The 245,172-nt window shown below is 45.1% G+C and overlaps 19 protein-coding genes, 1 long non-coding RNA gene and 1 pseudogene across 52 annotated transcripts; 11 read left to right on the top strand and 10 right to left on the bottom strand.

The window, feature by feature from the left end:
* Positions 1-9,864: 9,864 nt before the first annotated feature.
* Positions 9,865-16,077, top strand: NR1I3 (nuclear receptor subfamily 1 group I member 3; the record flags this gene model as incomplete). Its single annotated transcript, XM_081308856.1, has 8 exons — positions 9,865-10,638; positions 11,557-11,687; positions 13,295-13,464; positions 13,678-13,817; positions 14,434-14,579; positions 14,646-14,789; positions 14,962-15,082; positions 15,948-16,077. Exons 1-8 carry the CDS (start codon positions 10,505-10,507, stop codon positions 16,075-16,077), a joined length of 1,116 nt encoding a protein of 371 aa, XP_081164982.1. The 5' UTR covers positions 9,865-10,504.
* Positions 15,273-19,840, bottom strand: TOMM40L (translocase of outer mitochondrial membrane 40 like). Of its 3 annotated transcripts, none has more exons than XM_081308855.1 (10): positions 19,702-19,840; positions 19,234-19,481; positions 18,886-18,953; positions 18,495-18,587; positions 18,126-18,227; positions 17,871-17,976; positions 17,548-17,670; positions 17,370-17,446; positions 17,057-17,159; positions 15,273-16,919 (listed from the first exon to the last, which is right to left on the bottom strand). In XM_081308855.1, the coding sequence occupies exons 2-10, from the start codon at positions 19,346-19,348 to the stop codon at positions 16,780-16,782; spliced, it is 927 nt and encodes a 308-aa protein (XP_081164981.1). In that variant the 5' UTR covers positions 19,349-19,481; positions 19,702-19,840; the 3' UTR covers positions 15,273-16,779. The 3 variants fall into 3 exon arrangements, with proteins under 3 accessions (XP_081164981.1, XP_081164980.1, XP_081164979.1); XM_081308854.1 differs by having other exon boundaries at positions 19,629-19,783; XM_081308853.1 differs by lacking the exon at positions 18,886-18,953 and having other exon boundaries at positions 19,629-19,783.
* Positions 19,841-22,137: 2,297 nt separating this feature from the next.
* Positions 22,138-23,486, top strand: APOA2 (apolipoprotein A2). Its single transcript, XM_081307387.1, has 3 exons — positions 22,138-22,317; positions 22,586-22,718; positions 23,095-23,486. Exons 1-3 carry the CDS (start codon positions 22,266-22,268, stop codon positions 23,213-23,215), a joined length of 306 nt encoding a protein of 101 aa, XP_081163513.1. The 5' UTR covers positions 22,138-22,265; the 3' UTR covers positions 23,216-23,486.
* Positions 23,487-25,964: 2,478 nt separating this feature from the next.
* On the bottom strand, positions 25,965-29,475 carry FCER1G (Fc epsilon receptor Ig). The gene is made up of 5 exons (XM_081307901.1): positions 29,064-29,475; positions 27,086-27,177; positions 26,898-26,933; positions 26,470-26,490; positions 25,965-26,329 (listed from the first exon to the last, which is right to left on the bottom strand). The coding sequence occupies exons 1-5, from the start codon at positions 29,233-29,235 to the stop codon at positions 26,267-26,269; spliced, it is 384 nt and encodes a 127-aa protein (XP_081164027.1). The 5' UTR covers positions 29,236-29,475; the 3' UTR covers positions 25,965-26,266.
* A 246-nt stretch (positions 29,476-29,721) lies between these two features.
* NDUFS2 (NADH:ubiquinone oxidoreductase core subunit S2) lies at positions 29,722-40,905 on the bottom strand. The gene is made up of 14 exons (XM_081307900.1): positions 40,748-40,905; positions 40,015-40,121; positions 37,497-37,687; positions 33,987-34,107; positions 33,675-33,787; positions 33,101-33,175; positions 32,859-32,936; positions 32,638-32,723; positions 32,303-32,422; positions 31,161-31,290; positions 30,589-30,684; positions 30,331-30,414; positions 30,130-30,187; positions 29,722-29,956 (listed from the first exon to the last, which is right to left on the bottom strand). Exons 1-14 carry the CDS (start codon positions 40,840-40,842, stop codon positions 29,919-29,921), a joined length of 1,392 nt encoding a protein of 463 aa, XP_081164026.1. The 5' UTR covers positions 40,843-40,905; the 3' UTR covers positions 29,722-29,918.
* Positions 40,906-44,109: 3,204 nt separating this feature from the next.
* Positions 44,110-53,341, top strand: ADAMTS4 (ADAM metallopeptidase with thrombospondin type 1 motif 4). Its single transcript, XM_081307899.1, has 9 exons — positions 44,110-45,134; positions 46,290-46,613; positions 46,866-46,998; positions 47,497-47,667; positions 48,907-49,193; positions 49,302-49,488; positions 49,951-50,126; positions 51,316-51,491; positions 52,169-53,341. The coding sequence occupies exons 1-9, from the start codon at positions 44,457-44,459 to the stop codon at positions 52,593-52,595; spliced, it is 2,559 nt and encodes an 852-aa protein (XP_081164025.1). The 5' UTR covers positions 44,110-44,456; the 3' UTR covers positions 52,596-53,341.
* A 10,260-nt stretch (positions 53,342-63,601) lies between these two features.
* B4GALT3 (beta-1,4-galactosyltransferase 3) lies at positions 63,602-70,044 on the top strand. 2 transcript variants are annotated; one of them, XM_081305874.1, is made up of 8 exons: positions 63,602-63,712; positions 64,530-64,708; positions 65,077-65,351; positions 65,881-66,116; positions 67,068-67,258; positions 67,390-67,512; positions 69,011-69,115; positions 69,246-70,044. In XM_081305874.1, the coding sequence occupies exons 3-8, from the start codon at positions 65,090-65,092 to the stop codon at positions 69,517-69,519; spliced, it is 1,191 nt and encodes a 396-aa protein (XP_081162000.1). In that variant the 5' UTR covers positions 63,602-63,712; positions 64,530-64,708; positions 65,077-65,089; the 3' UTR covers positions 69,520-70,044. The 2 variants fall into 2 exon arrangements, with proteins under 2 accessions (XP_081162000.1, XP_081162001.1); XM_081305875.1 differs by having other exon boundaries at positions 63,657-63,712; positions 64,634-64,708.
* Positions 70,045-70,067: 23 nt separating this feature from the next.
* On the bottom strand, positions 70,068-74,465 carry PPOX (protoporphyrinogen oxidase). 4 transcript variants are annotated; one of them, XM_081305869.1, is made up of 12 exons: positions 73,957-74,465; positions 73,675-73,809; positions 73,436-73,551; positions 73,117-73,249; positions 72,737-72,881; positions 72,446-72,636; positions 71,302-71,362; positions 71,007-71,125; positions 70,823-70,933; positions 70,574-70,723; positions 70,399-70,441; positions 70,109-70,311 (listed from the first exon to the last, which is right to left on the bottom strand). In XM_081305869.1, exons 1-12 carry the CDS (start codon positions 74,041-74,043, stop codon positions 70,169-70,171), a joined length of 1,434 nt encoding a protein of 477 aa, XP_081161995.1. In that variant the 5' UTR covers positions 74,044-74,465; the 3' UTR covers positions 70,109-70,168. The 4 variants fall into 4 exon arrangements, with proteins under 4 accessions (XP_081161998.1, XP_081161995.1, XP_081161996.1 ...); XM_081305871.1 differs by having other exon boundaries at positions 70,151-70,311; positions 70,394-70,441; XM_081305872.1 differs by lacking the exon at positions 73,957-74,465 and having other exon boundaries at positions 70,068-70,311; positions 73,436-73,567; positions 73,675-73,805.
* A 757-nt stretch (positions 74,466-75,222) lies between these two features.
* Positions 75,223-81,962, bottom strand: USP21 (ubiquitin specific peptidase 21). 7 transcript variants are annotated; one of them, XM_081305862.1, is made up of 13 exons: positions 81,303-81,962; positions 79,876-80,496; positions 79,060-79,119; positions 78,782-78,902; positions 78,451-78,562; positions 78,107-78,262; positions 77,271-77,335; positions 76,878-77,020; positions 76,649-76,735; positions 76,299-76,370; positions 75,964-76,078; positions 75,765-75,879; positions 75,223-75,567 (listed from the first exon to the last, which is right to left on the bottom strand). In XM_081305862.1, exons 2-13 carry the CDS (start codon positions 80,473-80,475, stop codon positions 75,477-75,479), a joined length of 1,737 nt encoding a protein of 578 aa, XP_081161988.1. In that variant the 5' UTR covers positions 80,476-80,496; positions 81,303-81,962; the 3' UTR covers positions 75,223-75,476. The 7 variants fall into 7 exon arrangements, with proteins under 7 accessions (XP_081161988.1, XP_081161989.1, XP_081161990.1 ...); XM_081305863.1 differs by having other exon boundaries at positions 76,917-77,020; XM_081305864.1 differs by having other exon boundaries at positions 80,137-80,496.
* Positions 81,963-82,100: 138 nt separating this feature from the next.
* Positions 82,101-86,325, bottom strand: UFC1 (ubiquitin-fold modifier conjugating enzyme 1). Of its 2 annotated transcripts, none has more exons than XM_081305891.1 (6): positions 86,167-86,325; positions 83,759-83,826; positions 83,463-83,526; positions 83,042-83,118; positions 82,734-82,824; positions 82,101-82,535 (listed from the first exon to the last, which is right to left on the bottom strand). In XM_081305891.1, the coding sequence occupies exons 1-6, from the start codon at positions 86,287-86,289 to the stop codon at positions 82,455-82,457; spliced, it is 504 nt and encodes a 167-aa protein (XP_081162017.1). In that variant the 5' UTR covers positions 86,290-86,325; the 3' UTR covers positions 82,101-82,454. The 2 variants fall into 2 exon arrangements, with proteins under 2 accessions (XP_081162017.1, XP_081162018.1); XM_081305892.1 differs by having other exon boundaries at positions 86,123-86,262.
* Positions 86,326-96,308: 9,983 nt separating this feature from the next.
* DEDD (death effector domain containing) lies at positions 96,309-108,240 on the top strand. 3 transcript variants are annotated; one of them, XM_081305889.1, is made up of 6 exons: positions 96,309-96,542; positions 98,302-98,334; positions 104,764-105,152; positions 105,338-105,445; positions 105,732-105,878; positions 106,688-108,240. In XM_081305889.1, exons 3-6 carry the CDS (start codon positions 104,828-104,830, stop codon positions 107,062-107,064), a joined length of 957 nt encoding a protein of 318 aa, XP_081162015.1. In that variant the 5' UTR covers positions 96,309-96,542; positions 98,302-98,334; positions 104,764-104,827; the 3' UTR covers positions 107,065-108,240. The 3 variants fall into 3 exon arrangements, with proteins under 3 accessions (XP_081162015.1, XP_081162014.1, XP_081162016.1); XM_081305890.1 differs by lacking the exon at positions 96,309-96,542 and adding an exon at positions 96,636-96,702; XM_081305888.1 differs by lacking the exon at positions 98,302-98,334 and having other exon boundaries at positions 96,310-96,542.
* On the bottom strand, positions 107,557-111,852 carry NIT1 (nitrilase 1). Of its 10 annotated transcripts, none has more exons than XM_081305877.1 (7): positions 111,753-111,852; positions 110,902-110,997; positions 110,278-110,562; positions 110,064-110,167; positions 109,772-109,905; positions 109,489-109,614; positions 107,557-108,723 (listed from the first exon to the last, which is right to left on the bottom strand). In XM_081305877.1, coding segments are annotated over exons 1-7 (1,014 nt in total). In that variant the 5' UTR covers positions 111,755-111,852; the 3' UTR covers positions 107,557-108,456. The 10 variants fall into 10 exon arrangements, with proteins under 10 accessions (XP_081162003.1, XP_081162005.1, XP_081162012.1 ...); XM_081305879.1 differs by having other exon boundaries at positions 110,278-110,532; XM_081305886.1 differs by having other exon boundaries at positions 111,706-111,831.
* Positions 111,853-111,859: 7 nt separating this feature from the next.
* Positions 111,860-129,959, top strand: PFDN2 (prefoldin subunit 2). 2 transcript variants are annotated; one of them, XM_081305894.1, is made up of 4 exons: positions 111,860-111,977; positions 128,774-128,862; positions 128,975-129,098; positions 129,661-129,959. In XM_081305894.1, exons 1-4 carry the CDS (start codon positions 111,903-111,905, stop codon positions 129,835-129,837), a joined length of 465 nt encoding a protein of 154 aa, XP_081162020.1. In that variant the 5' UTR covers positions 111,860-111,902; the 3' UTR covers positions 129,838-129,959. The 2 variants fall into 2 exon arrangements, with proteins under 2 accessions (XP_081162020.1, XP_081162019.1); XM_081305893.1 differs by lacking the exon at positions 111,860-111,977 and adding an exon at positions 114,649-114,744.
* Positions 116,130-116,637, bottom strand: LOC308657060 (RING finger protein 11-like; annotated as a pseudogene). Its single transcript has one exon. The product of its transcript is annotated as an RING finger protein 11-like (transcript).
* KLHDC9 (kelch domain containing 9) lies at positions 129,715-132,528 on the bottom strand. Its single transcript, XM_081305876.1, has 4 exons — positions 131,885-132,528; positions 131,471-131,627; positions 131,188-131,386; positions 129,715-130,445 (listed from the first exon to the last, which is right to left on the bottom strand). The coding sequence occupies exons 1-4, from the start codon at positions 132,409-132,411 to the stop codon at positions 130,279-130,281; spliced, it is 1,050 nt and encodes a 349-aa protein (XP_081162002.1). The 5' UTR covers positions 132,412-132,528; the 3' UTR covers positions 129,715-130,278.
* Positions 132,529-140,749: 8,221 nt separating this feature from the next.
* NECTIN4 (nectin cell adhesion molecule 4) lies at positions 140,750-160,423 on the top strand. Of its 2 annotated transcripts, XM_081308307.1 has the most exons (10): positions 140,750-140,880; positions 143,340-143,485; positions 152,495-152,854; positions 154,656-154,946; positions 156,136-156,256; positions 157,313-157,461; positions 157,728-157,884; positions 158,312-158,387; positions 158,786-158,860; positions 159,204-160,423. In XM_081308307.1, exons 2-10 carry the CDS (start codon positions 143,410-143,412, stop codon positions 159,426-159,428), a joined length of 1,530 nt encoding a protein of 509 aa, XP_081164433.1. In that variant the 5' UTR covers positions 140,750-140,880; positions 143,340-143,409; the 3' UTR covers positions 159,429-160,423. The 2 variants fall into 2 exon arrangements, with proteins under 2 accessions (XP_081164433.1, XP_081164434.1); XM_081308308.1 differs by lacking the exon at positions 140,750-140,880 and having other exon boundaries at positions 143,389-143,485; positions 157,313-157,473.
* Positions 160,424-161,827: 1,404 nt separating this feature from the next.
* On the top strand, positions 161,828-181,072 carry ARHGAP30 (Rho GTPase activating protein 30). Of its 3 annotated transcripts, none has more exons than XM_081308305.1 (12): positions 161,828-162,338; positions 168,849-168,951; positions 172,424-172,568; positions 173,482-173,564; positions 173,722-173,829; positions 174,946-175,073; positions 175,789-175,960; positions 176,041-176,144; positions 176,222-176,299; positions 176,800-177,201; positions 178,163-178,257; positions 178,521-181,071. In XM_081308305.1, the coding sequence occupies exons 1-12, from the start codon at positions 162,242-162,244 to the stop codon at positions 180,150-180,152; spliced, it is 3,147 nt and encodes a 1,048-aa protein (XP_081164431.1). In that variant the 5' UTR covers positions 161,828-162,241; the 3' UTR covers positions 180,153-181,071. The 3 variants fall into 3 exon arrangements, with proteins under 3 accessions (XP_081164431.1, XP_081164430.1, XP_081164432.1); XM_081308304.1 differs by having other exon boundaries at positions 178,163-178,428; XM_081308306.1 differs by lacking the exon at positions 161,828-162,338 and having other exon boundaries at positions 172,428-172,568; positions 178,163-178,428; positions 178,521-181,072.
* A 1,338-nt stretch (positions 181,073-182,410) lies between these two features.
* USF1 (upstream transcription factor 1) lies at positions 182,411-189,221 on the top strand. Of its 4 annotated transcripts, none has more exons than XM_081308309.1 (11): positions 182,411-182,530; positions 185,217-185,297; positions 185,663-185,712; positions 186,020-186,135; positions 186,471-186,572; positions 186,814-187,009; positions 187,243-187,330; positions 187,473-187,531; positions 187,824-187,918; positions 188,174-188,302; positions 188,492-189,221. In XM_081308309.1, exons 2-11 carry the CDS (start codon positions 185,290-185,292, stop codon positions 188,579-188,581), a joined length of 933 nt encoding a protein of 310 aa, XP_081164435.1. In that variant the 5' UTR covers positions 182,411-182,530; positions 185,217-185,289; the 3' UTR covers positions 188,582-189,221. The 4 variants fall into 4 exon arrangements, with proteins under 4 accessions (XP_081164435.1, XP_081164437.1, XP_081164436.1 ...); XM_081308311.1 differs by having other exon boundaries at positions 182,417-182,530; positions 185,160-185,297; XM_081308310.1 differs by having other exon boundaries at positions 182,417-182,530; positions 185,153-185,297.
* Positions 189,222-189,375: 154 nt separating this feature from the next.
* On the top strand, positions 189,376-191,022 carry TSTD1 (thiosulfate sulfurtransferase like domain containing 1). Its single transcript, XM_081308605.1, has 4 exons — positions 189,376-189,592; positions 189,794-189,916; positions 190,456-190,618; positions 190,714-191,022. The coding sequence occupies exons 1-4, from the start codon at positions 189,511-189,513 to the stop codon at positions 190,763-190,765; spliced, it is 420 nt and encodes a 139-aa protein (XP_081164731.1). The 5' UTR covers positions 189,376-189,510; the 3' UTR covers positions 190,766-191,022.
* On the bottom strand, positions 190,345-202,769 carry LOC308657141. The gene is made up of 3 exons (XR_014023852.1): positions 202,645-202,769; positions 196,543-196,626; positions 190,345-190,515 (listed from the first exon to the last, which is right to left on the bottom strand). It is a non-coding gene; the product is annotated as an uncharacterized lncRNA (long non-coding RNA).
* A 66-nt stretch (positions 202,770-202,835) lies between these two features.
* F11R (F11 receptor) lies at positions 202,836-223,887 on the top strand. Its single transcript, XM_081308606.1, has 10 exons — positions 202,836-203,026; positions 218,872-218,940; positions 219,109-219,216; positions 219,423-219,569; positions 220,916-221,118; positions 221,483-221,585; positions 221,708-221,815; positions 222,052-222,064; positions 222,737-222,785; positions 222,897-223,887. Exons 1-10 carry the CDS (start codon positions 202,966-202,968, stop codon positions 222,930-222,932), a joined length of 897 nt encoding a protein of 298 aa, XP_081164732.1. The 5' UTR covers positions 202,836-202,965; the 3' UTR covers positions 222,933-223,887.
* The last annotated feature ends 21,285 nt before the right edge of the window (positions 223,888-245,172 follow it).

Here is a 245,172-nt window from a genome sequence, read left to right as displayed (position 1 = left end):
GTGCACACCTGTAATCCCAGTGACCAAGACAGCTGAGGCAGGAGGATCTCAAATTCAAGGCCAGCCTCTACAATTTAGTGAGACCTTGTCTCCAAATGAAAAGTAAGCTCTCTGCTTCCTACTGCCATGTTCCCAGCTGCTTTCCTCCACCACACCCTTTTGCCATGATGTTGTGCCTCACCTTGAGCCCCCAGGAATGGAGTCAGCCCTTCAATAGACTAAGATCTCTGAAACTGTGAGCCCCAAATAAATTTTTCCTCCTCTTAAATAGAAAAGTAAAAAGGGCTGGGATGTAGCACCTCTGGTGTGGATACCCAGCACCAAAAACAAAAAACAAGCAATACAAAAACAAACAAAAAACCCAAGACACACCTTGAACCTATTGTTGTCACTAAAACATGTAAGTCTTGTCTCCTAGAGGCCAGCTTGTTTCCCCTGCAATTCAGGTAGCAACCTACCATTGGGGTGTTAGATATCTAAATACAAAAGCTAACAGAGTGGTCTCTCCCAGAGCATAAGGAACAGATGTGAAAGATGAAGCCCACAATCCAATCTATATAGATTATTTCCCAATAATATGGAAGTTTACTAAATAATTACTATGCTGTATAATTTTTAAGAAAAAGATGATTAAGGAAGAAAAATAATAGAACATCTAGGTAAAAGGTGTTATTCCTGCTTGTCTATCTAGCTTTCATTTTTTTTTCTTTTAAAATCCTTTAAATTCTCATGCCTATGATTCTGGGCATTGTAAAACCTTTACTTACAGCTTTAGTCAGCCAAGACTGAATATTTTCAGCTTTAGCAGTTAGAATCTTTTTGGTGGTGTGTTGGTTTGTTGCAGTTCCAGGGATGGTACCCAGGGGTGCTCTACCACTGAGCTCCATCCCTGGCCCTTTTTATTTTTTATTTTGAGGAATGTTCTTGCCAAGTGGCCCAAGCTGACCTCAAACTTGCAATCCTTCTGCCTCAGCCTCCTCAGTTGCTGTGATTATTATAGGCGTGTGCTACCACAACCAACTATTATAACAATCATGAGAGCCTCAGTCAGCAACCACTTTCAGATCAGTTTCAGACCACAAATAGATCTTTCTGTGTTTTTACACTTTCTCTGCCTGGTTGGAAACAAAAAAGATTGGGAAAAAAAGATGACCTCTTTTCTGTCATCCACCTTAGATCCTCGACTCTCACTTTCCAATGGGAATCCCGTTGCCTGAGTTACTAAGTTTCTAACCAGCCTACTCCTCTGGCTTCCTCCTTTCTAATGAACAGCTAATTAGCATTGAAAAGATTGCCTTTAATGAAACAGACCTTTCTGAAGTTTTTAAACAGCTATGAAAATATTCTAAAGAGAATTCAAGACCTTATATCAGGGATCAGCAAGCTTTCCCTATAACAATCAAATGATAATTATTTTAGGTTTTGCAGGCAGTATATGTTCTGTGGAGACTACTCAACTCTCCTATGATAGCTTGAAAGAAGCCTGAACAATATGTAAACAAATAGGTATGGCTATGTTCAATAAAACTGTATTTGTGAGCACTAAAGTTTAAATTTTATATAATTTGCATATGCTATAACTTTTTAAATTTTAGTGTAAAACCATTCTTAGTTTATGTACAGCAAGCTGGATTTGGCTCACAGACCACAAATTGCCAATCCCTGCTATAGATGATTACATGTTCAACTATGCTACAATACTAAATTGTATGATAATAAATAGTATTGTTCAAAGAAGGAAGACATCAGATAGAACCAAAAGAATCAAAAGTTTCCTGGGGAAAGTGATAGGTTGGGCCTTAAAGAAAGAGCAAAATATAGGCAAGTGGAGGAAAGAGAAAGGAAGGAAGAAAATATGTGTCTTCCTGGCATCTGAGTAATAATAAGAGAAAGAATGAAAGAAGACAGTTTTATGATCAACTTGATTCAGGAGATATGTAAAGGTCCTGGATATCAAAATAAGAAAATTAAACATAGCCTTCATACAAATAGCATTTCTATATTATTCTTGCAGAGAAAAGAGCACTGATCTGACAAGAGAAAGACTAAGAGCAGGTAGACTAAGATGGGCATACTGAAGTTGTATAAAACATAAGAGCCTGGTGACTGTAATGATGGTAATAGAAGAAAAGGCACAGTATCAGGAGACACATGGCATAAGGAATCAATAATACCTGAAGAATAAGAAGATTTAGGGGAGGATTCAAAGTGACTCTTGGAATTCAGAATCAGGAAATAGGGAAAATTATAAATCATCCATTGTCTATTAAGCCCACATTATGGCCAGGACCAATGTGGCTGTCAGGATAGAAAAACCCATGCAACACAGATGTTACAATCCAGTAGGCAAGGGACAGTTAGTGAATATAAAGATATGGTATTGTTGCAGGCACTATAATAGAAGTCTGAGAAAGTGTGGCTGCAGTCCAGGGAAAGCAATAGAAGACTCCTAACTTGAGGAAGCATCAGAAGTAACTACAAAATTGCTGGGATTACAGATGGCACAGGCCTGTAATCCCAGTAAATCAGTAGGCTGAGGCAGAAGATCTCAAGTTTGAGGCCAGCCTCAGCAACTAAGTGAGACCCTGACTCAATAAAAAGATTTGGAGGTGTAATTCAATGGTAGAGCACACCCCTGGGTTCAATCCCTAGTACCTCCCCATCCTTCCGGCCACATACACACAAAAGATGTTAGCTATTTTACTTTTTTTTCTTCTTGGTACTGGGGATTGAACCCAGGGGTGTGCAGTACGCCCATCTTGGTCTACCTGCTCTTATTCTTTCTCTTGTCAGATCAGTGCTCTTTTCCCTGCAAGAATAATATAGAAATGCTATTTGTATGAAGGCTATGTTTAATAACCACTGAGTCACATCTCTAGATTTTTAAAATATTTCTTTATTTTGAGACAGTGTCTTACCAAGCTACTTAGGACCTTGCTAAATTGCTGAGGCTGGTCTTGAACTTGCAATTCTCCTGTCTCAGCCTCCCAAGCTATCAGGATTACAGGCATGCATTACTGCACCCAGAAGCTACTTTACTTTTTTACTGAAGACTTTTATAGAGAGGAATCACTAGGGCAGAACATAAAAGAAAGGTAGCACAGTTATAATGGGGAATTAGGAAAAAGAAGAATCCATTAGAGGAGAAAAATAGTTATTAGAATATTGGTGCAAGGGTTGGGGGTGTAGAGAGGAAGAGAATGTAATTGTCAGGGGTTCAAAAGCAGTAGGAAGGTTGATTGTTGATTAGGAGAAACATGGGAGAAAGCCCCGTGAATTCAACAGACCACGGGAAATCATTGATGATTTTAAAGAAAGGAGATTAAAGCCAGATTATAAAGCTCCAATGAAAGGAACCCTTCCTGTTCAAAGAAGTGTTTGTGCCAGCACCTGGGGTGCCAAACAGGATAGAGCAAGCCCAGATTAGAAATTTGGCTCAATGGACACCTGAGTGAGGTTGGCCAGATATCAACTACAAACATGGCAGGTAGGAACAGCATGTAGCAGTAGTTAAGAAGTCAAAACCACCCTCCCCCCCAAAAAAAGGAAGAAGAAGTCACAAACCAGTTAGGAATCAGACCAGAGGACTAATGGAGAGCTGGAGATGTAGCTCTGTGATAGAGCATTTGGCTAGCATACAAGAAGCCCTGGGTTCAATCCCCAGGCGCGCACACACACACACACACGCACACACACACACACACACACACACGCGCGCGCGCACACACACACACACACACACACACACACACTTAATGGAAATCCTGCCAGAGAATCAGGACAGCAAAGGATGACCAACTATGAAAGACAGTAGCTAAGAGGAAAATAGGAATGTATCCAGATGACCCCTTGGAAATTACAGTGCTAGCAAAATGTCTGGCACAAAATAGGTTCCCCTTAAATATTTATTGGACAAACAAATGGCACAAATATAGGATACAATGCTATGTGGAAAGAGCAGGAGTTTGGAATCAGAACTTAATTCATACCCTAGCCCATTTACTCATCCATAAACTTTCATTATATATACCTGAAGTAATAAAAAGATGTGGCTCTTGACTTCAGCAACTAATATTTGATTGACAGAATCAGAAAGAAACAGGCAATTGTTCTGCAACGTGATTAAGTGCTGTGACAAATTTGTGTGCAAAGGTACAGCTCTAGCCTCTACAGCTCACAGGTTCTCCAAAGTGATCTGCTGCATTCAGGCCAGAAGAGCCAAGAGGATCAGGAAAACCAAGGATGGAGTGTTTGAGGTGGGGGTGCTTGAGGTGATTCCAATCAGACAGAACAACAAGGAAAGCTGCTCAGAGGTGAGTGAGCACAGCATGTTCAGGGAACTCCAAATGTTTAAGCACATCTAGAGCCAAAGTGCTTTGTGCTAGGTCAGTGGATGGAAGTGAGGTTAGAATAGATGAGGACAGAGTGATAAATAGGGGCCAGATCACAAACGACTTTGTATGACATGCTAAAGAGATTGGATTTTTTTTCCCCTGAAGGTGATGGAAAGCATATGAAGAATTTTAAGCAGGGGAGAGACATGATCAAATTTGCATTTTAGAAATAGCAACAGCATGGAGGATGGGTTGGAAGGAGATGAGGCTGGGAATAGGGAGAATAATTTAATAGGCTACTGCAGTGATGAGTGAAAAATGATGAGGCCCTGAACTCAGCTTAGAGATAGTGGGTGGTTAGAAGTCAAGAGACAGAAATAACAGGTCATGGGCATGAGGGAGAGAAATGAGGCTAGGTGACCCCCACCCCCACATCTTCTGGCTTGGCATCTGGGAAAGGGTGGGGAAGGAAAGGAAGAAGGGAAAAAATGAATATGTATCTATTTTCTTCCATGTTCCAAGCACTGTTTGAGGAATTTTACATATATTACTTTATTTAGCCTTCACAATGAACCCAGATAATGGGTGTTATTAACTCTTTCTTCCAGATTAAAAAATAAAAACAAAAATCTAAAATTCAGAGAGCTCAATCCACTAGGCTATGGCCAACACAGGTATTTTTCAGACTCTGGCTCAGGATAGATGTGTTGGAAGAGGATGGGGGCATCAGTTAACCCTGAAGTCTATTTGGATGCCAGGTGCCTTCTGCAGCAGATACCAGTCTCAGTCTGATCCACAGAAGAGACTCTAAAGTTGGGAGACATTTCTGTCTCCCAAGCTCAGGGAGGTCTGTCCCCAAGGCAACTTTATCTCAAAGAACTGTTAGGTGAACTTCTCCGTGAACAAAGCTCACCACAATCCCCAGACCTCCAGTAAAGGGACAGCTCTGAGCCAGAACATCTGTCTCCACCTGGCCTCTCCCTAAGCATTAAATATTGACCTAGGAGAGGAAGTGTACCAGTTGGCCCAGCATGATGATATGTGAATCCCAGGCCCCATGGAGCTGGGTTAGTCATGACAAATAATTTAGGAAGAAACAAAAAAAAAAAAAAAATGAATTCAACTATCAAGGGGCCAGAGTCACAATTTGAACCTAACTCTGTATGACTCCAAGGTCCATATTTTTTCCACTTTCTCAAGTTGGGATAGTCACCAAGTTAGATTACACAGAGAAGTTAGTTTGGGGAATTGGACATAGTGACATTTTAGACATAGTGAATTTGAGATGCCTCTGTGACATTCAAGTGAAATCATCTAATAAACTGTTGGGTATATTGTTCCCTTGTACAAATTACTTAAAGTATCTTGAGTTGTTGAAAAAAATACTAAAGTCTCTGAGCCTCAGTTTCCTCATCTGTAAAATGGTAATATAATCCATCTTAAAGGGTTAACGGAGGTAAGATTCTTACATAATACGCTGCTCACATTAGGCAGTCAATAAGAATAAATGAAGCTGGGTGTGGTGGGGCATGGCAGCACATACCCATGATCTCAGTGACTCCAGAGACTAAGGCAGGAGGATTGCAAGCTCAAGTCTAGTCTGGGCAACCTAGTGAGACCCTGTTGCAAAATTAAAAAAAAAAAAAAAAAGCGGAAGTGGCGGGGAGGCACTGGCAATGTAGTTCAGTGGTAGAGTGCTCTTGGGTTCAGTCCCCTGAACCAAATACACACACACACACACACACAAAAAAAAAAAAAAAAAAAAGAATAAATGAATAAAGCACTTGCTACCTACGATATTATGCATATTCATTGCTGCACAATTTAGAATGTGATTATTTCCTTTTTTAAAAAACATATTTTTTAGTTGTAGATGGACACAATACCTTTATTTAGTATTTTTTATGTGGTGCTAGGGATCAAACCCAGTGCCTCACACGTGCTAGACAAGCGCTCTACCACTGAGCCACAACCCCAGCCCTGCTTATTTCCTTTTAAGATTTAGTAGTTTAATTAACTTAGTCTCCATAGTTAGACTATAAATTTCTTTGTAATATGGATGCTGTCTTTTGTTATTCCTTATGGTGCCTAATCAGAGAATGGGGACTTGACAACTTATTACTAGAAAAAAAATGTTGATGTGGAAGTGGATTGGGACCTAAGTATGGGGGATGCTTTTCCTTTCGTTGTCTCTTTCCCACCGGCTGCTTAATCAACCAAGCTAGAAACCTGGAGTCATCTTTAACTCTTCCTCTTTCTCATCTAGTAGTCACCAAATTCCAAATTACTTCACCTATATATCTCAAAACTCTGTTCTCTCTCTATCACTGTCCTAAACCACCTGATCTCTCACCTCCATTATGGGTTTTCTTTCGTTTGTTTTTCTATTTATTTATTTATTTATTTATTTATTTATTTATTTTTATGGGGTGCTGAGGATCAAACCCAGTGCCTCCCACTTGCTAGGTGAGCACTCTATCACTGAGCTACAACTCCAGGCCTGGGCAATAGTAACTGCTTACTTTGCCTCCAGTTCTGCCTCCTCAGATCCATCTTCCAAAGAGTCGACAGAGTAAACTACACAGAACACAGATCTGACCATGTCATTTCCCGGCTTACCTTTTCAAAGCTCCCTGATGGATTCAAACTGTTTAGTCTGATACATATGGTCCCTAATGCTCTATACATAACACCACTGTTCATCTGAATGTATTTCTTTATGTGTCTTTAAAGGTCTATCTTCCTACCAGCATTTCAATGCCATGAGGTCAGGAAAGCATTTTATTCATCGTTTTGTCCCAAGTATCTAAACACATAGTAGATTCTCAATCAATATTTGTTGAGTGAACAAATTAGTATGAAATCACAGTCACATTTGAGCAAAGACAACAACAAATACACATACACATAGATATACTCACCATCTCCCAAAGACCAGAACCAAACACCTCTCTAAATTCAGCTTATTTTAAAATACCAAGTTATGCATAGTTGAATATTGTACCACTTGAAGTTAAGGGTTCTAACAATTCATTCTGGGAACCTAAATGAGGTTCTTTTTTCAACTTACTATTGTGTGTGTGTGTGTGTGTGTGTGTGTTTATGACTCTAAGCTGCAATTGGGTTTTTAACCCATCTTTAAAGAAACAATTAATTATAGGTTAGCTTTCAAGAAACTGAAAACATGACAGAAAAAGGAAGAAGAAGGAAAAAAATTCTCTTTTATTCTGTGGGAACAGTTTATGCAGGGCAGAACCAATTAATACCTAGGAATCCTCAATGAGAAGAATCTCTTTTTTAAATTTATTTATTTATTTATTTATTTATTTATTTATTTATTTATTTATTTATGTATGTATGTATGTATGTATCAGGGATTGAACTCAGGGGTACTCAACCACTGAACAACATCTCCAGCCCTTTTTTTTTTTTTTTTTTTTTTTTTAGAGACAGGGTCTCACTGAGTTGCTTAGAGCCTTGCTAAATTGCTGAGGCTGGCTTTGAACTTGTGATCCTCCTGCCTCAGCCTCCCCAGCCACTGGGATTACAGGCATGCACCACTGCACCCTGCTTAATTTTTTTGTTTGTTTGTTTCTTTTAGTTGTAGATTGCTGAGGGCCATTACGAAGTAGGAATGACGCATCGAAATTTCCTTGCCAGCGTACCCCATGTTAAATTCGCTGTTGACCTTGCATGTGTGTTTGAGAAAGGTGACCCTGCTCAACGACCAGGGAGGATCCAGGATTAGGGTATGTCCTGCAGTTTGAGGAAGTATCCCGCTCCTTGGGTTAAGGGCGTTCCCAGTTTAAGACCTTGGATTTTAGGGAAGTTCGATGTTGAGGATTATTGCTGCTGGAATTAGGGCGTTCCTGCTACCTGAGCTCCCTTTGAGTTCTCGTGAGATTCAGAGAGTACTTTGGGAAGAAAGCCTCTTGGAGTAGGTGAATTGTGTGGCAGCAGAACTGGGATTGCCCCAGAACGTGTGTGGAGGCCGGTGTGAGTTCGGGAATAAAGAATTGCTGTTTGAATCTACAAAGCTGTGTGGTGGCTCGTGATTCTGTGCCCAGCCAAGACTGCGGCAGTAGATAGACACAATGACTTTATTTTTATTTATTTATTGTTGATGTGGTGCTGAGGATTGAACCCAGTGCCTCATACATCCTAGGAAATCATTCTAACCCTGAGCCACAAATCTAACCCCCCTACTTCTGATTCTTAAATACATTAATCAGAAGTCCTTCATCTTAACTCCAGACATGCTGTGTACATAGTTTTGGAGACCCACTGAAAAATGAAAACCCTTATTTTTTTAAAAAAAATCTTATTTCAGGACTGCAGAGCAGAGTATTGACCTAAGCGATGAACTCCTCTGAATGTAGGGCCTAGTGCAACTACATAGGTCACACCTGAAGTCAGCTCTGGCACAGGAGTTCACAAATCAACCCCAGCTACCTCTGATTTACTAGAATTCACTCTGAATTAATTCTCAGCCATTCATAGCAAGAAAATGGGACCCTCTTCTAGGCTCTTAGTTAGACCAATTCCTCCCACCCCACTTACAGGGGATTGAACCTAGAGGCACTTAACCACTAAACTACATTCCCAGCCTTTTTTTTTTTCTTTTAATATAAGCTGGGAATTGAACCCAAGGAAGCTAGACAAATGCTCTACAATTATAGACAAATGAGCTATAGTTTCAGCCCTTTTGTCTTTAATTTTGAGACAGGTCCTAAATTGCTGAGACTGGACTTGAATTTGTGATCCTTCTACCTTGTTGTCCCAAGTCTCTGGAGATTATAAGCCTGACTTTTTTTTTCCAGTTGTAGATGAACACAATACCTTTATTTTATTTTATTTTTTTAATGTTGCTCTGGGGATCAAACCCAGTGCCTCATATGTGCTTGGCAAACACTCTCCCACTGAGCCACAAACCCAGCCCTTCTGCCTGGCTCTTAATTTTTTTTATTACATCCTTCCATTTTCTTTCTTTCTGAAGCCTAATTTTAAAGTCTTTTTTATTTTTATTTTTTTATTTTTTTTACAAAGAAGACTCTTATTTTTTTTTAAAGAGAGAGAGAGAGAGAGAGAGAGAGAGAGAGAGAGAGAGAGAGAATATTTTTAATATTTATTTTTAGTTTTCGGCGGACACAACATCTTTGTTTGTATGTGGTGCTGAGGATCGAACCCGGGCTGCACGCATGCCAGGCGAGCGCGCTACCACTTGAGCCACATCTCCAGCCCCTTAAAGTCTTTTTTAAAAGAACTTTTCTGAGTCTGGTATAATTGTAAGATACCATTGTTAGTAAAATAGTTAATTTTACTACTGACATAGTGCATGTGAAAAGTTTGCTCTGTCTTTCCCTTTCTTTCCCTCACAGCTTGTCCAGGATCCATGTATAGAGGAGGCTGCAGATCTACCCTGAAGCTCAAAAGTAGAAAAAAAAACTTGATGAGTCTGATAAGAAGCAGCTTCTAATGAGTCATAAGGTCCCGCCCACCAGGAACCCTCCCCATGTGCCACCAACCAGCACCTTAGGCATGCTGGTAAACTTCCTACACAGGCCTTTGCCCTAGGTCCAGAGTATGTGCCCTACCTACCTAGGGCTCTGAGAGCACCCAGAGGCCACATACATAGACATCCCTTGTTTTCCAGGTAGTGAAAAGTACCATAATTGCTAACTCCTGAGATCACAAGGAAAGCAGAGTCACTGTGGGAATTTGGCAAGACGCATCCTGCACCAAATTCTGTGGCCTGTGGTGTGTTGCCTAAGAGAAGCAGGTAAGAAATCTTTTGGGGTCCAGGTGTGGTGGTGCACGCCTGTAATCCCAGCAGCTTGGGAGGATGAGATAGGAAGATTTTAAGTTTGAAATCAGCTTCAGCTAGCAAAATTCTGCCTAGGGATGTAGCTCAATAGTAAAATACTCCTGGTTCCTGGGTTCAATTCCCAGTTTCCCCCCACCATCACCAATAAATAAATAAATAAATAAATAAATAAATAAATAAAATAACTTTTTGTTCAGGGCCAGAGACTTAAGCAACTGTCTTGCTTTTAGTATAAATAGTGCTGGGACCAGGTTCAGGGCAGGTTTGGAAAGAGGCTCTACAGAAAGAAGAGAAAGTCACAAGTGGCTCAGAGCGGTCTGCTAAATCTTCTCACATTCAGGGGTCCATGATAGCTACACCAACACCTGGAATCATGGCTAGTGGGGAAGATGAGCCAAGGAACTGTGTGGTGTGTGGGGACCGAGCCACAGGCTATCATTTCCATGCTCTGACATGCGAGGGCTGCAAAGGTTTCTTCAGGTAAGACCCTCCTCCTCCATAGAAACAACCCTGTTCCCAGCTCCTATCAGTCAGCCTTTAAACCCTGGCACACGCCCAGCCTTGTTCAGCTACATTACTCCTGTATTTAAGTCTCACTACTCTGTGGCTAGCACTCTACATCTTGCCAACCACACCACTGTATAAACTGACGGCATGATAAAAAAGAGAGGACCAAATATTTGTCCCATGCACACAGTCCATTTGTTCCCCACCCCTCTTTCTCTGTGTGTGTGTGTGTGTGTGTGTCTCAAGAGTACTTATTATGTGCCCACTGCAAAGCACTAAGGTAATACTATATTGACTAGGCTTGCCCCAATGATCCTGTGTGTTGTGCTCTATTCACTCCTGAAGTTCTTTGAACTTGTGCTCTATTCACTCCTGAAGTTCTTTGCTGAGTGAAGGTGGGAGACAGCTGTAGTCCCAGCTACACAGGCTGACATAGGAGGGTGGCAAGTTCCTGGCCAGCCTGGGCAAGTTAGCAAGACCCTGTCTCAAAATAAAAAATAAAAAGGGCTAGGTATGGGGCTGGGATTGTGGCTCAGTGGTAGAATGCTTGCCTAGCACATGTGAGGCCCTGGGTTCGATCCTCAGCACCACATAAAAATAAATAAAAATAAAAGTATTGTGTCCAACTACAACTAAAAAATAAATATTAAAAAAAAGGGCTAGGTATGTAGCTCAGTGGTTAAGGCCTCCCCCCCCCCCAGGGTTTTGATTCCTAGTACCACAAAAATTAAAAATGTCTCTGTTGGGGCTGGGGTTATGGCTCAGTGGTCTAGAGTGCTTGCTTAGTACGTGTGAGGCATTGGTTTCAATCCTCAGCACCACATAAAAATAAATAAAATAAAGGTATGTGTCCATCTACAACAAAAAAACAAAAATGTCTGACTTCCACAGACGAGCAGTCAGTAAAAGCACGGGTCTCACCTGCCCCTTTGCTGGAAGCTGTGAGATCAGCAAGACCCTGAGGCGCCACTGTCCGGCCTGCAGGTTGCAGAAGTGTCTAGGTGCTGGCATGAGGAAAGACAGTGAGTTGGTCTCCTACCTTCCCAGTTGTCCATTGGCTGTCTCTGTGCTTTGTCGTTGTTCCCAATAGTACATTTTGCATTAACAAGCACAGTAAGATTTTTTTTTCAAATTTGTCAGATGATATCACTATTCTACTCAAAACTCTCAATGGCTCCCCATCTCTTTTAAAGTACAAGATCTCTTGATCTGGTTCCTGCATACCACCTTTCAGACTTCATTTCCTCTTTCCCCCTTGCCCAATCCAGTCCAATAACATTGACTTAAATGCCCTTCTTAAACCCACCAATCACACTCTTCCCCAGGACTTTTGCACTCCTCATTCCCTCTACCTGAAAAGTGCTTCCCTTGGTATTCATATGGCCGGCTTTTTTCTTTTATCTCTTGAGTATAATGCCTATCACCTAGTAGATGCTCAATAATTTTTAATTAATTAATGTTTTCTCTGTGCCAGGTAAACTATTCTATGCTCCCAATAGATGATATAACTGGGACTCAAAGAAGTTAACTTACCCAAGATCAACCAGCTAAAAAGTTGTACAGTCAGTATTCAAATTCAAGTCTGCCTGACACTAAACTCTTGCTTTTTCCATACGATTGCAGTACTTTTCAATAGGATGGAAAGAAAACTATTTATAAACCAAAAGATCTTGGTTTGAATTCAATCTGCATCATTTATTTTATGACCCTGGACCTGTTGCTAGAATCTAAGCATATTTACATTTCTGAAAAATATGAATAATACTTACATTGTCTACCACAGTGTTGTTTCATCCAGTGAAATCTAACCTCAGAACCTTTGAAATTATAATGCTGTGTCATGGTTTGGATCTGGAATGTCCCCAAAGTCTCATGTGTTGAAGTCTCGGTTTCCAATGCAGTAATGTTCAGAGGCAGGGCTTTTAGGAAATGACTGGATCATGAGGGATAGAACCTCATCAGTGAATTAATCCATTTGATGGAACTAATAATTTGAGTGAACTATTGGGACGTGATAGAAACTGTAGGAGTTGGGACCTAATTGGAGTAGCTTACTGAGAACCTGCCCTGGAAGGGTTTATCTTCCTCATCATCTTCCTCCCTCTCTCTGCTTCCTGCTGCCATGAGCTGAGTAGCTTTTCTGCCATGATGTTCTGCCTTGCCTCCGTCCCAAAGAACAGAACCAGCCAACCATAGACTGAAATTGAGTCAAAAGAAATGTTTCCTCCTCTAAGTTATGTCAGGTATTTTGGTCATGGAAATGAAAAGCTAACATATTATACAAACACAAGGTGCTGCCTTAGCACTTTATTAAGCCCCTCTTAATTATTTCCCCCCAAAGCCAACCATCTTATACCTTTCCCACTTTACTCTCCATCCTTCCCTCCTTTCCCACAGTGCATTGTTTCCTGCCATGTGCCTTACAGGTAACTGAGGTTGGTGAAAGGGGGCAGGAATTCCCCACACTTGAGGTCTCTAGGAATCAATCAAGTTCAAGGAAGCCTCAGGAACTCTCCTTCCTTCCCCAATTCTTCCTTGTATAGAGTGGTTGAGGAATCCCAGATCAGGGACTGGCTGAAAGATGCTCTCTGCTGGTCTAAATAGCTTTGATACATCTCGTCTGGTACAGTGATACTGTCGGCAGAAGCCCTGGCATTACGACGAGCAAAACAGGCACAGCGGCGGGCACAGCAGACTCCTACACAACTGAGTCAGGAGCAGAAAAAGCTGGTCCAGACCCTTCTGGGGGCCCACACTCGTCATGTTGGCACCATGTTTGACCAGTTTGTGCAATTCAGGGTGAGCACTGATCAGGGCTGAAAGTGACCAAAAGGGTATCTAGGAGGTGGCCTAAGGGAGAGGGCTGTGTACCATGTACCAACAGAGGATAGATCTTCTCCAGAACCCCAATCTGGGCAAATTCCTCTAAAGAACCTTTCCAAATAAGGCTGGTGAGGCCTCAACAAAAGCCCTAGGAGCCAGGGACTCTGGCTCACATCCTGATCTCTACAGCCTCCAGCCTACCTGTTCATCCATCATCAGCCCTTGCCTACCCTGACCCCTGTGCTACCTCTGCTCACACACTTCGCAGACATCAACACTTTCATGATGCAGCAAATTATCAAGTTCACAAAGGATCTGCCTCTTTTCCGGTGAGTGATCTTCCCTTCTCTCTCATGAAGCAAGGGCTTCATAAATTGTATACCGTCTTCATCTCTCCCCACCTCTAAAAGTTACTGATCAGCTGGTCATAGTGGCTCATGCTTGTAATCCCAGCTACTCAGGAGGTTGAAGAAGAAGGATTGCAAATTTGCAGCCTGTCATAGCAATTTAGTAGAACCTGTCTCAAAATAAAAAGTGCTGGGGGTGTAGCTCAGTGGTAGAGAGCCCTTGGATTCAATCCCCAGTACTAGGGTGGGGGGAGTCCTATCACACATGGTGGTGCATGCCTGTAATCCCAACAATTTGGGAGGTTGAAGCAGGAGGATGGCAAGTTCGAGGCCAGCCTCAGCAATTTAGCTAGGCCCTAAGCAACTCAATGAGACCGTTTCAAAACAGAAAATAAAAAGGGCTGGTGATGTAGCTCAGTGGTTCAGCACCCCAAAATAAAAAAGTCACTCAACCAATTACCACACCCCTTAGTATTTCCAAGCACCAGGTCTCAAAATCAGGTTTGTTTTTAAGTGTGTCACTCAGGACTGGAAGTTCCTCTCCCTCTCCTAAGTTCAGACTTGTCTAAAATGCCCTTTTTTTTCGTGTTCTCCACAGATCCCTGCCCATGGAGGACCAAATCTCCCTTCTCAAGGGAGCAGCTGTGGAAATATCTCACATTGTACTCAATACCACTTTCTGTCTCCAAACACAAAACTTCCTGTGTGGACCTCTTTGCTACACAATGGAAGATGGAGCCCATGGTGAGAAGGTGCTAGAGCAGTAGGGGCATATGTCCTTGTGGTCTGGGATGAGGTGAGGTGACCTAGAGGCTCTAAGCCTCATATCTCCTACAGTAGGGTTTCAGGAAGAATTTTTGGAGTTGATATTTCGCTTCCATGGGACACTAAAACGACTGCAGCTCCAGGAGCCTGAGTATGTGCTCATGGCTGCCATGGCCCTCTTCTCTCCTGGTGAGCATTTCCCAAAGCCCAGAAACTTTGGTCCCACCATCTCTACCCAAACTGGGTCCCTTGAATCCATCCGTCCATGGCCATCTAGCCTTTAAACCTTTGGAGTGGGTCTATATCATCCTCAGACCCTGGGACACTGTGCAGGCCCCCCCCCCCCCCTTGTCCTTCCCAGCTCTCTCTCTTACAGATCGGCCTGGAGTTACCCAGAGAGAAGAGATTGATCAGCTGCAAGAGGAGATGGCACTAACTCTGGACAGCTACATCAAGGAACAGGAACCAAGGCCCCGAAATCGGTAGGTGGGAGCCTGGGAGCTTGGAGGCTGCACTGGGGAAGAAAGAGATTATGAAAAACACTCAACCCTGGATGAATGCTTTTCCTGTCTTTTCCTTTGGCAAACCAGATCTCTTGGGGTCTGGTCCTTCCCTCTGGCCATCCCAGTTGCACAGTTCCAGCATTCAAATTGCTCTTACTGATGTTTGATCTTACTTTTTCCAGATTTTTTTTTTTTATTCAGTAGAGATGCAAAGTAGTAGCTCACAGGCTCTTATAATAGCATTCCTGAGATTGATGACATCTATAACCTAGCACTATAACTTCTCCAGACTAAAATGGACCATTAAGAGTCTTGCTCACTTTTGTTCCTTGGCCCTTTCTCGTCTCTCCACTTGGCCAATTCCTTGAATTTTTTCATTTCCCTTGGAGTTAGGGTCATTCACAGTTTTGTGTCCCTGATTCAGAATCTATCCGGGCTCTGAGGTATGTGCAACTTCTGTTTTTACTCATTCCTCAATAAGTCAGTTTGCCAGAAGAAGGATAGTTTGTACCACAGAACAACCCACCCATCTTCTAGAACTTGCTCTAGAAGGCCAAACCCTCAGACTCTACACAGTTGAAGTTCTGGCAAGGTCTGGGGCTTCCTTCACACTTGGCCCTCAGAGTTCAGGAAAAACTGGGCATTGTGAGAAGATAGTATCAGACAGATACCCCTTTGGGGACTTTTGAACATTTGACAAATTTTCATACCAGAGCCTGATTTTCTCTAAAGTTCAGACTTAGCCTCACTGAGGGTTAATTCAGTGGGTCAGGGCCTCAGGACAAGACTTCTAGCTGTCTTATTTCCTTCCTCTTCCCTGGTAACCCCACTACTTCCTTCAAAGGTTTCTATATGCAAAGTTGCTGGGCCTGTTGGTTGAACTCCGGAGTATTAACAACGCATACTGTTACCAACTCCAGCGCATACAGGGACTATCTGCTATGATGCCACTGCTCCAGGAGATCTGCAGCTGAGCCCCAGCCTGGCCTTCTTCCCCAGCCCACTTGGGACACACCGGACTGGAAAGGGGAAATTGCTAGGAGGAGGAGAAAGGGAGTTCAGTGATTGTAATGAAAGACTAAAGCAATAAATGCCTCTTCATGCGATCATTGGGGTCCTCAGGGGTGACCATGGGGGTAAGGTTGTCCTTTGGATGCATAGAAGATGAAGAAGAGGAAGTCTCAGGCTAAGAGGTAAAACTTCTGGGAATGGGTAGGTCCCACTTTTCAATGCCCCAAATTTAGCCCTTCAGCCCTACTTTCTCAGCCTTGGGAGACTCTGGGATGGGAAAACAGGATGGGGAAGCTAATCCCATGCAGTCTTTTCTGCTCTGGAGAGGAAGGAGCTAGGGGCTTTAATCCAGAGGAAAACAAAGATGGAAATGAAGGGGGGAGTTCAACCAGACATATTCCTTAATCCTTCTCCCTTAGTCCAGAGCAACAAGAGCGTGGGGAAGATGATACTGGGGCTGGTGGCAGAAGTGGGAGCCTCAAGCCACTGCCTTATCAGCTGACCCAGTGGCAGCGCCAATTTTGAGAAGGGTATGGTCCTATTCCCCACTCTGCTCCTAGGACGTAGAGGTCACCCATCGAGGTGGGCTCTGGAGAGGAGCCTAGTCTCTGGCCCTAGGACACCTGACTCAGGTTCCAGCTGTGGGGGCTGGCTCTGGGACAACCTCAGCCCACAGTGATGCTGAAGCCACAATGGAATCTGTTGCGCCAATGATTAAGGAAGGCTCCAAGGGCCAAGGTGACGGGCAGCGGGGGCATCTTCTTCTCCAGCACAGCACCTACACACCAGTTACTATCCACCAAGCCTATTGGGAAAGAAAACATCAACTAGGTTATTGAACAAGACTTGGAGAAAAGGGTTGGCAAAAATAAGGTAGAACTTCCCTCCCTCTGCATCCCCTGATCCTTCAGCACTTCGGAATGCTGTCACAATAACTCTTACCTCTAAACACCATGTTGGCCTGGGGCAAAGTCAGGTGGTAACCAAAGGAGAAGGTTGTGTCTTGTAGCCTTGTGTTTGCCTCAAACTCCACTCCAACCTGAACCTGAAAAACAAGGGCAAGGAAAAGAGGGGGATTCAGTCTTGGTGAAGACCCGAGGGGCCCTGACAGGGGATCAGCAGAATGAAGACATCCATGAAAATGTATACCTGTGTGGGTAGGAAGAATACTAGGCCAGCAAGAGCCTGTTTGTCTACAGAGGCAAAAGTTTATATAACTGACTTGCTAGCATAGGGCATGAGATCAGTAGCTCACCTGTTCGTTTGCCCTGTGGTAATAGCTTGCATGGGCCCCGCCAGATCCCACATTCAATGTAGCAACCCAGTGTACAGCTGTAAAAAACAAAATACAAGGGGAAAGGAGAATTACTGTAGTAGGACGCATTCCAAGGACCCCAGCAAAGCCAGAATTGCCATTCCACTTCACCCCATACCCGAGTACTTCCCAGCCAGAGTCAAGATGGCCCCCTCTTCACCCGGCCGCCGGTGATAAACTAGCTCTCCTCCTAGCACCAGTCGATGAGTGAGGCTCTGCAGAAAGTGAGCGACCATGATCACTGTGGGGGAGTGAGGAGACGTGGAGTCAGTCATAGAGACAATAGTGAGGACTACTCCTTCACCCCCAGTTCCCTCCTACAACCTGCCCCAGAAATTCCTTTTCAAACTCCCAAACTGTACAGAAGATGAGGAGGCATGTCCAACATTAGCAAATAGAACCCTGTTTAGGGTTCAAAAGAACCCTGTCCCAACTCCTCACCTGATTCCCCAATCAGGTCAGGATTTCCTAGGGTCAGAGTGGCTGTGTAGTCATCTCCTCGATACTCGCCATCAAACTGCCATGTCAGGAATTTGGCCTGTTGTGTCTGTGTGGAGAGAGCAAGAAGTAAAATCTCCAACCATCTTTTTATAATCACTATTGCCTCTGATCCTCCCCCTGGCTTCCCCGCGGCAGGATACCCATAGAGGAGAAAGAGAAGTGCCTCGATGGATGGAGGCAGGAACTGTGGGTCACCTGGAAGACAGCCTTAGCTCGGAGCCGCTCTGCCAACAGAAGTAGGACCTGGGCGTTGAGACTTCCACTGCTGTCCATATCCCCTACCACAGTGGGGAACACCTGGTGAGGAGTGTAGACAGTAAGGCTGAGCTGGATAGCATTACTCAACTTAAACCCAAACACTGGGTTACTCAGCGCCCCCTAGTGGAGACACAAAGAAAAACTCTGGCATCTTTTCATAGAATTGTTTCCCCATCCTTTGCCATTCAGAAGAGACAGAATCTGGTTACTGTCAATTCTTCCCTTAACACACACATTTCCTCCTCCTCCGGACCTAAGTCCCGGGTGCGCTTTTAGAGAGTGGACCCAGGTATGTGGAGCCCTCACCTCTGTAGGGCTGAGCTGCCAATCCCCTGCATAGGCTGCATGGAGGTGATAGCCAGGTAAGCCCAGGGCACTCATGTGCACAGTGTGAGCCACCTGCAGAAAGAGGAGTCAATGGAGGAAGAGAGCATCCATGTTTCATTTCAATACCTCATCCCACCCGTCATCTTCTCCTCATTCAGGGGGCCTTTTAAGAATCCCAAATATCCCAACATATGCAGTGGGTTAACAGATTTAAAGCACCAAGTCCCGCAGGCAACGGAGGTAAAGAGAACCCCACATCCTCCCTCATTTGTCCCACATAGCCTAGCTAAGGCTGGAGTGCAAAAAGGAAAGGAGGATCCAACGATAGGCACGAAGGAATGGTAAGGATGGGACAGAGAAGTGGGAGCACCTGGAAATGGCTGCTCAGAACCTTGTTGACAACGAGCTTCACTCCCTCCATCTGTGCTGGGAATACATCTGAAGGGGGTGGGGGGGAAGGGAAGGAATAAGCACAGACAAGGAATCCCTACCCAAAGAGATAGTCTCCCCTTTCAATCCCATATGAAGCACTGGAGGGATTGACCTCCTTTCAACTCCTCAAACGAAATGCTCTACTTCATTTGGGCACCTGATTCTCCCTGAACTGAATGCCGCAGCTGTGATTTCCCCTTTTCTGTTCCCATCACCGGACATCAGGTTTCAAGACCCTCCCTTCCTCCGCCCCTTCAACTTGAGATGCAAAGGACAGAGTTCTCACCTTTGCATAGCCGGTGCAGCTCATCGAAGCTCCCAGGGTTGGGTAGAGGTTCCTCTCGGCGGGGGCTCCGGCGGGGCATACTCCCCATCGGTGCCAGGCCCAAAGTATTACCCATTTTAGTCCAGAGGACAGGGAGGGGCCCGGGTTAGCCTGGGAAAGGATTCTGGCTTCCTCTACCCCCCACGGGCCCCACCCCCCATCATCAGGCTCCCCAGTCTCAGAAACTTCCACATGATCGAATGCTAGTCCTGGAACAGGAAGAGTGGGGAGAGAGAGCACCGATGGAGAGATAGAACCCTAGGCACACTCCCACCCCATCTTTGATCCCTCACCCCCACCTGTCACCCCTGTCCTCGCTCCCATTTTCTAATCCTAACCCCCACCACAGACCTCACCTGGATTCCTAGTCTTTCTAATCTTCATTCCCACGCCCTGAGGGCAGGCCCGCAATAGAACAGTAGCCCTTACCATCTCAGACCATCCTGCGGTCCCTTTCCCCCCGGCACACCCCGGTCATCTTGATGGGGGCAGCCATCTTGGTTAATGGCAAAGCTTCGGCTTCACGTTGCATTTCCAGAGTGGCCATGAGCGCCATCTTGGAACCGGGCAAAGGAAACTACCTAAGACCCAACCCTCTCCTGATTCGGTCCCGCCCAATGGGTGGGAAAAAAGGCACTTCGATCTCCTAGTCGCCAATGAGAAAGAAGGAAGCAAAAGAGTGGCAGGCATGGCTGCCGGAGAGCTTCACCCTGGCGGGGCAGAGGCCAGCGGGATTTGATTGGTGGTTTCTTAGGCTTCAGCAGAAGGCCTTAGATTGCCCTGCCTCTCCAAGGTCGAGATAAACCTGTGAACGTTCAAGCCACTAGAGGGAGTATCTTGTCGCTTGGGCCACTGAAACTCCTTGCACCGGCCACGAAAAAAGTGAAACTACAGCCTGGAGGCTGTTTTATTTTTGGTATTGGGGATTGAACCCCCGGGAGCTCTACCACTGAACTACATCCCCAACTTTTTTTTTTTTTTTTTTTTTTTTGAGATAGGACTCGATTAGTTGCCGAAGCTGAACTTGTGATCCTCCAGTCTTAGCCTCTGGAGTAACTGTGATTACAAACGTGTGCCACCACACCCAACTCAGATTTTGTGTTTAGTGACGAATGATGGAGGAATGATCCTGAAGACTTCTTTCCAACCTAGTTCATATCATGCCCCACATCCCCATTGAATCCACAGCCCTCCTCAGCCCGCCTCTAAATGACACATAAGCACAGCTCTTCCCCAGACACAAACCCCCTCATCTTCTAGAGGTCTACACCTCTCAGGAGTGTCCCCTCTCGGTAGAAAGGAAATGGGTGTGTGACAGTTTGGGGTAGAGGAGCAGGCTCTGGGCAGAACTATTCCTCAAAATACCATCTAAGCCCAGCGGCTCGGGAGTCCGAGGCAGGAGGATGGCAAATTCAAAGCCAGCTCAGAAACTTAGTGAAGCCCTAAGCAACTCAGTGAGGCCTGTATCTCAATAAAACACAAAAAAGGCCTGGGAATGTGGCTCAGTGGTTAAGCGCCCCTGGTACACGCCCCCCAAAATAACAACAACAACAACAAAAACAGGTACCTCTATAGTTAATCCTTCTTTCTTTGAGTTTTCAGGCAGGGTGAACAAATAAAACCTAGGAATAAGTTTCCAGACCACAAATGTGCTCTGCCTTAGGGCCAGGGGCAAGCAATAGACTACACTCAAGAACTATGAGCTCTACTGGGGAATAATTGAAAACGGAATAAAATTTTTTAGCCTTTGTTCCCTACCTTTCTCACTAGCTCCCACCACTCCCTCCCATCTTTCAGGAATGTTCCACATACCTAGGGAGCAAACTTTGAGGGCAATAGGGTGGAAGATACAAATGCTTCTGGTATCTAGTTAGCTAATTCTACTGAAATGCTTTGAGCCTAGGAATGTAACCCCCCTCCCCTTAATTAGGGCTGGGACAAGGGCCAGGACCTTGGCCATAGGTATTCTATGGCCCCTGCTAATTCAATATTGGCTGACCACTGCCTTGAACTGATAAGGCAGTCAGATGACCAGGTATATTCAACCCTTATCCTAGCAGGAGCCTCTTGTGTCTTTTCCTGCCAGAGCTCTCCAACTGAGAGGGGAAGGGCAGAGGCTGTTTTCTGAATTTGTTTTTATTGGGGGAAGGGTATGCTCATTGATCAGCAACCAGGAGGGCCATTCTGGCCCTGGGTTGTTTTCTCCCCCTGTCTCATTATACATTAACTGAAAAAGGACAGAGTCAATCACACCTGCCCTCTGACCCTGACTCTCATTCTCCTAACCCCCATTCCCTTCACTACTGCCCCTAATTTCAACTGCTTTTTTTTTTCTTTTATTCTTTTCCCCAATACTTATCTTCAAAGTTGCAGTGAAGACAAGTAGGGTTGGGGAGATGAAATTTACTCAGAAAAGAGATAAAAAGATCAAGGGTCAAGGGTTTGATGTCAGAGCTTTCCAGAGAAATGATTAGAAATCTTGCTTCCCCACTGCATACAAATCCAAAGATAACTAGCCCCAGATCCCAAAAGAATCAATCTTAAACAGATGGATGTGTACACTTTTGCCCTTCACTAAGGCCTGTACCCTCTGCTTCTCATTTCATCGCCATGAGTTCCTCATTTCTTATCCTCTCCTCCCCCATTTCTCCAATCTGTTTACTTCAACATGGTCCCTCCCCCAGTATCTCCCCAGAATCTCTATCACCTGACAGGGGGTGGTGAAATGGACAGGTATATATATAGCCCCTGCCTTTCCAGCCAGGCCAGCAACAGACACCAAAGACAGAGACGCTGAGTAGGTATGGTGAGAGAGCAAGAGCTGTGGGCAGCATGTGAAGAGGACTGGGCTTTGATGGTGGAAAGGAAGGGAACCAGGGTGAAGAGGGCATCTGGATGTGAGATCCCTGGGGAGGGGGTGAAGCCCATTTGGCTTCATCACCCTTCCTCACCACCAGCACTATATTCTAGGCCACCTTTCTACTGTCACCACGATGAAGCTGCTTGCAATGACTGTGCTTCTCCTTACCATCTGTAGCCTTGAAGGTGGGTATGATATGGAGGGAGGGGGACAAAGAAGAACAGGAGATGGTGGTCCTCGCTACCCATTTTCTGTGTTCCTATGCCTCAGTCTGGCAACCACGGAGCTTTCCTCTCTGAAGTCCAGAAAGAAAAAAAAAAATATCCAAAGATTTGTCTATATATCTATTTGGAAAGGGGGCTGAGAGCTGGGGTGGAGAATGGCAGAGGTATGGTGGGAGACCAGGACTCATTGCTGGGGACCCAGCTGAGAAAAGTGTGCCTATGTTTCTAGGGGCTTTGGTTCGGAGACAGGCTGAGGAGCCAACTCTGCAGAGCCTTTTCTCTCAGTACCTCCAGACTGTGACGGACTATGGCAAGGACCTGGTGGAGAAGGCCAAGGGCCCAGAGCTTCAAGCCCAGGCCAAGTAAGTGTCAGGGGTAAGGGTTTGGAGGTGGGACAGTGGAGAGAAGGAACAGAAGATGGAAGGTCTTACAGGAGACTGACTCAGGGGTGGGGGTTAAGAAGGATTAAGCTTAAACTGGGGAGAAAACTTCTTCCATTGCTCATAGATCAAAGTGTGTACCTTTTGGACAGATAGGGGCAATAGGAAGTGGTCCCTGAATTTCAATCTCTAGAGTCTATTGCTCTGTCCAGTGGCGGGCTTGATTCTACTAGGTGCTTTGCCATGGCAGGAGGGACCAGAGACCTAGTTCATTTTGCTCCTTCTCATCACCAACAAGGCTCCTCCCTGCCAGTCATTAGGTTTCTTCACACTGACCTCTAATCCCTCCCCTATCCAGGGCTTACTTTGAAAAGACGCAGGAACAGCTGACACCCCTGGTCAAGAAGGCTGGAACTGATCTGATTAACTTCTTGAGCAATTTCATGGACCTCAAAAAAACACAGCCTGCTGAGCAGTGAGGAGACCATACCATTTCTTCCAACCCCAGGGACCAGGCCTAGTGTCCCTCTCCCTGCCAACTCCCCATTTTCTACAATAAATGTGGAAGGAATCAAATTGTGAGTCTCGTGTGTTCAGGTGACTGGGAGAAGTAGCAGAGTTGGGGAGGAGTGGAAAGAAGAAAAAAAGATAAATCTTCTTCTAAAAGGGAGAAGGGTTTGGGTGTGGAGGGATGGAGAAAGGGTTGAAGAGACAAATGATTGAAATGATATAGCAGTGGTGTGTGGTGCGCCTGTGATTCTTCCTCAAGCCCAGGCACGGCTCTGCCGTGGAGTGATAGTGCTACTGTATAGGACATGGAACTGTGAAAGAAAGGAAGGATTCATAAACTCAATCCCTAGACTTCTGAAAATTACAGGAAATGAGGGCATCCTTCAGAATTTCCCCTTAATCGTTCTAGAAAGAGAAAAATATCTTCCTCAAAATTAGCCCAGTGGTGTGACCCAAGACCCTCTCTTTCCTTATGAGTAAGGAGAATACTCTTGTTTCTCCATCTCACAATAAAAGAGAAACCTGGTTTCACTCCTTTCCCTAAAAGTGTTCTAATTCTTCCCTCCTTTCAAAACCTCTGAAAGCTTGGACCCATTCCAAGCCCTTCCCCTACCATTATCCAGGCACTATTCAAAGAACTGGCCTGGTAACCATCTTAGAGCCTGGAACTGGTAGCTATTTAAAGGCCTGACAGTTATCTAACTTGGTGGACATGGGATATAAGAGACGCTGTGATACCTGGATTAAATGAAAATGGAAATCGGGTTGGGTTGATAGGGGGAGATACAGTTCTAAAATGAGGCCTTTTCCAATAAAAATGAATTCCTATTTTATTTACTTATAGTATAAGGAATCAAACCAGGGATTCACACATACTAGACAAGTACTCTACCACTGAACTACAACCTTAGCCTCCTGCTTTAAAAGTTATTTTCTCGGGGCTGGGATTGTGGCTCAGCAGTAGAGCGTTCCCCTAGCACGGGTGGGACCCCGGTTCAATCCTCAGCACCACATAAAAATAAAGGCATTGTGTTGTACCCATCTACACCTAAAAAACAAATATTTTTTTAAGAAAGTTATTTTCTCTGTATGTCTGGCTACTTGGAAGGCTGAATGAAGTAGGATCACGAGTTTGAGACCAACCTCACCAACTTAGCGAGACCCTGTCTCAAAATAAAAACTAAAAAGGACTGGGTTTATAGCTTAGTGGTAGAGTGCCCGAGGTTCAATACCCAGTACCAAATTAATTAATTCATTATAACAGTTATTTCCCTGTCCCGGCTCATTTCACATACAGCATCTGAAGTCATCTTTCTCCTGGAGACTGGAGATGGCTTCAATTTATTCTATATATTGATCAACCTCCTTAATCTGGCATCAAGACTCTCACCATTCATAATTATTCCCCTACCCTTTTCTTTCAAAATATCTACCTTTTCTCATGTGGCAAAGTGTGCAGAAACAAAGATTTATTAGTCTGTTATTTGCAAGGTGACAATTTGGACAAGTTAATTTCAAAAAGCCTGAATTTCCTTAGGAGTTGACAAGTGAATCAAATGGTACAACTGAAAAATAGTTTGAGAAGCATAAGTTACTACCCGTACAAAGTATTGCTTGGCACAAGGGGTTGCTGGAAGCTTGGGGACCCTAGACCCATTCAAGAATGCCTGCTGGGTTAAAGGTAGAACTGGCAGCATCTCAGGAAGTTTAAATACTTCCAGGCAGAGCTTTCTGGCAGTTCTGGAAACAGGACAGGCACAAACACGGGATTCCTTGGTCACTCACCCATGGGCTTGGGGGAGATGATTTCTTATCTGGGTCCAATTTGCTTTCCTTTGCTTTACCTGTCTTTAATCCCTATTTGGCCATTTCTCTAAGGCCCCTTTCTCTATATGTATATGTGCTACTAGGGATTGAACTGACCTACATTCCTGAACCTTTTGATCTTGCTAAATTGCTCAGGCTAGCCTCAAACTTTTTTTACTTTTTTTTTTTTTTTTTTTTTTGAGTGCTGGGGATTGAACCCAGGGCTTTGTGCATGCGCGGCAAGCACTCTACCAACCGAGATATAGCCCCAGCCGTGGTCTCAAACTTTTGATTCTCCTGCCTCAGCTTCCTGAGTCACTGGGATTACAGTAGTACACCACTGCATCTGGCTCTTAAAAGTTCCTCTTACCTTAGAATTCCCCTTAAAATCACTCTTTCTAGAAAACCTTCTATTAGGAGCTTCACATAACCCTGGTTATCCCATTTTTTTTTCTGCATGTTTGGCTTTTCAACTGTGCTAATTCCCATATGCATATACTGGATTGGTACATATCTGGATTGGTGAAAATCTGGGATTGGACAGACAGGCTCCCCCACAATCCAACAATTGTCAATTTTCAGACACAGAAGGCCACTTTGTGTGCAGATGTCATTTCTTAGGTTCTGATGTCTCCAAACATGGCTACATTCCCAGCAGAGTTGGTGTGTAGGGAGCATACTCCCTGCTCTAGCTCTATCTCAGAGCATCTGGGGGTCAAAGGTCTCATCCCTCCCCCAGCTACAATCAGCATTCATTCCTTGTTTGAGCAAAGTAGCTTTAAAGTTCATTAAACTGTGAGTTCTGTGAGGTCAAGAACTGAGTTTGCCTTACTCAAAACTGCATCTTCAGTATCCTGCCTAGTGCCTAGTAAAGGCTGAATAAATATAAGATAAATGAATGAACAGATAGAGTACAGTCTGTGGCAGCTTTATTGAGGATCTCCCTTCCCATTGTTTAACAAGAGTTGGGGAGGGGGAAGGGAAGAATGGTTGGGCAAGGGAGTGAGACTAGAAAATAAACACATTGAAGAGCATCTGAGCATAAGTCTTTAAGTGGGAGGAGAAATCGCTGGTGTACATTAACATGGGGCCTGGCATCATTATAGGGATAAGGTCAGTTGGCATTAAGAGTGTGGAGGCATATACAATGCTGACCATAAGGGCTGGGAGGTGAACTGGAAGCCACAGAAAGATGTGACCAAGGATATCTAAAGCTATTGGGGTGGTTTCTCATACTTCAGAGTCTCATATGTCTCCTGGTTCCGGGTGCTCAGGCCCTGAAGGTGGGAGTCAAAGAATGGTCAGGGGTTTGATCTCACCCAAGAAGCCCCACCCACCCCACAGACCTTGGCCCAAGGTCACCCCAAACCCCACCCTCTTTTGCTGATTCTGAGGGGGGACAATCAGGCTCACTCACCGTGTAAACACCATCTGATTTCTGCAGAGAGGAAAGGGGCAAGGCATTACAGACCCGTATCTCTTTGAGGGCTCTTCAGCATCTGCTTTCCCACCCAGGGAGTATCTGGGTCAGGGTCAGAGTTAGCTGCCTAACGCTGGAGGTCATTCACATGATAGGGACATGAATACACATTTGCCAACATGGATACAAAGACAAATAACACACAACTCTCATGCATTCATTATCACCCTGTGCTTGATTCTTCCCTGTTACCTGCCAGACATTTTACTTGTGGCTTGGCCAGCTGGCAGGGTAAATAAGGTAAGGTGCTAAGGTGTATGCAGATCAGTACAAGAGATGCATGCTCTCCCAGAGGACTCAGACCCTAACTCTAGAAGGGCAGAGTCTGAAAAATTATCAACACCCACACGTGGGAAGGTCCATACCTCATAGTTGGCTATAGCTGCCTTTCGAACCTGGATCTGGAGTGGAGGAAAGGTAATCCGTGAAGAGGAAATTAGAGGCCCATCCCCTTCCCTCCAAGTGGGAAAACCCCTTGGGTTCCCCTTCCTCCATTCCACACTGCTGCCACCCTCCCACTTCTCCTTCTAGCCCTCACCCCACTTTGCCTTACCTTGAGTCGACAATAGAGCAGGGTGAGGACAATACCATATAAGAACAAGATGGCATCCAGGATATAGCAGAGCTGAGGCTCTCCCAGGGCCTCTGAGGGGATAGAGGGTACCAGGGGGTCAGGGACACGGTGGTGGGATCTCGTGCTCAGAGGAGAGAAGGGAGAGACTTAGAGGGGATCCCTTTTAGGAAAGAAACTCTATGGTCCTTTCTGGACTCCTATTTTTCTTACTTTTCTCTATTCTCCCTTACCAGAGAGTAGGGATAGAATAAAAAAGGTTCTATTGCAGTAGAACTTACATGGTTTAAGAGTTGAAGACTTTCCCCTTAACCCCAACCCTCTTTAGCACTGTGGTTCTTTGGGTTCCATTGAGCGCTTCATCTATTCTCAAGGATAGGTCTAAGTTTACTGGGCTGAGACCAAAACCTCAGCCCAGCAGGGGAGGGTGATAGAGAGGCAGTGGCAAATTTCAGCTTAAGAAACCACAAGAGTGTCTCCGCTAAGTCCTGTGACCTGTGGCTGAGAGCTGGACAGGAAGGATGTGAGCTGGGGAAGGGAGGGAAGGCAATTACTCTATTATTGGTCATCTCCCAGCCTCAGCCTCATTGCTTTCTGTGCCACAAGACACTTAAATATGCCAAAAACAAAGTATCCACTTTCCTATGCCTGCCACTGGCTCTGCACATGGAGCTGGGGAAATGACTACAGGCTCAAGGGAATGATCCCAAATTAAATGCAAAATATGAATTCTTCCTCCTGCTACTCTGCCCTGTTACTCACTGTGAGCCTCTCGGAGGGGAAGTTTTGTATGATTTAAAAAAAAAAATCACATAGGATCTGGGCTTCCAAGACTGTTCCCAGCCTGTATCAGAACTGATGGGATGATGCATCTGACTAATATGGGCCAAGTACTGACATCAGTAAAATACTTTTTATTCTGTAACACATGCACAATATTACATAAATCTCAAAACTACCCTGTGAAGGAAACGTCACTGCCGTTTTATGGATGACAAAACCCAGGCTTTCGGAAAAGCTAAGTAACTCATTCAGGGCCACAGTTAAGCAAGAGACTAGAACTGAAATCTAGTATTTTCTGCCTCCAAAGCTTTTCCTATGCCCTAGAGCTCTGGCCTCCCTCTCCATCCCATGACAGCAGATAAGTGACTCACTTAATCCTTTTTCTCTACCTCAACTGGGTTGGTGGAACTCCTCAGGGCCTTCTCTTTCAATTTCTCCAGTTTCCTTAAAGTTAACCAACTCCTTCCTCCCCAATTGACAAAACCTCTGTTTAGAACAGAGACACCCTCATAGCATAGACAACCCAAAGTAAGCAAAAAGTGAGAGTTCTTCAATTGACTAGAGTCTTAGAGCTAGAACCTTGTTATTTGTGCCTCTATTTCTCCGCTGATGCTCAGGTCTCTAGAAACAGGCATGGCCCACCTTCCTATCAGCTCGTGCTGTAGTGATGATCCACCGAAACAGCTATCATGCCTATTTATCTTGAATACCCCTTGTCTTGCTCCTAAGTCCAAAGACAGGCCTCTGCTCTCTAAAAGGGAGTTTTGTATATTTATAATTAACTACAGACCAACTCCCCCTGGACAAAACCAAGGATACCACAAAAATAATGCTCATCAGGGAAAATGGAGCCCTCTCATACATGCCCTTGATTCCCACACTGAGGACCAGCTCTTCATACTAAACAAACACCTGCTTTTCCTGCCAAACTGACAGTCTCAAAGCCATCCTGAAGTCAGTCTGGAATAAGGTTGGAAAGGGACTAAAATCAAAGAAACCATGACTAGTGCCCTGGATAGGACCTGGATAGGACCAGACTCAGGGTCTGTGTATCTCAGCCCTGTGCCCACACGCCTACCACTGGCCGCCCTCATTCTGTCCCTGACTAGAGCCCTCCCATATATGCTCTTGATTCCCACACTGAGGCCCAGCGCAGTGACGCTCACCACACTCTCACCTGCTTGTTCAACCAAAAGGAGTAAGAGCAAGATCACTGCTGGAATCATCTTGGGCAGGGGGCTGAGGAGCCGAGAGCTGGGATCAGGCGCTGACAGCACTGTGCAGCTGTGCTCTGTGAACAGTTCCCTGACCACAGAGTTCCCCCCTTCCTGCCACGCCTTCCCCCACATTTTGGCCCCTTCCCCTTCCTGCACTAGAGACTGGGCGGCTCCCGGAAGGGCTAACTAGGGGAGCTAGAGGATCTGGACTCTAAGATTCAGCCCTTCGATGACCAACCTCAGCCTACGGAATGAGGGGACTCTCAAGCTTAGGAAAGGCTATCTACACTGCCACCTTTCACTCCGCCCCTGTTCATAGACACACGTTTGATAAACTGACTTGATAAACTGCCCCTCAAGATTCCCTCTATACTCTTAACCCTTACCACCTGAAACTTTATACCCAGTCTTGATTAAGGAGCTTACCATTTTGTGTGGACATTGAGGTTAACGCAGAGGGAACTGAGGGAAAAAGAGGAAATGAGGAATAGAGAAGTGGAAAGGGCAAGAGTCAGCAGAGGGGTGGAGATGAGCAGGAAAAACTGCTGAGACCTAAATTTAACAGAAAAACAAAGTGAAAGACAATAAGATACCAAAAAGACATATCAGAAGCTTGGGCATAGGGGCTGCAAGGCAGCTAATTTATTATAATTTTTCCTTTTTAGTACATGCACAGAAAGTCTGTACAGATATATGTGTATGTGTACACACACGTACACACACACGCGCGCGCACACACACAGACCCATTTTCAATGAGGAACAGGCTCCACAGAGGAGTCTGATAGACAGGGCAGGTCAATGCTGTTCCCCTGCTCACCGATCTACTTCTCCAAACACAATATCTTGGGTACCTAGGTCAGAGGATAGAGAGAAGTCGTATTACCAAAGAGCTAAAGCTCATTACTAAGTCCAAGAGACGGAGGCCTCAAATCCATGTCAGTCTATGCTGAACAGGGAGTGTTTGGTTTCCCAACCACAGCCTGACACCCCTTGTACCTCCAGTACACAATAGGATGCCTCATACCTATAATGGCAACAACATCTGCCAACATGTGTCCCTTAGACATCTTGTCCAAACCAGCCTGGAGAGACAGAGAAAGCAACAGTGTGAGCAAAGATTTGCAGGGTAGGAGGAGATGGAAGGAGATTTCATAAAATCTCAACCAAGGTCAATAAATTTCTGGATTAATTTATTAGCATTCGAATCACTGGGATTGGTTCTTACCAAGTGGGCAAAACCAGGAGCTTTGATCTTGCACCGATAAGGGCGGCTACTGCCATCAGATACCAGGTATACCCCAAACTCGCCCTGTGCAAGGAAGAAGGTTGGGTGCCACTGTTAATAGGAAGAACATTCTTCCCTGCCAACAAAACATCTCTGTTCATCCTCACATCCTCTTGCTGATGAGAGAGCATTCTGTTACATGTCTGTCTATAGCCACTCACCCCACTTTTGGCCTTTCCCCTTCCCTCTTTTCCTCACCTTAGGAGCCTCAATAGCAGTATACGTGGCTCCTGGAGGAACTTGGTAGCCCTCAGTATACAACTTGAAGTGATGAATCAATGACTCCATGGAAGTCTAAAGGGAGCGAAAACAGAGCATTAGTAAACCAGACCCAAATTCTTTCTCCTGAGCCTTCCTCCAGCACAAAAAATAATGTCCTCTTCAAGTCTAAAAACCATCACGGAAGCAGAGAGAACATAGAATAAAAGAGTGCCACAAGACGCTCAGAATCTTATACAATGTGCCAGGCCTGGTGGTGCACGCCTACTACTCAGGAGGCTGAGGCAAGAGGATCACAAGAACAAGGTCAGCCTCAGAAACTTACTGAGACCTTTGTCTCAAAATAAAAAATGAAAAGAACTGGAGAGTAGCTCAGTGGTAGAGCACTCCTGGGTTCAACCCCTCCCCCAGTACCAAACAAACAAAAAGACAAAAAAAACAAAAAACAGAAAATTCTTTGAAAAAGCAAAAATAAGATTGAATCCAAGGCTACTCCTCCCTGGCCACCAACCCCTTCCCAATACCCTCCTCATCCTCTCCCTGCAGCCAACCTTCATCTCTGCTCGCTTAGGTGGAGACACTTTAGCATCATCAACCTTGATCTCCCCAGAAGGCATCTTGTTTAGACACTGGAAGATGATGCGAAGGGACTGGCGCATCTCTTCCACCCGACACAGGTACCTGAAGTCAGTAAAACAGACTCAGAACAAGGCTGAGGAGCACATATGGGGCTGGAAAGATAACTTCTGATTGACCTCAAGAGAGTTAGATAAATGGTCCTCACTCTTTTCTCCTAATACAGCATCTCTGCTTAGAGTGGTTACCCATATAGATCCTGCAGTATTTTGATTTTACTACAGCCTTTCTCCAAATCCTCTTTATTTTCTCAGACCATGGCCTGTAGTATTTCCCTGTTTATCCTCTCAAATACTTTCTTGAATGTATTTGAATGGAGGAGACAAGCACAGGGGCAAATGCCTATAATCTCAGCAACTCGAGAGGTTGGAGCCTTGTAAATTTGAGGCCAGCCTCTGTAATTTACTGAGGCCCTAAGCAACGTAGGGAGACCCTGTCTCAAAATAAAAAAAAACAAAAAGAGCTGGGACACAGCTCAGTGGTAAAATGTCCTTGGATTCAAAGCTCAGAAACAAAAAAGAAGAAAAAAAAATGAGGGAATCAAATGGAAAAACAAGCAAACAAAACAAAACAGAAAAACAATAGTAGCAAATCTTACTCTAATCTTACTTAGGGTCAGTGAAGAGGAGTGGAATTTAAAGCTTAGAATCTAGTGGAAAGAGCACAGGATCAGGCAGATTCTAGTCTTAACCACTACTAACAGAATAATCCCAGGCTAATCCCTAAATTTTATGCCTTAGATTTCTCAGCCATAAAATGCAGCCCAAACTAGTTCTAAGACAGGGATAGCGTAAGGGTAAGATAAGATACCAGGTATGTGCAATGTAGTTTGGGGATTTTGTTTTGGTTTTTGGTACTGGGACAGAACCCAGAACCTTATATATGTTGAGCAAGTGCTCTCTCGCTGAATTACACCCCCAGCTCAAGCAACCTAATTTGACACGGGAGCTCCTATAGGGATTTGAAAGTAGGGTAAAAAAGAAAGTAGTAAAGAGACAAGTTAAGCAGGGGCAACAAGCTGGACAAGCAGCTGAGAAAGGAAGGACTGGGTCCTTACCTATCATAGCAGTCTCCTCGAGAACCAATAGGAACATCAAACTCAACCTGATCATAAACATCATAGGGCTGAGTCTTCCGCAGGTCCCACTGGATGCCTGAGCCCCGAAGCATCACTCCACTGTAGAATAGACAGCATAAGGGCCACTCTCCACAAACCAAGAAAGGAGGCACATTCTTCCTTAGTCTCCTCCTTCCCTCCCTGACATTCTGGGCATGAGATACAAACTCAGAAAATGGCAAAGAGGGTGCCAAATATTCTTTCAAGCCAAGATATTGTGCTGGAACTCCCCACTCCTATCCCAACCCCTAAGGAGAGAAGTAGTAATCTCCTACCTAAAGCCATAGTTCAGCGCGTCTTCTGCTGTCATAACCCCAATGTCAATAGTTCGATTTCGCCAGATCCTATTGTTGGTCAGCATCTATTAATCAAGAAAACTGATGCATTAATGCTCTTTATAACAATATTTAAATACGTCTATATTTCTTTACAATTGGAAACTAAAATTCCACATGTTCTTTTAGGGGGGATTTTTCCCCATTGTCTTCTATCTTACCTCCTCTACCTCATCAATCCGAAGAGAGAAGTTCTTAGAAAACTCATAAATATCATCCATAAGCCCAAGGGGTAGGTCCTAGAAGCCAAAAGGAGGTAATAATGAAAATAGTAAAGTCAGGTCAGCAACTCTCCCCCATGGCTACAGGGTTAGTTTCCATCAGCCAGCACTGCCCTCCAGCGGCCACAGAGGGAAGAGGCCTATACTGGAGGTTTGGGAGGCAGGGAAGCCCACTCACTTACCTGGTGCACTCCTCCTGGGCGGATGTAAGCAGCATGCATTCGGGCTCCAGATACTCGCTCATAGAATTCAAACATCTTGATAGGACACATTGGGAATCAGTGACCCCTAAGTCCAACACACTATACCACCTTTTTTTTTTTTTTTTTTTTTTTTTTTTAGTGTTGGGATGAAACTTAAGGCCTCACACATGCCAGGCAAATGCTCTACCAAGACCATTCCCAGCCCCCACTATCCCATTTTCTGCCCTTTTTATTTATTTTTTAGTTGTAGTTGGATACAAAACCTTCATTTTATTTAATCCATTTTTATGTGGTGCTGAGGATTGAACCCAGGGCCTCACGCATGCTTAAGTGAGCACTCTACCACTGAGCCACAACCCCATCCCATCTTCTGTCTTTTTATGTTTGACTAACCCCTCATGATATGGAGTTCCTAAGAATAAAACTCAAGTAAATATACCTTCTTCTCTTAAATAGTCTCTCCATGTTCTCTTTTTCCTTTTAATCTCGTTTCCTTCATGCCCTCCCTACTTTCACTCTTCCTCCCCTATTCCTATCCTTGCCTCCCTCATACCTTCTCCCTTTCTTCAAACATCCAGAAGAAAGGGGTCATGGCCCCAATGTCCAGGGCATGTGTGGTTACAGCCATAATGTGGTTCAAGAGTCGTGTAATTTCTCCAAACAGCACTGGGGAGAGGTAAAGACAAGAAGAACAGAAGGATATAGCAGCCAAGGATTCATTCTGAAAACAGCCTGGACAGAGCCTGGGGTCAGAATAATGAATACCAACCTTGAATTCAATGTTCCTAAGGTGAAGAAGGGGTAGGGTAGAGAAGGCATGGTACTGTGCTCATAATGGGCAGCAAGAATAAGTGACAGAGCATACCTCGGATCCACTGTGCCCGGGGAGGAGGCTGGATGTTTAGTAACTTCTCCACAGCTAGCGAATAGGCCTGTTCATTACACATCATGGACACGTAGTCTAGTCGGTCAAAGTATGGAAGAGCCTAGGCAGAGGGAATAATCTAGGTCATATCTAACAAGCCCAGGAAACCACAGTCTGGCTGCCAGAAGCCTTCCTTCCAGTGGACCGGAGTCCCAGCAATGCAGGATGAAATATCCCAACAGCCAGTAGTATGCTGGTAAATATTTCAAAACTGGCTCTCCAACATGAGGGGAAGACCCTAATTTGCCATTTTTGTCAATTCCATAGTGAAAATACTCCCACTTTAAAGCTATCAACATTATGTGATGGAATGCAGCATTGGGAAGAGCAGCACAACAATATATAGTATTTGTAATACAGAAACACAATAGTACCTTAAAGGCAGCCCAGTAAAATGTAATAATAAATAAATAATAAATTCTGAGTATTTCCTGCTTTTTAATTTTTTTGGGGGGGAGGTACTGGGGGTTGAGCTCAGGGGTGCTCAACCACTGAGCCACATCCCCAGCCCTATTTTGTATTTTATTTAGAGACAGGGTCTCACTGAATTGCTTAGCACCTCACTAATGCTGAAGCTGGCTTTGAACTCGTGATCCTCCTGCCTCAACCTCCTGAGCCACTGGGATCAGAGGCATGCACCACCATGCCGGGCTTCTTTTTGATTTTTAATACATTTATTTGTTTGTTTGTTTGTGGCATTGGGGATTGAACCTGGGGATGCTTTACCACAGAGCTGTATTCCCAGTTCTTTGTCATTTTTTAAATTTTGAAACAAGGTCTTGCTAAGTTGCTGAGGGCCTAAGTTGATGAGATCAGTCTCAAATTTTAAATCCTCCTGCCTTAGTCTCCTTCCTGAGTCACTGGGATTTTAGTGCACCACAACATCTGGTTTAATGTATTTTTAACTAATATACAAAAACATAAAAACTGGGGCTGGAGATATAGCTCAGTTGGTAGAGTGCTTGCCTCACATGTACAAAGCTCTGGGTTCAATCCCCAGCACCACAAAAAAACAACATAAAAATTATATATATTAATAAGGTATAATATACTGTTTCCACACATATGCAGAGTTTTAAGTATTTCTTATCTATCTTTTTTTTTGGAGGGTGGGTTACCAGAGATTGACTTCACGGTACTCAACACCGATCCATATCACCAGCCTTATTTTGTATTTTATTTAGAGACAGAGTCTCATTAAATTGCTTAGTGTGTCGCTATTGCTGAGACTGGCTATGAACTCAGGATCCTCCTGCTTCAGTCTCCTGAGCTGCTGGGATTAGAGGCAAGAGTCACCTTGCCTGGCTTCTTATCTGTTTTTGTTTGTTTGTGGTACTGGGAATTGAACTCAGGGGTACTCAACCACTGAGCTACATCCCTGCTAGGAGCCACAAGCAAATAATATGATGCATGGTTGTAAGGTGAAGCCAGCTAGCCATTGAGATGATATGATTATGTTAAGATTTACATTCATATGGAAATTGGACTCCTGCTGTTCATCTTGGCCTGCTAGGGACTCATGTTACGGGACTCCTGGAGAGTTCCCATTGGTTGGGGAAGGATAGTAGGAGGGAATTCCGGGGGAGGTGGGGGGGGGCCGGTTCCAGTAGACTCCCGTGGGTGGACCGGTTTTGGCTTGCCGGTGTGTACGGAGTATTGGCGGCTTTTTCAAAAATAAAGTTTTGTTCCTGCTTGAGTGGCTCGTGATTCTGTGCCCAGCCAGACTGAGGCACATCCCTAACCCTATTTTGTATTTTATTTATAGACAGAGTCTTACTGAGTTGCCTAGCACCTCACCATTGCTGAGGCTGGCTTTAAACTCACGATTCTCCTGCCTCAGCCTCCTGAGCCACTGGGATTATAGGTATGTGCCTCCATGCCCTGCTTCTTATCTGTTTTTAATTAATGTATTGCCATAAAATTAAATTTTTTTAAAAAAAATCACAACCCTATATAGTTTAATTTTTAATAATGTCTGTGTTCAATAACTGGCTCACAAAAATCCCTGAAAATTTACCATTTCCTCTTTTTTTTTTTTTTTTTAAAGAGAGAGTGAGAGAGGAGAGAGAGAGAGAGAGAGAGAGAATTTTCAATATTTATTTCTAGTTCTCGGCAGACACAACATCTTTGTTGGTATGTGGTGTTGAGGATCGAACCCGGGCCGCACGCATGCCAGGCGAGCACGCAGCACGCTACCGCTTGAGCCACATCCCCAGCCCCCCATTTACTCTCTTGCTAGTCAGTATTAGCTGGCACCAGCACATCACTGTCGACAGTCCTCTGGTCCAAGTGACACCTCTGCCAAAGACTGGCCTAGACTACTAACTCTATTTTCTCTTAAGTCTCTTAAAATTGAGCGGGGCATAGTGGCACATGCCTATAATCCCAGATACCTGGGAGGCTGAGGTAGAAAGATTCCAAGTTCCAGGCCAACCTGGCAAATTTAGTGAGACCCTGTCTCAAAAAAAAGATGGGCTAGGGATGTAGTGCAGCGGTAGAGTGCTCCAGAGTTTAATCCCTAGTACAAAAAAGAAAACTGAGATGTTGAAGTCGAGAAAGGTAATCAGTCTTAGGAGTATCTGGGAGCAAGAGTTTTAAGAAAAAACAGAGCACCAGCTAGAAATGGTCCTTGCCCCAGAAGGCCAAGAAGGCCTAGCTGTCTACTTCAGTTTCCAGGAAGGAGGCGGAGCTAAAGTATCTCTTGTTGGGACAGCCTGTTCTTGTCCTGATGTCATTGTGATGTGGGATAGTGCTACAGGGATTAACCCATAGATGCCAGAATCAGAATCCGCTGCTGCCTATAATTCTCTGGGGGATTCATGCACCAGTCACTGTTCATCCCCAAACAGGGCTGAGTCTAAATCCTAACCCCAACACCACCATTATGTTTTCAGGACCTTTCTTCGTGACAGTAAGAAAAAACTTCAGATTCCCAGATCCAACTCCTTCAAGTCTGACCTTCACCACTTGGATCACACGGTTCTCCTAAAACAGGCAAACTGTCACAAATCCCCTCCCAGTCACTCTGACTCACTGAGTGTTTCAAAAACAAACTTAGACAGCTGGAAGATACAAGAATCAGCTGTTAATCCTAGAGGGCTGACGTCTTTCTCCTCTTTCTCTGCCCTTAGGGACACTAACTCTGACGTTAGTATAAGAGCAGGGAAACTGAGGCACTAGGGTACTAATGGTCAAGGAGTGAACCAAGTTAGTCATAGAAAAATTGAGAGTGTGGCTCTGGGTCCAAAGCACTTCTACTGGATAAACCAAATCCAAAGGACTCCATCCCCTAATATCACCCTCCATCTTCCCAACCAAGACTGTCCTAAAAACCTCAATGTGCTACCCTCCTCAACACCATCCTTTTCTGAAGTTTTGGGGCAGCAAACCTTGCAAAGTGCCAGGCTAAAACCCACATCCCATCAACAGACCCCTGTTCCCCCCTCACACCTGCAGATAGGTCTTGTATTCAATGAGCTTCTCAGTGCCTCGATGAAGGAGCCCAATGTGAGGATCACATTTCCGCACCATCTCGCCACTCAGTTCCATCACTAGTCTCAGGACTCCATGGGCTGCTGGGTGCTGGGGCCCAAAGTTCAGGGTCAGGTTGGATACCATTTTGTCCTTTGGAGGGTCCACATCTGAGAAATGGCAAATAGTTGAGAAATAAATGGTAATTCCCTTGGGAAACTCCAAGAAACAACAAGAACTTAGTCTCTCCCTATAGATCTTCCATCTCCCTATTCCACACCTTGTTAATTTATGAATCACCAACAGAACTAGGAAAAGTTCCATCAGAAGAGGAAAAAGGGAGATCTAAACTTTCCAATGAGAAGGACCATGAATCTCACCAAGTGTGGTGGAAGGCTGAGATAGGAGGATCACAAGTTCAAGGCCAGCTTCAGCAATTCAGAGAGGCCCTAAGCAACTTGCCTATCTCAAAATACAAAGGGCTGGGGATGTAGCTCAGGGTAAAGTGCCCCAGCCCCTGGGTACAAAAAACAAAACAAAACAAAAAACCATGAATCTCATTTTATGTCTCCTAGAACACACTTACATAACCCTTTTCTATGTCTTCATCTTTTTTTTTCCCCTCATACTAGGGACTGAACACAGGGGCACTCTACCATTGAACTACATCCTCAGCACTTTTTATTTTTTATTTTGAGACAGGTTGTGGGAGACCAACCTCCCACATGACTGGGTTAACTCCCCTGCTGGGCGATGTGGCTGTCAGGTAGCAGTCATGCAGCTATACTGCCCTGCTCTTCTAGGGTTCGATTAACTGTCTTCATGCCCCGATGTGTCTTTCTACAGCCCCAAGGGTGGAGCTACGCTCACCTGTTCCTTTGTAATAGTACCCCTTGCCCTGTTTAGGATACAATGTTCCATGGAAGTGCTTTGTGTGTGTCCCTTTCTCTTACTGTGCTCTTGGGTGTGGCCTACCTAGATGTCAGTCAACCTGCTGACAGTGGACGTCATGGAAGATAGACTCAGCCCCCTGAAACCTGACTCCTTGCCTCATTTGAATAGCTTCTCCTCAATAAAAGGGGTCAGTGCATGTGTGTGTGTGTGTGTGTGTGTGTGTGTGTGTGTGTATGTGTGCGCGCGCACACTGTCTCTCTCTCTCTCTCTCTCTTCCTTTGGACCCTTAAGGTCAGAGGAGCTATCACAGCAACCCCAAAGAAAAAGGTATTTGTATCTCTTGTGTGGTTATTTTGCGCAGCCCAGTTAGCCCAGTTTACCTGGAGTGACCCCTGAGCCTTGTAGTCTTGAACAGAAACCCGGCAACAGGTCTCACTAAGTTGCTTAGCACCTCACTAAATTGCTGAGACTGGTCTTGAAATTGCGATCCTGATCCTGCTGCCTTAGCCTCCGAGAGTCTCTGGGATTACAGGTGTGCGCCTCTGCACCCAGTCTTGATCCAGTTTTAATCTCCCTGCAGTTTCCTCACATTTGGGATAATACCCTCACAGCATTGTTGGAAGGATTAAGTGAAATAACACATATAAAATGTTGCACAGCTGGGTATAGTGATACATGTCTGTAATTCCAACTAATAGGGAGGCTGAGGCAGAAGGATTTCAAGTTAGAGGCTAAACTCAGAGGCCAGCTAAAGAGGGGACAACATCAGTGGCAGAAACCCAATAAATAGACTCCTGAGATAATTGTCTAATATAAGATAAATATGAACAAGAGCGATGGCAATGAAAATTAAAAGAAAGAGATAACCTGGTATGAATATTATGAAAGAATCTATGTAATCTGATGACTTACTAAACAAAAACTTAGAAGCCAAAAGAGAAAAAGAGTCAAAGATTACTAAAAAGTTTCAATTCTGAAGAAATAAAAGAAATGAGGGTATTACTGATCAGAAATTTTTTAAAAATCAAGAGCCAATTTTTAAAAATTATTTTAAAATTATTTTTATTTTTATTTATTCTAATTTGTTATATATCTATATATATAGATATATAAAACAGCAAAATGCATTACAATTCATATTACACATATAGAGCACAATTTTTCATATCTCTGGTTGTACACAAAGTAGTGTTACACCATTCGTGTCTTCATACATGTATTTAGGGTACTTGAAGAAGAGCTAATTTTGATGTGGGAAAAAATATGGTTTGTATTCAAGTAGGTTATATTTGAGTGCCAGTGGGGAAACTAGCTTGTCCAGATGGAAAAATGTATTAAACCTGGAAAAAGGTGACACTAATTATTGAAATTTGGTAGGAACCTTTAGGTAATAACTAGGACCTACTCTTTCTTTTCTTCTGGAATGTCCTTCTTTTCCGTCTCTATCCTGCAAATACCTGTTATTATCATCAATGTGTTTGCTGAATTGGGTGGTGAAAGAAGCAAACATAGCAGAGGCTAAAACTTGCCTGAGACAGAGGGCTAACAATCAGCATGGGGCAGGGATGGCTGTGGTTTGAGACAGTAGGTTCTGGGTACTTACCATTCCAAGGTGGAGGCTTCCAGTGTGCTGTTTCTTTGGTGGGGTACATGACAGCTCCCCCAAACTGCTGTGCCCATTCCACATCTGGCTGCCATTGCCGAGCGCCTCTGAGAAGTTAAAGACAAGATTCTAGACAAAGGGAATGAACTAATGCTTGCTTCCTACGTTTCCGATTCTATAATGCCCTAATTTCGGACAGAGATAGTATAGCTTTGGCAAAATAAGGTAGAACTTTAGGGGTTACACTCCTACTAAGACTTATTCCTGCGTTCACTCCACCCATCATCCTTGTGCATGCAATACTGGGGAACCTGGCTCCTTCATATTTCCATCACATTCATATTCCTATGCAAGTGAACATGAATGTGAGAAAGGAGTTTCTACAAGGTCATCTTAAGAGGGTGGGGGGGGGGAAGAGAAAGAAAAAGAGAACGGAGAGTAAGGGAGTGAGGTTCCTTGGCTGGGCTCTGCTTAGGTATGACAGGAGAGGTGCACTCAAGTTGTCTCCCACGCCACTGATTTCGCCGCTAGCACAACAAGATCAAGCCCCTGTTCCCTTCCTCAGCCACAGCGGGCGCCACTGCATCTCGGAGCCTGAAAAATCAGGTCTGAGCGAGGGGATCACGGGCCTGGGTCATTCTTTCCTAGGGGGTCACTGGGCCCATGGAGTGTCCTCATCTTCGGGAAACTCTATCATTGAGGAGAACATATCGAGGACTGCCCTCGATCTCACCTGCTGGGCTGAATCGACAGACGGATCCCAGCCCCGGGCCGCAGCGCCTGGGTCCCGACACCCCGGAGGCTGCATAGGGCCCTCAGCGCCGCCATCTTACCCTGGGTGCAGACTGCTGGAAGGAGAACCGGGCGGAAGTGATTCCTGCGCGCCTCCTTGTGGGCTTCTCGTCTATTAGCACAATAGATCCACCATCTGGGAAGCTGGCAACGCCGTCTGCTACGAACCTGACAACATCCGGGTTTTGCGACTTAGCTTCATTTGCACTTAAATAACAGTGAATGCCGCCATCTTTACTTAGGGCGGTTTCTCCCACGGCTCCTGGTTGGCTTTTCCCGGCGTGAGCTAAGGGAACTTGCCGCTGTAGCAGGGGCGAAGTTGCACTTCGCCTTTTCTGGCAAAGCCCGCCTGCGTGTACCTGGGAAAATGTCCCTGGCTCACTTTCATTTGGGGGTTCCTAATCTCCCTTCCACCTTGGCTATGGTCCTGCCCTCCTGGGACAGCCCCAGGCTTTGCCAATAACCTTTCTCTCCCGGAATGCTAAAGATTTCTAACAGGGAAAGCCAGCTAATTTCCAGATGTCCCAAATGAGGATAGGGATGGTGGCCCAAGTGCGTCTGGGTAGGTCTGAGAGCTCCCGCCAAACCAAAACAAAAACAAAAAAAGAGTAGGACGCCAAGGCCACCAGCATTGGTGGAGGGGGATGACCGGGTGTGTAGGAGCCACCTCATCCCAGATGGAGGAGGGAAGATCCTCCATGGGTGACCAGATATCCTGTAGGCATTCTGAACTTACAGAATCACAGACCCACAAAGCTCCCCTATAGATGTCTCATACCCCACTTCCATTCTGTCAATCTCTTTTTCCCTGCATGTCTTTCTTTGCCTCAAGCCTTGGTAGTGGCCAAAAGCATAAAAATGTAATCTCACCAGGACTCTGATCCCGAGTCTGTATGGACAGAGTTTTCCCATTTTGAAGTCTGGTTCCTGTCTCTTCCTTTGCCTTCAAGCCCAGTTCCAGCTGGGCCACCCACCCGCAGAATTTGTACAATTTCCCACCCTGAGAGTGGAAAGAAGCCTTCTCCAGATCTCCCCTAGGCAGGGTCCCTGGGACAAAGCCCACCAGCAGTGCAACAGGGTGGAGCATGCAAACCAGGGGAGTGGCAGAAACAGAGAATTCTTAGCTGCAAAGAAAGAGGGAAAAGCCAGACTTCTAGCATGAATATTGACCTAATGGGAACTGTACCAAAGGGTGGGTCCAGATCCATGGCTGTGGGAACTGGCCGGGACTTAGGAAGGACAAGGCAGTCCCTGCAGAATCAGAACAGAGGCTTGGTCCCCTTACCCTCCGAAGAAGTCCTCACCCTTTTCTTTGGCCTTCTCTCCCTATAGTTGAAACACTAAATATGTTATGTTGTATTTATTTGCCTTAATCAAGCCTAAGAGAAATCAGGATATACTCGCGCTGCTTGGCCCTGGGGGCAACTTGAGCTGGGACTGGGGTGACTGCTCCTGGGGGGCTGCTTAGGACACTGCATCTTTTGTGCTTTCTCTCTGCTGCCAACACCCCCCACACACACTGCTGTTGCCACTCTAAGGCCCTTTGTCTTTCACTGCTTAGTCACCCCCTTTGTCTTCATCTCAGAGGGGGGATGGAAAGGAGCAGCAGGAGTCCTCTGGTGATAGCTCCTCTTGCCCCTGCCCCTTCTGGCCTCCCATCCCTTGTCTAATTCCTCTAGCCCCAGCCCCTTCCCTCCCGTAAGACCAGGGAGGGTCAGGGCATGTGGTGGGTCAAAAGATGGGTAGTTACCATGGGGTGGGTGATATAGGAAGTGATAGGCACCAGGGCAGGTATTAGTGACCTGGGCAGGAAGGGAGGAGGAGATGAAGTATTTTGGCGGATATGATGTGGGGGACAGGAGGTGACATGGCAAAAAGTGATTAAGGGAATGGGGGCAGGGGGAGGTGATTCCCCTCTGGAAAAAGGAAGGGACTGCTGACTGCACTCTTCTTCCTGGGGATTTCCTGGGGAAACAAGTGGCTGTAGGGTTGGCTGAGCAGAAATTGCCCCTACTTCTGAACCCTTTACTTCCTTGCCTTGAGAATTCACTTTAAGACCCCTCTTCTGAGTCACCTCCAATTCAGAAGAAAAGGAATCATTTGCTTCCTATCTCCAACACCACCCCTTCTCCCCAGCCTCTCCCCTCACCCCAGACATACTCTTTCCCCATCCCCATGGAGAATGAGGAATCAAAGATTACTAGATATTCCAGGAACTATTGGCTTTTCAGGGCAAGGTGGGGACAGAGAAGGGAGCCAGGTTGGGGATTTCCTCAGGTTGACACTGGGTAATTCTGAGTTCTTGAGAGAGCAAGTCTTGCCTATACTGGGGGCTTGCCAACTTGAGACTGGGGAGGGGTTAGGGTAGTTGGGAGTGGGTAGGAGCAGGGCCAAGAGCCTGGGGGAAGCTGCTGGGAGCTGGGCCAGGGAAATGGGGAGTCAGGAAGCAGGGGGGGATCCTGGGGAGTGGAGGCGGAATAGCTGTTCCGGGCTTTGTGGGGGTAACTCAGGAAGGGGGAACCTGAAGGAGAGGAGAAATAAGGTGCCACTCTGGATCCTCTTTCTATAGGAAAAAAAAAGTTATTAACCCTCCCTGCAGTGTTGTCTGCCTCTTTTATATATGTCCATTCTAGCAGAATCATCCTATCTTTGGACAGTAAGCTCCCTGATCGCTGGCTGCTGCCTCCCCCATCTTTCTGCCCCCTCTGCTCTCTCCAGCTGTTTGGTCCCATCCTGAACTATGTCAAGGTACCTCCTTTCTTTGTTCTTCATTGTCTGCTTCCTCGTCTGTTCCCTACCCTCTCTCCCCCAGAGAGCCCAATCAGTCCCCTTAGCCCTGGCAATCAGCCTGTGAGGGCAGAGGGCAGCATTGAGGGAGCCTTGGGAAAGGGGAAGTCAGCCAGGTCAGACAGTAGGAGCGGGAATTCTCCCAGGGTATGATTCTATCTGTGCGTGTTATCTGGGCCCTTTCCCTGGCTCCCTACCTCCCTTGGGGCTCTGTCCCACCAAAAAGGGAAAGAGACAGCTAAGGGCTGAGTGTGGGGTTTGGGAAAAGGCTATGTCATCAGCTGGCTCAGTTCCTATAATCCATCCGGCTGCTAGAGATTCCCCTCCCCTGGGCAAGTCCCATTTTTTTTTTTTTTTAAAGGAAAACAAAAATTAGGATTTTGGGAAGCAAAGTCTGTGTCCCACTGACAGAGCTCCCGGCTGAGTGGCTTACAGCTCAGCCAATCACAGAAGCTCTAGATGGTTAAAAGAGCTGGCGGGGAGAAAGGCTGGGGAGAACCCACAGGGAGACCCACAGACACTTAGACACGAGAGAGACAGGAGGAGAGAGACAAAGGCACAGCGGAAGGAGAGAGAGACAGGGCAGGCCGAAGGCGAAGCCAGACAAAGTTGTACAGAAGGAGAGGCCAGAGAAGCTGCGGAAGACACTGGCAGGGAAAGACAAAGATCCAGGAGAGGAAGGCACAGGAGGGCAGTTTGGAGGAACCAGACCCCTGGGCACCTCTCCTGAGTCTAAGGGTTAAGTTTTCTCCATCTCTTCCGAAGGTCCTCAGCCCCTCTGAAAACTGCCTCTGACCTTGGCACGAATCCTAGCCCCCAGGCTTTAGAGAGGAGCTTTCCACAGCTAGAGTGTGGAGGACTTCATGCTCCAGATGGCCTCAGTTCCTCCCAGCTGCAGCGCCCGTGCCATGTCCCGGACCAGCTCACATCCCGGGAGGGGCTTGGCGGGGTGCTGGCTGTGGGGAATCCAACCCCGCCTGCTGCTCCCCACTGTGCCCCTCTCTGGGCTGCTGTGGCTGCTGCTGCTGCTGCTGGCCTCCCTCCTGCCCTCAGCCTGGCCGGCCAGCCCCCTCCCCCGGGAGGAGGAGATCGTGTTTCCTGAGAAGCTTAACGGCAGCGTTCTGCCTGGCTCAGGGGCCCCCGCCAGATTGTTGTACCGCTTGCTGGCTTTTGGGGAGACACTGCTACTGGAGTTGGAGCAGGACCCTGGTGTGCAGGTTGAGGGGCTGACAGTGCAGTACCTGGGCCAGGCACCTGAACTGCTGGATGGGGCAGAGCCCGGCACCTACCTGACTGGCACCATCAACGGAGATCCAGAGTCGGTGGCATCTCTGCATTGGGACGGGGGAGCGCTATTAGGAGTGTTGCAGTACCAGGGGGCTGAGCTCCACCTCCAGCCTCTGGAGGGAGGCACCCTTAACTCTGCCGGGGGACCTGGGGCTCACATCCTGCGCCGCAAGAGTCCTGACAGCAGCCAGGGTCCCATGTGCAACGTCAAGGCTCCTCCTGGGAGCCCCAGCCCCAGCCCTCGAAGAGCCAAGGTAGGCAACCCTGGAGTCTGTATCCTGCAGTGTCCTTCCTCCATGTCTGTCCTACTGACCCCTATTCACCCTCTCTCCACCCACTTCTACTTCTGGCCATGCTGCTTCCCTTCCTTCTGTCTGTCTGCCTTTCCTCTCTCCACTGGCCTCCTGTCTTGGGAAGGGTCCTCTCTCTCTCTCTCTCTCTCTCTCTCTCTCTCTCTCTCTCTCTCTCTCTCTCTCTCCCCCACCCCCCAACCCTTCTTCTAGCCAGACCACTGATCCACTCCAAGTATTCCTGGAGGTGGGTCAGATACTCTAGGCTGGGAATGGCTGCTTTCCCTTATCCCACCCCCATACCCCTGCTTGGCTTTGGCATCTCCTACTGGCACAGTCCCCAGCAATAAAGCCCTCCTAACAGCCCCCATGGCCTTGGCTCTTTTCTCTGCCTCAGTGATTTTTCACCCCCACACTCAGCTAAAGGAGTGAGGTTTGAGTCCCAAGGGATTGGCCTCTGGCTTCTGATGCTGCCTTGAAATTTGTTCTGGCAAACTGCAAACTAGGACAAGAGTGGGCAGGGGAGGAAAGGCATCCCAATACCTCCTCTGGTCAATCCCCTTCCCACACTGTGGACTGACTGAGGCTGCCTGAGGCTCCATCCTTTCCTCCCTCCCACTCCTGTCTCCCCCTTCTTCCCTTCCTTCCTCCTCCCTCTCTAGCTTTAATCCAGACCAGACGCTCCCTCCACACCCGCCACGCTGAGATCTGGCCCTGGCCCTAGCTGCTGACTGAATTGTTCCTCCAACCACACAGGGCAGACACGTTGCAGCCCAGCCCTCTAGCCCTAGTCCCACAGGCCCCAGCCGCACTCAGGCCTGGGTACCCCAAAACACCTCCTGGAGGCATTCCAGTTGCTTTTCACTTCTGGGGCCCACAGTTCCAGGACATGGCATCCCCTTCTTTCCTTCTCAGAACCAACAGCTGGGTCCTCAGCATTACCCCAAAAGCCCTAGAATTTGGGATGGGGGGAAGGCCCAGCCCAGACCCGTCAGGAATCTATGGGGTATGTGGGGCCCAATGGGCTGTGCTGAGTTTCAGACCCAGGAAGTGATGAGGGGAGTGATCATGGGTCTCAGAGGCCATTTCAGGATCCTCCTCTCCCTTTTTTCTCTACAGCGCTTTGCTTCACTGAGTAGATTTGTAGAGACCCTGGTGGTGGCAGATGACAAGATGGCAGCCTTTCATGGTGCAGGGATAAAGCGCTACCTGTTGACAGTTATGGCAGCAGCAGCCAAGGCCTTCAAGCACCCAAGCATCCGCAACCCTGTCAGTTTGGTGGTGACTCGGCTAGTAATTCTGGGGTCCGGTGAAGAGGGGCCCCAAGTGGGGCCAAGTGCTGCCCAGACCCTACGAAGCTTCTGTGCCTGGCAGCGTGGCCTCAACACCCCTGACGACTCAGACCCTGACCACTTCGATACAGCCATTCTGTTCACCCGCCAGGTGAGGCTCCACTCAGCTCCACAGGCCAGGTGCCAAAAACACCAAGAAGCACCTCTAAATAGATGGTGTTGGAAACAGTGCTCCCAGAGTGGGACAGCAGGATGCCTGGCCCTGGCCAGGCGGCCATGTGTGGCTACCTGGGCCTTGACAGTACTGGGTACCCAGTGCTCAGGTCTCCACTAATCTGGGATCCAGACTAACAGATCCAAGTGTCTTCACCCCCCATGCATCTTCTATGATCCCTCTCCACAGGACCTGTGTGGAGTCTCCACTTGTGACACTCTGGGTATGGCTGATGTGGGTACTGTGTGTGACCCTGCTCGGAGCTGTGCTGTCGTGGAGGATGATGGACTCCAGTCAGCCTTCACCGCTGCTCATGAACTAGGTAAGGTGGGAGTGGGGCCATGGGGCACCTGGGATGGATAGCAGCAGTATCTGGGGAGCAGTATCCCCCTAACTAAGGGAACAGTGAGCTCATGAGAGTACAAACAAGAGTCCTAAGGTGTTCCTTCCTCCTCCCAGGCCTAGGTTCAGCTCTGGATGTAGACAAATAGATTTTCCTATTCAAATAAGATAGTATATGGATTCCTGCTATAAAGTGCTATGTGTGTGTATGTATGTATGTTTGTTTAGAGGGGAGTAAGTGAGGGAAGGGAGGTTGGCTAGAATGAAAAATGAGTAGGGAAGGGTCTTTCCTTTGGAGAAGGGGAGATGGAGCAATGGTGGTTCTACGTTGAGGAGCTCAAAGAGCACCAGGAAGGGCTTGGGGGCAGGATCGGTTAGGAAATGGATCTGATCGTCCACAGCTGCAACTAGATTAATAATGGAGCTTCCTGAGGGCTCAAGGAACCCTTAGTCACTAGCAGGACCTCTGCCCTTACAGGCCATGTCTTCAGCATGCTCCATGACAACTCCAAGCAATGTGTCAGTTCGAATGGGCATGGGAGCACCTCCCGCCATGTCATGGCTCCTGTGATGGCTCATGTGGATCCTGAGGAGCCCTGGTCCCCCTGCAGTGCCAGCTTCATCACTGAATTCCTGGACAATGGATATGGTAAGAAGTGACACTCATCTTTCCCTGTGTAGGATTCAATTTCTGCCCCCACTGGACTCTCACTTCCACTACATTTCCCATAGGCCACATTGACTCCCCTATACTTCCTCTGCAGTGTGGAATGGGGTGAGAAATGCTGCTGTCTTTGTATGGTTCCTACTTCCTTTGAGAATAAATAGCACAACTAGAGAAGGCAAATTTTGGATCAACAGAATTGGAACCTGACCTAAGGGCTAGAACTGTCCTACACTGGAATGGGCTAGTTGTTGAAGGAAGTGATTACCTTGTCTCTGAATGAAATGTTCCAGAACAGCAGGCTGACTGTCACTAGGCAGAGGTTGGTTGATAAGAAGCAGACTCTAGAATCCCATGGTAGTTAAGAACAGGTGGGAAGCTGGGCATGGTGGCTTATGCCAGTAATCCCAGCTACTAGGAAGGCTGAGACAGGAGGATCACAAGTTTGAGGCCATCCTCAGGATAAATGTGGCTCAGAGGTAAAGGTCTCCTGGGTTCAATCCTCACTACCAAAAAAAAAAAAAAAAAAGGTGGAACAACTGTGCTTTAGATTTCTATCCTATCCTTCTTCTTTAGTTGTATGCAGATGCAAGACTGTAAATCCCTTCACTTCTCCATGTTTGTATCTAATGTATAAAATGGTATAATAATGGTGACTACCTTATAGGTATTTGCCATGATTAAATGTGATAGTGCTGATTAAATGTGATAGGTCAAGCATTTAGACAATCCTCATTGGATAATAAGCATTCAATAAAGCTTAACTGCTATTTATTTTATTTTTTTAGTACTGGGGATTGAACCCAAGGCACTCACTTTACTACTGAGCTATATTCTTAGTGCTTTTTTTAAAAAAAATTTATTTATTTGTTTTTATGTAGTGCTGAGGATCGAACCCAGTTCCTCACACATGCAAGGCAAATGCTCTACCAACTAAGCTATAACCCCAGCCCTCTAGTGCTTTTTATTTTTTTTTATTTTGAAACAGGGTCTCACTAAATTGCTTACAGCTTCACTGAATTGCTGAGGCTGGCCTCAAATTTGTGATACTCCTACCTCAGCAATGGGATTACAGGCATAGCTGCAATTTAAAGCCTCTTTCAGAGTCAGGATTTTTTTTTTCCCCCTAGGATCCCTCAACCCAGGGAGAATAAGCTTTCAGCTGGCAATCCTGAATTCTCTTCTCAGTCCCTTGCTGACTTTGTGCCTCAACCCCCTTTCCAGGACACTGTCTCTTAGACAAGCCAGAGGCTCCACTGAACCTGCCTGTGACTTTTCCTGGCAAGGACTATGATGCTGATCGCCAGTGCCAGCTGACCTTCGGTCCTGACTCACACCATTGTCCCCAGCTGCCACCACCCTGTGCTGCCCTCTGGTGCTCTGGCCACCTCAATGGCCACGCTATGTGCCAGACCAAGCACTCGCCCTGGGCTGATGGCACCCCCTGTGGGCCTTCACAGGCTTGCATGGGTGGCCGCTGCCTCCATACGGACCAACTCAAGGACTTCAATGTGAGACTCTAGGGCAGGAGTTGGATAAAGGACCTGGGCCAGTGGGGACTAGCCCTCAGTCCATAAGAGAGTATCCTTATCCTATCTTTCCATTCTGTTCTTCTTTAGGTTCCACAGGCTGGTGGTTGGGGTCCCTGGGGACCTTGGGGTGACTGCTCTCGGAGCTGTGGGGGTGGTGTCCAGTTCTCTTACCGGGACTGCACGAGGCCCGTCCCCCGGAATGGTGGCAAGTACTGTGAGGGCCGCCGCACCCGCTTCCGCTCCTGCAACACTGAAAACTGCCCAACTGGCTCAGGTGAGGAATGGGAGGGAGGGGAGCTCTTGGGAAAGGATGGTAAAGAGTAGGAAGGACTGTCCCAAGAGGTGTTGATTGCCCCAGCTGCTTGGGGGAGTGACTTTGCACTATAAAGGAACTACCCCTCTCAGTCTATGGGGAAAAGAAGTGCCATGCAGTTTAAAGTGCTAAGTGGAACCATCAGGCACGGTGACACACACTTTCAATCCCAGCAGCTTGGGAGGCTGAGGCAGGGAGATCATGAGTTCAAAGCCAGTCTCAGCAACTTAGTAAGACCCTAAGCAACTTAGTGAGACCCTAACTCAAAATAAAAAATAAAAAGACTGGGGATGTGGCTCAGTGGTTAAGAGCTCCTGGGTTCAATACCTGGTACAGGGGTGGGGGTGGAAGGAGGTTCTGGTAGAGGAGTTTTGGGGATAATGTGAGGAGGGAGAGGATCTGACTGTCCATTTCACCCCTTAGCATTGACCTTCCGTGAAGAGCAGTGTGCTGCCTACAACCACCGCACTGACCTCTTCAAGAGCTTCCCAGGACCCATGGACTGGGTCCCTCGCTACACAGGTGTGGCCCCGCGGGACCAATGTAAACTCACCTGCCAAGCCCAGGCACTGGGCTACTACTATGTGCTGGACCCACGGGTAAGGGACAGGCACCCCTACGCCCTGTTCATGTTCACATATTCCCCAGTGATCCTTCTGCATTCTGATGGCAAAGTTTTTCCAAAATTGCACCATCGCTGGCATAGCCACACCATGCCAGCCCATGGGTCTACTCAGACTTATCTGTCCAAGGGTATTGAGAAAACAGTTTGCAGATGGCTGCTCTAGGCGGTCCCCATTTCCCTGCTTCTTTCCCTCTCTCTGTCTTTCTGCATTTGGTGAGAATGGAAGTGTGGGATCTTTGGGGCAACTCCTCAACCCTCCTTTCTATGGGTTCCTCTGTCATATTACAGTGGTGGCTTCATTAGACTAATGGAAACCAGTCCTTCAATGGACAGGCTTCTGGAAGTGCCTGATGTTCCTGCACTCCCTCAGTGTAATAGGGCGATCAATGTGTTGAAAGTGGAAGAGAAAACAAACCCTAGTAGTATTTGGCTCCCTCTCTTTGCCCAATCTGTGGAGAATTTCTGTGGTTTGGCTGCCCTCTAGTGTCCATATGAAGACAGTACCATCAGATTCATGAGTTGTGAGTGGGTCTCTGACGGACCAAAAATTGGGAGTCTTGGTTCCTTTGCTTGCTATATCTGTAAATTTTAGGCAAGTTCTTTGCTCTTTATAAACCTTAATGTTCCATATCTAAAAACCTCAAATAACAGTTGTGAAATTTGATTTGAGATTTATATATATATATATATATATATTTTTTTTTTTTTCTTTTTGAAACTTTTGTAGTACTTGGGATGAAACCCAGGTGTGCTCTTCCACTGAGCTACATCTCTAGTAATTTTTATTATTTATTTTGAGACAGGGTTTCATTGAGTTTCCCAGGCTGGCCTTGAACTTGTGATCCTCCCTGCCTCAGCTGCCCGAGTTGCTGGGATTCCAAGTGTGCACCACTGAGCCCTGCTTGTGTTCATGCTTGTAGAGCATTTAATTTAGCACACTGCCTGACTCATAGTCAGAGCTCTGAAAATGGTGGCTTTTATATCAGTTGTTATGATTATCATCCCATACAGTGGCTGGGACTCATCCTACATACCATTCACATCCCCTACCTCTCTCAGCTTCTCTGACACCTCTTTCCTGTTGGGACCTGGGTTGTATTTGGCTTATCAACCTCTTCTCACTTAGGAAGAACCCATTATATTGTTTCTTCTCTTTTCTTCAGGTGGTAGACGGAACCCCTTGTTCCCCAGATAGCTCCTCAGTCTGTGTCCAGGGGCGCTGCATCCATGCTGGCTGTGACCGCATCATTGGTTCCAAAAAGAAGTTTGACAAGTGCATGGTGTGCGGTGGGGATGGTTCCAGCTGCAGCAAGCTGTCAGGCTCTTTCAGAAAATTCAGGTTCCTTCACCATTTGTTTTTTGCCCTCTACCTTTATGGATGCTGTTCTGGGGATACAGAAGTGAACTCAACACTGTTTCTGCAGTCTAGTGGGGAGACCGATGAGTAGGCAGTTATGATGCCATGACTCACATGTTCCACAGAGAGTGGCACAGGGTGCTGTGAGAGCCCTTATGGGCATCAAGGATGACTTCCTTGGGAGTGACTATAAATTGAGTCTAGGCTGGAGAGTAGGAACTGGACAGGCATCAAAAAGTGTGTATGGGGGGCACTAGGAGGCACCTGAATAAGAGAATAGTGGGTATAGCTGGATGTGGTGGCATCTACCTGTAATCCATCTACTTGGGGAGCTGAGGCAGGGACATGGCAAGTTTAAGGCGAGCCTCAGCAATTTAGCAAGCCCATGCCTCAAAATAAAAATTAAAAAGGATATAGTTCAATAGTAGAGCATCCCTGGATTCAATCCATCCCCCCCGAAAAAAAAAAAAAAGAGAGTAGTGGGTGTTCCTGTCCAGGTATATGGTTAGGAGGGAACGTTTGCATGTAGATCTGATCTGCAACAGTTCATGTAGGTTTGAGGAGATGACCCTCTACTCACATACAATCGGACAAACACACCTCAGAAGACTGAGAAAATTTAGAAAATGCTGAGTTCTCTATCTCTTTTCTCCACACAGGTACGGATACAACAATGTGGTCACTATCCCTGCAGGGGCCACCCATATCCTTGTCCGGCAGCAGGGAGCCCCTGGCCTTCGGAGCATCTACCTGGCCCTGAAGCTTCCAGATGGCTCCTATGCCCTCAATGGTGAATACACACTGATGCCCTCCCCCACAGATGTGGTATTGCCTGGCGCAGTCAGCTTGCGATACAGTGGGGCCACTGCGGCCTCAGAGACACTGTCAGGCCATGGGCCACTGACCCAGCCCTTGATGCTGCAAGTTCTGGTGGCTGGCAACCCACAGAATGCACGCCTCCGATACAGCTTCTTCGTGCCCCGGCCAGCCCCTTCAACACCGCGCCCCCCTCCCCAGGACTGGCTACATCGCCGGGCACAGATTCTGGAGATCCTTCGGCGGCGCTCCTGGGCAGGCAGGAAATAACCTCACCATCCCGGCTGCCCACTCTGGGCACCGGGGCCTCAGACTCAGCTGGAAGAATGAGGGGGCTTCTGCAGCTGCCTCTTGCTAAGACACAGTGGGAAGGGGCTATGGGGGTGAACCTGCTTCTCCTCTCTGCCCTAATGTGCAGGCTGGCCCTGCCCTGGTTTCCTGCCCTGGGAGGCAGTGATGAATTTGTGGATGGAAGGGACTAGGAGATAGTCCCCTATCTAAACTGCTCCCTCAGCCCTGCAGGTCATGGGAGGGAGGGGGAAGGCAGGATGGGCCCTGGGCCCAAGTTGTATTTATTTAGTATTTATTCACTTTTATTTAGCACCAGGGAAGGGGAGGACTCTGGTCCTGGGGAAATTGACCCCCACCCCTCATAGCCCTCACCCTGGCTAGGAACTTGAGGGTGGCAGTGATAAGCATGAATGATTGTTTGTGTGTTGTGTGTGTGTGTGTGTGTGTGTGTGTGTGTGTAAGTCTGTGTATTTACATTGAGGTATAACCTGCCTTGCTTTCCTCTCCCTGAATTTTATTTGCTGGGAAAGGAAGAATCAAGAGTAGGTTGGACTTTTAAGGAGTGAGGGTTTATTAAGTTTCTAAAATATAAATTGAATTCTGCTATTTATGTACTCCTTTTGGAGTCAGACAGATGTGGGTTGTGCCTTGGCTCCATGTCTCTAAACATTAGTTTTATTCATTTGCCAGTAATAATACCTCCCTTAGAAATGTGTAGTAAGGATTAAATAATGTAAATAAATAACTAGCATAATGCCTAGCACTTGGTAAGTGCTCAACAAATGGCAGCTGCTGTTAGTTATTATCACCTTTCTGTTCACATCCACCCTCTACAAGGTCTGCAGAGTGCTTAAAGGTGGCAAAGATCTGCATCAATGGTGGCTACCCTCACCCGCAAGCATAGTTCCTTTGGTTGGCAGAACCCAATCCTGGATTCCAAGGGACTATCAGAGAAAAGACATTCTGTCCCTACTCCTGTGGTGCTTCATTCACAGGAAACACTTGGCAAGTGCATGTGTGGTAGAGCACTTGTCTGTATGCCCCAGGTCTTGGGTTCAATCTCCCAGTACCACATACACACACACAAAAGCATTTGGCAATGAGAACATGAAGGTGCAAAAATAAGATCAACTAACTACATCAACACAAAACAGGTGTTTAATAGTAGCAATAATAGTTGAGGGGGTCAAGTCAGGGAGGACTCTTTTAATAGAGAGAGTCCTGAAGCAGGAGCTGATGGATCTGAATTTGAGCTAGAGTTTAGTACCTTATTAACTGGATGGTGTTGGATAAGTCACTGATACAGAACTTTAGATTACTCATTTATGGAATGGAACTAATAGTACTTGTTCCCAGATAATACTTGTTCCAGGAGCAAATGTTTAAATATTTTCAAATAGTAAAGGCTACAGCAATGTGAGAAGTTACCCTCATGACTACTCAGTGAGACTGGGTCCCCAGAATCAAATAATATAAACCCAGCAGTCTTCTTTGAAGATGTGAAGTTAGAAGAGAATTCAGGCCAGGCACAGTGGTGTATGCCTGTAATCACAGAAACTCACGAGGCTGAGGCAGGAGGATCATGAATTTGAGACCAGCTTCAGCAATCTAGTGAGACTTTAACCAAATGTGTTCAACCAATTTTTTTGTTACAAAAAATAAAAAGGACTGGGGGATATAGCTCAGTGGTAACATACTCCTGGGTTAATTCCCCAGTACTCCCACTCCCTCCCAAAATAATGGAATTCAGTATGAGGAACAAAAATAATTGGGTAGGAGTCAGGTGTGGTGGTACAAGTCTGTAATCCCAGTGATTTGGAAGGCTGAGGCAGGAGGATTGCAAGCAACCTAGCAAGACCTTTTCTCAATATAAAAAATAAAAAGGGCTGGGAATATAGCTCAGTGGAAAAGTGCCCCTAGGTTCAATCTTCAGTATGAAAATAATAATGCAGTAGGGGTAGGCACCAAGGCAAAAAGAATAGCGTGAAAAAGGATTTGAGGTGAGGGGTGCCAGGTGTTCAGTAGTGGCAGAGTATTTGCATAGCAGGAGGGAGCAAGAGCAGCCCTACTTTCCTGCCTAAGCAGGCAATTTTGCTTGAGAAAGAACCTGGGTAGTCCTGTGCATATCATGCATGGGACAGGGATGAACAAGTATAGCAAGTGGGCCCTGTAAAAATTTGGAGTGTTGAGTGTTAGAAGCTAAGGGTCAGGGAAAGGATTGAATGTGAAGGAAAGGGAAGAATTATTGATTAAGAATACCCTGAGGTGAGAGGGGAGGGAAAATGAGGGAACCAAAGACACATCACTCTGCCATAATAGCCCTTACTGGGCTGCCAAACATGGCTTGGGATACAGAGCTGGGACTATGGGATTGAGGCTGGTCATGGAGGTTGTAGAAGTTGTGTGTGCTGTGCTCACTGGTGCTGGGCTTTGCTAATCAACTTCAGTACTAGGCAGAGCCTTACACAATGCCCTGTGCTTTGTACCATCCAGCACAGTGTCTGCTCCCACTGCAGCCATGGGAAAATGGCCACCCACATTTTTCTCTCCAGCAAACATGTCACACTACTGTGCTTGAATGCCCTGGTGCTTCCTCTGGTACCAGTCAAGCATGAGGAGGTAGGAACAGGATAGATCAAGATCAGAGAGATCTTCAATTGTTTCATCTAGCTAACAAAATTGGATCACCAATAATATGTTCACGGACCTTCATACTTTGAGCTCACGGTACACTGAGCAGAGCCCTGTGGTAAATGGATGTGAAGTACAGCGTGAACAATATATGACTGTGTACTAAAGGAGCCCACATTGCATCCTGGGGAGAAGGTTGGGTGTTAGACTTCCACAAGAGAAACAAATGGGTCCAACCAAGGGACTATAAGATAAGGACAAAATAAACTGTGCAAAGACTGAGCTTTGGACTTCATGGGCTATAGGGGTATGAAGGGTGAGCCTGAGGAGAAGGGCTTTCTTTCTCTCTCTTGTTGGGAGCCACTCTGGACAGAAGTTATGTGCACACCTTTAAGTCCTGAGTAAAGGGGTACTGAACAGTTATTGCACCCCGCAATACATTGAGCTTTACCTCTGCTTGGACAAGGAAGGTGTGGCTCTAGGAATGGGCGTCACCCACCGGTTCCTACCCCTTTGCCCTTTTTGGTTTAGAATGTTCCATGGAACATCCCCTTGTGTGTCCTCTATATAAGAATAAGGAATTCCAGTGGCTCTCTTTCTACAAACCCCTAAGGTCACAGAGCCATCCCCGAATTTTGAAAAGGTACTTCTGTGTGTTTGCGTGCTTTCTTTACCATTTTCTTAAGTTATTGGAATAGTCAGATTTTGTGAACCCAGCATAGGTCACCAGCTCGGATAGATGGCGATTTTCTCTCTCTTTCCCCCTCCCCCCTCCCTCCCTCTCTCTCTCTCTCTCTCTCTCTCTCTCTCACACACACACACACACACACACACACACACACACACACACACGGTGAACCCTGAAGCTCTTTATTACTGACCTATGACCCTACCCCTTTTTATTTTTTGAGAGGGTGTCGCTAAATTGCTGAGCCTGGTCTTGAAATTGTGATCTTCCTGCCTCAGCTTCCTAAATTACTGGGATTATTGGTGTGCACCAATTGCACCTGGCTCACCTTTCTTTAATGCTCTTTGCAATTCAAACTTTGTAAATCACTTTCATATATGTTATTTTAAGAAAACTTCTGCCAATGTAACTCAGTGGTAGAGTACCCCTGGGTTCAATTGCCAGGACTATAAAATAAAAGAAACCCTCTGCTCAATGGGTAGGGTTCTTACTGGCATACAGAAATATTTTCCAGCTAGGGGTGGTGGTGCACACCTGTAATCCCAGTGACTCAGAGGCTGAGACAGGATTGCAAATTCAAGGCCAGCCTGGGCAATTTAGTGAGGCCCTGTCTTAAAATAAAATTTGAAAAATAAAGTGGGGAGAGCTGGGGATGCAGCTCATTGGCAGACTGCCTCTGGGTTCAATCCCCAATAACTGCCAAAAAAAAAAAAAGTTTTCCAGAAGGGACTGAACTGAACTTGGGAGTTTACTTCTATAATTATGTGAGTAGGTGGTTGGGAGCATAGAGTGAAACAGGAACAGAGAGAACTAGCTTTTCAAAGAGAAGTGAAGGGTGTTCCCTCCCTTAATATCAGGCAAGGCCTGACCCCATTCTGGAATGACCTTCTCCATACTATCCCCCCAGACCCAGGTTATAGGGTCCACCTGATATCCTGAAGTCAGGGGGCTAATAAATTGTTGATAGGGGTGTGGGGCATACCCCTCCCTGGAAGTGCCAGTCTCTACTTAGTGCCTTCATGGGTCTGAGCTAGCTAAGGTGTGGTATATAGGAAGGAGCAAAACCAGGAATAACAGGAAGAAAGAAGGCATTGGAACTTTTCAAGTGTATGGTCTTAAAAGTGAAAAGAGGGAATAATGAGCTGGAAAAAGAGGCAGTGACTGACAAGGAAGTATGTGCCCTGTCCCTAGAGAAGTTCAAGCAGAGTTTGGACAACCCTGTTATGAGGTGCCAAGTGTTACACATGAGAGTCTGAGGCAGAGAAGGAGATTGAAGCAAGAACTGAGTTGGTTCAATTTCTTTAAACAACTCCTGCCCCCAAGATTCTCAGCTTCTGTGGTTACAAGAGAGGAAATTTGGGAATTTGTCCAACTACTATTTTTGTGTTGGATGTGAGAGAGCCAGACTTTCCGGAGGGGTCTGTGGAATGGGCATTTATACTTCTACTCCATCTCTAGTTCCACTTCTTTCATCTTCATTCAGTATTACAGTATTTTGTTTTTTAAAATACCAGATTGACAGTTAAGTGACAAAACCAGAATCTCATTGGTCAGGGTTTGTGGGGGAGGAAGGGGCAAGAAAATTGATTTCAGTGTCTTAACATTTTATTGGCTAAGAGGATGCTTCTGAGCCAATTGAATACCTTCCCCACTGACTGTTGCTGGGGAGGAGCCAAAATCATTGGCAGCAAGAGTAACCAGCTGACAGCTGGAGGAAACCACCAGTTCTAAAAATGCTCAGAAAGAGGGGGGTCAGGGGAGGTGGGGGAGCAACAACACTGAAGTTTCCCCAGACAGGACCTTATATGGGGACAGGCCCAGAGTACTTAAGTAGCCTTGGGAAGAAAAGGGAGGGGAGAAAGAAGATGTAAGCATCCCTTATGATCTTCTGGTCATCCAGCAACAGGGCCCCCTGCAAACACAAACAGTGACACACATTACACATATACATCCAACTTCATAGAGATATACCAGTATACTCTTTTGATAATTGTTAGAAATACCTAGGTGCCAAAAGAAATCAGACAAGTGCTTAAAAGTGGGTGGGCAAAGCAAACTTTATTTCTGCCAGGAGGATGTGCTACTGGAACCTGGCTAGCTAGCTATACCTGGGTGGGTAGTCTGCCTACTAATGCAGCCCTACACTTTGCCCCAGTTGGAGGAGCTCGGGATACAATCTATATGATTGGCTAATTTTCCGATTAGGGCAGCAAAGGGAAGGACTATAATTAAAATGGCTACAATTTAATCCAATTAAGGCTATTTTCTGAAAATGGACCACTGGGACTTTCTATTTCTCACATAATGTAGGTACAAATGAGCATTAGAGGGCTGAAAATCTTTTAAAAACTGCCCTGGAAAGTAAAATATATTGATTGACTTAATTGTTCATCCCATTTGTTTCTTCAATAAATAAACCATTGGATTGTAAACCATTGTAATCATGCTCTCACAGCATTTGGAAAAGACACAGAATTTTGGAGTCAAGCTGAATCCAAACCTTGCTACTTATATGTACTGATGTGATCTTGAGTCACTTGATCTCCATGAACCTTGCTCTCCTTATTTGTATAATGGGTATGCTTCTACCTGCCTTATGGAGAGGTTGAACAATGTAAATGCTTAGCAATCAATGCATTTGGCTTCTAGTAGTGACCAATACATGCTGATTCTCTTTCCCTTGAATCTTTTTTCCCCCGTCCTCCCTTCCAATCCTGCATTAGCATGAGAAAATACCAATGAACTGTCTAGATCTGATCTAAAATAGGCTTTTTGTAGAATTTTTGCCAAAAGTTCTGGGCTACTTTCAGGGGACATTAAAAAGAAAACATGGGGCTGGGGATGTGGCTCAAGCGGTAGCGTGCTCGCCTGGCGTGCGTGCGGCCCGGTTCGATCCTCAGCACCACATACAAACAAAGATGTTGTGTCCGCCGATAAAAATAAAAAAAAATAAAATAAATAAATATTAAAATTCTCTCTCTCTTCTCTCTCTCTCCCTCTCTCACTCTCTCTTTAAAAAAAAAAAATACCAATGAACTGTCTAGATCTGATCTAAAATAGGCTTTTTGTAGAATTTTTGCCAAAAGTTCTGGGCTACTTTCAGGGGACATTAAAAAGAAAACATGGGGCTGGGGATGTGGCTCAAGCGGTATCGCGCTCGCCTGGCATGCGTGCGGCCCAGGTTCGATTCTCAGCACCACATACAAACAAAGATGTTGTGTCCGCCGAGAACTAAAAAATAAATATTAAAAATTATCTCTCTCTCTTAAAAAAAAAAAAAAAAGAAAACATGGTCCCCATCCTCAGAGAGTTCACAAAATGAGTAAACATACACAAATGTAATCCCAATGACTTTGGAGGCTGGAGGCAGGGGATCCCAAATTTAAGGTCAGCCTAGGCAACTTAATGGGACTCTTGTCTTGAAATACAAATTAAAAAACAGGGCTGGGAATGTAGCTCAATAGTAGAGTGCCCTTGGGCTAAATCCTTAGTACTATAAACAATCAATCTGTGGCTGAGACAGGTAGGGCAAAAGTTCCAGACCTGTCTGTAGGTGATGTGTTAGAGGAGGGGCACCCAGCACAGGATAGGGTCACAGTTGTGTTCCTGGAAGCCATTTCTGCCTCTCTTTCCAGAATAAGCTGTAAGGTTCCAAGAACCCCCATGGAGTCCCATAGGATAGAGGATTGGGAGAAAGAATTTGTTTGCTAGGTCAGCTCCAGAGCCTTTCTGTTATGCAAAATCAAAGTGAAATAAGTTTTTATAATAAGTTTTTATCTTCCAGACATGAAGCTGGAAGATAAAAATTGTGTGGGACTAAGTGAGGGTGGAAGAGATAGGTTTGGGGAAAAGCTTATCCAGGTGAAAAATGTTGAATAGGAGAAATGATTTAAGTGTCACTGGACTACACTTGGAATATGCTCCCACTCCACCCCTCCCCCTGCCTGTAATGTTTATTTGAAAAAGGAAATCAAGATTTAAATAATTTTAGTAGTTTATTTATTTACTTACTTACTTACTTACTGACCCAGGGGGTGCTTAACCACTGAGCCACATCCCCAGCCCCTTTTAAATTTTATTTAGAGAAATGGTTTTGCTGAGTTGCTTAGGTCCTCACTAAATTGCTGAGGCTGGCTTTGAACTCACCATCCTTCTTAGTCACTCAGATTACAGGTGTGTGCCACCATACCCAGTATAAATAAGTTTACAGCTTATTATTAGTTTGATTTCTAAAATATGTTTCTTCTGTGTTAAGTATCATGACTGGACCACTAGGGGACCAAGGGTTTAATCAGAATATAGAAAGACAGGATGTTGTGGTGGAAACCAACATATTCCAACTTGAGTTTTCAGAAATGTAGAAGTTATAGATGATGACTAAGTTCAGGGTGTGGCTAGGGTGAAGGCTTTTGAGAAGACAGATACAGAGGGAGATAGAAAGTACAAGAACAAGGGCTGGGGATGTGGCTCAAGTGGTAGCGCGCTCGCCTGGCATGCTTGGGGCGCTGGGTTCGATCCTCAGCACCACATAAAAATAAAATAAAGGTGTTGTGTCCACCGAAAACTAAAAAATAAATAAATAAATAAATATTAAAAAAAAAAGAAAGTACAAGAACAAAACACCAAGGTGGGGCAGAGGCTCAGAAAAGGATCCTCTGAGAGAACCACACTTCAGAGAGCTGTGTAAGTCTGTCCTTTCTGCTATAGTGAGCTCCTTTAAAAAATCAGGGCTTTTACTTGGCTCCTATTTTGTGCTCAAATTTCAGATGCGTTGAATATCTGCTGCTTGCTGGCACTTTTCCATGGTTCTATTATACCAAAATCTCTTAAGATAGAGTTTATTTTGGGCTGGGGTTTTAGCTCAGTGGTAGAGCACTCGAATAGTATGTGCGAGACCCTAGGTTCGATCCTCAGCACCACATAAAAATAAATTCATAAAATAAAAGGTATTGTGCCTATATACAACTAAGAAAAAAAGTTTATTTTACAAATGAAACCTAGAGAGGATATTGTTTAGTCATACCACCAAAGTATTTCAAAGCTGGTGTTGTATTCAAATCCAGCATTATTTCATTTTCACCCTTTATAGTCACCTCAAACTTGTTAAGTCCAAAATTCATCATCTTTGCCCTTTCCCCAAATATGTTCCCCCTAAGTTTTGCTCATTAAATGACACCACAGAACTAGGAATGCAACTCAGTGGTAGAGTACTTGCCCAGCATGTAAGTCCTTGGGTTTGCTCCCTAGCACAAGCAAAAACCCTCATTCATTATCCACCCTTTGGTTCAAGTTAAAAATCCAGGAGTCATCTTGGAGTCCTCTAACTTCAAGACTTGGCATAGTCAATCAGTCTACTGAGTTCTGTTTGTCTCTAAAAGTTCTCAAAGGTAACTTCATCCAACCTAAATGCTTTTTGTTTGTTTGTTTGTTCTGGGAATTGAACTCATGGCTTTGTACATCAAGGTCTACCACTGAGTTACATCCTCAGCTCCCAAAGTCTTTTAAACTTGAACTTTTCTTCTTTTCTTTTTTAAATCATGCTGGTGGTGCTGTACATATTGAGCCCTGGCATAGGCAGTTTCCCCAGCTGACCAGATCCTAGGTGATCCAGGTGAGGTCTTTGGTATGACCATTGCTTCTGGATTCTCTAGCACTTTTGGTATGACTCAGATGCTGTGCTGGGTCATTTTACATATCCAGATCCTTCCCAGTGGACAGATGAAGAATTAGGCATCCCTCCTGATGATGAAAATTGAAAGTATAGACTCAACTCTTATCAAGAGCAAATGAAAATTTCAAGAAATTACAGACTTCATATTGTACATTAAAAGTTGTACCCAGGTGCAGGACACACACTTGGAATACAAGCAGATTGGGAGGCTGCAGCAGAAGGACTGCAAATTCAAAGTCATTCTAAGCAATTTAGTAAGGCCTTGTCTCAAAAATAAAAAGGGCTGAGGATGTGGCTCAGTGGTTAAGCGCCCCTGAGTTTGTTCAATCCCTGGTACCTTAAACAACAACAACAACAACAACAAAAAGTTGTAAATTAAAGTGATTGGGGTCCAGTGTTCAGATGTAGAACATCCAAGTTCAATTCCCCAATCTTAAAAAAAATATATTTTTAACTTTTATATTGTTAAAAAAAAAATTACCCTGACACTTGCTAAACTAGAGCAGAAGACTATTTAGGGTTATCGGGGAGGTAAAAAAGACTATCACAATAAGGGAGAGAGGGAGAAAGGGGAAGAGAGAGAGAGAGATAGAGGTATCAGGCCAAAATCCTAATACAGCACGGACAAGTGGGGATTTATAGGCAAAATGAGAAGGTCAGTGGATGGAAGCAAAATTACATCAAGGATAGGGGAATTCTAGATAAACTGATAACAGGATTTTTACAGAAGGTAGTTGAGGGTTGTCAGATATCCAGTGCTCTCTTATCTGTCTTGGCAGGATTCTTGCTAAAACTGGCTACCTAGGCCCAAGAGGGACTCAGGAATATGACCTCATTTAAAAAAAAAAAAAAAAAATACGGCTCAGAAGAAAGGTTTAAAGTTTGGTTAAGGAGACAGTCTTTTGATTTCCATGTAAAAATGAGCTTATTGTTTATATCACAAAAGAAGTGGCAAATGTTCTAATCGTTACAAGAGAAAATCCAGAGAACAGACACATTTACAGATCAGGAAAACAAAAATAAATAAGAAAGTGGGGGCAAAAGTTGCTTTTTTTCCATAAGTGAGGAAGGAGTAGGAGATTAACAGAATCTCTACCAGACAGGATGGTCTTTGCATACAGATTAGGTTCTTATACTAAATTGTATAATTAATGCCCGTGAAAACAGAATCATATAAAGCAGAATATACTATACACAAGGTCTTCAGGTTTCCCATTAGCCATCACTATTTCTGGAAAGCCTTTCCGGAATCTCCACGTGTGAATGAGTTGCCATTTCTGGGATATCATATTTATATCTGTTTATATCCCTATACTGTTTATATCCCTTCCTCCCTGCCACACGTGCACAAGACACCATCAGCTTTTTGAGGCAGACACTGAGTAATTTCAAGTCCCTTACCATTAGAAACCAAAAGAGCAACATATTGCATTATCAATGTAGCGTCCATTTTACTATAATACCTAAGGAAACATATTTTTATATTAAAACTGGCGCTGCCTTTTCTTCCACACTCAGTGTTTTATTCACTGCTTCTATTTCAAGGCCTGCAGATACCACGGAGATACAAAATGAGCTGCAGCAGTCTGCAACATTAAAGCCTGAGCGAGAAACAATTTTGATACTAAGTGGCCCGACGCCGCAAGAGGTGTCATCGACACTGGGAAAGGCGCTCAGCCTACCCCCCCACTCCCACTCCCCTCGGGGGGATAGTGAGGTCACTGCACCAGAAACATTCCCTCCGGCCTCTAAGACAGTCCTTTGGGCTCTATGAAAGACGAAGGGGTTGAGCTACTGTCTTTACAAATCTGAGAGGTGGGAAATGGAATCCCAATAGAAGACTGTGAGTTGGAGTTGAGATCCTCCAGCTCACTCCGCGAGGTGTAGGATCCTTCGGTTCTCTCCGCGAGCAAGAAACCCACCCGCGCCGCCCCCGCTGCACTTCGGCAGACGCCTCCAGGCTACGCGCCGCTGGAACCCTGCGCTTCGCCCGGCGGCCCCGCCCCATGACGCGAGGCTCCGCCCCGCAGCGCCCGCTTCCAAGATGGCGGCAGAGATGCCCGCCCGGCTGTCTGGGTGGCGGTGACGAGGTAGACAGAAGACCAGGTATGTGGGCTAGGGAACGTGGAGACAGAGGCCTCGGAGAAAGGTTCGGTCGGAAGGGAGGGTGAAGTTTGGGGTAAGGGATGGAAACAAGCTAGGGACAAGGTTCCAGAGGGAATTGTGGACGGGGACCGGGTGGGCTCCTTTTGCACGGTAGGGCAAAAGCAAGAGGAGCTTGGGCTGGGGTGGGCGTGCTCGGAAAAGACTGGGTTTTAACCCCAGGCAGAAAGCCGGCCACGCCCCTCCAGGTGAGCCCGCCTAGGTACCCCGACAGTCTCTGCTTCAGCCCTCCCTGTCTCCGCACTTCAGCAGTCACCCTGCTCTCCACCTCTGTTGGGGCTGGGGAAAGGCGGAAAAGGTAAAGGATGCCATCCGCGCGGTGCACCCCGCCGCGCTCCAGGGATGTTTGCTTGCAGCTCCCAGGTGATCATTCTCCCTGAACCTGCGGAGCTAGCTCCCTGGCACATGAAAACGGAAGGAACCTATTTCTATCCTCGTCCTGGGCTCTCCCGAGGCCACTCCACAGTCTCTACTGTCTCGCCTCTTTAAACGGGTTTTTGACAGTTCTGTCATGACGGTCTCCCTTCTTAAACGGGTTTTTGGTTTGGGATAAAACAGTGTCTTCATTTATTTCCCTGTCCCCACTCCCCAAACTAGTCCGTGCTGGTGTGGTGGGGTAGGGAGTGAAGTACAACTCTGACACTATCACACTGTAATTCCACAGTAGCCTGAGAGAAAGGCCAGAGACTTGGCATTTCCAACCACTTTCCCTCACTTCCCCTGATGGGAAACCTGCTTTACCTGATCTCTGCCCATGCAGGTGGCTGGCTATTCTTGATCACTTCTGTTCCAGTTGGTCCCATATTCGCTGTTGGAGTGTTAGATGGAGCCTTTCTCTGTCCTCTGTGACATTTCCAATTTTAGATAATGCCTCACATCTCTGCCCCCCTGGGACCCCCTGGAGCCCCCATGATCTGGAGGAAGACAATTTGAATCTAGGTGAGTCTCTCTATTGCTCTCTAAAATTAGAAGGGTTCTCTAGAGACTCTTCTGAAGTGGACATGGGACTTGAATGATGTAAACATTCTTGGAGGTGGGAACTGAAAGTAGATGGTAGGAGTGGTTCGAGGGGAGGTGGACAAGAGTGAAACTTGGGCTGGAAGTGACAGGTGGTGGGGGCTGTTGATGGTTACATTCTATTTCTTTTCCTTGTGTGACCATACACTTGTGTGCTCCTTCCTATAACTCTGTTCTCTGCTTTTCTTTTTTGTTCCTGGCATCACCTTCATTCCTCTTCTCTCAATGATCTCCTTGCTGGCTTGCTCTTTTCTAGCCTACTCCCAGAACTCCTCTTTCTTCTTCCCCAGACCTCACCTCAGGATGTTGCGGAGGCTGCTGGAGCGGCCCTGCACACTGGCCCTGCTTGTGGGTTCCCAGCTGGCCGTCATGATGTACTTGTCACTAGGGGGCTTCCGGAGCCTTAGTGCCCTATTTGGCCGGGACCAGGGGCCTACTTTTGACTATTCTCACCCCCGAGATGTCTACAGTAACCTCAGTCATCTGCCTGGGGCCCCTGTAGCTCCAGGGGGTCCTTCAGCTCCTCAAGGCCTACCCTACTGTCCTGAAAGATCTCCTCTCTTAGGTGAGTGCAAAGGGAAGGAGGAGGTGAAGGAAAGGACAGTGTGTGGGGGCAGGGAGCCTTGGGCAGGTATGGAGTGGGACTTAGAACAGATTATTTTGAAGGTGGGCTGAGGTTGAGATAGAGTCTACTCTAAAGTCAGAGTTTGGACCATGTTCTTGGATTGGGCCACTGGTTCACTGCCTTCCCATTTATGGGTTCTCCCAGCCTCAGGCTAGATGAAGTTGAGTCCTGGTTTAATTAGTTGGTTAGAAGTTCCTGTTCTCTCTCATCCTCAACTCTAACTTCAAATCCTGTGGGGCAGGAGAAAGTTATAGAGCCCTACAAAGAAGGTAGGCTAGGTAAATACCTTCCAGATTTTGTAGAGTTGTCTGATGAGGGGAAATCCAAGGCTTGTGAGATTTCTGAGTGAGCCTGGGGGAGAATTGAGCCTAGAACCAGATTTCCAGATCCAGAGGTATTCCCAGGCCCTGATGCTCATTTTCTTCTCCCTGCCCCTCTAATTCCTTAATGTGACATTCCCTCCCAACAGTGGGCCCCGTGTCGGTGTCCTTTAGCCCAGTACCATCGATAGCAGAGATTGTGGAGCGGAATCCTCGGGTAGAACCTGGAGGCAGGTACCGGCCAGCAGGGTGTGAGCCCCGCTCCCGGACAGCCATCATTGTGCCCCATCGTGCCCGGGAGCACCACCTACGCCTGCTGCTCTACCACCTGCACCCCTTCCTGCAACGCCAGCAGCTTGCTTATGGAATCTATGTCATCCACCAGGTATCTCCAATCTCTATGTTACTCTTTCCTTCAAGTAAGGAAGCCTTCAGTAAATGCCACTCCACTCTTACCTGGAATAATTTTAAAAGGGAAGACTGGAATGTGGAGAAGAACCTAACCTTTCTCTTCTAAACTTAGTCCCATACTTCTTATTCTTTTTAAAAATTTTTATTTTTTTTTCTTTTGGTAGATGTAGATGGACAGAATGTCTTTATTTTGTTTATTTTTATGTGATGCTAAGAATCGAATCCAGTGCCTCACCTGTGCTAGGCAAGTGCTCTGCCACTGGGCTACAGACCCAGTCCCTCATACTTCTTATTATTCTGATTAGGATACTCCTATTGTCTTGTACCCTCCTATGATTTTTCCTTTGTTGAGTGGCTTGTGCAGATTTGAAATTGGGCAGATCTGAGCTAAAATTCTAGTTCTGCCATTTTTATGTGGGTGACCTTGAGCAAGATTCTTTTTTTTTTTAAGAGAGAGAATTTTTTTAAATATTTATTTTTCAGTTTTTGGTGGATACAACATCTTTATTTTATTTTTATGTGGTGCTGAGGATCGAACCCAGCTCCCCGCGCTTGCCAGGCAAGCGCATTACCACTTGAGCCATGTCCCCAGCCCTGAGAAAGATTCTTAACCCTCTAAAATGTGGAGTGGAATCCTTGGGTAGAACCTGGAGGCAAAGAGCAATAGATTACTAATATGCCACCTGTTCCACCTTGCTATTGGTTGTCAGGATGAAATGCTAAACAGCAGCAACTAAATGTCAGGCACATACTGAATGCAAGAAAAAATTGTTGAATTGACTAAATGAAAAAAATGAAAAAGATAGTTTGCCTTTCCCTTCTTTCTCCTTGTCTGGTATCTTACTTCGATTTTCCTTTTTTGCTCAAGCCCCTCTTCTTCATGTTACTTACAGAAATAGCCTGATTCCCTTCCATTATCTTCCAGGCTGGAAATGGAACATTTAACAGGGCAAAACTGCTCAATGTTGGGGTGCGGGAAGCACTGCGTGATGAAGAGTGGGACTGCCTGTTCTTGCATGATGTGGACCTCCTGCCAGAAAATGACCACAATCTCTATGTGTGTGACCCTCGAGGACCCCGCCATGTTGCTGTTGCCATGAACAAGTTTGGATACAGGTAAAGGACATAGAAGAATGCTGGGAAGCAGGAGATGGAACCATCCAAAGAAAAGAGGACAGCTAAGGGAATTGTGGGTAGGGATGTCTTCCCAGAAGACCTGTCGAATGCAAGGATCTTTTTCTCCCTAGCCTCCCGTACCCCCAGTACTTCGGAGGAGTCTCAGCCCTCACTCCTGACCAGTACCTGAAGATGAATGGCTTCCCAAATGAATACTGGGGCTGGGGTGGTGAGGATGACGACATAGCTACCAGGTCAGATTTATGCACCACTTCCCTCCTCACCCCATCCTGTAAGACCACCTATGAACATAGCCTTTCAACACCAAACTTTAGCTCCCTGGTCCTGCACTAAATCTATTCCTTTCCCTTTGCTTTTCAGTATACCTACATAAGGCTTTGCATACTACTGCCCATTCTATCTTTCAGTTTTCTAGATCTGGTTAGTTATATTCCTGAGAGGAGAAAATATCAGTAGGAAATATTATCATGGAATTCCAGAGCTGGAAATGGGCCTACAGGTGGTTTAGTCTTGCCTATTTATTTATTTATTTATTTTTGGTACCAGAGATGGAACCCAGAAGCACTTAACCACTGACACAAGGCCTTTTTTTTTTTTTTTTAAATTGGAGACAGGGTCTCACTTAGTTGTTTAGGGCTTTGCTAAGTTACTGAGTCTGGCTTTGAACGTGTGGTCCTCCTGCCTCAGCCTCCTGAGTTGCTGGGATTACAGGTGTGTGCCACAGTGCCTGGCTGGAATCACATCTTTACGTGAATTCTTTTTTTTTGGTACTGGGGATTGAACTCAGGGGCACTCAGCCACTGAGCCACATCCCCAGCCCTATTTTGTATTTTATTTAGAGACAGGGTCTCACTGAGTTGCTTAGCACCTTGCTTCTGCTGAGGCTGGCTGTTTACCTATCAGCAGCTTGTTTTCATTCTGGATCCTCCAAGATCCCCGCATAATCCTCCTGTCTCAGCCTCCCGAGCCGCTGGGATTACAGGCATGCACCACCATACTCGGCCCTTTATGTGAATTCTATGTGTAAAGCACCCAACAAATTCTAAATGTCTGTTATTCTTTCAGTTCCTTCACAGGCCATCTTCACCTTTGCTTCTGTGTCAGAACTGGAACTTAAGATCCTGATTACCTGGTTCTGCTTTTTTTTTTTTTTTTTAAAACACATGGTAGCAGAGGGAGAGGAGTTGAGGGTAACTCAGTCACTATTCTAAATAAGAATTGCTGGGCTGGGGATGTAGCTCGGGGGTAGAGCATATGTGCTTAGCATGTGCAAGGCCTAGGGTTCTATTCCTAATACAAAAAAAAAAAAAAAAAAAAAAAAGAAAGAAAAAAGGTTTGGGGTCTGCAATACCCAATCATGTCATCTCAACAAAATGGTTTCTTTCCTTGTCCTTCCCAGACTGCAAAGACAGCTCCTAGGAGCTACTTAGGAAACAAAGGTAGGAGGGCAGAACTACCTTTGCCAATTGTTTAAAGGCCCCAGGGTGCCTGGCATTGGGCCCTAAAGATTTGGATACATTCAGCCTTTACATTCTCTTCAAGTATTTCCTTTTTGCTGTTTGATTTTCTCCTACCTTCTCATACTTAGGCACTTTTTATAATCCTTACTGGTAATAATTGTTCCTTGTGTATAGAAACACGCAGTCCCTTCCTTGCTTTGCTTTTCTTGTTTACCTATCAGCAGCTTGTTTTCATTCTGGATCCTCCAAGATCCCCTCACTTTCCCCATAGGGTGCGCCTGGCTGGGATGAAGATCTCTCGGCCCCCCACATCTGTGGGACACTATAAGATGGTAAAGCATCGAGGAGATAAGGGCAACGAGGAAAATCCCCACAGGTAGGAAGGGAAAACTACCTGGTAATTGTTACTAAATTCTCAAGGTTACATACTCCTAGCCAGGACCCAAAGGTCCCTAGATTCCTGGCTGTTCCTTTCTGGGTCTTAGTATCCAACCTCTAACCCTTAGATTTGACCTCCTGGTCCGTACTCAGAACTCCTGGACTCAAGATGGGATGAACTCACTGACATACCGACTGCTGGCTCGAGAACTGGGTCCTCTCTATACCAACGTCACAGCAGACATTGGGACTGACCCTCGAGGTCCCCGGGCTCCTCCTGGTCCCCGCTACCTACCTGGTTCTTCCCAGGCCTTCCGTCAAGAGATGCTGCAGCGCCGGCCCCCAGCTAGGCCTGGCCCTCTGCCTACTGCCAACCATACAGCCCGCCGTGGTCCACACTGACTCCTCCTTGCCCACCTTAATCATGAAACTGAATCAGAAGGGTTGTATTCTCCCTACCCTCAGCTCCTCACTGCTCTTAGAGGGATGTGGGGGAATTGAACTCTAGTGCTATGTTGGGGGGCAGGGGCCTTCCTCACTGCTAGAATGGAGCTGGGCTCCTCTAGACCTGGAGGTCCCTCTTTCTAGGGTCACCTGCCAGGGCTTATGACTGTGAATCCTTGATGTCATACTTTTATGTGACAACTCCTGGGAGTCCCCTGCCTCTGGGGTAGGAGCAGGGCTGGACCCCAAGTCCCTTCCTCTTCCATGGAGACCACTCTCTTCCAAGAGTGATCTGGCTTCTCCTGGGACCTCTGTGAATATTTATTCTATTTATGGTTCCCAGGAAGCTGTTTGGTGAAGGAAGCCCCTCCCTGGGCACTTTCTGCCAGTGCTGGAGTAGCTCCCTTTTCTGGTCCTGGCTCAGGGGGCTGGGATTTTGATATATTTTCTAATAAAGGACTTTGTCTCGCTTCTGCTCCTGCTTTCTGCATCCCAGGCACACTTTACGTCTCCTTGAACCCCCTCTACCCTCAAGACCATAGATGCCAGAATAGCCATACCATGCTAAGATCCAGTGACTTTTATTTTCATGAGTGGGAGCTGAGGATCAGCTGTTAGATTCTGGGCCCAAGACACTGATTGCTGCCTGGCGCCCACTCTCTATACAGTCATTGACTGCAACCCCCTCATAGGAGGCTCCAGCCAGAGTCAAGGGCAACCTTTGAGCAGCCAGGAATTTCATAGCTGACTCTAGAAGGAAAGAATAAAAGGAATTTTGTGGCTACAGGTCTCATTTCCTCGCCCTCAGCCCTCAGCCCAGCTGCTTTCCCACCTTACCCAGTTTTTGCCAGTGGCCTAGTGTATACTGAGGAATGCAGTTCTGGGAAGAGGAAAGGGGATACAGGATAAAGTTTATTATTGATTTTCCAGGCCTTGGTTGACATACAGTAACAAATATACCTTGTATGCAAGGTCTACAATAGGGAACTGATAGGAATTTACCCCAACTCACCTTGTGTAGATGGACCAAACAGTGACTTGGTGGCTCCTTCAGTCCTAATTGTGTGGCAACTGCTTCCTGTGCCTGTTGCTGGAATAGCTCCTGAGATAAAACACAGCCACTAGCCTCCAGCGTCTGTAACCAGGAACCTCCTAACATTACCTGTGAAGGGAATATGGCACTGACCAGCTTGGCCTTGCCTACAATGGGGCAAAAAAGAGCCCTTTGGAAAGCCCACTATACAACATGTCCTGCTCTCACAGTCACTCTGAGGCCAGGGGGGCTCCCATCCTGCTCAGGGAAAGCAACTGAGTCATACACGATTCCCAGGACACCTGGGTCTTCTGAGGATGGTACTAAATGTCCAAATCCCTGAAGGGAAAAAAAAAATAAGAAGGAAAAACTCCATCTGAGGCTACACCTTTTTTTCCCCTCCATACTATACCTGGACAGGCAGGCGAGCTCCTCGGTACTGTAGGTTCACCACAGCCACAGACACAGCAGTGATGGTATTAAGGACTTGAGCCAGAGGAGCTGCCTCTGTAGGGAGCAGCTTGCTGAGTGCTGGAGGAGAACAGGCCTGATTCAGGAGACATTTATACTACAATTTTGTCAGCTCTCTTTGAGATTAGACTTCATAGGGATGATCAGCTTAGGGGCATGATGTGGTCCTGCTGGCCCAGGAAGAAACAGTTATTGCTTCATGCTGGTTGGGGAAAGGGAAAGGACTACTCCATTACCTGAAGCTGGAATGGCACTAATAATGTGGTCAGCTTCCAGGCTGCTATCCCCCAGAGACACCTGAGAAAATGAAAACATTTGAGAGACATAGCAATATTGAGAGAACTTTAAGGATGAAGTGAGATTTTTACTGTACTCTTCTCAGTTTCCTAGTAGCAGGAAAGACTGGGTGCCAACTCAGGATGAAGACACTGAATGATTGCATCATCTGCATAAAGCTCACCTTAGGAAGTGGGCCAGAGGCCAGTGTGGCTGCTCTGGAATGTTAGGTGAAGCTGGGTTGTTCCTTCCTCATCTCTGATTCTCTGACCATTTATCTTCCTACTTTTGTTTGGCAATGCTGGGGATCGAACCCAAGGCCTCACCCATGCTAGGCAAGTGCTCTACCACTAAGTTATATTCCCCCTTCTCTGACCACTTATAACTACAACTCTTTTTTTTTTACATTTAGCCTTTTTAAAAATTATTTTTAATAGTTGATAGACCTTTATCTTATTTATGTATTTGTTTGTGGTGCTGAGAATCGAACCTAGTGCCTCACACATGCCAGGCAAGTGCACTACTGCTGAGCTTCAGCCCCAGCCCCTATAATTCCAACTTCTATCCACAGACTTGCATCAAAGGGGTCTCGGAGGAAGGTCCACAAATAAGGCCCCTAGGAACCTGGGATAGTCCATGAATAAATAACTATTTTCTCCCCCAATTCTGGGGATTGAGCCCAGGGGTGCTCTGCCACTGAGCCTCATCCTCAGCCCTTTTTATTTTGAGACAGGGTCTCACTAAGTTGCCCAGGCTGGCTTTGAACTTGTGATCCTCCTGCTTCAGTCTCCTAAGTCACTGGGATTACAGGTGTGTGCCCCCAGACCTGACTCTAAATATTCTAAGGCAAGGAAAAGAGTAATTCCAATTCTACCAGCCTTGGCCTGGCTAAACTACTTAAAGATGGAAACATTGATACAGGGGGCTGGGGATGTGGCTCAAGCGGTAGCGCACTCGCCTGGCATGCATGCGGCCTGGATTCAATCCTCAGCACCACATACAAACAAAGATGTGTGTCCGCCAAAAAACTAAATAAATATTAAAAACAACAACAACAACAAAAACATTGATACAGGTTTATTACACTGCTGAAAGTTACCCTACCTTCCAGTGCCCTTCTGCTTGGAGAGAGAGCCCACATACTGGCTGACCTCTGAGAACACTGACTCCCCTACTAGTCAGGTAGGTGTCAAGGGTCTGGGGCAACGTCTCCATCCCTCCACGGAGTGACCATTGGCTCCAGCGCTCAGCCCGGGCCTGGCGAATAAGTGCTGAGTCTGGCTGTGGGCTCTTCCCTGAAGAAAAAGCAGCAGAAAAGAATCACCAAACTAACACCCCTTGCCTGACTCTGGAAGTCCTTAATATCTTCACTCTTTGAACCAATCTGTCCCTCACCTGCTCCCAGCAGGAGCCCCAGTATTACTGAACGATGGGTCTGCTCAGCTTGGAAGAGACTTGGAAAACAGGACCTGATGCTGAGCTCACGGCTATTGCCTGCAAACACTCCACGGCAGAGACTGTCCATGGCTAGAGATGCCACCTTAAGAGTAAGACTGAGACTGAGAGGCCAAGGAATAAGCTGCAGTGAATAAGCTTCCACTGCCCCTGTTTGGTAGGGAAGGATTTGAGTTTTGGAGATTAGTGGAGTATGACAAGAAGAGGGCATCCCAAATGACACAAAAGAGCCCCTAGGGTAGGTCTGAGTGGGGCGGGGGGGGGGGGGTTCTGAAGCTGATTTAGGCAGGGAGAGGTTGGAGGCCTCTGAGCAGTGTCACCTCAGGTCCAAGACGGCGCTGGGCAAAACTGTGCACAGTCTCATCAGGTTCTTTGCCCCGGGGCTTGGTCAACTCCCTCAGCCCAGCCCAAAGCAGAGGTTTGGAGAAGGGGGGTGAAGGACGGAGTAGCCCCCTGTGTGGAGGAAGGCATAGTGAAGAGGAAGCCTCCTGTATTATTTTCCCAGATCCAGGGGCTTACTTCCATTCATTTGGCCCTTTTCTGCTGGAAGGGCTGACAGACATGGAGATGAAGAAATGGAAGGGCTGCGAGGAAGGGGCAAAGCAAAAGGATGTGCAGTAAAGACGTGGGGGGTGTTACCTGAGGCCAGAAGGCAGGGGGTGCAGGGCACCATCTACATACAGGAACCTGTTCTGGGCAGCTGGGTGGTCTCCCCGGACAGGCAACACTTCTGAGTCCAAGCCAAGCTCAGAAATCTGCTCTCCACATATCCTCAGAAAGAGGAGAAACTAAGCAAAGGGTCTGGCCCACCAAACTCTAACCCCTTAGTAAAACCCCGCCTCTGCAACCTCTCCTTATACATTCCACAAGCCTCTCACCAGGAGCAGAGTGCGGGCTCCCAAAACTCCGGCTGGCCGAATTCCCCGAGGTCCAAGTTCAAAAATCGCACCACCGGGCCCTCTGATTGAACGGATCCAGCCTCCCAAACGCTTGCTACCCTCCACCAAGACTACCTGGCGACAAGAAGAAGCCACTGCAGTACCATCTGGAGCCGCGGGGCGTGGGAGTTGGGCGCACTACCGGCCAGGATCCACCCAGCTTTTGTTGGAAATTTAAAGAGTATTAAATGAGGCTACCTCTGGCACGGATGAAGTACTCACCTTCGGTGGACGTGGGGCTTGGCTCAAATGGTAACTGGCGGCCAAGCCGCTGATGCCTCCGCCCAGCACGACCACAGTCCGGCTCATTGGGAAGCTTGGAGACAAGGGGCGACACTGACAGACAGACTGGGAGGCACCCTGGGCCCGAAGCCCCGCTGATTCCACGTTCCACCCTCGGCCACCCACTGATTTAGAAGAAACTAAGGCAGAGCTCGCGGATGGGTTGGTGGACAAGCGAGGTCTTCGCCCAGGGGCCAGAGTTCATCTACTAGATAGGGACAAGAGAAAATGAGGTAGAAGGAGGCAGAGGTACGGAAACCTCTCCCCGCCGGCGCTCCGCAGGGCGAGATAAGGGCCACGCCCACGCTATCTGCCCTTGCAGGGGTGAGTCGGCAGGCTGGATGCCGGAGTTTTGAGGAGCTCTACTTCCCACGCCTCTGGAGACACCTAATACTTGAGGTCTGCCAACCCCGCCCCCGACCCCTTTTAGGTCCTCTCTATTCTGGCGGCATGCGGGGAAGCTTCTCTTCCCGGCTTCTGGATTGGTGGGTCCTGAAAGACCCCGGATCACAATCACCAATGAAAACACTGAACCGGCAGTGACGTTACAGGCGGAGCGACAGCAGCTGTCAGAGTTGATTCTGTGGATAGAACTAGAGGTTGACCCGTTCAGTGCCAAGTTGAAGGGAGCTGTTGTAGCCGGGCGCTTTCCTCCCTAGGGCTAAGATGGCGAGTGCTGAATCCGGGAAATAGCATTCCACAGCTGAGGCTTCCCAAGTCCAGCTAGAGTGAGAACCCTAGAGGGATTGGGCCCAGGAGCTTTGGTTGTAGAGAGAATAGACGGGAGACTAGGGGCCAATCCGCGGGGAGGCTGCTCCACAAACAGCTCCTTGATGTTAGCAACAGTCCGGGCCTACGGGAGCTAGGGCCGCCCGGCAACGTACCTAGTGTTTGTCAACAGGGGTTCTTGAGTGCCTCACCCTCGAGGGGCAGCCCCCATCTTCGGCAAAACCCGTCTTCCCAGTGTCTGCACCAGTTTCAGGCTTCCCCGCAGCTTCACGAATCTCAAGATTTGCCTGCCGCCTTCTTCCAATACAAAACCCTCACTGCTTGGGCACGCACGTCTTGGTCGTGCTCCACTCCCGACCCCTCCTCCTTGGCCCTGAGGGCGCCCCACCTGTTCAAATATGGAGCTGGGTCCCAGGAAGATTTCAATTGGCCCCAATTCTGTATTTCCACCCCCAAGCACAAATACAAATAAGAACATTACTTTTTCTTAATAAATTTATTCACAAAAAGTGAGATTGCAGAGGGTATGGGGGCTGTACATGGGCAGGGGCCTGATAAGCTCTGTACACAGGGCTGGGAGACGAGGGAGTCTCCAGTGGAAGGGTACTTTTTAATAAAAAAAATAATGGGAGCTACAACCACCCCCTCCCCCCTCCCCGATTAAAAAGACACAAAAATAGACGTCTCTGAGGTAAATGGGGAGCCTGGGGCTTAAGGGTGTTGAAAGGGTTTCACAGGTGCCGAGTTGGCTCCTGCATCAGTTGGTAGAACAGCACATAGCCTTCACTGGATGCCACTTGATTTTCACTTACAGGGGAGACACTAAGAAAAAGGGAGATGGGGAAAGAGTTGTAGTCATTCCTGTATATTTTATGCTCCCCACAAGACTTAACCTCAGATAATCCAGCAAGAGATCAGGAAAGACCCCCACCGCTCCTTTCACTGGGCCCTCTGCACTCCTGGGGTTACATGGAAGGGGAGGGTGTCAGGGCTGCAGTGGGAGTGGAGGCTGTTCTCACCGAGAGTCATTGTAGACATGCCAACCAGTCTGGCATCGGCACAGGGCTGTGTAGTGGCCATAGTGGACGCTGCCCGAGTGATTGCAGAGGGCATAAAGCTGGTAAACAGGACTTCCTATGGGGTTAGAGATGATCCAGTTCTATAACCATAGGTGAGCCCCCCTCCTAAGCTCCTCAGGACCTTCCCCACCAGACTCACCTGCTTTGTCACTGGCAAAATCCCCTAAGCTCAGTCGCTGCAGTGGAAAGTCTACACCTACTGAACTTTTCTTGATGGACCCTCGGGAGGTGGAGAATCGATTCAGATCTAAGCCCTGGTTAAGGAGCATTTGGGAGGTGGAGGGTCTCTAAGGGCAAGTGCAGCCCTAAATGCTGTCCCCCTTTTTCCCCCAAGAGAAGGCTGGATGGCAGGCTTTTCTAAGGAAAATTCAATTCCCAAATGGCCAGCCTCTGCAAACGTACAGGGTGAGGAAAGAGAATGTATGGGAGTTATCCTAAGTGAAGTAAGAATTTGAGGATTAGGATATGGAGCACGAGGATTCGGGGGAATCTTTGTACTGTCAACTTTTTGGTACTTCGTGTTTTCTGCCGACATCGGTCACATACCTGAATAAATGCCAAACAGTGTTAAGTTAATGTGTTCCCTCCTCAGCTGGTTTTCTGACATCCCAAACCACACAAATTTAGAATGTTCTCCATTACTTCTGTATCCTCTGGGCCACACCCCTTTGCCCTTGGAGCACCGTGACACATCTGAGACCCCAAAACGAATGCAGACATGTAATGGTTTTCCCCATACTAAGGAAACACGTGTACCCTTTTCTCCTTTTGGAGTTTCCCCAGTTCTCCCACCCTTATTATAGCCCCTGTGAACCTCCACATACTGGGGCATTCTCCGACTCTAGCTCTTCTTCCTTGGTGAAAAGGCTGAAACAATCTCGCAGAGACACTTTGCCCCCAGCAAATCCTTTCTGGGGGAAAAGGGGAAGTAAGGGTCAGCATGTTCTGAATTTTCTTTTCCTACTCTTCATCAATCTAGGCTTCAGTTATACTCTAGAGACCCACAGGGTTCCCGCCCACACTCTGGGGGTGGGTAGGTTTGGATCATAGAACCTGTGTTCCTTCCACCCCTGGAATCCTCTGGAATCCCACCTTGGGGATGGGCAGGGACAGGTCACAAAAAACCTCGAAGGTCGTGGAGCGATACCCACAGGCCTGGCACTTGAGACAACTTTTCAACTGGCCCACAAACAGGTCTAGACAGAAGCAAAGGGGCAGGAGAAAAAGTCATTGTTGGGTGCCTGACATGATTTCTTGAAATCCTGTCTCTTTATGCCCCTTTGCATGACTTTCCTTTTCTCACTATCAATACTCCTAACAAACTCTTCATTCCATTTCACATCTTCATCATCCAGTTTTGTTCCCATACCCCTTGACAGAATCAATTTTTCCCCCAAGCCCAAGCCCCAAACTAGTTTTTCCCCATTGCTTTGCCCCATTTCATACCCACAATCTTGCTGTCCTCTCGCTCCAGGTAACGCTTCCACATTAGGTTGGCTCGATCATCATCACTACCATATAGATCAGAGAAGTAGGGAGCACTCATGAGACAGGAGGAAACAAGGCACCCCCAACACCTAAAATGATCCATAGAGCCTTGTAGTTCATCCACACCCCAACTCTGCCTCCAAATTTATCTAGTTAAAGTCAAAGGAGTAATTCAGGAAAATTTCTGGGGAAATCCAAGTTGAAAGAAAAGATGGGAACACATACCGCGGAAGAACATGCTGTCTTCCTCCACCTGGCTTCAAGCCCTTTTTATGTACTTTGTTATAATTATTCCCTCCTCTCTTGATTCTGTGATTCCCTGGCACTATCTTCTGTCTCTTTCTGCACTCCTCAGCCTACTTCCTTTTTCTACTGCCACACTTCTTCTCAGGGGATTTTCTTTTTAAAAAATATTTATTTTTTAGTTTTAAGTGGACACAATATCTTTATTTTACATTTATGTGGTGCTGAAGATCGAAACCAGTGCCCCAAGCATGCTAGGCAAGCACTCTACCACTGAGCCATGATCCCAGCCCCTCTCAGACGATTTTTTATTCTGAAGCATTTCCCTGAACCCTACAGCTCTAATATTTGTTTGTTTGTTTGTTTGTTTGTTTATTTATTTTTGGTGATACAGGGGATTGAACCCAAGGGCTCATGAGAGCTAGGCAAGCACTCTACCACTGAGTTACAATCCCAGCCCTATATCTCTAATCTTAACAAGCTCAACTCTGTGAAGGATGAACACTTTTGATAAACTATTGGGGAGAGAAAGGAGGAGAAGCAACCCTTACCTTAACTCGGGTTCTTCCAGTAGAGTCCCTCCTCGGCGAGGTGGAGAGGGAGCTGGACCATTGGCCAAGATTGGTGGAGCCCGGCGACCTCGTCTGTTGATTTCAAGATGCAGTCGCTCCATGAGGAGTTTCAGGAATTCCTGGGCATCCTGCTGGCTATAGCCAGACAGATAATATGGGAAACTGACCCCTTCCTTGTCCACAGACACTATCCCCTGCCCAGACATGGTTCCTACTTCCTGGATGGAGAACATCAAGGCTCAGAACAATGTTGCTGGGGTCCCTGCGTTGCACTACCCGCAAGACATGACCAGAGAGAAATCTATACCCTCCAGCTCTCCCACCTGTATCCAGAGAAGGAGGGAACATATTTCTGGAAGATGGCTCGGAATCGAGTAGGATTCACAGCTTCACAGGAGTCAGGGTGCCAGAGGGCACCAATCACATCTGCAAAGGCTGTTGGGGTGAGATTGGGGAAGGGAAACAAAGGTTAATATCTGAAAAATGCAGGCAAAAGGACATCTGGAGGGTAGAAAACAACCGCTAGGAAAGTAGGCAGTGGGAAAAATGGATACAACTGTTAGACTGATGGGTTGGAGGCCATGAGCACTGGCAGATGGACCTGCAAGGGGTTTGGGGAAAAATAAATAGAGGAAGCAGGAGGAGTTGTCCTACCTTCAGTAAGCTCTTGGGCTCGGCCCCCTCCAGGTACCTCTTGCCGGAAGTCCCTTCGTAGACAGAAGTCTCGAAGAGGCCGAGTGCTGCTCAAACACTGTAGCACAGCATTCAGGAAGCACTGGGAAGCAGCAGAGATACTGCCATTATCTCTCCCGGAAACTCAGGAGAGCTTCAGTGCTCTCCTTCTACATGCCTTCCCCAATTCCCCAAGTTCTCTCTACCCCCAATATCATTTCACATTTCCTTTTAGAAAGGAGGAACAGAATGGCTCTTACTGTATTTCCCAGATTTCGGAGGCCAACATGACCAGAGCCCAGAAGCAGCGTATGATGAGCCTGAAATGTCAGGGTACAGTCAGCAGTTTCCCATATATCCACTTTAATCTTCTAATAGCATGCTGCCTGCTGCCTCCCCCACCCTATACGTGCCCAAACTCTACCCTCTCCCTCACTGTCTCCCTACCTCACTGGTCATAAGCAGTAAGCCCATCACAGCTGAGTGTACCACAGACTCAGCCATGGCTGTCCCACCTATTCCCCACTTACTCCTCTGCCCAGCTAGACGGCGCTGCAGCTCCTGGGGCAACTCCCCAAGCACTGGCATGGTTGCCCAGCTGCTCCTCACCCCCACCTTGCTACCTCCAAAGCCCCCTCCTGCCCCCGTGGCCCTTTCCTGCACCCTCTCTTGCAGGCACCAACTGCAACCAGCCTAGCTCACTTAGCTAGGGAAATGGGCAACCACATTAGCTCAGATGTTCTGAACCCACCCCTCTTCAACTCCAGAGATTAATTAGGCCTAGGCAGAGTCCTAAGAGAGAAAATGCAGTAAGGGAAAGGAAGAGCCTGGGGACCCAAAGAAGTATTCTAAATAGTTGGGTTAATTCCCTGGGGACCAAAATGGCACACCATGCTGGGGACTCACAGACAACCCAGAAAAGGGTTTAGAAGGGCCCAGAAGTAAGGGAGAGGAGAGGATCCACTGCTATAAGGAACTTAGGAAAAAAAGGGACAGGAAAATCACATGATGACAAGAAAGCCGGAGGCATAAAGGTATAGGAGCTTGGAAGGCCACGTGTGTTGGCAATTCCTCACCATCTTGTCATCAGAGTAGAAAGGCTCAGAGGGCCGGGCAGATATCATGTGGAAGGAGCCATGGGAAGTGGGGGGCTCTGTCCGTATGCTCAGCAGGGTCGGGGGTCCAGGAAAGCCCCCAAGACGGCGGAGAGAAGTGCTACGTCTCAAAGTGGGTGGCTCAGGCCGGAGTGCCAAGCGGCTCAGTGCAGCCCCCAGCTCTCCAGTGCCACGATGCCCTCCCAAGGCAATCCCCATTGGACGTAAGTCCCCACTGCTCACAGACTTGGAACGGGCTAGGTTGGTCCGGGATGGGATGGGCAGAGCCACAGTTGGGGGTGGTGAGCCAGGCAGGGGAACCCCATGATCTGCCCGAAGGGGGCCTCTGGGACGAGGGCCTGAGGTCCGACCCCGTCCAAGCTCCAGTTTCTTGAGCCGTTCATCAGGGGGACCTGGCCGAGGAGGCAAAGGTCGTAACATAGGGTTTGGCCCAGGGGCTGGGTTGCGGCGCTCCTTGCTGCGGGCCCTGGGGGCAAATTGTAGCTTAGATCCCACTCGGGGTTGGACATTGACAGGTGGTTCTCGGGTCCTGCCCAGGCGGTGCTCAGAGGCCTGGGGCATTGTGGACACCACAGGCTGGACCTGGGAGGAGAAGAGGCGGTCAGCATCTGAATTATGGAGGGAGATGAGACCCTAGGCTACCACATTAGTTTGCACATGCACTGAAGACACGAATCATGTCTATCAGATTAGTCATTATATTCCCAGGACCTAGGAGAGTTTGCCACGAAGAAAATACTTAGTAGCCCTTGAGTAAATAAATGAAGGAAAGATAGCAGCTCATGATTTTGACCCTTTCAATACCCCCACTCTTTCCCTAGAGAATACAACTTTACTAAAAAGGCTGTGCTAATCAATTGTCTTAATAATCCAAAACTCATAAAAAGAGGTCTTATACCTGGCTAGTCAAGTGGGGTGTACCCTGGTCCTGTGGTTAAATTCAAGTATGGATGCAAGAATAACTCCTCAAAAGACAGCATTCCACCCTCAAATCCCTGCCCCTCCGGGTTGCAAATGAAGCAAACTAAATGGGTGATTTGCGACCCATTCCCTCCCCCACCTACGAGCTCTGACATGGTGTTGGGGCTCAGGGGTCAAAAACTCGAGATGCAGGACGAACAACTCTTGACCCCTAATCTCTGCACCTCACCCACCACAGCAGGGTTTTACCCGGGTCCGCCCCCCTCGAGGGCAAAAAGGCCGAGACCGCTGATTGGCTACAGGGTCCGGCGGCGTATTCCCTGCGGTCTAGGAATGTTGTCCCTCCAGCCCAGTTCTCCCAGGCCCCGCAGGGCCCCACCAGGCTGTGCCTTTGTGGAGAACCCTCTGGGGTCTGGAGCACTCTTCCCTCAGCTTCCCCTCCCCCGCCATAACACCCCGGCCCGTACCTGTCCCCCTGCGAGGTGGCAGGGGAGGCCAGCCAGGGCCAGACTCCAGCTCAGGGTCACCCCCTCCTACCCCGGTGCAGCCCCCCCGCCGGCCGGGCTGCAGCTTTAGCCGCAGCTGTTGCCCAGATCTCTCCCGCCGCAAGGGCCGCCGCCATCTTTGTTGGTCCCACCCGGCCCCCGGCCACCAGCTTCACAGTCTCTCAAGGCGCCTGCGCACCCACACTCTAAATCCTGCCTCCCCCTCTGCGTTTGCGTGAGCCCGCCCCCACGGCTCCTGGGCAGACACCATGGAAACGCTGCCAACTTTAGAACCGCTAGTTCCCAGCCCTGCTCTGAGTGGTCTTTAAACCATCGCTCCAAAGCAAGTTCCGAGGTCCAGGCTTCTGTCATCCCGTCCTGGGAAAATTCAAGAATGGCCGCGAAGCTTGTAACACAGTTCAGGGCGGGTGCTAGAGTGACAAGCTGCAAGCCTGGGTCCAGATAGCAGACGACCAGCAGAGAAGCATCTAGTACTCCACATAGGGATAGGAAGATCCCTAGAGGGCAGGGAATGCTGGATCTGCAAAACCATTCTTCAACCTTCTTGCAGGCGTAAGCAGTAGGGAAAAGCATGGCATGCTGCTAAAGGACAAAGCAGATCTCAGCAGCAGGGGGAGCAGTCAAATTTTCTTTAATTCCCTAGCTCCTAACCAAAGCATACTCCATTCCCCACTTCCTCCCAGCCTACTGTGTCTGTTCAATATGCCTCTGGTTTTAGCTGCTCACCTTCTGTTAAAAGCCACCAACGAAAACGACAGGTTACCATGGGAAGCAGCTTTATTGATGGGTTGTCAACAGAAATCAAAAAGGCTATGTACTCATTTTCAGCTACTCCCTATGCCACCAGGATTGAGGCCTCCATTGCTCTACCTGGAAAGGGAATATAAATTGCCTCTTCATTTTCTAAAGCAAGTCTTTCCCCTCCCTGTGCAGCCTAACTTAAAAATTCAGTGACAATACTGTGTGTATGTTGTTTTCATCAATAATGCCTGCTGCAGCAACTTAGAAACAACCAAAGGTGGAAGAGCGATAGGGGGAAGTGATCAGATGAGTAAGAAGAGTGATGCACAAGAAAGGAACGTAGCCACTGTCCTGCCTCATTGGCTGGATCCTTCACTGGTTGCATTTCTCTTTGTGCTGGATCACACCCTTCTGAATCAGATCAGGAATTTCCACTGCCAGCCATGGACCCAGCTGCAATACAAGGGAGACCCTGTGAGATTACTACCACCCAGTTAATGCCTCTTGTTCCATCAGAAGCTCCTTCCTGGAGAGAGATTCTGGGGGAACATGCTCAAGAGACATCACTATTATTCCTTGTTTACTCTCAGTTACTTTTCCAGGGCCTAACCCCAACACCTCCCCTTCCTATACCAAGTATACCAGACTTACCCCCAGGGCCATGAGATGAGCTAGTCCAAACTTGGGCACATTCCTGGCCCACAAGGGTTTGAAGTGATCAGTCAGGCATATTTTGCCACCCCTGTGAGAGGTATGAGAGAAAGAGATTGATATGCAAAATTCACCAAAATGCACAGCAGCCTCTGGGAACACAAGAAGACCACCAGTGCTCAAAATTAAGAACAAAGTCACCTAAGTACTTTGCCCAGGCTTAAATCCCTCTAAGCGAGTAGACTCAGAAAAATTTCTGCCTTGAGAGTTCTTCCCTAAGTCCTTCTCCATCTCATTTTCAGTCCTACCTGTACATCTTGGCTGTTTTTCCATCCAGCTCAGGGACTGCAATTTCTGGAGCAGTAGTGGGATATGTGATAGGAATCTGGAGGAATTATAGAACCTTAATAAAACAGAATTAGGCTAGATAGGAACTACTCTAATCAAACACACATATTTCTTTTCTTTCTTTCTTTCTCTCTCTCTTTAATCTTCCCACACATTTCTTGGTTGAATTGAAATGTTCAGCAAACTTCCCCAGCAGCTTCGACATGCCAGGATTCCTGATATGGAGATTAAAAGCTATAACTAATGCTTGCTTCAAACCTCAACTTTCCCCTCCCATTTGTAAAGTTTTCTTTGGTTTCTTCAAGAAAGATTAGCTTGTTAATAGTCATCTGATCTCTCCCCTTCCACTAACCTTCATATTTCCCACTTCATCACACTTACATCAAATTCGATGTCAAACTCATATTTGAGGAGGTCATGGATGTACCAGCATTTTCCAAACCACCTGTAATAAAGACCAAATCTCAGTTTAATTTGCCCATCCCTCTTTTACTCAAATGACATCTTGGCTTAGGGCTAAACTGGGAGACTCATCTCCCAAGTTGGGGAAATCTGGGGCTATAGAATTACAGATAGCTAACCTGACACAAGGCAGTTCCAGCAGTGGATTTTGGGATACCAAACTGCACAAGCCAGGTAAGACTCCCATCCCCCACCTCCCAAGAGGGTATACCTACCGGGTACCTTCCTTGTTGGACTCCAGACGGAACCAATCATTGTCTGCATTCTTGTTGTTCTCCACATACTAAAAACAGAGAATGAAATCTTTGAGGGGAAAATTGGAGCCACGGGCATTCCCTCTCCCCACAAAAGAAAATTATGATTACTTCTCTCTCAGTACATTTACCAAATTTTTATGACGTAAGTAAAACTAAAGACAAGGCTACCCTGGTAAGTTGGGGACTTGCCCAGAGCAAAGAATAGAAGACTTGGGTTCCATTCAATTTAACAGGCACAAAAGATGTAAAGATATCATCTGGATTCTTTTCTTATTTCTGATAGTATCTGCCCTCAGCCCACAACTCACCTTATGGTATACTCCCTTCCTGGAGGGCCTTAAGCAGTCCTGGATTCCACTAGCACCCACATGCTGATCTTTTATTTTTAGTCCAGATCTTTCCTCAGAAATTTGGACTTAAGTATACAACTGTGTCTTCAAATTTCGACCTTTAATTTGAATATTCCTGAAACCTGGCACTTCCACCTGGTATTTACAGTATTTCTTCAGACCTGTTTCTCATCCTTCATTCTCAATCTCAGGTTGAGGTGTTAGCATTCACTTAGTCAATGAAGCCAAAAACCTGGGAATTATCCTTGACCTTTTTGATACTGGGATTTAACTCAGAGCTACTTTACTACTAAGCTATGTCCCCAGTCCTTTTTATTTTTGAGACAGGATCTCACTAAATTGTTTATGGCCTCACTAAATTGCTGAAGCTGGCCCCGAACTTGTGACCCTCCTGGCTTAGCCTCCTGTGTAGTTGGAATGATAAGTGTGTGCCACCATGCCTGGCTGGATATTCTTCAAATCAACCTCTCCTTTCTATTATGACCACACTGCCTCATTTAGATCGTCATCTTTCTTTCACTTGGATTAATGACAGCCTCCTAACTTTTCTTCTACCTTTAACCTTACCCCTGGTCAATTGTATTTTTCTCTGTGTCACTGACCTACACCCAAATCTGGTCATGTTACTCATCAGCTTAAAATCCTTTAAAGGCATCCCAACACCTCCAAATAAAATTCAAACTAGAGTGATGGGTGGCACACACTTAATAATCCCAGCTACTTGGGGAGACTAAGGCAGGAGGACGGCAAGTTGTAGGCCAGCCTGTGCAACTTACAGAGATCTTGTCCCAAAATAAAAAATAAAAAGGGGTCTGGGGATATAGCTCAGTCAGTAGAGTGCTTGCCTCACATGCACAAGGCCCTGGGTTCAATCCCCAGCACCACAAAAAAATTAAAAATAAATAAAAAAATAAAGGATGGCTGAGGATGTCACTCAGTGGTAGAGTGCCCTAGAGTTCAATCCCTAGTACCACAAAATAAAATTCAAGTGCTCAAATCTATTTCCCCAGCCTTGTTTACTTCCTGCCTCTATCTGAATCTCTAGCAACTCTGAACTACTTGTTTCTTTATAAACATCATGCCACATAGAACTTATATTCCTTTGCTTATGATGTTCTCATGTCTTAAGCATCCTTCTCCCACCTTTATGTTCTATTAGCCTTACTTATATTTTCCTTTAAATCTCAGCCCAAACATTACTGTTCCCAGGAAGCCTTCCTTGACAAAACTCAAGCTCGATTAGATATTGCTTCTCATGCTCTCAGACCATCCTGGCCATTTCTTTCTCTCTATTTAAACACTGTATGATACTGTTTCTGTCTACCACGGTAGGCTCCTCCTTACTCGGTTTTGTTTCCCCTTTTTAGACCCAAGGGACAATAATGATATTGAGATTTTACACACACACACACACACTGAATGAATACATGAGTAGGATATCTGCTGAGAACACTATGAAAGATTTTCTTCCCTTTCCATAATAGGAAGATTAGCTGATAAGATGGCTCATTTCTAACTATTTCTAAAATAGTTATCCAACTATTGTGTGCCTCACATTGGGTATAGAGAGACACTCGATCCAACTCTCTACAACTAACACCTACTTGAATTTTCAGTCCTAACGTGTTTTTCTTCGTTACGGAGAATGAAAGAGGGAGCAGAGAGATGCGTTGGGATTTAAGGGCCCACCAAATACTTCTGACCACCACTTTTACATCCCCTAGGTCAAACACCTGGAGCAGGAGAGACACGTCACCTTCCGGGTAGGTGTAAGCTTAAAATACTGCTGTCTTTAGCTATTAGATATAGTCCCACTTTTACTAATCTGAGTCTTTCTTTCCAGCTTACTTCCCGTCATTCTTCCTAAACCACCCAGCCCAGCAAACCGTCCCATTTCTCTGAATTTAGAAGTTAAAATTAAAAACCGGAAGCGGCTTCCACACGGAGCCTATTCCTGAGAACACCTGATTACCTGCAAGCCCTTTGCTACGCGGTCGATCATAAAGCACAACTGACCCGGATAAGAGACTGGTATTCCTCCTTTAGTCGCTGCACCCACAACTCCCGATCTCGGGGTCCGGCATTAGTTTTCAGCACTGGAATTTCAGACACAACACGCCGTGTGGCCTCGTCCGCCATCTTGGATCAGGGCGCAAGAGAATGCGGAAGTGGTGTTGTCTGTAACTTACGCTCGGGCGCCGCCATCTTTACTATGGGAAGAGGAGGAGTAGGATTGCCTTAAGACTTTTCTGAATGCAATCTTTTTTTTTTTCTTGTAAGGAAGACACATTTGCTATCTGGTTACCCGCTTGTGATGCGCCAGGAAGAACGAAACAGAAACGGATTGCTCTGTCCTGAATATGTCACCTATCACTAAATCACCAGAGACGGCTCGGAGAAGGACTTCCGTTCATGCTCAGAAGAAACAATCAGGAAAACGATCCCGGAGGTCTTCCCAAACCTGGAGGGTTTTTCCAATTTCAGGCTCTTCTAGGCACCCTTCTGGGAACTGCCTTCCTAAAACACGCAGTTCTGCTTCAAAGCTTCCTTACCTTACGTATTGTCCAGCTGAATACCAGAGGCCAAAGCAGTTATCTAATATAAGTGTGTGGAACTCATAATTATCAGAAACCATACAAAATCAATGTATAATATACAGTCCCTGCCCTGAAGGATTAATGTAATCGAATTAGAGAATTATTAGTAAGTTAAAAGGACTTTAGAAGTTACCAGAAGACTTGCTTTAGTCTATCCTAGAAGAGGTATTCACTGGTTGAGCACTAGACATTTTTGGTAATTAACCAGTAAAGAATGTCTCTCTATACCCAATGTGAGGCACACAATAAGTTCTCAGTCATCCTTTGCAAAAATTTTTTATCTTCAGTTAGTTTTAAAATTTAAACACATTCGGGGCTGGGGATGTGGCTCAAGCAAGCGGTAGCGCGCTCGCCTGGCATGTGTGCGGCCCAGGTTCGATCCTCAGCACCATATACAAAGATGTTGTGTCCCCCGAAAACTAAAAAATAAATATTAAAAAATTCTAAAAAAAAAACTTAAACACATTAATTTTGGTTTTAAATATCTTAAGTGAATCAGTCCAGCCTGTGGTAGTAATTCTAGATCAAATTCTATAATTCATCAAATCCTATAGTCCATCTATAAATGTGATGAGCATTCTGTATCTTGTCTAATTGCCCTGGCTGAAATTTTCAGTACAATAGTGTATACAAATGTTGAGAGTAGACATCTTTGTCATGTTCTGATGTTAGGAAGAAACTCAATCTTTCCAGTATGACATTAGCTGCAAGTTTTTTCATAGATATCTTTAATCATGTTGAGAAAGTTCCCTTTTATTTCTAGTGTTTAGAGTTTTGTTTTGTTTTTAAAATCACAAATGGATGTTGTTTTTTTCCAAATGCTTTTCTCTGTTCCTTGAAATGACAGTTTTCCCACCTCTATTTTCTTTTTTATCTATCAATTTCTTTCCTTTTCCCACTCTTTTTCCCCCGCTTAGCACTGGGGTTTGAACCCAGGGATGCTCTTTGTTAAACCACGATGCAAAGTAAAGACCACCTATTCTAATTTTAAATCAAATTAAAGCAAGCTTGTAATTCTGGCCAGCCAGGACTGTCTTGTCAGAAATCCATGGGTTAGAAGACAGTACCTCAGCTCTCTAGGAGCGTGGTTTTATAGCACAAAAAGTTTCAAAAGGGGTGGGGGTGTCTCGAGAACATACATATAACAGGATTTTGACACCCAGCAGATAGTAGGTTAATGATCTAAATGGTTCAACATTTCAAGTTAGGGAGTAAATTTAGATCCCAATACCAGAATTTATGAGGCACTGCTAAGGTTTCAGAGAAGGCTGTTATCTGGTCAGGGAAAGCCAGGCATGGTTGAGTTCAAGGCACGGGCAGGCATTCCAAGCAAGTTAGAAATCGCAGTAATTTATAGTAAAACAGAAATTAACTTTTCGTGACTTTGTGATGAGATGGCTCCTAATCTTAAGGTGGAATTAGGCTGGGTTTATCACTCTACCCTGAGCTACATCCCCAGCCCTTGTCTAAGTTGCCAGGCTAGTCTAAAACTTGTGAGTCCCCTGCTTCAGTCTATTGAGTAGCTGGATTTTTTTTTTTTTTAAGGTGATTGAAGCCAAGGGGTGGTTATACTGAGCTACAAACCCAGTTTTTGTTGTTGTTTTGTTTCTTTTTTTTGACACAGGTCTAAGTTGCTGAGGCTGGCCCTGATTTGCAGTTTTCCTGCCTCAGCCTCCCAAATCACTAGGATAACAGGTATGTGCCATCTGTCTGAATGGCAGTGACAAAATTCTTGGCATTTTAAATGAATTTAGAGTACTGAGCTTGGACACATAGTATTCCAGAAATCGGCAATATTATGTAAATGAAATCAGTATCCCTTAAGTGGAGAAACAATGTTGCAAACATCTACATTTTCACAGAGGAAAATTCTAGATGGGGATTATGAAAGTCAAAAAACTAAGATTATTGATTCTTAGCAAAGTTTTAATGGTTATTAAAGAGTGATTTGTGGGGTCTGGGAATATAGCTCAGTTGGTAGAGTGTTTGCCTCACATGCACAAGGCCAGAGTTCGATCCCCAGCACCAAAAAAATAAATAAATAGTGATTTATGAGTTGGGTGCGATGGCACATACCTGTAATCCCAGCTACTTGGGGGGCTGAAGCAGGAAGACCTCAAGTTTGAGGCCAGCACGGACAATTTAGTGAGACCTTGCCTCAGAATAAGAAACAAAAAATGGTCTGGGAATGTGGTTCAGTGGTAGAAGGTCCCTGGGGTTAAAACCCCAGAAACACACATACACAGTGATTTATTAGCAGTGAGATTAAAAATCAATGATCTCCAGAATCCCTCAAAAATGGTTCATTACCATATGATTTAGTCCCCCAAATTGTCAGCTCTACCTTTCCTTCCAACCTTTTGCAGGTATCCTTTTCTCAGCCTACACCACTCCTGTGGCTCAAGGTGATTGGCCTCTTGTCTTTCAGACTGCACCTCCTTAAAGATAAACTTCACTGATTATTAATTTTTCTGTCACAACATTCTGTTCTTATCCTTCATAGCACCTATCTCAATTTAGAATTTTATATTTGTACACCCATGTAGATGGTGAGTGTGGGAAGCCATTCTGACACGTGATTGGGTGACTCCCGTTAAGGGCCTGAGGCGCTTTGGCTCTGTTGAAGCTTTCCCGACCCTTTCCTGATGGGAGAGCCCATCCATGTGGAGGTGTGCCTGACCACTGACCCCGGGGACCCAATCACTGACCCTGACCTTGGAGTGCAGCCACCCCCCCCAACCTTCATTGGATGGAATTCTCCCCTGAATCTCTTGTTCCCCAATAAAGGGCTACTCCCAGGCGTGTTCACTCTCTCTCTCTCCTGCTAGCCCTGAGTAATCCTTGCTGCCCTGCTGGGCGGTTAGAGGAGGGAACCAGAGAGGGGAGCCCTCTCGGACCTAGCAATAGAAATAAGGTAACTGAGTCTGTGTGTTTTATTTCAATCTCTTCTAACTAACTTTATGCCTAGAACCTCATTAATGAAACCACTGCGCAGGCCGCGTGGTAGAGGTGAGCACCACAAAAACAGACCTTATCTGTTTACCACTGATTTTCTTATGCTATATGGGTATCACAATAAATGCTTAACATATATTGACTAAATAATTGACTCCCCCCGCCTCTCTTTTCTTGGCAGTACTGGGGATTGAGCCCAGGGACACTCTACCATGGAGCTACACCCCCAGCTTTTTTTCATTTTTTATTTTGAGATTCTGAAACAGGGTCTGGGTTGCTGAAGCTGACATGGAATTTGGGATCCTCCTGCCTTGGCCTCTCCAGTTGCTGGTATTACAAGTGTGTGCCACCACACCCAGTTAATTTTCCTTTCTTGCCAATGTAACTAGATTAGCAGATGAGAACATCATAGAGGCAGTGTAACTTGCTTTCAGAAAAATCTGCCAGTTTTTCTGATGTTATTTAAGAAAGTTGGAAAATAAAGAGTTAGAATATAAGGTAATTTTTGCTTAATTGAACAACCAATCAAAGGAAAATTAAATTCTAATTAGCTGGTGAAATTGATGAGACAGGGCTGTTTTTATCATGACTTTTAAAATAATCACTGTCTTGGACCAAGTCATCCCCATGGGGGCAGCATAGAGTTGTTGATAAAAAGCATGTTGAATTGCTGAAACCTGATGAAAATTGTTTATATGTATATTATTTAAAGATAATAAACAGATAATATTTTCCAAGTGCCAGGCCCTGTGCTAACACTTTATATACATTATTTAACATAAATAATACCTCTGAGGTGGATATTACCTTTCCTTCTTTCTCAGATGAGAAAGGAAGCTGAGTTAAGAACTTGCCCAGTCAAATTAGTGTCAGAGCTGGGGAATTAATCAAAGGGAACAAGTTAAATAGACTTTTGGATAGCAGATCATTAGGATTCAACAAACGAATTTGGCCCCTGTGCTTCCATTCAGGACCGAGGAGACACCAGAAAGGCTTACAGCTTACAACATTCACTGAAATTAGGAGTTGGTATGATGCCTGAGTTAAAATGAGTAACTGGAGCAGCTTAGTTAATGGGAACCAAAAAATACAGCAGATTGGCAGGTTATTAAGTCCCTGTAGGACAACACTCGAGCAAAGCCCAGGGCGGGGGATGTAACTCAGTGGTAGAACACTTGCCTAACAAGCACCAGAGCTTGAGGCCCTGGATTCCATCTTCAGTACCACAAACAGAATTAAAGAATAATGTCCAAGCCTGGGGGAGTAGCTTGGAGGTAGAGTGCTTGATTAACCTGGGAAGCCCTGAGTTCAATCCTCAGCAAAATGGGGAGAGTGGGAGTAAAGCCCTGGCAGAACACAAGGATCAGAATATGCATGGAAGGGTCATGAAACTACTTGTGACAATGAGCTAACAGAATACAGACTTCTTTAAGGGAATGCTTGGTATGAAAAAATATTAATTCTGGTGAAGCAGAGAAGCAGCATAGACTGATAGATTGGGACAAGTAAATACAAAACAGGACTAACAAACTTAAGTTATAGAAAGATTTTTCTGGCTAGGCAGTGGTGTGTGCTTGTAATCCCAGTGAGAGGGCAGGATAAATACATAAGGCAAGAAATTAGGTTTTTCTTTTGACTATACAGATCATATATAGTTTAAGCCAAGGAGGAGTAGCTGTCTGGCTGTGGCTAACAAAAAACCCAAAACTGTGAAATATTTTTCTCAGTAATGAGCATGAGTGTCCACCTTTATGTGGTTGCTCCTTATTAGTACTTACTCCATTCCACTCCAGGAAATCTGCTCAGCTCTTTACTGGCACAATGATCTCAACCTGGGTGCAGTGAGTGGCGCAAGCCTGTATTCCCAGACTAAATAAATTAACAAATGAAGGCTGGGATTGTGGCTCAGAGGTAATACACATCTGGGTTCAATCCCCAGTATACAAAAATAAATAAATTGCCCAAGTCCTCTGTAAGTTTTGAGGGACACATTCCCCTTCCATACATCACAACTACCTCTGACCTGATGACCATTCCTTTAGGAAGAGCTAATGAGCAATCTGCAAGGAAAGGATATAGGGGAGATTGTTTACAAAGGAAGTTTCAGTGGCTATAGAGGGAAAAAATACTCAGAGGTGGGGAGGAAATTTTTGATTTCGACTTTTTGTTGTTTTAGGTGCCAGGGTTTGAACTTACAAGCTGGTGCAAGCCCACACTACACCACTGAGTTCAACCCCAGCCTCTGACTTATAAATGAATTATCTCTTCCCTTCAACCTTCTAGAGACTGTTTATTTTGCCAGTCATATAGGGATGGCAGTGTGTTAGCCTTATCTTTGCTACCCATTGATACTTTTAGGCTTATTGTGTTTCCATCCTTTTGCAAAAAAATCTTTTTTTGCAATGTGTGCTATCTGGCTTTACTTTCCTTCAGCCGTCCTCCTAAGGACATCGGCACCTGTTAAGTAACCTCCTTGCAACATTTGTGATCATCCTGGGTGGTTTTGGGGAAAACCCATTAAATATGTGGTTAGTTCTTGGCCTTCTCAACTTTAACTTATACTCCTGTTTTCAAGTTCTTCACCATTTCTTTCTTTCTTTCTTTTTGTGGTACTTGGGATTGAACCCAGGGGTGCTTTATTACTGAGCTACATCCTTTTAAAAATTTTTAGGGTTTTGCTAAATTGCTAGGCTGGCCTTGTGGTAAGAACTGTGGCATCAGATCCAGCTGGTGTCAATTTGAAAATCCACTGAAAGACTGGAACTGGCAGAAATGAAGGATACGGTGGAATAGCAAGGAGGCTGGATTGCCCAATGGCTCTTGGGGAGTTTTAAGATCTGGAGTTGACTCTTGTGATGATTTTCTGTGTTTGGAGCTAAAAACTCCTTCCCTATTTGTGGGAAGCCATGTATGAACCATGGGTGAACCGAGTGATGTTCGAGCTATTAGGCAAGGAAGCTTGGTCTTGGAACTCCCAGGCTGAACCCCCTGATGTGAGAATGCCCATACATGTTGGCGCCCAGTTCTAGTTCACTGCTCAAGTTCAAGCACAGCCTGCTTACCCTCACCCCTATCCTGTTTTTTATGAAGAAGCTCCTTCAGATCCCTTTTGCCTCCTGAAGATGGATATAACTTGCCAGACGCCAATCAACCGGTTTATCACAAAATCCCTGCCACACACACAAGGAGCAAGTGCCAAAACAAGACTCCTCCCACTGAAACCTTATCCCTGCCTTTGATGTACTCCTTCTTAAATAAAGAATCAAGGCCCTTTTTCAGTTGTTCAGTCCCAGTTCCTATCAGGACTGGAAGACCCATCAGGTGCTCCACTTTTTAAATCTTTATTTATTTTTATGTGGTGCTAAGGATCGAACCCAGTGCCTCACAATGCGAGGCAAGCTCTCCACCACTGAGCTACGGCCTCAGCCCCGGCTTTATATTATTTCTTACTAATTATTTCGACTTTTTATTTTCCCTATGGCTCACACTGGGCAGGAACCTGCTCTGTTGGGGTGCTGGTCACCTCCCCATACCTATGCATACCATGTTATGCATAGGTATGTTATGCATACCATGCATAACTGCCTCTTTGGGGGTCATGCACTTGACAGTTTCTACTCAAAGTTTTTGTTTTTCCTTATTTGCTTTTTCTTTCTTTTTCATCCTTTATCCCGTCTCCCCCACCCCCCAGTACTAGAGATGGAACATGGGGGACATTCTACCACTGAGCCACATCCTCAGCCCTTTTATTTTGAGACAGTCTCAATAAACTGCTGAGGCTGGCCTCAAAATTTGTGATCCTCCTTCCTCAGTTTCCTAAATTGCTGGGATTACAGGTACGTGCCACCATGCATGGTTTCACTGTTCCTTTTCAAAGATTCTCCAAGAGTTTTTCTACTTGTGCCTTAAGTGTTGGAATTCCTGAGGACACTCCTCTTAGCCTTCCCCTGTTCTCTGGGAAGCTTATCCAAATCTATGGCTTCAACTACCACTAAAATGTTGATTCTTCTGAATTTCTGATTATGTCACAGGAGTTTTGAAAAGTAATTTTTTTATAAAAAATAATATACGTACGGAGCAAAACAAATTCAAATGGTAAACATGGACCTAAAATGAAAAGCACAGCAAGGTATGGTGGAATTTACACCAGTAATTTCAGCTAGTGGGAAGGCTGAGGTAGAAGAATCACTAGTTTGAGGACAGCCTGGGAATCTTAACAAAACTCAAAATAAAAAATAAAAAGGGTTGGGGATGCAGCTCAGTAGGGTAGAGTGCCCCTGGGTTCAATTCCTATTACCACATAAATAAATAAATAGATAGAACCAAAAGTATAATTCTTATTTCTCCCAGGGCCCACTCTCCAGTTAATTTTTTCCTCCTATGCATGCTAGGCAAATATTCTATCACTGAGTTATATCTCCTACCCAATGATCAATTTTATAATTCCCCCTCACCCCTTCATGGCATATTCTTCTCCTAAGGTTTTTTTTTTTCCCTAGAGTAGTACCAATAGAGGGTTGCCACTCCAATTTATTTTATTTTATTTTTATGTGGTGCTGAAGATTGAACCCAGAGCCTCATGCATAGTAGGCGAGTGCTCTACTTCTAAGCCACAACCCCAGCCCTCTACTAAGTTTTAAATCTATATATTCAACTGCTCTTAGGACATTTCCATCTAACTGTCTCACAGTTACCTAAAAGTCCTTTGTTTTTGGAATTATTCTTCCTGCAACATCCTACAGCTACCCTTCTTTTCACAGTATCATGAAAAACTGTGTGTATACACTGTGTATTCCCAGTTCAATCTTGTCTCTATCCCACATATCTATAAAATAGCTTTCTCCTAATTTGTTAAGTAACCTTGTTGCACAATTCAATGAACACATTTTAGTCTACTTGATTTTTTTCTTTTTCAGCTGTGGCACTGGAGATTTAACCCAGGGGTGCTGTCTCTAAATTAATACAAAGGGTACCCTAGCCCTTTGTATTTATTTAGAGACAGGGTCTAAGTTGCTGAGGCTGTGGTCTTCAACTTGTGATCCTCCTGCCTCAGACTCCCAAATTGCTGATTACAGGTGCACACCACCCTCTCCTGCTTCTGTTGCTTTATTATTACTATTATTTTTCTGTTACTTTTAACACACTGACAAGATTGCTAGACACTTTGCCGGTTTTCTTCTTTTCCTATTTCTGCCCCTTCTCAGTGTACTCTCTTCAGCTTTCTTCCCTCAAATGAATGTATTCTTCCCTCTAAGTTATCTTATCCACTCCCATGGCTCAAACAGCTATCTATATGCACACAAACACATCTCAAACCTTTTGGGTCTAATGGATATCCCGCAAGCAGTAAAGGTCATTCTAGCACTACAAACTAAAAGGAAAATGGAATCATTATTATCCAGTTGTTCAAGTCGTAACATTTATATTCTCCAATATATATATATATATATAAAATGATATATATTATAATATATATCATTATATATATATATATATATATATATCCACACTACACTTTTTTTTTTTTTTTTAGGACACAGTACTATTATTCTCTTCACCTGTAACTTTTCTCCTACACCCCATCATTCGTATTGCAAGCCTGTTTTGTTTTTGATTTTGACGCTGAGGATTGAACCCAAAGCCTCACATATGCTAAGCACCTACACACTAGCACCCCCTCACACCACTTTTTAAAAACTCAGATGACTTTCAACTCCTGGGCTCAAGGGATCCTCCTTCGAGTAGCTGGGAATGCAGACTCGACTCACCATTCCCGCACAGGCAAACAGTGATCTTTCTAAAATCCAAATATAACTGGTCACCCCCTCCGCAAAGACCCTTCAAAGGCTCTTCATCGCCCTTAGGGCAAAATCAACTTATAAGGCCTTGTGTAATCTAGTCTCTCCCTTTCCTTACTGCTTTTTTTTTTTTTTTTTTTTTTTGGTGGTGGTGGTGCTGAGAATTGAACCCAGGGCCTCGTGCATGCGAGGTAAGCACACAACCAACTGAGCTATATATCCCCAGGCCCTTAGCGCTTCTTCCTTTAGCCCTAGCAGGCTGTGGGCAACTGCCTAACGTACCTGCGCCACCTCCCCCCCGACGCTGCCCGCCTGCCCCAATCAATTCCCAACAGTCCTTCACCATTCGGCTCAGGCGACACTTCCTTACAGGAAGCGGGTGTTCAAAAGGCAAATGATGAAAGAATGAATTCCGAGAGCGCGTCTGGGCTGCGCTTTCTGCTACAGTCCGGGTTTACAGAACGTCCGGGTGACCAGGAAGCTCAGAGCAAAGGTCAAATCCAGATCTTGACCCTTCACCCGAGTTCACGAGGCAATCCAACCCCCGTGCTATTCCGCCCTTATGTGTCATGGCTGCCAGTCCCAGTCTTTCAGTGGGTCTCGAAGTCCACACCAGCCAGCTCTGGCGCCACCAATGTTTCCATACTCAAGAATGCTACAGTTCCCCTCCCTTTCCTACCGCCCCAAAGCCGTCGTCAAGAAAAACCTGCGTTGCCAGCTTGCCCCAAAGTAAGATGGCTGCCAGTGTCTATTCTCTCCTCCGAACGTGAAGCTATCTACTTCCCGCTTAATGCCTCTGCCAGGCTGCCCTCACCTAGTATGGCTGCTCTGGCTCATGCCTCACTATGGTCTCGAAGCCGCCACTCACCGGCCAGGTTCCGGGAGGCGCTGTTCAGGATGCAACCACCCCCGCCCGTCTCTCCCCTCCCCCACGCCCGCGGCGGCGGCGGCGGTGGCTAAAGCCCGGATGCGGCGCCGTGAGACAGGCCCGGGAGAGCGGCGCGGATGGATCCAACATGGCGGCGCCGAACCTGAGCCGAGAGTGAGGCGGAGGGGCGGCCGGAGTGGGGAGGGGGAGTCGAGCGGGACGGGGCGGGGCCGGGCGGGGCAGCTAAGGGTTTGGGGAAGGAAAGTGGAGGGGGAGGCGGTGGCGACGTCCAGCTTGAGAACCTCCAGAGAGGGAGGTGACGGGACGCTACCAGGTGGGGGAGGGGAGCAGCCGAGGGGGGCGTGCAGGGGAGATGGCAACTGTGGGAGAGGGCAGGGGTCGAGGCGCAGGAGTGGGAACGTGGGGCGGGGCGTAAACAAGGGCCCGGACTGGGCCAGGCCAGGGGTATTAGAGAGGCCGAGGTGGGGAGTGGAGCCGCGATCTGGCCTGATAGAAAGGGGTATAGGAGCTGGAGGGAGAGGCTGAGGGTTTTAAGGGGAAGGGGGCTTGTGGCATGTGGTTGGAGGGAGGACTGGACTTTTGTGAGGGCTGTTGAGAGGAGGTGGGAGGTGAGAATTGGACTTTTGAGGCTTTGTGGAGGGAGGTTTTGAAAGTGTTAAATTTGGAAGTGAGAGGGGGAAGGGCCTAGGGGAGAATTTGGGTGAAAAAAGGAGAAAACGAAGGTTTAAGGAATGGACAGAGTGTCGGGTGTGCCGAGGTAAAGAAAAAAGTGAGAGAGTAGGAGGAAAGTTTGGGAAGAAAGGGATTGGGATGAGAGAGAGGACAGGGGAGCTGCTCGGGTGATAGAGGTTGGGGTTTCCCTTTCCCCTGTGGATAGGAAGAGTGCATAGTTAAGCAGCATCAGTTGCAGCCAATTCCAGTTGCCAGGCCCTTAGCTTTTAATGGGGTGGGAAGGGCAAAAGGGAATGGTCATGTGGGTTTTGAAAACTGGGATTGAATGAGGGTTCAACTGGGTTTGCTTTCCTAAAGTGTTCCTACCTTATTGCTCCCTTGTTTTTCCTAGTTACAAAAAGAAAGAAAAATGGGGAAACTGCTAGTGAGTGTGGAGGAGTGAAGGACTTTTCTAGTTTTTAACAATTAGCAATACAAGAATGGGGAAATAGATATGGCTATATTGGAGCCCTGCATGCTAAGGTGAAGGCTCTGAAAGTCTGAGGAGGAAGACAGAAAAGACGGCTGGCATCTAGACAGGCCAATTAAAGGAGCCCTTTAGTTTCCAGACCCTTTTTTTTGTGTGTGTTTAAGTGCTAGAAGGGAGGGGGTCAGTAGGCATACTTCAAAACAAAACAAGATCTCTGCTGAAAAGTACATGTGTGAGTGGATGCTGCCTCAGTGGATATTTTGTATTTGTGTGCAATGGGGAAAATAGAATTTGGAGGATAGTTCTGGACTGTTAAGTGATGGGAAGAAAGTGCCTTTTTTGGGGGGGGGGGCTGTAACCACTTTCTCCTCACAATTCTCTAAAGATGAAAGTCAACATTAACATTAATATGGTAACAAAATAGGTGGAATAAGGTATTGAGGAGGTTATCAGAGCGTAATAATGGGTTTTCCCATAAGTTGCTGAATTTGTATTTGCCATGAGCCATTGGGACTAGGAATTCTTGAAGTTGGTGTTTGTTTTGTGAATTGACTAGGAGAGAGGGAGCCCTGGGGATTTTGTTATGGGTTAGTTCTCTTCTTTATCTAGGAGTGGATCAATTTGATTGAAATAGCTTTAGGCTTCTCTGTGAGTTTTTGAGACTGAGATTGACTAACTCTATTGGCCTTCAAGATTTCAAAATAAAGCTTGAAATTTGACTCCCCCCCTTATTTGTTTTTGTTTTTCTGCTGGCTTTGAAACTTGTGCTAGGAAGAGACTTCGGAAATTAAGTTTCTTGCAGAGGTAAGTCTAGAACTTTTTATTATTCTCAAACAATGGAAATGCCATAGAATTGTATTGGGGTTGATCCCAGTTGTGGGGAAGATGCCAGGGAAAATGAGTTTTTACTCACCCAACAGTACATTAAAATCTGTTCCAGTCACTATCTCTTCAGCTAACTGGAGTTTAGGAGGAAAAAAGAGAGGGGAAATTAGGTGTCTTGGGACAAGCCCCCAGTTTTGGTTTATTATCTAGTCTTTTTGGTCAGCTCTGGGAAAATACTTTTTTAATATATGGAAAGCTGTGGTCTAGTACTTTGTCTACTGTTTTGCCCTTTGAGGGTTCCTGAGGCACCTTCCTTGCTTGGTAAACTTACTCTCTCTCCTAGCTGTTCAGAGTTCCTGGAATCTTCTTTTGAAAACATGCTATGTAACCTGACTTCCAGATATTTGGTTACATTTTCCTAATCCCACCAGAAAGAAGCTATGTACTCTTTGCTATCTTTAAGATTTTCCATGTAGATTTCACTCCAAGCTTCAAGGTATCATTCACTTTTTAGTTCTTCTACATGACTTTCCTCTAAGGGCTTTTGAAAGTCAGATATCTGTGAAATTACATCTATCATCTCTGTTGAGAAGAAACTAGACTGCCATTTTCATTTTTAAGACATTACTGTTTTATTTCTTCTACATGTTCTTCCTCTCAGGACTTCTGAGAAGTCATAGTACCTCAAAAGGAACAGATATCATCCCTAGACGGGATGAGACTGGATTGCTTGGACATGGAAACCCAACAGAATATAACCAGTCAGGAGGGGAATCCTGTAGATACATATAGACTCTCAGTTGACCCTTGACTAACTTGGACCTTCCTAAAGAAAAACGTACACACTAGAACTCTGGGAAGTATAACAATTTATCAGAATAAAAAATTATTCTTGGTAAATAACATATATGGCTTAAAAAAATTATTATTCTTGGGAAGCTGTAGTGGGGGGACTCATATATTAGTATCCCAGCCAGTGGGATCCATCTGGCAGTGTTTCAGATACCAAGACTGAAGTTCTTTATGATTCTCTGGAGGGGACCAGAAAATTCTCCTCACTACTCTGATACCGTTCATCTAGGATCTGTATATTTTAAGTTGAGCTCCCTTGCTTTACTGCCACAGAAAGCTGAGTATATTTTGGTTTAAAGGAAGTTGGTCACATTCTTTTAATCCTGAAGCTGGATAGATTCCTATAGCCCCCTTCTGAGTTGCTGAGTGAGTTAACTCAAAATCCTAGATGATAATTAGGTGGGGAGGGATGTCTACTAGCCTGCATGCCAGCCTCCTGACATTTCTCCCAAGGACATGGCCTTGGGAAACTTTCACTGCTGCTAAGTTTTGCTTCATTGAATAAGCAGTATAAGTCTGATCAGCAACTTAACCAGAAGGGACTACTATGGGTCTAGTTTTAGGACTTTAAAATGACCCTGAGACTGAAGAGCAGGATCCTTTGTGTCTGTTTTAAAGAGGATATTCCAGCCTCCGCCCCGCCCCCCCATCTTTTCTTGATTTGGTATTGGGAATTGAATCCAGGGACACTTTACCACTGAGTTATATCCCCAGCCAAATTTGATTTTTTATTTTGAGATAGGGTCTCACTGTGTTGCTAAGGCTGGTATTACACACCTTGGGATTACAGGTGTGTGCCACCGTGCCCAGCTGTATTTCTCTTATTCTCATAGAACTCCAGATTGAACTAGATCAGAGTAGACCTCTGGGATGGGGCAGTAGGGAGTAGAGCATTACCCTGCAGTTCACCTGAATGACAACAGCAGTAAATAGGAGCCAGGGATGGGGTGGGATGGAACTCCTTTGTGTTAGTAGGATTTATGAGTTAAATGAGCCTATGCTTGACTGGTCTTTCTTTTATTCTGGAATATTGTTTGATAGGTTTGGGTTGGAGGGACTTAACAGCTTCCTTCTCTAGGTCTAGTGTGGAAAGTCATGTGCATTTTTTTGACCATTCATCATGTTCCACCTGGAAAAGATAGATATGGACATTTTGAGCCAGATAATTCTTTGTTGTGGGGGACTGTGTTGTGCATTATGGGATATTTAGCAGCATCCCTGGCCTGATTACATGCTGGTTCCCTACATATGACAATTAGAATTGTCTCCAGACATTACCAAATGTCCCCCAGAGGGTGCAAATTTGCCCCAGGTCGAGAACCACTGACCTAGAAGTTCTGATGATTCCTGGTACCTTGACTGATTCAGCCTAGGATCTAGCACTTAAAGGTGGCTATCCCCTCCCCCCCCCCCCCATGTAGATTTAACTCTCAGGGGATTAAGGCCTATTGTAGAGTTGTATCTGTTGATGTATGGTTAGGACCACAGTCATATTTTGCTCTGTTTTCTAGTGGCAAAATATGTGAGGACACTATTTCTTCATTTCCTGGGGTTTAAGGATACTTTGAATTAGGGAACACTGGAGCAACCTATTTTTCTGATTGGTTGAATGTGAAACCTGCCCATCTGCTTTCTTTGCAATCCTCATAATCAACAGCTGGCCCAAAGGAACAGGTGGGATAGGGAACTTGCAGAAGTTGCACGGGCTCTTAGGAGGCTCAGTTTTCTCCTGTTGCCTGCTATGAGTAAGAAGTTATTTTTCTACAGCACTTCCATTTGTACCCAGTGACAGCAGCAGGTGAAACGAGAGGAAGAAATGAGGGAAATCAGTCTGTTGTTGAATAGTTATTTTTCCATGTTTTGGGTGGAACATCTGGGCTTTCCAATCTATGTATGGGTTATATTATCTTTCCACATACCAGAACCCATGCTCTGGGGTTGATTCCAGGATGGGCCTCCCCTTTTCTTAAGGGGATACAGCTCTCTGTGCTTCCATCTTTGATTTATTGAAGAAGAGGGACCAGGTCCTTCCTACTAGCTCTTCTACTTTTTGAGTCCTCATTGACTTGGTTCTTATGAAGTAGCTTATCATTTTATTCTTTCTTTTTTGGTTTTGGGGATCAAACTCAGGGCCGCTTAACTATTGAGCTACATCCCCAGCCCCTTTTATTTTTTACTTTGAGACAGGGTCTTGACAAATTACAAGGCTGATTTTTGAACTTGCGATACTCCTGCTTTAGTCTCCTAAATTGCTTGGACTACAGATATATACCACCATGACTAGCCCCTCATACTGAGCAGGTACTCTGCTGCTGAATTATACTCTCAGGCCCTCATTCTCTTTTCTAGTTTAGCCTCAGTTTCTTGGTGTATACAATGGACAGAACAGCCTATCTTATTGTTGAGAAGAGGGTGTGGTGTGATGTGGGTAGTTCTCTGGCCTAGAGGCAGCTCCGCCTGCTAGTTCTGTCTGCATGGTAACTGAGTTATGCATGTCTATTTTTAATGGGGTTCTCTCACTCTTGGACTTTTGTGAGTTTGTTTCTTAATGTTATTGCTTGTGGTGATCTCTTAGAGATTAGATTCAATTTAGTTCAACAACAGATTGCTCCAACAAATGCCACGCTTTGTCCTTTGCGAGGCACTAGAGAAATAAAGGTGAATTTTACTTAGTCCCTCTCCATGAATTGCTCAGGATCTAAAGAGATAATAAATATAAAAGAAATATGCATAGTGTTCCAAAAGAGCACAGTAGAGGACTACTTAACCCAGCTTGGGGGTGTAGAGATTGCATTTTGAAAGTAGCATCTGAGCTGACTTTTACAGTAGGAGTAGGAGTTAGCCATCTGAAAAAGAGTGGTTATGTGGAATAAAGGATGAGGGGCATTTAGGCAAAGGGAATAACCCGAAGAAAGGTGTAGAGAAATGAATTACATAGTGTATGTGAACTATAAACACATAAATGTATAACGTTGGAAAATAAAACTGATAAAGAATAAAAAGTGGATCTGGATGAAGTGGTGCACACCTGTAATCTCAGTGACTTGGGAGGCTGAGGCAGGAGGCTCGTGAGTTTGAGACCAGCCTCAGCAATTTAGTGAGACCCTGCCTCAAAATAAAAAATTTAAAAAGGGGGTTTTTGTGGTGGTGTATGCCTGTAATCTCAGCTACCCAGGAGACAGAGGCAGGAGGATCACAAGTTCAAGGCCAGCCTTGGGGAAAAAAAAAAATGCTGGGAGTGTGGCTCACTTGTCTAGCATGCTGGAGGTCCTGGGTTTGATCCCCAGGACATGGGCTAGGAGGAATGGAATGTGGTGGGAAATGAAGTTAGAAAAGTCAGCCTGATCTTGGGTGGCTTGGTATACTGGTAAAAGGAATTTGGAGGTTTCCTATAGGTAAGGAGAAGGCTGTAGATGAGTCTTAAGTAGGAAAATGATGTAGTCAGTTGTGCATTTTAGATAGCTAACTCAATTAGATGAATTTAGGTGGGTTAAATTTGATGTCTGGGGGTCTAGAAGTGTGGCTGAGTGGTAGAGCACTTGCCTAACATGCACAAGGCTCTGTGTTTGATCCCCACCATTGAAAAAAGAAAGAAAAAAGATTAGTGGTAGGGAGAACTTTTTAAAAGAGGCAGTAATCAGGCTGGGGTGTGGTGTGATGGCGATATAGCTCAGTTGGTAGAGTGCTTGCCTCACATATACAATGCCCTGGGTTTAATCCCCAGCACCACCAAAAAAAAAAAAAAAAAAAAAAAGAGGCAGTGATCCAGGCAAGAGACCATTGGAATCTGAAATATGGCAGTGGTGGTAGAAATGACAAGGTATAGGAGATTTAAGAAATATTTAGAAGTAGCTGGATGAGGTGGTGCATGCTTGTAATCCCAGTGACTTGGGAGGCTGAGGCAGAAGGATCATAAATTCAAGGCCAGCCTCAGCAACTTAGCAAGACCCTCTCAAAATAAATAAAAAGGACTGGGGATGTGCTTCAGTGATTAAGTGCCTCTAAGTTCAATCCCTGGGACCAAAAGAAAAAAAAAAATTGGAAGTAGTCTCAGTAGGAATTTAAAATTGAAACTGATTAGGTGATTGGAGCTTGTGGTCAGAGGGGTGGAATAGTATTGGGTGGTACCTTCTGGCCATGCAGTAAGTATGAAGTGACTAGAGTGCAGGTGAAAGTTGTTAGACTGGAAGATTGGTTAATGACTGGGTCATTGACATCAACCAGGATGACTGATGAACTTTGTGAATCAAATGCCAGATTATGTAATGAACATAGGGCTGTGTTTGGTCAGTGGATGTGGTTTGTAAATGACATCCATGAGAAGTTAAAAGTTGGTATATCCAGGCTGGGTGTGGTGGCACACACCTGTAATCCCAGCAACTCAGGAGGATCACAAGTTTGAGGCCAGTCTCAGAACTTAGTGAGTCCCTAAGCAATTTAGTGAGACCCTGTCCCCCTGCAAAAAGCCAAAATAAATAAATAAATAAATAAATAAAAAAGCTGGGGATGTGGCTCAGTGGTAAAGCACCCCTGCGTTAAATTGTTGGTAGCAAAAAAAGAAGGGTATATTCAAATGATGTGAAGATTATGGGAATATAAAGTTTACAGAGTGATTTTACATTTATTTTCTCATTGGATTGGTAACAACTCTGAGGAGGGTTTTTTTTTTCATCCTTGTTTTAAGGATGAAGGCACTGAGACTTTCTGATAAGTGACTTGCCACCCAGCTCCACAGCTTGTTAATGAAACAATATGGTCATAATTTAAACTAGTTAATACTAAACATTTTCAGTTTACCTATTCATCTGATGCAGTTTCTGTATTAGAATTAAGAATTAATTCTCTACTTATAGATTTTTGCCTGTGTTCAAGAAGTGAACTGTTTGAGGAGAGGGGAAAGCAGAGTTTGGGGGCAAGAGGTACATTCAGGGTAATATGTAATAGTAACTTTTGCTGAATATGTAGTATTAAAATTGCATAGACATTCTCAGGGTAAGAGACTATTTCTCCAGTAAGATCTGGACTTGGGCTGGGGTGGTGGCTCAGAGGTAGAGTGCTCTCCTGTGCATGTGTGAGGCACTGGGTTCGATCCTCGGCACTATTTAAAAATAAAAGATATTGTGTCCACCTGTAACTAAAAAATAAATGTTTAAAAAATATATAAAAAATGATCTGGACTCAGCATCATCTGTTGAGTATGGAGAGCTCTAGGGTTTATTTATTCTTTATTTTTGGACTAGGATTGAACCCAGGAGTGCTCTGCCCCTGAACTTCATCACCAGACTTTTTTCTTTTGAGGCAGAGTCTTGACAAGTTGCACAGAATGGCCTGGAATTTGTGATCTTCCTGCCTCAGTCTCTTGAATAGCTGGGATCACAGGCGTGTACCACCATACCCACCTACTGTTTATTTTTAATAAACACTTTTAAAATAGTTAATAAACATGTATTGAGCAGTATACTGTGCCAGAAATCATGTTAGGCACTGGGAATATAGGGATGAAAAAACTAGTTCCTCCCATTGAATGGCTCACAGGTTCTTGCTCTATCCTTACAGTATACTGGGAATAGCAGCTGTTGAACAGGGATTCTGGAAAGCACTGTGTTCCTGAGCCCCCATCATGGCGGGCCTAAAGAGGCGGGCAAGCCAGGTGTGGCCAGAAGAACATGGTGAGCAGGAGCATGGGCTATATAGTCTACACCGCATGTTTGACATCGTGGGCACCCACCTGACACACAGAGATGTGCGCGTGCTTTCCTTCCTCTTTGTTGATGTCATTGATGACCATGAACGTGGACTCATTCGAAATGGACGTGATTTCTTATTGGCACTGGAGCGCCAGGGACGCTGCGATGAGAGTAACTTCCGCCAGGTGCTGCAGCTGCTGCGCATCATCACTCGCCATGACCTGCTTCCCTATGTCACCCTCAAGAAGAGACGGGCTGGTAAGGGTTTATTGGGGGTGAGGGCAGTGGAATCAGGAAGAGTTGTAGAAAACCAGGAGTGAACAGCATAAGAGTCAAAGAGGGAGGCTTTGACCCTGGGGAGTTCCTAGGAGAATCAGTTTTGAGGCCCATTGGGAGAAGGGAAGGGTGTACTTTTTCCTGAATGTTTTCTTCTTTCCCTACAGTGTGCCCTGATCTTGTAGACAAGTATCTGGAGGAGACATCAATTCGATATGTGACCCCCAGAGCCCTCAGTGATCCAGAACCGAGGCCTCCCCAGCCCCCTAAAACAGGTGAGAAGATATTACTCCTCCTGATTCCATAATCAAGCAAGAGGACACTGATCCCTTCACATTCCTGGCTTTGCCAGCTTAAATGAAAGGATGCTGTCCCTCCACATCTAGTCCTATGAAAATTCAGGTGAGCTGTTAATGTTTCACCTTGGTCTTGTGTTGCTTTCATGTATCCTCCTTTCAGGTCACATTATTAATGCTGATAAGTCTACATGATTCCTTCTGCATTCCAAGAGTCAATTTCTGCCTTTAACTTATTTTTTCTTCTCTTTTACATTCTTGTCAGTGCCTCCCCACTATCCTGTGGTGTGCTGCCCAACTTCGGGTCCTCAGATGTGTAGCAAGCGGCCAGCCCGAGGGAGAGCCACACTTGGGAGTCAGCGAAAACGCCGGAAGTCAGTGACACCTGATCCCAAGGAAAAGCAGACATGTGGTAAGGAAGTTTAAGGGTTCCAGAGGTAGAGTAGACTTGAGGGAAAATAGTGTTATTAATGCAAGGCTTACATTTTCTTCCCCTGGTACTAGGGATTGAACCCAGGGTATTCTACCAGTGCACTATATGCCCCACTCTTTTATTTTTTTGAGATAGGGTCTCGCTGTGTTGCCCAGGATGGCATTCGAATTTGCAGTCCTCAGTCACTGGGATTACAGGTGTGTGCCACCATGCTAGCTGCAAGGTTCACTTTGTTGGCACAAAGTGAGACTGAGTGATTTAGTCTGTGGAAGAACTCTATTTTTGTGTGTGTGTGTGTATATATATATATATATATATATATATATATATATTTTTTTTTTTTTTTTTTTTTGGTGCTGAGGATTGAACCCAGGGCCTTGTGTATGGCAAGCACTTTACCAACTGAGCTATATCCCCAGCCCAGCAGGGTACATTTTAACTTTTTATTTAACAGTAGATCAAAGAGATGCTGATATGACATCCTTATTGTAGGATGAACCAATCAAGATAATTAAAATGAACCTTTATGCTAATTAGAAAAATATCTCATAAGCATGGTGCTGTTTGTGAGTGATGGGAGATGATGGTGACCTGGGCATATCCCATTTAAGGGAACCTGTAAAATCACACAAGAATTTCAGAGATGCATAGAAAAGAAATTGTCTTGGGGAAAATAGAGAAGCTATCAGGTGACCTTCCCTGCTTTGCCCCATTCAGCTTTTCAAACTTAAGTTGTAAACTCCCAACTCACTTATAACCTCTTCTGCTCTGTATTTTCTTTCCCACAGACATCAGACTGCGGGTTCGGGCTGAATACTGCCAGCATGAGACTGCTCTGCAGGGCAATGTCTTCTCTAACAAGCAGGACCCACTTGAGCGCCAGTTTGAACGCTTTAACCAGGCCAACACCATCCTCAAATCCCGGGACCTCGGCTCCATCATCTGTGACATCAAGTTCTCTGAGCTCACCTACCTCGATGCATTCTGGCGTGACTACATAAATGGCTCATTACTAGAGGCACTTAAAGGTGTCTTCATCACAGACTCCCTCAAGCAAGCTGTGGGCCATGAAGCCATCAAGCTGCTGGTGAATGTGGACGAGGAGGACTATGAGCTGGGACGACAGAAACTCCTGAGGAACTTGATGCTGCAAGCATTACCCTGACCTTTTCCCCTTCTTACTTCTTTGGGGACTGTTCCCACTACCCACCTCTGGAGCTTACATACTGTTCTGGGGTTTGTTCTCTACCCTTCCAACCAATCACACCCCTGCCTTTTTTTTTTTTTTTTAAGACAAAGGAAAATGGAAGTGGTGTTCCCCATCCCTCCCTGCACCCATGTGCCTGGGCTTCCCCTTTGTTTCCTGTTTTCACTTACCCCCTAATGTGTGTCTCTACAGCCACCTTACCACTGAGCCGTAAGACAAATGTATAGGGAGAAGCGAAGCCTATAGAACAGTCTTTGTAAGGGACTGAAGTGAACACTGATTTTGGGTGCACTGAGGGGTTATCAATACTTCTGGCTTTATGAGGGCTCTTAAATTTTGTCTGAAAAACCAAAGGGCTGCGAGTAAGGGAGCTATGTGGAAGGTGGGACTCTGAAGTGTATTTTGGAACTTAATCACCACCCTCTTCCAAATTATAGAATTTTTTTTAAAAAAGAAGAAACTGTGGCCCTTTCCACTCTCTCCTGGCCTCTGGTGCTGCTCCTCTCTGCCTTCTTTTCTCCATTCCATGGCTTGAAACTGCTGCCTGGTGTGGTCCTTCCTTTTTCCCCCTTTGTCAAATCCTCTTCAAGGGAGTAACAGATAAGAGGACTGGGTCAGCCTGATCACCCCTCTCAATTGTGATGTGTGTGAACACACTCATACACAAGGTGGATAGAGAAGAGGCTGCTGATTAATATACACTCCCCCTGGAAAGGGGAAGGGGGAGTGTGATACTTTCCTTCCATGTTAAAGTGAAAATAAATAACATACCCTGCAGCCCTTTTCCCCTTTGGTTTTTTTCTGGCTTGGGCAAAGGGCACCTTAGGAGAAAGTGAATTCCTCCTTTTTCCTCCCCCCTCCTCTACCCTTACTCCCAATCCCATGCTTGGGAGAATGGGACTGGGATATGCACTGAGTGTTGCACTTTTTTAGGTAGGGAGGCAAGCTGAATGAGCCAGGAGGTCCAGAACTCAAGCCTAATCCAGTAGGTACAATACCACCTCTCCTTCCAGCTCCTAAAGGAGATGTCCAGACACAGACTTTATGATTATTATTATTTTTTCAATGCCAGTGCTGCTCAGTCCTCAGCATAATTTCAGTTTTCATGAAATAAACAGTGACTATATAAAATTCCATTTTTCTGAAAATGAAATCTCAGCTCAGGTGAAAATTTCTTCTTTACCAAGAATTTGATTCTGTGTTCTATTGAGAATCAAGGTTCTCCAAGTGAAGGAAGCCGTGCTTGGATCCTCCTTACAAATCACAGTAGCATCACCTCACAATGCGGTGGTGTGTGTGTGTGTGTGTGTGTGTATGTATCTGCCTGTCTGAATTCATGAAAGTCAAAACTTAAGACTGTGGGTGACCCAAATTGCCATAGAGGTCAGGCCTACGATGTTGGAACACAGGCAGATGCTGGCGCAACTTTTGCAGAAAGTTGAGGTCAATTCGGGCAAGGCAGAGTCCTGGCCCTTCAGAGCAACGGGCCACCACTGTTCCCCAGGGGTCTACCACCATGCTGTGGCCATAACTTGCTCTTTTCTCATGGTGGCGTCCACACTGTGCAGCTGCTACAACGTAGCACTGAGTTTCAATGGCACGGGCCCGAAGCAATACCTGAGGATGAGATATGTGTTAAGTACATGTAGCAGCTACTAGGGAAGTGATAGGAAATGAATGTTATAGGCTGATCTACTCATTAAAACCATTTTATTTTGGTACTGGGGACTGAACCCCGGATTCTTTACCACTGAGTACATCCCCAGCCTTTTAAAATTTTGAGATGGGATCCTGTTTTGTAAGTTGCAGAGACTGGCCTCAGACTTGCAATCCTCCTGCCTTAGCCTCCCAAGTAGTTAGGATTACAGGCAAGTGTTACTGGCTGTGCACATTGTAACCATTCTGATAATTAATTAGCAATAATTTACCAATACCAAATTAACTGTATGATCATGTGAAAGGGAACTATCTAAAAAATGAATTTTCCCACTAAGTGGGAATGGGAAGAAAAATCTTTCAACTAGTTAGGCTAAAGGAGAATGAGGTTAAAAGAAGGCCCTTGCCATGTGTGGTGATGCAAACCTGTAATCCCAGGGATTTGGGAGGCTGAAGCAGGAGTATCCCAAGTTCAAAACTCAGCAAATTAGTAAGGCCCTAGTCAACTTAGCAAGACAATGGTGCATGCCTGTAACCCCAGCAACTCAGAAGACTGAGGCAGATCATTGCAGGTTTGAAGCCAGCCTCAGCAACTTAGTAAGATACTGTCTTAAAAAAATAAAAAGGGCTGGGGATGTGGTAGAGTGGTTAAGCACCTGTGGGTTCAATCCCTGGTACTAAAAACAAACAAAAAAACGCTAAAGTTTTGAAGAGGTGTCCTCTTACCTCCCAGTGGGCAGGGCCTGTAACAGATCCAAAAGCTGAAGGGTAGGTGAGTATTTCTGCTCCAGCTTGAGCCAATGCCAGAGAGAGTTCTGGGAACCGCATGTCATAGCAGACAGCTAGACCAATCTGAAATGAAAAAGAGAATACTTAGCTTCCTTGTCCTTTTTGTCATAGCGTGTAGTACCTCCATTACCCCACTCCTCAGGGGTTTCTATATGCCATTACTACTTCAATGTATTCCTATTCCCTTTTTCTCCTTCCACTTCCATCTCATGACTCTTACCTTGCCTGCTGGTGTGCTGACAGGTGACTCAAGACTGGGCCCAGGCAGGGTAGAATTGCTTTCCCGCATAGGCTCCTGCCCTGGAATCTCTATATCACACAGATGTGTCTTCCTATAGGTGGCCACTATTGATCCTAGAGTAAGAGGGAGAAGAAATTCTCAGTGCTGGTCCTCTAGAAGACCAAGTTAGCTGCTCTTCTCAAGGAGGAGATAGTACAAAACAAATCTGAAGAATCTGGGTTTAGATAGAAGAGCCTGGGAAGAGGCAGGCTAAAGGTTTATGAGATCTCACCCTTGCTGTTCAGAAGCACATGACAATTGTAGATTTTCTGAGTCTGCTCCCAGTCTTGGCCACGCTCATGGAAACCACCCAAGGACAGCCAGATTCCACATTCCCTGGGGGGAGGGGAGACTGACAACTCTTCTCAAGGCCCTACTCTCACAACTGGTAATCCAAGAACACTGTCTAGGGAAGATTCTACCTCTCCCTCCCCCTTTCCCGATACCTGGCAAGCTGGGTGTATTCTCCCAGAAGGTTCCCACTCAAAGGCTCAGACAGGCGTAGGGACTCTGCAAGGTCTCGAGCAATGTAATCAAATGCCTCAGGCAGGAAAGCCAAACAAGCACCCAGTCTGGCAGCTTCTCGAACCAGCTCAGCACATGTTTTGAAGTTCTGTTGCTTGTCTGGTGTAGATGTTACCTGGCACACAGCCACCAGGGGCAATTCCCAGGAAGAAGAGGAGTTGGCCATGGGCCTGGGTCTGTGAATGGCACAGACAGGATCAGATTTCCTAGCAGGGGGGAAACTCAAAGTTTAATGACTTATGTGGGGAGGCAGGAAAGCCTTTTTTCTTTTTTTGGTACCAAGGATTGAACCAAGGGTCACTTAACCACTCAGCCACATCCTCAGCCTCCCAAGCACTGCTGTTACAGTGATGTGCATCACCCTAACAGGCCTGTCTTCGTTTTGATTCTGCTCTTATAGGGCATACTAACCCAGGGATAAGGGAGCTCCCCAGTTGAATGTGCTTTGGATGTCTTGACACCTCTGCTCCCCACCATTCAGTTAACAAACTGAATGTGAGCATCTACTTTGTGCCGGGCAGTAAGGATACAATAAAACATGTTACCTGGGCTGGGCACAAAGTCCTGAGAGTCGAGATATCCAAAGTCTGGGACGCAGAAGGGACAGGAGCTGGTGAGGACGTATGGTGATGAAGCCCAGCCTGAAAGAGGAAGGTGAAAAATCAGGACACCAACCCCTATTCATGCAATACATTTCTAGGATTTTCTGGCGTCTACCCTTCATACTCTTTAGGTGAATCAGGGCCCTGCCACTAAAAAATCACCCATGTCTTCAAAAACACTTTTTACTATAAGTAATTACGGGCTATGGAAAGAGTTCATAAAGTGGGAAGATCGAGTAGGGTTCTTTGATGGCGCTTGAATAACTCAACTTCCAGTGATCTCACGTAAAACTGAAGCCCTTTTCCTCTGCCAAACGTTTCCGCAGATCAAAAGTCATTTCAGAGCCGGACGCAAGCCTGTAATCCCCAGAGGCTGGGGAGGCTGAGGCAGGAGGATCACGAGTTCAGAAAAAAAAAAAAAAAAAGGCATGGCGCTAAGGAACTCAGTAAGACCCTGAGTTCAATCCCCAGTTACCGCCCCCCTCCAAAGAAAATGTCATCTAAGGGAAACTTTTGTAGTTTTCCCAAACCTCTGTTCTCGACTATCTCAAAGCACATTCACCCGGAACCTCTGAAGGGAAGTTCACCCTCCTTAGTCTTCCCCCAACCCCCGCGCCCCGCTGCCCACCCGGAGGTAGGCAAGGGGCAGAGGATCAGATTCCCCGACTCGCACCCCCACCCTCCAGTTAGCGCGTCCTTCCCAGCCTCTCCTTGGGGCAGAAATCTCGGTTGTACAAGTTAAAGCACCGCAGGTGGAATTCACTGCAGCGGTCGGCACTGGGAGTAAGTCCTACATGAAGGGTAGAGCCAAAACCACGCAGGAGCGGACCCGAAGAACGTCCTGCAGCTAGCAGCGCCGGAGGAGTGGGCGGTAACTCCTAGGCCGGACGTGACGCAAGGCGTGGGCTGAGCTGCGCAAGCCGGAAACCCAGTAGGCTACGAAGATGGCGGAGAGTAGCGGTCGCGCCGGCAAGAGCAGCGGGAGCGGCGCGGGGAAGGGGGCGGTGTCGGCCGAGCAGGTGAGGAGCCGAGAGTGCAAAAGAGGGTACCTGGCCGAATCTGGAGTCGATGAGCGAGAGGGGGGTCTGTGGCATGTGCTAGCCTTTATGCTAGTCCCACATTTGCGTGACCACCCAGAGAGGGGAGGGTCCTCGGAGAAGCTAGCCGAATCTCTGGGGAGAGAGTAGGCGGGTGGGTAGGTGAGAGCCACTCCCCCTGGGGGTGCTGGATGAGTCTGGGAGAGGAGAAAGCCCGGAGATACAGGTTCTGGGAGGATGCCAGGTTTAGGGGTAGATAGATTGTCGTTTTTCATGCCTCTCCTAAGCACCTTAAATAGGATATAGTTGGACTTGGCAGCTCCTAATGAATTTCGTAGGGTTAATCAACGGACTAATTGTGTAGTCTTTTACATGACACTGAAACCACGTTGACCCACGTTGACAACCGCCGGCAATCCGCAGAGCCACGTGACTAACATACTCGAACAGTCTAGTATTCTATACTGTTTTGGTTTGGGAGTCAAGTACTAAATTGACTTTCTTTAGACACCAGAATCTTTTTTTTTTTTTTAATCTGCTGAATTTTTCCATAGTTCCTAACGTAGGGATGTCTGGTAAATTAATCAGAAAGTCCTTTGTGGCTCTTGGTTTGCCAATCAATAGTGGGGCTAGTGTTTAATCGGAGTGGGAAGAAATCTACACAATAAAAATGAAAACAGAGCTGAGGTTGTGGCTTAGTTGGTAGAGCGCTTGTCTAACTGGTGTGAGGCACTGGGTTTGATCCTTAGGACCACATAAAAATTAAAAATAATAAGGTATTGTGTTCATCTACTGTAAAATATTTAAAAAAATGAAAACAGCTAAATGACATTTATTTTAATTAAAGGGTTATTTATTAGCTTTTTGTTGAACAATTAATAAAGGCAAATATATTTCCGTAAAGATTTTTAAAACTGGGCTGGGATGTGGCTCAAGCGGTAGCGCGCTCGCCTGGCATGCGTGCGGCCCGGGTTCGATCCTCAGCACCACATACAAAGATGTTGTGTCCGCCGATAACCAAAAAATAAATATTAAAATTCTTAAAAAAAAAAAAAGATTTTTAAAACTGCCCTTACCAAAGACTGTACTCTGGTGGAGTAAATAAGACGTGCAAAATGTGAATATGAGGGAATATGAGGTGGAAGATAAGTATTCCAAGAGAAGTATAAAGTGCTGTGGGATTTGCTGTGAGGAGGAACCTAGTACTTTTTGAGGGCCTACCATTTCCTAGGCACCAGTGGCTACAGGGAAACAGGTGAGTGAAACACACCTTGTCTTTTAAGTTGCTCACAGACTTGAGAAAAGATAAGCCAAACAATAAGAATTTATGTGTTGTGCCTAAAGTCTTGCCTTTTTATAACAGCTAGAGAAAATACTCCTAACTGATCAAGGTTATGAGATTTTGGTAGGTGGGTAGAAAAAAAAGAAGCTATGGTATAGTGGATATATAAGAGCATTCTTTAAACTGGGGGGCAGATAGACCTTGATTTGAATTCTATTTTTATTATTTAATATTTATATACCAACTCCCATGAGTTATTTCTCAGCCTTCTTTATTTCTAAAAATTTAACAGTACTCTCCTTATCAGTGTATTTAGAGGATTTGGCAACACAATTCATGTAGTTTTTGCACAGTGATTAAAGTACAGTGTGTGTTTAATAAATGTTAGCTTTGTTTTTTAGAGAAGAAATTTCTTCAGCTTAATTCTAAATGATGAGAAAAGTTAAGCAAAGAAAGAAGTGAAAGATTTTCTAAATAGAGATAAATTGTGTTCAAAAGCACAGAAGCATGAAACTGCCGGGCATGTTTGGAATGCAGATGCTGCAAGACTTGAATATGGAGAAAAAGGGATAAAAGAGGAAATATAGAATGTCTCTTAAATTTCTGTCTTTGGTGGGTAATGATACCAAAGGAAAATGAGCAGGTTTGGGGAGAAAGTCACATTTGTTTTAGGTCTTTTTTTTTAGGCTGGGAGTGGGGTGTTGGGAAGGTGTACCAGGGATTGAACTCAGCAGCACTCGACCTCTGAGCCACATCCCCAGCCCTAGTTTGTATTTTATTTTATTTATTTATTTTTGTTTGTTTTGTTTTGTTTTGTACTGGAGATTGAACTCGGGTTCACTGAGCTACTTCCCCAGCTTGCTTATTTATTTATTTATTTTTAATATTTATTTTCTAGTTGTAGGTGGACACACAATATCTTTATTTCATTTTTATGAGGTGCTGAAGATTGAACCCAGTGCCTCACGTGTACTAGGTGAGCACTCTACCACTGAGCCACAACCCCAGCCAGCTTTTTATTTTTTGAGACAGGGTTTTGCTAACTTGCCTAGGACCTCTGAGTTGCTGAGACTGGTCTCGAACTTCTAATCCTCCTGCCTCAGCCTCCACAGTCTTTGGGATTACAGGTGTGCTTCATCATTCAAGTAGACAGTTGGATGTGTACATTTTGACTAACAGAAAGTTGTAGTTATGATGAGGGATTGAGTTTATATGGTGGTTGTTTTAGTCAGCTTTTTTGCTGTTGTGACTAAAAAGAAAGGACAAGAACAATTTTAAAGGAGGGAAAGTTTATTTGGGGGCTCATGGTTTCAAAGGTCTCAGTTTATAAACAGCTGTCTGCATTCCTTAGGGCTCAAGGTGATGCTGCACATCATGGCCAAAGAGTGTGTGAAGGGAAGTGGCTCAACACATTACCAGAAAGCAGAAAGTGCCGTTTGCCAGATACAAAATATATATACCCCAAAGGTACTCACTCCCCTAGGGATCCACGTCTTCCATATACACTCTACCTACCTTCAGTTACAACTCAGTTAATCACTATGAGGGAATTAATTCACTAATTGGGTTAAAGCTCTCATAACCCAATCATTTCACCTTTAGAAGCTTTTTGCATTGTCTCACATGAGCTTTTGAGGGACATCTAATATCTAAACTGTAACAGTTATAATGGAAAACCATCATTTTCTGTGAAAAAAGAAGTAGAACAAGGTTGAATTGTTATTTAAGGGATGGTGGAAAAGCTTTTCAAAGGAGACTGATGAAAAGTGATAATGGAGTTCTGAGGATATTTCTCTAGCCTTTGTGTTCTGGAGAGAACACTGAGTGAAAATGTTTATATTTTTTTATCAGTGCTGCAAATTTGAGACACATATCCCATACAAAGAAGGTGGAATAAAGTAACACATTATGCAAGGCACTTCACTTGTTTTTTCTTCTCTTATTTATTAATGCCATCTGAAGTAAGACTTGAATTTTAGAGGCTCTGGTTAACTTACCCAAGGTAAGTAATTGGAAGACTAGGATTTTTTTTTTTTTTTTTTTACAGCTATATTATAACTTTATTTAACAACTCAGTAAAAGCCAAAATTGATGGATTTTAACATGGTATGTGGAAAACAAAGTCAAAGAATACAAAGTGCCCCCAAAATCATTCTGTTCAATACCAGTGCCTTCAATATTACCAAACTTCTGTGAAAGAAGCCTTATAATAAAGAAAGACTAAAATCAACATGGAAACTGATTTAAAAAAAAAAAGTTAATTTAGCAATTCTGACAATCTAGAAAAGAAGGTCTGACTATAATACTGGATAACATAGACATCATGTTTTAAGTAGAAAACATAAGAACAAAAAGTAATTATCACTGAAAATACTGCACAACTTCAGCTGTTTCCTCCAAATTTACTTTATATAATCAGATGGATATAAATTTTTTTAAAAAAGAGAGAGTGAGAGAGGAAAGAGAGAGAGAGAATTTTTAATATTTATTTTTTAGTTCTCGGCGGACACAACATCTTTGTTAGTATGTGGTGCTGAGGATCGAACCCGGGCCGCACGAATGCCAGGCGAGTGCGCTACCGCTTGAGCCACATCCCCAGCCCTTTTTTTTTTTCCTAATCTTCAACACACACAATTTAAACATATACAGTTGCTTTAACACTCTACACAATTCCTATGTACTGGAGCAATAACAAGGTCTAAATACAATTATATTCTTAAACACTGGGTCAAGGCTTTACATCCTACTTTCCCCCCCTAAGTTTCTAAAATATCACATACTTTCCTCAACATTTGCAGCCATCCAGGAATTTTTAGGAAACTTTTTGTGCATGATCTTAATTCCTAATCCCTGGCTCTTTGGGCTCAGGACGAAAGATCAAAACCACCAAAAATGATGGTTCACTTGAAGTCAGATGAGAGACCCTGGCTCAATTAGTCTCATAGGATGAGAGCAGTGCTGCATCAACTGGCTCCATGCAGGAGGGGCACGTGAAGGATCTCATCAACCAGTCATTTATACAGTCCAGGTGATAGATGTGCATGCACGGCAGAAATCGAATTGGGTCCCCATAAACAAAGTCCATCATACAGATCACACACTCCCGAATCTTTTTTTTCGGATCCATCTCTTCCAGGCCTATTCTTTGAGCTATCCTAATTTGTTCCTCTTCAGTCAGCTGAGTTGCTAGCCGAGTCTGGCTAGGTGTTGGATGATAAACTGGAACTGGAACTTGTTCCTGATATGGCGGCGGCGGCTCCTGATCTGGCTCCGTCCCCTCGCCAAAGCTAGCCCGTCGGACTGAGACTCGTGAAGCAGGGAGATGTCATCCGAGGTGGGGGATTTGAGGCAGTTCCCCATCTTCCAGGGCTTGGGGCGTGTGATCTCTGCACCGTTCTGATGGTCTTCTCTAAGACTATACACACACACACACACGTCTCCCCCACTTAAACCATGATTCTATTAGAGCTATTTCAGCTGATCTCTGAAGAATTGGTGGATTTTATTTATTTATTTTTTTTGGTACCAGGGATTGAACCCAGGGGCACTAATCACTTAGCGACATCCCCAGGCCTTTTTTGTATTTTACTTAGAGACAGTGTCTTGCTAAGTTGCTGAGGCTGGCTTTGAACTTGTGATCATCCTGTTGGGATTGTGGGCACGTGTCACCACCCAGCTGGATTGATGGATTTGAACAGGTGATGATGAAATAGAGAATGTAGTAGGAAGAGGAGAACTGAAGAAAGCACACACTGATATGAAATTTAGTGACTGATTAGTCTAGCTAGGTCATTTAGTATGTTATGAAGATGCTTTTAAAGCAAGTTAAATGAGGCCATAGAGGTCATTTCTGCATGGTAACAAATTTGAGGCATTTTTAATGTAAGCAATGAGGGAGGGAGTCACAGAAGGATTTACATTGTAATATCAATTTTCCTCAGTTGTATAAAACAAAACATTTTTATTGTAGAAAACACAGGAAAAGGTACATACTAAGAAACAAATTACTCATAATCCTATTATCCAGAAGTAACTATCTTACCATTTTGGAGTATATGCTTTGAGAGGTTTGCCCACTTCCTTTGTGCTTTTATATATATGTGTGTGGACTAAAAGGGGCGTGTCTTAGTCCATTTTTTATCGTCACAACAATACCAGAGACTGGGTAATTCATAAAGAAAAGAGATTTATTTTGGTTTAAGGTTTTGGAGGCTGGGAGTTTCATGGCTATAGCAGTGCATCTGGTATGTGTATTATGACAGAAGGTTAAAGGGCAAGTGAGCACTTGCAGAAAGGAGATGGAACAAAGGATAGTCTTTACTATATTACAACCAGCTGTCATAATCCATTCCTACAAGAAAGGTATAATGATCTAGATACCTTTTATTTTTTAATTTACGCTTCCTAGGGGCACTTTACCACTGATCCACATTCCCAGCCCTTTTTACTTCTTATTTGAGATAACAGGTGTGTGCTACCGTGCCCCGCTGGTTACCTTTTAAAAACTCTGTCACAGAAGGATCACAAGTTCGAGCAATTCAGTGAGACCCTGTCTCTAAATAAAACAAAACAGGGCTGGGGATGTGGCTCAGAGGTTGAGTACCTCTGCATTCAAATGAGTTTCAGAGGGGACAAGCAAGCCATATTCAAACTATAGCATTTCACCCTTGGCTCCCTGAAATTCATGACTGCTTTTGTGTGTGTGTTTGGAAATTCTCCAGTTGTATAAAACAAAACATAGCATTCTACCCCTGGCTTCCTGAAATTCATGACTGCTTTTGTGTGTGTTTTTGGTTGGGGGATGTATTGGGGGATTGAACCTGTGGCAGCTTTACTATTAGCTAAACCCTCAGCCCTTTTTATATTTTATATTGAGACAATGTCTCACTAATGTGCACAGACTAGACTCTGACTTCTGATCTTCCTGCCTTAGCCTCCTGAACTATATATATGTGTGTGAACTTTCTTTACAACACACCTATAATTCCAGCAGCTCTGGAGGTTGAGGCAGGAGGATCACCATTGGAGACCAGCTTTAGCAACTTAGCAAGATCTCAAACTAAAAATTAAAAAAGGTTGGGGATATAGCTTAGTGGTGAAACAGTTTTGGATTCACTCCCTAGTACCTTCAATAAAAATTAAAATGCAGTTTTTCTATTCCAATGGTCTTAACTTGTTCCATCACCAACTCGAAAGTTCAGAATCTCACATGAGAACCTATGAAATGAAAACAAGCTGTTTACTTCCAAAATACAATGGTAAGACAGGTATAGGGTAGATGTTCCCATTCCAAAAGGGAGAAATAGGCCAGAAGGAAGGGGTAGCAGGCCTCAAGCAAATCAGAAATCCAAGAGGACAGACATTAAGTCTTTAAAATTCCATAATATTTTTTCAACTTCTTTAAATGCTGGGGAGGTAGAGGGCAAGGGTAGAAAGTGTCAGGAAGCTTTGCCTCCATGACTTACTTGTTCATGGTTCAGCTTTCTTGGGTTGGAGTTGCTCATTGGTGTCTGCAGTTTTCCCAGGCAGACTCTGCAAATTGACTGTTTGGGGGTCCTGGCTGCTTCCACAACTTCACTAAGCATTACCCAAGAAGTTTTTCTCTGGCAACTCTGCTCTTGAAGCGGGTTTCTGTTGGGGTGCCCCTGACTGTCCACTGCGCCCTTTGCAATTAGATGGAAGAAGCCCATGCTTCCACAGCTCTTTCATTCTACATACATACAGAGTTAGTACTATAACATGAGTGCTGCCAAGGCCTACCGCATCTGCCCTCTGGAGATGTAGTACAAACTGCACCTGAAGCTTCTTGAGCCAGGGTTGAAGCATGCTGGGATGTGGAGAGCAGAGGCCTGAGGTAGTAGTACAGGGCAGTGATCTCAAACTTTCTCCTTCAGGACCCTAACATTCTGAGCCTGTCAGGGGAGACCTCTGAAATGCCTTCAGAGCCTTATTGCCATTGTCTGATGAACACCATCTGGCTGTCTTCTAGGTGTGCTAATTTCTTTAGCAACTGATTGAGTGGGCACACTTTTGTGGGGGAGGGGGTACCTGGGATTGAACTCAGAGGCACTCCGCCACTGAGCCACATTCCTAGCCCTATTTTGTATTTTATTAGAGACAGGGTGTCACTGAGTTGCTTAGTGCCTCACTAAATTTCTGAGGCTGGCTTTGAACTCATCATCCTCCTGCCTCCACCTTCTGAGTGCAGGGATTACAGGTGTGTGCCACCACACCTGGTTGAGTGGCCACACTTTTGCATGTTTTTTTTTGTTTGTTTGTTTGTTTGTTTTTTTAATCTTTTTTTTTTTTAAGTTGGACACAATACCTTTATTTTTATTTACTTATTTTTATGTGGTGCTGAGGATTGAACCCAGGGCCTCACACATGTTAGGCAAGCGCTCTACTGCTGAGCCACAACCCCAGCCCCTGCATGTTTTTTTTTTTTTTTTTTCACTCTGTGCATAGCCAGGCTGAGTTTTCTAAATGTTTACACTCTGCGTCCCCTTTAATTATAATTCTGCCTGTAGGTTATTGCTTTCCTCTCACACCTCTGCATGCAGTTAAAAGTAGCTATGTAGGGGCTGGGGTTATGGCTGAGTGGTGGAGCTCTTGCCTAGCACATGTGAGGCACTGGGTTCCTCAGGACTACATAAAAATAAATAAAATAAAGGTATTGTGTCCAACTACAAATTAAAAAAAAAAAAAAGTAGCTATGTAACAGTCTGAATGTTTTGCTGCTTAGCTATTTATTCAGGTATCCTAGTTCATCATGATTAAGTTTTATTTTCCAGCAAGTCCTAGGGCATGGATACATTGCAGCCAAGTTCTTTGCTACTTTATAATAAGGTTGGCCCTTATTCCAGTTCCTAGTAGGATATTCCTCATTTCTCTCTGGGACTGTATCAGAATGGGCTTTGCTGTCTATATTTCTACCAGTATTCTGGACACAATTACTTAACTAGTCTTTAAGTAGTCCAGGTTTCTCTATGCATCTTGTCTTCTTAACCCCACCAGAATTGCCCTTGATACTCTGGTGTTTGATATCCAGGCTTTTTCCATGTAACATTCACTTTAAAACTTCTAGCTTTGGGGTCTGGGGATATAGCCCACTTGGTAGAGTGCTTGCCTAATGTGCACACAGGCACTGGTTCAATCCCCAGCACCACCAGCTATTCCCTAGTTTTAAAGCCACTTCAACATTTTTAGGTATTATTATTACAGCACCCCCTGTCTCTGTGCCATTTTGGTCTCACTGTGTTTTCTGTTGCTATAACAGAATACTTGATACTGAGTAATTTATAAAAGAAAGAGATTTATTTTGGCTTAAGTTTGGACTTATCCAAACTGATAGTAGAGGCATTTGGTAAGGGTGTCATAACAGGGTGGATGGTGACAGGAAAGGGAAGCATGAAAAGAGAAATCGTGAGGGCAGCCTGATTTTATAATAACCTGCCTGGTTTCTGTTCCCAAGACTAAAAGGCTCAGGGGTCACTCCAGTAGAACTGGGCTAACTGGGCTGCACGAAATAACCACACAAGAGACACAAATACCTTTTTCTTTGGGATCATTGTGATGGCTCCTCTGACCTTTAGGGTCCACAGAAAGAGCAAGAGCATGCGCTGACCCCTTTTATTGAGGAGAAGCTATTCAAATGAGGCAAGGGGTCAGGTTTCAGGGGGCTGAGTCTATCTTCATGATGTCCACTGTCAGCAGGTTGACTGACACCTGGGTAGGCCACACCCAATGGCACAGTAAGAGAAGGGGACACACACAAGGCACTTCCATGGAAGATTCTATCCTAAACTGGGCAAAGGGTTAAATTACCAAGGAACAGGTGAGCATAGCTTCACCCATGGGGCTGTAGCAAGACACACCCATGCACAAGACACAACCCTTGGACCCAAGAAGGATGGGGAAAGCTCTGCCACATTTCTGAGACTGAGCGCCTCAGCACCCAGCTGGGGAGTGTGACTCAGTCACGTGTAAGGTTGGTCTCCCACATGACCTGCTGTCAGGTTATTATAAAAGATGAAAAAGATTAACTTGTTCTTGCAAGAAAGGCATTAGTCTCATTTGACTACCCAATCACTTCTTAAAACTCTCACCTCCCAACACTGCTACAATGGCAAAGTTCAGCATGAGTTTTGGAGGGTAAAAACATATTTAAACCATAACAGGAGGGCATATGTTTTTTACATATTTACATATTTTATTTAGAAAATTAGGATTATACAGTATGTACCGTTTTCTAATCTGTTTTAGGCTTAATGATTCATCTTGAATATTTTTCTATGTCATCCAAGTGTTAGGAAGATTGAATTATTAGTGGTGTGTAGAATGGATTTGGAGAGTTCAAAAATAAGGAGATCCTTTAGAAGACTATTGCAGTAGTTCAGACTGGAATAGAAGTCTAAACTAGGGTGATGTCAAAGAGCCTAAGTGAAATTTCTAAGGTAAGTGTAATAAGTTTGGCAGGTTTTTTTGGCAGTTTATTTACTTGGCTTTCTGTTGGTGAGGCAAAAATACCTGAGATAAATAATTTAAAAAGAAGAAAGGTTTATTTAGGCTTACAGATCTGAGGTTTTAGTTCATGATCACTTGGCTCTGTGGTTTTGGACATGTGGTAAGGCAGAACATCATGGCAGGGAGTGTGTGGGAAGCAGAGAGAGAAACATACACACCAGGGACAAAATACACCCTTCAAGGGCATACCCCAAGTGACCTGCTGCCTCCAGTTATACCGTACCTCCTAAAGTTCCCACTTCCTCCCAATAGCCCATTTAGCTGTGAATTCATCAGTAATCCATTGATAAGGTCAGAGCCCTCATGATCTAATCACCTCCTGAGGCCCCACCTCTAAACCCTGCTGCTTTGGGGGCACACAGGTACTGGTTTAATCAATTTACAGTCATTTTGCTTGAATCACATTCTCCAAAGTGAAATTAATGAGTCAAAAAATTGTTAACATTTTTACAGCTTTAATTTTTTGAAAGGGATCTTAGGATTATACAGTATGTTCAATGAAATTTGGGGGAACATTTCAGATCAAAACCATAATACTGGCATAAGGGTGTGATCAAAGATGAAAACAGGGTGGTGTCATTAGTAGAAATGGGGGAGACAAGAAGAGAAATAGTTTAAAATGGGGCAAAAGGTTATCAGTTCAGCTTTGAACAACCTGAACTTAAGATATTGTGCTACATTTAAATGGAGATGGTAGTAATAATAGTGGCTATTTGTTGACAATTTGTTATATGCTGGATATTAAGTCCTTGATATAATATTTTTAATTCTCACAACATTCTATGAGACAGATGTAATGTCTATTTTATTTGTGAAGAAACAAATTTAGAAAAGAAGTAATCTGCTCGTGGTTAGACTTTGGAGGCTTTTCTGTCTGACCTACAAACTCCTTCTGTAGCTCAGGTTGAGTACTTGCTTAATTTGTGGGAGCCTCTATGTTCAATCCCCAGTACTGATAAAGGGGGAAAAAATGGAAAAATACTAACTGAAGTCAGGAGCAATGGCTCACACCTGTAATTCTAGTAATCCTAGCAACTCTGGAGGCTAAACAGGAGGATCACAAGTTCAAGGCCAGCCTCAGAAACTTATTGAGACCCTATCTCAAAATAAAAAAGAAAAAGGATTGGGGATGTAGCATATTGGTAAAGTGCCGCTGGGTTAAATCTCCAGAATCCAACCTCCACCCCTGAAATTTTTTTTTTTTTTTAAATAAAGAGAAGGAAGGAAGGTATGAGTACCATTAATTGACATAGTAAGGTCTAAAAAGTTTTGTTCCACGGAGAGTTGATACATTTGTAATAAAAGGGGGGCACTACACTGAAAAAAAGGCAGTTAGTGGAGCAAAATCCTGGGAAATGCTTTTCCAGATACATTCAGTCATAATTTTCTTTATCCTGTTCTTCCATTGAACTCATTAAGAGAAATGTCATGTAAGAAAGACAACCTGGGGGCTGAGGTTGTGGCTCAGTGGTAGAGCACTTGCGCAGCATAGGGGAGGCACTGGGTTTATCCCTAGCACCACATAAAAAAATTAAATAAAGGTATTGTGTCCATCTGCAACTAAAAATATTTTAAAAAGAAGACTACCTAAGGACACTTTGGGGAAAAGGTAGATTTTGTAGGTTTTTTCCTTAATTTATGAAAACTGTATGGTATTAGCTGGGTGTTTTGGCACATGCCTGTAATTCCAACTACTTGGAAGGCTGAGGCAGGAGTATCACAAGTTTGAGGCCAGCCTTGGCAACTTAGCAAGACCCTGCTTCAGTGTTGCAAAATGACAACGAAAAAGTATATGGTATTAAGTAAAAATGAGAAAAAAACCAAAAAAGGGACATAAATTAAATGGAAGTAATTTTGTAAGAGATTAATATATGGCAATCCAGGAATGATATATTAATTAAAAATGGACAAACCTATGTAAAAGTCCCAGTTCTGCAGTTCACTGTGTAGTTTTAACCACTTCTCCATATCCCATCAGCCTTGGTCTCTTGACTTATAAATTGAAAGCACATGCCTTAACAATCATTTGGAGAGGGGACAATGCTAGGAATCAAACCCATGGCCTAATGTTTGCTAGGCAAGTGCTTTGCCACTGAGCTGCACTTCCAACCCTGTTTTTGGTTTTTAGAATTAAATGAGACAAAAAAGTCTAGGATAGTATCTGGCACATGATTGGTGTTCCTTTTCTGTCCAAACTACAGAAGGCAGATTATTGTAGGATTATAGAAAAGATGGTATTTAAAAATGTTTCATTTGTATATTTGAAAATGTCAAAGAAGATAACAAACAATGGAATGGTAGAAAATAACAATATAAATAGAGAAGATTTCTTATCAAAAATTTAAGGAAGGAATGTATATATATATTTATATGTGTGCATATAGAAGAAGTTCTCATAGGAATGAGGATGACCAGAAATGCTTTCTAAGAGATTTTTGAGTTGAAACCTGAAGAGAAAATTAGACTTAGGCAGAGAAATAAGGAAGGAGAGGTTCAGAAAATTACAACAGGTATGGTGAAGATTCTAAATGAATGCCTGAAGGGAAATGATTAGGGAAACTGCTGCTTTAAGACAGTAACGGTGCTTAGTTAAGGGAGGGAAGGACTGATGGGGAGAGGTAATAAGCAGGTCCTCATGGGGCTTGTTCACCATGTTGAGGAGTTTGGATTTTATCCCTTTAGCTCCAGAAACTGTTGAAGGTTTTAGGCAAAGGAGGAATGTAGTTAGATTTATATTTTAGGTCAATTTTGCCACAGCGTGGAGAATGTTGAAGGGAGCAAATCTGGAGACAGTGTAGAACTCAAGAGGCTACAGTACAGGTGTACAGGTGTCATAGAAGAGGATGGGTTTGAGGTAGTTAGCAGATAGATGTAATTTACAGGTGAATTGGATGTGGATAGTGAGTCGAGGATGATTCCAAGGTTTCTGGAGTTCAAAGATCCCTTTCAGGACTGGGGTTGTGGCTCAGTGGTAGAGCACTTGCCTAGCATGTGTGAGGCCCTGGGTTCGATCCTCAGCACCACATAAAAATAAGTAAATCAAATAAGATATTGTGTCCATCTACAACTAAAAATTTTTAAAAAAAGATCCCTTTCTAAAAATTAAAGCTGTAAAAATGTTAACAATTTTTTGACTCATTAATTTCACTTTTAAGAATGTGATTCAAGCAAAATGACTGTAAAACTTTTGTAGTGTTGGTTCAAAGATATTTAACCCTAGTGTTATTTATTATAGGAAAAACAGAATCTAAATGTCTCAACACAGGAATTCAAAAGCAGTTTTGAAAAATACATCAATCGAGGGGCTGGGTTTGTGGCTCAGTGGTAGAATGCTTGCCTGGCACGTGTGAGGCACTGGGTTCGATTTTCAGCACCCCATATAAATAAATAAAATAAAGGTCTATTGACAACTAAAAAATATATATTTTTTTTAAAGAGGAAATAAGATAATATTTTTTAAAAAGAACAATACATCAATTGGGGCTGGGGTTGTGACTCAGTGGTAGAGTGCTTGCCTAGCATGTGTGAGGCACTGGGTTGGATTCTCAGCACCATATATAAACAAATTAAAAAATAAAGATCCATTGACAACTAAAAATATACTTTAAAAAATACATCAATTGGATGTAAATGTTATATAGCCTTTAAAAAAATAAGAAATCCATGTCCTGTAGAAAATTGTGTACATGTAAATTACCACAATACAGAGTTAGAGATAAGGAACCCTAGTAAAGAGGCAAGGTTTGCCAGTTGTGGTGGCACACTGCTGTAATCCCAGCAACTCCACAGGCTGAGGCAGAAAGATTACAAGTTCAAGGCCAGCCTTAGCAATTTAGTGAGACTCTGTCTCAAAAAATAAAAAGGCTGAGGATATAGGTCAGTGCTAGCTAACTCTGAGTTCAGTCCCTAGTGCTGTAAAGGGGGGAAAAAAAGGCAAATATGGCAATGACACTGGAGATTTTAATGAATATAAGAGATTTGGCAGTGATTTGAATGGATGGGTTTAAGGGCATCTATTCACTTCTGGATTTGGTGAGAAAGCCATAATAGTAGTTAATGTATTGCTTACAAAAACTCTTTTTCACACCTATTAGTTTACATGGTTCAACAACCATTTTCCAGGTAAGAACACAGAGGCTCAAAGAGGTTAATCCAGTGTGGTTCTTAGTTCTAGTTGCCCATTAAATATTTGGGAAATACTAAGAATACTAAGGCTTGGGCTTTACCCTCACTGGTTGTTCTGAGACTCCAGTGTTCCATGTTTTTAAAATGCCCTCCAGATGGTTCTAACATAACCAACACTGGGAATCATAGAATTAAATGTTTACCAATGTTTTACAGAGGCAAAACTAGGCATGGTGGTGCATGCTTGTAATCTCAGCAACTTGAGAGGCTGGGGCAGGAGTATTTAAAGTTCCAGGCCTCCTGAGCAACTTAACAAGACCCTACCTCAAAATAAAAAGGGTTGGGGTATAGCTCAGTGGTAGAGCACCCCTGGGTTTAATTCCCAGTACTAGGTGGTGGTGGTGGTGGTGGTGGTGGTGGTGGTGGTGATGATTGGCAGAGATAGAACTTGAAACCTGTATCTGAGCCACATGTTTTTCTTCTTCTTTTTTCCTCCCATTTTCTTTCCATATTGCATCTCTTACTTTGCGTCTGGTACTTCATTCCAGACAGTCATAGACCCCTGTACTGGAAGCGATGGTGGTGTTGGTCTTAGTACCCAGTCTAATTTTCACACAGTTTTCTTTTTCTCTATTCAGTTTCTGGGGGAACTAGGAACAGGTAGAAATCACTTCCCTGGCCATTTACATATGTTAATTCTTGGGGTTTTTTGTTGTTGTTGTTGTTGTTGTTTGTTTTGTTTTTTGTTATCTCCATATCCCATTGTCCTCATTTCTCATCCTTGAGTTTCAGTTGAGACATTCTCAGGAAGCCTGTATCAGTTTTATAGGCTACAAAAATGAATTCTGGCCTAATTCTGTGTTTGTGTTTTAAAGGAGTGTTTTTGAAGAATGGAGGGTAGCTCACTGAATTGAACACAATAAAAGGAAAGGCTAAATACTGACCAAAGTTCAAGATTGTGGGCAGCGTTGGGGAACCCAGGAATAGGATCGGAGGGTCCTCTCTCTAGAGCCTTTAGGCCCCTTAGCTTCAGTTACTTTTTGTACTTGTCTCTGCCCAGAATTCAGATATCTCTACAGTGTGTGGCAAGGGGCAAGAATCCTGTGATTATTGTCTCACAAGAACCCCACCAAATTAAGGAGGAGGAATTCCTTAAAACTAGTCCTTAAAGAAAGAGAAAAATTTCCTCTAAGAAGATACCATGACTTAATCAGATTCTGGATGTTCTCCTAACACCAAATGGCCCACTTTTTGGATATATGTTATTAAATACATCAATGGATGGACTATTGTGTGTACCCAAGTAGGACTTGCACCTTGGTAAGTATGCCTTCTACCACTGAGGCATATCCCCATCCCCAAGCTACCCACACACAGGCTTTTTTTTGTACCAGGGATTAAACCACTGAGTGCTTAACCACTGAGCCACATTCCCAGCCCCCCTCCCTTTTTTTTGAGATAGGGTCTCACTAGGGTGCTTAAAGTCTCATTAAATTGCTGAGGCTGGCTTCAAACATGCAGTCCTCATGCCTCAGCCTCCTGAGCTGCTGGAATTACAGGTGTGTGCTACTGCTCCCAGTTCCTGAGCTACTCATTAAAAGGCCCTTTCCAGACAGGCATGGTGTTGCATGCCTGTAATCCTGGCTCAGGAGGCTGAGGTAGGAGGGTTGTGAGTTCTGAAACCAGCCTCGGCAATTTGGCGAGGTTCTAAGCAACTTGGTGAAACCCTGTCTCTAAATAAAATACCAAAAAGGGGCTGGGGGGGCTTGGGATATGGCTGAAGCGGTAGCGGGCTTGCCTGGCATGTGTGGGGCACTGGGTTCGATCCTCAGCACCACATAAAAATAAAAAATAAAGATGTTGTGTCCACCAAAAAAAAACCCTAATAAATAAATAAATTTAAAAAGGGGGGGGGGCTGGGGATGTGGTTCAGTGGTTAATAAGTGCCCCTGAGTTCATTCCCCAGTACCAAAAAAAAAAAAAGCCCTTTCTGATAGCCTTCTTTACCTGCAAGTAAGTCTAGACTTCCAGAAAGTACTCCAGTGTGGGGAGCCATTCTGACACATGATTGGGTGACTCCCGTTAAGGGCCTGAGGCGCTCTGGCTGTGTCGGAGCTTTCACGACCCTTTCCTGATGAGAGAGCCCATCCGTGTGGGGGTGTGCGTAACCACTGACCCTGGAGACCCAATCACTGACCCTGACCTTGGAGTGCAGCCCCCCCTCAACCTTCATTGGATGGAATTCTCCCCTGAATCTCTTGTTCCCCAAATAAAAGGCTACTCCCAGGCGTGTTCGCTCTCTCTCTCCTGCTAGCCCAGAGTAATCCTCGCTGCCCTGCTGGGCGGCTGGAGGCGGGAACCAGGGAGGTGAGCCGTCTCGGACCTAGCAATATAAATAAGGTAACTGGTTTGTGTGTTTTATTTCGATCTCTTCTAACTAACTTTATGCCTAGAACCTCATTAATGAAACCACTGCGCAGGCCGCGTGGTAGACTCCAGTACCTCTCCACCCCTATTTCTGTCACCCAGGCAAGTGCTCTACCACTGAGCTACATCCCCAGCCCCCAGTCCTATGTTATAAATGTCTTCTGCACCAAACTAAAAACTACAAAAAGCCAAAGTACAAATCTGTTCCCTAGCAAATACCTCACACATTGTCAGCTCTCAGAAAGTGTGTAATGGAATGGAATTCCAGACAGATTAAAAGAGATTGCAAACTTTTGTTCTACTCCTTTTCCAAGATAGGTATCCACTATAGCACCTGTGTAAAACCTGTCACCCTATGTGCTGTTTTTACTATCTACCATTTCTACTGTCTCCCCTCTCATCTCTTTCTCTCACACCTTAGGTGATTGCTGGCTTCAACCGCCTTCGGCAGGAACAGAGAGGTCTGGCATCCAAAGCAGCTGAGCTGGAGATGGAGTTGAATGAGCACAGGTGAAAAAAACAGGGAGAAGCAAATAATAGAAAATTGAATGGGCCATCATGTGAGGGAGGGTTGCAGTAGTGTGGGTCTGAATTCTGAGGTCCTGCCTTGTCCTCTTTCCAGCCTAGTGATTGATACACTGAAAGAGGTAGATGAAACCCGTAAGTGCTACCGCATGGTTGGAGGCGTCCTGGTGGAGCGGACTGTCAAAGAGGTGCTGCCTGCCTTGGAGAATAACAAGGAACAGGTGAGTAGGAGTGCTTATGTAGTAGGTTGGGCAACAAAGGGGTAAAGAAGAAGGGAGCCTAGGGATTTAGGGAATATGGTGGCAGAAAGTCTGCATAGAAACTCATTGAAGATGGTACAAATAGCTTACTTATTGGGCTAGGCCTTTTATCCTAAGTCTAAATCCGTAGACAAGAAGAGTTGCTGGCTTCAGTTGCCCTTTCCGTGGGCTCTTTCATGTGGTTGAATTGGATGGGGGATTAGAGGATTGTTTCTCTATGGACACTTTTATCAAAATCATCTGAACAACTAGTTTAAAATGGAACTTTCAGGATCCTCTGAATCAGAGCCTTGGGGATGCTGTGACATTTTAAAAATAAGCAGCTCAGGTGATTCTTATGTATATTAAAGTCTGTAAACCACTGTGTTTGAGAAGGGGTCACTTTAATATCTGGCTTCCACTATTAACACTCGGTTAAAGATGAGGTTAGAAGTGTCTTTCACTTCCCTTAACTATAGTTCATTCCAGATATGGCAAAGGGAGACCTAAAATTCTGATGTACTTCTTGTTGCTTGCCCTGTAGATACAGAAAATCATTGAGACACTGACACAGCAGCTTCAGGCAAAAGGAAAAGAACTGAATGAATTCCGGGAAAAGCACAACATTCGTCTCATGGGGGAAGATGAGAAATCAGCAGCCAAGGAGAACTCAGAAGGGGCTGGGGCCAAGACCAGCTCAGCTGGAGTGTTGGTCTCCTAGGGAACAAGACCTCTGCATTTTTTTCTACCCTGACTCCCACTTCTGATCTCTTTATTGTTATTATTATTATTTTCTCTGCTATTGTAATATTTTTTTGTTAATTAAATGTTTTGGTCAGAATGCTTAGCTGTAGCTTGGAACTTTCTCCCAATTAGGGGTGGAAATTGCTTAAGGGCAAGGGACAATGTATGATTGTGGGTTTTGTTTCCATGGGGTTAATGGCTCACAACCTCAGAACAGACTCAAACTGTGTCCTTTCCCTTGCAAATAAAGATGTGTCTACTTATTTACTGCCCTTCAAAAAAAGAAAATATTTAGAGACAAATGTCGATTCTCAATTGAAATTTAATAAGCACTTGAAATGAGGCAGATAGCAGTGGTGATAATGCTTTATGGGTCTGCAACCAAACAGAGTCTTGGCAGTGTGTTTGACACTATATTTTAAATAAAGAGGTCCAGGATGCAAACCTGTGGGTTAGCTGTCCTGCCATCCTCACCAAAACCCCCAACCAGGTAAAGCTGATCATTCCAAAGACAGGTTCGATGGCCCACACGTTTCAGCCCACGGTCTGCACAGGGGAAGTGGAACCACATAGAAGGAGATTTTCCTGTTGGATAGGGGCAGAGGATGATTACCGAGGTAGAGATGCACTTTGTCACCCATGGGACTCTTTTTTTTTTTTTTTTTTTTGGCCTCTTAGAAGTTTGACCCAGGAAAGCTCTACCACTGAACTACACACCCAACCCTTTTTATTTTGAGATATGTCCTCACTAAGTTTACAAAGCTGGCCTGGAACTTGGGATCCTTTTGTCTCAGCCTCCTGAGTAGGTGGGATTATAGGCATGCACCGCCATGCCCTGCCATGCCCCATAGGATTCAACACAACCAAGTGTTTGTCCATTATTTTTTTTTCCTCACTCAATTTGTGGGCCTCTTCAATAGACCCACAAATATTCTGTGTACTCCTTGTAAACAAATTCCTCTTCCCTACCCCATACTTGTTTTTGTTTGTTTGGTACCAGAGATTGAATCCAGGGGCACAAAGCCAGATTCCAGCCCCTTTTTTTCATTTATTTTTTTGGTAGCAGGGATTGAACCAAGGGGCACTCAACCACTGGGGCACATCCTCAGACCATTTTTTGTATTTTATTTACAGGCAGGTCTCAGTTGCTTAGAGCCTCGCTAAGTTGCTGGGGCTGGCTTTGAACTCGAAATTCTCCTGCCTCAGCCTCCTGAGCCGCTGGGATTACAGGCATGCCACTGGCCCTCCATACTCTTTCTGTAGTATTTAGATTCTCCTCTCTTCCCACCTCCCCTCACTTCCCTTCAGCCATTAGTTTGACTCTCACGGGTATCATAGATGTAGAGGTCGTTGCAGATGGTGTCTCTAGCTCTGGTCAGACTTTCTCCACCAAACAGCACAGCAAAAGGCCCCACCACAGAACATGAGTGATGACGCAGTCCCCGGGGTCCTTGCCGGGACCCCTGCCCCTTGCTCACAAGCCTTGCAAGCTGTTCCATCAAACGAGGGGCAATAGGAGGTTCCTCCTTGGGGGAGAAAGAAGGGACTGTCTGTAGGGTTTTGGGCCTCACAATTTTAAACCCCCTTAGTATGGTGTGAGCAGATAATACCTTAATCTTCCCGTGACTCCATTGCCCAGCTATTTCCGGTTCAGCGGAGTTGCAACCCCCAAAGAGCAATAACTGATGACCAGGGTGGGGCCCAGGAGTTTGGAGCAGCGCAGCACAGTGACCTGAGCGGGAAGCTGTGTGGTAGTCTTCTTTGTAGCTGTCGATATACAGAAATTCAGCTCTGAGTGGAGTTTTCGGGAAATGTAAATTTACTGCCTTTTCCTCACTACCCCTTGCCGAGGACAGAGAGGATGCCTGGGTAGATCCCAGGGAAAGCAATGTTATATAGAGGGTTCAGCTATTTTAGACAGAGGAAAGAGGGTGGTGGGGCGAGGATATGGATTATTTGCCTGAAAAGTTTAATTTTTGCTTTCCCAAAGTGTAATGAAAGGTTTTGGGCAGGGGATACCATACCAATAGGTGCGGGCACTCGGGTCCAGAGTTAAGGTGTAGATGCTTCCATATCGTCGCTGAGTGCGGGTACCACCCTCTCGGCCAGCCACCCTCAGCTCCCGATCGGAAAGGCGAGTGCAGGTGTGACTACTGAGGCCAGCAGGAGGGCAGTTGTCAGGGGTCGCAGTCCACGCTTCCCACACTCCATGCTCTGTGTCCAGCACCTTCACTGTGCCCAGGCGTCGCGACCCGTCCCAGCCGCCCACCACGCAGAGCCAACGCTCGCCCACGTTTGCCGCGTCGTGGTGACTGAGCAGGGGGCTGTCCCTGGCTTCCAGCCGCACAGCCTGGCTCTCAGTCGGGTCGAAGACCACCGTATCACTGCTGGGCTTTCTCGCTCCACCTGTTAGAAGACCCCCCACCAGATAGAACCGTCCCCGCAGTTCGGTGCACGAATGGAAGGCCCGAGCCAGAAGCGCGTCTCGAGCCACCGGCCGCCAGCACCAGCCCGAGACCCCCACCCGACTCGGGGGCATCGCCACCGCCATGGGTGCCGAGAAAGCAGCGGGGTCTGCGTCCCGTACCGCACCCCTACATGCGAGGCCAGGCACTTTTCCTTCCGTGAGCCTCCCTGGGAACCTTCCCTCTAGGACACCGGCCCAGGTCCCCCACCTCAAGTCGGTGCCTCCTCTCCGCGGTCGCTTAGCAACCACTGCAGTGGCTGCAGCGCGACCGCTGCAAACTGAAGGTCGCAAAGCGCCGGTTACCATGGAGACAGGAGACCTGGGGCGCTACCAGGAGTGATAACGGTAGTATCGCTCAGGCAACAACAGATATGCTTTGTCAATCATAATCCTGAAAGATTGTTAACCTCAGAAAGTCGAGGAGTATCCGGCTCCTCAGAAGAATCCCTGTTAGCTGACTTGACACCTGAGGTTCAGGTGAAGCGCCACCGGGACGGGGAGGGACTGGGTTCTTTTGGCTTCAATGTTTCCAACTTGGATTGATTTCCTAGGGATGAGGCAGGAAGCACTAACGTGTCAGAGGGTGAGGAAGTGAAAGTGGACTGAGCCCTGGCCTGGGAGTCACGAGATTGGGTAGTCCCAGATATTCCCAACTCTCTAGGTCCCTTCAGCTTTCTCATTTGTGAAATGAGATGTTGGTTTCTCTCAGGTGTTTTCTAGAACATTCGGTGGTAAAGGCCTTGAAGGTGCGAGAGTCCTCTAAGCTCTGGCCACTAGAGGGTAGTAGGACCCAGTCTGTCAGGGTCCAATGGTGGAGATGGAGGGAATGGTGTGTGTGTGTGTGTGTGTGTGTGTGTGTGTGTGTGTGTAGACGTGTGCTTGGTTTAGTTGGGGTCTGGGAGGGAAAATCCCTTAGGGATACTTGAGGCTTAGACGAGTTTTAACTATAGAGTCATGGGAAGAATAACTTTTTATTTCATTTTTTTCTCATCAGACTCCAACAATTTACAGAAACGGAGGCACTGTGCATTTGGAACTCAGGATTAAGGGCAGGGAGTTTCTCCTGATAAGATCCAGGGCAGAGGAAGCTGCCCAGCCTTAGAAGATGGGTGGGGGTGAAGTCGAGGAGGAGTGAGAAAAACACATTCCTGCCCCTCCCTCATATCTTCCTTTTATTCAAGGCAGGTTCCTGAACTTCTTAACTCTGTCCCTGCAGGACCCAGTGAAGAATGAAGAGGCCCAGATCTAAACGGACTAGTTTCAGCTGTGGGAGAAAATGCAGACATATTTCGTAGCCCAGCTGGTGTGGACAGAAATAGGATCTGTTTCTGCCCCGGGGTTGAGCTGTAAGTGGAAATGACGGCTTCTACTTTTGCCTTTGGTTTCTACCCATCAACTTGCTTCCCACTATGCCAGAGAAACTGAGGTCATAGAGAGTGGGCAAGGCACTAGGACAAGGTGGCACACATCTGTGATATCAGCAACTCGGGAAGCTGAGGCAGGAGGATCTCAAGTTCTAGGCCAGCCTGGGCAACTTAGTGAGATCCTGTCTCAAAATAAAAATTAAAAGAACTGAGGATGTAGCTCAGTGGTAAAGGATCCCTGGGTTCAATCCCTAGTACTACAAAAACAAACTAGAGAGATATATATATACACCAAGGCTTCAGTGGAGGTGGACATATAATTCAGGGGGCTGACAGTATAGCAGGGATTTTTCCTCCCTGATTCCAACTCTTGGTCCTCAGAGAAAACAGCATAGAGAGGGTATGGGTAGGAAGGCACAGACTAGAAGATTATCAGGATGGGTTTCCCACCTGATCAGAAAGCTAAGATTCAGCAATCTCAAGAGTTGCTGCCTAGCCAACTATAGCTTTCCCTATGCCTGTCAGGCAAGATTCTCAGTTTTCCAAGATCATGCTAAAAATCTCTTTAAAAAGCAACAAGGCTGGGCAAGGTGGTACATATCTGTAATCCCAGGGAGGCTGAGGCAGGAGGATCACAAGTTCAAGGCTAGCCTTGGCAACTTAGTGAGGCTCTAAGCAACTTGGTGAGAACCTGCCTCAAAGTAGAAAGTGGTGCTGAGGATATAGCTCAGTGGTAAAGCATTCCTGGGTTAAATACCCAGGAAACACACACACACACACACACACACACACACATATGTGTGTGTGTGTATATATATATATATACACACACACATACACACATACATGTACACACACATATATATATGTGTGTGTGTATATATATATATATATATATATATATATATATATATACACACATACATGTACACACACACACACACACACATACGCATACACACCTGGCATTATGGTGTAACCCTGTAATCCCAGCTACTCAGGCAGGAAGATTGCAAAATAAATTTGAGGCCAGCCTGGGCAACCTAGTGAGACCCTGTCTCAAATTAAAAAAAAAAAAAAAAGACTGACAATATAGCTCAGAGGTAGAGCACTTGCATAGCATGAATGAGGCCCTAGGGGTTTGATCCCTAGCATAGCCAAAAAAATAATATAAAAAACAAGACAAAACCAAAAAAACCCAACAACTAAGCCACATGAAATTAATTTCTAATGTCCTTTGCTGAAATCTGAAAGCCAGCCTTCTCTCTAAGGCTTCTGTCTTACCTCCCAACAGGTGGAATCAGAATTGACACACTTCTAAAATTAGGCTAGGAACTGGGAGGTGGGGTCACTTTGCCAAAACTTTATTGGCCTATATGTCCTTTTTATGCTCTTGCTTGTGCCTGTTTTGTTCTGCCAGAATGTTATTTTCTGCCTCTTCTGGAGAAAAATGGGAACTCCCCACCCCAGGGGCCTTTCCAGCTTCTCTCTTCCAGCTTTGTGTTTCTGGCTCCAACTTTGAGCTTTAGCAGTAGGCATTTCACTTGGTTGGACATGGAGCCTGAACCACACCCTCCTTGACCATACCTTGTCCAGTTCTCTACCTCCTCCAGTTCCACCTGGTGTGATAGGTAGTCTGTTCATTGCTTTGCCAACTCCAGACTCGGGGAGAGAAACTTTCCAGAACTTCTACTTCCTCTGCTTAGACTGAACCAAGCTCATATTTTGGAGGAGACAGGAAAGAAAACAGGAAGTAGGGAAGGGAGGGGAGAGGGAGAGGAAAAACAACAAACAAACACTTAGCATGATATTTTCAGTTCCATTCATTTACCTGCAAATGCCATAATTTCATTCTTCTTTAAGACTGAGTAATAGTCCATTGTGATATATACCACTTTTTCTTTATTCATTCATCTGTTGAAGGGCATCTAGTTTGCTTCAATAGTTTAGCTATGAGAAATTGAACTGCTGTAAACATTAATGTGGCTGAATCACGATAGTATGCTGACTTTAAGTCCTTTAGTATAAACTGAGGAGTAGGATAGCTGGGTCAAATGGTGGTTCCATTCCAAGTTTTTCTGAGGTATCTCCATACTGCTTTCCAGAGTGGTTGCACCAATTTGCAGTCCCACCAGCAATGTATGAGTGCATCTTTTTCTTCCACATCCTCATCAACACTTATTGCTTGCATTCTTGGTAACTGCCTTTCTGATTAGAGTGAGATGAAATCTTAGAGTAGGTTTGGTTTGCATTTCTCTAATTGCTAGAGATGAACATTATTTCATGTTTGTTGATCCACTCTATTTCTTCTTCTGTGAAGTGTCTGTTCAGTTTCTTAGCCTATTTATTGATTGGGTTATTTGTATTTTTGGTGTTACGTTTTTTTGAATTCTTTATATAACCTGGAGATTAGTCTTCATCTGAGGTACATGTGGTCAAGATTTTCTCCCATTCTGTAAGCTCTTTCTTCACATTATTGATTGTTTCCTTTGCTGAAAATAAGCTCTTTAGCTTGAATCCATCCCATTTATTGACTCTTGATTTTACTTCTTGTGCTTTAGGGGATCATTGTTGAGTGGTGGGAACTAAGGGCACAAGAGGGAAGTACCTAAGTGATCCCACCTGTGGGAAGTAGGCATTCAGAAATTTCTCTTCAGGTCTTACTCTGTTTCAGATTTTGTCTCAGCCACTTTAGATATCTTTACATATCTCCTCTTCAATAACACCAAGTGTGTTTGTGATTCATCTTTTTATTTTAATTAGTTGTTTTGGTCCTGGGAATTGAAGCCAGGGGCACTCTACCATTGAGCTACATCCCCAGTCCTTTTTATTTTGAGACAGGGTCTTGCTAAATTGCCCAGACTAGCCTCTTCCTGCTTTAACCTCCTGAGGTGCTGGGATTACAGGCATGTGCCACCATATCCAGCTTTTTTTTTTCCTTTTCTTTTTCAATGTATCTTTCTAAATTTCCTTCTGTCTTTCACTGTTTGAATTTATGTGTTTCTCTCTCTGGGATGCTGCACTTTTTTTCTTTGCTGAGCTGAGCCAGCCATCTGACTTTCCTAGAGGGGTTTTGGAACTTTCCAGGAATGGCCAGACTTCCTTCTGTCTGCATACTAGAATTGTATCACCACCTTGAGGGTCCCTGGGCATTGTCATAGGCTTTGATTACTGATGAAGATTTGAGTGAGTGGGACCTCAATAGGTGGGAATTTTACAGAGACTAGGATTTCACCATAGAACACCTTAGTGGGTGGAGTCCTGAACCCAAGGAGGGAAACAGACTAGCAAGGATTCCCAGACCTTTTTATTTTTTTTAATTTTGAGACAGGGTCTCTGTAAGTTGCCTAGGCTAGCCTCAAACTTGTAATCCTCCTGCCTCAGCCTCCTGAGTTTCATGAATGACCAGCATGTACCATGGGACCCAGGTCATTGTCTCTTTCTTGACCCACAGCCCCATATTCTGCTTTGCAGCTGTCATATTTTCCTGGTGCCTGGTCCAAGGGTGATGTTTGATTGTAGGGTCTCTGATGTGTTCCCCCAAGGAAGCTGAGATTTCTTTTCTTTTTCTTTCTTTTTATTTTGTTTTTAAACTGGGCATTAAACCCAAGAGTGCTTTTACCACTGAGCCACATCTCATGCTTATTTTCTATTTTTTATTTTGGGACAGGGTCTCACTAAGTTGCTTAGGGATTTGCTAAGTTGCTGAGATTAGCTTTGAACTTGTGATCCTCCTGCTTCAGTTTCCTGAGCCTCTGGGATTACAGGTCTGCACCACCGTGCCCAGTGGAAACTGAGTTTTGTGGTAACAGGAGTTGCCAGGAAGTGGCCATCTTTAGTTCAGAAAGGAACCACATCCTTAGCATCCAAGCTGGACGTTTGAACACTGGAGTGTGTGAAGTCCTCTGGACTTCACCTGAAGATGTCCCTGGTGATGTAGACTCAGTAGGCCAGGTTGATCTTGGAGGGCTGCTTCTATACTGTCTCATAGGTAGGCTCCCTGAAGCAGCCTCTTTGCATGGTTGGGTTGGGGACAGGGGAAGAATGTGGGACCCTTACTGGAATCCATTCTCTTACCAAATTCTCAGGACCCCCCTAACCCTTGTTCTTATCCCTTCTCTGCTGCTGCATCTTCTGCTGTCATCTTCTATTGTCATCACTTGGAAGACTTTGGTTTCCATGAAGGCTCCTACTGTCACCCTTTACCAGCCAGGACCTATTCTAAGAGCCTTCTACAAGCGCCAGAAGTGGGCACAGTGGCTGTAATCAGCTACTTGGGAGTCTGAAGCAGAAGGATCACAAGTTTGGGGCTAGCCTTGGCAACTTAGTGAGACCCTGTTTCAAAATGAAAAAAATAAAAAGGGCTGGGATGTAGTTCAATGATAAAGTGCCCTGGGTTCAATCATCAGTACTAAAACCAACCAAACAAATGAAACTACCAGCCCATTCAGAGACACAGGGTCAAATAATATAGACGTTTGTCTCTTAACCCATGTTTGCTCCCTGATTTTGCAGTAGTGTGTTTATTGAAGTTGGGTGAGAGCAAGAGGAGGAGCTTTGCACAAACTGGGTCTGTCAAGAAACAGGACCCAAATGTGCCTTGTGTTCAGTTTCCTCTTCCCCTGGGTGTTCACCCCTGCATTAGAGCCCTCAAGGAACCAGCAAACCCAGCCCCCTGAGCCCAGAAGGATGTTGTTAGGCAACCAGGAAATGTGATTATCATTAAAGATGGGACTAGGTATAAAGAACCAGAAGTCTTGCAGGATTGACAGAGGGAACACAGCACATGGCAACATTTAGTGGAATATCCTGGAAAACAATTTGCCACCATCCTAATATTGGACACAGTGAAGCTCCAGTTGGAGGGAAGCAGTGGTGTTTTTCAGTGAAGGAATAGGGGCTAGAGGCCCTGTGTTCTGTATGGGGGTCTCTCCCCACACCTCCATGGATGAGGAACATCCTTGGGAGGAGCTGAAGAAGTAAATTTGAAGGGTTGAGGATGTAGCTCAGTTGGTAGAGTGCTTGCCTTGCATGCACAAGGCCCTGGGTTCAATCCCCAGCACCACCACCCCCACAAAAAAAAAGTAAATTTGAAGCTACTACGTGCAGTGGTTTCACTCCTGGCAATGGGGTCAAGTTCCATTACCAACAATCTTTTACCATGTCATTCAGCTCTCCAACACCTTTCTGTACAAACCATGCAGAAACCAAAAGAATGAGCAGATGGCACTGAGAGACAAAGCTGCCTAAGTGGATTGTAAACATTTTGTCCATACCCAAACTTCTACTTACTCACATTCTGACTTATTATTCACTCTCTTTTCTCCCAAAGCCCAAGAGTCTCCCCCAAGTCTCTGACCCTTTTCTAACCTGAGATCTCACTGCAGACCAACTGCTCATTAAGGAGCTCTCTCATCTACTCCTACCCCTAATCCATCCTCCTGCCACCCCACCCCACCCCTTCTCACCTGGACCCATTCCCTCCTTCCCCCACTCATCCAGTTTGACCCTCACTCTCACTCTTCTTCTCCCCCACAGCACTCCACCCAACCTCATCCCTCCCTGACTCACCTCAAGTCCCATTGACATAAACAAAAATGTCAGCACAACCCACTCCAACCGGTTTGGCTTAGATGTGCAGCCTGTCATGGGGACAGAGATTGGTTTAAGCGGATGCTTGGACACATGCAGATAATGAATATCCACAGTTATAATGTATACAGAGACAGCCCCATGTATGTGCATCACGAACACATAGAGCTAAGATGGAGAGATAGATACAGTGTGTTATGGTTGTTTATGTCTCAGTTTTCTCCTGATTTAGAACAGGTCCCTTGTGTTATGTGTGCTGTCACCTCCCTTGAACCTGACACAGTGGAAGGCACGTGTGGAAGTATGCACACAGTGGATGCCATGCACAAAAATACACATGCTAAAGATGAATTGTTCCCATTCTTAGGGCTCAGTATGTGGGTAGGAGGAGAGTAGGTAGTAAGGCATGAGGGAAATGGGGATTCATTATAGAAGAAAGAATTGAACCCAGAATACCAGGCATTGCTTTTTTTGTAATGGGGTCTAAACCCAGGAATACACTGAGCTATATCCCCAGTCCTTTCTATTTTTTATTTTGAGAGAAGGTCTCACTAAATTACCCAGGCTGGCCTTGAATTTATGATCCTCCTGTTTAGCATTCCAATTTGGTGGGATTTATAGGCCTGTGCTACCATACCTGGCCAGGCACTGGTTTTGAAAATCTTCTCCAACTTATATTTTCTTCTAGTGTTTGCTTTGGAATGTGCCTTCCCCAGTCTTCATCCCTGAAGAGGGTAAGAAGGCCTAAGTATGAGGCATATTCTCCAGAAGCATGGCCCTTGTGAGATGTGCAAGATTGAGGGAATGAGGGGACAAAGAGTCTTAGAGATCCCCACCTCAATCAAAGTCCTGGGAGCTCTCTGACTCTGGTGCTACCCCTCAGGCCTGGTAGCATCCTTTCCCCAATTCAAGGTTTCCTCCTGTGTTTACTAGAACCTGACCATTACCTTAATACAACTTCTGGAAAGTTCTGCTCCCCTTCAGTGCTCCATAAGGCAAGAGTTGGGGGTGAGTGATTAAGGGTCCCAATCAGGGGCTGAGACATCCTGACTGGTAGCATTTTGGAAGAAGGAATATATTGTGAATGGAAAGGGTGAAGGACACTGAATACCCAGCTTGTGATCTAACTGCTTTCTCACCCCATACCTCAGTTTCTACTATGGTTTCCTATACCTGGAGGGGTGAATCCGTGGGAAGTAAAGGAACTCCTCTGAAATCATGTGATAGGATCCAAGGTGTGATAATTATAATTATAATACAGGATGCTCCCCCTCCCATTCCCCCTGGCTCTACTCCACCCCTGCCACACTGGATCTCAAAGCAGCATCAGGGTGGGGCTGTTCCCCTGGCACAGGTGGGGACCAGAGTCCTGAAGAGGGGAAGGGGTTTGCCAAGGTGGAGGTGGAAAGAAACTGGGGAGTTTTGGCATCGAGCCTGACCCTTGAATCTGTTTCTGACCTGCAAGAAATAGCCCTTGAAAAAGAGATCACTGCCATGGTCATTGCTGAGAACTGGGATCCAGAGCCAGAGCTGGGATCATAGTCCAGAGGCAGGATTAAAGTCCAGGTCACATCCCAGGTTCAACATGGTAACTATGGTGAGTTGGGATCTCCACTTCCTGACTCAACCTCACTACCTTCTCTATACTGACATTTATTTATTCAGAAATGCATGCCTTCAACAAAGATGCATTCAGTTTCCATTAGGTGCTATGAATTGTCCTGGTATGGATGACTGAGACAAGATTATAAAACAGGCTTGACTTTCAAGGAGTTCACAAACTACAACTCTCATCCTGTCCCCTCATTTAACATATTTACTAAGTCCCTGGCACACAGCAGGCTTCAATCAATGTTTCTTGAACTAAAGCTTACAATTTAGTTCAGGAGATAAGATGTGCACAAATTATGAGCACATAAGCTATAATAAAGAGACTAACAGAGGATGAGAAAGAATAGAAGAGAGAAAGATTAATTTTGGGTGGGAGGAACTGAGAAGACTTCACGGGAGATGTGGCATTTAAGGTCAGTTTTGAGAGAGAAATAAGATTTGACAAGTAAGGGGCTAGGGTTGTAGCTCAGTAGTTGACTGCTCCCAGGTGCAAGGCTCTGGGTTCATCCTCCCTCCCTTCTAAAAAAATAAATAAATAAACAAACTTTTTTTTGACAGGTAGAGTTGGTGGGGTAGTGGCGGTAAATATTCTACATGAAATGACTCCTTTTCCTTACTGCTTCATGGTTCCTCCTTCCTGCCCCTTTCCAGGCAGAAGGACCCTTCTGTAAGATTTTAACCCACATTTTTTCTTCTTCCATGCCTAGCTCTTTATTTACCTGTTAAAAACTGTATGTGTGTGTGTGTATGTATATGTGTGTGTGTGTGTGTGTGTGTGTGTATTTTTCCCCCCAATCTGCCAGAATCTTGCTTCTCTCCTTCACTAAGTTTTCAGAGGGTTCAGAATGTGCTCCTTTCCTCTGGCTATCCTAGGTAGGTTAGTAAGGTGTTGTTTCACATGGTGGTCACTTTTTTACATCCAGAATATAAAACACACGGTCAGACCAGTATGAGTGTACTTACCAGAGGACAGGGACAGAGTGCTTGAAATCAGGATCGTCCTTTCCAAGTCCAGACATGTGTCTTTCCCCATGACCATGGGGTAAAATAGGAAACATGGCCAGGCATGGCGGTGCATGTCTGTAATCCCAATTACTCGGAGGCTGATGCAGGAGGATTGAAAATTCAAGGCCAACTTGGACAATTTAGCAAGATCTTATATCAAAATAAAAATAAAAAGGCCTGGGGGGAGATAGTTCAGTTGGTAGAATGCCTCTGGGTTCAGTCCTCAGTACCACCAAAATAAATGAATAAATAGATACATAAATAATGGAAAATGGTCATAGAGAGGGTATTTTACAACTTTCTCTCAAGTTGTGCTGATATACTTTTGGAAATCCTAGCCTAGTCACAAGGTGTTAAAGCTGAGAAAAGGCCCTGAGAGGAAAGCCAGGAATCCATAGGGCTAATTCTTTGGTCAGTGCCTTGGCTCCTCCCATATAGGGATGAGGTCAGAGGGGACCACTTAAATTATTTCTCTGGGATCTCTCTCTCTTTCTCTCTCAAGAATTGATCCCATGGTCACTTTATCACTGACCTAAATCTCCAATCCTTTTCAAATTTTAAGACAGGGTCTTAAAACTTGGTCTCACCAAGTTTCCCAGGCTGGCCTCAAACTTTGAATCCTCGTGCCTCAGTCTCCCAAGTCACTAGGATTACAGGCGTGGTGCCACCACACCCAGCTCTCAAAGTGGGCAAATTAGATAGAGGTGTCTCGGCAAAACATGACACTAAGTTTTGTGTCCTCTGCCAAGTCCCTTCCCTTCTCTGGACCTCATCTGAAGAATGTTTTCTCATCTGAAGAAGAAAATAAATTTATGGATCCTTTTCTGTTCTGATATTTTTCTTCTCTGACTCTATAGCTTCAAAGCTGAGCCCCTCCAAGAGTTGGGGAACTGTGAATTTTGGGAACTGTCACTTTGGGGAACTGCTCCCAGCAGTCAGCAAGCCTGCCTGGGGTGTGAGATGCCACCCACAAGGGCCTTGCCCCTGTTCATCCTGCCTAGGCCCACACCTCCACCCTAGTCCCTCCCTTCGTAGCCCCTTCTGTGCACTCACAGGTAAAGCCTGGAGCTGAGGATGGGACCCCACCGCCCCCACCCAGGTTCTTCCCTCCTATCCTCCCTCCCTGGCGCCCATTAGCTAGCCCGGGCGGTGGGGGCGGTGGCTGCTGAGTCTTCGTGCCAGGCCCAGCCCCCGGAGACGCACCTGTTCTGACCTGCTGAGCAGGTTCCCAGGTTTCTGCCGTCGTTGTTGGCCACGGCGGCGTGGGAAGCAGCTCTGGGGGAGCTCTGAGCTCCTGATTACGGCTTCTCAGGGGTAGCCACGGCTAGGTGGGTAGAAGCGGGCTGGGTCTCCTAGTGGAGACCCAAGTCGGATAGGCAGGTGTGTCAGTGCCTGGGGACTTTGTAGCTTCCTGTCGACTGGGTTGTGTGCCTTATCCAGCTCTAGACCCGGCTCCCAGGGAGAACTCGGTGGAACTTCAAAATCGCTGGGCAGGTCTGCCTTTCAACCAATGCCCCTGTCCCTGGGAGCCGAGATGTGGGGGCCTGAAGGTTGGCTGTTGCTGCTGTTCCTGGCATCATTTACAGGTAGGACTTACCTGATCCATCAGGACTCTTATTTCTGAGCCCAACCTGGCACAGGCATGCACACACAAACACATAAACACGCATGCATGTATTCATACAAACATTCTCTTTCCTTGGACTTGGGACAGAAGAGCCCATCTCCAGCTGCCAGGAATGCCCCCAGAAGAACCAATGTAGCTCTCTGTCCCCTGGTGAGGTCAATGTGTCTGGGGTCCCTGATTACCTCTGCCAAAACCTTACTTAGGCCTGAGCTGTGTCTAGGGGAAATAGATATGGTGACTCAGTGCAGGTGGGCAGGGAGGTGGAACTGCTGAGGACCCTGATCACCCCAGGGCTTCCTGGAAGCTCTTTGGCCTATCCTCTAGACTCCAAAGCTGGGGCTGACTCAGAGCTCAGCTGGTCTCAGCAATCATCAGGTGCAGGAAGCCTGATGTCCAGGGAGCGTTTCTTTCTCCTTCTCTTGTCTTTGTGATATTCTAGGGTACCAGAATTGGGGTGTCTGTTGGGGGACTATAGAGAAGCTGAGCTATCTTCTCACTCTGCCTCCTCTCTTTCCCTCGGCACACATACTGTTAAGTGTTAGGGTGACAATAGTGGCTATTTAAAGGGCTTCGGGGTCTAGGATAGGGGACTTTCTAGATAGGGTGTGGTCTCCTTTTGTTCATTTCCTGTGCCCCTATTTTCTCAGATGTCTTATGCTGTTCCTCACAGCATACAAATGTAATATACATGCAGCAGATATGAATTATCAGAGTTTATAATATTCAGAGTGGGAGTGTGTGTCGTGCGTGTGCATGCGCAAATTGCGATACCATAGACTGTTCCCAGGGTAAGAGGTAACTGAGAAATCTTTGTACTTGGGAAGATGGGGCCCTACCTGGAGAGGGCGGTTGAATCCTCAGCCTTAAGAGTAGTAATGAGGGAGTCTCAGTTGTCCAAAAGCCTCTGTGGCTGTCATTCCCATTCCCAGCTCCAACTGATGCTCTATGGAGAAGGTTAAGGCCTGGATTGCTGGATTGGTAGGGTTGGGGGCTGCTCTGGCTTTGGTCTTATAATGGAAGGTCATTGGCCCAGCCTCCAATTTCAGAATACTGAGTTCCAACCCCTGCTTCTCCCCCATCCTTGTGTCTTAATTTGCAACTTCAAGACAACCTTCCTCACTTGCTCAGGCCAAGAGGGTGGGGCCTCATTGCTGGGGCTAGGGAACCCAGCAGGCACTTTCCTGTAGGATCTACCCACACCTAAAGAATGGAGTCATGCTGTCTCAGGACTTGGAAAGGATCAAAGAGATCTACCACTCCAACTCCCTCATTTTACAGATGGGAAAACTGAGAGAAATAGATAGGGAAATGAGATCTATAAGATTACTCAGTGTCAGAAATATAACCAGGGTTAGTATCTTGGTCTCCTGACTCCTTGTTCACTAAAGAAAAGTACAATCAAATGTACACTGGGTACAGCTGAGGTTCTAGATGCTGGAGAAGCACTGGTGAATAAGACACGACCCCTACCTTCCTTTCCACGACACACAGCTTAATGTTCTTTCAAAGAGAACCCCACCTAGTTGGGAAATTGCCCCTGTCCTCACCCCGTGCCTTGATATGAGCTGCTCAGGATATGGTACTTAAGGAGACCACTCTGCTGCTGCTTCTATAACCTCCTCAGGGCTATTGTTACGCTCAGGGCTGATGACTCAGACCCCCTAGTCTTAGCCTGAAAGCAGGTGTTCCATCTCCATTGCCATCCCCATTCTACCTCTTTTGTATGTTGACATCTCCTTAGTGCCCCTAGGAGCCTGGAGGGCTTCATGTTTCTGAATTAACCTTGGATTGGGAAATCAGAAGCCTTGGATTCCAATCCCATTTCTGCTATTAATTTGCTGAGTGACCTTGAGCAACTAAGAAACTTAAATTCAGTGGGCCAAAAGCTAGGAATGGATGATTTCTGCAGGTCTTCCAATTCTGAAATACAATGACTCTGTAATTGTCCAACTCCTAGCTGGAGGGTGGGGGGTGCTGGGGTATTGGAAGAGTTGCCCAGTCTGACTATAAAAATAGAAAGGGCAAAGGGTCTTTGCTGCATCTCTACTGTGGACCTAGAGGACCTTTCCCTAGGATACTTTCTTAGCCCTACTGCAAATTTATGCCCCCCTCCCCAACTCCGGGGCCAGTAGAGCTCTGAGCCCCAGGGCCCTGCCCCACCCTTGACAGGGAGAGGAGCCCAGGCTTGGGAGGCGCCTCCAACACCACAGCTCTTTGTCTCTCCTTAATGGGATGAGTTTCCGGGTGCGTTCCCTCCCTCCTCCTTCCCCCATCTCCTTTCTTGGTGTTAAGGGGCCCAAATCTGGGAGATATCCTTCAATAAACTCCAGGTCCCCACCTTTTGTCTGGACCCAGAGGGCCCTGTAGGACCAGAGAATGAATGATTCTTTGAATTCTGAGGTCTGTCTTCAGAGGGTTAGGATGAGTTCTCTGTCTGAGGTTAGTTTCCTAGAAAGGGAGGTGCCCTGTCTCTGCTTTTCTACTCCTGTTTACAAAGGGGGGCAGGCCCTTTCCTGTAGGATCTACCAAAACCCAGAGAAGCCAGAAAGGGAAGCTTGCTTCCCCACCCAAGTGGCAAGAACTTGGAGAATCCCAGGGATGCCCTTGGCCCCAGTGACCTTGGTTCCACCCTAGTGTTTAAGGGCACTGGGCTAAGGAGACCCTAGCAACAGAGAGGGTGGTGAGGAGCTTAGAGTCCATGGTTTCATCTTCTGTATTCTAGCCTCAGAATGTTGGGGTACTCTGAGCAATGTGAATGGGGGTCAGCCACAGTGTAGAGCAAGCCCAGTGAGGAGAAAATGCCTGGGCTTTCTGGCCTCCAGAACTTGTCCTTGTACTGACCACAGAGTCAGGCAGAGAGAAGGGATGGAGGTTAAATTAAGAAACTTTAGTGAGGAGGGAAGGGGATAATGGAGACTTGGGGTCTTTGGGTCTAGATCTGGGAGATATATATATCTATATATCTATATCTATATCTATATATAGATATAGATGGATAGATACATACATACATACATATATTTGGTATTGGGGATTGAACCCAGGTTTGCTTTTGTTTGGGGGGGTGGGTACCAGGGATTTAACTCAGGGACACTTGACAACTGAGCCACATCCCCAGCCCTGTTTGTATTTTATTTAGAGACAGGGTCTCATTGAGTTACTTAGCACCTTGCTTTTGCTGAGGCTGGCTTTGAACTCATGATCCTCCTGTCTCAGCTGGGATTACAGGCATGCACCAACTGTGCCCAGCATACCCCCAGCTTTTTTATTTTTTATCTCATTAAGTTACTAAGGTTTTGCTAAGTTGCTGAGGCTGGCCTTGAACTTGGGATGACAATAATCTAAAACTAGAGAAATTCAAAATGGGGAACCGTCCACTGTACCTCCTAGAAGAAGGATATAGAGAGGATGATTGGGATAGGATCTTTTTTACTGGAACAGGCAGCCAACAGGGAGCCCCCCAGCCTCAGGAGTGTTCTCTATAGTTTTCTGACTGCCCTCCATTTCCCTCTAGAACTGGTGTGTCCAGGGAGCTGGGGTGGAGGCTGTGAGTTGGGGTGGGGCAGAGCTGGCCTTGGCTGGGAGGGGGCAGAGGTGGGGGGGCAAGGATCTCAGGAGTTTGAGAGAAGCTGAATTCTGGGTCTCCCACCCACAGTGTGGCTGTTGTGGTGACGCAGCAGGGCTCAGACTCTGGCTCCAGGGGGTTTAGGGGACTTATCTTTGCTGGGAGCTGTGTCTGGGCCAGAGACAGCTGCCTCTAGGCCTGTCCTCTCCCATTGTTCTCCTCTCTCTGTGATTGGTGTGCCCCCCTCCCCAGACACTAATCTGCAGGTGGGCGCTTTGCCCGAGGTTGGGAAGCTCTCAGTAAGCCAGGGGGCTTAGGACAATGGGGGGTAAGGAGGGAGGTAGATGGGCGGGAGTCTTCTTGTTTTCAAAGTTTCTTAGCACTCTAAGGCCAAGGTTAAGGGGGAAGGGAGGACCAAGAGTGGCTTGCTGGATTGTTGATATCATCAGTCCTGGATGGGGGGCTTCGGTGCTTCCCTCCCAGGTCTTTTCTACCAAACTCACCCACAATCTCCAGGTCTCTCTGGTGGAGCTAGAGTTGTGGGGTTAGGGCAGGGAAGAGTTAACAAAGAAGAATGAGACCCTAGACCGTTTGGACCCCTCCCTCTAGCCTCAGGCAGATCTCCCCCCTTCTCACCAAACCCACACCAGACAGCCCTTACCCCAGGCCTGGAGCTGGAGCTGGTTTTTCAGGTGGTGGCAGCAGCAGAGCTCAGACAAGAGATTCCCAGGGAGAGGCCTCACTGGGGGGCCAGAGGTGCTGAGGGAAGCCCAGGGGGCAACAAGGGTGAGAGTCCCTTTAGTAGGAACCTGAGGAACAAGGGAGAGGGAGCTTTTGTTTTGTTCTTGTTGGGAAGGCTTGGTGGTAATTTCCCAATACCTAGAGGGACAGTGACCTCATCTCTGGGTACCTTCAGCTTGAACCTGAGATGAATCTGTCCTCAAGTCTCAGGGCGAGGGATGCCGGGGGGCAACACTTGAGATAGGTCACACAGCAAAGGCTCAGAATCACACACCACTGACCAAGGGCAGCTGAGACAGATGCGGAAACCAAGATAAGCAACATCAAAATATTTACTATGTGTGCAGAGTTCTGCAGGACAGGAATACCTGACAGGCATATAGGGTATGAGATGCACATGTAATGAATGGTGCACGCACACATGTTTGCTTGCCCACGAATGCAAAACTCTTCCCTCTGGGCATAGAAAAGTAACTACATAGAATCCCTTGAAGATAAGACGTGAATACATATATGTGTGAAATACCCCCAAATTCATGAAAGGACATAACCTCACAGATGTGCAAGCTCTATAGAAAGATTGGCCAGGCCATGTATTTAGACACAAAAGACTCACACGTAGCCAAATGTGGTGGTGCATACTATAATCCCAGTGATTTGGGAAGCTGAAGCAGAAACTAAGTTTGAGGTCAGCCTGGGCAACTTTGTGAGAACCTGTCTCAAATAAAAAAAGGTTTGAGGTATAGATCAGTGGTAGAGTACCCCTGGGTTCAATCCCTAGTACTGAAAAGAAAAAAAAAATACTTTTTTCCCTTTTTCTCATAGACCCACCTCTAGGACCCCTGTGTGTACCCCTATATGTTCCAACAGAGGATATTGATAAATATAGGCCCCTCATAAAGAAAAGATCTCTGCCCCAAAGATGCTGCTGTGGTTGGGTGTGTGAGGTATCAGCCTCAGTTTCCCCTTTGATCAGAGGCCAGGCCTCACACAGAAAGGAAAGTTGGGATCTAGGCAAAACGTGGGGTGCAGCCAGCTAGCCCAAGCCAGGAATGGAGGACCTGTCTGGGAGCGGGCGGGGTACACAAAGGGCAGGGCCCCAAAGAGGCCCGAAGGGGCCTGGCCAGGGGTGGGGGAGGCTGAGGGCAGGGATCCCGTCTGGCCAGTTGGGCCTGTTCTCTTCCTTGCGCAAGGTGGTGGTGGCTGTGGCTAGGCCTGCTGCTGTGTGGCGGCTTCTGAGTCACCAAGGCTCCTGACCAGCGTCCTTGTGCTCCTGGGAGGCAAGGAGGGGAGGGTCAGGGGGAGGAGTACCCAGCTAGCTAGAGTCCACTAGCCTCAGCAAACAATTTGCAGCAGAAGGGTCTGTGGGCTTGGCCTGGCCTGGCCACCACATGCCCGCAGGGTGACCTCACCAGGCAGGTGGTGTGTCTCCTTGGGTCTGGTGACATCATCATGCTGACGCCGGGCAGGCACTGGGTGGGGAAGAGGAGGAGGCAGTCCTGGCCTGCCCTGGCCTGAGAGCCTGAGCTCCTGAGTCCATTAAGCCCAGGACAAGGACTCTAGGGCCAAATTCCTTTTTTTTTTTCCTCTTCTTTTGCAGCTTAGGGGATGGACGGCAGTTGGAGGAGGGAGTTGCCTCAGCCTGAGATGTTCCTATTAAATTGTGGATTTAGGACCATGGGAGGGTGGGTGCTTCAGGAGAGATCCAGAAGGGACTTTCTTGTTTCATTGGGTTTTCATTCTGTAAAGCTTGAGCTTGTTTCTGGGGGTGGAGCTCTTGGACTCACAGGTCCAAGGGACATGGAGGACTTGGGCTCATGTATGTGTTCTGTCCTAGAAGGTAATTTTTTTGGGGGGGAATATGAGGGGGCAGATGATTGGCAGATATAGGGATGGGGATGGGATATATGCCATCTGACATCATCCCAGAAATGATCTTTAGAGAAAATTGAATGCTTCAATGGGGGCAGGCCTTAGGATCCCTGTGACCTACATGGTCACCAGTATTTGAGGCAGAGAGTATACCAGGGAGCCTCTATCCCAAGCCTGACCCCAATTCTTCTTTTGCAGTTCTCCTCCTCTCTCCAGTGCCAGAAAGGAGGTGCCTGGGAGGGGTGCAGGTGGTTAGCTGGACTCCCAGGCTGGGCTGGGTGGGACCAAAATCAGCTTAGGCAGGTCAGGGCCCTGGTATCTGGCCCTTCAAGTCTGTCCCGTCTGGTCTGGGCCCTCCCAACTCCCAGCAGAGTCTTCCCTCCCTCTACTCCTGCCAGCAGGACCGTAGGACCCCTTTCTCTGCCTCATTGGAAACCTCTGGTCCACTCAATGCTTCACTCTCTCCCTCCATGTCTGCCTCCGTTCCCTCTTCCTCTGTCTAGTCCAGAGGTGCTCCCTTTGTCCATGAACCCAAATAACCAGGCTGTCCTTATCCTGCCTCCACCCCAAGGTTGCCATGACAATGCCCCCCTGCCGGGACCAACCAAGGACTGTACATTCCTCCTCATCCTACCCTTTCTTTCTCTGCCCTTGTCTCTCACTCATCCATTTTCCCATTCACTCATTCATCCAGTTGGTCAGTTAATAAACTTTCATTGAGCACCAGTTAAGTGTCTGGCATGAAGACCACATGAACACAGAATCAGAAACCATATGTGATGTGTGGTCCAGTTTCAGCTCTGTAGGAGCTCAGTCTGGTGGGGGAGGCAGACAAGAAAACAGCAAATGCAATCTATGGGTTACAGTGTTACGACAGGGGTAAAAGTGAAGAACTAGGAGAGTACAAAGGAAGGACATCCAAGGCTGCCTGAGGTAGGGCTGGGAGGGATGACTCCAGGAGGAAGTGATGCCTAAGCAGAGTCTTAAAGCATGAGTAGGAGTCCTCCAGACAATGATGAGTAGGAGCTACCAGACACTGGGAGGAGGGCATTCCAGGCAGGGGTACAGTATGAGCAAAGGTGAGGATCAACAGGGTGTGTGGGGTGCTGGGCAGAAGCAGTGACTATAACTCGTTGGGAGTTGCTGGAATATTCATCTAAGTCAAGGAGCTCTTGCCACACCAGAGCACCCTTCTGAACCAGCCCTTGGTCCCATGCTTCACATTTCATTCCACAACTCACACATTTATTTCTTCCCATCCATGAGCTTCTCCAGACCCTGCCTCTTTCATAAGGTATTCATTCTGGAAATTCTGTTGTCATTGAGTCTCTTCTCTCCCTCTTCTCTCTTTTTGGTCAATGATCAATCCAATCCCTGTCAAATTTCCCTCAAGGGACTGTTCGCTCTTTCCTGCCCTAGCAACACCATCCCAGGACAGCAGCTGTCTTCGGTCTGCCTACTCTCTGGTCCAACTGCACATCACCTCTTACCTTGCACTACTCACAGGGCTAAGGAACCTTTAGTGACTCCCCGTCTACTCTTGACCAAATCTGAATTCCTTTGCCTGGCATGGAAGGTTCTGGGCAATTTAGCCCCACCCTACCCCAGCCATATTTTCCACTCCTGTTCAACATACACACCCTAACTTAGGTTGGGTCCTCTCCTCTGCTTCCTGAAACCAGCCAGCCTTGCCACTACTTCTTCACTCACCTTGATCTTTTACTTGAAATGCCTTTCTAGATCTCTCTCCCTGCTAATCCTATGCAACTCATCCATGAGGCCCTCCCCCGGTGACTCAAGCCCACAGTGACTGCCTCATCATACAACTGGCCTGCAACACACCACTAGGCACCAAATCAGAAACCATCATGGCATATTTCCATGAGACCTCTGGTTTCATGAGGGTAGGGAATGGATCTTATTTGCAAGTTTATATGATGGATATCTGATTCCAAATTCTTCTTCAAGTGCTTCATACTGCTGCCCATCAATGTGCACAGCACTACTCCTTCATCTCTGGTCCTAATTCTGCCTCACCAGTCTGACCCTATTCCTGTGTATCTGTCCTGACCTCATCTTTCTGGGCCTCTGACCTGGGCCGTGTCTTTGGTGACTTGCTCATTTTTGCCTCTGAGCCTTGGTTCATGCCATTCCTCCCACTTGGAATACCTTCTACTCTCTGAGAATCCAGTTTCTCACCTTCAAGCCATGAACAGAAAATTCCAAAGGGCCTTGCTGGATGAACTCCTCTCACCCTACCTGCTCCAGCCAGACACCAACGGTTCTGGACTCTTGCTGTGGCTCTCTGCCACACTTCCTGAAAGCATTCACTTTTACATAGTTGGTAGGTTTAGTCTCCTGTGAAAGCTCGCTGGTGGCTTTCCCTGTTTCTGGGTGCACAAATTCCATTTCCCTGAGGACTAGGAGCTCCCTGAGGGCAGGGGCTGGGTCTCTGGTCCTATTAAAGCCTCCCACCTTTCAATTGCTCAGGATACAATCCTAGGCTACAAGAGGGTGTGAGTCTTCCATAAATTGTCTGTGTGGCCTTAGGCAAGTCACTTCCTCTCTCTGGGTCTCAGTTTCCTCATCTGTAAATGGCGATAATAACGCCTACCTCTTGGGAATGTTTTGTGGATCTAATGAGGTAATGAACTGAATGCGCTTTGCAAGCATAAAATGCTCCAGGAGTTCCAGGAGTTCCGGCGCTTTGGCTGTCATTATCATTATGATTGTGTTCCCTTGACTCTGGCTGCACCCCTAATCCTGTGTGCTCCTGTCTGCCCCCTGCAGGCCAGTGCCCCGCGGGTGTGCTGGAGACCACGGATTTGATAACCGTTGTGCTGGGCCAGGACGCAAAGCTGCCCTGTTTCTACCGAGGGGATCCGGAGGAGAAAGTGGAGCAGGTAGCATGGGCTCGGGTGGACGTGAACGAGGGTGCCCAGGAGCTGGCACTACTGAACTCCAAATATGGGCTACACACGAGCTCAGCCTACGAGGGTCGCGTGGAACAACCACCCCCGCCACGGGACCCCCTGGACGGCTCAGTGCTCCTGCGCAATGCAGTGCAAGCAGATGAGGGCGAGTACGAGTGTCGGGTCAGCACCTTCCCTTCTGGCATCTTCCAGGCGCGGCTGCGGCTCCGAGTGCTGGGTAAGTGGTTCCGGCTGGGCACGGCCGGGGGCTGCGGTGTGTGTGTGCAGAAGCACCAGATGCCCAGACTCAGGGTCAAGGAGGGCAGAAGCTGGAGGCAGGAGGAGTAGAGACGGGACCACAAAAACAGATGGGCCTGGGCTGGTGGCCAGGCCTATAATCCTAGCGACTTGGGAGGATGAGGCAGAGGGATGGAAAGTTCGAGGCCAGTCTGGGCAATTTATTGAGACCTGTCTCAAAATTAAAAGTAAAAGGGCTGGGGATGTACTTCAGTGGTAGAGGGCTCCTGGGTTCAAGTCCCACAGCAGGGGAGTGGGAACGAGTGATAGGGCAACTGCAAAACAGGAATAAAAACATAGGATACTCTGGGGTGAGGGAGAACCATCCTTTTTATTCCTCCACCCAGTTCTGAAATTCTTGCCAAGTAACTCCCAAACCTGGGGAAGAATCCATTTTTGGGTAGTTCTTCCTTCTGATAACCTGAAATTGCCCTCTATGTTATTTTGCCTGCTAGAGCAATGTAACACCTAGCCTTTCAAGGAATTGAAGATCTTTATTAAGGACCTCCATCCAAATCTGCTCTTCTCCGAGCTACACTTACTGGTTCCTACCACCATTTCACTAAAGACACTGATTCAAAGCCTCCCTTGCCATCTTGGGCCCCATGGTTTTAAAATGTGAGGCCCAGATGTGGACAAGAGACCCAGCTCTGGTACAGCCATGCATAACCAGGAGGAACCTTCAGTGAATGTGGTCTGAGAGCACAATTGCCTTTTAAACCACTATTGTGGGCACTTGTGGCCAACCTGGACCTATGGTCAGATTAAGTCTTTACCATTCTATGCTTGGGTTTTTAACATTTTGAAGCTAAAATTAAAGGTCTTTATATAGTTTTCCTTTATCCACATAGAAGGTAGTAACTCCAGCCTTGGTGTAGAAAATCTGAGTGTGAATCTAGACTTCATCACCTAAGACCTTGAGCAAGTCATTTAACTTCTCTGAGCTTTAGTTTCCTCACCTGAAAAATAAGGATGATAATACCGATCTCATTCGCTAGTTGACAGAATTAAATGAGATAACATTTGTTAAGTGTTTAGCATAATAATTGACACACAGTAAGTATTTACTAAATGGTGGCTATTATTATTATTAGATAGTATCTAGTTAGTTTTTAAATTACTTCATTATTTTTTATTTAAAAAATGACCCATCTCACTGTAAAAAAAATCATACAATGGAGAAAGATACAGTCACTGAAAATTCTACCACTTATCTGGTGTACTTGTTAGTGAAATAAGAGAAAAACTAGGGAGCTGAGTGTGGTGGCATATGCCCATAATACGAATGAGTTGGATTATGAGTTCCAGGCAAGCCTTAGTGAGACCCTGTGTCAAATTTTTTTCCCTTCTTTTTTTTTTTAATATATTTTTTAGTTGCAGTTGGGATCCAATACCTTTATTTTATTTATTTATTTTTATGTGGTGCCGAGGATCGAACCCAGTGCCTTGCATGTGCTAGGTGAGTGCTCTACCACTGAGCCACAACCCCAGCCTCTCAAAATTAAAAAAAAAAAAAAAATTAAAAAGGGACTGAGGATGTAGCTTAGTGCTAGAGCACACCTAGTTTCAATCCCCAGCACTGGGGCGGGGTAGAAAAGGAAAAAAGAAAAAGAAGAAGAAGGAATAGGGGGTGGGCAGCCTCAAGTTTGCAATGGTGCGAGACTACAGTGGGATGGAGTGGGGCTGGGGCCTCCTGAGAGGGCTTGTGCAGACCCGTGAACTCTGCCTTCACCCACCCGCAGTGCCTCCCCTGCCCTCACTGATTCCTGGTCCACCGCTAGAAGAGGGCCAGGGCCTGACGTTGGCAGCCTCCTGCACAGCTGAGGGCAGCCCAGCCCCACAAGTGTCCTGGGACACAGAGGTCAAAGGCACACCATCCAGCCGCTCCTTCACGCACTCTCGCTCTGCTGCTGTCACTTCAGAGTTCCATCTGGTGCCTAGCCGTAGCATGAATGGGCAGCCACTTACCTGCGTGGTGTCTCACCCTGGCTTGCTCCAGGACCAAAGGATCACCCACACCCTCCAAGTGGCTTGTGAGTACTTAGATGCTTGGGTAGACAGGCCTCATGGGTTATAAAAGGGTTGGTGAGACACTGTGAGACCCGCAAGTCCCTCCAGGCTGGCCAGCCTGGGTCCTGAGGCTATAATGTGTAAGAGAGTTGAAAGGTAGAAGACCTGGAGTCCAATGCCAGATAACCTTGGTGAATCACTGAAATCTCTCTGAGCTTGTGTCCTTATCTTTACAGAGGAGATTGCCTTGCTTTGCATCTTTGTTGGGAGAATCAAATATAAACATGGAATTGAAAGCACTTTGCAAAATATACATTTTAGGTTTTGGAGGCAGATTTGGGAAAGCTCTCGTTCTGTTTACTAGCTGTTATTTAATCTTGTTAGGCTTCATTTTCTTCATCAGTGAAATGAGTATAATTATACCAACTTTATGGGATTTTGATGAAAATTAGCAACCATGAAGCAAAGCATTTCACACAGAGCTCAAAGTATAGGAAAGCTCAGGAAACAGCAGAGACTATATTCCCAGCAGTATACATCAAGTCTCTGGGCAGAGGTGGGAGGGACCATTTTCAGCTCCAGCTGCTCTTACATTTGGCACAAAGTAGGTCCTCAACAAATGTTTGTTAAAGAAATGATTGAACCAGGCACAGTGGCACATGCCTGTAATAACAGCAACTCAAGAGGCTGAGGCAGGAGGATCACAAGTTTGAGGCCAGCCTGGGCAACTCAGCAAGACCCCACCTCAAAATAAAAAAAAAAAATAAAGATGAGCTGAGGATGTAGTTCAGTGGTAGAGCAGTCCTTGGTTCAAGCCTCAGTACTAAAAAAGAAAGAAAGGAAAGGATAAACTAGTATGATTGTAGGATTGTAGTATTGTTAAACCTTCAAAGACTCTAATAGCATTTATTGAGCAAGTGGCTAGCACTTTGCTAGGCACCACGGGAGATCCAAAAAAAGTGTGACACTTGAGGAACTTATAGGCTCATAACTCAGGTAAAGCAATATAGATTCTGAGCTTAGGAGAGGGAACCATGTGGCCAGGAGCTGTGGGCCAAGTGTGGTGCAGCTAGGTTTGGAAGCACATGAGTAGGATGGAAAGAGTCAGGGGGAGGCTATTCAAGGCAGGTGGGGAAGGGGGCAGGGCCCTTCGAGGAATCCCGTGATTAAAGGCATCATTCCCATGCTTTCTCCTCCCACCTCCCATTCCAGTCCTTGCTGAGGCCTCTGTCAGGGGCCTTGAGGACCAAAAGCTGTGGCATGTTGGCAGAGAAGGAGCTATGCTCAAGTGCCTGAGTGAAGGACAGCCCCCTCCCTCATACAACTGGACACGGTAAGAGGACTTACCATGGTGAGGACTAGGCTTGGGACTAGGATCATCCCCTCCCAGGGCCAGCACATGCTCATTATAGGCTGGAATCATATATTCAAACTTATGATAAGCTAGGGCGCATGTTCAGACCTATACAAGAATATGTATGGTCACCAAATATTGTTGGCTTGTTCCAGGGCTTCTAGGATACATGGTCATTGGTAGAAAATAAAATGAATAAATTCTTGGCTCTTTTCCCCTAACTTTTAAATTGTGAAATACAGCATAATATTAGCGATAGGGTTGCAGCTCAGTGGTAGAGCACTTGCCTAGCATGTATGAGTCACTGGTTTCTATCTCTAGCACTGGAAAACACACACACACACAGAAGCCCATGGTATTAAATATTAATATTTTATAAATTTAGGTGAATGCATAAAGTGCATGACATGAAGAAGACAGCTGGATGTAACTATTGTTACACCAACACTCATTCCTATCATTGCCACAATATTGCCAGTACCTCAAAAACACCCTCCCACTTTCTCCAGCTCCCTCAAGAGTCGGTCTGAGATGTCCAGAGACCAGAAAGAGATAGCATGCACACATGTGTGATACCATGACAGACATGTTTTCACATGTGGGCGTATGAGCGATGCATGCTTTGTGCCTGGCACTAGGTTTGCGTGCCCACTAAGCATCACAGCTGTTGGAGCCCTCAGTCACATTTTCCAAGTACCCCTGAGCCCAACTAGGGCTGCAGTGTCCTATGGTGTGGACTTTATAGCATGTGTGCCTGGTACCCAGTGCTGGATGACGTGATACCTATGGGAGAATGTGGGATGGCACGCGTGTGGATCTTCCCTGAGTGTGTGTGGGGGGTGCCCGGGTCAGGCTGGGCGGCAGGGAGAGGGGCCTCTGCCTAGACCTGCCTAGGGGAGGGCGGGGCACCGTGGGAACAGCCGGAGGCTCTGGGTGACGTCATGGGGGAGGGGGGGTGAGAGCTGCCTGGACATGCTGGGTGGTGGCAGCCTCAACCCGCCCCAGAAGGCACCCTTCAGCTTTCCTATCCTCCAGGCTGGATGGGCCTCTGCCCAGTGGGGTACGAGCAGAAGGGGACACTCTTGGCTTTCCCCCGCTGACCACTGAGCATAGTGGCATCTACGTCTGCCATGTTAGCAATGAGCTTTCCTCGAGGGATTCTCAGGTCACTGTGGATATTCTTGGTAAGCGTGGGGGTGGGGGATGGTTGGAGAGTAGAGACAAGGGACCTGGGCCTAGGGCAAGGGGAGGGTTGGGGGGTAGTAACAGGAAGCAAGACAAAAGAAAGAATTGGGGAAAGTATTTATTTAGGGGGACAGGATGGTTTTTGCAGAGGGTCTAGCTGAGTGGGTGATTGGGGATGTGGTATACAAGGGTGGTGTGTGAGGGCATTGGGGTCGTGGTGGTTCGAGGATATGGGCATGCACTTCAGACAATGGCCTGTTTCCAGCAGACCCTCAGGACCCAGGGCAACAGGTGGATCTAGTGTCAGCATCCGTGGTGGTGGTGGGTGTAATCGCTGCCCTCTTGTTCTGCCTTCTGGTGGTGGTGGTGATACTCATGTCCCGGTACCATCGGCGCAAGGCCCAGCAGATGACCCAGAAATAGTGAGTACTGGCTCTCCTTGGTGGGTAGAATTAAGCTGGGAATGAAAAGGAAGCAAGCAGAAGGCGGGACAGAACAGAGGAAAGAAAGGAGACTGAGTAGCCAGACATCTGGGGAGCTTATGGACCAGAAGTGGACAGTCTTTAGGAGGTGAGAGGGGCTTGGGGCCTGGACCACAGCTGGGTGGTGGGAGCTGTTTGGCCTGAGTGAGGATCAGAGACATGCCAACTATGCGCACTTGTTCACACACAGGGCATACGTGCTCTGCTGCCACACTGCCACCTGCAGCCATACACTCATACCTGCAGGGTTGGCAGAGCACCCACGCCCTGCACCATGCAGCCGGGTCTCACATAGACACCTAGGCTAGGCTCACCTTGGGTGGCCTGTTGCTACCCTCAGTTCCTGACAAGGGGGTGTCTTTCCCAGTGAGGAGGAACTGACCCTGACCAGGGAGAACTCCATCCGGAGGCTGCACTCTCATCACACAGACCCCAGGAGCCAGGTGTGTGCCAAGGTGGGGTGTGTGCATGAGGGGTGGCTTGTGTCTGGGTGTCTATGCAGACCAGGAGCACAGTCCTCCACCAGTCTGGCTGTGACTTGGCTGGGCTGGGCTGTGGATGGGGTTGGGGAGTGTCACTGCTTTGGGACTGGGAAGACTCCTTGTAAGGCTCCCTTCACCATTAGCCTGGGGGTTGCTCTGGGAATCTACCACTAGTTCTGGGTCCAGGGTGGGGTTGGGTTGGCAGTGGGGGAATGAGGTTGTATCAGAGAGGGAATGGACCTGTGGGGTTGGGGGAAGGGTGATTAGGGAGGAGGCTGGTGGGAGGACAAATGGTGAAAAGGCTGAGGGGAGGAGGCTGAGCTCTCTTTTAACTCCTCCCCCATGTCTGGGCCCTGCAGCCGGAGGAGAGTGTAGGGCTGAGAGCCGAGGGCCACCCCGATAGTCTCAAGGACAACAGTAGCTGCTCTGTGATGGTGAGGCCCCCGGCCCCACCGGTGTTCCCACCACTCTCCTCAGGTCCCTCTCCTGGCCCCAAATGTGGTGCGTTAGCAGTCCCCTTACCAGTCCCTCGCGCCTCAGCCCTGGCTCATATGTGGCCCAACCCCGAATCTGTGTTGTGCCTTCATACTCCCTCTCCCCTCCCTTCCCCGTGCCTAACATTTGTTCCTGGCCCCTGATCTCGGAGCCCCTGTGCCTGTGGGACAGTCATTACCCTGGCTTTGCCTGACCTCTTATCCCACTGTGACCCAATCATCCCCCATTGTATCTGAATGCCCTGCTTTGGTTCCTGACTTGACCTCTGCCCTTGGTCTCCAGAGTGAAGAGCCAGAAGGCCGCAGTTACTCCACACTGACCACAGTGCGGGAGATTGAAACACAGACTGAATTGCTATCTCCAGGCTCTGGACGGGCAGAGGAAGAGGAAGATCGAGATGAAGGCATCAAACAGGCCATGAACCATTTTGTTCAGGAGAATGGGACCCTGCGGGCCAAGCCCACGGGCAATGGCATCTACATCAATGGTCGGGGACACCTGGTCTGACCCTAGGCCTGGCTCCTTCTGCTGACATGGGGGATTTTAACTCATCTCAGGGGGGCCTCCTTAAATGCCCCTATCTCTTGAGGAAGATGCTCCCCACCCCACTGACTGCTCCATGTTTTCCTCCAATCCTCCTGTTTATTGGGAGGGCTCCATTTGAGTCTCTCCCACCATGTGTGCAGGTCACTGTGTGTGTGTGCTTTTGTGTTTGTGTGAGCATTCACTGTGTGTGGAGGGATGATTGTCTATGGTTATATATTGTGCTGTCATGTTAAAGTCCAAGTGGACAGTGATGTGTGCCACAGGATTTGGGTGGCTGTGTGGGGAGTGATGTCAAGGTTTGGTTTATGTGTGATGTGACTGTGTGACCTCTGCCTGCAAATGCAGGTATTTTCCTCAGACCCCAGAGCAGTATTAATGATGCAGAGGTTGGAGGTGAGAGGTGGAGACTATGGGTCAGATCCAGGTGTGCGGGCATAGCTGGAGCTGGAATCTAGCCTCTGAAGTGGGGGAGCTGGGTTCCCACCACTCTGGAGCCACCGGGCAAGTGTGAAGCGGCTGCCCAGGGGTCTGCCAGAGGTTTGAACTGTTACACGGAAGAAGCCATCTGCCCTCTGGTGGCCTGTGGGCCTGCTGCATGTACATACTTTCTGTAAATAAACTCACAGGGAGCTTTCAGAGCGCTACTCCAGTTCCCGTGTAAAAAAAAAAAAAAAAAAAAGTTAAAAACCTTTCGATTTATTTGCATGTTTGTTACTGGGATTGCTTACTGGGAGGCCAGCCGAATTAGGAATTCAGCAAAGCTGGACCTCACTCAGACCCCACTCAGTGGGCTAATTTCTGTGATTGTGAAAGGTGATTCTAGGGCATCTTCACCTAGGCAGTCCCTGTGGAGGGAGCCTGACGGCTGGTGACATCTGGAATTGGGGTGTGAGCCCGGTGGCTACTGGCTAAGGGAGAACAAGAAAGTCTTCTTGATCCAAACAGCCCCTCACCTTTTCTCCTAGCCCCATTCCATTTTTTTAGTTGTATTCACAGTTGTTTGTGGTCCCTTAGTATCGAGGGCTCCTGGTTCCACCCTGGTGTAGGGGAGAGAGGGTAGTTCTTATAGCTGGGGGAGGGTGAATGTTCAGGTGAGGGGAAGGAGGTGCCAGGGGTGAGAATGTCTCCTTTTCCCAGGGGTTTCTGGGTCGTTGATTCAGGGCTCTTTTGGCAGTTTCTCTGAGTGGGATTTGGGGTTAGATGTTTATATTTATTTGGCCTCAAACCGAATAGCAAGATTTAGGGCTATGGATGTGGCTCAATGGTAGAGCAGCTTGCCTAGCATGCCTGAGACTGAAGGTTCAATTCTTAGCACTGAAAAAAATAGAGAGAGAGAGAGAGAGAGGAAGAGGGAGGGAGAGAGAATACTGAGAACTAGTGCCTGTGTGGCTTGAACTCTGCTGGATTTCTGGACCAAAGAAGAGGCTCCCAGCCTCTGTTAGCCCAGTTGGCCCAGGACTTTGTGGACCCCAAAGATCTGGTATCCTAGTATGTACATTTTGTGTAAATATGTGCATATTTGTACATAAAATGATATTCTGTTTTAAAATAAACAGATAAAACCTGTTATGTCTGATTCCTGTCTTTTGCCTTGAACCATAAAAGCCCTCAGCGCTTGATCCCTGTGTCAGTACCAAGTAGGGCAGGAGCCTGGATACCTGTAGCTGGGAGGGAAAGGGCAGAGAATGGCTTCCACAAGGCCTCCAATCATCTCTGAGGTTCCCCAGGTTGGAGAGTAGAGCTAAGAACCCCCTTCTGGGAGAGTCAGTGTCTTAGTTCAAAAACCTTGGGGCTGTGGATGTGGCTCAAGCGGTACCCCGCTCGCCTGGCATGCGTGCGGCCCAGGTTCGATCCTCAGCACCACATACCAACAAAGATGTTGTGTCCGCCGAAAACTAAAAAATAAATATTAAAAATTCTCTCTCTCTCTTAAAAAAAAAAAAAAACCTTTCTTGTACTGGAGACTTAAAACAACAGTTGTGTAAAATAGACAGTGGTGTACCCTTTTGACAGATAAAGAAACTGAAACCCAAGTTAAATGAACTCCACAGACTGTTAGAGCTGAAAGGATAATTTAAGAAGATCATCTAGTCTGTGCCCTTTATTATCATATGTGTGGAAACTGAGACTCAGAGAAATAATGTGGCTTGGCTGAGGTGTGAGGCCTGTCAAAGTAGAGCCTGAGAATGCTCCCTCCTGGGTGTACTTCTCAGGCTCTGTACCACCTTCCTCCTAGGCAAACCTCAGGTCTCCACGATGGACCCAAGGATTCTGGTCTCTAGGGGTGTCAGTCACCTGCTCATGCCCCAGGCGCCATCACCCCACCCCAGGGCTCTGATGTCACCTCTCCTTGACCAATGGGTGAAGTTCCAGCAATGGGTGAGGATGTGAGTGTCAGCTACCTCCCCCACCCCAGGCCCTGTGGTTGCAAAGATGCTCTAACAGGAAGCGGGTTTGAGGAGCTGCACAGCTTCCTGCCCCCCCAACCCCCCTGCCAGAGCTGCTCAGGGCGAGGAGGGCGAGTGCCTGGCTGGGCCACGAGACACAGCTTTGTGCCAGGGTCCTGGCAACTTCCCCTTCCACAGCTACTTCCTTGTGGCTGGGGACCCAGAGGCGAGAGCTGCAGCCCGTTGCCCAGGCCACCCTCCACCTCCAGTTTGGAGTCCTGCCCCCGTGGGGCTGGGCCAAACCCAGTGGCCAGCTGGGATCCCATGGGGGACTGGTAGGGCAAAGGTCTTGGGGGACAGAGGTGGCTGGGACAGAGCCCTCCGGCCATGAAGTCTCGACAGAAAGGAAAGAAGAAAGGCAGTTCAAAGGAGCGAGTGTTTGGGTGTGACTTGCAGGAGCACCTGCAGCACTCGGGCCAGGAGGGTAAGGAGGCCAACTTGGAGATGTGGGTGGGTGGGTGGGAGGACAGGCAGCAAGCGTCTTCAACCTGAACTGGTCTGAAGGGAAGGAGCTGCTTCTGGGTGCTCCTAGAGAAGGGGGCAGCAGCCCAGGGTCATCACCCAAGACACCTATGAAGAGGGAAGACAGGAAATGTGAGGCAGAGAAGGCAAAGTGATGCCTTGGTGTAAAATTTCTGGGAGGATTAAACATTAGCACCAAAGGAGCAGTGAGAAGAGAGGACCGAGTTTGGAAACTCAGGAGAGGTGGACAAAACAGAGATGAGAGGATGCCAACCAAGGACAGACAGGGTCAGAAGAGGAGTGGCGGAAGGGACAGTGGATGGTTTTGGGTCTGAATGAAAGGAGACAGGGGAAAGGCCCATAGAAAATATGAAGAAAGCACTTGAGGAGGATTAGGGCCTCCTAACTGGAGAAGAGCATCCAGGGACAAGGACCTGGTCCTTTGAAATATTGTTGGGCCACAGGAGGGTATTGGGTGGGGATGGCCTCCTTTTTTGGGGGACTCCTTCTTTAGTCTTTGCAGTTCTCTGGTTTGCCCTGTACAAAGGAGAAACAGGTTCAAGGTGGAGGACAAGGGGAGAAGTGGCTGAAATGAGGAACACCGGAAGAGTGAGAGAGTTAGCTTCAGACCTGCTTTGAAGCTGGGGTTGGAAGTTGCAAGGGAGGCTGGGTGTGGGGACTGTCGATGGGGCTCACCCATCTCCTTTTCTAAGTTTCCCTGGAGTAGGTTTGGAAGCCAGGAGGCCCAAGGATAACACTAGGATCACCCCTGTGCCTGGCATGAAGTAGCACTAAAAACCATTTCTTAACTTGATTTGAAAATAAACCAAGGTATACAGCTGCCCAGCCTGACTTACAGAGAAGGGCACGATTCTTTCCCCCTACCGCACCCCACCCCACCCCAATCTGTCATTTCCTCTTTGTCCCCTTCTCTGCTTTGGCTGTAGCCTCTGCAGTTGAGGGAGGGTGATGGTGGTTCCCAGCTCATTTCCTGCTCTTAGCCCCGCCCTTGTGTCCCCAGACACCTCCTTCCCCTTTTCTCCTCCCCAAAGGGCCCCAACTAACTTGGCCTTGGTTAAGGGAAAACCCAGGCCCCAAGGAGGAGTATTAAACAGCTGAGGCCCGCTTGTCTGCACCTTCCTCTTCTCACGGGGCAGAATGAGTACAGCAAAGCTCCCAGCGTTCTCCTTTGCAAGGATTCCCCTCTAGAGTGATGATTCTTGGCCAAGGACCTCATAATTTAATTAGGCATGATGTTCTCCCAGCTCTCTGCAAACTCTCGGTACGACCTCCTCATCCTGCCACAGCCTTTCCTGTGGTTCTCATCACCAATCCTATCTTGAAACACTGAACCCACAGAGAGCCTAGACCCCATTCCTGTAACCCTACTGGCCTCCATCTGCATTCCCAGCAGGGAAACAGCAACTGTCTAGAGGGGATAAATATATAGCTTCTGCATCCTGATCTCAGGTGAATTCCAGAGCAGGTGAGAAGCACTTCAAGAGTAGCACCAGAGAAGTAGTAGCAGCCCCTTCGGCTCCCTCAGCTCTTTGTGACACAGAGAGGTGAAAGGACAGCTGGGTGCGGTGGCACACGTCTGTAATCCTAGCTTGGAAAGCTGAGGTAGGATGATGGAGAGTTCAAAGCCAGCCTCAGCAAAAGGAGGCATTAAGCAACTTAGTGAGACCCTGTCTCTAAATAAAACACAAAACTGAGCTGGGGATGTGGCTCAATGGTCAAGTGCCCCTGAATTCAATCCCCGGTACCTCTCTTCTCCATAAAAAAAAAGTGGAATGACAGAAGGAAGCTGGCTTCTCAACAAAAGACCCGTCAAAAAATGATGGCCCAGACCAGGGAAATCTGCTTCTGGTGAATTGATCCACTCTCTGATAGTCCTGGTTTCCTTTCATCTCAGCTCTCTCTCAGTTCTTTGCCCCCAAATAGGTTTCTTTATTCCCAACCTATATGCATTCAGTTTTTCCTTTTCCTAATCTTTATCTCTTTGGTACCTTGTTCAGATTTCAGATTTGCCAGGTCCCTAAGATTCAGGCCTTCTTCTTTGACACAACCCCCATATCCTTGATATTTCCATCCCTTTGACATCATCACCCCAATGTTATCTCTAACTTCTATCTCTGACCTCATCGCTGATCACAATCTCCTCAAGTCCCTATCTCTCTGGCCCTGTATCTCCTCCCTCATCTCCTGACCCATTTCCTCTATGGCTCATAACTCCTTAACTTCTTAGTTTCTTCTTCTTTTTTTTTTTTTTTTGGTAATGGGGATGGAACCCAGGACCTCCTTCCTGCAAGCTAGTCAAGCACTCTCCCACTGAGCTACATCCCAAGTCCACTCCTTAGTCTCTTGCATGCTCTTGGGGGCATTCTCTGGAGATTCAAAATCAACCAAGAAGAACAGGGTAGGAAAGACCTAGTTTGGCCATTGTTCATGTGAGAAGGACCTGGGGGTTAAGTGATAGTAGAGTAATTAACAGAGTAATTCATAAATACTCCATCCTGAAGGCATGGATGGTGAACGGTAGGGCCGGTACTACGGTAAGGCCGGAGAGGTGATGAAGGCACTTAAGGAAGGAAGTTCTCCACTCTTAGGGGCAAGTGCCTCATTCTTAAGGAGGTATCCACTCTCAGGACCATGCAGGACCACTATCAGCACTTGCACTGTCTTGGATGAGCACTTCCTTAAATTTTGTACCCTTGATGATTCCATTGTCATATCCAATCCCTGGCTGTGGTGGGAAGGAGTCTGAAGGATCTGAAAACCAGGTCATGTGAGGAGCGTTGAAAGATAGTGGTTGATGGGTTTATTGACATTTTCCTTCATTCCATATTTCTATCATACTTTGTTCCACAAAGAGCTTGGAATGACTTCCAAAACTCAACACAGGATAAATAAATACCCGAAGCATTTGGATTGAAGGGAAAACAAGAAGATCAGCACCCAGAAATATATATCAGCTGGTTCTATATGGTTCTTAGAGGTGGGCTCTGAGTTTCCTCATGGCTAAAGACTCGCAAGGCCCATAAGAAAAAAGAATAGTTGGGCTAGGAGAAACACAGTTTTATTGTGTGTGTGTGTGTGTGTGTGTGTGTGTGTGATTTTTGTTGTATTTTTTTCTTACAGTGACAAGTTAGAAAGATTTCTATGAAATTCCTAGTTAATAGGATCCAATGTTTTTGTCATAGGCAATATTCTTTATTAAGTTTTCAAGGGATGCTAATGATTCTTACAACTGACTAATTCATTGAGTCATTTAACAAACATCTATTGAGTACTTGTTCTGTTCATTACTGTGCTAGATACCGGGAAGATGCTCCCATTTTTCAGAATGCCCAGATCCAAATAAACTAACAAAAACTAATTATAACAAAGTACAACAACCACTATAATGCCGATATGAGCAAAGGACTGTAGAAACTGTACATATAAGAAAATTATGGGTAATGTTTTGTTTTTCTTTTGTGCTCCTAGGGATTGTACTCAGGGCCTCACATGTGCTTGAGCCCTATCATTAAGCTATACCCCCCAGGCCTGTGTTGTTTCTGAGACAGGGTCTTGCTATATTGCCTAGACTCACCCAAATTTTTGGTCCCAAGTGATCCTCCTTAACTTTCTGAGTAGCTGGGATTACATGCATGTGCCATTATGGAGGTGGCTAGGAGGTGATTTTGAAATGTGTTTTAAGGGATGCATAGGTGTTTGCTGGACAGAGTCAGAGGGGAGGATATTTCCAGGAAGAGAATAACATAAGTGTCTTTGTCAATTTTGTATTACTATCACAAAATACCTGGGCTGGGAACTTATAAAGTAAGAAGGTCCATTTGTCTCATGATTTTGGTGGCTGGAATTTTCAAACAGCATGGTGCCAGCATCTTGGTAAGGGCCCCCAAACTGTGTCATAATATGGTAGAGAAGTGGAAAGGGAACTGGCTGTATGCAGAAAGGCCAAGTGTGTGGGGTGTCCTTGCTTATAACTACTTTATAACTACCTGCTCTTTCTCTCTCTTTTTTCTTTTTTGGAGCTGGGGATTGAACCCAGGGCTTTGTGCCCAAGGCAAGCACTCTACCAACTAAGGCCCTAAGCAACATAGCTAGACTAATCTCAAAATAAAAAATAAAGGGCTGAGATATAGTTTTGTTCAGAACTAATCCAGTCACACAAGACTTAACCCACTCCCAGGATGCAGTTTTAATCCATTCATGAGAGTTGATTCCCCATGATTTAATTACCATTTGCTAGGTTCCACCTTTTAAATGTTCCACCACCTCAAAATCACAACAGTGGAGACAAGCCTTCTAGCATAAGACCCTTTGCATGACAAACCATATTTAAACCATAAGCAGTAAGTACCAAGACTTTTAAGTTTACTAGCAAAGGGCTGGATGATAGCGTTTATCATTGGATCTGAGAATGGAGAGGTGACTGGACCTGGTTTGTGAAAGATCTTATATACCAGGCTGAAGAGTTCACATTTTATTCTGAATCCTAAGGTAAGCAATGGGTACTTGAGTGGAGTGGGGCAGGGTGCAGGTAGCAAGAGCAGTGAAGCGCTTTGGAAAGATAACTGGCTTCTAGTGCACATTAGACCGATAAACTGTTCATCACCACTTTCACGCAGATATACGTAAGAACCCACTATGAGAAGTGCAGAGCCGATTGGGGGGAACAGAGTGTCAAAAATAATTATAAGACCATATGACTGAAGCTATACTGAAAGCCCACACCAAGGGCTTATAGAACTGCCAAGAAGAAAATAATTAGTTCTGCCTGGGAGGGAGGGGGCTTTTTAGGAGGAGGGTGGATCTTGTGGGATTGGGATTCAACAAAAGTCTCTTGAGGACCTATTACATCTGACACCATGCCAAAGAATATGAGGAATACAAAATGGATCATATTTAGATCTTGTCCTTAAGGAGTTACAGTATAGTGACAAGGTCACTATTGAGATTTCAACTTGTTATGCTTTTGGATTTGAATTCTAGCTTTATCTGGGTGCTGCTGGGTACTGGTTATTTCTTTGATCCTCAGTTTTCTTTTCTGTAAAACAGGGAATAGAGGGCCTGATTTATAAGACCAAATGACAGCAAAATTATGAAGCAGAGCATTGCTTGACACCCAGTTGCTTCTCTCCTGCACTGGCCTATTAGAAATGTGGTCACTATTTCATGTACTTTCCTATGACAGAACTAATAACCTTGAACTTTCTTTGTTTTTTCAATATTTCATTAGTTGTTGATGGACCTTTATTTATTTATATGTGATGCTGAGAATTGAACCCATTGCCTCACACATGCTAGGCAAGTGCTCTACCATTGAGCACAACCCCAGCCCCTAATCCTGAACTTTCTTACTATAAGGGATATTTCAGAATAATCTCCATCAAACTGGAGCATCGTGGTAGACCAAGCTACTTGGGAGGCTGAGGCAGGAGGGTGGCTTGAGTCCAGGAGTTTGAAGCAACATAGTAAGATCTAGCCTTCAAAAATAGATTAGATAGATAGATAGACAGATAGATAACAACAACAATCTCCATCAGCTCTGTTCCATTTTGTTTGGGACAACTAATGTCCTTTCATCTTGTACAGAATGCCACATCAATGTACTTTCACCACCAGTCTTTTGCTTTCCCACCCCTACTACAGATTGCTGCCCCTTTAAAAATTCGGGAGTAGCATTTGTAATTACAAGAGAGAGAAATTTCCCAATTCAAAAAGGGTAGAAATGAGGGCTGGGGATGTGGCTCAAGCGGTACCCTGCTCGCCTGGCATGCGTGCGGCCCAGGTTCGATCCTCAGCACCACATACCAACAAAGATGTTGTGTCTGCCGAAAACTAAAAAAGAAATATTAAAAAAAAATTCTCTCTCTCTCTCTCTCTCTCTCTCTCTCTCTCTCTCTCTCTCTCTCTCTCTCTCTCTCTCTCTCTCTCTTAAAAAAAAAACAAAAACAAAAAATAAAAAAACAAAAAGGGTAGAAATGAAAGGAATAGGCAGTATGGAGAGGTGGTGAACTCTCCTTCACTGGAGGGGTGTATGCTGAGGCTCTGGACCAATGGGCTGGGGACTACTGAGAGGTTGGCGGGTTGGAGTTGAAGACTGTAGAATTTTGCTGACAAGTTTTAACTACATGAACTTTGCTTTTAATTTTCTTAAAACCCTTTCCCTGATGCTTCTGTTTCTTAACCCCACCCCCTTTACAATCTCTGGCCTCCTAGATTTTATTAATTTTTTGGTACAGGGAATTAAATTTATTTATTTATTTAGTACAGGGAATTGTATCCAAGGGTAATTTACCACTGAGCTACATCCCTGGCCCTTTTAAATTTTTATTTTAAGATGGGATCTTGTTAAGTTGCCCAGGCTAGCCTCAAACTTTCAATCCTCCTGCCTCTGCCTCCTGAGTAGCTGGGATTACAACTTTCTGATTTTTCTTTCTCTGCCTATCTGTGTCCCCAGTGCCTCAGGTATTAAAGAGCTGTGCAGAATTCGTGGAGGAGTATGGAGTGGTGGATGGGATCTACCGTCTCTCAGGGGTCTCCTCCAACATCCAGAAGCTCCGGTGAGTCAGAAAAGTAAAAGGGCTCTGTGGCCAGGAGGCCAGGGAGCCAGAGCCCCTGGAAAGAGCTGCTGGGGAGAGCAGAGAAGAAGGGTGAGAGAGAGTGGGGAGAAGGAAGCATAAATGCTAAGTACTGTTATAGGGAGAAACTCTAAGGTATACACACACACACACACACACACACACACACACAATTTCCCCTTCCACATAAATATACAATTCCTACATATATATACCCACTCAACTTTTTATAAGAATTTAGAGGGGCTGGGGTTGTGGCTCAATAGTAGATTTCTTGCCTAGCATATGTGAGGCACTGGGTTCAATCTTCAGTACCATATATAAATAAATAAAATAAAGGTGTTGTATCCATCTACAACTAATTTTTTAAAAAAAATTAGATATAATTAACATCAAATTTACCATTTAAAAAGATACATTTCAGCTGGATGCAATAATGCATACCTGTAATCCCCGTGACTTGGGACACAGAGGCAGGAGGATCAGAAGTTCCAAGTCAGGCTAGGCAACTTAGCGAGTGAGACTCTGTCTCAAAGTAAAAAATAAAGAGGGCGGCAAATGTAGCTCAGTGGTAAAGTGCCTCTGGGTTCAATCCCCAGAACTAGAAAAAAAAGTACAATTCAGTGGTTTTTAGTGTATTCACAACATCTCATAACCATCTAATTCCAGAATATTCCACCATCCCTAACAGAAACCTTATACCCATTAGCAGTCACACCACATTCACCCTTCACTGAGCCAGTGGCAACTTGCTTTCTTTCTCTTTGGATTTGCTTCTTTTGGACATTTTATATAAATAAAATGATTCATTATGTGTCTTTGTATGTCTGGTTCTTCAAGGTTTCAAGGTTCATGTATATGGTAGAATGTACCAGTGCTTCATTCCTTCATATGGTTGAACACTTTCCCATTGTGTGTGTGTGTGTGTGTGTGTGTGTGTTTTGGGGGGTGGTACTGGGGATTGAACCCACAGGTGCTTAACCACTGAGATACATCCCCAGCCCTTTTTATTTTTATTTTTTATTTTGAGAAAGGGTCTTGCTAAGTTGCTTAGGGCCTCACTAAGTTGCTGAGACTGGCCTCCAACTTGTGGTCCTCTGGCCTCAGCCTTCTGATCACTGGGATTATAGGCTTATACCATGTCACATTGTATAGTTATCTCACATTTTCTTCATCAGCTCATATTTTTGACCATTATGAATAATTCTGCAGTAAACATGTACAGTTTGGCATGGACATATGTTTTCGGTTCTTTTGAATCTATGGTAATTTTGTGTTGAATTTTGTTTTCTGGTTTTGAACTGGGACTTGAACTCAGGGTTGCTTTACCACTGAGTTATAGTCCCAGTCCTTTTTATTTATTTATTTTTTATTTTTTAGACAGGGTCTCACTATGTTGGTGAGAGTCTGGCTAAATTGCCCACCCTGACCTCAAACTTGCAATCCTCCTGCCTCAGCCTCCCAAATTGCTGGGATTACAGGTCTGCAACATCATGCCCTGCTCCATGTTGAACTTTTTAAATAACTGTTTTTATAGCAGATGTATCATTTTACATTCCCACCAACAAAGCACAAAAGTTCCAGTTTCTCCACATCCCTGCCAACATTTGTTACTGTGTCTTTTTTATTATAACCATTTTGGTGGGTGTGAACTAATATTTCATTGTGATTATATTTGTATTTCCCTAGTAGCTCATGATGTTGATGTCTTTTCATGTGCTTAGTGGCCATTTATATTTCTTCTTTGGAGAAATGGCTACCTAAAACTTGGTCTGTTTTTTTAAATTGTGTTATTGTTTTATTTATTTATTTGTTTGTTTGCTTATTTATTTTTGTGTGGTATTTTGGATTGAACCCAGGTCTTCATATGTACTATGCAAATACTTTACCACTGGGCTACATCTTCAGCATGCTTTTTTAAAAAAATTAATAACTTTATTTTACATATATATGTAAATTTAAAAAAATATATTTTATGTGATGCTGAGGTTTAGACCCAGTGCCCCACATGTGCTAGGCAAGCACTCTACCATTGAGCCACAACCCCAGGCCTCCTTAGTCCATTTTATCTTTTATTTTGAAACAGGGTCTCACTGAGTTTCACAGGCTGGCCTTGAACTTGCAATCCTCCTTCCTTGGCCTCCTGAGTAGCTGGGACTATAGGCCTGTGCCAATGTACCCAACTTCAGTTAATTGATCAATTATTTTTTATAAATTAATTTGGGTACTAGGGATTGAAGCAAGGGGCACTCTACCACTGAGGTCATCCCTAGCCCTTTAAATTTATTTATTTTTAAATTTTGAGACAGGGTCTCTCTAAATTACCCAGGCTAACTTTGAATTTATGATTTCTCCTATCTCCCTCTTGAATCACTGGGATTACAGCTGTGCACCTTCATGCCCAACTTTGAGTTTTTTAAAAATCATTAAGCCAATCTTAGTGGCACATGCCGTAATCCCAGCAATTCCGGAGGCTGAGGCAGGAAAATTGTAAATTCAAGGATTGCCTGGGCAATTTAGAGAGACTCTGTCTCAAAATAAAAAATAAAAAGGGCTACAAATATAGCTCAGTGGTAAGGTGCCTTTGGATTCAACCCCAGTACCAAATAAAATAAAATCTTGGATCCATAAAAATAATTTTTATGTTTTGAATACTAGACCTTTATCAGATAAAAGATTTGTAAATATTTTCTCCCATCTGTGGATGGTCTCCACTTTTTTTTTCCAGTGCTAGTGATGGTGCCCAGGGTTCACTTTCTTTTTTTTTCTTTTTTGAACTCAGGGACACTTGGCCACTGACCCACATCCCCAGCCTTATTTTGTATATTATTTAGAGGCAGGGTCTCACTGAGTTGCTTTAGCACCTCACTTTTGCTGGGGCTGGCTTTGAACTCATGATCCTCCTGCCTCAGGCTCCCCAGCCGCTGGGATTACAGGTGTGCACCACTGAACCATGTTTCTTTCTAACAGTTCACCCATTCTTTTTTTTTTTTTCAGTTTTAGGTGGACACAATATCTTTATTTTATATTTATGTGGTGCTGAGAATCGAACCCAGTGCCTCACACATGCTAGGCGAGTGTGCTACCACTTGAGCCACATCCCCAGCCCCCACACCCATTCATTTTTAACCAGAACTACACAGTTAAGTCTACTACCCACATCTACTGACTCCTATGTACCCCTACATTGCTACTCACATACACTGTGACATCTGACTGTTCCTGTTCTTGCATAAATCCACTTACCCATCCACATACCTGTCTTCACCTCTCATCTACACATCAACATGTACAATATATACAGTGCCTCAATACTTACTGCTCCCCAACCTTCTTCCTCCTTGTCCCACAAATATTGACCCATGACCCTGCCTGGAGCTCATCTCTATAGCTTCCACCTCTCCCCACATTTCCCCTCATCCCTACCACTCCTGACCACTCTGCACCTCCCCAGGCAGGAATTTGAGGCAGAACGGAAGCCAGACTTGCGGCGGGATGTTTATCTCCAGGACATTCACTGTGTCTCCTCCTTGTGCAAGGCCTATTTCAGAGAATTGCCAGATCCCCTGCTTACCTACCGGCTCTATGACAAGTTTGCTGTGAGTTGGGAGGCAGGGTGGGTGGAAGACAGGGCTCAGGGACATATGCTTTGTCTTCGGCATCCCAGTGTGTCATGAGCCAACCAGAGTCCTAGTGATCCAGAGTGACAGAAACCACAGTAGAGCATTTTTTTTTTTGGGGGGGGAAAGATACTTTCTTTTCAAATCTCTGAGCTCCTGCTACTTCTGTCCTCCCCACCCTCTTCTCTTAATTCTCTCCTCCACTGAGCCCTCCCCCCAAGGCCTGTGGACTGCACGTAGCATTGTGGTAAGACTTGGGGAGGTAGAGGTCACATTGTCAGAGCTGTAAGACCCTTGGAAAGCACCCACAACAGAGCTTCCCTATACTCAGGAGAAGAACACTTTGTAGAAGTCAAAACTTCTTCAGGGATGTCCCTCCCTTTATTGTAATTGTATGTGGAACATCTTTTGAATGAGAAAACACATGACAAAAACAGATTTCTGAATTGAGTAACACTTTAAAAATAAGCTGCACTTTATTGTGCCTGAAAGCATTGAGAGACCCTGTTCAAGCAGCAACACCCTGCTCAGTCCACACAGAATAGACTGGGTGGCTGTGGGCCTTCCTCAACACCAGGACAACCTGTAGTCCCTGGGGGCACACAGAGCATAGGACCATGGAAATATCCCTATGCCAGAGTTTTACTGATGAGAAGGTTGAGACGGCAGTAGTGGTCTCCCAAGGTCTCAAAACTATTTAAGTAGCATAACCAAGATTTGGTTACTGTCTTTGTGGGCCTCAAATTCTGAGCTCTTTCTAGGATGTCAAGGTAAATTGGGGATGCCTTGGTAAATTGGGGTGGGGGCAGTGTGTAGTGCAGCACAGCTTATTTCTGAGTTTGGCTTTCTGGGTCACTGACTATTGTTTCTTTCACCCTTCTCCCTTCATCAGGAGGCTGTGGCTGTTCAGTTAGAGCCTGAGCGCTTGATCAAGATTCTAGAGGTGCTTCGAGAACTCCCTGTCCCAAACTGCAGGTGTGTGGGTCTCCACTTCCAACGCCCAGGGTCCTGACTTGCCCCTGACAGCCCAGTCTCTCTCTACTAGAGCCTTGATTTGTCCCTCTCAGCTCCCAGGTACCAGCTGGAGCCCTGCCCTGGGTTCCCTGTGTGACCCCTGCCCCCCTTTCTGCAGGACACTGGAGTTTCTTATGCGGCACTTGGTGCACATGGCTTCATTCAGTGCCCAGACCAACATGCATGCCCGCAACCTGGCCATCGTGTGGGCCCCCAACCTGCTAAGGTGGGCACACTGTGAGCAGCCTGTGGGGTTCCTGGGAGAGAATAGCTTCAGAGTGGCTGCTCCCAGGATTGGGTGTGGCTGTGTGTGGAAAGTAGAGAAGGGTGTGGAGTCTCATGAAGGCCAGTGAGAAAGGACAGATCAGAATTACATTAGGTGGGTGGATGCAGTGGCGCACACCTGCAGTCCCAGCAGCTTGGGAGGCTGAGGCAGAAGGATTGCAAGTTCAACAGCCAGCCTCAGCAACTTAGGAAGGCTCTAAGCAATTAGCAAGACCCTGTCTCAAAATAAAAAAAAAAAATAAAAGGGGCTAGGGACATGGTTCAGGACATGGTTAAGAACCCCTGGGTTCAATACCTGGTTCCACAAAACAACATCAACAAAACAATTTAAAAAATTTTAAAAAAAATTTACATTGAGTGGGATGGATCCCACCCATATAAGCCCCTTTTCTGAGATCAAGTAAAGTCCATAATGACAAGACCTTTTTTGTTTGTGTTTTCTTATACTATAGCGTTGAGTTCAGGGACTGAAATATGATAGGCCCTTGCCAAATGTTTATTAAGCAAATCTTAGAGTCTATTGGGGAACTGGCCTGCTTATCACTATGGTACAAGGCATTATGAATTATAGTACTTCCTGTAGTTTGCCTTGTACCACAAGCAAGGAAGTATTCAAAGAAAGTAAGATTAAGGCCGGGCATGGTGGCACAGGCCTGTAATCTCAGCTACTTGGGAGACTTAACAGGAGGATTAACAGTTTGAGGCCAGACTGAGCAATTTAGCAAGACTCTATCTCAAAATAAATAATAAAGGACTAGAGATGTAATTTAATGGTAGAATACCCCTGGGTGCAATCCCTGGTACTGGGAAAGAAAGAGAAGAAAGAAAAAAAAGAGAAAAAAAAATAAGGAAAGAAAGAAGGAAGAAAGTAGAGAATAGTTTTAAGTCTAAGAAGGCTTCCTGGAGGAAGTGGCATTTGATGTTTGAATCACCATATGGCTTAAGAGATGGAGATGGGGTTAAGGGCAAAAAGGGAGGGAGTATAAGGTATTTCAGGGAGAATCTGGGTGGTAAAATATGGTGGCATTAGAGGAAGAATAACTCCACACCTTCATAGGTCTAAGGACATAGAGGCCTCAGGCTTCAATGGGACAGCAGCCTTCATGGAGGTGCGGGTACAATCCATCGTTGTTGAGTTCATCCTCACCCACGTGGACCAGCTCTTCGGGGGTGCTGCCCTTTCTGGTCAGTGTCCTTTCTGCCCACCATGTATCACCATTCTCTGTCTAGTGAATCATGTCAGAGTTATTAAAAGTATTGAAGATCAACTATTTTGCCAGGCACAGGGGCACATGCCTGTAATCCCAGTAGCTCAGGAGGCTGAGGCAGGAGGATTGTGAGTTCAAAGCCAGCCTCAGCAACGGTGAGGCACTAAACAACTCAGTGAGACCCTGTCTCTAAATAAAATACAAAATAGGACCGGGGATGTGGCTCAGTGGCCAAGTGCCCCTGAGTTCAATCCCTGGTACCTCCCCACACAAAAAAAGATCAATTAGTTCAGTTTTCCCATTTCGCAGGTGGGAAAAAATGAATCTCTTAGAGAAATGTTGGTATTGGTCAGATGGAGAAGATCCTAAAGAGACAACAGTGCAGTTAGGATTTGAGCAACCCTCTTCTGTTGTTGGCCCAGGACATAGTTTGACCTCTGAACCACCATCCGACTCCTAAAACTACTGATGGTTCATACTTACCCTGCAATCCACCAGGCCAATGTCCTGGGATTTCTTGGCCCTCTTTGTTCATGAGGACATCCTCTTGCATATCTAGCCATGAAAGAACTATATCCAGGGGCCTCTGAATATACCTCTACCCTGGGAGTTGGTTAGGGGAAATGAAGGGCTGGGTACTGAGGTCTCTCTTGGCTCTCTTCTTGGCTGGCCAATTATTTTTCTTTTTCTAGGTGGTGAAGTGGAAAGTGGATGGCAATGTCTTCCAGGGGCTCGGGCATCAGGTAGCCCCGAGGACCTCATGCCCAGGAGTCTACCCTACCACCTGCCTAGTGTCCTACAGGCTGGTGATGGACCCCCCCAGATTCGGCCCTACCATACTATTATTGAGATAGCAGAGCACAAGTAAGGCCTCCTCCCTGGGCCCTCCTCCTTTGTACTGGTCACCAGGCTTCCACCCCTAATTATGTCTCCATTATCTTTAGGAGGAAGGGGTCTTTGAAAGTCAGGAAGTGGAGGTCTATCTTCAACCTGGGTCGCTCTGGCCACGAGACAAAGCGTAAACTTCCACGGGGGACTGAGGACAGGGGTAAGTCTGGGGATTTTGAGGGAGCTCTGTCAAGGCTGTGTAAGGCACTGGCTCTATGCATGTCACCTGTCTTGCAGAGGACAAATCCAATAAGGGGACACTGCGGCCAGCCAAAAGCATGGATTCACTGAGCGCTGCAGCTGGGGCCAGTGATGGTGAGTGTGGTTGTGCACTCTTGTGGGTGTACTTGTGTGTGCAGCACAGGCCTGAGTGCATCTATAAGTGTGGCCAACAGTATTCACTAATTAATGAGTGCCTGTATAGTGATAGATGTCAAGTTTACATGGTGAGCTTATTGCTTAATCTGTGGGTGGGCTCATGAGTATACACAAAGGGACCATGTAAAGTGTGTGTGTTTGTGTATGTGTGTGTGTGTGTGTGTGTGTGTGTGTGTGTGTGTTAGTGATGACCATTGACTGTTATCTGCAGGAAGGTAAGGGAGTCCCTAGGTATATTTTGATGGGGCAACCTTTGACTCACTGGCTGGGTGGAAAGTTTGCAGTAGTGGCCAATGGAAGCTGGGCCTGGTACCTTCCAGATTTTTCTGCCTCTTAAAGTCCAAGAAAGCAGAGCATTCTCCAGAGTCTTCCACAGAAGTGGCTAGGCCCCTTGGAGCTGAGACTGTTGCCTACCTGGCTTTCTTTCTCTTTCACAGAACCGGAGGGGCTGGTGGGTCCCAGCAGTCCCCGGCCAAGCCCACTGCTGTCTGAGAGCTTGGAGAATGATTCCATGGAGATGGTAGAGGGCGAACAGGAGCCTGAGGCAGAGGCACCAGGTAGCACAAACTCTGAGCCAGGCACACCACGAGCTGGACGGTCAGCCATTCGGGCTGGGGGCAGCAGCCGTGCAGAGCGCTGTGCTGGTGTCCACATCTCAGACCCCTACAATGTCAACCTCCCACTGCACATCACCTCCATCCTCAACGTGCCTCCAAACATCATCTCTAACGTATCCTTGGCCAGGCTCACCCGTGGTCTTGAGTGCCCTGCTCTACAGCCCCGGCCAACCCCTGCCTCTGGCCCTGGCCCTGGCCCTGGCCTTGGCCCTGGACCCCCAGGTAAGGACCCAGGGATTTTCCAGGACCAGAAAGGGGACTAGAACTTTAGGCTGAAGTTCTGATACTTAGGATTCACCCTGGAAAAGGCAGAGGCCTCAGCCCTTAGGTTGGTTGCCTTTGGCTGCCTCTGTGGATTTAGAGTTTAGGAATTCAGTAATATTATCAAGTTGTATGAAATCCATGGACAGGGTATCCCTGGAAGCCTTAAGACACTGATATACTCAAGAATGGAGGTCTGTGTTGGACACATAAAGCATGGATTTTAATACAAGTGTAGAAATATATGATAGATGATGGTAATGATCACAGTAACATTAATACTAACAGCTAACATTTATTAAGGGTTAATTATATATTCGGGTTGTGTTAGGTACCTTGTGGACATTAACTCCTTTCATTTCTCATTTATATGTAGGTATTATTGTTATCCTTATAGTAGTGATACCTGAAACTATGGTTAAGCAATTTGCAGTTGATTTAGGTAGCAGGAGGCAGGGCTGGGATTTGATCCTTGCTCTGAATCCACTTCCTAAGGTATCACTGATAAGAAGTCCTGAGGCAGCACAGGAGAGGGTAAGGACATGGGCTATAGAGTTAAGTAGATGTGGGTTCATATTTTTGCCATACTACTTATTAGCTATGTGATGTTGGACAAATAGTTTAATCTCTGAGACTCAGTTTTATCATATGTAAAAGAGGACAGTACCCTAGGTAATTGTTTTGTAGAGAAAGTAAGACAACATATCGTAAAACAGAAAGCACAGTGCTTGGCACCTGGTAGGGGCTTAATATAGCTATAAGCCAATATCCCAGTAGTTAGGGATATTGGTCATAAATACTGTGAAGTGCCTCCATTGGGAGTTTCAAACTTCTACTGTATCAATGCCAGGAAGATCCACATTGGAAATGGCCAGGGCTGTTCTTGAATTTTGTATTCCTGGAACTACCTCTTCCTCAACAGATGAGAAGTCAGAGGCAAGTCCAGCCCCCAGTCCCCCGGCTGACTCAGGCCCTGAGGACATGACTCCTGCCCTGGAGGATTCCCTGTCCCAGGAGGTGCAAGATTCCTTCTCCTTCCTAGAGGACTCAAGCAGCTCAGAGCCTGAGTGGGTGGGGGCGGAGGATGGGGAGGTGGCCAAGGCAGGAGCAGCAGGAGCAGCCTTCTCCCCTGGGGAGGACGACCCTGGGATGGGCTACCTGGAGGAGCTCCTGGGAGTTGGGCCTCAGGTAAGGAGGAACCATACTGGGGTTGGGGATGGTATGAAGTTCAGAGGGTGGACAGGGCTGCCTGGTCCTGAGCCACAATGTTGTGCCTACAGGTGGAGGAATTCTCTGTGGAGCCACCCCTCGATGACCTGTCTCTGGATGAGGCACAGTATGTCCTGGCTCCCAGCTGCTGTTCCCTGGATTCTTCTGGCCCCAGGCCTGAACTGGAGGAGGAAAATGGGGAGGAAGTCTTTTTGAGTGCTTATGATGACCTAAGTCCTCTTCTGAAACCTAATCCCCAAAACTGGGAGGGTGCAGGAAATCTGGAGGAAGAGGCAAAAGAGTGTGGAAGTCAAGATTCCGAAAAGGCTGAAGAAGAGCAGGCATGCTGGGAAACTGGGAAAGACAAGAAGGCTGAGCCTGGAAGCACATTTGGCACCAGGGAAGAGGCTGAGGGGAGTCCAGAGACTGAGATGGAGGTTGATAAGGCTGGTGAGGAAGGAGAGGAGGCTGATGGAAGCCAAGAGATGATAAGTTTGGAAAAAGAGAGTGGGGAAGAGACAGAAGCCAAGGGAAAGAATTCTAAAGGTCAGAAAGAGATTGAAAGTATCAAGGAAGCTAAGGGTGTGGAGGAACAAAGAGAAGAACAAGATAAAGACAAGGAGAAGAAAAGAGAGATTGAGAGAGGAGAGGCCAAGCAAGAAGGAGAGGGAGCCCCAGCAGAATCTGGAAGGGACTCAGAGAACAGGGCTCAGGAACAACTGATTTCTGAGGGGAGCTGGGAAGTTGTACACAAACAGGAGGCTGAGGGAGGCAGAGAGGATGAAGTCAAAAGACAGAGGGGGAATGGGAACCACAAGGAAAGAGAAGACCAAGAACGTGGTGAAGATAGCAGAAGTTCAGAAGCATCAGTTGATGGAGGAGATGGGGAGGTTATTAGGGAGCGGGAGAGTGGGGACGGAGAGGCGGAGGGAGAACAGAAGGATGGAGGTGACCATTTAAAAGAAGGGACCCTCTTTGAAGGGCCAGTTATAGAATCTCTGGATGTTGATAGTACCAAAGAGGGCAACACCCAGTCTTCTGAGATGGAACAGGCAGCCTTGCAGCCACCCCTGCTAGAGGGGATGGAGCCTCAGGGACAGCCTTGTTCAGAAGGCTGTGATGTATGCCCCTGTGTCCTTAACTCAGCTGGAGGTGTGGGCATGCGCCTGGCTTCTACCCTGGTTCAGGTCCAACAGGTCCGCTCTGTGCCTGTAGTGCCCCCCAAACCACAGTTTGCCAAGACACCCAGTGCAATGTGTAGCAAAATCCATGTGGCACCTGCAAATCCATGTCCAAGGCCTGGTCGGCTTGATGGGACACCGGGGGAAAGGGCTTGGGGGTCTCAAGCTTCCCGAGCCTCTTGGAGAAATGGGGGCAGTCTTTCCTTTGATGCTGCTGTGGCACTGGCTCGGGACCGCCAGAGGACTGAGGCTCAAGGAGTTCGTCGGACCCAGACCTGTACTGGGGGTGGGGACTATAGCATCATTCCCAGAAGCTCCCCCTGTAGCTTGGTCTCTGACCATTCCCCTCGGCCCCTTAGCTGTCTAGGACTCCCACCTGAAGGCACAGAAGGGTCTGGGCCCCCAAATCGGTTTAGTCTGCCCCCTAGAGAACCCCAGCTCCCAGACACCCTTACATCACCCCAGCGTCGATCATATGCATTTGAAACACAGGCTAACCCTGGAAAAGGTAAGGGACTGTGATTAGAATCCGACCATTGGACAAAGGAGGCCAGTAAGTTATCTTGAATCCCTGGGATCCCTCAATAGCTGTCTCTTCTGCTGCCTGAGCAGCTATAGTACCCCACTCTATCATAGGCTTTGGTTCTCCAGCTACTCTCTTTAATGACTATGGGAGGCACTGCCTTGATGATTTTACCTGAGCTTGTCTCAGACAGAAAGCACTATCTCTTAGAAGAGAGTCCCAAAAAGTAAGATCCTCCTCCCACAAAGTGTGTCCACTGACCAAAGGAACATAGGGCATAGAGAAAACTTAGAGGCTTCTTAAAAGTGAAGAATGAAGGGGGAATTCCAGTCAAATGGCTGCCCTCTTCTGAGGCTATGAACTTCTGTTCATGGAATCCCAGTGTAGAAGCAGGAAACACAAGGCCAGGTCAGAGCCTTCCATACACAAACACTTCTAGAATTGCCCATCCCTACTTTGCTCCTAGACCCTTGGTTACCTCCTAATCCTCTTGGTTCCATATTAGGAGGAAGCTATCCAAGCAACTCTCTGAAGTCTTCAGTGTTTGTTGGAAGCACTGGACCCGCTCTCAGCCTCCAATCACCTGGCAAGAGACAATCCTGTAAAGATCTCCTTGCCTGGGCTGGGGATGTGCCTCAAGCGGTAGCGCACTTGCCTGGCATGCATGTGGCCCGGGTTCGATCCTCAGCACCACATATAAACAAAGATGTTGTGTCCACCGATAACTAAAAAATAAATATTAAAATTCTCTCTCTCTCTCTTAAAAAAAAAGATGTATTCTTACATTTAAAAAAAAAAAAATCTCCCTGCCCTTTTTTCCTTTGGAATAACTTCCTTCCATTTTAGGAAAGGGGAAAGTTGTCACTCAGGTCCAGGAATTGCATGTCCATACACTCTAGTAAGGGTGAATGTCTCAAAATAAAAATTGTATTTTTACATTTAAAGAGTGTGAGGACTCTATTTTTTTTTAAAGTCTTGGGCGATAGATATATTTTCACTTATTTGGTCAAATGTCTCTTTTTTTCTTGTTTGGGTGCTCCTCCTCAGCTGTTGTCATGGAGACCTGTGGCTGGAAACTAGAGCTGGGTTCATGGTGGTCAGGAAATGAGGAAGAGAAACTTACATTTACATAATATTCATTTTATGCCAGGAACTCGGCTAGATGTGTGCTCCTAAAAATATTGCCTTTAATTTTATTTAATCCACATAACAATTCTGTAGAGTTGGTACTGGCATCTCTATTTTTCCGATTAAAAAACTAAGGCTGGGGGAAAATAGACAGTTAGTGTACGTTATAAATGATTGGGTCAAAAAGATGGGGGCTGAGTCAGGAGGAAATAAAATGTTAATGCCTTCAAGACATTTCCCATCCTCCACCTATTGCCTAGGTGACCTGCCTCCAGGGAACTGTTCCTCCCTACAAGGAGTTGTTAAAGAATGAAAGCCCCTGTGGGTAGCTCCCTCTCTCGACAATCCACCTTTGGCCCACCTCTGGTCACTAGTCAGGTATGCAGGACCTTTGGCATGCCGGATAGTGGGAGGCTATCCTTTAAACAAAACTTGCTTTCTGTGCTTCTTTCGGTGTTTCCTGAGTGTTCAATTCAATATCTGGGGAAATAGAACTGAAGACCTGCTTGATGCTCATCGAGGACATCAAAACTAAAGCTCATTTTATGTCAAAATACTTGCCAAAGATGTCAGGTAATAAGTGGCAGGGATGGGTTTGTCTGGCTCCAGTTTCCATCATACTACACAACTCCTTTTAAAGAGTACATCACGAATGAGAAGAATGGGAATCAAGATTATTCTCACAGTGTGAACCTCGAAAAACTCGAAACCCTGGAATGCCTGAGTGACTGACTGCTGACGCTAATACAAAAAAGTATGCCAAGATTTACATATGTCCTGATACATCCTCATCTCTGGTTGGAAACACTTCGAAATGATGCCCTGATCCAAGATGGCCTCCCAAATAACCCCTGTTAAAGATGGCGCCTCCCTCCGACGTTCTTCCCTAGATCTCAGCTGGCCCCTCACTCCCATTCACTCTAACTTAAAAGGCCCTGCCTCGCACAAACTTAGTCAATTTTCTCTGATTATTGCCCAGAGTCGCTAGGATTTCAGCGAGTCCTCCATAACATTACCTCTTTGGGACCCCATACACCTACGCAGCCCTCAGCCCTCACCAAGATGAAGGAACGGAAGTGGGGCGGCCCAGAGGCTAGGAGTAGGCTGGGCGGGTTGAGGAGACACTTCCGCCCCTCACTAACATGGCGGCAGGCGGGGAGTGCGCATGAGCAGCTGTCTATGGAGCTACCCGAGTGGGGAGAGCGAGAACACTGCCGGGAGAAATCGGCGGCTGAAGCGGCCTTGGCGGGTGAGTGCAGGACCCGACAAGAGCCTGGAGATGGGGTGGACCAGCAGGGCGGGGCAGTTTTGGTTTTATTTCAGTTTTTCAGGTTAGGGGACTCCCGGGGAGGAAGCCTTTGTTTTGGGGGAGGGGGCCGTGTCTGGTCCTATCCTGCTTTGTGGGCCGAATTGCTCCCCGCCCCAGGCACGCATGTCCCCGCCCTCCTGCGCTGCCCATCTGGGAGCCGCAGCTGCGGGTGCCAGGTCCCCGAGTCCCCGGCGCCCTTTCTTGCCTTCTCTGCCGAGGACCTGGGTAGCCGCGCGAGTGCCGCGGGTCTGGCCGTGTCACCGCGCGGGTCTCCTGGCTCGCGCCTGGAGGGTGCTCGGCTCCGTAAGCGCCTACTGGTTGGTGGGCCTGCAGGGAAACGACTCGTTCTTTGGCAGCGTCTAGGCTCCTGAATTCTTTCGGGATTCTCCCCCACACCCTCTTTGTGTAAAGACTCAGCAAGGGCTCTTGATGGGCCCTCCTTGCCCGAGCGTGCAAGCCACAACGTCCTTTGCTGATTTCCGTGTCATATATTCTTAACGCTCAGGAAATGCTTCCGGATGTCCAACTAAGATTTGAATAAGTTGCCCGACCCGGTGCTGTGCGCCATACGAGGCTGTCTCTGGCTGACAGCTGTAGGCGATTAGGGTGTTCTGCCCTCTCATTACCTGCTCCTGCAGTCAGCGCAGCAAACCTGAGAGGTACTTCCTCCCCAGTTTTGAGGTTGGAGACCTTGATGGTCCCAAAACACTTACGCTACTTCCCTTTGGGGACTGGGATCTCCTTGCAGCGTTACTTCTTACAGTTTCACTTTCAGTTCCTTTTTTTTTTTTTTAATTTTTTTTTTATTGTTCTTGTTGTTACTCTTTTCTTTGTACGCGAGCTTTTTATCCGCTACAGATTTTCCTGCGATAGGAAAGGTTGGAGGACCTTATGGATAGAGAATTTACAAACATATTGCCCCTTTCGTGTTGGGATTATTTTTCTTCTTTGTACTGTGTAGCTGTTTCTGGAGGCATCTGTCTCCTCAGTCCTTTGTTTTTTTTCTCTCCTCTGGCTGGGTGTCAGGGTCCTAAGGCAGGCACCTTCTAGATGGATTCCTCCCCCATTGTCTTTTCTCCTTCGGAATCCTGAGCTTTGAGTTTTTTCTCTTCTTGCTGAGGCTCAGTGGATATGGAGTTGTCATAGCAACATTTTAGCAACTGTGTTGCACTACCGGAAGGCTTGATGAATAAAATAGAGGAGGTTTGGATATGACACACTTGGGCTTTAGGATCTCTAACAGATGCTGTAAATCTGGACAGCCCTAAACAAGAACCCTGTCAATGGAATGCTACTTAAGGGCCAAGTCTGGGTTTTTATTTACTTTTTTTTTTTTTTTTTTTTTTGGAGGGGGGTGGTGGTGCTGAGGATTGAACCCAGGGGTATTTTACCACTGACCTACATCCCCAGCCTTTTTAATATTATTTATTTATTTGGGGGCAAGGTCTAAGTTGCTTCTGGCCTCACTGTGTTAATGAGGCTGGCCTTGAATTTGGCGATCTTCCTTCCTCAACCTTCCCAGTGAGTTGCTGGGAATGCACCACCACCTGGCTATCCCAGTACTTTTTGTTATTTATATTGAGACAGAATCTTGCTAAATGCTGAGACTGGCCTGCAACTTGTTTTCCTCCTGCCCCAGCCTCACCAATGGCTGGGATTACGGGTGAGCACCACCATGCCTGGCCCATGTCTAGGTTGTTTTGTTTTTTGGTACTAAGGGGCACTTAGTCACTGAGCTACATCCCCAGGTCTTTTTAATTTTTAATTTGGAGACAGGGTCTCACTAAGCTGCTTAGGGCCCCTGCTAAGTTGTTGAGGCTGACTTTGAACTCTTCATCTTCTTGCCTCAGTCTCCCCAGCCAGTGGGATTACAGGCCTGTGCCACCATACCGGGCTCATCTAGGTTTTGTAGTTAGGGATGGTTTTCAAAGGGCAGTGGCTTCAGGTTTTACTTCCTAAATTTGAAATTTCTTGCTATTTAGTCTGTCTGCGAGTTGTGAAGTATCAGTGTCCATGACTCTGTGTGTTTTATTTATTTATTTTATTTCTTATTTCTTGTACTGGTGATTAAACCCAGGGACACTTTACCACTGAGCTATGTCTCCAGCCCTTTTAAATTTTAATTTTGAGATAGAGTCTCACTTAGTTGCTTAGGGCCTCACTAATTTGCTGAGGCTGGCCTCAAACTTGTGATCTTCCTGCCTCAGCCTCCTGAGTTGCTGGGATTACAGGCATGCTCCACTGGGTCTGGTGATCCTGTGTTTTTTTGATAGTGATTGTCTAAACCTGGCCCTTCCTAATCCCCATGGAGCTGCTGTTATGGCAGATCTTTATAGCTTTATTAGTAATCCATAATACCTTTACTAAGAATCCATTCAAATATATGTTTTCCAGAATAATTATCCCCTCTCCACCAGGTGCTGGAGTGATAATAGAGGGATGAGGAACACAATTTGTAGAGTTATTTTTTCAATCACTACAGTTCAGTCCTCAGCTTCAGAATGGGGGAAGTCAGTTGTCCCTTGCAGATGATTGGGTTATTTTCTTGGCTTTGTCTTTGAGGATCTAGAACTAGGCAAGCTCTTCAGTTTCCCGGACTCACTGTGAACTTCATGATATCTACCAGGACTTAGCACTCAGGGAGATACGAAGACCTTCAAAAAGGGACCAGCTCCTCGGATGTACTCCCTCACAGAGAGATGAAGGGGTGAGTGAAGAAGAGGTAGGGTCTGATGTGAGAGAGATGCAAAATGTCTAAGAGTACTGTCTCTGGAGATCAGCCTGACCTGGATTCAAGTCCCAGCTCCATCCCCTACCAGCTGTGTGATTCAGTTTTCCCATCTATAAAATGGAAGTTATGGTACCTACCTCATAGTGCTCTTATTAGTATTAAATAAGCTCATGCATGTTAAGTGCTTAGCTTAGGACCTATACATAGTAAACACTTAGACTAACTTGTTGTATTCTAACCTAACCCATCTATTGGGAATACCAGTGAGTTTGGGAGTCATACGTTACTGTGCCAGTGAGCTTCTCATTCACTTCTTCCCTTTGTCCTTTCACCACAATCAGGCAGCAGAAAACAGCTGAAACAGAAGAGGGGACAGTGCAGATTCAGGAAGGTGAGTGTTAAAACTAGGACCAAGACCAAGGTCATGGACTTTCTCCATCCCCCACTAGCCTATCTTATGTATATCTTCTTTCTTTATTTTCTTTTAAAAAAAAAATTTGTAGTTGTTAATGGACCTTTATTTTATTCATTCATTTATATTCGGTGCTGAGAATTGTACCCAGTACCTCACACATGCTAGGCAAGCGCTCTACCACTGAGCCACAATCTTCTATCATCTTTCTTCTTAAGGATATTCAAGTAGAACAGAGGGAGAAAGGCAGTTAACTCACAGACTTTCCTTCATTCCTTTAATTCAGGTGCAGTGGCTACAGGGGAGGACCCAACCAGTGTGGCTATCGCTAGCATCCAGTCAGCTGCCACCTTCCCTGACCCCAACGTCAAGTACGTCTTCCGAACTGAGAATGGGGGCCAGGTAAGGGAGGGGGCCAGGTGGCTGCAGGTGTTACCTGGGGTTGGGGTTGAGGGAGGTAATCAAACATCTTGGGGAGACCTGACTTGGAGGAGGAGGTGAAAATGTAGACTCTTGGGGGTGGTGGTGATAAAAGGTCTAGAGGAGAAATTATTATAGGAAAGGAGAATGATGAAACCTCAGATAGAGAAAGAAGAGAGGACAGCTGAATCTATGTCTCTGAAGGGTTTTTGTTTTGGGGCTTTGTCCAAGGGAAGCTTTATGAAGGATCCTGAGATTCCAAGTGCTTATTCTTCTGTCTTCCCTTCCTACCCTTCCCCCTTCCTCTCTGCTTCTAGGTGATGTACAGGGTGATCCAGGTGTCTGAGGGGCAGCTGGATGGCCAGACTGAGGGCACTGGAGCCATTAGTGGCTACCCTGCCACCCAATCCATGACCCAGGTACAGGGGGATGGGCTGGGGATGGGCTAAATCTCTGAGTAATAAGAGGAAGAAGGGAACTAATAGATTGGAGGTGAAACCAGGAACAGTGAGGCATCTCAGACTGCTTTGACTGAAGGCACTAGACTTTCCCTTTCTAGATGTTTCTCCTTCCCTCTTCAAAGGATAAAGCTACAGAGTGGTACAGGGGAAAGAAGTATCTGATTGTCACTGGACTCTGTTCTTTTGCTCCCCTTTCCAGGCGGTGATCCAGGGTGCTTTCACGAGTGATGATGCAGTTGATACAGAGGGGACAGCTGCCGAGACACATTATACTTACTTTCCCAGCACTGCCGTGGGTGATGGGGCAGGGGGCACCACATCGGGGAGTACAGCTGCTGTCGTTACTACCCAGGGCTCAGAGGCACTACTGGGGCAGGCAACCCCTCCCGGCACTGGTGAGATATTGCATGAGGATGCTAGATAGCAGGGCCAGGAAGGGCTGGGGGACATGGCTGGGACAGTGGACCTTTATTCATGACCCTTAGTAAAGACTAAGACCTGGCCAGTCAGGGAATCTGGGGCTGACCTGCTAGCAGAAAGGAGCATGTTCTTTTCAGAGAAGGGTCCCAGGGCCTTGTTGAACTTTCTAGTTCCAAGTCCTGGCAGAACCTGCCCCGCATCTTCACAGGTCAATTCTTTGTGATGATGTCACCACAAGAAGTATTACAGGGAGGAAGCCAGCGCTCAATTGCCCCCAGGACCCACCCTTATTCCCCGTGAGTGACCCATTTCTTCTCAGTTACCATGAATAGTCTTAATACCCACTGTAATTTGTATAAGTCCTTACCCCAAACTCAAATCTTATTTTTAAATTTCTTTTGTCCTTCCCTCACTCTGATCATCCTGCTCTGTTGTCAGGAAATCAGAAGCTCCCCGGACAACCCGGGATGAGAAACGCAGAGCTCAGCATAATGAAGGTAGGTGCTGTGTTCCAGATGTGAAGCCAGGAACTTGTCTAATTGGGCTAGGGACTTGTCTAATAGGGCTAGGGACTTGCAGGGAAAGAAGGAATCAGTGGAAGTGCCAGAGTCCTGGGGCAAGCCAGGGCATTACCCAACAGACCTCTGTTATGCACTATAAACAAGTACAAGAGGCAAGTCCCCTAGTTTAGTATGTCTGATGATATCTGAGGGGAGGAAGGGTTGGTTATTTTATCCTGGGGCTTGTGAGTGTTCACTGAGTCACTTTGTCCTCCACTTTGACCCACAGTGGAGCGCCGCCGCCGAGACAAGATCAACAACTGGATTGTGCAGCTGTCCAAGATCATCCCAGACTGCTCTATGGAGAGCACCAAGTCTGGCCAGGTCATGGAAGGACCCTGGTAGTGGATGGGAGGCCTGAATTCTGTCTCCTGGTATTATTTCCAGAAATAGTAGAGTGTGGGACATACACTTTTCATTCACTCTTCATATCTTTCTCTAAGGTCCCTACATCCATGGGAGATGCTATATCACCATCCTTAGGGGAAAATAAAGTCCAAAGTGTGAATGTTGTTTTGGAAAGCATAGTGCTAGATGTCTTAAATCCTAAGTCCTCATTTTGTTGACTTTGTCTTGCAGAGTAAAGGTGGAATTCTATCCAAAGCCTGTGATTATATCCAGGAGCTTCGGCAGAGTAACCACAGGTTGTCTGAAGAACTGCAGGGGTTAGATCAACTGCAGCTGGACAATGATGTACTTCGACAGCAGGTCAGACTCCTAATCCCAGTATTTACCCCCTAGGCCCCTATAGCCCACTGACCCAGTTTGGGACTCCGTATTTAATTCTCCATTGAGAGCACTTCACATTTTCCTCCTCACCAGTGGATGTCTAATTTCAGGGGCTTGGTAGTGTCAACTTTTCTACCCATTTCCTTGACTGCCTTTTTTCCATGTTAGGTGGAAGACCTTAAAAACAAGAATCTGCTGCTACGAGCTCAATTGCGGCACCACGGATTAGAGGTCGTCATCAAGAATGACAGCAACTAACTATGGGGATTCAGGGGCTTTGGGCCCAAGAACTGCAGATAGCCCAGGAGCGACAGGCTTATCCTGTGCCCCTTTCCTTCACTGCCCACTTCTGGCATAGGACTCTGGGGAGTTCAAAAGGCGTGTCTTTGAACTGAGGGCCTGTGGTATGGCAGCCTGCAGTAGTGTGAAACACACATTGTGAACATGCACTGACAGCCTTGCCTACCCCTACCATGCAGCCCCTGGGTCCTTATGCTCCTCTTGCACAATGCATGTGCTGTCTCCAAGCTGGATACTGGACATACTAAACTGGGGGGGCTTGCCCTGGGCTTGCTTAGAGTACTCAGCAGAGGGTCTGCTGACAAGTGATACTCTGGCTTGCCCCAGGACTCTGGCATTTCCGTTGGTTCTTCCTTTCCCCGGAACTGAGGTTCTAGATGTGGACCTGCGACTCTGGGGAACAGACTTAATGAAGAAATGGGGAAGGTTGCTTAGCAGTGTCTACTGTCCCACAAAGAAACTGGCCAGCAAGCAGCTAAGGCCTGTGTAGAAGTCTCTGAAGCCAGGGAGAATAACAGGCAGGGGCCCACTTGGGGTCTTTCCCCTTGTGGGGGTGTTTCCCCCCCCCTTTTTTAAGATAAAATTGTTCGGAGCCACAGTTGTCTCTTTTTCCTCCTTTTGTGGGCCCCAAGTCAAAAGGGAGGGGGCACATTACCCTTTGACCAATAAGGGCTGTGCCAACTTTAGGGTGGGGTGCCATTCCTATACTCATTACCCTGAGTTGTGTTACCTGTGCCAGATCGGGTGTCGTTTCCGGCTCACCCTGGCAATAGCAAAGATTTCTCCAGTGGGATGTTGAGAGGCACCACGAACAGGTGCTGTGGGGACTGTGTGGGAGGCGGTGCCTTGCTTCCGGTTCCGGTCTGGGCTCTGGGAGGAAGGGAGAGATGCTGCCAACTGCAAGGGGGCGGGCTGGGGCCACATTCCTGCAACTGGTAATCGCTGTCCGCACCATGGCTGGAGGTACCTGTGAGGGAGCCCTGGGATGTCCAATGCTATCTGTGACCCTGGGAGTGTGTGAGGCCCCCAGGGTGGAGGTGTATGTGGAGGGAGGAGTGAAGGGGCAAGACCAGAGAGGCTCTCAGGGTTAGGGTGCTGCTAGGGGAGGGGGTATTGAGGCACCCATTCTTCATAGTCCCCCTCTGAAGGTGCATGTGCCCTCTTCTTCAGCGTCCACGGTCTCGCTCCCTGAACTCCGGTCACTCCTAACATCAGGTCGGGCCCGTCTCTTCGATGTGAGATCTCGGGAGGAGGCTGCAGCGGGAACCATCCCAGGGGCAGTCAACATCCCGGGTATGGGATTGGAGGAGACAGCCCAGAAGGGTCTTAGCTAGTGGGATCTCAGAATGGCGTGGGGAAGGCAAAATACAGAGGCCGGGTGAGGGGGATCCTACATTTCCCTAAGCTGCCCTCAGCTTCCCACAGAGAAGGGCTGATTGGAGGCGGATCCTGGCAGTGGAACTGGCGTATCCAGTTTGAGGGGAGAGCAGAGGGTAAGGAGAGGGGCAAACCAGCTTCTATATGCTTGACCTCCCTGAATCTAGATGCCTAAGTCTACCTGCTCCTCCTGGCTGCGCGCGCGCGCACACACACACACGCGCGCGCGCACACACACACACACCCCAGGATTCAGGAAGTGACTTGCACTCACAGGTCATTTGGCAAATTTCCTTAAGGGTAAGCTGTTTCTTGACTTTGACAGGGTGGGAGGTGGCCACCATATATTGGTTTGGGGCCTGGAGATTTTGTTCCACCACGAGCTCTTCTTGCCTGATTTCTGACCCTGAGAATCAAGACTTGCTTTCCATTTATTCTCTGGACTCCTCTCCCAGTGTCCGAGTTGGAAAGTGCCCTGCAGATGGAGCCAGCTGCATTCAAAGCATTGTACCGCACTGAGAAGCCAAAGCAAGAAGATGAGAATCTTGTTTTCTTCTGTCAAATGGGAAAACGGGGCTTCCAGGCCACACAGCTGGCCCGGCGCCTTGGATACACAGGGTATGGGCATGGGCAACGTGTGGCTTGCTAGCTGGGAAGTGATTGGGGACTGCCTATTGGGCATGTCCTTCTCTTACCCCTCTTTGTTTCCACAGGGCTCGAAACTATGCTGGGGCCTATAAGGAATGGTTCCAGAAAGAGGGTTAGGCAGAACCCTTATCTCTCCCTCCCACCTTAACAAAGGGTGATGAAGGAGATGACTTGCTGGGCTAGGCAACTCCTTTTAGTGCTTTGCACACAGAAACATTAATAAAGAACATTTTATCAAGTATTGGAAGTACTTAATTTGTTAGGCAGGCAGAAAATGGGTCTGGCTGGGTGTGGTGGTACATGCCTGTAATACCAACTACTTGAGAGGCTAAGGCAGGAGGACTGCAAATTCAAAGCCAGTAGGCAATTTATTGAGATCCTGTGGTAAGAAAGAAAGAAAGAGAGAGAGAGAGAGAAAGAAAGAAAATGGTTCTAATATTAATCTACACCTCAATTCACTGCTGGATCATTTATCTTTCCAGCATTTATTTACCTGGCCTTACCCCCAAATTCTAGCAGTTCCCTGGGTAACTATAATTCTCCTTCTAAAACAGTTGTTTTTAGGGTGTACATGGCATAGAAACTTAAAAAAAAAAACAAAAAAAAAACAAAAAACAAAGCTTGGTCTGGGGATAATGTCTTGTGCCTATGTCCCATCCTATCAGAAACCTGAGGCAGTAGGACTGTTTGAGCCCAGCAGGGCCACCCTGAACAACAGAGCAAAACCTCATCTTAAAAAAAAAAAAAAAAAAAAAAAAAAGTCCGGATGTGGTGGCTCATGCATGCCTGTAATCCCAGTGGACAGAGGCTTGGGAGACTGAGATAGGATCACCAGTTATTTGAAGTCAGCCTTAGCAAAACGAGGCCCTAAGCAACTCATTGAGACCCTGTCTCTAAATAAAAAATACAAAATAGGGCTGGGGATGTGGCTCAGTGGTTGAGTGCCCCTGAGTTCATTCCTGGTACCCCCCTCCCACCCAAAATAAAATTGGGCCCAACCCCAGATTATGTTGGTGGGGTGGGACCTGGGCATTTGTGGATTTTTTTTTTTAGCTCCTCTGATGAATCTAATATACAGTCAGAAACAAGTATCACTGCTCTTTATACCAGAGGTTCACAAACTAATAGCTCCAGCTATCCATATTGCTGTGATCATTCCTTTTTGAATTGTTTATGGCTACTTTTGTGCAAAACCGGCAGAATAATGACAGAAACTGTATATCCTTCAAAGCCTAAAATTTTTACTCTTAAGCCCTTTATAGGAAAAGTTTGCCTACTATTGCTCGTGAGCCCCAACATCACTTTCTTCAGACTTTGTTTTAGGGTTGAGGAAATGAAAAGCAATTCCAGGCCTTTGGGTAAAAGAGAATTGATGATACCCTTTATCCCTATATTTATGTGTCATATACATGTTACAGATATGAGGAGCCCTTCCTTTGCCACCCCAAACAATTCCCTGATTTTGTCAACACTGTTCTGATTCCAACTAAATTTTGCTAAATTTAGTTGATTAAAAAAAAACAAAAACCTGAAATGGCAAATACTTACTGAAACTAAATTCAACACTATGCAGCAAGCATCTAACTTCCCTTTAATATGATGCATATAGTTTGATGCATATCTTTTGAGGCTTTTTTGGTTTTGTTTTGGTACTGGGATTGAACCTGAGGGTACTTTACCACTGCATTCCATCTGCAGTCCTTTTATTTATTTTTAATTTTGAGACAGGATTTTTTTTTTAAGAGAGAGAGAGAGAGAGTTTTTTTAATATTTATTTTTTAGTTATCAGCGGACACAACATCTTTGTATGTGGTGCTGAGGATCGAACCCGGGCCGCACGCATGCCAGGCGAGTGTGCTACCACTTGAGCCACATCCCCAGCCCTCCTTGAGACCTTTCAATGGCAGAGTTTTTTCCCCCTAAGTTTGATTTTTTTAAATTTTATTCTTTTATCTGTGGAAGAGAAGGTTGGGCCAGAGGTGGATTCAATTTTCTGTTTTTTCAAGTTTCTGAGAAAATTCCTTCCTACATTTCTTACATTCTTTGCTTTTTTTTTTTTCTCACCTTCTTTTCCTCTTCCCTTCTGCTTTCTGGACTATTGCCAGCCCTCCTACATCTTTTCTCTCACCGTCCACTTTATAAAATCCTCATTCATCTGGGCTCCCCAACTTCTCGGCCTCAGAGCTATCCTACTTTCTTCCTGAGCTAATCTGAGTTTAGCCAGACATTGTTGGGTCAGAAGATAAAGTTGAAAGGGCAAATTGTGTCATTTATTCTTTCCTCAAATAACCAAATCCCTTTGGGAAGTTTCTCCTGTGGTCCAATTTCCTCTCTGAGTCTTAACTATTCTTGTTTCTTTTTTCCCTCCCTCAATCTTTGTGATAGATTATAGCATTTCCTCATTACTATTATTACTGAGGCATAATTTACCTATAATAAAATGCACAGTTCTTAAGTGTTTAATTCATTGAGTTTGGGGTATGCTCCCTTGTAACCATTTCCCTAAATAAGGTTTATTTATTTACTTTTTTTAATATTTATTTTATTTATTTTAGTTGTAGTTGGGCACAATACCTTTATTTTAATTATTTTGTATGTGTGCTGACGATTGAACCCAGGGCCTCGCATGTGCTAGGCAAGCACTCTACAGCTGAGCCACCACCCAGCCCACCCCTAAATAAGATTTAGAACACAGAAATCCCCAGGTTTTTTCCAGGTGCCCCTTCCAATCTCTCCCTTTCTCTCTTTTTAAGCAACCACTTTCTATCACTATAGATGAGTTTTCTAGCACCCTTCCTGGCCTGCCAACATCTATCTTTTGCTTCTTTCTGTTTTACAGTTCAAAGTTAGAATCCTAGAAGTAAAGTGATCTGGCTTACTATATAACCATGCCCTCTGGTTTGATCGTTGTTAAAAGAACATTCCTCTTTCTCCCTCATTAACTGTTTGGTTAATAACCCTAACAGGCAGTTCCAGGCCATTACCTTTAAAGTTCTCTTTCCCTTTCCTCATAACTACCTGTTTCAGCAGGTGAGGCTCAAGCATTAGGACTCACCAGCTACATGCACTTAGCTTGCCTCCTTCTGCCTTCCTTTTCATACTAAATTGCACTTCCTCTTTCATCCTACTTTATACCAGGTTTGTGTTTACCATATGCATGTGTCATAATGTGTTCATCATATGTATTATACTTTTTTTTTTTTTTTGAGTACTGAGAATTGAACTGGGTGCACTACTGCTGAGCTTCATCTTCAGCCTCTTTTTTTATTTTGAGACAGAGTCTTGCTAAATTGCCCAGACTGACCCCAAACTTGAAATCCCCCTTCCTCAGCCTCACAAGTAACTGGAATTACAGGTGTGCGCCACTGTGCCAACTTTACACTACATTTTTGTTTGTTCCCCTCCTAATTGGCTAGGCGCCTCAAAAGTAGGGACTGGCTTTCATTTTCTTACCTCGGTGAATGTGAGTTTTCAGTAGGTGTTTGTTGAGCTTTATTAGCTTTTGACCTTCAGAACTTTCTAATTTCAGCCTTTCTGAAGCATCACTGCATAGCCAATCTTAAAATAACATTTTTATCTTATCAGTCAGAGTTGATAATATACAATAGGTCCTCTTTGCCTAGTGACTGGAGCACGTGTCTCAGCCTGGCCTTTTGAGCAATCTGTAGTCTAGATCTGGCATCAACCTTCATTTTCATAGTTGCCTTCCAGTACTCGCTCTCATCAGGATTCCGCCCCCCCCTCCCAGTACTGGGGTTTGAATTCAGTGACACTCTATATTGAAATATATCCCTAGCCCTTTTGATTTTTACTTCCACACAGGGTCTTGCTAAATTGTCCAGGCTGTCCTCAAACTTGGCTGTCCGTCTTCCCCAGTAGGTGGGATTACAGGTGTGAATCACTACGCTGGTTCAGGTGATTTCTGTGTGTGTGTGTGTGTGTGTGTGTGTGTGTGTGTGTGTTGCTGGGGATTAAATCAAGAGCTTCAGGAATCTTTTTGTCCTTAAGTAGACCTTCTTCCTTTCTAGACCAGACCTTCGCTCATCATTTCTGCTGTTTGGGAAACTTCCAGTCTTTTGTACCCTCTGAATTTCACAAGAATTAGAAGAATGTATTTGGCAGGAGATTTGCTGGTCTCATCAAGAGGGCTTTTGAACTCAAGGAGAAGGGAGAAAAATAGCAGATAAAATTATATAACTGGATTCCATGAAGAACACAAGATGCAGAATAGTAGACAAAGCACATACCTCTATTGTAGCATTTATCACACTATATTAAAAATTTACATTCTCCTCCAGACTGAATTCTTTGAGCAGAGGGGGGTTGTTTATTTTATTGTTATGGCCAACAATGAAACCAAAACTCTCACATAGGAGATACTCAGTAGATGAATTTTCAGGGAGGCATTTAGTAATTCCCAGGGGAAAATGTGAGGTGAAAAGTTGGAAACAGTACTTGTGAATGCCAGGATGTTACTATGGAAAGAGTAAAGATTCTGAGAGAGTTCTGAGTTCTAGTTCTGGCTTAACCCAACTGAGGTGACTTTAAGATACTTTTAACTATTTCAACTTTCACTATTCTCATTTGTAAAATGGAACTTGTAAGGCTTAGCTGGATGTTGTGGTGTATGCCTGTTAGCTACTTGGGAGGAGGATCCCAAGTTTGAAGTTAGTTAACCTCAGCAACTTTATGAGATCCTTAGCAACTTAACAAGACCCTGTCTCAAAAAGAAAAAAAAAAAAAAGACTGGAATATAGCTCAGTAGTAAAGTGCTTCTGAGTTCAATTCAATTCCTAGTACCAAAGAGACAGAGGTTTCCTTGGATTGTTGTGTTAATACCTACCATATAGAACATATGGATTTATAGTTGTATATGAGAGTATATACAATAAACAAAAAGAGCTAAATGCAATAGCACAAATTTCAATGAAATTTGATGGAAGATATCATGATTGGAAGTGTGAAAGTATGTCATAATAAAAGGAAAATATGTTTAATAAAAGATAATTTTGCACAATAGCACACACCTATAATCTCAGCTACTCAGAAGACTGAGGCAGGAGGATCAAAAGTTCAAGGCCAGCCTGGGTAATTTATTGAGACCCTATCCCAAAATAAAAACTTAAAAAAGAGCTGGGGATGTAGTCAGTGGTAGAGTGCTTGGTTAGCATGTTCGAGGCCTTGAGTTTGATCTCTTTCAACAAAAAACAAAGTATGTTGACACTCGATTTGTGGCCACCTATTTTTTTGCGGGGGTGGGTGGCGGGTATTAGGGATTGAACTCGGAGGCACTTGACCACTGAGCCACATCCCCAGCCCTATTTCGTATTTTATTTAGAGACAGGGTCTCACTAAGTTGCTTACCACCTCGCTTTTGCTGAGGCTGACTTTGATCTCAGCAATCCTCCTGCCTCAGCCTCCCAAACCGCTGGGATTACAGGCATGCACCACCATGCCAGCTCAATTTTTTTTTTTTTTTTTTTTTTTTTTTTTTTTTTTGTGGTGCTGGGTGGTAAGCAACCAATAGCCCATTTTTGTATTTATTTTTCGACAGGGTCTCACTGAGTTGCTTAGTGCTTTGCTTTTTGCTGAGGCTTGCTTTGAATTTTCAATCCTCCTGCCTTAGCCTCCCAAGCTGCTGGGATTACAGGTGTGTGCCCCCCACCCAGCTTGTGGCCACTTTTTAAAAATGATCCATGAATGCTTGAAAAGAGAATATACTTTGCAGTTTTAGGTATTTTATATATGTTGTTCGCATTTATACCGATTTTTTTTTTTTGGTCTATCAGCTACTCAAGAAGGCATTCCAATTAAATATATATGCTGCCAAAGCAAGCACTATTTTTTTAAAAAAATTTTCCCTTAAATTTTTTCCCCCCCATTTTGAGACTCACCAAGTTATTCTGGGTGGCCTGGAACTTGAGATCTTCCTGCCTCATCCTTCTGAATTGCTGGAATTACAGGCTTGTGCCACCATCCTGGTTACAAGATAAATTTCAAATGGATCAAATATTAAATGAATGAAAACTACCAAGAAGAATTATTTCATTGGGCTGGGGATATAGCTCAGTTGGTAGAGTGCTTGCCTTGCATGCACAAAGCCCTGGGTTCAATCCCCAACACCACCCCTCCCTCCCCCCCACAAAAAAGAATTCCTTTATTACCTTAAAGTGGGTGAAAACATTTGTACAAAAGGTACAGAACAAAGAAGCCCAGAGCATTCTTCACGATGCATACAAACACAGGCATGTCCTCGAACAAATATACCACATAAGTCAAAAGACAAACAGCAAGCGGGAGAAAAAAATTCAAGTCAGCACACATAGAGGGTTACTTCCTTGAACATATAAAGAGCAGTTACAAATGGATAAGAAAAAGACAACTATCCTTCTTTGGTTTGGATATGGTTTGGGTGTCCCCCAGTGGTCCATGTGTTGGAAACTTGGTCACCAGGGTGTCAGTATTGGGAGGTTCTATTGGCCTTTAAAAGCCTAGATTCACTGGGGGCCCTCAAAGGAAATTAATTACAGTATTTATCCTATGACCCCTTGGTAGTTCTGAGGAGAAGGCTATTAGAAAAGGAGAAAGCTAGCCCGGTGCAGTGGCCCACACTTGTAATTCCAGGGGCTCATGAGTCCGAGGCAGAAGGATTGCAAGGTCCAGACTAGCCTTAGCAATTTAGTGAGGCCCTAAGCAACTCAGTGAGACCCTGTCTCAAAATTGAAAAAAGGTCTGAGGATGTGGCTCAGAGGTTAAGCACCCCTGGGTTTAATCCCTGTACCAAAAAATAAATAAAATAATAATAATAAACAAAAGGACAAAGCCTAGGGCTGGGGAGTATAGCTCAGTGATGGAGCGCTTGCCTAGAGTGTGTGAGCCCCTGGGTTCCATCTCCAGCACTGGGGAGAAAAACAACAAACAAACAAAAACCCACCACAGTGGCACACTCCTCTAATCTCAGTTACTCCACAAGCAGAGCAGGAGTATCTTAAATTCCAGACCAGCCTGGGCAACTTGGCAGACTGTGTCTCAAAATCAAGATCAAAAAGAGCTGGGATGAAATTCATTGGGAGAGCTGGGTTTAATCCCTATCACCAGTGGGGGGAAAAAAAAAGAAAAAAGTAGGCTGTGTCAGGTATTTTGTGTAGTGACAACAAGCTGACGAATAAATGTCCCAATAAATAAATGAGCAAAGCATATGAAAAGACAGTTCCCAGAATGCAAATTGTTCTTAAACCTAGGAAGATGTTTATCTCACACATAATGAGAGTTGCAAATTAAAACCAAACTGAGGTATCAATCGACATTTATTAGATTGGCAAAGAATTAATATTTGATAACAGTCTTTTGGCAAGATTGTGGGAAAAGAGGCATGCTAATAGATTTTGCAAATGTAAATGGAATAACCCCTAGAGAGGGCAATTTTTCAATATTAATTAAAATAATAAATGAGTATATTTGACCCAGCATTAATATTTCTGGAGCTTTATCCTACAAATAAGTTATAACCATTTGTGTGAAATGTATGTGTTTATTAAATTATGTTAGCAAAAGATTGAAAGTAACAATTGCAGGGTGCAGTGGCACACACCTGTAATCCCAGTGGCTGGGTAGGCTGAGGCAGGAGGAACAAGAGTTCAAAGCCAGCTTCAGCAAAAGCGAGGCACTAAGCAACTCAGTGAGACCCTGTCTCTAAATAAAATACAAAATAGGGCTGGGGGGCTGGGGATGTGGCTCAAGCGGTAGTGCGCTCGCCTGGCATGCTTGCGGCCTGGGTTTGATCCTCAGCACCACATACAAACAAAGATGTTGTGTCCGCCGAAAACTAAAAAATAAATATTAAAAAATTCTTTCTCTCTCTTAAAAAAAACCAATTACAACAATGTGACATTAAAAAAAAATAGGGCTGGGGATGTGGCTCAGTGGTCAAGTGCCTTGGTACCCGTTCCCCCCCAAAAAGAAAAAAAGTAACAAGTGTTTATAAGTTAAAACTGGCTAAATAAACATTATAAGCATACAATAGAATATTATATTGTTAAAAAAAAAGCATGAGTAAGCTCTTGGTGTACTCACGAAAGATCTCTAAGATACATTGTTAGGTGCAAACAATGTAGTATGCTATCTTTTTGTATAAAGAGTGATATGAAAGGGATATATACTGATAGTTGCTTGTATTAGCACAAAGAAGCCCTGGAAGGACACAGAGAATAAAAAGTCATTCCCTTACAAATTTTTTAGCATCTTTGCTGCTCTCTCCAGCACTAGTTTAGGCAATTCCCAACTATTGTCAAGTCCAACTAAATGCTTACTACTGTCTCCTTGTGGTCACACAGCTAGTGTAAAGTTCACACTGGTAGCTCTTTAAATTTATGTCCAAAATATCTGTAGGAACTTAACATTACTCACCAGTTCTTCACTTTTTTTTTTTTTTTTTTTTTTTTTTTTGGTACTGTGGATTGAACTCAAGGGAACTTTACCATGAGCTACATCCCCAACCCTGGAGTCTTACTAAATTGCTGAGGCTGGCCTTGAATGTGCATCTCTTACCTCAGTCTCCCGAGTAGCTGGGATTATAGGTGTGTAGCACCATGCCCATCAGTAGATTCATCACCAATTCTAATACACTGGTCTAGAGTGTTCCTTTTCAGGCTCCACTTCTTCCTATTATTCAGATCTCCTAAACTTCCTCTTCCTCTGTATTCTCAGCTGATAACTTTCCTTTAATACTCCATTGAGAACAGAAGAAATTAGACTGACTTTCCAACATTTTCCCACCAACAAAGGTACTGATCACAGCACCTACTTCCTTTTTGTTATGGCATGTGGGTATTTCTGTTCTCTTTTAAGGCTCAACAGGAGCTCATCTCTTTTCTACTTGATCTTGGTACTGCAATTACCCTCTCTTCCAAAAAAACCCACCATTAATTTATTCCTCCCTATTAATTTTTTTTGTTGTTGTTGTTTTTTTCTTTTTTTTTTTATTGGTTGTTCACAACATTGCAAAGCTCTTGACAAATCATATTTCATACATTAGATTGAAGTGGGTTATGAACCCCCAATTTTACCCCAAATGCAGATTGCAGAATCACGTCGGTTACACATCCACAATTTTACATAATGCCCTATTAGTAACTGTTGTATTCTGCTACCTTTCCTATCCCCTACTATCCCCCCTCCCCTCCTCCCTATTAAATTATTGCCATGAGTAATACAAGCATTTCCTTCTAAGCAAAAATACCTACCCTCCCTTCATCCAACATCCCCTTCAGCTGCTGCTCCTTTACTCTGCTGCTTTTAGCAAAATCTCTACCGAGCCATTTACAGTCACAGTCTTTGCTTTTTTAACGAGGTATTCAATTATGCCTTCCAAAATTTTCTATTTTGCAAACTCACCAGTCTGTTTTTAAAAAATTTGCTTTTTTTGGAAGATTAAAGAAAACAAATATCAATGCCAATGAAATTTAAAAATTTACTAATTTAAACAATTTTAAGGGAAAATAATTTTGAATATCAAATTAATTGCATGCTCTAAAATTATTTTTATATTTTATAAATATATACACAAATGTTTTATATAGTAATAACTGGGGTGCATACTAATTGTATTTACTTTTTCCCATTTAATTTTTTAGAGGGATACCAGGGATTGAACTCAGGGGTACTCCACCACTGAGTCACATCCCCAGCCCTATTTTGTATTTTATTTAGAGACAGGGTGTCACTGAGCTGCTTAGTGCCTCGCTTTTTGCTGAGGCTGGCTTTGAACTTGAGATCCTTCTGCCTTAGCTTCCCAAGCCCCTGGGATTACAGGTGTGTGCCACCGCACCTGGCTCCCCATTTAATATTGATAATTAACATGATTTCATTTATGCTTGCCTTTTAATATGTCATTTTCAAAACAAATATGAAATTGAATAAAGATAAATGCAATATATATTTTGGTTTAAAAACAGCTGTAGAAAGCTGGGGATATGGCTCAGTGGTACAGCATCTGCCTGGCATGTGTGAAGCCCTGGATTCTAGCCACAGCACGGCAACAATAATAATAAAAAAAAAAAAAAAAAACAACTGTACAAGTATAGGCTGTCAAAGATCCTTTACATTTTTTTTTTAAAGAGAGAGAGAGAGAGAGGGAGAGAGAGAGAGAATTTTAATATTTATATTTTAGTTTTCGGCGGACACAACATCTTTGTATGTGGTGTTGAGGATCGAACCCGGGCTGCAGGGCTACTTGAGCCACATCCCCAGCCCCACATTTTTTTTTTTAAATATTTTTCCTGTAGTGGGATTGAATGCAGAACTTAGCTGGTGTTATACGAATGTTCACCACAGAGCTGCATCTCCAGTCCTGCTCTTTGCTCTTTACATTTAACTTCAAGTTCAACTCTTTTCAAAGACTTTAAATTCCTTTGAGAGTAAAGAAAAGTTTTGCGTTTGGCAGGCATCCAAATACTTGTTACAATTTACCAATACAAAGTTTCTCTTTGGGTTACATGTTGTCTTGTTTCTTGTTTTGGTCTTGTGAGTAGATGGCAAATGATGAAGTCTATTTATTTGTATTTCCCTACAGCACCCAGTAAGTGCTTGATAAACATTGCTTTAAATTGGGTAGAACCAGAAATGGAAACTGGATCATGAGACATGGACAAAAGAATGAAATGTAAAACATGGCAAAGATAAAAGATTCGCAAAAGTTTTTTTTTTTTTTTTTTTTTAATCCATCTTTTGGACAAAAGTGAGAACTTTCCACTTGCACACTTGCAATGAGTTTTTTCAGATTGCCCCCATCCCCCGCAACTGTGGTATACTTAACATGGTAAAAATCAAATCACTGTAAAATCGAAACCACAAATAGTGAAAATGCTGAGCAAGAATTTAAACTAAAAACGATTTAACAATATAAATATTAATAGAAAGCTTGGGTATCAACATAATCTACAGAAAAAAAAAGGAGGTTTAGGAGAGCTGGGTGTGAAGTCACACCTCTGTAATCCCAGCCATGTGGGAGGCTGAGGCAGGCAGATCGTAAATTGGAAGCCAGACTGGACAATTTATCAAGACAATCAGAATGAAAATAAAAAGGACTGGGGGTGTGGCTCAGTGGAAAAGCACGCCTGGGTTCAATTCCCAGTATTGGGGGGCAGGGAAGGAGGCTTAGTCAGCACCCAACCATTACTTCATTAGTCACAACGAGAAGCTGAATAATTCTTAAAATGTAAGGTCTTGCTGACAGATGATATATGTGTAAAGCACATATCCAGAGAGTTACCCAGAGATGTGTGTATATAGCATGTGTACATCAGTTTCTATTATCTTTTTTTTTTTTGGGGGGGTACCAGGGATTGAACCTAGGGGCGCTTAACCACTGTGCCAGACTTCCCTTTTTGTATTTTACTTTGAGACAGAGTCTCACTAAGTTGCTTAGGGTCTCTCTGAGTTGCTGAGGCTAGCTTTGGACTTGTGATCCTCCTGCTCAGCCTCCCAAACCGCTGGGATTACAGGTGTGCGCCACCGCGCCTGGCTCTGGGTAGGCTTTGTGTGTATCTATTTAACGGTCTTCTTAAAGATAATTTAATTCTGCTTTTTCCACTTTGGAGTTGAGTGCTCCCTTACCCTTTATTTTCTCTCTCCTCTCTCAAAGCCGGTGAATGCGCTATTCGGGTGAACAGAGGAACCCGGTTCTGGAGTGTATCAAAGTTATCTTTCCACTTTCCCAGTTCTCCCCCGCCCCACTATCATATTAATATGTGGTTTTCATTTGCCCAGGAATGGGACCAAAGTTTCTGCAGCACGAAGCAATTCACATTGACGTAAACATTAAAAAACAAAAACAAACAGAAACCCTAAAGGAGCCATTCTCCTGACTACTACCCCTGACAGACTACCTACCCTGGCCTCTTCCTTGGAGGTAACCTCTCGTCCTCTAGCTTCAACTAAGAGCCATCCAGTCAGAGAGTTCCTACTTGAGAAACGCTGCCCAATCAGGGGGCCCTTACCTGTAGCAGGTGAGGGATTCGTTTCCTTGCTTGACAATCTCCTCAGCCAATCAGAGCAGCTGGAGCAGGGACCCGAGCTTTGCGGCCCCAGAAGGGAGTAATGGGCGGGGTTGCACCTGGCGACGGTGAATCACTCAACGGAGCGGCGGCTCTCTTCACCAATCAGAATGTGCAGGGGCGGGGCGCCGGCCAATCTGGTGTGGAGGGCAGGGCCGGGCGGGGCTCAACCTGGCGGCCGGAGTTTTTCCCTGAGCTGCGGATCCCAGAGCTGTGCGTTCCCGGGGCTCTTGCTGCTGCCGTCGTGTTGGGATTCTAATCGTGATGGGGACAAAGGCGAAAGCCGGGGGAAAACAATTGCTTCTCTTTACAACGGCGATCCTGTGTAAGTTCCCAGAGTTTCGGGAGGAATTGGTGGGTCGGCCAGAGGTTGGGGGTAGGTGTTCCCCACGCCTCTTGCTTGCGGGGAGGGGTGGAGTTCAGAAACCTAATTTGCCTCACCCTCCTAGTTCTCTTCCACCCTCTCTTTCCCCATCCCCCGCCTCCTGAGAGTGGCTGGCTTCCTTCTCTCACCTCGGAGGATTGTGACCCCTCCCCTTACACTGTGGGAAGGAGCTGCCCTTTCCCCCACACACCAAAAATAACCGGGTAGCCTGGCACCACTTTTCCCAGCCCTCACCTCGTGGCGAGGGCAGCCGGGAAGGCGGGGGGGGGGAGCACCCTTCCCACATTCATCTACATCTACCCGGCCATCCCCTTCCACACGCACCTGGTAAGGGCCATCCTCTCTCCAACATCCACGAAGGACCAAGAGAAGCCATGAACGTCTAACCTCCTGATTCGCTTGGCTCCCTAAGGGCCTTCAAAGGAAGCTAATGGGGGTGGGTGGGGTGATAGTCTCCTTTCCTGCATTTTGCAGAAGGGGGTTTCTAGCGCTTCCTAATCCTTGGATTCCATGCTCTGGGAAAAGTGGGTGCAGAGTCTGAACAGGAAATGAAACTGAAATCTGAAATTTTACACAGCACGGTTCAGAATCCCTTTCTGGAATAACTACGAAGGAATCCTTAATAAATGTTGACTGAGTGACTATTCCCAGGGGGAGGATGTGTCTTTGGTTGGCTGGCTTCTCAGAGAGCCAGAACTTTGCCCGCCCTCTGGCCGGGTATGAGTTTTTGTTTCCTTTGTAAACTCCCTTTCCTGAAGAACAATGAGGCTCACTTGCTGGGGCAGGCCTCTGTCTCTAGGTGTGCTGGTGTGGGGGTGAGTGTGTAGTTGGTGGTTTGTACCATAGTGAACCTGTGTCAGCACCTGTATGTTTATCTGTCTGATTTTTTTTTTTTTTTTAATGCAGTGCTGGGGATCATCTCGGGGCCTTTGGCATGCTTATGTCTGTGTGTCTGTGCATATACTTGTGGGTGATTATGTCAGTATTTGTTCTGTATGAGTCTGTTTACCTCCAAGATTCATGTTTTAGGAAGTGTAAAAGAAACCAACTAGTAAAATCGGTACTGATGTCATAAAGGTGATTATTTTGCTTAGAATATATTTTCTGCTCCAGATGGATAGACCCATTCCTTTATCCCTTATCACAAAAATATAAACCCTTAGGGTGGAATGGACTAGAGGCAATTTTAATTCTCTCCATTGTGCAAATAAGGAAATGGGTCTAAAAAGACAGGAAATGATTTTTTCAGGTTGATGAGGGGTGGAAAATGGGAATGGAACCAAAGCCTCCTAACTTGCTTCTCTTTATTCCACTCCTGGATCCAACATTTTAGGCATCCTATGGCCCAAGAACTGTCTGGGATTTTGCTTGAAAATCTACTGTCTTACTTACCTTTTAACATTTCATTGCCACTAGGTTCTTCCTTGTCTTCTCTCTCTTTCTCTCTGTGATCCTGGGGATTGAACCCATGGGTGCTTAACCACTGAGTCACATCCAGCCCTTTTTATTTTTTATTTTGAAACAGGGTCTAGCTAAGTTACTGAGGGCCTTGCTGAGTTACTGAGGCTGGCTTTGAACTTGAGATTCTCCTGCCCCAGTCTCCCAAGCCACTGGGGTTACAGATGTGTGGCACTATTCCTGGCTCACTTCTCTCTTTCATTCTACTCATCCATTTCCATTTTTCTTCAATTTCCTTCCCCTCTCCTATTTTATATCTGCCCATATCTTAGAAATGTTAGTGATGCCTGTGTGCCAGGGATTAAACAAGAGGCACTCAACTACTGAGCCACATCCCCAGCCCTAGTTTGAATTTTATTTAGAAATAGGGTCTCACTGAGTTGCTTAGCTTCTTGCTTTTGCTGAGGCTGGCTTTGAACTCTCAATCCTCCTGTCTCAGCCTACCCAGCCGCTGGTATTACAGGCGTGTGCTTCTTTGCCCGGCTAAGTCTTTGCCAGCTCTTGAACTGTACAGGTACAAATCAAATCCAGAAGCTTCTTCTGGGGCGGTGACTATTGGTAACAGTTTTTGTCAGTGACATTACAAATATAGTGACTGACAGTAGTTGTTAGGCTTATAAGTTTCCTGGAGCTCTTTCCTTCCTTTTCTCTCCCCCTAATTTCCTATATTATTTAGGATAGTCCACAATCATCACTGAAAGGATTGATAGCACTATTTTGGCTGAGAGTGCCTTCTGGGAATAGGTAACAGTGATTCGAAAGGAGCCCGGGTGATGTTGTATTAGCTTGATAGGCAGTGGGTCCTGGGAAGTAACCCACTGGACAATGGACCTTGCAACTCTTCAATCAAGGTAGACCAGGGCAAGGGAAGTGATTTGGTTAGTGCAAATGAGGATGGAAATGAGAGCCAGGTCACCCCATCTGGGTTTTCTGCCTTGATTTCCTCCTCTCCCTTGTTTATGACCTTAGGCTAGTAGCTCAGTCTTCTCATCTGTAAAAAGGAGTAATATGTGTCCTGTCCTCATCATGAGGATCACTGGGGATAACAGCTATATTACTTGAACATGAAGGGATTATGGTTGAGTGGCTGTTATGCCCTTTGGGTTTTGTGAGGAGGAAAGAATGCTGGGGACAGCATTCAAAGGAAGCAGGGAGATTTCAAATGGCAAGAGTCAGAAAACAAGGGCTTTTTCGGTTGGGAATGGTGGTGTGCACCTGTAACCCCAGTGACTTGGGAGGCTTGCAAGTTTGAGACCAGCCTGGGCATAGTGAAGCCCTGTATTAAAATAAAGTAAAAAGGGCTGGGGATACAGCTCTGCAGTAGAATGCCCTTGGGTTCAATCTCCAGTACTGGGGGTGGGGGTGGGGGTGGGGTGTGTAGGTGGGTGGGGACTGGGCATATCTGCAATCCCAGTGACTCAGGAGGCTAAGGCAGATTAATTGTAAGTTTGAGGTCAGCCTGGGCAACTGAGCTAGATCCTGTCTCACAATTAAAATAAATAAATAAATAAATAAATAAATAATCGACTGAGAATGGCCAGGTGCAGTGGCAAATGCCTGTAATCCCAGCAACTGGAAAGGCTAAGGTAGGAGGATCACAAGTTCCAGACTGGCCTCAGCAACTCAGCAAGACCCTAAGCAGCTTAGCAAGACCCTGTCTCAAAATAAAAAAGGGCTGGGAATGTGGCTTCATAGTATAGTGCCCTGGGTTTAACCCCCAGGGGGGGGAAAAAGTAGGGGCTCTTTCTTGGGCTTCTGGTCTGCTGCTCTCCTGGGTGTTTGGTTACTCCTGTGTTCTCCCCTCCCCCAGGGCTGTTCCTCACAGTGGGCTCTGCCATCCGGAAGGAATAAGAAAGGGCAAAACAGCAGGGAGAGGGGACTGGGGTTGTGGTTCAGTTGTAGAGCACTTGCCTAGCATGTATGAGGTGCTGGGTTCCATCCTCAGCACCACATATAAATAAAATAAAGGTTTGTGTCAACTAAAAACAAACAAAAACCCAAAACAGCAGGTAGGAGTCGAGTGAAGTCCTAAGATTGGCTTGGGGAACCTGGTGGAATGGAAGGCCTGACCCTGCTGGAGTAGGGATCTGGAGACACACTGGGAGACCTGGGCTTGGGAAGAGTAAAATTGGTTACCCATAGTAATGGTTTCCCACTTCCCTAGAGAACCTGTACTTAGAAAAGGTTAGGCTATCTCCCAGGCAGGAGATGAGTTTCAGCTTAGCAGGGTGATGATGGCCAGTGAATATGTCAACTTTTGATGTGATCACCTGGAGGAAAGTAAACCTGGGATGGAATTCTGACCCCTCCTCCCCCTTATTCCAGTGTGAGGTTCTCACTGAGGTGTTCCAGGTGGGTGGAACTGCTGGTCTGGGTCTGGGTCAGGGTCAATCTCCAAGTCTTTGCTCTTCCTGCTGATGTTTCTGACTCAAGCTCTTGTAAACACTTGTTTCTTACTATTCAGGGGCAGACTTAACTGTAGATCAGTGAGTCATTCCTACTTTCCCCTCCCTCTACTCTAAGGAAAGAATTGTTTCTTCAAACTAGAAACTAGTGAGTAATTTCAGTTGGAAGTAGGAAATGAGTGATGGTATGATTCTAGCATGTTAGTTTTTCTTGGTTCTGGAATGCTTTTACCTTTGATGTTTCTTTTCATCTCCTTTGTGATTAGGGCTTGTCTGGGGTCTCCAGCCTAGTAAGAGGTAGAGATACTATGATTTTAAAAATTATTTAAAGCTGCGGATGTAATGGCAGCTTAGTGGGCATAGTGGCACATACCAGTAATCCCAGTGACTTGGGACACTGAGGCAAGGATTGCATGTTCAAAGTCAGCCTCAGCAATTTAGCAAGACCCTGTCTCAAAAAAGGGAGGCAGGGCTGGGGATGTAGCTCAGTGGTAAGGCACCCCTGAATTCAATCCCTGGTACTGCACAATAAAAATAAAATAAATAAACAAAATTATTTAGAATGGATTAGTTGATTGGGGTTTGAGATTCAAATGGTATCAAAGAGGTAGGGCATCTCATTTCCCACTGTTCTTATTCATCTCATAACCCACCCCCCTCAAGTTTCTTGTGTATCTTTCCAGTGTCTTTATTATGCAGATATATGTATGTAAATATATATATATTTTTTCTCCCTTTGTTTACACAGGAAGAAGTGTACAGTATGTACAATTGCATCTTGCTTTTTTTTACTTAGTATATCCTGTAGGTTTTTCACACTGCTTTTATAGGGATTGTGGTCTTGACTATGAGTATTCACCCCACTCCCTCCCCACAGTCAGCTGGAGTTCAAGGCTCTCTTCTGTGGACATAGAAATGGCTGATCCCCTCCTAGAAATAGATGGAAGGGCTGCATGCATTCTGTGTGATAGGTTAGGAAATGATGGGTCTTATTTTTCACATCTGTTGGTTTTGAGGAGAGACCCCTGGGGATCTCCAAACTCAAACCCGCTTCCTTTTCAGAGCCTCCGGAAAGACCTGGATGACTAGGACAAATGTAATTGAGGAAGAGGTTTCAGTGTTATGAAGCAGTTGTGGGAAGCAGTGTGAGTGGATGTATACTGGGGTTTTCCAGGCATTGAAAACCCAGAGTCCATCTGCCTGGGACTCCCAGATAAGCAGGGTTTCTGTCTAAAGTCCAGCTTGTGTTATTTGTTTCGCAGTGTGGGGGTGGGACCGGAGGAAGCAGCTGGTTGACAGGAAGTTTGATGCCAGGCCCCTGGAGTGAGTCCTGGGCTGGCAGGCGTGACCTTCCCTTGCAATGGGAGATGGAGGTGGGGGGAGGTGGAGCTAAGCAGGTAGAACTGGAAGATCTGCGGAGAGAGGGCAAAAGGGAGTGATAGAGTGAAAGCTCTCCCGTCATCCACTGCCTTTGCCACTTTCTGCCATCCTCAGGGGGCTGAGCCAGCTCATCGATGTCACTGAAAGTGCAGCCAAGTATAGCCTGTGTTGGAGTCACAGAGCCTTCCTTTGCCCCGGCATTCCTTATCTGTTCCACTCCAACCTCAGGAAGAGCCTTCCAGTTGTGGGTCTTCCAGTTGTGGGTCTTCCCTGGCCGGGGGTTCCCCCTGGTTTTTACTGGGATGGCTGGTTCTTACAGGAGTTAGTTCAGCCTCTCTGGGTTTAGTGGGAGGGAGGAAAGGGCACGCTGGGATGGAAGCCCTAGGTCCAGGTTCAAATTGTGTTGCAGTGTCAAATGTATTTGTTAATCCAACAAACATTGATGTTTACTGTGTTGTGAGCATTGTACTAGCTAGCGATGGGGGGGCGTATAACACCTGCTTCAAGAAGATCTAAGGGGGCTGGAGGCGTTAGTAACAGCATATATTAAGTAAACTGTGGGTACACCATAGCTGGTGGTTTCTTTAAGGTGCTTTAGCTCCTTTACAGCTGAAGAGTCCTCTGAGACTCAACCTAGATGGGAACTTTAGATGCATTCTTAGAGAAATTGGCTGGCTAGTTTCCCTTCTATTCATTCCTTACTTTTCTTCTTTCTTTCATTCATTCTTTCTTTTTTTGTTAATACAAACACACTTATGGCACAGAAGCAAGTTGAGGAACATTCTAATAATTAATAGGTACATGGAGGAAACAAAGGGTTTCCTTGTAAAACAGTGGACGGAAGTAGCATTTCTATTGTGGCTTGGACTTGCCATGTATAAGTCATCCTTGTTGACGGCATCTGTTCAGTGTCCAGAGGTCTCCAACATTTATGACCACCTTCTCATTCCAACAGTGCTTCTGAGCACTTCAGGTAGCATTTCCCCTAGGCAAGCACAGAGATAGGAGCTGGGGAGGGTGCAAAAGATCTTATCTGTTTCCAGGGAAGTTCAGGCACATGGACTAAGAATACAGAGCAGAGTGTAGCAGGGGCTGTCACCAGAGCATAAAGAGAAGGGAGTAACTTTTTAAAGAGGTTCCCCCAACCCAGAACCCAGTACTGGGGATTAGGGGATTGAACCCAGAGGTACCACTGGGCTACAACTCCAGCACTTAAAAATATATATATATATATAACAGTAATACATATTCCCGTAGGAAAATGGGAAAATAAAGAGGACCATGGAGAAGATATAACCACATGAAATTATATTACCTAGAGTTAAACACTTATTACTGGTGTTTCATTTTAAGCTAATATGAATTAATGTTATATACCCATACTTTATGCCTGTAATCCCAGCAGCTCAGGAGACTGAGGCAGGAGGATTGAAAGTTCTAGCCCAGTTTGAGGAGTTTAGTGTGATGCTGTCTCAAAAGGAAAAAGAAAAAAGGCTGGGGATGTAGCTCAGTGGTAGAGTGGCCATGAATCCCCAGTACCAGGAAATTTTAAAAAATTATTTAACTATTCACCTTTTGTGGGGCATACAGATACTTTTCCTTCTTTGCTATACTAAATAACATTAAATTGTCCATGTGTATTAATCTTTACACTTACCTTTGATTAGTTTCCTACGCTATTTTCTTAGAAATTGGGAAAAGAGATTAATTTTGATTGTGGAAAGGCATATGGTTCAAGGGATATTTGAACAGGACCTTGAAAATGGATGGGATTTCCTTGCTTGCCCAGTGAAAATGCAGTGTAGCAAAATAGTTCTGGAGCCTCAGAGTTGAGCAGACTTAAGTCAAGACTCCTACCTTACTATTTGTAGCCATGTGAATTGAGGCAACTGTTTTTAAGTCTCAGTTTTCTTATCTGTAAAATGGGATCATAATAGTTTTGTGAGAATTTAACGAGAAACTGCATATGAAGCACTATTTTTAATATGAGGGCTTAATATATCACTGTATTTCACTCCTGACGTTACTCTTGGCAGTCACAGGACCCTGTTCAGATTCAAGGGGAAGGAAGTTAGACTCTACCTTGGTCACAAAGAAAGAAAAACATTTAAGAGGAGATAAATATATAGATAATCATGAACATTTTTAAAAGTACAAAGTTTTATTATTGTTTATTATATTATTATATTGTTTATTATTGTTTATAGTGATTTCTAAGAATTATAGCAACACTACAGATTTATATAGTAGTCTCTTATAACCTTGATTTCACACTTTTTTTTTTTTTTTGTACTGTAAGTTAAATCTAGAGTACTTTACCACTGAGCTAAATCCCTATTTATTTCTTATTTTTAGACAGGATCTCAATTAAGTTGCTGAGTCTGGCCTCAGACTTGTGATTTTCTTGCTTCAACCTCCCTAGTACCTTGGATTACATTTCAGTTTGAAAATATTAAATGGAAAATTCCAGAAACAATTCACAAATTTCAAATTTTTTAATTATAGTATATTATTATAATTCCTCTATTTTATTTTGAGTTATTATTAATCTTTTTTTGTTTCTAATTTATAAAATAAACTATCGTAAGTATGTATGTACAGGAAAAAACAGTATATATGGAATTCAGTCCTATTCATGTCTTCAGGCATCCATGGAATGTCTTGGAATGTATCCCCCAAGGATAAGGAGTGGTAAACACTACCAACACACTCCTGCCACCCCCATCTCTTTTTTTGTAGTGCTGGGGATTTAACTTGTGAACATTCTACTTCTGAGCCACATCCACATCCCCATCCCTTTAATTTTTTTTTTTTTTTTTTTTTTGAGACAGAATTCTTGCTAAATTGCCCAGACTGGCCTTGTATTTGTGATCCTCTTGCCTTAACCTCCCAAGTAGCTGGGATTATAGGTGTGTGCCCCTGTGCCTGGCTCTGAAAACAAGTCTCTTATAAAAACCTGTAGGGATTGATTTCTCTGTTACTGTTTTGTGCTTATTTTGATCCACCTCCTCTCCTCTTTCAACTCCCTTTCTCTTTCACATTCTCCTACCCTTGTGCTGTTTTATCCGCCTACTTTCCTGTTCTCAATCATAGAGTCTTCAGGCTACCTGTATTCTGGTTTCCTTCTGCCCTTTTTCTCCTTGAAATTTATCAGACACACATTCATGCTCCAGGATCTTGATGGTGTAGTGATCTCACATTTCTTGCTTATCTGCTACCTCATTTCACAAATAAATTTTTAAGTTTATTTGAATATTTGCTTCCTGGTATACCACTATTGGGATATTTTCTGTTATTTCCTTTCTCTCTCTCTCTCTCTCTCTCTCTCTGTCTCTGATACTATGCATTGAACCCAGGGCCTTATGCATGCTGGGCAAATGCTCTGCCACTAAGCTACATCCCTCTCCCCTTTTGGCCATTCGTTTGCCTCTCCTTTATGACTTTGTTCCTTCTTGTGATCTCTCAGATTTTTTTTTTTTTCTTTTTTTGTGGTGCTGGGAATTGAACCCGGGGTACTCATCCCCAAACTCTTATTTTCTTATTTTGAGACAGGATCTTACTAAGTTGTCCAGGCTGGGCTTGAACTTTCCTCAGCCTCCCAGATAGCTGAGATGACAGACTTGTACCTCTGAGCCTGGCTGACTTCCTTTTTTTTTTTTGAATTCTTTTTTCCTATTCCCCTTTTCTCTAAATTATATTCTTGCTTATGACAGAAATATAGAACATAGAATATAAAAGCTGCCTCTGTTCTCATCTCTCAGATACTATGTACTATCAATTGTTTGGCGAGTATTTTTTTTAAATATTTATTTTTAGTTTTTAGTTGTAGTTGGACACAATACCTTTATTTATTTTTATGTGGTGCTGAGGATTGAACTTAGAGCCCTGCACTTGCTTAGGCAAGTGCTCTACTGCTGAGCCACAACCCTAGTCTGTTTGGAGTGTATTCTTACAGTTTTTTTGTTTTTTGTTTTGGTGCAAGAAATTGAAGGGGGGTGGGGACATTTTGGGCTCTGTATTAACATTACCACTGAGCTATATCCCCAGTACTTTTTATTTTTTACTTTGAGACAGTTGCCCAGCCTGGCCTGAAACTTGTGATCCTCCTGTCTCAGTCTCCAGAGTCACTGGGATTACAGGTGAGGGCCGCCATGCTTAGCTTCATCATGCCTTCTTTTTTTTTTTTTTTTTTTTTAAAGAGAGAGTGAGAGAGGAGAGAGAGAGAGAGAGAGGAGAGAGAATTTTTAATATTTATTTTTTAGTTCTCGGCGGACACAACATCTTCACAACATCTTTGTTGGTATGTGGTGCTGAGGATCGAACCCGGGCCGCACGCATGCCAGGCGAGCGCGCTACAGCTTGAGCCACATCCCCAGCCCCATCATGCCTTCTTAAATCAAGGCTGTGACACTGGTGACTCCATCGGAAGGTCCACTGATGGTACAGAGCTCAGACCCTTGCATTAGTCTGCTAGGGCTGCTGTAGCAAAAGACCACCCGCTGGTGGCTTAACAAAAGTGACTTTTCTTACAGTTCTGAGACTAAAAGTATTGGTAGGATTGGTTTCCTCTGAGATCTTTCTCCTTGATTTCCAGATGGTCCCCTCTTTTGTTGTCCTTCATGTGGTCATCCCTCTAGGCAAGCACATATTCCAGTTGTCTCTAACCTCCTCTTCTGATAAGGACACCAGTTAGATTAGATTGGGGTATGCCCTAGTGGCCTCATTTTAACTGAATTACCTCTTTAAATGACTCTATCTCCAAATAATCATATTTTTGAAGTATTGGGGGTTAGGACTTCAACATAAGAATTTAAGGGAAACAATTCAGTCCCTAATAATCATATGCAATTTTGAAGTTTACCCCTGTAAAAGTATTTTTTTTTATTTTTATTTTTAAGAGCAATGTTCCACAGGGCGTTTGGTGCATGCCCATAATACCAACAACTCAGGAGGCTGAGGAAGTAGAATTACAAGTTTGAGGTCAGCTTAATTGATTTAGTCAAACTCTTTGATTTATCCAGACTCTTTCTCAAAAACACAAACAAACAACAACAAAAACAAACAAATAAAAAGGGCTGGGGGTGTAGTTCAGTGGTCAGGTGCCCCAGGTTCAACTCCCAGTACAAAAAAAAAAGCGAGTAATGTTCTGGCCAGGGGTCTCCTTTTCAGTTGATTTGGGTTTACTTGAGTTTTGGGGTTCCTTTTCTGGTCATGAAAACAGTGAAAATGTTTGAAATGGATTCACTTCTTTTCCCCACTTACTTTTAAGTGAGGGTAGGAGGGCAGGAGTTCTCATTTGTGTTTTGAAATCCCAAGTCACTGAGCATGATGAACTGTTTTTGCTGGCGCTGGTTTGACCTTATGTGGCCAAGTGGCACTAACTTTCTACCCTGAGTTCTTTGTGGATCCCCCAGCCCTCTCCTAATTTCCACCCTTTCCCTTTCCATCGATTTGTAACAGTCCTTGTTGAGGTGCCAATCACAGGAGTTCTTCCCACCTTTTGCTGCCTTAGACCTTGCATTAGAAGACCTCTTGACACTTTTGGCTCTGCACACTTTCTCTGCAGGGTCTGTAGGTGTCTAAGCACAACCAACTTGGATGCAGGAACCAACCTTTACCATTATAATAGCAAGTGGAAATTGCCCATATGCAGAGAACTTTGATTTTGTTCATAAGTGGTAAAGCAAATTTAAAACACTTTTAAAATATTTATTTTTGGCAATGGGAATTGAACCCAGGGATGTTTTACCACTGTGCTGCATCCCCAGACAGGGTCTGGCTAAGTTGCTGATATTGACCTGAAACTTGAAATCCTCCTTCCTCAGCCTTCTGAGTAGCTGGGATTACAGGCATGTGCCACCATGCCTACCCTAAAAACACTTTTAAAATGATTTAAGATATAAAACTACTTCTTAAAAAAGGTCTAATAGAGCCTTCATATTTTGAAAACTGGATAGTTAAAAAAAAAAAAAAACTTATGCAAGGCTGGGTGCGGTGGAACATGCCTGTAATATCGGCCACTTGGGAGCCTGAGACAGGATGACTGCCAAATTCTAGGCCAGCTTTAGCAATTTAGTGAGACACTGCCTCAAAATAAATAAAAAGGATTGGAGGTGTAGCTTAGTGGTAAACTGCCCTTGAGTTTAATCCCTAGTACTAGAAAAACAAAAACTATGCTAGAATTAAGTTTTAAAAGCTTTGGCCCAGAATTAAGCATTTCCCCCTCTTAATTTGGTCATACTCTATCTGCCAGTTTGAAAATTGAATTTATCCTTGCAGATCAACCTTAACAAGTAGATGTCACAGTTGATGATCTGCTAGGACCTAATTTCTAAATGCTCAGTAACTAGTGTTCAGCAAACATTTATTGAACGTCATCTTGTACAAGGAATTATGTTAAGAGTACTCAGAATAATAAATAACGTCTGGTCTCTGCTCTCTGGGGTTTACTGTCTGGTAGGGGAGAAATGTGTACACAGATGATGTCACAATAAATGTGGGAAGTGCTTTGACAGCGTTTTGCATGGTATAATGAAAGCCCAGGAAAGGCTGTAAGCTGACTATGGGGAGGATTGGTGTGTGGTAGATCATTTCTCAGAAAATAAAGTGGATGAGTAGGTGCCAGCCAGATGAAGAGGAGAGAAGGGCATTCCACATAGCAGAAATAGCATGAGCAAAAGCAGAGAGGTTGCAGAACAGCCCAATCTTTGCTGGGAAGTGTAAGTGGTTTTGTATTGCTAGAAGGCAAAGCATAGCTGCAGAGTGGATGAGGAAAGTGATAAGCTTATCACGGGGCAAGTAGTGCTGGAACTTTCTTAGAGTGCAGAAAAATTTGGATTTTATAATATAGGCAGTGTGGAATCATCAAAAACTTGAAGCAAGCTGGGTGTAAGTAGTGGTGCACACCTACAATCCCAGTGACTTGTGGAGGTTGATACAGGAAGATTGCAAGTTTGAAGTTAACATGGGCAACTTAGCAAAATTCTGTCTCAAAATGAAAAATAAAAGAGACTGGGGATATAGCTCAGTGGTAGTGTGCCCTTGGGTTCTACTACTACTACTACTAAAGGATGAGGCAAGTGTCAGATTTGCATTGTTAGGCAAGTTGTGTAATATAGTATAGCATAGTCTTTGCAACTGGGTTGCATTGGTTTGAATCTGCACTACCACTCACTGTTTGGCCTTCAGCAAGTTTAACTGCTCTGGGCTTTCATTTCCACATGTAGGATATAGGGGCAATAATAATACCCTTACCCACTTCTGAAGGTTGTTGAAAGGATTAAATGGTAGTAAATGTCCTGTGCTTACAACAGTTCCTGGCATATACTAAGTGCTCCGTAACTGTTAGCTTTTCAACTGGCAGTGGAATGAAAGATGGATTTTCTATACATGGACCCTAAACTTAAGCATGCCAAGAATCTATTGATGCCTTTAACTTTGTGGCTTTTCTCATTGTGAACCTAAGAATAAATTAAGCTTCACAATGGAATGGATGAAGTTTCCCTCTGTCTTGGTTTACCACAGCATCAGTGGGACATTTGTATGTGTGTGTACAGTGTGGCAAAAATAGGTCCAAGGTTAAGTGCAAGAGGGGAGCTTTGGTGAAACCAGGTAAAATATAAAATAGATGAGGAGAATAGGCAGGAAAATAGGCTGTCTTGATCTAGATGGGATTCCTTGAAGAAGAATCCCTATCCTTGCTGATGATATAGCAGGTTAACACATAAAAACTTTTCAGTTGCTGTTTATTATTTATTCTTAGGTTTTGCTAAAGAAAACTTTGAAAGGGGCTGGGTTGAGGCTCAGTGGTAGAGCACTTGCCTGGCATGTGTGAGTCATTGGGTTCGATTCTTAACACCACATACAAATAAATAAATAAATAGAATAAAGGTCCATCAACAACTATATATATGGAAAACTTTTAAGTTAGAGAGAAGTACATATGGAAGGTCCTATAGATTAGATGATGATAATAATACATATTTGGAACTTCCTGTTGGTGAGACATCGTTCTAAGTTTATTTGTATTCGCTTGTTTAACCCTCTCTACGATCCTTTGATGTAGAAACTGTTATTATCCCCATTTTACAGATGGGCAAACTGAGGCTCAAAGTGGCTAAGTGGCTTGCACAGGTCATTTAGTAACAGAGTGGGATTTGAACACAGGCAGTCTAGTTTTAGAGGCATGTTCAAGAATGAGAAGCGAATAGAAAAGGCATGGTGGTAAGACTGGGCTTGACTTGAATGATAGGCAGGCACATTAGACATTGACACAGTTGGTCCACAGTAGACAGGCAATCTTACATCAGAGGAAGGTGAGTGAACATTGAGGTGAAGGACCCTGTCAGTCCCCAACTCCCTTGTACTAGGAATCAGTGTCTCACACAGAGAGGACAAGCCCTCTACTACAGAGCTATATCCTCAGCTTGTTTTGTTTTGCTACTAGGAATTGAACCCAAATTCTTGCACATGCTAGAGAAGCACTCTGCCACTGAGCTGTATTCCCATCCATTTTTATTTTATTTTTAAATTTTGAGACATCTTGCTAAATTGCCCAGGATCAGGCTGGCCTTGAACTTCTAATCCTCCTCCCTCAGCCTCCTGAATGGGCCCTTTTTGTTTTTATTTTGAGACAGGGGCTCAATAAATTGCTTAGTATCTTGCCAAGTTGCTGAGGCTGGCCTTGAACTCATGATCCACTTGCTTTGGTTTCCTAAGTTGCAGGGATTACAGGTGTGTGCCATTGCACACAGCTACTCTGTGTATTTTTAACAGACGAAAAGCCCAGAGCAGGTAATGGCAATCAGGAGTAAGGAGGAGAAGCAGAATATGCCTGTAGCCCAATATATTTGTGTAAATGTGTGGTGTGATTCCTAAATGTGTTTTAGATCTGTTGACCTCAGTGGGCTCAAATAAGAACTTTAGCCAAAGTCAGAAGTGACAGGAATAACCATCAAATTCATATATTGTGATTTATGTGTGTGAGTATGTGTGTGAATGTGTGTGTGTCTATTTCAGAGGCTAGGTTTTAGTTTAATTAGATGCTGCTTGTTATTTGGGTGGTGTCACAGGTTGGGTTCCCAGGAAGCTGACTCTGAGATATCAATTATCATTCAAGGCATTTATTAGGGAGTGCTCTTAGGATCCACACCTATGGAAAGGAAGGGAAGGAAGCAAAATTGGACAGAGGAGAAATTGAGTTTTGTTGTAGTTTCAAGGAGGCTTCAGTCTACTCCACAGGGAGCTTTGGAGCAAGACATCAGTAATGCCTCGGGTTGGGGATTTGGGTGATAGAACCAGGGCTTTACGCTGCCCCTGCCTCTATGGTAAGAGGCAGGTTGGACAAGGCTGTGTTCTGGCTATTCTCAAAGGCTCGGAGTCTTCTTTTGGCAGCACTCCCAGCAGCTGGGGCAATAAGTCCTTCATTCCTTTCTTTTTCTTTTCTTTAATATACTGGGAATTGAACCCAGGGGCACTTTACCCCACTGAGCTGTTTTTATTTTTTATTTTGAGACAGAGTCTTACTTAGTTACCCAGGCTAGCCTTGAACTTGCAATCTTCCTGCCTCATTCTTCCTAGTCACTGGGATCACATGTCAGTACCTGGCAAGAATGTACAAAGATAAAGAAAGATTTATTTGAATTTAAAAGATATGCTTGCATTGCACATTGTTATGAATTTATCTAAGAAGACAGAGCTCTAAGGCATAGTTGGTAAATTTGAGCTTTGAAAATGTGAATGACGGTCATTGTAGAAGTGGCAATTTGTGCCCCTTTTGTGAACCTGACCGCCTCCCCCCATGGATTATTAGCTTCCTTATTCCTTACTTCTTCCACCTGCATCCCATACCACCTTTTCTTTCTCCATTTGATTAGTAGGAGGTTCTAAGGAGGTCCTGTGAGCCCAGATCTAGCCCCAGCTCCATCTCAGCATGGGCTGTGTGATCTTAGGCACGTTTCTTGTAATCTCTCAGTTCCTTATGTAAAATTGGAATAATAGTACTTGTCCTGCCCATATATCATGCTTATTTCAAGGATCAAACGATGGCAATATATCTGAAAACACTTTAAAAGCACCCAATGCTCTACAAATGTCAAGTATTATTATTATCCTCATTATTGCTCCTCCCTACCCCTCCCTACCTCGCCTCCAGCTTGCTGGCTTCCTTCCAGGATTGTCTTGACAAGTGGCTGCGATCCTTTGTGGAGGAGCTTTCTCTGAACCATGAAATGTCATTCTGGAAGCTGCCCTTGGACTAGTAGGAATTTAATTATATTATGGGGAGTTCCAGAGGGAACCATTCAAAGAAAGAAATTGCATTTGAAAGAAATGCTTTATTTCCATTGATAGAAGAAGTATTGGCCTATAAACACTCGCACACATACACATATATACACATATATTGAAAGAAGATATTTGGGAAATTGGTCAAAGGATTTTTGAGCTAAGCTGGGAGGAACTCAGCCCCATCAACTGGGTCTGTTCTTCCCTCTCCATGGTGTTCTCTCCCTTTCTGATGGGGCCTGTTTCTTTCCTTCTCAGGTCCCCTGGTGCTGGGCAAGGGTACAGTACACATATCTGAACCGGAAATTCGAGTTCCTGAGAATAACCGTGAGTGGGGCTGGGCTGTGGAGGGTGGGCAGGGAGGGTGTAAATATGAACAGGTATCAGATCCCCAGGGGCCAGGAGAACATGTAGCCCAGACTGTGGTTGGGGGTTGTTACCTACCTTCCACATGTTGATACTCCCTCCTCCTCTCATTTTGATTCTGTCTTGCAGCGGTCAAGTTGCCCTGCTCCTACTCTGGCTTCTCTTCTCCCCGTGTGGAGTGGAAGTTTGTTCAGGGTGACACCACCAGTCTGGTTTGCTATAACAACAAGATCACAGGTGAGTTGTTCCACCTCCTTCCTGATTACTGAGGTTGTGGAACAGTTGGCCCTGGCCTGGATTCCACGGGTGGGGCCCACCCTGGGGCCCATCTCCGAGGCCTTCCCATTCCTCTTTCAGGAAGAAGAAGGTGCCTGTGTACCTTGTGTATCAGCTTCTCTTAGCTTCTGTTCACTCTGTCTGCCTCTGTTCCCTTCTCCTGGTAGCTTCCTATGAGGACCGTGTTACCTTCTCACCATCTGGCATCACCTTCCAATCTGTGACCCGGAAAGACAATGGGATGTATACATGTATGGTCTCTGAGGAAGGTGGCAACAATTATGGGGAGGCCAGCATCCAGCTTATTGTGATTGGTATGTGTCTTCCACGAGGGCCTGGAATTAATGCTTCCTTAACCTCTAGCAGACTCTAAGATTGTGAGAGGCCTGTGGTTAGGGGTATTCAGAGTCATTATGCTGACAAGGGGAGGGATGAGGGGTTAGGTGGAAACCAGGGCATAATTGAGGGCAGCTATAGCTAATTGGATGGGGGTGTCATTATGATCTATTAATTATACTCAGGTAGCCAGCCTTGTGTTCAGTGCCTTCCCCCCACTTTTTTTGGATCGTCCATTCCTAACTTGGATTCAGTATAATTTCTTTTCTTTTTTCTTTTTTGGTACTGGGGCTCTTAACCACTGAGCCACATCCCTAGCCCCCTCCCCCCCTTTTTTGGGTACTGGGGATTGAAATCAGGGACCCTCGACCACTAAGCCACATCCTATGGGGGCCATGCCTGACTATTTGAATAGTCTCTACTCGGCCTCAAGGAGATTTTGGTCTGGCATTGCAAGTCATTTTGTGGCTTTTAGCAAAGCACGAGGTGACCTCAGTCTTCACCCAGCTAGAGAGGCTGCTCTGTAGCTTTGTACTTGGGCATTACCCATTGGGCCACAGCCCTCCTACCTTATTTGGCAAAAGAACATTCCACTGAAATCCTTTGAATCCCCCTTGTATAAATAAAGCAAATGCGGGCTCTTTGCTCTCTTTCCTTCCAGTGTGAAAGCTGGACCTCTAAGGTCATAGAGCTGCCTCACCCTTGTTTTTCAAAATTGTTTCTGTGTCGTGTAATTTTTCTCCATATTTCTCAGCCAGCACATTTCATGCAAGGGAAACCCAAAATTCATAGCCCACACAGGACAAGGGAGAGAAAAAAGGGGCTGGAAATGGCTCACTTGGTAGAGTGTTTGCCTCACATACATAATAAGGCCCTGGGTTCAGTCCTCAGCACCACCAAAAAAAAAAAAAAGACATCCTCACCCAATTTTGAATTTTATTTAGAGACCAGGGTCTCACTGAGTTGCTTAGCTCTCACTTTTGCTGAGGCAGGCTTTGACCTTGCAATCCTCCTGCCTCAGCCTCCCCTGGGATTGTAGGCATGTGTCACCATGCCTGGCTTGGATATGCATAATTTCTTTTCTTTCTTTATTATTTTTTATGGTGATAATGGGGATTGAGTCCTGGTGTGCTAAACTACTGAGCCATATCCCCAGCATCCCCCCTCCTTTTTAAAATTTTTTTACTTTGAGACAGGGTCTTGCAAAGTTGATGAGGCTGACCTTGAACTTGATCCTCCTGCCTCAGTCTTCCGAGTTGCTGGGATTACATGTGTGCGCCTCTGTAACAAATTTCAATGCCTTTTTTCCTTCTCTCCCTCCCAGTGCCTCCATCTAAGCCTACAGTCAACATTCCCTCCTCTGCTACCATTGGAAACCGGGCAGTACTGACCTGCTCAGAGCAAGATGGTTCACCGCCCTCTGAATACATCTGGTTCAAGGATGGGATACAGATGCCTACAGATCCCAAGAACAACCGGGCCTTCATCAATTCTTCCTATACTCTGAATCAGAAGTCAGGGGAGTTGGTATGCATAGGGTGGGAATGAAGATGTGCAGAGAGGGCACTATTACAGAACTGTTGATAGTGGGAAGGAGGAATAAGTAACAAGGTGAACTTGAAGTTTGGATCAGAAGACATAAAAGATCAGTACTTGATTTCTTTAAGTAGGAAGCCAGCTGGACATGGTGGTGCACTCCTGTAATCCCAGCTGCTCCGGAGGCTGAGGCAGGAAGATCTCAGCTTGGGCAGCTTAGTGAGACCGTATCTCAAAAGAAAATAAAAAAGGCTAGGGATGTAGCTCAGTGGTAGAGTGCCCCTGGGCTCAATCCCCAATACTGGGGAGTAGTGGGGGGAAGGTGCAACAAGCCAATTTATTTTCTTCCCTCTAGGTCTTTGATCCTGTGACGGGCTCTGATACTGGAGAATACAGTTGTCAGGCACAGAATGGGTATGGGACACCCATGAAGTCAGAAGCTGTACGCATGGAAGCTGGTGAGTGAGAACGTGGCAGGGCTTGAGCTCAGATCTAGGCTGCTCTGCATCCTGCCATTGGCAGCCTTGTCACTGTCATGATTGAATGTCCATGTGCCTGACCTCTCCTTTATATGTCACAGTGGAACTGAACGTGGGAGGCATTGTAGCAGCTGTCCTTGTGACACTGATTCTCCTTGGAGTCTTAATTTTTGGCATCTGGTTTGCCTATAGCCGAGGATACTTTGACAGTAAGTATTTGCTTTCAGAGATTCTCCTTTGCACTGTCCCCAGTCCAGGGCACAGTTTGTGGGTACTGATGAAATTCAGACCCTGATACTACACCCGTGTGTGCTGGGGCTCTCCCCTTCGGAGCATAGATTATTTACCTAACCTAGATCAAGTGTTGGGTGCCAGTCCCCCACCTTCCTATGCCGTGCTGTATTCTATCTTGCTAATACTCATGATCTCCTTTTTTCTCTTTCAGGAACAAAGAAAGGGTGAGTGAGTGCTGTCCCAGGGTTCCTCCGAGATTAAGAAAAGGATGCTTGGGCTGGGGATGTGGCTTAAGCGGTAGCGCGTTCACCTGGCATGCGTGCGGCCCGGGTTCGATTCTCAGCACTACATACCAACAAAGATGTTGTGTTCACCGAGAACTAAAATATAAATATTAAAAAATTCTCTCTCTCTCTCTCTCTCTCTCTCTCTTTCTCTCTCTCCTCTCTCTCTCTCCTCTCTCACTCTCTCTTTAAAAAAAAAGAAAAGAAAAAGGATGCTTGTGGTTTGAAGCCGAGATGTGTCTGGGGGATGGGTTGGAGGTAGAGGTGACCACCTCTCGGAGGGAAGATAATTAGATTTTAGATTTCTTTTTCCTTCTTTCTTCCTTGCCTTTTGCCCCCCTCCTTCCTTCCTTTCTTTTCTCTTTCCTGGGCATCGAACCCAGGGCCTTATGCATGCTAGGCAAGTGTTGCACCCCTGAGCTACATCCCCAGCCTGACAACTGTATTTCTATCCCTGTTCACCCTGGGCTTGTCCTTTCTCCCTCTGCCTACACCTCCCTACCAAGTACTCTGTGCTTCTGCAAAGTCTCAATTCTGGCCTCTAAAATTGGCACGGAGAGGTTAATGAGCACCTAGGGGACTGAGCATCTCTACCTTCTGGCTTGTCCACAGGACTTCAAGTAAGAAGGTGATTTACAGCCAGCCTACTGCTAGAAGTGAAGTGAGTATGCCTGCCCTGGGGAGGGGAGGGGTCCCTAGCCTGTGTTTACGTGTCTGGGGATTTATTAGCTACAGAAGACTATTGAGTTGACCGGATTCTTTATTTCCCTAGGGGGAATTCAAACAGACTTCGTCATTCCTGGTGTGACCTGCCCTGGCTCATCTCCTGTCCTCTGTGCTTGCCCCACTCAGGTGCTGCCAGACTCTGGTCCCTAGTGTCTAGTTTCACAGGATGCCTTATTTGTCTTCTAGACCCCACAGGACACCCCACTTTTATCTTCCTTAGAATGTGATTGTAATAATGTCAGCTACGTGCCCCTTTCTCTTTTCTATCCTCCCTACCTTTCCGACCACTGTTGAGTGGCCTGAGACTTGTGTAAATTTTAATTCCCTGTCCTAGCAGGGAGCAGGCAAGAATTCTGGGCATGCCTCTGTTGATCTCCCTCGCTAAGTAGACAGCAAGAGTGGCATGGCTTCCAGGAATTCAAAATCACTACCTGGCCTTACTGTAATGGCCTTTGAATAAGGATCTTGAGCCTAATTCCTAGGCTCTCTCCTGCCATAAGGAGGACTGGTGCCAGCTGTTCTGGAGTGGGATCTGGAGAGCAGAGAAGCTGAAATGGTTGTTTGGTGACGACGTTCTCTTCCATCTCTGGAGCCCATTCTTCTATCTTCCCACGAAAAGTGCCACTGGGATCCTCCTCGCTAAATCTTCCTTCTGAACACAAGCAGACTGACACTGTGTCTATAGGAAAGTGGGAGGGCAGAGTGAACTTTCAGGGGACTTGGAGCGAAGACTTAAAACCACTGATTGAAAGAAAAGAAGGCTAGAACTTTCTGTGCAAGCCATCACTCTTCCCTCAGCTGGAACAACTGGACAGACTCTTTAAAGATATCTGTAGAGCTGTGAGGATGTGCACGGATTATTTGTCTTGGTTCTTTGCTGAGCGTGTGTGTGTGTGTGTGTGTGTGTGTGTGTGGTCTTAGCTATATGCTGAAATCAGGCAGAGTGTTGGAGGGCTTCCTAGCTCTTCTGTGAGATTGTGTTTCTGTGTGTTTGTATCAACCAGATGTTTCTGGAAATAAAAACTTGGTTTGTCAAAGCTTCTTTTTGTTGGGAGTGGGAGATATTAGATCTTTCAGGGTCCCTAGGCTCCTTCTTTGTACATAATGGAAAATGGCCTCAAAATCCTACCTCCTAGCACACTGGTGCCAATTCCTTGAGGCCTGTATTGCCTCCCTATGCTGCCCCTTCCTGGTTCTCAATTCAGAGCAGAGCTTCTGGATTTAAGATGATCATTCCAGACCCTTCCGTGGCCAGGACTTCCTCTCCTGGAGGAGAGTACCTAGAGTGAAGCTGATACTGTGCTCCATTGTTCTGCTTGGCCCAACTGGGAGGACAAAGTGTCCAGCCTCCTGCCCAACTGGGGATTCATGGGCTTTCCTAAGTCTGTAGGGAAAAAGTGCTGCCTAGGGGGATTTCTCAGATCATTTGGAGAACCCCTTCTCAATAATAGATTAAAGTAGTGACTATTACTTTATTTAGCAAGTAGGATTCAGGAGAAGGTATTCTGAAACAGGAGCAGGAACAAGCAGGGATAGGCCTAGTGATCATCACTTTTCTTCTCCCCATTTGAACCTTTTCTGCCCCCCAATCTGTTTATTAACTAGTAAGAGAGCAAAGAAAGGCTCTCCCAGGTTTTATTTTGCTTATTTCTACCTTCAGATTACACTAAGTGCCACTTTGTCATATTCTGTCTGATGATCTAAAAATCCCTAACAATTACATTTTCTACAAAGGATCTAAAGAGGAAAATTAAGTCATCAGTTAAGGGTCAGGTACCAATAAGAAAAAATTTCCAGAGGAAATAAAATCCAATTAGGCAATAAAAAATTATGAGACAGTTCAGTACATATGGAATTTTTTTTTTTTAAAGAGAGAGTGAGAGGAGAGAGAGAATTTTTAATATTTATTTTTTAGTTCTCGGCGGACACAACATCTTTGTTTGTATGTGGTGCTGAGGATCGAACCTGGGCCGCACGCATGCCAGGCGAGCGCGCTACCGCTTGAGCCACATCCCTAGCCCCACATATGGAAATTTTTGAAGTATGTTTCAGTTCTGTGTCGTGGTGGGAGGAGTATAGAGGAAAGGCCTCAGCAAAAGTAGTGATTTGGGGGCTGGGGCTGGGGCTCAGTGGTAGAGCACTTGCCTAGAATGTGTGAGGCCCTGGGTTCGATCCTCAGCACCACATAAAAATAAATGAATAAAATAAAGGCACTATGTCCATCTACAACTAAAAAAATATTTAAACACACATACACAAACCTGGTGATTCGTGGCTCCTGTAGGTTTGAGGTAAATGTTTCCTGACTTAGTTGTCAGCCTTGGAATTTCTCTCTCCAGCTTACAAAAGTCCTTTGGAATTGAGAAACACTGTGTCTGCTTTCACTTTAGAAATTTAAATCTTATTTTTCTAATAAATGTTTATTTTTTTCATGTCAAGTTTGTTTAAATCCAGAAGTTCTACATTAAGAAGAGAATTGTGACTCTTGGAGTAAGTTTGATATTCAGAATCTTCCTAATAGTATTGTTAACTGGGATTGGGGATATCCTTCCACACAACTGGTGGTTAATATTTTAATTAATTAATTATTCTGGTGCTGGGGTTTGAATCCAGGGCCTTGTGCATTCGAGGCAAGCATTTACCTATTGAGCTATATTCCCAGCCCAACATTTTATTTTTAAATTTTATTTATTTATCCCAGTGGCTCAGGAGGCTGAGGCAGGAGAAATGCAAGTTCAAAGCCAACCTCAGCAATTTAGCAAGGTCCAAAGCAATTTAACAGGACCTTGTCTCAAAAAGAAAGATGGGGCCAGGTGCTGGGGATGTGACACCATGGTTAAGCCCCTCTGGGTTCAATTCCTGATACAACAAACAACAACAACAAAGAAACAAAACTGTCCAGTTTTCAAAAACTAAAGGCTTTAAGCAGGTGCAGTGGTTCATGCTGGTAATCCCAGCAATTCCAGAGGCAGGAGAACCACAAGTTGAAGAATACTCTGGGCAACTTAGTGAGACCTTGTTTCAAAATAAAACATGAAAAGGGCTGGGGATGCAGCTCAGTGGTGGAGTGCCCTTGGGTTTAGTCCCCAATACTGCAAATAAAGAAAAAAAAAAAAAAAAAAAAAGAACAAACAAATGCAGATGCTGGCTCCAGGAAGTCTAAGTTTCCTTTGATGTGATGAGGAGGGAGCAGAGGGGGAGGTACTCTTGGGAAAAGATGACCCCCTCACAGCACATGGATTTCCTGCTTTTAGTCTTACTGTTTCCCCTTTTCTTTTATAAAAGTTGTTATGTGTCCCTGAGCCCCCTGAAGATGGAGATTTGATAGGGTTGGGGATGTAGCTCAGTGGAAAAGTATTTGCCTAAGATATGCAAAGCCTCAAGTTCAATCCCCAGTACAAAAAAAATAAAATGGGGATTTGAGACGGAAAAAGTCTTCTATTTTACTCTGTACCACCTTTGAATAAAATGTTTTCCTCCATTAACTTCTATATCCTGAGTTTTCTTTGAGTGGAAGCTGCAAAGCTTTTGATTCAGGTAATAGAAAGATACTGTTAGGATGTCTAGTTATTTGCAATTTCATGAAGTTTGAAGTGTGGTACATGCTGCAATCCAAAAGAAAGGTATTAGGATACTGGTTTTGTTTTGTTTTCATTTAGGAAAGTGGGGGCAGGAATTTTAATAGATAAGTAAAAGTTAATGCAAAGGCACAAAATAGCTGTGAAGAGGACTTTTCTTGCAAACATGTACTACCAGCAGATAGAGCTAGATATCATTCTGGCATCTAAACAATGATGCTAGGTTACTTGCCTGATTTGCTGGCAATTAAGTATGGGGTTAAAAATAACATCACTTATCTGATTGGCAAAAATTCAAAAGCTTGACAATACACTCTATTGGCAAGGCTGTGGGGAAACAAACAAGTGCTGTCATATATTGTTGGAAGGAAAACAAAAAGCTATAACCGATGAAGGGCAATTTGGCAATATCTTAATAAATGTACAATATGCATTTAACATTTGACCTGGCAACCTCATGTCTAGGAATTCACCCTGAAGATATACCCCTACCAATATACATATTGATATGCATATGCACTGCAACATTTATAATTACAAAATATTAGAAACTGTAAAAATGTTCAAACATAGGAAATTGGTTCAATAAACTATGGTATGTTTTATCAATGAAACATTGTATGACTGTAAAAATAAAAAGAAAGATCTCTGCAAACTAATTTGAAATATTTCCCAGGGTATATTGTTAAATGTAAAATAGCAAAGTGACCTGTTTAATAAGAAAAGAGGGGCTGGGTGCAATGGTGCATGCCTGCAATCCCAGAGAGGCTAAGACAGGAGGATTGCAAGTTCAAAGCCAGCCTCAGCAACTTAGTGAGATCCTAGGTAATTTAGGGAGACCATGTCTCTACACAACAAACAAACATGTGGCTCAGCATTTAAGTGTCCCTGGGCTCAATCCCAGGTACCAAAAAAAAAAAAAAAAGAGAGAGACATGTTGGAGTCTAACTTCCCTGTATCATTTTGTCTAGTTAAGACTTTTGGAAGGGTGGAGCTGGAGTTGTGGCTCAGAGGTAGAGGACTCCCCTAGCATTCCTGAGGCACTGGGTTTGATTCTCAGCACCACATAAATAAAATAAAGATATTGTGTCCATCTAAAACTAAAAAATAAATATTAAAAAAAAAAAGAGGGCTGGGGTTGTGGCTCAGAGGTAGATCGCTCACCTAGCTCGTGTGAGGTTCGATCTTCAGCATCACCTAAAAATAAAATAAAGATATTGTGTCCATCTACAACTAAAAAAAAAAAAAAAAAGGGGGGTGCAATGCCGTGTGCCCATAATCCCAGCTACTCACAAGGCTGAGGCAGGATGATCTCAAGTTTGAGCAAGTCCAGCCTGGGCAAATTAGCAAGAGTGTCTCAAAAATAAACATTTTAGGGCTGGGGTTGTGGCTCAGTGGTAGAGTGCTTGCCTTACATGTGTGAGGCACTGGGTTCAATTCTTAGCACCGCATATAAATAAATGAATAGAATAAAGGTCTGTCAACACTAAAAAATATTTTTTGAAAATAAACATTATTATTTTGTTTTTTATATATTATTTAAAAAATAATTTTGAAAAAATTGACAAGGACTCAGATATGCTGGTACACACCTGATATTCCAGCTACAAAGTGCTGAAGATGAGCTCAGTTGTAGAACTCTTGCTTATAATCATGAGGTCCTGGGTTCAATCCCCAGTCTCCAAACTAAAATAAAAACAAGGAAAACAAATGTGGATAACATAGAAGTGCTTCTAAAAGATTTCTACAATAGCACAAAGAAATTGGGGGTCGATCATACTTGAACATACTTAGTGAAGTAGTAGTGAAAAGACAAATAGAACATAGCATGGCTGCCGTCTACCACGCGGCCTGCGCAGTGGTTTCATTAATGAGGTTCTGGCATTCAGTTAGTTAGAAGAGATCAAAATAAAACACACAGACAGTACCTTATTTTAATGCTAGGTCCGAGACGGCTCGGTCTCCCTGTTTCCCTGCCTCCAGCCGCTCAGCAGGGCAGCGAGGATTACTCTGGGCTAGCAGGAGAGAGAGAGAGCGAACACGCCGGGGATCAGCCTTTTATTTGGGGGAAACAAGAGATTCAGGGGAGAATTCCATCCAATGAAGGTTGAGGGGGGGCTGTACTCCAAGGTCAGGGTCAGTGATTGGGTCTCCAGGGTCAGTGGTTACGCACACCCCCACACGGATGGGCTCTCTCATCAGGAAAGGGTCGGGATAACTCCGACACAGCCAGAGTGCCTCAGGCCCTTAACGGGAGTCACCCAATCACGTGTCAGAATGGCTCCCCACACTGCCGGGTGTGCTAAAAGGTTTGAGGAGTGTGAAGAGGGGTTTCACCATGTGAACGAACAGGCCATCTGGGTTTGTGAATTGGATGAGAAAGAAACCTTTATCTTTTAAATTTTATTTTCAGTACTGGGGTGGGAACACAGGGGTGTTTGACCACCCCTCTCCCTCTACCAGCCCTTTTTATTTTTTATGCTGAGACAGGATCTTGCTAAATTGCTGAGGCTAACCTCACACTTAAGATCCTCCTGCCTCAGCCTCCACAATTGCTGGGATTACAGATGTGTGCCATCATACCCAGCTACAAATCTCTATCTTTACATCAACAGTGGTGCAAGAATTAGAGCAAAATGCCCATCTGACTGAGGCCTAGAGGAAGAGTTATCTCCTTGAATGTTTGCATTCTAAAAAGATGGCTTTCAGGTCTTTGAGAACAAGTGATAGAAAATTTACTTCTCAAAGGGGCAGAGAAAGAATTTTAAAAATTGCAATCCTTCTGAAATAATTACTCTATGAGAGGGCTTAGGGACTATGTCTATTACCAGGTTTTGGCTGGAACAAATGGTACACTTTCTTGGAAGCATTGAGCTTTTTCAGGCAAACCATTTTAAGGTGGAGTTGGGAGGGAACCTGGGGCCTGTGTAGGGATATGGTCTCAAATTGCTAGAAGTCATGCTAGAATTTGGTCAAGGAGACAGTCTTGCCAGGCATGGTCATGCATGCCTGTAATCCAGATGATTTAGAAGGCTGAGGCATAACAAGTTTGACACTAGCCTGTTCAATTTAGCGAGACTCTGTCTCAAAAATAAAAAGAACAGGGGATGTGGCTTAGTTGTAGTGCACCTCTGGGTTCAATAGTACTAGGTTAGGGGAAAAAAAAGTAGAGTCCTTGTCACTTGATGCTTCTGGACTGTACAATCTCAATGCCTTAAAACAGGTGAGTTGGGGGCTGGATAGTGATAATAATTCATGTATCCAATTCCCTGCATCACCAATCAGCCAAGAGCAGGCATTGCTTTTAGATGCTTTTGGGAAGCAGTTTCACAAGTTGTGAGCCACATGAATTCAGGAGATTGGGGCTGGGAAGGAGACTCAATGGGAAACAACATACTTAAGAAAACATTTAAAATGTGTGTTTTTTTGCTATCCAAATTCTTGTTATTAATTAAGGAAAAACTATGAAAGATTATTTCAAAACTGTGAAATTGACAAATGCAGGCATCCTTTCAATGGAATTTTAGGCTCCCCAGACTAGAGGACCCTTCTGTGGTTTTCTGCTTCTCTAGGGGGTCCATATGCTTCACTGTTATTGACTTTTTTCCTTCTTTTTTATTGGGGATTTGTGGGAGACCAACCTTACACGTGACTGGGTCACATTCCCCGGCTGGGTGCTGAGGTGCTCAGTCACAGAAATGTGGCAGAGCTTTCCCCACCCTTCTTGGGTTCCAGGGTCAGTGTCTTGTGCATGGGTGTGTCTTGCTACAGCCCCATGGGTGAAGCTACGCTCACCTGTTCCTTTGTAATTTAACCCCTTGCCCTGTTTAGGATAGAATCTTCCATGGAAGTGACTTGTGTGTGTCCCCTCCTCTTACTGTGCCCTTGGGTGTGGCCTACCCATGTGTCAGTCAACCTGCTGACAGTGGACATCATGAAGATAGACTCAGCCCCCTGAAAACTGACCCCTTGCCTCATTTGAATAGCTTCTCCTCAATAAAAGGGGTCAGCGCCTGCTCTTGCTCTCTCTCTTCCCTAACCCTAACCCTTAAGGTCAGAGCTGTCACAGCGACCCCAAAGAAAAAGGTACTTGTGTCTCTTGTGTGGTTATTTTTGCGCAGCCCAGTCAGCCCAGTTTTCCTGGAGTGACCCCTGAGCCTTTTAGTCCAGAGAACAGAAACCCGGCAGGGATTGTTTCTGACAATTTTGCAACTCTGTTGAGAAATAAGTTAATTTATGGAAGGCTGACAGTGATGTAAATGATCCCAGTTCATAAAAATGCAAATGAATTTTGTCTAGTAGACAACTGATTTCCTCTTTGTAGAAATTAAGATGATTCTAGAAATTAAATTTTGCTCTTTAGATTAATGAACCAATTAATTGTTAACGTATTCTGTATTCATTTTATAGTGTCATAGGAGTCATAATTTTTACCTTATTAAAGGTTTGTTTTAATTGACAAATACTAATTGTATATATTTATGAAGTAAAAACTAATGTCTTTGAGGGGCTGAGGTTGTGGCTTAGCGGTGGAGTGCTTGCCTAGCACATGCGAGGTCCTGAGATCGATCCTCAGCACCATATAAAAATAAATAAATAACATAAAGGTATTGTGTTCAAATACAACTAAAAAATAAATATTAAAAAAAAACTGGATGTCTTTGAGACTTGAGAGAGAAAAACAGAGACCCCCTCATAGATATTCAGGAGAGAAGACATGTCTCCTAAGAAGGGTTTGAGGAGTTCCCAGACACCAGGGGTAATTTGACTCAGGAGCAGGATTCTTGGCATACATGACACGACAGAAAAGACTTTCAGCTCGTGCCAAAGGCATAGGCAGAGGTTTATTTAGGGAGTAACACTTTCAAGGGAGAATGTGGGCTATCTTGAGAGTGAGATGTCTCTCCTTGGGAGAGGCTTCAGTATTTATAGAGAGGATGTAGTTAGGGGCTGAATTGCAGGTGGAGCCCCAATTTCCCTGCCCTTGCACATTTCCCTCATTTTACAAGGAGTCACAGGATTTCACTCCAGTTTTACAAGGGTCTGGGTCAAAGGCATGTCACTCAGGAGTTACAATTGTTCCTTTTTTTTCCCATAGGGATGACTCATGGATGTTTGCTTTATCTCAAATTCCTATCTCAAACAGAGACCTGAGCTCTATGAGCAATGACAGTCATCCCTGTTCCTTTAGTTAGATGAACAGAACCTCCTGTGTATGCTTGTAGCAGATCAACTAGAACAAAGACAGAATCAATATAAATGTCACCAGATTCAGACTTACACAATGTGCCCACAACTGATTTATTGCTTAGCTCCAAAGAAACATTCTGATCCCCAAATGTCAAAGGATTGTAACAGGATTTGATTTTCAAAGAAACTTGCCTGAGAAACTGTATATATATTTTTTTCCCCAGGAAAACCATAAGAGTTCAACTGTGAATGTGTCACTTGTTTCTCTGATGGGCGAGAAGCACCTGTACCCTGTCTTTGGGAGTGTGCATGCTTTTGCTGTCCTTAAATCTTTGTTTTCACCTTACTTTTTAAAATTATTAATATTTTTAGCTATAGATGGACATAATACCTTTGTTTACTTTTTTTTTTTTTTTTATGTGGTGCTGGGGAACGAACCAAGTGCCTCACATGTGCCATGCAAGTAATCTACCACTGAGCTACAACCCCAGACTTGTGCCTTACTTTTTTAGAAAAAAAAAAATATTTATTTCTTTAGAGACAGGGTCTTGCTAAATTGCCTGCTGGCCTCAAACTTGCAATCCTCCTGCCTCAGGCTCCCAAGTTACTGGGATTATAGATGTGCACCACTAGTCCATTTGATGCATCCTGAAATCTTTTCAGTGGCATAAGTGACCTCCTCTGAACCCTGTTGGGTGACTTCTTGATACATTATAATTTGAAATAATACAATCAGAGCAATGTATTATTTCACATCACCTCAAATACTGCCACCCTAACTATGTGCTGGAATAGAAGCCTTGAGCTTGCTAGGCAAGTGCTCCACCCCTACTTATTTCTGTTAAGTAGTTGGTCAACCATGAATGAGTGAGCAGATAATGAAGGGCAACTGAAAACCGCTGCGAACCTTACCTGACAGAAAAGTACCTGGAAGATGGTGGTGGTGTTGGGGGTAGGCTAGGTACATTAAAACCTCCCTTAGTCATAATTACATCCCTTAAGAAAAAATATTGTTTCAAGATCACATCATAGACTACCAGGTGGACAAGACCCTCCCTTATCACGGAAATTATGTTACAACCCCCAATCAATCTGGCAACAAAAATATCAAGTCCTCACAAAGAAAGCTTGTGGAGGGCTATTCAGAGGGGGAGGAAATTGAGGCAAAAACAGGGGACTCAGTTTTCTTAAGAACTTCAACTCTAGCTGGGCACAGCTGTTCACACCTGTAATCCCAGCAACTCATGAAGCTGAGGCAGGAGCATTGCAAGTTGGAGGCCAGCCTCAGCAATTTAGTGGGGGGTGGGGGGGGTGGGCTAAGCAACTTAGACCCTGTCCAAAAATAAAAAATAAAAAGGGCTGGAAATATAGCTCAATGGCTCAGTGGTTGAGCATCCAGGTTTACCCCCCCCTCAAAAAAAAAAAAAAAAAAAAAAGAAAGAAAGAAAGAAAAGAAAAGAAAAGAAAAAAGAAAAAGAAAAAAAAGGACTTTGGAAGGGGTGCTGAAACTTAAGCTTCTTTCTTTGGTACTGGGGATTTGTAACATTGTGGTCCACTTTATGATTTTGAATGTAGTTCTTGCTGTTCAGTCACTGCAATTTTTATGTTTTATTTTTGTTTAGATGCAAATGAACACAATACCTTTATTTATTTTTATATGGTGCTGAAGATTGAACCCAGTGCCTCACACGTGCTAGGCAAGTGCTCTACCACTGAGCCACAGCCCCAAGCCCCTACAACTTATTTTTAAAATGGACATGCTTCTTTCTCTTCCTCTCTCCCTGCCCTTCCCCAATCTCAGGGGAAACAGGATTACCTTTCTTCCCCATCATAGACAAGAGTTATCTGTCCTTGAGTACATACCAAACCCACCATAGGCATGAAGTAATCCAGACTTTGCTGATGGCACCAGAAGATCTTAGAAATGACTATTTTATAAATTAACAAGTGAATTACCCCAATAAAGAACACAGAATGTAGCTTTGAATCACCTCTTTAAAAGCTCCCTGTTCCTGCAGAGTCACAGCCTCTGGGAGGGGACTCAGCTGTGTTTCTCCCTTGCTAGCAAAGCAATAAACCTTTTTTCTTTTTCTCAAAACTGTGGCATCATTATTGGATTGGCATTGGAGACAAGGACTGAACTTTCGGTAACAGATTGAATCCAGGAGGCTTAACCACTGAGCCACATCCCAGACCTTTTTATTTTATATTTTGAGACAGGTTCTCCCTATGTTGCTTAAATCCTCACTAAGTAGCTGAGAATGGCCTCAAATTTGCGACCATTTTACCTTAGCCCCCAGGTGTCTGGGATTATAGGCATGTACCATTGTGTCTGGCTGCTTGAACTTCTTTAACCATTGCCAAAATATAATTTTCAGAAAAAAAAAAGGTGAAATCAAAAATTTACACAGATATAAAAAAATGAACCTAGGTTGTGGGAGACCAACCTTGCATGTGACTGGGTCACATTCCCTGGCTGGGTGCTGAGGTGCTCAGTCACAGAAATGTGGCAGAGCTTTCCCCACTCTTCTTGGGTTCGAGGGTTGGTGTCTTGTGCATGAGTGTGTCTTGCTACAGCCCCATGGGTGAAGCTATGCTCACCTGTTCCTTTGTAATATGACCCCTTGTCCTGTTTAGGATAGAATCTTCCATGGAAGTGCCTTGTGTGTGTCCCCTTCTCTTACTGTGCCCTTGGGTGTGGCCTATCCAGGTGTCAGTCAACCTGCTGACAGTGGACATCATGAAGATACTCAGCCCCCTGAAACCTGACCCCCTGCCTCATTTGAATAGCTTCTCCTCAATAAAAGGGGTCAGCGCGTGCCCTTGTTCTCTCTTCCTTCGAACCCTTAAGGTCAGAGGAGCCATCACAGTGACCCCAAAGAAAAAGGTATTTGTGTCTGTTGTGTGGTTATTTTGTCAGCCCAGTTAGCCTGGTTCAACTGGAGTGACCCCTGAGCCTTTTAGTCGCAAGAACAGAAACCTGGCACTAGGTTAAAGACTTTATTTTAGTTACATGAGCAAATTAGGTGGAGGTTATAAAGGGTTAAATGAGAAGAGAAAAAATATGGAGAGAAAAAATATTGAGTTACAAATAGAGGCAAAAATTGTTTGGGTTGGGGTATGGAAGGAGTGGAGGAGGTAATAGAATTTACATTAGTCACAGAATTTGTGTGTCAATTAACTTCAACTTGCAATACCTCAAAGAACAAAAGGCTTGGCAGGGTGCAGTGGCCTATGCCTGTAATCTCTGTGGTTCAGGGTGAGGCAGGAGGGTCAAGAGTTCAAAGCCAGCCTCAGCAATTTAGGGAGGTCCAAAGCAATTTAGCAAGACCCTGTCTCAAATAAAAAATAAAAAGAACTGGGATGTGGATCAGTAGTTAGATGCCTGTGAATTCAATTCCTGATTAGGGGAAAAAAAAAAAAGCTAGAGTCTGATACCCTGAATGATGTAGGCGATTCATGGAAATATACCTTCATTTCTATCAGAGCTTTAGAGTGCCCCCTTCCCCCAGGAATGTGTGTCTTTGGGACCTTGGGATTCTCCAGCCTCAGCCCTGGCCACTGGGATTACAGGTGTGGGCCACCTTTCCTGCCTAAATGTGATGCCTTGATGTTTATTTACACTGTAGAAAAATCAAACTGAGAGAAACACAGACCTGCTCTGTCTCCATTCCCCAAAGATGAAGCATTTAGATGTGAGGTCCCTGCAAGTGGCTTCAAGCCAGTCATTTAGGTTCCTTGGGCCCACTTCTCGATGGCTGAGGCTGATAGGATACTACACCACCTAATCTTCTTTCACCTGGGCCAAGTGTGCCATAAGGGCCACCAAGACTGAGGCCTTCTCCTTGAACCCGAGTTGGGGATGAACTGACACTTTTTTGGCAGGGTTGGGGGCGGGGGCAATAAAATAGCATTGCTTTGATATGGCAAAGGGGGACATCTAGTGGCTGCTTGAGCTCTTGGTTTCTTTTCTTTTTTTCTTTTTTTTTTTTAATTGGTCTTGCTCAAAACATTACAATGATCTTGACATATCATATTTCACACATTTGATTCAAGTAGGGTATTAATTCTTATTTTTACCACATGTACAGATTGCAGGATCACATTGGTTATACAGCCACGTTTATACACACTGCCATACTAGTGTCTGTTTCTTTTCCATGCAAGAAGACCTAATCTTGGAGGGGATTTAGTTCACAGGCCTCGCTAATTTTAAGGAGTGGTTTCCGCATCTGAGAGGAGAAACTGTCCCTCTGAGTCTTCAAGTCTGCAGAGAAACTGCTGGGGTAGAAAAGGGTGTGGAGAGGTTGCCAGATGCACAAAAAAAAGTGACAAAGGAAACCGCCCTGGGGTATTGAGCACCTCTTCCTGGGTTGGAGGTGTGCGTTTGGATTTGACTGTCATTCACCCCTCTGGTTACCTAAGGAGAACCCAGGCTTCTCCAACTACTCATTTTTCACACTTTAGCCCGCCCTCAATCCCACCTCCCTACTGCGGGAGAGTAGATCCTTGTCAGACCGGTTCTGAACTTTTGTGCTGCTTGAACTTTAGAGAGTGCAGAGCTGAAAAGGCAGCAGGAAGTTAGGTATTTATGGGGAAGTTTACTTGAATCCGCATTCCAAAGAGCCTGGCGGGGAAGCAGCCCTTGGGGATGAAAGGTGCTGGCCGTGGTCTGTGGGTGAAGTAGCAGGATGGGAGAAACTAAGGGAAAAGAGAAAGATTATGAGAGGTGTCAGCTGAGATTAAAGATTACTCTCCTTCAATGTCCTTTAGGAGGCAGTATAGGGGGATTCCCACCCTCATTACTTTATGCTTATTTGGATTGTGATTTTTGGATATAATCCCTTCAAGGACCTTAATAACCTTACCAGTTTTGGAGCTTTTGTAAGTATAAAATGGTATCAAATATTAATAGTTAACACCATGGTTATGGTCTGAATTTTACCTCCCTCCAATTCATATTGTTACTGGAAGCTTGCTCGGTTTTTGTCCCGTGTGCCAATCCAATAATGAGAACATGGTTTTGAGAGGGAGAAATACAGCAGAGTCCTGTCCCAGAGGCTGTGACTCTGCCCAGTAGAGGTGAGGCTTTTAAAGAGGTGATTCAAAGGTTACATTCTGTGTTCTCCACTGGGGAAATTCACTTGTTAATTTGGAAAATAGTCATTTCTGAGATCTTCTGGTGCCATCAGCAAAGTCTGGATCACTTCATGCCTCTGATGGGTATGTACTCAAGGACAGATAACTCTTGTCTATGATGGGGAAGAAAGGCAATCAATCCTGTTTCCACTGAGATTCCGGAAGGGTAATAGATTAGGGAGGAGCAGGGAGAGAGGAAGAGAAACATGTCTGTTTTAAAAATAAATTGCTACTGGGTGTGTAGTGTATACCTGTGATCCCAGTGGCTCAGGAGGCTGAGGCAGGAGGATGTGAGTTCAAAGGCAGCCTCAGCAACAGTGAGGTGCTAAAGCAACTCAGTGAAACTCTGTCTGTAAATAAAATACAAAATAGGACTGGGGATGTGACTCAGTGGCTCAGTGCCTCTGAGTTTGATCCCCAGTACCCGTCCTACTCACCCCCCAAAATTGTAGTGGTAGATCAGCAAGGGCTATCTTCAAGGCATATGGTGGTCCACTGTTACATTCCCCTACTGTCAATTTCTACATTCCATTTCTATGCTGCTTCCTGCTAAAAGAGGGCAAAATTGGGGGAAGTAACCCAAAGTCCTTGTTGTCTATCAGGTGGGGGCATGGACAGCTAAGGGTATTCGGCATCAGAACAGTCCAGAGGTCCACAGTGGCAGATGGGAGATGACAAGGCATACTTAGGACAGGGATCATTGAAGCCAGAATTAGACAGGCAGCCAGTATAGATAGGTAAATGGAATCAGGTTGGACCAAGGAGGCTAATTTTGAGAGAATCTGTAAAGGTGGAGACTGTCCCCTGGAGTATTAAATGTCAAATTCCTTCAGAGCCCTTCCTCCACCCTTATCAAGAACTAGCCCTTGCCCCAACCTGTTGCTAAGGTAACCTGTCCCAGGAATTACCCCTCCCCACAGGGAGCTATAAATTTGTTTATTAATGTGCCCTGGGCTGCTGCATTCTGCCCTTCCCCCTTCAGCCCACCTGTTTCCCACCTTTTGGCCACCCCACCAAGCATTCCTGGGCCTAGTCATGTATGCTGGAAGGAGAGAGATAAGGGGAAGAGAGCAGGAGTACAAAGGAAGCCTAGGACCTATAAAAAGCCAGACACACTTCTGGGGATACCAGGATACCAGTTATGGCCCCCTTCTCCCTCCGTGGAGAAGTCTATGTTACCCCCTTTTAAATAAACCCTGCTTTTTATGTTTGCCTTGGTGTGCTTCTCTAATGTTCTAACTTCTTCTCTAACTTCAACTTGTGAGGGAGCAGAACTTGTCACTGATAACCAATGGTATCATCATGATAAGCCAACAATAAACAAAACAGCAAAGCATTAGTGTTTTGTAAACAATTAGCACAAAAGCAGTTAGTATTTAAGCCAGTTTCTGAAAACCATGAGGACAGTAACTGAGTCATATTGGTGAAAAACAGATCAAGCTTATCAATGTAGGAGGTTAGGAAGATTTGTAGGTCTGAGATCAGGCTCAAATTGAAATGAATAGAACCAAACTAACACCATTTTGTTTGACCTGACTCCATTGTTTGTTTGCTTAACATGTTTTCTTTTAAGCCTATGTTTACACTGTAGGAGGACCTTCCCTTGTTCCTGATGTATAACAAAATGACTCTGAAATGGGTAATCAAAACAATTCTCTCATGTAATAAAAATATCTGTCTCAACAGAGTCTTTCTGACCTTTATGTGCCTCAATTTTTCTTTGTTTTTTCCCTCTATAAACTCTACTTCCAAAATTCAGGATCTGGGGAGTTCTTTGATACAGTAGCCTGTTCCCAGCCACTTGCTTGGCATGCTCATTAAAAGATATTTTTCCCTTTCAATTTGGCTCAATATGCATGGTTGTTTGTAATTCTTATATACTCCATAACAAAATCAACTCAGAACAAACTTGTGACTCTAGAGTCCTTTGTGATCATTATTATTAGGCACTCCTACACAAGAACTCTTCCTTTATAGCTTCCAGTTCTACTTACTTTTGGTAGGGCTGACACAAGTGTACATCTTAAGTTACATTAAAAACCATTGTGTTTTGGGGGCTGGGGATGTGGCTCAAGCGGTAGCGAACTCGCCTGGCATGTGTGCAGCCCGGGTTCGATCCTCAGCACCACTTACAAACAAAGATGTTGTGTCTGCCGAAAACTAAACTAAATATATATATAAAAAACCAAAAACTGTTGTTTTTCCTTTTAAGTGTTCATGTAGGACTATGCTTAGGCTATACTCTCCTGCCAGGAGTTTAAGACCAGGTTGGTCAAAATTGGTCTTGTTCCTATCTACTCTTAAGATTCAGCTGAGATTCCTCAGAGGTCACTTTTGGGGATGTGTGTGAAGCCTCTTGGCTCCTTTAGTTTTCCTCTAGCAGAGGTGCCATCTACCAGGATGGGTCAGAGTCTTATTGGCAGTATGTGACTTCTCTTGGAAGCATCAGGGACATTTTCCTCTCTAATAACCCTCCTCTTTGCAGAATGTGCACTGGTTGGCTTCCTTTTTTTTTAGGGTCCTCTCAATCTCCCTGACTGGCAGATTGGGTTACTCACTGAAAGGAAAGTGAGAAAGAGGGAGATGGTCGAGTGAGAAATGAAAGACAGACCCAGGCAGAGATACACAAAAGAGTTTCTTTGTCAGAGCTGACAAATAAAGGGACATCTCTCCATAGATGGAGAGAGGCAATATAGGCTCGGGTTTGTGACTTTTATAGGGCAGGCTCAGGAATCAGAGCTGGGAGGGTCCTAATACTGCCAGTTAAGTGTGGGGTTGGTATGAGGGAGTGGTGACCCTTTCTCAGAAAGACCCTTGGGTGGGAAAGTAAAACTTTTTCTTAGATGGCGGCTGTCACTTAAGATGGCCATCCAGATGCTAAGCAAGGACCTTACACTCACCAGAGTTACAGGGCCCAAAGAAGGGTCCCATTGTTCTCTTGCCCCTGGCTGTCCTTAGAGGGTAAGGACCAAAATGCTGGCTGCTTTTTTCCCTTGGCCCTTTTTGCTTCCTTGACTTTGGTCTAAGTTTTTGGTTTTAAAAATCCAGCAGGACAGTTTCACAGTTTTAAATTGGGAGTGAGTAATGGGTTATAACTTCAATATCTATAATTGTACAGTTACCCTTTTTATTTAATTGGGATCAGTATTGTAAGGTCCTTGCAATACTGGGTGGCCATCTTAAGTGACAGCCTCCATTTTAAGGCTCTCCTACCCAAGGGTCTTTCTGAGAAAGGCTCAACTCTCCTTCATACTAGTGTAAGGGTCCGGCAGAGCATCGGAGAAAGAGACCACAAGAGACTGACTTCATGCAATTGGCATAGGGGATTTATTAATTCAGCATGCTGAGGTTCCAGGCTCACTCAGGAAGATAGAGCAGCCCAGAGCCCAGAGCAGAGGTCAAGCAGAGCTTAAGTACACTTTTTGGAGAGGGCGGGGGGGGGCTTTGCATACATCAGAACAAATCATCATGAGGCACGGGAAAATTGAACAACAACTCTGAGACATGATTAGTACATTCATTGGCGGGAACAGTCTGGGCAGGGGTGATTGGTCACTCCTAAGTGGGGTACACATTTAAACTGATTGGTTTTGTGGCCTGGATGCTTACGTGCCGAGCTACTTGGAGCCCTTAGCTATTAAACAACCAGGGAATCAATGGAAATATTTGCTGGGCTGTTCCAGTATTGTCCTAATAGCTACAGAGATTACAGGTTCTGGGGGTAGCAGAGGAATTTTAACAATACCTGGTCTTTTACTTTTTAGCCCAGGCCTTGCAATTTAGAAACTTTACAATGCCTGGTCTTTTACACTTTAACTCAGATTTTTCTGCTTAGAATCAGCTTATAAATTTTACCTTTACACTAGCTCTACCCTTAACTCTCCACATTAGGATCTGCCCTACCTGGCTCTAATCCCTGAGCCTCCCCCATAAAAGTCTCACACCCCAAGCCTGTGCTGCCTCTCTCTGTCTATGAAGAGATGGCCTTTATTTTCCAGCTCTGACAAATAAACTCTGTGTGTGTCTCAGCCTGCATCTTTCATTTCTCGCTAGCCTGCCTCCCAGTTCCTCACTTTCCTTTCAAGTATTAGTACTGTAAGTCAGCATAATATCCTGTCTGTCCTATAGGTGATGGCTCATTGTCTCAAATTAATTCAGGTTGTTTTATTAGAAGCAGTACCTCTGCAAAACACTAACAGGCAACAGTTATGAAGTTTACAAGGAAAATAAAACTGAAATTAACAGAGCAAAAACATTAAGTTTGTGTAATAGCTATGAACCAAGAAAAATGACTATTATAATCTTAAACCTTTACTTAGTTATATATTATGTCCTGTTTATTTTGAGGTCATAATGATCTTTACAAAAAATGTATCTTTTGTATTTTCTTAATTTAGTTGTAGCTGGCCACAATATTTTATTTATTTATTTATTCATTTAGTGCTGAGGAGAAAACCCAGTGCCTCCCACATGCTAGGCGAGTGCTCTACTGCTGAGCTACAACTCCTGTCCCCAAATATATCTTTTGAACACAATTTTAAATAAGTTTAATTCTAACCTACTTCAGAGAAATCCTAACATGGATGAGACAAGATGCAGAGCCTTAACTCAGCCTTAACTCTTTGAAGGAGGTGGATATTTACAATCCCTCAGGGGTAAAAGGAAACTCAGGACTCTGACCTTTCACAAATTCTCTTTTGTGCCAAAGTTCCCCTGCCTGCCAAAAGTATCTGACAAAGTCCTTCCATGATGTGGCCCTGCTTTTATTGGCTGGGTGGGGTGGTGGACTCTTGTAATCCCAGCTGCTTGGGAGGCAGAGGCAGGAGGAGTGCAAGTTCAAAGCTAGCCTCAGCAATTTAGCAAGGCACTAAGCAACTCAGTGAGACCCTGTCTCTAAATAAAATATAAAATTGGGCTGGGGATGTCGCTCAGTGATCAAGTGCCCTGAGTTCAATTCCAAGTACCCCCCCCCCTCAAAAAATTGTTTTATCTGAATCTGATTTTTGCCCCCTTTTAAAGTATCACTCTGGGCTGGGGATGTGGCTCAAGCGGTAGCGCGCTTGTCTGGCATGCCTGCGGCCCGGGTTCGATCCTCAGCACCACATACCAACAAAGATGTTGTGTCCGCCGAGAACTAAAAAATAAATATTAAAAAAATTCTCTCTCTCTCTCTCTTTCTCTCACTCTCTCTAAAAAAAAAATAAAGTATCACTCTGCAAAGTTCTCATGTATTATTTCCTGAATCTCTAAATATCAGTTAATATAATATGACATTACACCTGAAACATAATCGAACAGAAAGGCTAAGAGGGCTTTTAGCTTCCCTTTTGTGGAAAAGGTGGTAGACTGTTTTTTATGTTCCACATTGTTAACCTTTGAACAAATTGGGCTCTCCTAATACCTTCCAAAAATGCATTTAAATTTCCATCCTAGTGTAATGAGTAATGCAAAATATTATATAAAATATTAGATGGCACAAATAAATACCAATCACTTTTGTTATTTCTATATAAATCTCAAGGGGACTATTACTACAGTCAATTTTAGTTTGGAGAATAACACCAACTTGGCAAAGTGGTCTCCTAAGCTTTATATTTAACTAAGTTTAACTTTCAGAGTACAATTTAGAATCCATAGGGTACAATAACAATAATCATAGGTCTCTATGGGTTAACAAAAATCAAAAGATAAACTTAAATCTCTTATACATTTAGGAAACAGTGTGAATGATCAGAAATTGACTTAAGTCAAAGCAAACAGATATAAGACTGATCTTCAAATGAGGATGTGACCTTTGTCAGATACAATGTGTAAAAGAGAGCACTTATTGGTTATCTTGCCAGTAAACTATGTAAACTTTTATATAGAACTTAGACAAGTCTTAGGTATTGTTCTCAGATGCATACATATACCTAGTTATATATATTTAGGGTGTCAACTATATTGTTATAAACTAAATAACAGTTGTTTGTTTAACTAGTTACAAAGTAATCACTTAAAAGACTTTAAAATGGGCACAAAATCCTAATTCCTTTATGTGGAAGACCAACCTTGCACGTGACTGAGTTGACTCCCTTGCTGGGTGATGTGGCGTCAGGTAGCAGACATGCTGCTAGACTGCCCCGCTCTTCTAAGGTTTGAGTGACTGTCTTCATGCCCAGGTGTGTCTTACTACAGCTCCATGGGTGAAGCTACGCTCACCTGTTCCTTTGTAATATAACCCCTTGCCCTGTTTAGGATAGAATCTTCCATGGAAGTGCCTTGTGTGTGTCCCCTTCTCTTACTGGCCCTTGGGTGTGGCCTACCCAGGTGTCAGTCACCTGCTGACAGTGGACATCATGAAAATAGACTCAGCCCCCTGAAACCTGACCCCCTGCCTCATTTGAATAGCTTCTCCTCAATAAAAGGGTTCAGCGAATGGTCTTGCTCTCTCTCTTCCTGTGGACCCTTAAGGTCAGAGGAGCCGTCACAGCGACCCCAAAGAAAAAGGTATTTGTGTCTCTTGTGTGGTTATTTTGCACAGCCCAGTTAGCCCAGTTTACCTGGGGTGACCCCTGAGCCTTTTAGTCATGAACAGAAACCCTGCACCTTTAAGACTTGGTTTCCTCAAGTAATAAAATTAAACAAATATAAGAAAATTATCTTGACAAATAAGAGAAAATCAATGTTTCAAACTTTGCTTCATATCAGTACATTAAAGTTTAAGTAATTTTGACTGACTGCGCTTATTATAGTCCATTAAATCACAAACACAAACTTTTTGAGATTTACCTTCTGCAAACCTTCTGTGTCTTATTTAAACATTCAAAACTTGGGCTGGGGATATAGTTTAGTTGGTAGAGTGCTTTCCTCACATGCCCTGGGTTCAATTCCCAGCACCACAAAGAAAAAAAAATTCACAATTTAGTTTACATCCTTAGTTTTGTCTTCTTTCATATTGGACTTCAGCACAAGAATATTAGTTTATCAGACAAAATAATTTCTCACCCAGAAACATTTCTTTTACTTCTAATTTTCTGTACTAAAATATTTCTATATCTGTAACTTTTCCAGTTTCAGACCCTTTATTATATTCATATTCTGTGTTCTCTCTGATATGTGGATGTTGATTCAAAATGGGGGTTGGGGGTGTTGAGGTTCACCAGATAAAATAGGGGGAAATGGGGGGAAAGAAAGGGGAATGGGAAAGATAGAATAAATTGGCAATAACTTTTCTATGATTATTTGTGAATATAGAACCAGTGTAACTCCACATCATGTACAACCCCAAGAATGGGAAGTTATACTCCATGTATGTATGATATGTCAGAATACATTCTACTGTCATGTATAACTAAAAAGAATAAAAATAAAGTTGATAAATGAGTTGGTATCAAACTAAAAATTTCTTCACAGCAAAATAAGCAATCAAGAACACAAAGAAAGTCTATAGAATGGGAGAAAATCTTTGCCACCTGCCCCTCAGATAGACCATCAATCTTCATGATATATAAAGAACTCAAAAAACTTAACACCAAAAAGACCAAATAACCCAACTAATAAATGGGCAAAGGAACTGAATAGGCACTTCAACAAATTATAAAAAATGTTCAACATCTCTAGCAATTGGAGAAATGCAAATTAAAACTACACCAAGATTTCATCTTACTCCAGTCAGAATGGAAATTATCAAGAATACGAGTAACAAGAAATGCTAATGAGGACATGGAGAAAAAGGTACCCTCATACATTTCTGGTAGGACTGCAAGTCAGGGTGTACAGAAACTGTTTCACTCTGGAAAGCAGTATGGAGAATCCTCAGAAAACTTGGAATGGAACATCATTTGACCCAGTTATCCCCCTCCTTGATAGTGCTGCAGTCACATCAATGTTTATAGCAGCTCAATTCACAATAGCTAAACTATAGAATCAAGCTATGTGCCCTTCAACAGATGAATGGATAAAGAAAATGTGGTATATATACACAATGGAATATTACTCAGCCATAAAGAAATAAATTACTGCATTTGGATGGAATTACTGCATTTGGATGGATGCATTGGATGGATGGAACTTGAGACTACTGTGCTAAGTGAAATAAGAAAATCCCCCAAACCAAAGGCTGAATGTTCTCTCTGATATGCTCATGTTGTCTCACAATGTGGGGCAGGGAAGAAGGGGAGTTTCACTGGATTGGACAGGGTGGAGTGGGGGGAAGGGATGTGGGATGAGAATAGGAAAGAGTAGAGTGAATCAGACATAACTTTCCTATGTTCAAGAATGAATGCATGACCACATAATGTACAACCACAAAAATGGGAAGTTATTCTTCATGTTTATATAATATGTCAAAATACATTCTACTGTCATGTATAAATAGAACAAATAAAAAAATTATATTCTGAAATAATCCTTATGAATATTTACCACTCACAT

The sequence above is a fragment of the Spermophilus citellus genome (assembly GCF_964194105.1).
Source record: "Spermophilus citellus genome assembly, chromosome: 9".
Taxonomy (NCBI): Eukaryota; Metazoa; Chordata; class Mammalia; order Rodentia; family Sciuridae; genus Spermophilus; species Spermophilus citellus.
This window is presented reverse-complemented; position numbering and strand designations above follow the sequence as displayed.

Excerpts from the sequence above, each read along its gene's own strand:
- UFC1 (XM_081305891.1), bottom strand. The coding sequence starts at position 86,289 with ATGGCGGACGAGGCCACACGGCGTGTTGTGTCTGAAATTCCAGTGCTG. Across the intron at positions 83,119-83,462 it reads AGTTTGACATCGAATTTGAT|ATTCCTATCACATATCCCAC; the intron begins GTAAGTGTGATG and ends TAATTCCTCCAG. Across the intron at positions 82,536-82,733 it reads CTCATCTCATGGCCCTGGGG|CTGGGTCCATGGCTGGCAGT; the intron begins GTAAGTCTGGTA and ends CTTGTATTGCAG.
- NIT1 (XM_081305878.1), bottom strand. The coding sequence starts at position 111,296 with ATGACTTTTGATCTGCGGAAACGTTTGGCAGAGGAAAAGGGCTTCAGT. Across the intron at positions 110,998-111,243 it reads GAAAAGGGCTTCAGTTTTAC|GCTGGGCTTCATCACCATAC; the intron begins GTGAGATCACTG and ends TTCCTCTTTCAG. Across the intron at positions 110,168-110,277 it reads GAATACACCCAGCTTGCCAG|GGAATGTGGAATCTGGCTGT; the intron begins GTATCGGGAAAG and ends CCCTCCCCCCAG.
- FCER1G (XM_081307901.1), bottom strand. The coding sequence starts at position 29,235 with ATGTGGGGGAAGGCGTGGCAGGAAGGGGGGAACTCTGTGGTCAGGGAA. Across the intron at positions 26,934-27,085 it reads TGCTCTATTGTCGACTCAAG|ATCCAGGTTCGAAAGGCAGC; the intron begins GTAAGGCAAAGT and ends CCTCCACTCCAG. Across the intron at positions 26,491-26,897 it reads CAGCTATAGCCAACTATGAG|AAATCAGATGGTGTTTACAC; the intron begins GTATGGACCTTC and ends TCCTCTCTGCAG.
- PPOX (XM_081305869.1), bottom strand. The coding sequence starts at position 74,043 with ATGAGCCGGACTGTGGTCGTGCTGGGCGGAGGCATCAGCGGCTTGGCC. Across the intron at positions 72,882-73,116 it reads AGCGCCGTCTTGGACCTGAG|GTGGCATCTCTAGCCATGGA; the intron begins GTGACACTGCTC and ends CTTACTCTTAAG. Across the intron at positions 70,312-70,398 it reads AGGCCACTGGCAAAAACTGG|AGTCAGCTATGAAATTCCTG; the intron begins GTAAGGTGGGAA and ends CTTTCCTTCTAG.
- TOMM40L (XM_081308853.1), bottom strand. The coding sequence starts at position 19,704 with ATGGTAAGGGCTACTGTTCTATTGCGGGCCTGCCCTCAGGGCGTGGGA. Across the intron at positions 18,588-19,233 it reads GCTGCACCGGCTATGCAAAG|GTGGCTCACACTGTGCACAT; the intron begins GTGAGAACTCTG and ends CTCTTTCTGCAG. Across the intron at positions 17,160-17,369 it reads ACCACAGGGCAAACGAACAG|GTTCAGGTTGGAGTGGAGTT; the intron begins GTGAGCTACTGA and ends CTTGTTTTTCAG.
- NECTIN4 (XM_081308308.1), top strand. The coding sequence starts at position 143,410 with ATGCCCCTGTCCCTGGGAGCCGAGATGTGGGGGCCTGAAGGTTGGCTG. Across the intron at positions 152,855-154,655 it reads GCTGCGGCTCCGAGTGCTGG|TGCCTCCCCTGCCCTCACTG; the intron begins GTAAGTGGTTCC and ends ACCCACCCGCAG. Across the intron at positions 154,947-156,135 it reads CCACACCCTCCAAGTGGCTT|TCCTTGCTGAGGCCTCTGTC; the intron begins GTGAGTACTTAG and ends CTCCCATTCCAG.
- B4GALT3 (XM_081305874.1), top strand. The coding sequence starts at position 65,090 with ATGTTGCGGAGGCTGCTGGAGCGGCCCTGCACACTGGCCCTGCTTGTG. Across the intron at positions 66,117-67,067 it reads GAATCTATGTCATCCACCAG|GCTGGAAATGGAACATTTAA; the intron begins GTATCTCCAATC and ends ATTATCTTCCAG. Across the intron at positions 69,116-69,245 it reads AACGAGGAAAATCCCCACAG|ATTTGACCTCCTGGTCCGTA; the intron begins GTAGGAAGGGAA and ends TCTAACCCTTAG.
- ARHGAP30 (XM_081308304.1), top strand. The coding sequence starts at position 162,242 with ATGAAGTCTCGACAGAAAGGAAAGAAGAAAGGCAGTTCAAAGGAGCGA. Across the intron at positions 162,339-168,848 it reads GCAGCACTCGGGCCAGGAGG|TGCCTCAGGTATTAAAGAGC; the intron begins GTAAGGAGGCCA and ends CTGTGTCCCCAG. Across the intron at positions 178,429-178,520 it reads TCCTGGGAGTTGGGCCTCAG|GTGGAGGAATTCTCTGTGGA; the intron begins GTAAGGAGGAAC and ends TTGTGCCTACAG.
- USP21 (XM_081305862.1), bottom strand. The coding sequence starts at position 80,475 with ATGCCCCAGGCCTCTGAGCACCGCCTGGGCAGGACCCGAGAACCACCT. Across the intron at positions 79,120-79,875 it reads TCTACTCTGATGACAAGATG|GCTCATCATACGCTGCTTCT; the intron begins GTGAGGAATTGC and ends CTGACATTTCAG. Across the intron at positions 75,880-75,963 it reads TTTTGCCAGTGACAAAGCAG|GAAGTCCTGTTTACCAGCTT; the intron begins GTGAGTCTGGTG and ends CTAACCCCATAG.
- DEDD (XM_081305889.1), top strand. The coding sequence starts at position 104,828 with ATGGCGGGCCTAAAGAGGCGGGCAAGCCAGGTGTGGCCAGAAGAACAT. Across the intron at positions 105,153-105,337 it reads CCTCAAGAAGAGACGGGCTG|TGTGCCCTGATCTTGTAGAC; the intron begins GTAAGGGTTTAT and ends CTTTCCCTACAG. Across the intron at positions 105,879-106,687 it reads CAAGGAAAAGCAGACATGTG|ACATCAGACTGCGGGTTCGG; the intron begins GTAAGGAAGTTT and ends TCTTTCCCACAG.
- USF1 (XM_081308309.1), top strand. Across the intron at positions 185,713-186,019 it reads GACAGTGCAGATTCAGGAAG|GTGCAGTGGCTACAGGGGAG; the intron begins GTGAGTGTTAAA and ends CCTTTAATTCAG. Across the intron at positions 186,573-186,813 it reads CCACCCAATCCATGACCCAG|GCGGTGATCCAGGGTGCTTT; the intron begins GTACAGGGGGAT and ends TCCCCTTTCCAG.
- NDUFS2 (XM_081307900.1), bottom strand. The coding sequence starts at position 40,842 with ATGGCGGCGCTGAGGGCCCTATGCAGCCTCCGGGGTGTCGGGACCCAG. Across the intron at positions 32,724-32,858 it reads GGATTGATGAGGTAGAGGAG|ATGCTGACCAACAATAGGAT; the intron begins GTAAGATAGAAG and ends CTTGATTAATAG. Across the intron at positions 29,957-30,129 it reads AGATGTTGTTGCCATTATAG|GTACCCAAGATATTGTGTTT; the intron begins GTATGAGGCATC and ends CCTCTGACCTAG.
- APOA2 (XM_081307387.1), top strand. The coding sequence starts at position 22,266 with ATGAAGCTGCTTGCAATGACTGTGCTTCTCCTTACCATCTGTAGCCTT. Across the intron at positions 22,318-22,585 it reads TACCATCTGTAGCCTTGAAG|GGGCTTTGGTTCGGAGACAG; the intron begins GTGGGTATGATA and ends CTATGTTTCTAG. Across the intron at positions 22,719-23,094 it reads GAGCTTCAAGCCCAGGCCAA|GGCTTACTTTGAAAAGACGC; the intron begins GTAAGTGTCAGG and ends TCCCCTATCCAG.
- KLHDC9 (XM_081305876.1), bottom strand. The coding sequence starts at position 132,411 with ATGGCGGTGGCGATGCCCCCGAGTCGGGTGGGGGTCTCGGGCTGGTGC. Across the intron at positions 131,628-131,884 it reads CCGAGTGCCCGCACCTATTG|CTACAAAGAAGACTACCACA; the intron begins GTATGGTATCCC and ends GTATATCGACAG. Across the intron at positions 130,446-131,187 it reads CCTCTACATCTATGATACCC|GAAAATCTCCTTCTATGTGG; the intron begins GTGAGAGTCAAA and ends CCTATCCAACAG.
- ADAMTS4 (XM_081307899.1), top strand. The coding sequence starts at position 44,457 with ATGCTCCAGATGGCCTCAGTTCCTCCCAGCTGCAGCGCCCGTGCCATG. Across the intron at positions 49,194-49,301 it reads ACCAACTCAAGGACTTCAAT|GTTCCACAGGCTGGTGGTTG; the intron begins GTGAGACTCTAG and ends GTTCTTCTTTAG. Across the intron at positions 50,127-51,315 it reads ACTATGTGCTGGACCCACGG|GTGGTAGACGGAACCCCTTG; the intron begins GTAAGGGACAGG and ends TCTTTTCTTCAG.
- TSTD1 (XM_081308605.1), top strand. The coding sequence starts at position 189,511 with ATGCTGCCAACTGCAAGGGGGCGGGCTGGGGCCACATTCCTGCAACTG. Across the intron at positions 189,593-189,793 it reads CACCATGGCTGGAGGTACCT|CGTCCACGGTCTCGCTCCCT; the intron begins GTGAGGGAGCCC and ends CCTCTTCTTCAG. Across the intron at positions 189,917-190,455 it reads AGGGGCAGTCAACATCCCGG|TGTCCGAGTTGGAAAGTGCC; the intron begins GTATGGGATTGG and ends CTCCTCTCCCAG.
- F11R (XM_081308606.1), top strand. The coding sequence starts at position 202,966 with ATGGGGACAAAGGCGAAAGCCGGGGGAAAACAATTGCTTCTCTTTACA. Across the intron at positions 219,217-219,422 it reads CTATAACAACAAGATCACAG|CTTCCTATGAGGACCGTGTT; the intron begins GTGAGTTGTTCC and ends TTCTCCTGGTAG. Across the intron at positions 221,119-221,482 it reads ATCAGAAGTCAGGGGAGTTG|GTCTTTGATCCTGTGACGGG; the intron begins GTATGCATAGGG and ends TCTTCCCTCTAG.
- PFDN2 (XM_081305893.1), top strand. The coding sequence starts at position 114,652 with ATGGCCAAAGAGTGTGTGAAGGGAAGTGGCTCAACACATTACCAGAAA. Across the intron at positions 128,863-128,974 it reads ATGGAGTTGAATGAGCACAG|CCTAGTGATTGATACACTGA; the intron begins GTGAAAAAAACA and ends TCCTCTTTCCAG. Across the intron at positions 129,099-129,660 it reads TGGAGAATAACAAGGAACAG|ATACAGAAAATCATTGAGAC; the intron begins GTGAGTAGGAGT and ends CTTGCCCTGTAG.